At 45.7% G+C, this 288,358-nt stretch overlaps 5 protein-coding genes and 1 non-coding gene across 7 annotated transcripts; 4 read left to right on the forward strand and 2 right to left on the reverse strand.

The window, feature by feature from the left end:
* The first annotated feature begins 9,002 nt into the window (after positions 1-9,002).
* On the forward strand, positions 9,003-96,486 carry LOC146185085 (protein turtle-like). 2 transcript variants are annotated; one of them, XM_084606073.1, is made up of 17 exons: positions 9,003-9,267; positions 25,009-25,165; positions 28,780-28,961; positions 29,489-29,604; positions 30,240-30,393; positions 36,720-37,007; positions 38,784-39,068; positions 43,898-44,013; positions 48,884-49,037; positions 50,306-50,417; positions 54,260-54,438; positions 55,368-55,448; positions 68,638-68,817; positions 73,089-73,190; positions 75,843-75,983; positions 76,601-76,682; positions 86,142-96,486. In XM_084606073.1, exons 1-17 carry the CDS (start codon positions 9,204-9,206, stop codon positions 86,995-86,997), a joined length of 3,249 nt encoding a protein of 1,082 aa, XP_084462199.1. In that variant the 5' UTR covers positions 9,003-9,203; the 3' UTR covers positions 86,998-96,486. The 2 variants fall into 2 exon arrangements, with proteins under 2 accessions (XP_084462199.1, XP_084462198.1); XM_084606072.1 differs by having other exon boundaries at positions 9,004-9,267; positions 75,828-75,983.
* A 6,054-nt stretch (positions 96,487-102,540) lies between these two features.
* Positions 102,541-103,298, reverse strand: LOC146185086 (centromere protein S-like). The gene has a single exon (XM_084606075.1). The coding sequence runs from the start codon at positions 103,187-103,189 to the stop codon at positions 102,839-102,841; it is 351 nt and encodes a 116-aa protein (XP_084462201.1). The 5' UTR covers positions 103,190-103,298; the 3' UTR covers positions 102,541-102,838.
* Positions 103,299-103,663: 365 nt separating this feature from the next.
* Positions 103,664-125,636, forward strand: LOC146185087 (26S proteasome regulatory subunit 6B). Its single transcript, XM_084606076.1, has 8 exons — positions 103,664-103,847; positions 104,415-104,492; positions 106,104-106,437; positions 108,489-108,692; positions 110,330-110,497; positions 119,202-119,278; positions 122,037-122,261; positions 124,076-125,636. The coding sequence occupies exons 1-8, from the start codon at positions 103,815-103,817 to the stop codon at positions 124,187-124,189; spliced, it is 1,233 nt and encodes a 410-aa protein (XP_084462202.1). The 5' UTR covers positions 103,664-103,814; the 3' UTR covers positions 124,190-125,636.
* Positions 125,637-125,653: 17 nt separating this feature from the next.
* On the reverse strand, positions 125,654-128,918 carry LOC146185088 (dual specificity protein phosphatase 18-like). The gene is made up of 2 exons (XM_084606077.1): positions 128,479-128,918; positions 125,654-127,926 (listed from the first exon to the last, which is right to left on the reverse strand). Exons 1-2 carry the CDS (start codon positions 128,554-128,556, stop codon positions 127,336-127,338), a joined length of 669 nt encoding a protein of 222 aa, XP_084462203.1. The 5' UTR covers positions 128,557-128,918; the 3' UTR covers positions 125,654-127,335.
* A 356-nt stretch (positions 128,919-129,274) lies between these two features.
* Ufc1 (Ubiquitin-fold modifier conjugating enzyme 1) lies at positions 129,275-138,166 on the forward strand. The gene is made up of 5 exons (XM_084606078.1): positions 129,275-129,604; positions 131,745-131,876; positions 133,140-133,216; positions 136,591-136,681; positions 137,959-138,166. Exons 1-5 carry the CDS (start codon positions 129,482-129,484, stop codon positions 138,040-138,042), a joined length of 507 nt encoding a protein of 168 aa, XP_084462204.1. The 5' UTR covers positions 129,275-129,481; the 3' UTR covers positions 138,043-138,166.
* An 18,952-nt stretch (positions 138,167-157,118) lies between these two features.
* On the forward strand, positions 157,119-157,191 carry TRNAK-CUU (transfer RNA lysine (anticodon CUU)). Its single transcript has one exon. It is a non-coding gene; the product is annotated as a tRNA-Lys (tRNA).
* Positions 157,192-288,358: the final 131,167 nt, after the last annotated feature.

The following is a 288,358-nucleotide window of genomic DNA, read 5'->3' on the forward strand; positions in this document are numbered from 1 at the left end:
GTACACACAGACGGCAGCTGACAAATTGAAGATCCTGCGCTCCATTGCTTCTCGCTGTGAGAGGCAGAGAACACCATACGCCCGGTGTCAGCTGCGCTTTTTGAATGGAGAATGGAGGGCGACCGTTCACAGCAGCCGCGACGTCAGCGTAACGCACTCGAGCAGCCTTAAAAGGCATTGCTATTACTCATGACACCACAGTATCGAGAAAATTAGTTCCATCAAATGGCCATCAAGGATTTCGTAGAACGTCTTTGAGGGTTAGTTAGTTCATTTTCAGAGGAGGGAAAAACAAGGCATAACGACAAGGACAGAAGGCAACGGAACAGACACAACACTACGGCCGCAGGCGGCCAACTGCCATCTGCATACTGCCAACGGGAACAGACTGCCAACTATGTCTTTTTCCCCGTCTTTCTCCGCAGTTCTACCCTTAAATGCAATGAATCAACTAGCCCGCAAGAACGTTCTATTGAGAACTGTTTATTCATAGCAGATGCAAAGGCTATAAAGGCGGGAACCCAGGTGCACGTGATCACATCTCAGCATAGGTAAATAAAGGCTAGAAAACCGAGAAAAACTATCATCAAATCATGTATCGATAGAGGGGTAAACATCGTACCCTGATAGCTACATGTCAGAAGCAAACAAGTGATTAAGTAGAAAAAGCGATTTGCTAGCAAAAGCAAATGAGTAGAAAAAGGAGTAAAGTCAAACGGAACGGGGAGGCAAACTCCTGTATAGCATCTTAAGTGTGTATGTGTATTATCATAGTATTATATATATATATATATATATATATATATATATATATATAGCAAAACACAAAACAAGGTAGATGCCATCAAGCGGAGTCGAGGTGGTGGGGCCGCAATGAAACTAAGTCATGACAAAGATAACAAGGGTGAAGGAAACACAAATGAGTGCATTACAATGAGAATTTAAAACAAGGAAGTTAATAAAACTTCGGTCTGGCAGAACAGACAGCAAAGGTTAAAAAAAGGAATGTACCGCAGACTCTTTTCGCAACGCCCTAGTCGAAGCGGCGAACAGCCGAGCAGGTGCGCTGCTGTATACGACGAGTGGGTTCGTAGCGTTGTCTGCGGCTGTCCGCGAGAACGGCACTTTTTAAAAATCTAAAAAGACTTATGGGCAGTATTTACGGTAGGCTACAAACCTCTCAATAAATAAAAAGCTAACTCTAATATTTAAAATGGTATCAATGTAATATTAGTTAACAAGCCTGCTAGTGTACGTTTTTAGCTGCATTCTGACGCACATGACCGCTGACAGTGCTATTCCGAAGAAAGCTATCTTCTAACAAAAATGCCTATCTTTATGAAAAAATGTTTTTCACTCTTCGGTGAAACACCCACTATAATGGCGTGAATTGGTTACCATGCTTCTGAGCCACGAAAACAAATGGGATTTCAACCGCCCTATAGGGATGGCCAGAGCCGAAGCTTAGAAACAGGCGTGGAATACATTGAGCAGTAATTGTTCTTTTCTTTGCCGTTTCCTGCGCTCTTTTCCCTCATGCATGAATCAACATTGACTTACCGAACTACTACGGCAAATTTTGCCCGTAGGGTCATATGTTATGCACCCTCTCAGAGCATATCATATGGACAGCATTTTAGAGCGCAGCTCTTTGGCGTCCGTTCCTGGGTTTCGCGTCGGCGTCGGCCTCGTTACCAGCTCCGCCCCCTTTCATCCCCCCAGCGCTAGCAGCGACCGACTGATACCGCTGGATGCCGCTGACGCCGCTAGAGAGTCAAGATAACGTGACTGCATAGAACACCGTCGCCGCCATGCAGAAAGAGGAGGGGAGGGTCCCCCCCCCCCCCCCCCCCCTGTTCCTGTGTGGCGGATAGGGTGCTCTTCAGTTGCCGACGCGCCGGTTATTTCACGTAGGCCCCGGCACGTCGACGAATACGTGACCACCTTCCCACGGCTAGACCTGGTTCTTGGCGCTGCGGAAGCGAGGGCATCATATTGTTTGCGTCGGCATCGGCGGCGTTGTCCCTGAAACCAACTCCGCAGCTGGGGTTGACTCACTATCGGCGTCAGCAGCATCAGTCAGTCGCTGCTATCTCTTCCCTCCTCCCTTTATCGCGTTGTCCGCTTGCTGCGCGCGCTTCTGCCCCCATCGTTTGCCGCTGGGTGTACACGCCGCCCCCCTCTTCCTGCTAGTCTCCGGTTGTCAAAGCGCCGGCTCGAACTTAATTCCTTTCTTCGCTCCTCCTCCAATGCAACCCCTGTGCGGTGGCAATCAGAGAGCCAGATCGGTGGCGGCGGATCTGTATATGTGCACCGCCCGAGCCGAAATTGCCGCTGCCGTTCGCCACTGCGAAATTATCTGCCAGTTCTTTCTGAGCCATGAGCGAGACGACCGGTGGAAGTCCTCCGTCTGCTGCTGCTGCTGCTAAACGAGCTGCCAGAGCAGAGGGACCAAGTCGAACATATATCAGTCTATTTCTCCGACCACAAAGCTTCCTTCATGACTGTCAAGAACTGTTAGTGGAGTCTTTGTTAAAGGAATACGTGTGAAAAATAAAAAAAAAATTCTGTGATAGCGCATACATGTGTTGCTCGATTTCTTTGCCTCAATCTATCGAAAAGGTGAAACAGCTTATTTGCTACGCTCAAATTTCGCATTAGGAAGTAACGTAATCGTCGGTAATTTTTTTCATTCCTGTGTTATTTGCTGCGTTTCTGCGTTCAGAAAAATAGCTCGTAATGAAAAATATTTGGCGGACACGGGCATGACGCGACAGACGTAATGGTTCCTGCAGCGCCTCCCTAATATCCTCGCTAGCGTACATGAATTTTTCTACTCGCTTAATCATTATGATCCCTTTATTTGGGCCTTTATTATCGCAGATATATGCTCATCAGCATACAGCCGTAAGATACCACAGTGTATCAAAACACCAACCGACATTGATATAAATATCAGCTTTATACAAACCGCCCAACTATCCTTGCGTAACGTATAGGGGTCGTATGTTTGACTCGGGATCCAATCCTGCAGGTTCGATTCCCGTCTCGCCTTCATAGTTGGCATCTTACAAACAACGCCGACAACACCGACGCTGGGTTTTTCGCTGTACTGTTTTCTATAGGCACTATAGGTGTAAGGTCCTATTAGCTGGCCAAAAGCGATTGTCCTTCTCCTCAGCCACTCCGAACCTCCTTCTCCACTTTCCGTCTTTCACCTTTCCCTCTTTCAAAATTGCTCTTCTCACTTTCCAGCCGCGTCCCCTTCCTTGATCAAGCATTTCATTCTCGCTCTTCTTGAGGGTGTAATCCTGTGCTCTGGCGATAACCATCTGCTTTCACGGTAGTCACCCTCTGGCTTCTCTTAGCACCATCCTCATGTTGCTTTCCTTCATCCTTTGTCATAACCGCCTTTCGCGGTATAGTCACCGTGCGGGTTCTTCACTGTGGCAGCCCTAATCTGATTGCGCATTCCTTCGCTCTCGTGGCAAAGCCGAGGCCATTGAAACACCCTTTTGCCTGTGCTTACTCCTTCCCTACAAAATGTGGGAAGGGATATCCATCTCTCCATTCTGCCACCTGCTATCCATGAAAGGCCCTTTTGCCTGTGCTTACTCCTTCCCTACAAAATGTAGGAAGGGATATCCATCTCTCCATTCTGCCACCTGCTATCCATGAAAGGCCCTTTTGCCTGTGCTTACTCCTCCCTACAAAGTGTGGGAAGGGATATCCATCTCTCCATTCTGCCACCTGGTATCCATCAAAGGCCCTTTTGCCTGTGCTTACTCCTCCCTACAAAATGTGGGAAGGGATATCCATCTCTCCATTCTGCCACCTGCTATCCATGAAAGGCCCTTTCGCCTGTGCTTACTCCTTCCCTACAAAATGTAGGAAGGGATATCCATCTCTCCATTCTGCCACCTGCTATCCATGAAAGGCCCTTTTGCCTGTGCTTACTCCTCCCTACAAAATGTGGGAAGGGATATCCATCTCTCCATTCTGCCACCTGGTATCCATCAAAGGTCCTCTTGCCTGTGCTTACTCCTTCCCTACAAAATGTAGGAAGGGATATCCATCTCTCCATTCTGCCACCTGCTATCCATGAAAGGGGACGTTTCGCTGTACTACTACCCGCCAGAGCAGATAGGTAGCTGGTAGCGAAGACTGCGCTAACGACTGGTAACAACGACAACGCGCAATGCAGGAATATGGGCGTCAAAGAACTGCGCGCTAAGAAGAAGTATAGAATGGAACGTGCACTTTATGTACGAATTTTCTGGTTCCTAACGAATTTCCCGAACCGGTTCAGTCTTATCGATCCTAAGAAGAAAACAGTTTTATTTGCCCCCCGTTAGGTACTGGTAGACTGCCTATCACTATATTGCGAACGATCTATCACAGACTTCGCCATCATCGCCTTCATCGCTGCCATGTCTTTGTTTTCAGTTCAGCGTCATCGATATTGAGCTGCACATCGAACTCTCCTGCTCCTGGTGGTCAGGTCACGGAAACGAATTTCGCCTACAGCGGACGCATTTCGATGGAAGCGAAATGCTAAAAAGGCCGTGCGCCTCAGGTGGGCGAAATTAATCCAGAACCCTTTCTACGCCATCTCTGACGTCCTTCATTTCGATGAATGATAAAGGCAATAAAACAAACATTTATGGGGGACACTTAAGCTCCGCCCTTGAAGTATCACGTAATATCATTAATGGCCCCCGTCTCCGAAACCCCTTGCAGGTCCTCTTTCGCGCCCATGTAGTACCTGATCGCTTAATTACCAATCCATTAATTTGCGTCTTAATATCTCACACGATAAAGAAAATCCGTCGCCCCAAGTTTCTGCAAAATGTGTCGCCGGAAGTAGTGGTCCTAATGGTCACGTGACGTAGTACGAACGTTTATGTCGTCCCGTAAGTCGAGTCACGTAAGGTTACAAGTCGCATAATTATGTCATGCTGCGCAAAAATAAAAGTGGAAAATTGCCTATATGGCATCATGCGAGTTATATGTGGTTTCATACTAATAACGCGACCATTATTAATTTAAACAGCGCGAACAAGAAGACACAGGACAAGATATAAAAGGAAGCCACAGTACAAGCGCTGACTCACAACTATGCCTAAGCCTTTACTCCAAGGCCCATATGAAAACAAATATGACGAAAACGAAACAATTACGTGAAACAACCCCTGGGTTCACCTGCTGCACAAAAAGTCACTCAAAAAAGACATCTCTTTGCTTGAAAGAGCAAAAGAAGTCTTACTGACACAGTTATTGTCCGTCGAAATAAAATATGATTTAACTATCTCTCTAGCCATCTTTTCTTTGTGGCGATACAAAATCCTAACCTGGTTATACATAGGCGTACACTTCTTCTTCTCCTTCTTCATTGCTTCACAGGAATGGCAATGCGAGACCAGAAATGTTTTGTCCTTGCCACTTTACAAGTTGTTCCGGTGTTCTAGTAGTCTCTTGTTAATACAGCGTCCTGTTTGTCCTATATAACAGGCTCCACAAGGGAGTGGAAGCCTGTAAACAACACCAGTCTTGCATCCAACAAATGGGTCTCTATGTTTCACCCCCACATTCTTGCTTCTTCGATTCTCTTTCGCTTTGAATAGCCGCGCAAATCCTCTTCATCTTGAGCGGGGCGGTCAATGCGACGTGAACACCATACCTCTTGCCTACATTTTTGAGGCCGTTTGAAATTCTGTGCACATACGGTACCACCGCAACCTTCTTCCTCTCACCCATGCTGGGCAGGCATTTCTGTCTGAGCGTTCCTTTAAGGTTCTTCAGTAACCGGCAACTGGCCTCATTAATAACCGACTCCTGATAACCGGCCTTTGTAATTATTGTCAATTGTCTTTAAAAACTGCAAGACTGGTGTTGTGTACAGGCTTCCACTCTCTTGTGGAGCCTGTAATATAGGACAAACAGGACGCTGTATTAACAAGAGACTACTGGAACACCAGAACAACTTGGAAAGTGGCAAGGACAAAACATTTCTGGTCTCGCATTGCCATTCCTGTGAAACAATGAAGAAGGAGAAGAAGAAGTGTGCTCCTATGTATGACCAGGTTAGGATTTTGTATCACCACAAAGAAAAGATGACGAGAGAGATAGTTGAATAATATTTTATTTCAACGGACAATAAGTGCGTCAGTATGACTTCTCTTGCTCTTTCAAGCAAAGATGTCTTTTTTGAGTGACTTTTTGTGCAGCAGGTGAACCCAGGGGTTGTTTCTCGGGATTTTTCCGCTTTCTTCATATTTATTTTTATCTGGGTCTTGGAGTACAGGCTTAGGCATAGTTGTGAGTCAGCGCTTGTACTGTGGCTTCCTTTTATATTGTCCTGTGTCTTCTTGTGCGCGCTGTTTAAATTATCTTGGCAATAATGCGACGACATCACTATGTTATGATAAGATGTGTCACGTGATTCAGGAGCATTTGCAAAAACTGATGATGTTACACTGGAGTCACGTAACAATATTCGCCACGTGATTTAGGATGACTTACAAAAGTGACGACGTCACATCGCAGTCACTTGACTAGTGATCAAGTCAACTGATCCGGGATGGATGGCAAGTGTGACGACGTCACATCGGGTTCAAGTGACTAAGTAGTCGCGAAAGAGAAGCAACTGCATGATAGCAAGAAATCAGCAGCTATAGTTCACGCATCGGCAGAAGCAAAACTTCCACATTTTGCTCTGAAGCAGACTTCAATGCCTTTGTAATTTTAGTTCGCGCACCCACAAGTTAATTTCAGGTTGTGTGCGAATTCTGCGATGGAATTAGCTTTTTCGGCAATGCTGCGTTTCATGAACTTTTCACTAAGTTAAGCAATACGGTTGCAAGGTTTGCCGCAAGAACATTCAGATGATGCGCTTGAGAATGTTCGAGGAAAAAGGAATAACGAAGAACTAACTGCGGTACGACGAAACTCATTATGTGAGCACGAACACTTCTAAAGGGTTCATAGCACTGCTTTCGAAAATTCCAGGACCATATGGGAGCCGCAACGATTCGGTGAAAACGATGGAGATGATATTTGCGCGACGAAACGCATATATAATATTTGTTGCTAAAGTGTTGATATGAGGAAAAAAATACTGTATATAACACAGTGAAGTTAAATCGTAACATAATAGAGGTGAATCGGTAAACGGGTCATTTAACACTATCGCGCGAAAATTAATTAGCGAGGTTTAATGAATTAATGTCGTATTTAGAATTCCTTACGGTATACATTACGTCCGCCGTGGGTCCGTGTTTGTTCCATAACTTTTTCTTTATTTTCAACTCTCCATCTTAAAAAAGAAAAGAAGATTAAAATTGTTCGATGAAACACCACATAATTAGCGCGTGTATGTTAATAGTGAGGCAAGACTTGAGCAAGCTTAGCTCCTAGAACTTCCACTGCAGCCTGAATGTAGAACAACCTTCTCGACAGCTTTACGTAAGTCGCCATATCTTTTCGGCTAAAATGATTCAAAAATATATAAAAAGGAAATATCGCGGGTTACGATTATCATTAATGCAGCTATATAAACTGGGATGACTTGGGCTGTGGAGGCATTTAAATTTGTGATTATGAAATATATTTATTTGCTTACGTGAGCTAACATGTATTCTCGTTTCTTCTCGTCTTCATTCGTGGTCATTTTGCCTTCTTTCGGGAGTTCCACCAAAAACGAGGTCCAGTATCCGTCTGAAGTCTTCGTTATGCTTCACTTTCAGCTTTCAGTATCTTTTATTATGCCCATGTCTTTCGCTGTAATGCAGGTTATTGCTGTATCCGAGTCTTATCCAGATCTTCATCTCTTCTGACTATCACCTATAATATGAAAGGGGAAAGTTTCTTCCCTCCACTGTACTACCAGCAAAACAGTACCAGGTGGCTCATCAGTGTATCAGTAGTAGTATTTGGCAGTCGGCTGTTGTCACCTGCCATGTGACAGGCGCTTCAGAACGACGCCGCCGCTTTTCTGTCAAGTGATAGGGGCTTCAGAACCGCTACGCTTTTTCCGTAGTGGTGATCAGCCTTTTATTGTTTGCGCAGCAAAAATATATACGGTCTTCTCATGTTGAAATCAAATGAGTGTTGCTAGAAGCTTATTTATAAAATATCGGTTAGTAACTTTTCCTTTTTTCGCTCCATCGACGTTTGAAAAGGAATCCGAAGAAAAAAAAAAAGCAGGTAAACGGTGCCGGCCGATTCTGATTTAGACGTTTTGTGTCATTCTACGGCAGGTGATAGCAGCATCTTTGAGCTATTTTGGAATGTACTGCTCTGAACTTGCAAAGCTTTTCATTGTGACACCTGCTCTCTGAGACTAGATAGAATAATTAATTGTTTTAGCCACATGGGCATTCACAGAAAAAAAAAAGCAACAAACAACTTTTCGGTTTAGTTCGTTTTACTGGCAGGCTGCCGAAAAACAAAAACGAAAACATAGAAGAAAACCAGCCTGCTATCCTGCTCTTCTTTCAGAGAAGCGCAGTCCTGAATTTGAATACCGCGCCAGTGGTATATGCAGGGAAGCTTACACATAAATTTATCTTCCTGAATGGAGTCTGAGGGTGGCTCCGCGCAGTGTGAGAATCTTTATTTGAGCGGATCTTGGTAGTGCAGAAAGGCAACCGTCGTGCAAAATAAGGAATGCCGAGATGTAGTGAGAGAGCAAGAGAGAAAAGAAAATCGAAAGCAAACATCCGAGTGCGGTTGCAGCAGACGGGCCCGCGACCCGTTGGCAACGCCTCGGCGATCCGGGTGTGCAGTGTTCCGCGGTTGGTCAGCGATATAGGCAAAGGTGGCGTTCTGGGGACGGAGAAGATGCGTGCACCCCGCCGAGGTGTAGAGGACAATGGTATGATGAGAAGATACCGCACAGTGACAACCGAAACCTACGTTTTCCGTCGAGCTCCGCTAGCGCAGAGCAGCGCGCAGACGCACGGAGGACCGATGATAGCCGCGCTCCCATTGGCCCGCGCACGCGCTCGTAGCTTCCCCTGTTAAGCGCGCTGCGATTGGCTGTCGAGGAAGCGTTGCGGTTTGTGGACTCCTCGAGAGTCTCCCGGCAAAATGTTGAAAACGCGGTTGGTGTTGTCTCTCGGAAAAGGTTGCACGTAGCGCGTTCTTTTCCCACTGGAATACGCACGAAGAACGTTCTTCTACGGCCCAGCAATCCCGATGAGATGATTGTGAAGCAACCATGCCTACTAGTGGCTCTTCTCCTCTGCCTACGGAGCCCCCAGTCAGGTAAGGCATCGGCGCTTGCTCTCGCGCCTGTCACCGCTTGATGGCCGGTCAGCGCGCTAAGCCTAGCCGCGGCGCTGAGCGCACACCTCGCGATCACGACCGTGCTCATTCGCCGCTCAGACACCGTGCATGCCAAGCAGGGGCTCCGTTGCCCCGGCCGACGCAGTGGCAGGCGTCGTCACTTGGGGCTGCATGTCCGCGGGGCTGCCTGGTTTCGTTGTGCTTTCTCCACGGGGGCGGGGACGCGCGCTCGTCTCTCTTGCGAACCTGTTTCTCCACTGGACGCTGCTGGTCCTGCAGCTTCGGCTATCAAAACGGCGCTGACCGCTAGATCGTCGCTTCCTTCGCGAGGGACGTTCACATCTGGTCTTCGCCTTGTCGCTCTTGCTATGCGGCTATACTCTGCATGGATTCCGTCGCGTTAATGCAGAAAATTACAACGTTAAGCACGCTTCACCTCTAGACACGATTGCATCGAGCGATATGTACTCCGCATGATCGCGTTACGCCGTTGGGTTGCGCGAGTTCTTTTCAGTGCTCGCGGAAAAAGTAAAAAAAAAATAATAATAATAATAAAAAAGCTTGGACCGTGCGGGGCTTGCAGCCTGACTAACGGGTGACCCTGAGAGCGTCGTAGTCGGGCTGAGATCGAAAGCGCCACGGTGCCGCGGACGGTCCTCACGATCGCGTATGTTTGGCCGATCGAGCGTCTGCACCCCTCCAGGAGAGGGAAAGGGCGGTACCGCTTTTTCGCGACAAGCGCTGTATGTGGCCTGCAGTCCGGTGAATACGCGTGCAGCATACCGATAGGCGGGACAAACGAGTGCTGCCGGAAAGTGATGACGAGATTACGAACCACGGTGATGTACACGACTGGCGCGCGTGCGACACTGCATCTAGAGGCTGCATCCCGTGCAGTGCATGGAGGAAGCGCGCGCGGATCGACGGCCGCAGTTGCGGGCGCGCGATGCGCCTGTCGCGTGCGCGCCGATATCGCTCCGGATCGGATATCGCGAGACGTGTTACCCTCATCCTCGCTCTCCGCAGTCCCCGAAGCTGCCGGACATGCGACGCCGCGTAGATGCGCGGCTTATATTGTTCGCACCCTCCTCCTACGACTTCGGTGTGCAAGAAGGACCTCCGGGACTCCGGCGTTTTGCGCGCGATGCCTACCGCGTATTTTACTGTGCAAGCGATCTCGAAGCTTGCCTGATTTATCCCGGTTGCCGCAACATACGATTTGTTTGTTCTCTACGGGCAGGCGAGAAGAGCATTCCGTATTTTGCGTGTCGGAGATTATATTTTGACTGCGTGTATCGATCGATCAGCCGGAGCTGTATTTCTTGCTGCCGGTATAGCGCCTAAAATATTCTAGGCACTATACTGCCGGTGCGTGTACGTGGGTTATTACATTTCTTCTCTGGCGGACTTAGCATTTGACGCGAGATTCCATGCGGGCTTATTGCCTCCAGTGAAGCCAGCAACACACATGCGCAGCAGTATAGCTAGGCTCCCAGTTGGAACTTTAGACCAATGTAGGAAGCAGTCCTACTTTAATGTGTTACACTTATGTATTTCGAAGATTCATTTCGTTTTTTTTTTAAGTATCATGCACACGGAAAAAATAATGCCACAGCAAATGCTTTCTCCTTCACGGTATTGGCGAAGTATGCTAATGTATGTACATTCATGTACCATGGATGACCACATTGAAATGAACCTAAAGGTAAAAATATTTGATACTTCCGTATATGAACAGAAGAACAGCGAAACGATAACTTGCAAATGCAAATGGACGATGGCCCATCATATCCTAAAATCTGATTCTTAGCGTCCTATTTTTTATAGGTGCCCTTACGTACCGAAGTATAAACAGAGCACGCTTTTCCGTTCAAATTAAAATCACGCCTTCTGCATTGGAGATAAGATAAACAACAAAGGACACTGGAGTCTACTACTGGTTTGAACGTACCATGACTTCCAGTTTTAATTATGCAACATGTGAAAATTTTAGAAGGAAACAGCATTTTCCGTTTACTTTTGTCCGCACTGGTACATGCAATCCAGTTCACCAATGCTTCCACTCAGGATAAAGGACATGGTCCTTCAAAATATCTGAACATTTTCACATTTCGCATGTGAAAACCTCAGAATATTTTGCACTTGATGATAAGGACGAAAAACTGCTGTGGTGAATCTGTGTGACTTGTATGTAAAAAGGGCACTTACATCATTTCCTTAGTAACCATTTTGCCAGCACTAAAATTATGAATAATGCTAACCATGTGGATCAAATCGTCTGCATTTTTTATTGAGATCAGTATTAGTCTTTGACATTATATATTTTTCTGCACATTAGGCTACATCTGCAGGAGCAAAAAAAAAAAAATATTTATCTCAGACCATAATATTCGAGGCTAGCTTCAAAACAGTATTAACAATTTTTTTTTTTTTTTTGCAATTAAGTGAACTAAAGCATATGGATAACTCTTAGAGTTTTGTAATATGAAGCTGCCACACCCAAAGTTGACATGAAGCCAGGTGAAATGACTAGGTGTAGAGTCTTCAGAGCTGAACTTAATGGCATTTCTACTTTAGATTTTCCCACTCCACTCAACCAGAAATGTATGATAGATGTATGAGTTTAGCTCTCTAGTCACAGTAGCATGAGTGTATGAAAGACAAAGGAAAATGTGAAGGGGCACAAGACAAGTACCAACTTGCAACTAAATTTTGTTCAGAAGGACATACACAATAAATAGCTGGTCTCAACCACACAACCAGAAACAATAGAAATAAACGGATGGGGATACTGCTACACTCATTGCTACGTGGCATCTGGGAAAATGAGCTTGTGTGTAGCCTTTGCGGGCTGGCTCGCATTTATATCTTTTTTCTTTTTTATTTTGTATGTGTCACAAATTTTTACACTGCTATGAGTGATGTAGCTAGGTGATGTCACTTGCAAAATAAATATATGGGGATCATCCATATTCTCTGTGGTGTCATACATATATATGTGCTTATGGCGCTGTATACAAAATCATCCATATTCTCTGTGGTGTCATACATATATATGTGCTTATGGCGCTGTATACAAAAAATGCTGTTGTCTTGAAAGGATGTTTATAGACTGGATTGTTTGGTCAAGGTACCTGCGCACCTTCGTTGAATGCTGTTCACTAGAGCTCTCTGTGATATCTTTTCTCTCAGTGTCCTTGTTAATAATGCACAAACTTTACAGTTGAGAACTGTAAAAAAAAGCAACTTCATGCTATTTAAGAGCATTCTTTACACTGGGGGAAGACCGGTTCAAGAAAGGCACTACAACGGTCTTCCTGCTTGTTGAGTCCTTGTTTTTTCCTGGAACAGAACAAGTCTACTTTATTTTTTATGTTACTTATAGCAGCCCAATAACATAACATTGCCCGCATACCTTAACTGACATAGCCACTGAGCACGATCAAGGAAATTTTTACTCTCGTGTATGCAGGGCTTGGGTACCATGAGTGATAAAACTTGTTACAATTCCACTCTCAATCGTCTTATCTTATTCATCATCTTATTAATTCAAAGATATATAAGCAGTGGAGTGGTAAAAGAACACAAATGGAAAGAAAAGAAAATGCAGTGGTTAAAAACCACCTGAATTGTATTATGTTAGCTAATACTTTGCGCATCTGATTAATATTGCTAGCAACCTCTGTGGGAAGGTATAGTTCCAGATGTGTGAAGTTTGCGACAGGAATGATTGCAATAAGTATTCAATGTCATATGCAGCGGTGACCAAATGCACTCATTTTAGGCTTTCTTTTCTCGTGTAGCAGAACGAAAGTATCCCATTGGGCACAGAATATCTTGTAGATGTCTAGAAACATTTATAACGGTCATGAATATCTTGGGCTACAAAAGACATCTACAAGACGATGTTCGATGCTTATCTAGAAGACTGCTTCGGAAGGTGTCTGGAAGCTACCTTTTGAAGTATTTTATGTCCATCTACACAGGACAGTTACAAGGCGGCTTACACAAGACATCTTAAGGTGCACTATGTACTGATACTGAGGTATGTTGAGGGTGAGGGAGGAATTGAGGAAATCCCAAAATCGGGGACATGCCTACCTCTGGTCGTATGATATAATGTTCGGTCAGAGGATGAGGTGATCACATAGAGTGGGAGGATGATACAACTTGTAGAAAAGGACAATGTGGAATACTTTTCTATGTGATCTCAGCAATGGGAGGCAGATATAAGATTTTGCGTATATATATACCTCCTGCATGGGATTGCACTCTGCAAGAATATGTACAGTTATTTTTAACCACATCAATATCAGTAATTATGGGTTATTGTCATATGAATGTTGTATGACACTATTAATTTTATATAACAGGTTTTAACAAAGAACATTTAAAGAGAATGTCCGTCAATTACAATACTCAGAATGCAAAATTTGAGCGCAGCTTTGCAGGTATTTTAGTTTTGCAATATGCTGAGATAAAAAAAATATGAGAAACATTTCTAAACATGTGCAGTTAAAGCCTACTCAGTATTATCCTTCCCAAATTTGTACCCCAATTACACCACATGTCATCTCATACGTAAGATACAGTTCTAAACTGCCACATCATATGAAAGACCTCTCGACACAAGCCTCAGTCCGATTTCCATGTCATCACCCCATCTGACAGTTTTCGAGTTGGCAATCTGGCACTCGAATAGCAATCTATACCTCCTCTATGCCTGCAATCCATGTCACCTGCCAAGTCCAGACTGCTAGAGCTATGATCTTTATCCTTCGTTCACGATGCCCACCTCGCCACTACATTGGCGCCTCTTCCTACTCTGCCTTACACTCTATTCTGCCTTCCCTTTTCCACTGGTATCCACCACCTCACTCTCCATGCAAAGCTTGACATAGCTTTTTTTTTTTTTTTTTTTTTTTTTTTGCAGTAAGATGGACACCCGGGGCACCCTATTTCGCATCCACATTAAGCTCATTAAGCTTCGTCTTTACGTGTAGGACGTCTGCATTAAGGCGTCACTCTGTATCCCAAAGCTGTCATTTGTCTGCCTGAGCAGTCTCTGTTCCGGGTGGCCATAGGGTGCGGAAGGCCGAACAGAACCTTTGTTCCAGGTTGCAACGCCAAGTATGATAGGGTGGCTAGACCTATGGTAGGTCGGGAGGTGAGCTTATGTGGGTGGCCGCCAGGCCCACCGTGTATATCTGCCTACTCGTTACTCTGATGGCGACGCCGCGCGTCATTAAGAGCTATGTTATGTCATAAGATAGCCTAGCATGCGATTAGCATTTTAATTACCGTAAAAACCCGTCTATAATGCAGACCCGCACATAATACGAGGTGTAATTCCGGAATAGCGAAAACAGCGAGGAAAGATCAGCTAAAGTATTTATTTGCACTACATTTCGCATATGCTCCGAGAATCATACGCGTTTTCGCATCCAACGCTGCCCCGCGCTAGGTACTGATTGATTTGATTATAGGAAGGGAAAGGCACGGTAACTGTCTCACTTGTTTTCTGTGGACACCTCAACCGCGCCGTGAGGGAAGGGAGGAAGGTGGGAGTTGAAGTGGAAAGCGAGAAAAAAGGAGCCGTAGTGGAGAGCTACGGAGTAATTTCGACCACCTGGGGATCTTTAACATGCGCTGACATCGCACAGCACACGGACGCCTCTTCGTTTCGCCTTATCGAAACGCAGCCGGGTACTCCGGGTACTGTGCCGGGTACGCCGGCACAGTAGTTGGGCGTCTTACCACTGCACCACCCCGGCGGGGCCCGCGCTAGGTACGAACCTTCTGTGTCGCGCTCCCCTTCTCGCGGAGGAGAATTTCACGTCCAGTGGTGAGAAGAGCAGCTCAAATTCGCCCCGGCCACATGGTCCAAAACCAGTAGGCCGCTTCCAGCTCGGATGCGGGACGGCGGCGCACGAGCGGTCGGCCGCTTCGGGGTTTCGCTATCGTCGTTGTCCGGTTCGCGTATCGTCTGCCGAGATTGCATATCTTCCTGTAGAAAGCCTGTAGAAACTCTTCTATACCGCCCCGCCGCGGTGGTGCAGTGGTTTAAGGTTCCCGACTATACTACGCCGGAGCACCCGGGTTCGAACCCAAACGCCGGCGGCTGTTGATGGAGGCAATTATTATTTGAAACTTAATTGTCACTGATACAGGAGGTTCCCCTACTCCCCCACCCAGGTACGCAGACCCGAATAGGGGGCTGGGACTCCGCGACTAGAAGCGCGCAAGGATAGATACATTGATTCTTCGCGGCCTCAGCCGCCAGGCAGACTTCTTTTTGGGCCATACTCAAGGGTTTCGCTATGGAGAAGGGATTCCCAAGCTTTCGTGTCATGAATGTTGGCCACTGTCCCAGGCGAAAAGGGTCATTGCCAGATTATGTGTTGTAGTGTACCTCTCTGTCCGCAGTGTTTACAGTTTTCGTGTTTTCTGTCATCTACTTTTAAATGGTGCAGCCATACCGGGTTGGGGTAATTTCCGGCCTGTAGTCTGCGAAGACTTTTGGCCTCTTCGTTGTTAAGCTCTTTATTTGGAGTGGAGAATGCTTTTCGTTTTTGTTTGTAGTATTCACAGATCTCGTGGTAGGTTTTTAACCTCTCCTCGGGTTCTGGGTTGTCGACCTGCTGGACGTTCGTCCGATGGTAGATATCTCGGGCGAGCGCGTGAGCGGCTTCGTTTCCAGACACCGATCCGTGGCCTGGGATCCATTTTATTGTGAAGATCTCCCTGGATTCGAGAATTTTCTTAGCCGCGGATGACACTCTTCCTTTTGTCAAGTTCCAAATGGCTGTTTTGCTGTCGCTTACAATCACTTAGCTTTTGTGCCGACGCAGGCTAGCGCAATTGCTACCTTTTCAGCGATGACTGCATTTCTTGTTTTTATAGACGCCGTGATTAAAGGGGCTCCGGCTCCGTCCACCACACACTGATGGGGCTGGTGCAGGTGGGTCACCGCCGCTTGCGGCGGGGGCTAGCCTGGCACCGAATTTTTATCTGTTCTAGGCCGTCATTGCACACGCCACCGCTGGTGGTGGACGACAGCTGTTGTTGCGGCGCGCGTCTTTCTTTCCCTCTTCCTTTTCTTATCTATATTCTCTTCTATCTGCACGAGGCAGCGGAGGTGGCTCAGCTACAGAGCCAGTAGCAGGCCCGTGCATTTTCTTTTCTTTCTTCCTACAGCCACAACAACAACACTGCTGCGACTGCAGCTCCCAATTTCCCGGTGGCTGCTTCAGTGTACGCCACGGAGTTCGGGTCAAGCTTGCCATCTCCTTTTCGATGGCTTTGGCTCTGTCCTCTCTTTGCTGTGAATGGGGCTCGTGTTTCATGGCATGGGTAGGACGCCCCGCCGGGGTGGTGCAATGGTAAGACGCCCGACCGGCCCGACTACTGTGCCGGAGTACCCGGGTTCGAACCCGGCCTCGGCGGCAGGTTTTCGATGGAGGCGAAAAGCAAGGCGTCCGTGTGCTGTACGGTGTCAGTGCACGTTAAAGAACCCCAGGTGGTCGAAATTTCCGGAGTCCTCCACTACGGCGTCTCTCATAGCCTGAGTTGCTTTGGGACTTTAAACCCCACAAACCAAACAAACCAAACTTTCACTCCCACCTTCCTCCTCCCTTACGGCGCGGTTGAGGTGTCCACAGAAAACAAGTGAGGCAGTTACCGCGTCTTTCCCTTCCTATAAATCCATCAATGGCATGGGTGGGATTCACAGGTTGGCTCTGCAGTTTTGGCTGAGGTTGATCTTGGGGTCCATCCCTCTGTCGTGCTGGAGCCCGACCCATTCTAGAATTTCCCTTCCCGTCTCGGATTGACTGAGTCTCTCCATTTGCGCTATTCTTGTGACTTCCATTCCTCCCATGTGTTGTGTACCCCCATTCCCAGCAGATTGGTCGTGGAGGTGCAGCTGGGAAGGCTGAGTGCGCTTTTGATGCTCTTCCTTATTACGACGTCTATTTGTTCCTTTTCCCTTACTGCCAGGTTTAGGTAGGGTGTTGCATATCTTACCCTACTGAATATATAAACCTGTACTAGTCTTAGCAGGTTGTTTTCTTTGAGTTCTGGTTTTGAGAGATCCGGTTTTCCGGATCTGATTAACCTCGGGCACTTTTGACTGTCCACTGTGATTTCGAAGGCTGGTCGTTTTCTGTGGACACCTGAACCGCGCCGCGAGGGAAGGGAGGAAGGTGGGAGTTAAAGTGGAAAGCGAGAAAGAGGAGCCGTAGTGGAGGGCTACGGAGTAATTTCGACCACCTGGGGATCTTTAACGCCGCACGTTAAAGATCCCCAGGTGGTCGAAATTACTCCGTAGCCCTCCACTCTTTCTCGCTTTCCACTTTAAATCCCACCTTCCTCCCTTCCCTCACGGCGCGGTTCAGGTGTCCACAGAAAACGAGTGACAGTTACCGCGCCTTTCCCTTCCAGTGAACCAATTATTATTATTATTATTCTCCTTTTTGTTCGTGTAGATTAGTACGGAGCTCCGATTTTTGCGGTGAACACTTGAGCCCTATATTTTCCGCGTACTCTAGAGTTTCTCCTGTATTTCTGCGTCCTAGCCTGTGTTTAACCAGATGTTGATATCATCTGCGTAGAGGCTAAACTTGATTTCTGGTATTGTTTTTAGTAGGGAAGGGATCGGTTAATCACTGCTACGTTGAAGAGCAATGGCGAGAGCAACGAGCCTTGTGGTGTGCCTCTGCCTGTTGTCCTGATGACTGGGGATTCTGTCTCTAGGAAATTTAGCTTGAGTCTTCTGAGAGAAAGCTGCTTGCGTAAGCGAAGCAAAACAGAGTACGTGGCGTCCGTGTGCTAGCTGTGCGATGTCAGTGCACGTTAAAGATCCCCAGGCGGCCGAAATTACTCCACAGCCCTCAACCACGGCGCGTCTCTCATAGCCTGTGTCGCCTTGGGACGTTAAACCCCCCCGTGCATTTTTCGAAAGCGCGACCGCACCTTGGGAATAGTGGTGAAGCGTCCGCGATTTGGTTGTAGGGCGTGACCAGCATGGATGGATAGGCTAGCGGGCGACCCTGGCAACGCGCCGAGTCATCCTTTTGGCATCCCTACATCTTGAGAGGTGCGATCGACCTTCTTCCGGTCGCGTATGCGTCGCGGGCAGTGGTCGCCGTGGTGTCAGCGTAGTGAAACGGACACCACCGAAAACGTCGGCCGACATCACCGCTAGATAGCGCTTTCTCTCATCGCAATCCTGTGTTTTCCTTTCACTGTGTTTTCCTTTTATTGTTCTTTCCTTTTATTTCGGTAAACGTTTTGGTTTTGATCGGACTCGTGTAAACCGACGTCCACCCGTTACAAAGGACACGACCGCGAAATCATCATCATCAGCCTGATGCTGCTAGTTGCATATAGTTAATACAAAGTGGATAGTTGAATATAATGAGCAGGAAAGATGACATGATAAAATAGGGGGAAAAAAACCCCTCATATTATACGCGGGGTTGTATGTGCTCAGTTTAGGTTAGAAGTATAATACAATACTGGGATATTTGCATGATAAAACTGATTCCAGCGAAATGTTATTTTAGTAGTACGATGATGAGGTGTTAATTTTGTTTCTTAATATTTACTTTTATTAACCATTCCTTGCACCATTTCTTCACAGTGACAAAGTTTGATAAAGTATGCCTGTTGTCAGTGAAAAAATAGCTTTGTGACAAGCCTATTCAACACACATCAAATGTAAGGTTGATTTTGTGTGTGCACAAAAAGTTTGGACCCATTCCCTGCAAAGGCTGTCCATTAGCCACAAAGCACAAGATTTGGTTCCATTGTTTGAGACTAAGAAGTTAAGGTATGACTGGATGACAGCACTTACATAATCAGTTTTAAAGAGTTTCTTAGTTAAAAATTATATGCAATTGTTTAGTGGGAAGTATAGCTGTCTTGGAGTGGGTGCGTTACAAGTTATGGAGCTTGATACATGATATCGCTATACTTGCCAGCGCACATGTGATGTGATGAGAAAATGAGAAAAACAGAAGAAGTACCAGCAGAGTTCTCCCAAATATTTTAGTGGTTTGGCCTCAGTTTGTATAAATGGGCATCATTTTGCACGTGGGTTAATTTTGCCCAACCAGTTAGGTTGCATTGGTTCAATCAAATAATCTCACTTCTCATGGTAGACGTGCATGTAAATATAGTGCCCTCATGAGTTTTTAGATTTATGCTGAAGCCTTTTGCATTTGTCTTGATATGTGGCTGTCCAGGGTGACCAGCCTACTGTGCTGTTGTTTGAAGTGCTAGAAACTCAAGACATATCTAGAACAGCATTGCTCAAGCAGTATTCACTGGAAGGTTAAGCAGTGAGGCAGCAGGGACACAGTTTCATTATTCATATTTATATCACGTTGACCAAAACATGTATTAACCCTGCAGTTATGCTTGTTGCTGACCAGTTTTTGAGTTCAAAGTGTCCCACTTAGCAGTCTTTAGTGAAAGAGAAACAGGAGATGCATTTGTTTTGTGGTATCTGAATCAATTAGACCACATTATAGTTAGTTCCTTGTAATATGCACATTATAGAGCACATATATTATTATTATTATTATTATTATTATTATTATTATTATTATTATTATTATTATTATTATTATTATTATTATTATTATTATTATTATTATTATTATTATTATTATTATTATTATTATTATTATTATTATTATGTTTGCCATATTATGCATATTATTATTGCATTGTATATGCACATTATAGTGAGTTGCTTGTGATATGAGGTGCTTGTTAGTTAACACTGATTTTAACACTATCGCTTTAAAGGCGCCCGATTCTCCATAACATCTGGCATAGGAGTTGTAGGCATTGGCAGTGTGAGGGAAAAATCACAGCTCTGCATGGCAGTTGCTAGTTGGCAGACAACACATGACAGGAAAAAGATAGCATGGCACTTCCAACTTGGTCGTCGCCTTTGAGATGGGGGTGAGATCGAAATCAAGCCTTTCAGGATGCTTGCATCCTTAGTTAGACAGGATGTCCTTGCAGGCAATGTGATTGTACAGCTTGGTTAAAGTGGCGATTTATAGCTAATATGTGTGGTGATCTTTCGTGTAGTGAGGTATTTTACTATTTTGCTAAGGAGTACGTGTAAGACGAAGATCAAATCAGTCGATATTGTCGACCATAAACCCTGGCCGCTCATTGGGGGGTCAAATTCTAAAGTTAAAGCTCAGCTACTTTGGTCATCTGATGAGAAGAGAGGAGTCGCTGGAGAAAGATTTGATGTTGGGAAAGGTTGAGGGTCACCGGAGAAGGGGTAGGCAGCGAACGCGATGGTTAGATGGCATCCTCGATGTGCTGCAGATGAAGTTATGTGATGTTAGAAGATAGTGCGAGACCGGAAAGCGTGGCGTGATATGGTCCATAGGGTCACGAAGAGTCGGACACGATTGAACGACTGAACTGAACTGAACTGATGTGTAAGACAACAGAGGCACAAATTTAAAGATTGCTGATTAAGTGAGTAGCAAAGGGCATGAACACAAACAAGTATTTGCAAAGGGAGCCGGCAAATGGGAGCCGTTAATGCTGTCATGTCATACCTTTAAATCTGGAGCTTAAGTATCTCTCCATATCTTTTCTTGAATTATGTAGCTTTGCTTTGTGTAAAGCTGAAGAATGACTGCTAGAGTAAACCAGTCTGTTTTATTCTTTTTCATGCAACATTTGGTGTTGTACCTCTGAAAGACATTTTTTGCAGTATGTATGGTTTCATTGCTTTAGGATAATTTATGCTACAGTCAAAATGCTTGATCATATGTCATGAAAATGATCTACAGCTATCGTGTAAATGCAACTTCGCAACACCTACAGTGCATAGCCTTCTCTGTTGCAGCTGCCAACAATACTAGATGGGGATTCTTGGTAACAAAAGCCAGTATAGGCTAATTTCTGTTATACATGGATAATGTATGTGAAGCTTAAATATTTAATGGGCATCAAGCATCACTTTAGTACACATCCGTGAGATGTAAGGCATCATTGCAATTATTGCCACAAAGGATATTTCCTTATATCTGCTACCTTGGTAATGTGCATGAAAACATAGCTTCTTGTTTTTCTGGGCCTGATCTGAGCTCAAGATATGAAAGGAGTGGTGTATATTTTAGTAATCAGATTGTTTACATGTTGGATAAATTTCTACTGTTTGTTAGAAAGGTGTTGCACATAAATTTCTTCTTGTTGCTGGATGCAGATGAGGAATGGAACAGCAAATGCTCCCAAAATGAAACCTTTCAATCAAAGGTGGAGGTTGATTTACCGTCATGATGTCATGGGTCTTGCAGCATATGGTGTTGCAGGTAGCTGTTTGGTATAAGATGATTTGACCATATTGTCACGAAAAGCAGGGATAGACTTCACGAAAAAGACAGGCGATGCTTTATGAGCAAGCAGCATTGCGCAGACAGCGCACAACCTGGTGTTCTCAGGTGGCGATATTGTCACGACAGGTCAGATCCATTAGCTGGAAGGCACCCTTTAAGGGACATTTACCTCTTCATTCTTGAATTTTCTATCTCACCATACCAGGTGCTTCAGCGAACTTGCAAGGGTGAAGGAACGGGCTAGTTGGTAAATCATCTTGGAAAGCAAAACAGCGCACTTCAAAACACAGACACAGAAAGGGAACAACAACACAACGCTGACACAGTTCAGTTAGTAGCAATGGGGAGTTTGAAAGGAAAGACAGAGAGGTCGGCTGTATGGGGGGTTTGAAGCAGATGACAAGATGTTGCAGTATTAATTTCTGAAACTATAAAAGACTAATTTTCTAAAGCCCTGTAATGCGAGGAATTCAAATGATTTTTTTCCGCTTGAAAATGAATTGTAAGTGCATTAGACGTGCAGAAAGCTTGGGCTGCGATTGACTCGCTGCAGCGACTGCAGCGCCGAGTTCGAACTGCAAGTGATATTGTGTCATGTCATGTAAAATATTTCGCTTCACAACTTGCTGCAAGGAAAAGCGATCATCGTCAAGTGCATATTGTACTGATTATTTTTGACAGTGACAAAACAAAATAAAGCGCATGACATGGCACAGCAGTGCAGGGAGTTTGAATTTGGTGCCATGGTCATCCGTTCCATCTGCACAGAGCGTCCTGCTTGTCCAGCGTGCTTAGTTTTGGTTTTGTCAGCAAGAGAGCGCCGGGTTTCCTTGCTCTGTGCTGCTTTGGAAAATAAGTTTTTCTTCAGTTCATAAACTGACATGGCATCAATGTTAACGGCTTCAAATTCCTCATTAGCACTAACTAGTGAACTGCATAATTAGAAAGTTAATTGAAGATCAAGTATATATTTTAAAGCTGAGAAATGTTATGGAGCTCACTCACTTATGTCGCAGCTTGCTCATTTCACTAAACTCAGCAGCATTGTGCAGCAAAAGGTGAGCGTTGTGTGGCATGAGAGTGGCATTGAGATTTCGCTTCGAATGAGACATAGGTGGTCGTTAACGGAAAGCTGCCACATGGTATAGCACATGCAAAAACCAGAGCCACATATGGCTCTGGTGAAAACTGCGCAGCTAGAGGGCTGCTTTTTGTCACAGACGTGCATTGTTTTCACAGCCCAGCCGGTTTGAGAAGAGGGTTGTGCTCATACCTTACGAGTGGGCAACCAGTTGACCATGTGTACATCTATATATGGGCTGCATGAAGCGACGGTCAAGCCATGCAGCAGGGTAGCTGCAAGCCGTGTTTGGATATGGCAGCACGTGGTGCACGTTTATCCTTCGTGCTGGTGTGAAAACAAACACGAGGGACCTTTTTTATAGGAGCGAGTTTGCCTCTTTCACCTTCACGATGCATGTATACGCCGCGTGCATATATATATATATATATGCAGATAATTGAAAGGGAAATGAGGGGCTCGTTATTACAGAGTTAAAGGAGTTGACAGTCAAAGAGCCTAAGGCAAACATTGGGGATTTTAATTTTTATTTTGTTTTTGGTATCTGACAAGAATAGTCCTATGGTGATTATCGGGATAAAGAATATTAAACGACAAGCGGAAGGAAAAACAACACGCCGATGGTGGGATTCGAAACCACGACCTCCGAATGTTGCGTCCAGATATATATATACTATACAGCTCTACTTTGGACCTGATTGATGGTAAAATTGCGAAATTAGACAAATGTCACTCTTGCGCATGCAAAAATGATGATTGTCTACATCATTGTGATAAATAATAATAATAATAATAATAATAATAATAATAATAATAATAATAATAATAATAATAATAATAATAATAATAATAATAATAATTTATCATTCTTATAGCTGACATTTATATATATATATATATATATATATATATATATATATATATATATATATATATATATATATATATATATATATATATATATATAACTTGGAAGGAACACGAGATATGATTAAACTGCATTAAACTGCATCATAATGCACCAGGTGAAATTTACTGTTCTCCGTTGTGTACCGAAAGCAGCGGTGTACCATGCATGTGTTACAGCTAAGGACACAAGACACCAGTACAAGCACTATACTAGTACACTCTAGTTTGGAACGAATGGCTCACGGTAGCAGGAAAAGAACTGCTTACAAAAATGGAAACTAATGCTTTCTCAGCTTTTTCTAAGATGAGGTTTTGAGACTTTGCTCATCAGCTCTTTGGTGCGTCAAGTTAAAATCTGTGGTGCTTCTACTTGGCTGGACAATACACCAGTTTCTTGTAGTACCCAGTGTGACACCACACAGTGTGTTTGCTCTTACAGAGCTAATAAGACATGCATTCACAGGAGCAAACAAAATGTGAAAGGGCAGCACGATCGTGCTTCTCAACCTGTTATACTGTGTACAGTGCCTTTGTTAGTGACAAAAGCAACAGTAGTGCCATTCCAGCTGTTGTCTCCTCTAGCACTGAATACCTGCAGCCTCATTTCTAATCTGAGAACTTGTCATGTGACTTGTCATCACCACACCTTAAACGAGCTTTCTCCGGGGCCAGACACATTTCTAACTGCTGCGAGTCTAGCGCTGAATGTGACATGACAGATTCAAATGACATGGGGTCAAAAGCAATGACACTCCTGATTGAGCAAAAAAGGGTAAAGAGCTTACTGCGCATTGTCTGCTTTTCATGCCACACATCATATGTCTTATTAGCCAGATTAGTATGTTGTGGGTGTTTCAGTAACGTTGGCATGAAATTTCGCCGGGCCGAAGGCTTCAGCGCCCCATAAACTATTTTCATGCACATAGTGAGTATGGGAAGCCTGATTGTGGGTTCACCATACATCACATAGCTGTGTCAGACTATTACTGTTATGCTCCTCAGTAGGTAAGACACCTTGAGAAACCAAGACCGGTGTTGTGGGAAAAAAAATCTCAAAAACAAATGAAAATGTTCAGCTGTAATATGAAACTGGACAACATGTCCAGCCAGAACATTTCTTGCTTCTAGCTGGATAGTGTTCAGTTAGCTCCAGCTAGAATCTCTTTCACTTGCAGGCGGAAAATTCCGCTTCCAGCCATTCCAGTCAAAAACTCCGCTGTAAAAGTGCATTTTCTAGCCCATGCTCATTTGGGAATCTGTGCATTTTTTTGTTGACATATCTTATGCTGTGACCCACACCTAGTGGTGCGAGAGCCTGAGCATGCCACCTCTGTCATTGTGCATGCTGTGCAGATGCGTCTGGGCTGCCATCTCAGGAGCCGGAACACATGACCGCTCTGCTGGGGCAGGATGTGATCCTGCACTGCCCCTTCGAGTACCCCGATGGCATGCCCGTGCCCTACCTGGTCCAGTGGCACAAAAAGGACCACAAGATACCCATCTACATCTGGTGGGCACTCACTGTTCACATCCATGGTGCTTGCATGCCTTGTGCTTCAGAGCAGTGGTCTTGTAAAACAAGCTGATGAGAGATGCAAGGGTAGAACAAGGACAATTCATAACATGGAGCGATGGGGACTACATTAGGGACAAATAGAAGTCAGTCTGTACCACCAGGGTACTGCATCCCCCTAATCTCAACGAGAACACACTCATCGAAAGTGGACAAAAAAAAGAATGAGATATGGGTGTTGTTATCACAAGCCCACTTAACAAATAAACTGTGTGCCAACACCCATGTTTGGTGCGGGTCTCGGAGGCTGTGCTATGCCACAGCCATCAAGTTCAACGCTGTGGCAATGTGGCCATCTTGGTAAGGAATTGAGGAGTCTGAGTTGACTGGCAGGTACATTTGTGATTTCAATTCTTGTTGCCTCTACATGCATTTCTTGTTGCCAGACAAATATCAGCATAGTCAGAAAAAGGCAGAGAATCAGGTTTTGCTGAAAACAATAATTGGATGAATTTGTCTTCAGTGTCACTTTAATATGAGCCCTTTCTGGGATAGGGACCAACTCTGGAGCCGGTTACCCTGCAAAGTACCACTGGAGAATGCAGCTGATAGTGCCTCTCTGAGGGCTCCTTGAGCTGATTGCTTGGACTGATTGTCACTATATTTCGGTTAAATCCCATTGCATCTGCAAGCCACCTGTGATGCCGCAATTAAGAGGATTAAGTGCAACATTTTGAAAGTCGGCATCAGCTGGGGAACTTCGTTTCAGGCGAACCTGCCGCTACACTCTTGAGTTGTGTTCAGCCGTAGGTGGTGGTGACATTCAGCTGGAGTTTGCTGGCATAAACTTGGTTTTCAGTTAATTACTGTTAGCGATTGTTTAACAAACTGCAACCTACGGGGCATAAGCTATAGTACCTTGACTTTAGTGGACAAAACCTAATTTCACCTTGGTAAGTGCAGTATTAATTACGTATTTGATAGGCCTGTAAAAAAGTCATGCTAAACTTGAAGATAAATTTTCGAGAACTGCTGTAAGTAGAGTGAAAGGAAATCCACTTCTACTTCACCGAAATCTCCTTGATATTGGGCTTCAGAATAGTCTATGTACACTTACGCTAAATGCAAGCATTTTGTGGGACATTATGTTGTATGTCACATCTGCTCATTTAGTTTAGCGTATACGAGTGATAGCTTAGTAGTGCCATCTGGCTGTTAAAACTGGAACAATTTTTGTCACCAAACTGATCTTTAGGTTGTCTAGGCCAGAATTTATGGCTGATACGCTTCAATATAAGTGAGGTGAGGTGAAGCAAAAGCTCAATGCCTCATTTATGACCAGCAAACATACTGAAATACTCACTCCGAAGATGGGGTCCTGCTCTTAAGCGCACTGGCAAGTTGTAAATCCTTTTTAGCGTATGCAAGAGGAGCACACTCTAAACTCAAGAAATAGCGTACGTAACATGAGCATGCGGTAAGGCTCAATTTTAAGTAGCGTTTGGCGAATGCACATTATAGATCGAGTTATTTTTTTACGATATGCTACTTTTTGACACATATATGGGTACACCGTGGTAAAACTGCCTCTTGCTATCGCTGTGTGTACCTTGAAAGCGGTATCACAAAGAGAGAGAGAGAGGGAAATCTTGGATTGCATCATTGATCATAAGTGGACTGTGCACTTTCTAGTTTTGTTCAGAAACAGTGACAGACGTCCTCAGGTAAAAATATGAAGGGTCGGCTAAAACCGAAAAACACTTGTTTTGGGGCATGTTGAGGCTAATCGATGGTTGTTTTGTCCAAATGACTTTCCTACCTCATTCCTCTTGGAAATGCACAAATGTTGAGGTGGCACCCAGATCACTGTACCACTGATATTTTAAACTCGAGTCTCTGAGAATTTTGCCGTAAGATATTGCTTCCTCCTTCAAAGAGTGCACTGGCATGGCCGAGCATCTAAGCCCAGGCAGCCTACTGAATCTAAGGAAGTTTTTCATCGTCTGCAGCGGAGTTAGCCGGGCTCATGAGCAGTGGATTAGCCATCTCAAAGAAGATTACTTAGTCAAGGCTCTCATGTAGAGTTGCTACATGTGGAGTTGCAAAGCTCTCATGTACGGTGTTAGTTCAGTGCTCTCTGTCAGTTATCAAGCCTTGGAAAAAAACAAAAAAGCTTCTTCATAGTGAGCTCCTTCATAATGGTTTTCTACCTGACTCTTGATGATGTTATGAGGCGTTAATACATATTAATTCTACATTTTCTTGAGAGCATTGGCTCTATCAGAAAAAACAACTGTTTGTATAAAGTGAACATTATCTGCAAAAGCGTCTTGAAATGGCCTGTCCTTTAGAGACCTTGGCTTTGTTACCCGAGTTATGGAGATGCTTCATTTTGAGAAGGACCTCATATTATGTGTGCTCTTTTTTTGGAGTGAAACTTGTTGCCCTAATAAATATTAGAGTGCATAATGAACTCGTCAGATGAGGACCTAAGAGTGCTAGCTCTGAAATTTTGCAGTGTTCTTCTTTAAAGTGCTCAGATGAGCTGCTTAAGAAAGCTGAGTGCGGTACCCATCGTGACTAGTAGTTCACAGGTGATCCCTAGATCAATCTTCATATTTTTTATCCTTGCGGAAAATTTAGTTGCCAGGTAAATTTGTGCATTACGAACAGACCTACGGACTCGAAGTTCAGAATGAATGCACTCAAAAACATTTCAGCCAAAAGTTCAAACTTGTACTCACATCAGTAATGTCACCATTGCTCTGCTTTTAGAAACTACATGCATGAGCCTAGCTAGACCCAGGTGCCTTTTAATCTACGTCTCTCAAGTACTCTTGTTGAAAGAGCATTCTAAGTTGAGTACTGCTAACAGAGACTTTGCAACATAGTCAGCATCTTATACAGGCCAACTAATACAGCTAATTGTGCATGGTGTATATGCCATTGAGATGAAATAAATACTGAATCTCTTTAATGCTGTCGCCTCTCATGAAAATTTCAAAAGCTTTTTTTTGTTAATAATTGCCCGTGCAACTAACCGAAAAGCACCAAAGACATCCTACGATTTTTGTTCAAAATAAGCACCGGAAAGTTGATGGCCTAGTTATAGATGGTACCATTGATCATATATATAATAAAAGAATAAAAAAAATTCTGCCCACAAAAGCAATGCAAGTGTACTATATCTTAAATGGCCCATGAATTACTGTTCATTTTTCTCTTGTTTTTCTCAGCCTTGCTTGTGGGCTAGAAGCTGCGAAGGGCACATCCATTGCCCCCCGTACTGATTCAACACGCCACATGTTCCCAGTGTGGGCCAGTCACTGTGCTGCGTGCTCTGTCAGTTGCATATCGATAGCGCCATTTCTTTTTTTGTTTTAACCTACACTGTCTCCCATACCTCCAGTGGTGTTTTCCTACACTGGTGTAGGCTGGTGTAGGTTTACAAAATGGCCCTTCGGTCAGGCCAGGTTTACGCTACACTTGGGCAGGCAGATGACAGTTCGATTTTCAACTAGGCCGTTGGAGCACTGTCACTATTGATTTCTTGTTCTTGGTAGAGGCAGACGTTTCGTCAGTGTGTCAAGTGGGAGGATCTGCCTTTGCAGGTACGATGGCTACCCTCCGCATGCGGCCGACGACTACAAGGAGCGCATTTCCCTTTCGGGCCAGTCGTCACTGAACCTGACAAATGTGCGTGAGTCGGACAAGGGCTGGTACGAGTGCAAGGTCTTCTTCCTCAACCGGGAGACCATTCGCAATGGGACCTGGATATACCTGGATGTGCTGGGTGCGTGCCCCACTCATGCCACTCCTTGCACAATGTTTAGTTTAATTTAATGATTTTTTGGTTACCCTCAGAAACCATTGTAAAAAAAATTGCAGAGGTTTAGCGTGGCTAAGCTTAGTGTACCATGCGAAAGCAATAGTTCGGTGTAGTTTGTGTTAGTAGATGGTCGATGTAGATGACATCTTGAGGAAATATACAGTGCGATCAGAGATGATGAAAGAAGACAGACATCTCTGTTCGTGCTATTTCCTCAAGATGAACATAACCCAACTAGCCCAACTTGCCATCCTACTGCGATGTAGATGGCATTGCTATATTCTCATCTGCTGTATATCACGCCACCTAAATTGGGGGGTTAAATAAGGTCCAGCTTTAAATCTTGACGTTAAAGCATTAACAGCTCCTATAGATGTGATGTGCATGTGAGTCTGTATGCTTTGTGAAGTGCAGAGGGCTGAACTGAACTCTGGGATTCCTGATTGCGGTCGCTGGATTCTGATGAGGCTGTGGCTTTTGCCTTTGTGTAGCTCCACCGCACTTCAAGTCCAAGCCAGAGCAGATCATCTATGTGAAGGTGGGCGAGTCGGTGGTGCTTCCCTGCGAAGCTGAGGGCACCCCACCCCCCACCATCATATGGTACAAGGTGAGTTGCTGCTTTGCATCCTTTGCTGCTGCCACCCGGCAGGGGAAGGAGAAAAATTTTATTCGTAATTAATGTGCCTTGAAAAAGCTGCTGGGGTAGGGTAGTAGAATATGTGCTGCCACGTTATAGTAACTCAGTACAGACAAACAATTGGGCATTCTGAAAATATGTACTCTTCTCCAAGCTCAATGGCTTTGTATGCTTTGGCAGTAATCATTCAGGAAACTTATATTCTAGGGAAAGCACCTTCAGTGGTCCTGGTTGAAGAACAGTGGCATTTCTCCAGCGACAGTGGTTAGGGCCACATTTCTCTCTGTTCTGTGGTATTGTTAGTGTTGTGGCGACACAACAGTAATGAAGAAGACGAGGAAAGAAAGAGCATGTTACGTTGACACGGTAATCATTGGCGAGTTTTTTATCGAGTGTATAAAGGTGTATAAAGAAATGATACTAGTTATGCTGTTGCACATGCACGGTTGAGGGAATTGAGAATGCGCTGTTGATGACACAGAATGAAGAGGGAATATGGGAACTATGTCTGCACTAAATGGAAGGGATGTCTTTCCATGAAGTACTAGGCGTGCCGGTTGGCTGTCGCCCCAAATGTTGGACTGATCTGGGCCTCTGTCATGCAGGACAACCTTCCCCTTGAGGAAAACAGCAACATCCAGATCCACCCAACAGAGCTGCGCATTTCCAGCCTGCGCCAGACAGACGTGGGGGACTACACCTGTATGGCTCGAAACTCAGAGGGCAGTGACTCTGCGCTCGCCAAGGTCATCGTCGCTGGTGGGTTACTGGAATTTGCTCAGCTCATTTCACAGCCCAAGTCATGCAGGCTTTGTACCTGTGGGAGAGGAAAGCTTCACTTTCTTTGGTCACGAATGAATTGAATAGCCTTACAAGTGGCGAGCAGAAAACGGAATGCATATTTGCACTCAGAAAAAATAAAGTAGGGCTACCATGATGTTTATATATAAAAAAACAAACAAACTAAAATGAGTTGTTCAAGCCGGGAATAGATAGTGAGGGGATTTCATCTTGCCAAAGCAGTTGGAATAGTTAGGAATGTTGTGCACCTGCCAAGGTGGCTCAGTGGTTTAGACGCTTGGCTACTGAACCAGAGGTCAAAGGTTCGAATCTAACCACGACAGCTGCATTTCGATGGAGGCTAAATGCAAAGGCGTCCATGTGCTGTACGATGTCAATGCACATTAAAGATACCTAGGTGGTCGAAATTATTTTGCCTTTTGCATTTCACCTTCATAGAAATATGACTGACAACGCTTGGATTTATTCGTGCAGCTTTGGGATCAGCAGGCAAATGCCAAAACCGCTGAGCCACTGCGGCAAGTCCCAACATTATGATACAGTAAAATTCATAAATTCGTTGCCCATTAATTATAAAATTCAGATTATTCAAACTAGGAGTGCGGTTCCAACTGATGCCCATATGAGTCTGGGGTTTTAGGCACTCATTGATTCGAATGTAACTGGGCTTGCAATGGTTAATTCATACAGGGGGTCATGTCGAGGTATGATTCCTGAAGCACTGATCATCCAAATAGACCTCCTGATGCCTACGCATCTCAGGCCTGCTCGCTCGGAAGTCTGGGGGTCAGAAGGCCCCCAGTGCCGAAATATATCCTAGGCATAGCTTCAGTATTGCTTCTCCTAAATTCACGCCACTTTACCACTGTCTTTAGGCATGCTCATTGGCGTCACTGGTCATTTATCTTTATTTTGGAATGTTGTCACGCCTTTCTGATGCCTGAGTCTCTTCCATCCATGCGCAAGTGCACTGAACCATCCCACGTTTCACGAAGCATACTAAACAGAACCATTTGTGAAGAGGCATTATAGCTACTGCATCGCATCGTGAAAAGGGCTGCAGAGGTACCTATGACCTTGGAGCAGCTCTTCAACACCCCTGACAATGTGTGCAAAGCACTTGACTAAATTGCAAAAAAGTTGCTGTTGTTTAGTTTTAATTTTAAATGAATGCATAGACAAGCATATTCAGGCATTTATTACATAAACTTACCATGATGCAAACAGTTTTCATCAGTTTTCTAAGGGCCATTCGATTACTCAAACTTTGGTATTTAATATTTTTTTTTCGATTCCTTCCTTGGCGGCTAAATGAACGAGATTTTGCTCTATCTAAATAAACAGGATGAAGCACAAATTTTCTTGTGTGTGTGCGTGCGGAGGTCAAACCTAAGGGTGTGTGAATACTCTATAACCGAATACGAATCCAACAAGTGCTCGAATTATTCTATTGAATCGAATACCTAATGTTCAGATGACTGAATATTTGATATATTTTGCGACATGCTCAGTGCCGGCGCAGGGAAGATGAGGTACAGTAAAATCTTGTTAATTCGACCCTCGAATTATTCAATTGAATCGAATACCTAATGTTCAGATGACTGAATATTTGATATATTTTGCGACATGCTCAGTGCCGGCGCAGGGAAGATGAGGTACAGTAAAATCTTGTTAATTCGACCCTCCTAAATGTGGAAATTCTGATATTTCGAACAAGGAGGGTGGTCCTGGCCAATGCCTGTGTAAATCTGTGGTGGCAGATGCTCGCTAAGTTGTTAATGGGGGGGAAGGGGTCACACTGAGGCGTAACCCACGAAGCCATCAATTCAGTGAGCATGAATTGCATGGAATAACTGGTGCCCGCACACATCAGGCGCATGCTCTGTAGCAAGCGCAACTACCATTGGAAATCTCCTATAGATGAAATATAGCCCACTTTCAGTTACGCTTCTCTTAAATTCAGACCTTAGTGCCGCTGCCATCGGGCGTGTGCATTAGCCAGTCGTGCCATTTCAGACACTACTTTGTGCATCACCGGTATTTTAGTTCTATGGTAGTTTTACTTCTAGAGATGACATGATGCCGTTCTCACACCTACACATATATGTATTTCCATCCCTTGCATCATTGTGTTTCCTGTGTAGCTCGACTATACTGAACGCGGTGAAGCATTTTCAAGATGCAATGGCTATTTGCGGAGGCACCACTGCTGCTGTGTAGCACTGCTAAAAGATCTGTGGAGGCATTGACAATTCTGGTCGACGTTTCCAATTGTATGCGCGATGCAAAGCACTTTTTATATTGCAAAATGTCATCTTCAGCTAATTATCTCAAATGTATAGACATCCATATTCCAAGTGTTTGTTAGTAAACTTATTATGATGTAAACAATTCTCCTTTGTTTTTTAGGGATATTTGATAATTCAAACTTTTGGATAATTCAGATTCAAGCGTGTTTTCCTGGTCCCTCAAAAGGCTGAATGAAAGTCTCTTGAAGGGCTGTTTAAGTTGGACTGTGCTGCAAAAAGTTCGATATTCAACTCAATTTGATATTTGGTTCGAAAGCTAGTGTTTGGCGTTCACACATATATGACAAGAATCATACAAGAAGAAGCTACTCGTATTCAAGCACTCACATTTGGGTTTCGGATTGAGCTCCTTCACTAAGGTATCACTCCTCTCATGTGGAGCAAACCCACAAAGAAAACTTTCAAATGACAAATTCACTGACACTGTGGTAGGTAGGGAAGTGGCTGGGAGATGCCAGTTTCTTTGGTGGAAGTACTAGCGTTCAGTCGTGTCAACGCAGCACAGCAGTCATTTCTTTGTCACTAGCTTTGAAATAGTCCTCGCCACCCTTTAAAAGCCAGTGCAGCTTTTGAAGCAATACAAAAAGACTGTGGTCCTTAAACATAGTTTCTTAGTGCACTGAACTGACTGGCGGCATTGGCTGAGCCATTTAAAACTAGGATGCATTTGTTGCAGAGTTTGATACTCTTAGTTACTCTGTGTCCAGTGTCATGAATTGCAGGCCTCGTTTTCTTCATCGAACAAATTAAATGCAGCAGCCCAAACTTCAGCTTCCAGCAGAGGAAGTACTCTAGCAGGAACAGATAAAGCAAGCATAACAACTTTAGCGAAGGCAGTCCATTGCTGTAGTGGCCATACTAGTCATAAACCCATGCTGACACTCTCATCAAACAGTTTTAAAAGAAGGATATTCCCCAATTAGGGCAGAATGTTTGCCACATTTCTGTTCGAGACAAAAGTACTTTACACATTTTCAATCGTTTGTTCACATAATCAGGCATTGAACACGGTATCTAACAGAACAAGCGTTTTGCCTTCTGTACATAGAGCATCACATGAGATTTATCCTACAGTGTGTGAAGAGGCTATAACTGCACTGTGAACTTTACAGTGCTGATGTGCAGTATGCACGATACATTGGTCCACTCTTTGCTGCTTGCCACTAGTACGTAAGCAGAGGGCGGCTAGCAAAGTCTAATGGTCAGTCCATTCCATTTCATTTCTCTTGTTTTATTTCCGGGTTGTCATCAAACACAAGGTCTAATCAAATGCTTACCTTACCAAATTGTGCATTGCTTATGGGAACAAATTTTTTAAGACGAAAGCCTTTATAGGCTCATGAGTGTGCATGCGTGCGTGTATCCACCCCAGAAGGTGTCGCATTCAACCTGTCAATCAAATGACGGGGGTTTCTGTTTAATCTTAAGACGAAAGGTTGTCCTCCACCGGGAATCGAACTCCTACCCCTCCGATCACCAGATGAGCGCATTAACAGACCAAGCCACACTGGGCACGTGAAAAACATATCTTTGTTCTCCTTGTCTAGCATCATGCTAATGCAGTTGCCATGGAGACCATCGCCGCTGACATCATGGTGCATAACAACGTGACCTCATGGGGAGAGAACGGTGGCGTGATGGAAAATTCTAGAAAGTTCATGTGCGTCGAATCTGCTTCAGGCGCTTGCGGCTTATGTCAGAATGTCACATGGGTTTGAGAATGCAGCGAGATAGGAGTGACACCATACTGCCATTCTGACAGTTGAATGAGCACTGTAACGAATGCATGCCAAGGAATGCCAAGGCAAAAGCCTTTACAGGCTCACGAGTGTGCAAAGACTCAACAACCACTGCGCTATAATAGCTTTTGCCTCATCACACTTTAGGGGTCCAAAGTGCCCCTTCGAATTTTTATTGCTTTGTTCAGTATAGCCAAATAGAATGGTGCCAGTCATCGGGCTTCCTGCTTGGGATTGCAAAAATAAAAGGCTTCCCTGGATTCTTAGCATTTGTTGTACTCAAAAGCACAGCACGTGGGCACATTTTTTTGTTCGTGGCCCCCTCATCCGGGTATTCACAATGTGAAGCAAAACTTGAGCTTAAAGCTCATAAGCTTAAATGGCTCACGAAAAGCTATTTACGAAAACTAGAAAATGCACATGAGCAATAGACATTCCTTCAGTCGTCACGGCAGCACAAAAATCGTTAAGATATCTTTATTAGCACAGAAGGTATGGGCGATCGAAAATGATGCTCCTCTTCACCTCCTCAACTCAACCCTTGCCGGCATGCGAGAAAAAACAAGTAAACAAGTTGCAAAAGTGCCCCGACCCCCCATGTCCCGTCCCACCCGCGTAACTTGAGAGCGTCCAATGAGGGGATGTTTCGGCCCAATCTGTCGTGAGTGGTTGCTAGGAGCACATTTGAAAAAAATATTTGTAAATTATGCACTCCTCTCAAAGCTTTCAAATTTGACTTGAATACTTGTAAGGACCACCTCTATGGATTTCTTGCATTAGAATATTAGCACAAATAGTATTTCAGAAGCCTTCTAACTCTTTGCATACCAAGCCCATTGAGTATGGATCACCAGTGACCTGTAGGTATTGCACATCATTTCACTGCTACCAATGAACTTTCAGGCTTGTTATGCAATCATTTGTGTAGTTCAAGAAGTCAACTTTCCACATCGAAATCATTGGCGACTCTGGCACAAGACAAATTTTAGTACGAGACTATGACTTTGCCATGCTATGACAGTGTATCACTTTGTTTTGAACCATCTTGTGAACATCCTAGCTTTTATTGTTTCTTACTTTTGTCCATTGCAATAATTTTTTGAGTGCTGGTTATTAAGCGAAAACCTAAGGTGATGTCAGATAGTCTGATTTCGGATGTAAGAAGGATGTTTGCTGTACAATGGTTGCTCTTTGCTATCTGTCTACATTATGTGGCTAATATTTGGTACCCCATGCTTGCAGATATGGCCAGCACCAGTTCTGCCCCCCAAAATAACATTAATGTAATAAAATAAATATGAAATAACATAAATTGATTAAAGGGACAGAACACCGGAATTTAGTCCTCGATTTTTTTTTTTCGCCGCAGGGAAAAGATTGATGTCTAAAATGTTAGATTCCATAACGGTTTTGTTAGAAATGCTGCAGAAAATTTTTACTGCGAATTTTTCGATCAATGCGTGTGCCCGGTTTTATGTAGTCCGATGCTGGAAACCATGAGCAGCGACCCCGATGACGACTGGTGGTCGACAAAAAAGACGTACCGAAAACAAGTATAACTTTCACTTGCCAGACAGTAATCAGACATTTTTTGTGTAGAGTAACGTCCTTTTCAGTTTCACACTCAATGCTGTTACCTCACAATAGCGCACGCCCTCGTCGACGAAAGTTTTAGTGGGCACTGTCATTGCTTTATTCACGAAATTGCAAACACTGGGGCGCCATCTAGTGGCAAAACCTGAAAGCATGCCTTTTGCAGTGCGAAAGCAGGGGTGGTTTTTATTTAAGGACGCACTGGAGAGAGCGCAAAATATAATAAATTATGGCAAGCACTCCTAGAAAAAAAAAGAACATTGTGCAGTTACGAAAATTAGCGATATTTTGCTGACATGTAGTCATGTGGGGGGCTACACTGAAAGTACTAGGGTTTCTCCGCTAAATAGTGCCTCTGTTGTTTTTATGCGATTTTCAATGGCAAATTAAAATTGTAAAGCCTCTTTTCTTTGATATTGTAGTGCTCGATCTGCACTATATGAGGCAAGGTCTTTTCATTTCGACCATAATCTCATGACATATTTTGGCCAGTGTTCTGTCCCTTTAAAAGCAGAGGACCAAGCTTTGTGAAGGAATACATTATGACAATAGCGTAGCATCTTATCAAGCTCATTCTTTTCATTAAGTTGCAAAGGAAGGAGACATATTGTGCACTAAATGGTGATGTGCATGTGCTGCACAGGTCCTGCGGTAATCACAACGCCTCCGCAGAACCTGACCAAGCTGGAGGGGAACTTTGCCGAGTTTGTGTGTGAAGCGCGTGCGCTGCCCTCGAACATCACCCACCGCTGGTTCTACAATGGTGTCGAGATCTCCAAGCTGACCTGGCTGCAGACACGCACGCTTGTGCGGCAGGATGGCACCCTGTTCATCAACCCCACTGCAGCCGATGACTCGGGTTTCTACACATGCGAGATCTCCAATGGCATCGGCACTCCAGAGTCTGCTACTGCCTACCTCAACATTGAATGTGAGTTGGGAAGCAGGCACACGTGTATGTTCAGGTGGATTAAACTTGACGGTATATGTATGCTGAATTTGGTTCCTTTTTTTTCTTCTCAGCAAAAAAAAGATAAAACCTTTGTGAGTTGTAAAAACACATTTGGAATCAGTTGGAAATGCATAGGGATTGTTCGGCTTTTACTTGGTTTTATGTTGATTCCAGTTCTGCTTTTGTAAACAACTTTCAGACATTCCTTTTGGCAGGGTTGCCTGACTTACCACTTTCTAACAGGAGAGGCCATGAATGGTGACTAAGGCTACTAGTTTACTGTGTAGTGAAATATCCTTAAAATGCAATGGGCCGTTTTGTGACTAGGGCCTTCCCGATAGTGTGCACAAAGTGAAGCACCTGCCGAAACTGGTGAAAAACGTTGTTCTAACTTTGATTTCAACCCACAAGCAGACAACCATTGTGCAGGTGTTCATCAGATAAAATTGTTATGTAATTCAAGCTTCGGTTAATGCGTACATTTTTTCTGGTGTCCCTCGAAGGCCAAATTAATGATGCTTTACTGTATTCAGCAGCGATATGACAGCTCCACCAAGTTTCGTACAGGAAGGACCTGCATGAAACTTGGTGGAGCTTTCTGACAGCAGCGACACTTTGTCTTACATAGATGCAGACTCTGGCTTTCTTATGAGGTTCAAGATGACTGGCATCAGTAGGCATCAGTAACCATGCACGACGGGCCTTTACGTCCTCTTCTGTCATTGTCGTCAGTTCCCCTTGATTTTCCGAAGGCTCCATCTGAGCTGCTATGGGCTGCCTGTTACGCTCTGCATCATGACTTCTCCACTTGGCGAGACATTCTTCACTCTGTTCAGGCGCCTCTGCTGCTCGCTTGGCCTTTCGATATTCATTCTTTCTCTGCTGGATGGCCAATTGCCAGGCGACAACTACTGGATCCAAGGAATTGAGCATCTCCTGTCGATATTGTTGCTGAGCAGTGGCCCGACTCTTCCTCACCATGCAAAACGACTGTGCTGCAACCGCCGTTTCTTGCCTTCGTTTATACTTGCAGTTGTGCATTCACAGTTATGCGCATAGCTAGCACGTGGCATCCGCATGACGGCACACGCGACAGTGGTGGCCACACCCCGCGCTAAAGCTCTGATGTCACGCCCCTCGCACCTGCTCCTCCTCTCCACGGCCCATTCCACACATTCCAGAGTGGTTCCACAGCGAAATGCTCAACTGGTAGCCAAATGTAGCTCTCGCTACAAAACGAGCGAGGCCGTTTTAAAGTTGTGCATTTTGGGAAGCCAACTTTACAAACTAAAAATGTGCATTTTTGACATTAAATATTTCGAACTGTATTGTAGTTTAAGAACTGGGCTTCGCTTTTATATTGACGGCCTTCAGTTTTCTATTCTCAACTCAAAAGTAAAGGCATTGATTAGTTAATTTTACCTATAATAATTAATTGTGTAACCATTAAGCTCTATCATGTATATAATGTTTGCACCTTGCTGTACAATCCACCTGCACAGACTGAACTGACATACCTTTCACAGAGTTTAAAATTATCTGCAAACAGCTAAAAAAAAATTAGTAGAGCTAGTTTTTGGCTTACTACATCATTCAGCATGAGCTGATAGCGGGTCCTGCACGCTGCTTTGCTTCCTTGCCTCATGCATACGTCTGATGTTGTGTGTGAGAGGAGTGACATGAGCCTCCTTGCGGTTGGACTCCAAGTGGCGAAGCCAGCCTGCAGGGCTGACCAGCTTGCTTTCCTGTCTGCAGATCCAGCGCGAGTGAACTTCACGCCGGCCTTCCAGTATATGCCGTTGAATCTGTCGGGAGTGGTGCGCTGCTACATCCAGGCCAACCCACCCATCCAGTTTGTCACCTGGTTCAAGGACAACCGGCCATTTGAGGCAAACGCCCTCAATGGCGTTGTCAATCTGAGCAACGGTTCGCTGTTCTTCCAGAGGGTGTCGTACGAGCACCAGGGCCGCTATCTCTGCTCCCCATTCAACATTCACTCCACAGGGGGCTCCTCTGCTGTCATGGAGGTGCTCGTGCGTGGTCAGTGCATTTTTCCTGATGCATTAATGGTTCACAGGCACACCAAGAATTTTGATCTTTGAATGCATGGACATTAGGTGTATGTATCGTTTGATACCTTTAATAGCGACATTGCCTTTAAATTTTGTCAGGACGGTGAGGAAGAGAACAGAAAAAGGGTAGAGTACAGCTTGACCAACTTTTGCCCCCTTCCATGAAAAAAAAGAAAAAAAAAAAGCCGAAAAAAAAAAAAAAAACAGTCACATGATTTAGTAGAGTATTCATCCAGACTATGTGGTAACTCATGATAAAGTAAAGTGCACAGGGAAGTGCAGGCAATTCAAAGCAGTGATACCTCATTGTTGCGCTCTGTCCTCATTTCTTTTTTGCACTTCACATTGACCACACAATTTACTTACTTTCAGTCTTTGATTTGACTTTTATATGGGGTATGGCATTGTTGCGCTTGCTGAAGTATTAGTATCCTATGCCCTACAATGCTGAACTTAACCGAAGTAACACACTGTGTAACTGTTAACCGAAGCCGCATGCCATCAATGGGCCACCCCCAGCCCAATATTGGAAAAACCAACAGCGATAATATGCCAATAAAGGCGTTTCATTCAGTGCTACCCAATCCAAGATTTGAGCCAATCTACTTGACTGGCTTTCCCACAATGGCCGCTATTGGCATACTAGCTTACTAGCCACTCTCACTGGCTATCCAGTACTTGCAACCAAGCTTAATCACTGGCTTTTAACAACTGGTATCTAGCTAGACTTGTCGGCTATCTAACATCCATCCACTTTTGCCCGTTGGCTTTGCATCATTGGCATCCAGCCAATCCCATTATTGCTGAAAGTTTGTTTTTATTATTGGTGGCTATTTTGTGCTGTGATGGGTGTCCTAGCGTAGAGGCAACTGAGGCCATCAAGCGCCAATCACAGGGTTGAGTTCACTTTTCTGTAGGTATTTTGCATGCACCTTATTATATTATATAACATGCTGAGAGTATACATGCACACAAAATAAAGCCAGAATGGTTCGTTGCATGGATATTTTATTAGGTGCGCATATGTATATAGTGGTGTAAAAGATACCTGGGCAGGACTCTTTCAGACTTCAATGACTTCATCTGCGTTTGGTTCCCTTGACAACGTGTTGGCTGATTCCAGGTTGGAGAAAGATGCCGAATTAATGGCAGCTTCAGATGTCTGCCAAGCCAGCACCTTTAGCACGTGCCTTTTACTGTCGGTTCTACGGAGAGCAGCTTCCAGCGGCCCTTGGCGATGTATGCTTGAGCAGCTTGCATATCATCATTTTTCCTTTCAGAGAAATCATCTGCACATAAAAACTACAATAAGAAACCATAAATTAGGGTTTCCTTCTTTTTTATTTTTTTTTTCAGTACAAATTGACCAAACTGTTCGTGAGCCGTAAATTTTGCCGTCGCTACAACAGTTAATTATCCAAGTTAGTGTGCTGAGAATGGAATTCATGAATAGTTTTTATTTTTTGTTTGGTACGACAGAGCTGAAATAAAAGCTTTTCTGATTCACGGCTTGTGTGAAGAGCAGATAAGCACATTCTCTCAATCATATCAGGTGAGAATGACTGACAAGGTCATTAATTGCCAGTTAAAACACTGCACCATATACAAAAATAGATATCTCACCGTTCGCCAGCACAGTCTAGCATGCAGCATCAACCGAAGCAGTTCGAAAGGGAATTGGCATGCAAGAGTCAATCCCAGTGACTTTAAGCCTTTCTCTCCTGCAGGGAAGTATAGCAACCTGGCAGGCAAATAAAGCAACAAATGCTCCCAGAAACCTGTTCAGTTACAAACATATATCTTAACATAAATGGCCAGTTGTACTCACACTGAGGTGCAGACTGTTTGAAAGTCTGCGAAACAGGACGAAGCATGTCGGTGGTTCTTCCGTTTATTCTCTGAGTGAAAGCGGAGCTGCAGCAGGCAACCCGTGAGGCGTGCACTGACGCTGCTAGAGAAAAGAGGGAAGAGAAGCAAAGGGCGCACCAGTCGCGTGAGCACGGCAGTGCTATCTGCAGGGTTTCATATGACACCTCTAGTTCAAATTCCACCAGTGTTCACTACTTAGCTTCTGAGGCACGTCATGGGAATGAAGCACGTCAGAGCTGTCCCGGCGAGCGCTGATATCACTGCATCACAAATAGCTGCCTGCTCAACGCATACGTCTTTTTCGATATTGAAATACCTTCAGTCTGGTCGGAATATGTTTTGATAATAATCCCATAGAAGCATGGAGAAATTTCTTCGAACACTGCATAGGAAGAAGCTTTTAAACGCATGATGTTAAAGCAACTTTGTTAAGATGCTCGAAGGCAACTCCATGAGAGCTGTATGCCCCGCTAATACCTTTAGGACAAAAATAAATTCCTTGAAGAGCAGCATGAACAGGCAATAATAATTTTATGACAAATGTTTTGGTGGTCTCCTGAGCTTTGTAACAAAAGAAATTTCATTGCCACATATTTTCAGTCCCCAGTGGTGGGGTTGCTATGCTTCAGTTTCTTCAATGTTTTCTCTTATGAAATATGAGATATTCAATTTTTATCTGCAAGCGTTTAGTTCAAACTACTTAAGCAGCTGCCAAAACATGTGCATAACTTAAGTAAAACGTTTGCCAGTGTATGATCCCAATGAATTAAATCAACTTTATTCCAGAATAACTGAGAGTTAAAACTAGATTTCTTTCTCTGTCTGATGCAAGTAGAGAAGTTATAGAAAATAGTGCTTATATTTTTTTTTCCTGTGGACTGATATACCTTATGGGATATGCTGTAGCAACAGTATAACAGGTTTGTTCACATCTGTCCCTTGATGAAGCACGCAATGCAGAGTGCGCCGGCATGTAGGAATAAAGTGCTTGTTTATCTTTGGTTGATATCACAATACAAAAGATTCTGCACCTAGCCCAACTTCTGTGCTTATAAGAACAGCTAGCAGTCAGGCGCATTACAGTCAGTGCTGACACTGAGTGGCAGAGCCAGCTGGCATCCTTGCCAAAATGGTGTCACATTTTCTTTCGCTAGCGCAACCTTTTCAACCTCTGTTTTGCAGCACTTGGTCGTTCTCAATTTCCTTCCACCTTGAAAATAAAATACTGCATAAATAGAGTATTTACATATGTGTTTGCAGTCATGGACACAAATTTACGAGGTGTGGATTTAGAACCTCCGCACTACGAATTAAACCGCACTGGCAGCCCTAGTATATATATGGTCTAATAGGTGATACACCTTTGAACTGGCCCTTTGCAGATTGCAGAAATTTATATGCTTGCATACTGTGCTGTATTTTGATTCTATACATAGACAGCGAGTGTTGACAGTTTGAAAAGAAAAAGTATGCATCTGTTTTGGCAAGACATTGGCATTGGCTACCTGGCAAGACATTGCAGATAGCTGGGCAATATTGACCAGCATGTACCATGGGAAACTTGAGCAATCCGGGCGCAGCTAAGAACTTGGTGAACTTAGATGGGGGGTATCGCTGAAAGTCATGAAACTTGTGTGTTATCGCAGGTTCATTGTCTACCTTTGTCGTCTTTTGACTCCTCAAACAATGACTTGATCTATGAATTAACAATATGGTAGTTTGAATAATCAAAATTTTGAATGCAAATCGAATATGCTTGTTATTTAATTTGTAATTGAAAAACTGTTATCAGTAATTTTTCTAATATTTGAAAATTACTGAGCACGTTGAAAATTTTCGAATTCAGAGTAATTTCACCACACTGCGCACTTCACCACCATGCATGGGCTGTGCAGTGGAGTATCCTCAAGGCGTGATGGGGCCGTTTTGTGGTGAGGGACTCGTAGAAAAGGACCTCCCCGACAGTGTGTGCAAAGCAAAGCTCTTGATGAAACTAGGAAGAAATGTTGTTCTTCGGTTTCTTCTCAAATGCAGACAACCATCGTGCAAGTGTAATCAGATAAAATTACTCTGGTGGCAATGGTATTGGACATTTTTTCAGGCCCATTCGAGCTTGCGGTTAATTTGGACCGAAGCAGCAGCTAGCAGCATTTGGTGCACACATCGTCTTTTTCTCAGGGCGAGATGATCGATGATGATGAATATGTAGAGATGAAGATGAGCTCTTTGCACACTGCTTACACGGACATTATTTTTCTGGCCCCTTGAAGGTTGGATTAACAAGAGTTTGCCATATTCAGCAGTGGTATAACAGCTCTGCCCGGTTTCATGCAGGTCCTTGTGAAAAAAAAAAAAAATGGCATAAGAAATCCTCATAATATCTACGCTCAATTTTTAAGTAGATTATATGCTTCTGTGCAGTTCTAGTTTATTTTAATTGCGAATACCATGTGGATTCTGAAATGAGCAAGAACAGTGTTTTCTATCTTAAATTTTTTTTTCACTGATCAGATATTCAATATTCAATTCGATATTCGAAGGCATTTTTCCTCCATATCAATTGGCTTGAAAATTTCAATATTCACACAATACTATATAGCAATTATACTGGCTGTTCTAACATGTATTTTACGTGGCATGGAAAAAAAAAAAAAAGGCATCTTGCACTGCCTGTTGTGGCAGTTTCTGTGTATGGTGCAATTTCCAGTATAGTGTGTTTATCTGAATTCCACAGTTTTTCTAATTGTTCAAAATTGTTTAATTTTTATTAAAGCAAAAGAAAGGTTGGTGCCTGCTTGAAACCATGCATTGAGTGGACTTGTTTTCTTCAGACTTGTTTTAGACCTTCTTTACTCTCACTTGGTGGTATACCCGCATTTTGTGAAGTCCCTTAAATTATAAAGCTGAACTTGTACTGTTTCCCTGCAGAACCACCCATGTTCTCGGTGAAGCCCAAGGAGCTCTACCAGCAGCCTAAGAATGCAGAGGTCACCATGCCTTGTGAGGGAAAAGGTCACCCAACGCCGACCATCTCCTGGAGAAGGGTAAGCTATTTTCACCTTTCCGCTTCATGCGACGCATTCAGGACTGGTAAGATGGTGCCAAGGCTTCAAAAGCGTACATTTAAAAACAACGCCTGCTCTTTCTCTGTCCCTCTCTGTGCAAACAAATGCATGTGTATGTTGCACAGTATTACATGGCAGAGTTGGCTATTGTCATAATTTTACATGATTAAGAAAACAAAATGACACTAGTTATAATTAGTGAAATTAGCAACGACATTATGTGAATGGAAATTGTTCTTAGACATCATTCGCAGCCTGTAATGAAAATCAAGAGCTTCATAATCCACTCACTTTTGGATTTTAGCACTGCAACTATAATTTCATTGTTGAGCAGCTCATGTAGCGTAGTTTAATTAAACAATGGAAACTAGATGCGCTCTTTCTCCAAACAGTGGTAGGGTATATTGCGTGATAGCGTAACAATCCTGACTCGCATAAACCCCAGCATCAGCATTGCCATCTTCATTGTTGTGTTGCAAAAATTCTGATTGGGCGATAGGATCATGACATTGCAGTCACATCACCTCTTGCAGGAATTTCATACACCCCATAATGCCCGCGTGAAATGTGACGCCTGAAACGAAACTGCTTAAAGCGTTGCATACAACGTGAAGTAAAGGTTGCCGTGTGTCTCAAATGATGTAACTTTGTAAAGTAACTGAATTTGTTTAAAGAAAAACTATTCTGTGGAACCTGCATTTGAGTGGATGCCCCTTTGTGGCTTCAGCACTTCCCTTTTGGAGGTTGCATCTCTCACTATAATCTGTGTGCCTTTGTTAGGTCTGGTGGATTCACCCTGGAGGACCAGAGGCCTCTGTTGGGCTATATCTAGTGATTAAATTTTCCCCTAGCCTGTTACTGTTGTGTTGGGAGTAACAACATGTATGCAGGTAGACTGGCAAGCAGTCCGGCTAGCGAGCTTTTAAGTGAAGGCTTGCAGCCTCAAACAAAAAGGAATCCAGCATCAGTGGTAGGGACACGTCATTGGGATTAGGATGAGCACAGCTTTTGGTGATTTAAATAGGGCACATAGGCTTCTGGACAGTAGTGGCTGCTGCCGAGAATAGTCATAAACATAAATTAACCCCTTAACCATTTCGGACGAGCTGCGCTCGTCCTTGCAAAGCCGTCACCAAACCGTTTTGGACGACTATAGCTCGTCCTCGCTGAATAGGTTCTTCCCTTCAGCGTTTGAACGAGCAGCGCTCATTTGTGGCTTAGATGGCATTTTGCTCGACAGATGGCAGCACTGACCTGATAACTTCGTTTTTTTTCTACCACATAAACGTCTTTTACATATGGCAACATAATAACCGAAATCAGCACTAAAAAAATAAGCAGTTTTGTTAAGAAATTCGTTGATATAACAAAACGGTGAAGGGGTTAAGTTACAAATGTAAACTCACAGTCATTTGCAAACTAGTTGTGCCATGGGGATACTTGACTAACTAGCTGGCCTCAAGAAGTGAAGCTGCAAATCTACAGTGCAGTTGTGATCTGTGGTAAGGGAGTAGTTATTTATTAGCGTCCACCCAAGTACATCCATACGGCTACACAAGGAAAGCTTTAGAACTTTCACAGAAGTTTTGTGATTGACGAAAAATTCATTACGGTTTTGTGTCCAAAGCCGGGACTACCGCCTATCTGGGGCGGTCATTCCACCAAAAAGCTACCATCTCTACTAACGAATGCCTAAGCATCAGTGAAGGCTGTGAGTTGGGGGGTCAACTTATACGTGGCAGTCTTTTGAGGGCTGGAATGGCAGCCAGGTGCATGATGTCACCACACAGCTCCTTCTCCTTGTTTGATGATGGTTGCTCAGCACAGCTACAAGTTCAGCCACCTTTTGTCAACACGTTTCCCTCTCATTTTGTACGCCTGCACCTTGCACCAGTTGTCACGGTAGCTGTTCTTTTTGTACTTGCACAGTGACATTTGCATAGTGGGCTTCTGAGGCATTTACTACACCTAATGCACTCTTTCGAGTACATCGTGAGTTTTAGGAAGCATATCATACATGAGTATTTTATAGAGAGCACAGGCACCAATAGAACTTGCATACCTGGCAATTTGTTTGAAATCAAAGCTGTTTTGGCAAACTGCTCTAGTCTTCTGTGTTAAATCATATTGTGCAGAAAACGCTCTTGGTTGTATGCTCTTCAGATGAACTTGCCACGGGATCGGTTGGCTAATTCGTAGATTAATCAGTTTTCATATTAGTGACAGCTACGAGATGAGCAGTGAAGTGAATGAGGTCTAGTGCGAATATTCAAAATTTTGAATATGAATCGAATATGTTTGTTATTCGATTTGAATATTAGAAAAGCTGATGTTTTGAATTTTCGAATAGTCGAAAATTACCGAATACACCGAAAAATTTCAAATTCACCGCAGTTCAACCGCACTTCACGCTTCACCGCAGCACTTGATCGCGTGCAGTGGAGCAACCTCAAAACACAGGGGGTTCGTTTTGTGAAGAAGGCCTTCCCAACAGTGCGCAAAGTGAAGCACTTGACGAAACCGTGAAAAAAATGCCGTTCATTCTTCGGTTTCATCCCAGATGCGGACATTCGTCCTGCAAGCGTTCATCAGATTATACATTACTGTGATGCAAATAGTTTTTGGCAGTTTCCGGAGGCCCATTCAATAATACTAAATTTCAATTAATTCTGATATTTTTTCTAGTCCCTTGAAGGCCAAATTAATGAGTTTAAAGTATCCAACAGTGATATGACAGCTCTACTTGGTTTCATGAAGGTTCTTCCTGTACAAAAAACTGGTACTATATGGAATCTTGTATAAAATTTGTGCCCGATTTTTCAGTAAGGGCATGCATACTTTGGTGCAATTCTAGCTTAATTTTATTTGCGAATACCAATTGAATTTTGAAATAAACAAGTCAAGCAGCGTTTGCTACTTTTTAGTTTTTAATTTTTTTTTGTATTCAATATTCGAAGGCATCTTTCCCCCATATTTTGTACTCGATTTGTATTAAAAAATTTCAATATTTGCATACTGGTACTGTCTTCAAAGCTGCATGACGCATTTAATACTACCATAAAGGTCTATGCAGGCACAACAAAGCATGTAACCAGGTAATTTAAGAAAACTTGAAGATGGATGCATTGAAACTTGACGATGGATAATAGCGCACAGGAAGACATACACAAGTGAAAAAGACACAGGACATGGGTTGTCCTGTATCGTCTTCACTTGTGCGTGTCTTGTATGTATGTATGTATGTATGTATAACTTTATTGAGATGCCGGCAAACGACGGTTTAATGCGTCGTGACGCTGGCCAAGCATCGACCTGGGGTTATGCCCTACTCATTTTACCTCATTATCTCATTTTGGCCCATTTGTGGTGGGCCGTGAGGCTTGTGCTTTTCGAGCACACCCCGGGCCTGTTGAACGGCCCATAGTTGAACGGCCCATAGTTGAACGGTCCATAGTTGAATATCCTTGTCTGTGCTTTGTACAGCGCTTTGAAGTTCGGGCGGGTATGTCTTGGGTGTAGCTTTGGTCGCGAACCTGGCACAGTCCCACATGATGTGCCATTGGTTCGTCGGACCCACTTGACATACACTGCACATATCACTCGTGTAGATGTCTGGGTGGAGGACTTGTAGCACTACTGGGGCGAGAAGTGACCTGATTTGCATTTGCCTTAGGATGACCGCCTCTTCCCCACTAAGTGCCGGGTGAGGCGGCGGCATTGTCTGTCAAACTAGGCGGTAACATTTAGTCACTTCCTTGTAACTGGTCATTCGGTCCTTTGTTTCGAACCACCACTTGGAACGCTCACTCTCGGGGGCGCGGATGGTAAGCGCTCATGCTGACGAATGGGCCGTCTTGTCGTGATTCGGTGAGGGTGCACACTCTCCCACGTGAGCCGAAATAACTTGATGCTAATAGTGTTGCCGCTGTCTTGGAGTTGGAGCTTACCGATGATGGCGGCCGCCGCTGCGCAAACTCGCCCCTTGGCAAAGTTGCGCACAGCTTTCCTCGAGTCGCTGAGCACAGTGCGACACTCGGCCTCCGAGATCGCCAGAGCGATGGCAACTTCCTTGGCGTCTGTGGCGTTCATGCACTGCACGCTCGCTGCCGCTGCTTGATGCTGGTAGCCGCCGCTACGACCACCGCTACGACCACTGCCACGAATCCTTCTTGCTTGTATTCGCTGCGTCCACGTAGCGGGTGTGCGGGCCCTGGGTGTGTTGTTCGACGAGGACTTTGGCCCACTCCTGCCTCCGTTCTTGGTGCGCTATTATCTTTCGTCAAGTAACCAGGTAACCAGGTGCTACTAGATTGCTCTCATGGTAAGCTTTCCGAGTACACATTTCCAGTAAACTGGGTCTGCCTTTTAGGAGACTGTGGAGCACAAAGTGCTGATGGTTACGTGCATTTTATTGTCAGCGAGATTTTACTGCACTGAGATAAAATTGTACTCTGTGGAAGAATAGTTTGCTGGGCAACCTTGAAACGCAGATGGTGTGCAGTAGCTTTGTGGCACACTGTGGCACGCTGTGGCACGCTGGCAGTAGTGCTGCCCATCATATGAGGTTTGTTACATTTCTACTATTTTGGAGGCCTTACCCTAGAACATGTTACGAAATCCGTAACTTGATGAAGACAGTGAGCATCCTGTGTAAGGCCTGATGGCATGTTCTGCTACAGCTTTTCGCTAATGTGCGCATAAACTCCTATTAAATTTGCCTGGCATATCTGTCGCAGAATAGAGCCAGTATTTGTGACAACAATTCAACTCACAGTGTCATTTCCATGTGTCTGCCAGAGTGAGAAATGCCTCCCTGCAATTGTTGCCGCACATTGTTTGTACTGAGCAGGCGGATGGCAAGAAACTGCCCAAGGGTCGCCACAGCGTCAGCAAGGGCAAGCTGATCATCCACAGCCTGCAGAAGGAGGACCACGGGCGCTACGAGTGTGTGCTGCAGAATGACGTGGCCACCCTGGTCACCAGCACCCTGCTGCTGGTGGAGAGTGCGTTTTGGTTCTTGTCCTTGACAGTTGCTGTAGTTGATGTTAAGGGCATGTAGTGTCATCTGTGCACTGGCACAGCAGTTATGTAAGAAAAAGAAAAAGCTTTGAAGTGCGCGGAGGCGACATTCTTGTGCTGTGGAATGTGGTCTTAGTATGAAAGCGTCCTCCTCGTTTGCAGAACCACTTTAAAAAAAATGTGCCAGTAAGGCCACAAAGGCATGGGCGAATGTTATATGTTGTTGTTTTTTTCCCACTGTGGCTTTTGCTGATGAGAAAAAAATAATTGCACAATATCTTGCTGAATGTGAAAAAGCTGCGAACAAAGTAGAAGAAAGTGAGACTACATGCTGTTTGCGGGATCCAAGCCCATGACCTCCGTTTGTCGCATACAGTGTCCCACCAACTGAGCTACGGTGGAACTTGCAATATACACTGCACTGCGTTGCACTACACTTCATAGATGCTACGAATTCAACTTCAGTTTGCTTACGAAGTGCTTTTTAATTGCAGTAGGAAAATACTATGTGCACTGTGTTCTGTCATATATGTGGATTGAAACTTAGTAAGCCTGAACAGCTACCGCTGCTGCAGAATAAAAATTGGCCATTGCAGCAATTTTGGTGCGGTTAGACAAGAAGGCAGATGCATATGTGAAGATGGATGTTATCCATCTTATGCAAGAATATACTGTGTAAGAATATTTGCTGTAGCCCATTTTTTAAATTACTGTGAGAACATTAGCCTTCTTTTTCTACTTCTTTTAATGGATAAAAGTAGGCTTATAGCCAACTGAAAGGCTCAAAAACTTGTCACTGTAGGAGTAACTCACAAAAGGAAAGATTCACAGCCGTAGAAATGAAATGTAATGCATGTGTATTGGATGTAGAATGTTTAGTAATTTATCCTAAACTAATTGAGTTTTCTTGCTCATTGTCTAACTTCATACAGTGTAGTTTTATTATTGCATGATACCATACCCTGTTTATGAAATAACCCTATATAGTTCATTTATAGTTCTTCAGGGTATAGAAGTAAATAATTTTTTTAAATATTGTTTTTTCTCAATGATTATTAGAGTTCACTTGGATCTTTTCAGGCTTGTTAAGGGTTTCAAATTCATGGCAGTTAATTTTTAACTGAGTACATTTTTTTTTCCCTTCGAAAGACCTACTTGAGAACAGTTCTAGCTATTGTGGTGCACTCACAGATTTTTGCGCAGTGTTACCAGTGGCAGCTGACAGCTGAGAATGTGATTGACTGTCATGCAGGCACTACTCCCCACGCGCCCACCAATGTTTCGGTGAACACAAGTGCTTTTGCTGCCACCGTCTCCTGGCTGCCTGGTTACGATGGAGGCCACCCCCAGACCTACGTTCTCTGGTGGGTGGTCACGCATTGGAAGTTTGCTTGAGGGATGAAATTCTGCTGTGTCTGTTACTATTTCCCATGGAAGAACTGAAAAAGAAAAAGAAAAAGGCAAAACTGTGAACAGTAAAAAACATTGTTTTGAGTGTGCATTTTAGTTAAATTTCACTGCGCATTGCAATGTACTGACCAATATTCTTGATATATGTACCATATTTTCGCAATTTTAATCACCCCATTAGCACCCTCCCCTAAGTTCGCAAGAAAAATTTTGAAAAAGAGATTTGCGTGTGAATCTAAGTACCCCCCCCCCCCCCCTCCCCCCGTTTTTTGTGACGAAGAGCATGTATAGACCAGGCTGCCAGCGCACTAGCTCACTCAGTCATAAAGCCGGAGCTGTCGGAATTTCGAGGTGTCGCGACGTCCGCAGCGTGGTCTCCGCCTTCTTATGTTGCTGTGTTCCGGCACTACACAACAGCGCGTGGCACACAACACCAAAAGCTATCTGAAAGGGATAACACAACACCAAAAGCTATCTGAAAGGGATAACAGTAACACTATCAGCGTGTTGCCATTGCATCTTGCATCGGCGACTATTCGGCGGAGCCCTACAGGTTTTGCAGGCATCGCAGGCCATCGTTGCTTCGTTTGTTTAGTGTGCGTTGTTTGGCAGCCATAATGAAAGTCAGAGTAACTTTGAAGAGGGCTGCCACAGCTTGAACTTCAAGTAAAGTGTAGTCAGGTTTGCCAAAGATATTTGCCAGATAAAATGATATTTCTCACACCCATCTTATCAACATACCAACACGAAAATGAGGGGGTGGGGGTATTTTAGATTTCTCGAATCTAGGCACCCCTTAACTTTCAGCATGCGATAATAAAAAAAAGAGAGTGCTAAGAATCGATTAAATATGGTATAGAGTTGATCCCGAATATATACTTTAAATCGAAGGGGATCGCAAAATAGCTTGAAATGTCGATAAATTGTTACATAAAACATGGCAGTATATAACTGTATCTAAACCTAGAAGTGAGAGCATGATGTATGCATCAATGCTGCAGGCACCCGTTCTGCAGCGACATGCTGCCTGTTGGTGTACCGGCAATGCGCTTCTTGTCAAGTGTTGCTAGACCCATTCATTTTCGCATTGAAGCTGCCACTGACAGTACTCTACGTGCATGCGTCATAAATTCAAGAGTAAGATTTTACGGAGGATTCACCAATTTTCACCAGTGTTTGTTTCATTCCTCATATACAGTCGAACCCGGATATATCGAACTCGAAGGGGATCGCGAAATAGTTTGATATATAGATAATTCGATATACAGAAATCGGCTTGTGACGGCACTTACGATGCGAAAAAACGATACCGTATTTGTCGCGTAATCAACCCACTCGCATAATGAACCCACCCTCCATTTTTGCACCCGAGAATCTGAAAAAAAAAAAGCGTTAAGGCCAGCTCGCTCACATGCAAGCGATCTCAGCGACGAGCGGCAGCGACAGGGCGAAACATTTCAAACTTCTTGAAACTGCGTCCCTTTCGCCACTCGAGCCACCACGGCAGCTCAAAACAAGGTTTCTGTGTCGCTGCGGCAGAAATCGCGAGCGTTTTCGCTTGCGTGTCGTGTCGATGGCGCGATGGCGCGCGTCACTCGGTCGTCTCATCCACGGCTCATTTCTTGGCTGCGTGCCAAGATGCTGCGCAGCGATAACGTCAGGGCGCGTTTATCTTTTGATAGCTCCTGCGGTGGAGGGGAGCGAACTTGGCAGAGTGCCCGTGATGGCTTGATTGCACAAGCCTGGTTCGATTTATGACTTCGCGCTTAGGGCGGGCGTCATGATCGCAGCAGCTGACCGCGTGCTTTCATTGATTCATACATGCAAAGATAAATGACCCCCTCAAAAAAAAAAAAAAGAAAACCTGCCGCTACTTACGTCCGCAGCCGTCATATCTTACGCTAAAGGTTGACTTGCAAAAAAAAAAAAATAAATAAAAAAAAAAGAGCTGCCGTTTCTTAATGTCCACTGGCGCCATCGCCACGTCAGCCGCCACGCGCAGAGGGTTCACAACCCACGCTGGAGAAAGCGTCCGACGTCTGTCTGAAAACGGGCTGAGCTGGCTTGGCGCATGCGTAGCGCGTGCTGAAGGAGAGAGCTCGGCAAAAGAATGGGCACACCCACGCACATGGCTTGCAAACGTCATATGTTGGCGCGCGGGAAACGATAACTGCAGATGCGCTCGCCTTTGGGGAACGGGCGCGGCGCTTCCCAGACCAGCCGTCGCCAAACTGTCCCCTCTCATTCCTTCCGCGCGTGGCTTGAAAACTTCACGCGGCAAACGGCCAAGGGTGATGCCATCGTCTTTGGGGAAGGCACACTTTCCCATGTGTGGTGCGGAATTCGATATATCGAATGACCGGTGAAATTGAGTTCGATATATGACGCGGCTTTCCTATACTTTTACATAGAATTTTCAAGGGAATATTCTGTGAGTTCGATATAACCAAAATTCGATATATCCGGATTCGATATAACCGGGTTTGACTGTATCAAATAATTTAGCCAACATTTTTTCAATGTGCACCTAGCTTTAACCATGCTTATGCTCTGTGTGACCTTTCTTGGATCAGTATTTGCGATGCATACACCACGTTCAGCTCACTTATGTCAGACCTGTACATATGTGTTTGATTATTGTGGGATGCTTAAAAGGTACTTCACCACCTGGGGGCTCTGTCGTAAAGTATGCAAGTGTTGTACGCAAAGACTCCCATCACGACAGATTCTTGGATGAGATAAACAGTATGATACCATTTGGTTGGTTCTGCATAGAAGCCAATGTAGAATAGTTCCTCTTACTACTCTTTCTCAAATTCTTTGGCCATACTGTCATGGTGAACAAGGGTGACCCTGGCATTCATGAGGCATCTGTGCAGTGCTCGTAGGGAAAGAAACTCGCAGGAACACATAATTGCATTATGTGCAGCCAATTCAAGAGCATTAGAAGCTGTGAATGCCATACTATCATATCTGTGTTATTCGTTCATGGCTGTCTTTCCGTACCCATACACGTCTATCAGTACCCAACCAGACATCTCTTCGAGTTAACAGCTGGTGATTAAATGCCTCCTGCAAAGATGTCTGGAGGGAGCATAATGGAAGCAGTAATGATCTGCTGCAATGTATACTTGTTGCTTCAGATCTGGCGAAGTCACTTCCTGCCAGCGACTCACCGAATTTTATGACAGACAAAACGTTTCCTTTTGATGATGCTTCTATTGCTGTTGTATTAAAAAAAAATATGACATTTTCACGCAAGCAAGCATGCCCCCTACAAGACAGGTTTTAGCACCTTGGCACAATAGTGTGGAGGAGCTGCCTTGTAGGGGGTGCTTTATTTGGGAAACTTTTTTGCCGGCATGGAAACAGCAGGGCATCTTCACTCTTCCTAAAGTGCTCTATTTGCAATTATCTTCACCCTAAAAGTCCATTTATTCATCGTTTGCATGCAATGTAAGTTCTATAACGCACCTGGCATGGTCAGGTATGCTTTTCGGGGTCACTTTTGTTACAGTGAGCCTTTGATAAGACGAAGAAATTTGTGTGGTCCCTATGAGTCCGTCGGAGTCTACTGCGCTGCTTCTTTGTTGGTATTGGTGCATTGATTAGCGTGCCCAAGTTGATCCTGGGCTGGCACTATAGTCGTTTTGTCAGTCGCTCGGCATTCAGACCCACCTTAAGACAATGACAAGTGGCTGCTATTAATTCCGCTCAGTGCTGCGGACCATGCATAGTTTGTGCGATATATTGGGAGGAAGGTGCAAAAGGCGTGGGTGGGCATTGCATGGTGCAGGTACCGACTTGTGGGGCAAGGTGAGATGGAGTGGCGCACCATCCGAGTGTACCCAGACAACGCCATCACACTGACCATACACAACCTTCAACCTGAGTCCCAGTACGAGTTCCAGGTGCTCTCCCGCAATGCCTTTGGCGATGGGCTCTACAGCGACATTGTGCGCGCAAACACCACTAGTAAGTACACCACCCATGGAGGTCCGGCCCTTTACGACTCTTGGGATTGCTTAATTGTCTTCGGTGGCATCAGTTAAGAAGCAGAACTTCAAAGAAGAGTTGTTCACACTTAACATCCACCTGAACTGAGCTTTTCAGGTACGAAGGAGTGTTAACTGTAGTTATTCTCTTTTTGCCTTTGGAAATTTCGCGTACACTTAAGTCTAAAATTTGTCCTGCTTGAAGCGGTAGATTTGGCCTGTTCGTAATGTTATCTAGTAGCTATACCCTGCTTAGTATAGTTGATAAATAGACTGCTATGGTAGGATTTGATTTTTTTTGTGTGTGATGCATTACATATGAATTGCATATGAGAGAAGATATGCTGGACAGAGAAGTCCCAACATAAATCTGTTGGTAAGTGTGTCAGTAAGAATTTGAGAGAGAGGCTGCAAAACAAAAGAGTGCTCAAAGAACATTAACCTTAAAGTTAAAATGTGCCGGGAACTTATGAATAAACGTGTTAATAACACATGCGAAATTATGAAAAACAGTGATAAGAACATTTTCTCTGTTTGAAGGTAAAACACGATTCAAATAGTAATGAAAAAAAAAAAAAAGATCGACAAAGAGCTGGCGTTAATTTACATTAAACGTTCAAAACAAAAAATAAATAAAAGTATAAACATTCTTAATGACAATACAGTTGGTAACCTGGTGACTGGGTCCAGGTTGTGATCAGACATTCTTTTTTTTATTAGATAGATATGTTTATTTTTTTCTTTGCAGATGTACATACCTTTGCTCAGATAAATACTTATAGGTGGCAGCTCTTTCTTTCCATTGCTTGAAAAGGGCTTTGATTCTGCATATTTTTGTTCATCCTTGTGGTTCTGCATTTATTGCTGCAATGAGGTTTCTGGCTGAAACTGACTTGGATGCTTGTGCAGAGTGGAACTACATTGAAGGAGCCTACCCGACGGATGCCTACGGTTCCACTTACATCCCCACTGTGAACAGGACCCCGACAGGTAGGAACTGCTGGAAGCTGTGTTTTTCTGGCATGGGCTTTGCCGCTTGCTGTCTTTGGTGTGAACTGGAGCTCAGTATATTTATAGCAATGAGTGACGTAATTTTGAGAATGACTCTCTAAATGGACGTTTGGGCAGGCGCTTAAGGTTTTCCTTTTTTGTATACAGCTGGAACTTCATAGCACGTGAAAAAGATGGAGTGTGGCTGCAAAAACCCGAGGGAGAGAAAAAAAGAAAACAGTTTTTTTTTGCACATTTTTACACAGGTTTGCTATGCCTTAGTGAGTTACTCAGATTTACAATAAGTGGGATTGCTGTCTTTGTTTGATGCATTACAAAGTGAAGATGAATGAAGATTGAAAGAATCAAATTTCTTTATAGTGGCTAGGGGTCAACGCCTTTTTTGAGCGCTTACCTATTGACTAGTCCTGTAAAATGGCTTGGTTAAAGATATTTGCAGGCAGGCATTCATGCTTCCTAGTCGTCCACAGACACAGGTACGCTAAGCAAGCAATAGCTACTAAATGTTCAAGTATTCAGTGGACTTCTTTATAAGTTTGGGATGTGAATATGGATGCCTACACGACTATCTTAGGCACGGAAAAGGGCAAACAAGGATGCATTCCTCATGCCCTAGTACTGACTACCTTTGCGTGCTTTGGACACTGCAGTGCTTATGCTCATAACTAAAGTTCTAGTGGATATGTTTAAAACACAAATTTTTTTGATATTGGACAGTCAGAAGGTGACCGTTTGGCACCTTAAAAATAAAAAAGAGATTATTGGTATGGAAAATTACCTTTGCCTTTTAGAGCCTGAAAACAGGTTTGGTGTTTAGTGCTGATGGTTCTGAAGAAATTAGCTTTTTATCCAGTAAACTTGACGACTTTCTCGAAAACAAATGACACTTTCAGTATAGTGCTGAAAACAGCAAATGTTCACTCAAAAATGTATTTATAAATTTGCTGATGTCTTATATGGACTTTGGTATAGATAAATTTATCTCTTGGCACTCATGTTTAAAGGTTCATGGTGCAGCAAAATAAACTAAGCTTATGTTAAAAATTGAGGCAAATTGATTTAAGTTCTGCATGTCAACACTGGCAGATACTAAACTTAACACAATTTCACAATGTCAGGGCTCCCTTATGTCAGCAACTTTTGGGCAGCGGTAAAACCTCCCGATAAAATTTACGGTGTAGAATCTGTACCCCATAAAAAGTTTTAAAGTGCTCTTATGAATTATATTCTAGACGTACATAGAACATTCAAACCTGCCTGAACAGTAATCATTCCATAGAATGTGCAAGATGTTGACACACAAGATTCACGTTTTATGGACACAACTTGTATATTGTGAGCCTTCTGTGGACCTTCTTTCATTTGTACATGCCATGATCTTCTTCTTTCATTTGTACATACCATCATCATCGTCCCGCGGCGCCAGCTCCGGCGCGCGCCTGGGTTCGTGATCGGATTAAAGTGCTAGACAAGGCTTGGCTGTCCTTGCCGTCACGACCTCGCCGTCTCGACCTAGCCTTCTTTTACAAGTGGTGGAGGCGAAATTTGATCCCCTTGCTGCCTTGGGCCCTGCCTCTCGCTGGAGCTACGTTCCGGTCGCCGTTTGGCAACTGCCACCATCGCTATGTCTACCGACAGTACCCGCGAACAAGCTGGACCCTCTACCTCGGCTGCACCACCCCCTCCGACTGTGCCCACACGACAGCGCGACCCGCCGCTGTTCGCTGGTCGTCGCGATGAAGACGTCGATGACTGGCTTGACACCTACGAACGCTGCAGTGCCTACAACCGGTGGGACGATGCTCTGAAATTTCTCAACATCTCGTTCTACCTTATTGAGGTCCCCAGGACTTGGTTCATCAACCGCGAGCCCCACACAACTAACTGGGCCACCTTCAAACAGCAGTTCCGACAGTACTTCGCCGACCCGGCAGTTCGGACTGAGATCGCGAAGACCAAGCTCGCTTCACGCCGTCAAGGTCCTGATGAGTCATATGCGTCTTACATAGAGGCCATACTTGCACTCTGCCGGCGTATTAGTCCCACCATGGCGGAACATGAACGAGTACACCACGTCTTGAAAGGAATCAATTCTACGGCGTATAACATCCTAGTTGCTCAGAATCCTTCAACTATTGATTCCATTATTACGACCTGCCAACGCATTGACCAGCTGCAGTCCACCCGATTGCAGCCCACCAGCGCTACTGGCCCGACCTATGCTGATCTCGACCTGCGGGCACTTATTCGAGCCATCATCCGCGAGGAGCTCCAGGCGCTCAAGCCTGTCTGTCGACACGGGTGCGAACACTCTTCCGCAACATCTAATGACGCAGGTCTTCGCAGCATCATCAAAGAAGAGCTGGCAACAATCACCGAACCTATAACATCTGGCCCTCCGGCACCCCTCTCAGTACCGACTTACGCGCACGTCGCAGCATCCCCCCCTCCTTTAGTTCCCCCGCCTCGACCGGCACCAAACGGCACCAAACTACAATCACGTCAATGCAATAACGACGGCTCAACCTGCACCACCCTATTACGCACCTTGGCACCCCTCCCGACCAATTTGCTATTACTGTGGCATTAGAGGACATATATCTCGCGTCTGTCGTCGCCGCCTCCAGAACGAGCGCCGTGGTTAAGATACCTTTGAAAGTGACATCCCTCCAACGTCATATTATCAACGCCAGTTTACTCCAAGCCCACCTCGAAGGTCATCCCCACCTCCAGAATCCTCGTCTGAGCCTCGTGGAACCCATGCATCCCGACGTCGGTCCCTATCCCCATACCGCCGCTCAGTTTCCCCTCTCCGACCCGCAACAATATCCCTGTCCGCCATCCGGAAAACTAAGCGTTGCAGTTTCCGGAGGTCAAACTGCACTCTGCGAACTTACCAAAAGTCCTCCAGATCGCCCGTATAATGTGATTTCTGTTTTCGCTGAAGGATTACCGGTCGAAGCATTGATTGATACAGGAGCTGCAATTTCTGTCATTCACGCTGATTTGTGCTACCGTTTACGAAAAGTGACGACACCATATGATGGGCCTGAACTCCGTGGAGCCAATGACGTCCCTTTGCGCCCTTTAGCAAAGTGCACCGTACGAATTGTTATTGACGGCGTCCGCCATCATGTGCAGTTTGCTGTGCTCTCACCATGTGCGCATCTGATGATTTTAGGATGGGATTTTTTGTCAACCGCTTCGGCGTTAATTTCTTGTGGCGACCGTGTTATCCATATGACAGACAGCGATTTTTCATCTGAAGTTTCTGAACGACATCATCCCCTAGTTGCCGCCGCTGATACTGTTTTGCCTCCTCAGAGCGAAAAACTGCTTACCGTTGTTTCTGACCACATCACTGACGGGGACGTACTCATCGCACCATCTCATCGTCATCTTGCACGCGGTATCGCCTTCCCGTCTAGCCTTGTGAGGTTCTGCAACGGCTCAGCGACAGTAGCGGCCACTAACACTTCACGTGAATCCCTCGTGCTCCCAAAAGGAACTTCTCTCCCCTGCATTGTGGATGTTCAACCTTCGTCCTTGATGGTGCTCACCGCCCCTCTGCCTCAGCGCCGTGTTTCGCCAGACGTCTCTCTTTCTGTTCTCACAAAGACTATTAATCCTAACCTCACGCCGAACCAACGCCAAGAACTGCTGACATTGCTTCGACACCACCAAGCCATTTTTGATGCCACTTCTCCACCACTGGGACGGACTAGTGTTGCGCACCATCGCATCATTACTGAAGGTAACTCTATCGTTCGCCGACGGCCTTATCGGGTTTCCCTCTCTGAACGAAAAGTAATTGAAGAAAATGTAAATGACATGCTCCATCGCAATATTATTCGTCCCTCGACAAGCCCATGGTCCTCCCCAGTAGTGTTAGTTAAAAAAAAGGACGGCTCGGTACGCTTTTGTGTTGATTACCGAGAACTCAACAAAATTACCCGCAAAGATGTATACCCAATGCCAAGAATTGATGACGCCCTTGACTCTCTCCAAGGCGCCGAATATTTCTCGACTTTCGATCTCCGCTCAGGTTATTGGCAAATACCTATGCACGAGGACGATAAAGAAAAAACCGCTTTCTCAACTCCCGATGGCCTTTACGAATTTAATGTTATGCCTTTCGGACTTTGTAACGCACCAGCGACATTTGAAAGAATGATCGATACTGTGCTTCGTGGCCTAAAATGGAGAACCTGTTTATGTTACTTGGATGACATTGTCATCTTTTCGTCAACTTTTAACGACCATCTCACGCGCCTGAATGAGGTCCTCACGTGTCTCGCTTCAGCAGGCCTTCAGCTCAACACAAAGAAGTGCCGCTTTGCACAGAAAGAAATTAAAATATTGGGACATCTAGTCAGCCATGACGCCATTCGTCCAGACCCTGAAAAAAATCATCGCGGTCTTGAACTTTGCTCGTCCACAACGGATTACAGAATTGCGCAGTTTTCTCGGCCTGGCGTCTTATTTCCGGCGTTTTATAAGGCATTTTGCAAGTATTGCTGCTCCACTTCATGAACTACTTAAAGCACGCAGCACTTTCGTGTGGACTGAACAGTGCGAAGCCGCTTTTATTAATCTGAAGCACGCCCTCACATCAGACCCTGTTCTTGGCCACTTCAGTGACGGCGCTCCAACCATCCTGCACACTGATGCTAGTGGTCTCGGTCTTGGAGCTGTACTACTGCAGCGCGATGCAACTTCGCGTGAGAAAGTGATTGCCTTCGCCAGTCGGACTATGACTCCAGCTGAGAAAAACTACACCATTACCGAGCAGGAGTGCCTTGCCGTCATCTGGGCTGTCCAAAAATTTCGCCCTTACCTATATGGTCGGCATTTCACAGTTGTGACCGATCACCATGCTCTTTGCTGGCTGTCTTCTCTCAAAAATTTGACAGGCCGACTTGGCCGTTGGATTCTACGCCTGCAAGAATACAATTTCGACGTCACTTATAAATCGGGTCGCCAACACCAAGACGCCGACGCTCTTTCTCGCTGTCCACTTTCGGAATCGGCTTGCTGTTTTTCTTCCCAATGCATTTCCACCTATGACCACAGCCGACCATCTCTTTCGTCGACGTATATCACAACAGTTTCATTTGATGACTCTGAAAACAAACACGCTCTCCGCTCACAGCAATTAGCCGATGCCTACTGCCGACCCATCATCGACCGCCTTATTGGCGCTTCGGACCCACCCAATGCTCGGCTTCGCCGACAACTTCGCAATTTTAAGCTCGAAGATGGCATCCTACTCCGCTTCGTGTATTGCTCTGATGGAACTCGCTGGATCCCAGTCGTGCCGCGTGTGCTTCGTCCACGTATACTGGCGGCTCTCCATGATGACGCTACTGCAGGTCACCTTGGTGTTGACAAAACCTACGACCGAGTGAAAAAACGATTCTTTTGGCCTGGCCTATCTTCCTGCGTTGCCAAATACGTCGCATCCTGCCCTCTGTGCCAACGTCGCAAACGGCCGACGTCTTCGCCCGCTGGCCTTCTACAACCTGTTCCCTGTCCCGCCACGCCATTCGACGTAGTTGGCATTGACTTATATGGTCCCCTACCTCTCTCCGATGGGGGTAACCATTGGATTATAACAGCTGTCGACCACCTCACACGCTACGCTGAGACAGCACCTGTACCGACCGGTTCCGCTCAAGAAGTAGCAAATTTCTTTTTGCGATCAATTGTATTGCGTCATGGCGCTCCTCGGGTGCTCCTAAGTGACCGCGGGACGGCCTTCTTATCGGCAGTCGTTGCCGAAGTTCTTCACGCGTCATCCACCCTTCATAAGACAACCTCAAGCTACCATCCCCAGACTAACGGGCTGACTGAGCGATTTCACTGCACCTTATCGGATATGATCTCCATGTACATCACTCCGGATCATCGAAATTGGGACACTATTCTACCATTCGTCACTTTCGCCTATAACATAGCAGTACAGCGGACTACCGGTTATTCTCCATTTTTCCTCGTTTATGGCCGTCCTCCTACTACAATTCTTAACGCTTCCTTCTTCTCTACGCCCGACTACTCCACATCAGTACCTACCCAGTTCTTATCTTGTGTGGCCAGATGCCGTCATCTTGCCCGCCTCAACACAGCAGCGTGCCAGGAAGACCGCAAGAGTCGCTACGATTCTACGCATCGCGTGGTCTCTTATCGTCCCGGTGACGAAGTACTGCTGTATACACCACTGCGCACCCCTGGCCTTAGTGACAAATTCCACCACCGCTACCTTGGTCCCTACAAGATTATCAGCCAAACTTCTCCAGTTAACTACAAAGTCACGCCTGTTGATCCCCCAGCCCATCGACGCCACCGTGGAACTGAAATTGTTCATGTTTCTCGCCTGAAACCGTTTGTGCGCCGCGGTACATCGGTTAATTAGGAGCGACCAGGCTGGCCGCTTCCGACCCCACGGGCAGATTGTGTGAGCCTTCTGTGGACCTTCTTTCATTTGTACCTGCCATGGTCTTCTTCTTTCATTTGTACATACCATCATCATCGTCCCGCGGCGCCGGCTCCGGCGCGCGCCTGGGTTCGTGATCGGATTAAAGCGCTAGACAAGGCTTGGCTGTCCTTGCCGTCACGACCTCGCCGTCTCGACCTAGCCTTCTTTTACAATATATTTAATTCTTTTTTTTTTAGTAATTGAGCATCTAAACAACTGGAGACCTTTCTGTTCTTGTACATTCCTTTTTTTTTGTGTGTGCAAAAGAATATCTTCTTGTCCCTGCATCTGCCTACAACCCAACTGCACAAGCAGATTTGCTGTATAGCTGTCACCAAACTTCTAACCCCACCTCAAGCCATGGACTAAAGAGCGAGCAGCCTAAGCAGCAGTTTATCTTAGCTGTTCGTTATGGCATCGACAAGGTTCTGGGCATTGTTTTTGACTCAGCGCTTTGGTGGGTGAACAACAATGCAAGTATCAGATATTTCGGGTCAGGGGCATTCCAAAGCAAACATCAAGTGTACATTTATCGTTTACGGGGTTGAAGGAATTGGCATGCTCGACAACCAAAAACTGACATCCCATATTTGCTGACAGATCATCCCATTTTGGACCTTCACATGACTTTGATCAGATATATGAAATCGTTGGGAACATTCGCTCTGTTATGAGACCTCATTAGTTGTTTAATTCGATAGAGATCTGTAGATTGGAATACCAGCATGCATAGTTTCTTTTCCCTTTTTTTTTAACAGGTTGAACCGTTGCTTCTTTCAAATGAGTGCTTGCACATTGGCCTTGTTGGGGAGTTCAGTTCTCTCAGCGCTATGGCTGCCTGTTTAACATACCTGCAGAAGCACTCCTATACAACTTTCATGATTGGAATCGCAACATTGCATAGTGTCACTTTAGGCTACAAAATGTGAACGGCGCAAAGGCACACACACAGGAAACAACAGAAAGAAACAGACAGTAAAAGCACCACTTACTGTCCATTTCTTTCTGTCGTTTCCTGTGTGTGTGCCTTTTGCACCGTTGACATTTTATAGAATGAACCAACAAGCCCTGCATCAAGTCACTTTAGGCATTTCATGCTTAGCTGCTATATTACAACTGTGGCACATTTTTGAGGTTATAATTTCTCCTTTCACCATCTGCTTTGCTGGTGGGATGTTTTCCACCTGGATAGTGAATGGCACTCTAAAATATGCATTTTCACTGGTGTGGTTAATATAGAACAACAGTAATTTCCTTTGCTGCTCAAGCTCCTACATTGCTTATATACTAGATTTGTTATTGCCGCCCAAAGGAAGTATGATAGGTGCAACTTGTGTACAGCTTATGACTGTTCTTTCTTTCTTTCTTTGGTCAGTATAGAAGCATAGCAAAGAAATGCAACTCTACTATGGCTTCAATTTTTTTAAAACCAGATAGCACCCATTCTTTAGTGTGTGTACTTCTCAAATCAGACCTTTACATTATTTTTAATTTTTCCTTTTCTCAGTTGGCATCGGCTTTTTGCTTGTTTAGTATTGTGCATTGATGTCAAAACTCGTTCATATCTTACATGTTAAAAAGACGATTTTTTTTTATGGGTTTGATCGTAAACATTTTCTTTCTTTCTCTTTTTGCCTGCACAGAGCGCACTTCCTTATGATTCAGTTGCCTTCACGCATGCCCCCATGTCTTCTTTTGGTTTCTTGTGTTGCAGAAAGTTGGTCCTCATCTCTTGTGCCTGTTGTCGAGATGGTGCCAGGCTAGCTTCCTCGTGGATCTCTCTCTGTGTGTGCCTTTCTGTCTGTTCCCTCTTACCTCCCTTGTGCTGCTGCTGTACATGTCTGCTGCTGCAGGGTGCATGCCTCCACCGCTGCAGCTTTATGAATGCCGCCTCACACGGTGATGGGTGCACCATGGCACTGCAAGACTTCTCTGATATCAGGACGCCCTGGCAGCAGATGTTGTGGTCGCACGGTACCTTTACATGCTCGGGCCGGCTCATCTGCATTGATACCGACCAGACGAAAGCAAAGCTGGCAGAGGCAGCTGGTCGATATGTATCTAGGGGAAAGTGTTTGAATATAAAGGTGGAACATCTAAGATTTAAAGAAACGAATGCCATTGTATTTTTTCTTTATGGTTCCAGCACTATCACTGAATGGGTAGGCTGCGCAGCAGACTGTGCTTGTTTCGCGCTTCCTTTGTTTCACTTTTTTTTTTGCATGTAACTTGTCCTGTTGTTTGTTCTCCTACCTTATCATGCTTTTCCTGACCTGTGTGCACAGTGAGCGTACCTTTGAATCTGGAACCTAGAACAAATGGGGACACAGACATGCTCGCTTGAATGTGCCTCTTTTATTATTGCACTCTGTGTGATGAAAAAGCCTAAGGAGTGATTAGCTGCATTAATGAGTAAAACAACCCAACAGTTGCACAGCAGGATCAGTTAGTGTCAGATGTATGTATCCACTTGCAATGAGTGCATATTATTTAGCTTTCTGTGATACCTAGGATACTAAGGTGAGGATTCACTGACTCTTCATAAAGCTGAAATAGACCGATTTCATCAAGCTCACTGCACATTTGTGCGTTTAGCGGGAGCAGCCAAGCGCCATCTTAATTGTAGTCATCCATCCGTAGACATGCTGCCTTACTTTGCGCCTTGATTGGCATTACAACCGCTCGTAGTAGCTTTACTCTGTGTCGTTTATTGTGTTCGTGTAAAGATTCGCAGTAGGTGCGAGGCTGAAAGGCTTTTGAGTTGCTGCTTGGAGCGGGGCGACCACGTCAGTGACGCTGTGTTTGTTACTCCAAACTTCTTGTTAAAGCAATTGCAAGCGGCAATAAAAAATAAAAGCCCTTGACCGCAGCTTTAGCTCATTTTGTCAGCAGAACATATCTGCAGAAAGTAATGCACCCATCTGAACGTCTTCAGACATTGTTTTTCTTTCTTTTTTTCTTTCTGCCCTCCTAGTTTTCTCATTGCTCATGTATCCTTCAAAAGATGTGTCACAAAACTTGTGTTATTTTCATTTTTTAGTTGTTGTTTTTTTTAAAGTAGCCACATGGTTGTTTCTATTTAGATAAGTTTAAAACGTGGTATTCCCAAACTGCCTTTCTGCTTACCAACAATAAAATTGAGTAATTACAGCGAGCTGCGCCATTTTCTGAAATAGAGCTGTGGAAATGCATGTGTTCAGTTTAAAATGAGAAATTGGAATCAAATCTCGAATGTTTTCAGTACTTCTAGTTAGGATTGAATGGAATGACAAAAGAGTTAGAGCTTTGTGACGATTAAGTTGGTTTTTCAAATAACTTTTTTTCAATGCAATTTGTTAAACATAATATAATTTCTGCTTCCAGGGCAGCTCCCATGTGACCGACTCTCGCTATTGTCTCAGTACGGGTCCAAATATGTTTCATTGATGAGGAAAGGTTACTTTACTATTTTTCCATTGTGGGAAATACTGAGTAAGACGCACATTATATTTCATCATAAAAACTATGCTGCTCAAATGGCAATTATTACGTATGGCTAGCAAATGGTGTGCAACAAAGTAATGGCAAATATTTCACATTCTGGGGCTTTGTAGCCATGCTTTCTCATTGCATGAAACAGAGAAAGCACTATCGCTCTGACAGAATTGTATTTAATTATTATTGATTAAAAAGTACTGCAGCCTCTTTCAGAAGATATATCAGGAATGGGTTGCGTAACACAAAATAAAATAATGTGCACCAAGAGCACATGACAACGAATAAATATAAATAGTAAAAGAAACAAAAACAACAAGCAGTACCTGAGTACATTGTAGCATCTTATGACCATTCCATTGGGGGTATGATAGGAGAAAGTAATAAATCAGGGAATGTCTCTTTGAAACTGGTCCCAGCTCTCCACTGTGCACGAAAATAAGCTGTGTTTGAAAGCGTTAGTACGAGCCAAAAAAAGAAAGGGCTACTAATGTGATAGCTTGTTGAAGATGAGGGCCACAAGTAGAGTGCACTGTAGAGCGGAGAAGCTTTACGGATTCAGGTTTCCGGTGGGACGAGGTCGAACAAGTTTAGGGAAGACAGAATAGATGGTTTCAGTGAAAATGGTAGTCATGTAGCAGCGGCAAATACATCTTATAGTTTTACTTTGCACAGATTCGGTTCTAATAATTTGACACTACTTATACGAATTCTACACGTTGAAGCGATTTTAAGAATAGGACGGATTAATATTTTGTTCATGAGCAATTTGGTCTTTTTGGGAGTACTCGTGCTGTGCACCTCTAGTAACAACTTTTTTGACTGCTTTGGCTGTAATGTAATCAATGTGTTTTTGATCATTAGGTATAGTCAGAAAAAATGAAGCCAAGATATTTCTATTTATATACCCTTTGTCGCGATAAATATTCATAATAACAAGGTAATATGTGATTGGTGTAAGACAGGACAATTGCTTTTTATAAAATTGATATTTATCTGTCACAGCTTGCAGCAGTCACAGTACATGCCTAGGAGTGAATCAGAAGGAAGTGAACATCAGCAGTGCTTGTTGTGTGGCTCAAAACATACTCATCGGTATAGACGCATTCTAGAAAAAAACATTTCAAGCAAATCATTAAGCACACGAATAGCAGAGGTGTAAGAATGAGGTACGAGGAGCGAATGTGCTTAATATAAAGCATGCTCTTCCAGTATGGGCTTCTGAATATTAAACTTAAATTCATGCAGTCCTGTGCCCGGAAATATGAAGGTAATATGGCTCATACTGTCGTGGACAAAATGTGTCCCGCTTTTGTAGCAGTGCTGATTGGCCGAGGTGGGATGACGTCACAGAGGTCTCGACCAATCACAGAGCACCACCACAGTATGCGTGAATGCGTGCCTTATATGGCCATATGCCAATCTGATATTACTAATTAAGGGTGGGTTAATTTAAATAATGACTAATTACTGATCTAATTATCAAGTATACCAATTAATGATGAACGTTTAATTACTGTGTAATTAAGGTAATTAATTTATAGTAATTTAACAGATGATCAGGTAGTCCTTAATTGATTAATGACTACTTAATGAATATCAATTAATCAATTACAACACAATAACTAATTAATTAAATTAATGACTGATTAATGCCCTAAACTTAGACGTTTATAGACGTTGTGTGGACAATGCTTGGAACATTCTCAAAACTCAGCATCCCTTGACAGCTCAATGCACTAGCAGAATGTGAAACAGTAGTCGCTCACTTTACTCGTAGCAGCATTCATCGCTACAAGTGCAACAGTTGCGTACCAGATCGCTTTTCACTACTTTAGTCGCTAAAGTCCCTCGTAATTTTTTGTCAAGAAAAAATTGCTGTACTGATGGCTTGACAAAGCGGCACTATAAAAGACAACCACCGCCTTGTTAGTCATTTAATTGCTTGTCTCAAATATTAATGGCGTGTATAAGACATTTAAGATCTTGAGACCTTCAAAAATTTCCATTCACCTAACGTACCTGAGAGCTTAATTTGCTAAGCAGAATCTTCTTAGCGTCTATGATTTTTTTTTTAGTTTTTTTTTTCTTTTCGCAAAAAATGAGAAATCCAGGCCTCATGCCTCGGGCAGCTCTAGGAGTGCATAACGCTCTTCAGGCGCGCTAACTTGCCCCACAGATTCACCATGCATGCAAAGAAATATTGTGTGCCAATGTAGACAAGACTGCTTTTTGCTCAAGCGGGCCTACGTGGCCGCCAATTGGAGTACTAAAACGCCTGAAGTCCATTGTGGCGGCGGTGGCGCAGTGCAACTGCTGGTGAAATTGGTCTATTGCAGTCATTCACAAGCAGAAGTACGAATATAATTATGTGCGCCACGAATCTGTGTTGAAGCTGTGCAGTAATTTTTGCGAAAATGTAGGCTGCTTGATTATCTCAGATTTACATCATGTCATAGAAACTTCGCCGTCTGAATTGCTCTCTGTCCTGATATATACTAGCATTTCTTCACCGTGTGCAGTGAACTCTTACCCTGGAATTGTCTCGGCAAAAAAAAAAAAGAAAATAATGATAGAGAGAGCAAAAGAAAGAGAGAACATTTTATGGTTAGAATCGTTTGAAAAGGGGTAGATTTAACTGCTTTGCAATTAATATGAATAGTGTTTTCAATAAACTTCTTAATTCTTTTTTTTTTCTGCGACAAGTGGTGTGCTGGTGAAATATCTAGCCATGTTTCAGCAGTATGTGAGGCGTACTGTGTACTGAAAAGATTTTACTTTGTCTTAATTATCTCTTGCTCCCATGGCCATATCACATTCTTTGTTTGTGAAAGAAACTGGTGGGTACTTTTTCTCTTGCAGAGCCTTTTCTCTCTCTAAAGATTCCCCAAAGTGAGTTCAGCAAATGGGAAAGGAAACTGCAACTGTCGAGTAATGTGCATGGCATTTAAAAACTGTTGGGCTAAATGCATTCAGTAAGCGAAAGCAGAAGCTACATCGTTGCAGTTTTGTGCTGTATCGTAGTGAACGATGATTCTTTCTGAGATGGTGCTTTGAGTGTTTTGTCCTATTTGCCTGTGGCTTGCCGTGTGGTGTGCCCTCTCTCCGACCACTGGGTCCAGGGGCAGAGCCCCACGGCCTGACGTGCAGCCCCCTGGCTTCCCCCTTCCTCCTCCCCAACCCCGTCCCCACCTCCCCCCGCGTCGTCACCTTTGCCAGGTCCCAAGCCGTCTGCACCTCTCAATGTGACGGTACGTGAGACACCTGCCGGGGTGCTGGTTACGTGGAAACCACCAGCCAACTCTTCGGTGCCAATCGCCTTCTACTGTGTCGAGTACCGGTCACCCGACAAGACCTGGGCCCGCAGCACCAACATCATGACTGGCAGCGAGTACACCAGTCAGTTGAGGCCTTTTCTCTGCTTGCTTGTAGCCTCCTTCACTTTAGCTAGTTCTTGTATAGCTGAATCTCGATAATGGGTGGGCGCATTGGCTGCTTGGGTGGCCGCACCATTGGCTGCACTTGTCCTCTCTTTATGTTCTCTATTTTACCACATGGTGCAGACTCATCTTGCAACCGACCGCGTTAGAGTCACTTTACTGTAGACAACTGAATCGGGTGTTTTCATGCAAAATCATGGGAATGCTATGAATGCTGAGGCCTCTACCGCTTGCCACCGGGCAAGGTGGTAAGAGCCACCTACCACAGTTGGTGCATAGAAGACTGACCTGTCACTGTGGTTTACAGGTGGCAAAATGTAACAGCAAATCTCAGATTTTTTTTTTTGTAGGGGAGAGGCGGAAGGGACTGATTATAATGAAAGGCTCAAATGCAGCAAAAGACTCAACTGTAACGAAATACTTGGCAGACATAATGATAGGCATTGATGTAATGAATGGCTGAGATATGATTCAGGAGAAGCTTGGATATAACAAAAGACTGTGATGTCACGAAACACTTGGACACAGCGATAGACTCAGAACGAAAGACTCGGATATGATCAGAAACTTAGGTATAACAAAAGCTCGAATGTTATGAGAGATTGAAACATAATGAAAGCCACGGATAAACTCTTTAACTGCCAAGCCCAAGCTGTACTCATCATAGGTGATTGTATAATATCACCAATGACGAGTCATACTTGTGTGAACTGTTGGGATGATTCTACTGCCAAAGGTGGGTTAAGGTTGCCAGTTGCGTTGGTTGCAATTTTTGACAACTAGAGGGCTGTATTTTTTCAGGAAAAAACATTTTCTGCGTTTTTAGGGCTTGTTTTAGCCTGACAACAGCCATTTCATAACGACATTGCATATGAAAAATGCCCATGATGGTGATGCCCTGAGAAAAAGAGCTGCTTCTTGGAGCAGTTCTGAGAGCAGCATAGCTAACTATCTAGAGTTGTTTCCAACAGAGTTAAAGCAGAAGCCGGGCTAGTTGGTGTGTCATCATAAATAAAAAGACTAGCGCAAATAACACAGACACAGACATAGGAGCGCTCTTCTTGTCTTCTCCTATGTCTGTGTCTGTGTTATTTGCGCTAGTCTTTTTATTTATGATTCCAACAGAGGCTGACTACACTGAGAAAAAGCCGATGGCCAAGAGTGATGGCATGCACTTTCTTTAAATTTTTTGTGCTAATTTTAACCAGGAGCTAACGAAGTAGTATACTGTGAGAATAAAAATCGCAGTACAAAAGTTTTGAAACTTTTAAAATTTGGCGATATTCGCACTTTCTTCAGGAGTTAATTTCACACTGAAAGGGTTAATGTGTAGCTCACTACTCCATAAGTGGAGTCAAAAAAGATGTTTTCACATTTCCTCTGCATTAATCATTGCACAGCTTTCAAGGCATTATTTTCTGTAATAAATATTTCTCTAATTGCTGCTAGGATGCCAATAATATGCACTTTTTTTCATTCGTGTGAAGGACTATTTATTTTTTAAGCCCAGTTCGTGTTACATGAATCAGCCAGTATATATATGCAGTAATATATATGTATAAACATTGTTGGTCTTTATTTTCTGTCTACCGGTTGTTTGCTGTGAAACAGCATTGCAACGAGCACCATTGATTACATTAAACTCACTCTGGTGAACTTGCTTTTGTGCTGTGTTTTGGTATACATGATACTGTGTACCAAGGCATTAGACTTCTAGATTTTTATTTTTGAAAAATTTGGCATATGTCTTTTAGTGTCTCTTCCAGAACATATTTTATTTTGTTTTTGTTTTGGCAGCAAACATTATTTCTCACAAATAAATTACTTACTCTTTTTGGTGGTAATCATGGAAAAATAATGATTAGCTGGCAGGTTCAACTGAGCTGCTTATCCAATACCACCGCCATCTTGTCATCTCCCTGACTAGTTGATGTTTCACCTTGGCAGAATATAATTCATATTTAACAGCGGCTAACTGTATATCTTGCATACCAAGTGGGGGTGTGCGAATACTGACATTTCCAAATACGAATTGAATACGAGTAGGGGAAAAAATACCTTCGAATTGTGAATTGAATCATCATCAGCTTGACTATATCCACTGCAGGGCGAAGGCCTCTCCCATATTTCTCCAATTAACTTGGTTCTGTGCTGGCCGCATCCACTTCACCCCTGCGAACTTCTTGACCTCATCCGCCCACCTAACTTTCTGCCACCCCCTGCTACGCTTTCCTTCCCTTGGAATCCAGTTTGTTAGCCTAAGCGACCATCGGTTATCCTCTCTTCGCACTACATGTCCTGCCCATGCCCATTTCTTCTTAATTTCATAGGTCTGTTGAATTCAAATATAAAATCAGTAAAAAAAAAAAAAAAAAAAGAAAGAAAGAAAAAGAAAAAAAAAAGCAACCACTGTTAGTTTTGTTTATTTCAGAATTAATACGGTATTTGCAAAGTATATTAAACTAGAACTGCATCAAAGTGTATACCCTGCTGAAAAATCTAGTATCAGGTTTTCAGAAGGGCCCATATACCAGTTTTTTGTACAGGAAGGACCTGCATGAAAACGGGTGGAGCTGTCATATCGCTGCTGAATAGTAAACACTCATTGATTTGGCCTTCATGGACTGGAAAAAATGTCCGAATGAACTGAAAGCTCGAATTATCGAATAGGCCCCTAAACAGCTGCCAAAAACAGTTGTATCACAGAAATTTTATCTGATAAACACTTGTATGTTAGATGTCTGATTTTGAGATGAAACCCAAGTAAGAACAATGTTTTTTCGTAGTTTCGTCTAGCGCTTCGCTTTGTGCACATGGTTGGAAAGCCTTCTTCACAAAAGGGCAAATCCCTCTTCAGTCCCTCTTCAGCAAGAAGTATAGTTTAACGACACTATGACAAACCTTTCTTTGTTAATCCTGCGCAGCTGTACAAAAGTAACAGGTATTATTTGAACAACTATGCTGGTCAACAATCCTCTAGCATAAATTGCAACCTTTTTCTTGAGCGTGTGTTAAACATGAGATAACAGATAAACATATAAACAGATAAACAGATAAACATGAGAGTTCTCTCATTTGACTCTGCACCGAGTTGCATTATACTGTGTCTTGTTGAGCATCATTGAATTCTCAGATTTTTTGTGACATGTATACAACGGCAGCCAGATGTTATGCTCATAATGCTTTCTTTTTTCTTTTTGTTAAAAATAACATCACAAATTTCCTTTTAAGGCTCACTAGCCATTAGTTAGATGCCCGTACAGTTCATAAAAAATGTGGTCTAGACGTGATTTAGGTAATGCATAGCTCATCCTTGTGATGCTCTTGGAGCCAAGTCTCAATGCCCGGGAGATGATCCAAAGGTTTGACATGTGTACGTTAGCTTAATGGAATAAGGCATGTGGGAACAAGGACCTTGGCTGCATTTTATTGTTGGTCAGAGCTTTGGATTAATGGTACCAGTTAACAGCACATTCTTTGAGGGATGAGGGTCTGTTGGGGAAATCTTCCTGCTGAATTGTTGAAGGGATAAACTTTGATGTTAAAGTCTGTCTCATGTCCTTTGGGCCGTGAGAGCACTATGTGACAAAGTTTGGGCAAAATTCCTAAGAACTTCTTTGCTTTGTTGGCGAAGTTATCAAAGAATGGTGCGCCCCGCTGCTGTGGATCGGTATATATAAATAGTTGGGGCGCTCGACTGCTGGGCTGGGGAACCTGAGTCCTATCTCGGCTACAGTGCATATGTTTCAATAGAGGCGAAATGCAAAGCGCTCATGTACTATATGAAATGCCAGTCCACATAAAGAACCCCATGCGGTCAAAATTATTTGGAGTTCTCGACTGCTGTGTCCCTCATAGTCCGAGTTTTTTTTGGTATGTTAAACCCCATAAACTAAACCAAAGAATAGTTCAGCAATAATTCTTACCACATACTCAAACTCATTCTAGATTCATGTAAAAAGCCTTCCCCTTCACACAACCTGCAGGAATTTATGTCATATTGTCCAAATGATTTGAAACTTTACAGTCCCGAAAGAAATGAGGAAAGGCGACTAATAAAGACCCCGTGCTTTTAAACGTGTAGCCATTCACGCATTGCAGGGTCCCAGAAGCACAGAACTACAGACTTGCAAAACAAAATATTTAAAAATTTTACTATTGTGGTTCATTGCTGCCTTTCTTCCTTAGATGACGTGAAGTTGCAGCAAGGTAAATTTTCTCCTGTTGCAGTCACAGACCTGCCTGAAGGGACCAAGTTCTACATCCGCGTGTCAGCATTCTCCATCACGTCCGCCTTCGCATCAAGCCCCCCGATACTGCTGACCCTTACCGGTATGTTGCTGCTCACCCTGAAGGGCTCTGTGGTCTGACTGCATCGTCATTTGCCTGTGCCTGCTGATGGGGGGCTCCTCTTGTCTTTAAGGAAGCATACAGTTGCAGCCAGCTGAACAGCTTTTCATTCTGAAATTATGGCCAGCACGGCAGAAGGCCCTGATTAGGCTTCTGCAGCACCGCACTGGCTGTGTTGTCGCCATACATTCAAGAGAGGTTGCCATCATTTTAAAGGTCACCATTTGTCAGAAACATTTATTGTATTGGATGTGTGTTTGTCTTCTTCATTGACTCTGTCCCTACTTTAGGGTAAAATGGCTGTTTTTGTTGCTTTCAGTCATTACAGTAAAAGCTGTTGTAGAGTTGGTGTAAACCATATAGCTTTAGCTGCAGTCTATCCTCGTATCTACGGGCTCAACTGTAAGGCTTGATTAGATATTTAATTTATATAATTATTAATATCAGTCAATTGAAACAACTGAATACAATATTAAACCACCATAGTTGGCAGGTTGCAAACGGGAGAGGGGAAATCCCTCTCTCTACTTTAGGGGAGAGGAGGGTGAGGTCGGAATAAGGGGGCTGCCATGGGAAGAACACAGAGGGTGAGGCCATTGAGAAAAGTCGACATGATTCACAATGATGGCGAGGAAGAAGGGAAGGGCAGCAAGGAGTGTAGAAGCACACAGTGGGTTTCAACTATCTTTAGCAATCACAATTTTTTATTTTTGTGTTGCTTCAAGAAATATTAGCTTGTAAGAAATGTGTGCTGTGATTAAATGGTTGAACAAAAGTGATAACTGCTTCTAATTACTTCATGATTATAATATGCTAAGTTGGTCACCTTGGCTCTGTTTTTTTCACCTAGTTTTAAAAAATTGTTACATTTACAAAAAGGTCAAATGAAGCTGAATAAATGCAGTTTTATTGCACAAATTAATTAGAAGTGTGTTTACTTCATGAGTTTAATTTCATGCAGAATTGTAGTAAAATTAGAAAGCATTATTTTACAGATATGTTATCTGAGGAAAAGAATATATTTAATCAAATGTGCAAAAATTTAAACAAAAACAACAGCTGCAGCTGCAAAAAGAACTACCTAAGGTCACATGAACTGCATAGGCCCTAGCTATAGCTGCCCTATTGGGCCTGATAATGGGAGCATGGCAAGCTGTTTTCTGTACTTCCGCATGCCAAATGAATTTGATGTCTTAATTAAAAAATAGTGAGGGTTTAACTCTGGTTAAACCAATTAGTATTATAAGACATGTGGAAGCACTGTTTGGCATATGATTTGGCATCGCTTTGCTTGGTGGTTTACCATTGAGAGGCTGGCTTAGTGTTTGGCAAAGTTTCAAGTGCCTTTATTGCACATATGTTAGGTTTTAAATTCATGGTTAGTCTAGTAGTCTGAAATTGCACAAGTTTTTACTATGCAGTCTGTGTTGGAGCATCTTATCACCCATGTCTAGATTAGGCCTAGCATAGGCATCGCAGTCGCTATGGCAACTGGCGAGGCAGAAGCAGTTTTTGTTTTTTTTGGGGTTCGGCTGTGCCAGTCATATGGACACAGTGTACATTGGAGCATCACATGACTAGATTAGGCCTTTTTTTTAGAAGTCTTAGTTGCTATGGCAGCCAGTGAGACTCTGTGCTCAGCGTCACATAAACTTGAGAAGAAGCATGGCTGGATGAGTCCTCACGTGCTAATATAGAAGAGCTAGCATTGTTGTCAACATCGTCTGAGCATTTGGATGAGCTGCAGAGATGAATAATCAAATGTGCAGATAAAAATGAAATGTTGACAAACTGCCACCGACAGTTTGGGCAGATCATTGCCCTCAAAACCGAATTCCAACATCTGGCTTCAATGCTGGATGATTGGCTGCTCTGATTTGAGCAACGCAACTCCGAATGCTATTACTGTTAGTAATTGCTGGTAATTAAACTGTTCATGCCAACAAAAGTGCCGAGACATATTCTAAGTTGCTTGTGACTGCATAGGCGCTCCATTAAATTACCGGAAGGATTCAGTAATTCGTTTGTTAAGAAACATTTGCAAAAAAAAAAAAAAGAATCTTGGGTTTTTAAGGACAGGAAAGGGCCACCCATTTTTCAGAAAATGAAAAGCAAAAAGTGCAACCCTTAGATATGTGTCGGCTATTTATTCGGACTCAGTCTGTCAGTAATATATTGCTGAGCAGAGGAGAGGGAGAGTGACTTTAAATCAAAATAACAAGAAGCGATGCTGGTTGCTTGCTCATGTGGTCTGGAAACGGTGTATTTAAACATGTGAGGATGTGCATGGCATTGGTCCAAGAGAATGGCTTGCTGAGCGAGCTTGTCTGCAGTCCGCATGAAGTATGTGTTTTCTAGCCGTGGGGATTTTTGACCGATGCATTCCTCATGTGTAGTGGTGTCTGATATTGCTGCATGGGTTTGGTTATACCACTAGCAGTGGTGGTGGTGGTGGTGATGGGCGGGCAGGTGCTCAGGAGAGAGCGCGTGGCATTGTCTGAGGGAGTCTTGCTCAGTGGGACTGTCGTGGGTGCTGCTTGTGGTCACCGTCTCTTGCACGAGGAACACGAGGAGGAGGAGGAGAGGAGAACGTTGTGTTCTTGTTGGCGGCGCCACCAGGCTGCTGTGTTTCAGACCGAGGCCCCAAGTACAAGCGGGACCAGGCCATCATCTCGGGCGTCGTCGGTGGCGTCCTGTTTTTTATTGTGGCCATCATCCTTTCGGTGTGCGCAGTCAAGATCTGCAACAAGCGCAAGCGACGCAAAGCCGAGAAAGGTACGTGCGTGCTGCTCCTTACGCAGCTACAACCGTTCAGGGCACAGTTTTGTCCCATTTCTGCATCGTCGTAACACAAAGTGAGGAGGAGAGGGGAATGAGGCCCTGTGTGGACAGAAGTCGAAGCTAGCATTTCCACCTCCAAAGGGAGGGCACTGCTGTATAATAGAACGAATGGCACGTTCAGCACTACAATTTGCTGCTGCTGAATGTTGCATTGCATAGGCGTAGTGTAACTAGCAGTCCATTTTTTTGGCATGTGCTAGTGGGGACATGAAAGTAGTACTGAGGCATCTAGACAGATGCCTCAGTACTATGCCTGGAACCAATTGCTTTATTTTTGCTATGACACATTAGAGCCCACAAGACTGATTTTCACCTACTGGAGCTAACGGCTGTAATAACCATTCGCGCATTGCTGGTATTCCTGTCCTCGGTAGCACATCCAGAGCTTTTACTATAGCAGTTTGCCCGGGTTATTTGCCCAAAGAATGCAAGGTGCTTTATAAAAGCTAGCATATTGTTCTTGTTTATTCATATTTAACAGTGAACCTCAGTACTTTTGGCAACATACTTGATCATGATGGGGCTCACACTGTGTGCATGCGCTTTTGCAGCGTACATGATGGTGACATGCCCTGTGGCAGACACCCGCAATGGAGGCCACTCACATGGAGGCAGCCCTGTCTCGCTCAAAAAGTGAGTGTTTTTTTTTTTTTTTACACTGATGATTTCTGCTGTGACTTTTAATAGGTGAAACGATGCTGCAGTCATGGTATGCGTCAGCTGAAAAGGGTCATATTCATCTGCTGCTCAAAGAAATTATTGCCCAAAGCCTTAAAGCACTCAAAACAGTGGAAGGTTTTATTTATTTGTTTATTCATTAGTTCTTGCTCGTTACAATTTGTTTATTCTCACTTCCATGATAAGATATGAGAGGTGTGTGTGTGTACATGCACGTGAGCATGGTTTAGCATTTTCAGCGCCCACTAAAGACACAGAAGCGTAAAGAATTAACAATGAAGAAAGAACTGCAGTGGGATCTTGTTGATTTTAACTCAGAGCAAACATTTTGTTTTTACGAACTGCTGCTCTGCCCTACATAAATTGTATATGTTAAAATGCATCAGTTAAATGCTCGTATAACACTGTTATTGAAGCCATCTTTTTCTATAGCATGACACCTGTCATATTTACCACTACAGTGAAACCTTCTTATAGCAAGCAGGTGAAAAATAGTCTATATATAGCAGAAATGCTTAATATTAAATTTCGTAAAGAATGCATGCAAAAGTAAAGCAGTTCGGGTAGCAAAGAGATGGAATGCTGGCAATCCTTATAGATAGATAGAGAGATTTCTCAAGATTTAGTGCGACTTCGAAATCACACACAACGTTCCTGAAGGCTGCAAAGAACTAACGCCACTTAGTTTTGGCTTCTGCACATAGCTACGACAGCAGGCCGAGTGCCAGCTGGAGTGGCTCCCTGCTTTACAGCTGTGTTACATGGAAGATGGCATGGCTGAGTGAGAGCTATCCTACCTCCGTGACAACTGACAGTGCGTGGTACTATGTACAAGGCTGCGACTGACTGTGTCACTGCTTTCCAGAGAATTACTGGTGGGTGTGAGAAACGTGAATGTGTGCTGACTGTCTTGCTAGCATGCCGCTATTGACAACTACAATAGGGAAATGCTAGTGCAAATTTTTGGCGTGAATTCTTATTGCCATCCGAGTGGGCATCGGTTTTGGTATACAAAGTAAAAATCGCACATTCTTGTTAAAAATATTTAGGGAGAGAGTGTTATAGCCACTAATTCTTAATATCTGTATTTGCTATGTCAAGGTTCAGCTGTATATAAATCGACGCATGTATAGCAGCATGGTTGCCCATTGTTTCAGGACATGCACACACACAAAAAGGGAATAATTCTACCATTATAAATGGATACGTTACTGACACATGAACCGAGAAATGAAATGATTTCAGGCTGCGCACGTGTTTCCTTAAAAGACACGCCTGTCACCAGCACCTTTGGACTTGTAGTACGCATTGTCATCAGCATGAAGTGTGCACTTGAAGAAGAGTTGCATCGTTTCATCACTGGTTTTGGATATTTCTGCTAAAAGGATTTTTTCAGCACCATTAGAAGGGGTTGAATGGCAGTTTTCAGTAGTTAAACGTTTACATCTAATGCAGTAAAAGCTTGTTTATTCGAACTTCACAGGACTGGGGAAAAAGTTCGAATTATTCAACATTCGAATTATCGAATGGCCTCAAAAAACTGATGAGAATCATTTGCATTATGGTAAATTTACTGTATTAACTTACTCCCCACTTTTGCCACTGAGAATTTGAAAAAATAAATAAAGTGTTAGCGCTTCCCTCCATTTTGCTCCATCGTTGTCACAGCCCACAGCATATTTTTGGCAGCGCGCCAAGATGCTGCGCATTGGTAACATCATGGTGTGTCTATCTTTTGATGTTAGCCCTAGCGTTGGGAGGAGGCAAACTTAGTCAATTGCCAGCGGCCTTGACACCTTGATAGTACTCATCCTTTATGGTGCAACGCCGTAAGTGGCAGTGTGGGCCCTTAACAAATAGCTTGCGTCGTGTGTGAGGCCTCACCGCACGGTGCACTGAAAGGCACCTGACAAAGCAGCGGAAGAACCACGATGAAAGCGCATAAAAAACACCCACGACCGCTGTCCAAAACACCGTGCAACTGGAATCGATTAGCTGGCTGATGCGCAGCCAGTGATCACTGTTGCCGCGGGTTGGTGCGGACGGTGTGAAGCTCATAACAGAGAAATTGAAATTGTGTAATTGGCTTATTAAGGTGGTGTTGGATAAGGGTACCTTCACATTTGACGTTGCGCGCATGCTAGAGATGCACGGTCAACTGCGCGGCATATAGTTCAGGTTTGAGGAATGCTATTTTAAAATCACGTACAGTGTCGTGCAGTCGTATCCGATGCAGCCTAACCGGTATGAGACGTGCGTAGCGTTATCCTAACCTTACCTGCAGATACTTATCCGTATTTCCAAATACACAGGGGTCGAATTTACGAGCATTTAGTTGCGAGTGTCGGAGGTGATGCGGAACAGACAGCAAGCAGCCACCGCCACAGCTGCCAACCCCCTACCCTCTGGGCCACCACCTGCCGTGCCGGTCATGGATTAGGCTTTACCCACTCTTCCATAGTGTTTTACCTGATTTTTTGGACACGCACAGACTTGTAACTATGTCACTCTAACGTGGGGGCATTTCTTTCGCCCTATGTGCTGGCACCAGGCAGCCCAGACGCGGCGCGGGTTAGTTCGAATTATTCATAGTGGAACCGACTCACATTCAGTTAACGGTTTTTTTCTACAAAGACCTCTGTGGAGCTTGGCTGAAGAGTAGTTCAAATTATCGAGGTTCGAATGAACAAGCTTTCACTGTTCTTTCATTCACCTGCAACTGTATCACTCCACCAACCGCAGGGTGGGCGCCTTTGGCGATGGTGTAGCGGCGTCATCTATGGGAGCTTCATATAATCGCATCGTATCCCAAAAAGTTATGTTGCAATGAAAAAAGGAAGTGTTTTTGTCGGTAATGTCAAAAGCTGAAAATGTGTAGTTATGTTAGAAACGTGCCTTAGATAATGAGTGCTGTCAATGTATCATTTTTTAATATGAAACTATTACCCTGCAATGGGAGCTATATTCATCTGCATAGAACAAGAGAGCATGTTTCTTTCTGACTAGATAGCCATGGCATGCAAGCATCCGCTGCAGATATGGAAGGCAGAGTTTCGTTCGGTAGCAGCCAGTGTCATCAGTTAGCAAATGAGGTTCGGCATTTCAATTGCTTGTATCTTGAGTTTTGCAATGCGTACCCTTCATTTAAAGGTGCTGACTTCGTTTAATCTTTTCATGCACTTCATTCGGAGATGTGAGGGATCTTTTGCAGCACAATAGTTGAGGCATAAGGAAAGCCTTAATGAGCCCATGGTGGTGTACTTTGAAACCCCTCTTATGATATGTTCTCAAAGTGCACTCATGCTTTCAAAAATGCTAGCAACATATTTGTGCAACATTTGGGGGAATATGGCCAGTGAGTTTGTTTGTTTGCTCATTGAGTTTACTAAACAGTGACGAACATTACACACAAAAATTCAAAGTGGGAGTATAACTTTAAATAAAAGAACACACAAGCAACATTGACATAATGCCAGAAATGCTCTTTCAGCTGTAGACAAGTGGTTAGTGTTCTGCACCGTGCAAGTGGCTTGTGAAAGTGATCAGCATTTCTGATACTGCAGGCAGGCCTTTGATTGAATAATATTTACATGGCAGCATTGACCTCAATATCAGTAAGCAATGAGGTTCATTGATCATTGATTACTAATCTCAAGGTTGATATCAGCGAGGTCGGCCTTGCTCTGTAGGTAGCTAGCATCACCTTACAGGAGTGACTTGGGTGCTTGAAACATTGTCCCCTGCAATGTTCTATGCTTTAGAAGACAGGCTGAACAATATCACAGACTATTGCCTGTATCCTACAGCATACAGCTCAATGTGTAATTTTTTACAGGATGTTTCAGTTAGCTTGTTGAGGACCTTTTGAGGAATATATATATATATATATATATCACTGTGCTTGTATACAATATGCTATTTTGATTGAAATTTTTCTGGCACCAGCAACAAGTCGTACCATGAGGCACTCAGCAGTGTGCTTGAAAAATCCAGTAATATTTTGTGGTGTGTACCTTTCACGTCACTGCATATGTGTACAATTGACAATGTTAGTGCTGTGTTGGTACCTGCAGAAGTTGGTGATGTCATTGTGGGTATCTTGCTGGTGGTGTGCGCTGTTGACCATTGCCAACAGGGGTGTCTCTGCATGCCTACCTGCCGTTGACGTCGTTCATTCCCCGCCCGCCTTTCTCTCTCTCTCTCTTTATCACACACAACTGACACCGTTGCCACCAACGGAGGAAAAAAGGTGACCCACCCTTCTCTTTCATCATGCCGCTGCTTTTTTTGGTGCTTCACTGCACTATGAACATGCTTGCTAGCATGGCCAAGCACGAGTTCACAGGTGTAATCCAGCCACAGTGGCCATATAAGAACAAGAGTTAAACACTTGTGTGCCAAAATTTTGGTGCACAGTAAAGAACTCTCTTAAATAATTCAAGTCAGTCTAGAGCCCCCCTCCCAGCATGGCTTGCCTTGTTGCTCACAGTGTTACTTTGAAAAAAAAAATCAACCAGTAGTGACAGCCTCAAAAAAATTCTTTATTCTTCCCTGCATGCAGGTGGCTGGCTTGGAAAGGCCCGAGTTCTGTTTTTCTCTGCGCAGAATCAAATGTGAATGCACCTGTAAAGTTGGGCTACTTGGTTCATTGTGTGTAAAATTAGGGCTGAAAAATCGCTGCTGATTTTGCTAAATTAACCAAATGCGAAGTATGTGTGCTAGCATGTCACATTTCATTTTACCCTTGGTTCGGCGTTAAGATTTTCAAGATTAGGCTTCAGGCAAAGACTGGCGAAATTGGTACTAATGGGGGCCTTAGCAGTAGCACACTAAAAAGTTTTGGGACTGCTTCACTCACCTTAAGAAGGCAGTGCAATAGCATTGTGTTTTAGATCTGTTGCACACAGATGAAGGTTGATGAAGATGACAGTGTGCAGTGTATTGCGCGTGAAAGTGGCAGTCAACCACGGTGTTTGATCGGTTGCGACAGCAGCAAGGCTCATCCGTTCAAGCCTGGGTCCATGTTGGGTCACAGTATGGGCTGTGTGTATTACTCCGCTAAACAGCGAACGAAATCAGTCCTTAAAATTTCGGCAAACCAAACACACTAAAGGCATCAAAAAATCTTGAGCTTATAATTTGGCTTAGTGCTTAGATTTTTTTTTTGTTTTTTTATTATTTATTTTTATTTATTTTCATGGATCACTGCCTTGTCGTGGCAGAGGGGCTTGCGAAACTCGATGAAGTCGTGAGCTCTGCTGTGTAGGGCCGGCCACCCAAGATAGACAGGTCACGGCAGAGAGTTCTGACAAAATGTGATTCACTGGAGAAGGTAATGGCAACCCACTCCAGTATTTCCTGCCAAGAAAACCCTATGGCCAGTCACAATAGCATTAATGATAGGGTGCCAGAAGATGAGCCCCCCATGCTGGAAGGCGTCCCACATGTTACTGGGGATGAACAAAGGGCGATTCCTAGTAGCTCCAGGACGAATGAAGCGGCTGGGCTAAAGCCAAAGGGATGCTCAGTTGTGGATGTGTCGGGAAGTGACCAGAAAGTCCAATGTTGCAAGGAGATATATCACATAGAAACATGGAATGTAAGATCTATGACGCAAGGTAAACTGGATGTCGTCAAGCGAAAAATGGACAGATTGAACATTGATATCTTGGGTATCAGCGAGCTCAAGTGAACCGGAATGGGAGAATTTAATTCCGGCGACCAGTATGTCTTTTATTGTGGGCACGAATCCAGGAGAAGGAATGGGGTCGCTCTCATAGTAAACAGAGGAATGGGCAAAGCAGTGCTAGGGTACAACCCCAAAAACGACCAAATGATTTCACTTCGGATCCAAGGTCACCCATTCAACATAACAGTTATCCAAGTCTATGCACCAACCACTACTGCTGAAGAAGCTGATGTTGAGAGATTTTATGCTGACCTGCAATGCCTTTTAGACAGCACTCCATCATCAGGCGTCCTTTTTCTCATAGGAGACTGGAATGCTAAGGTGGGGAGTGAAGAAATATCCTGAATTACAGGCAAGTCCGGTCTTGGTGAGCCAAATGAAGCTGGACAGAGGCTAGTAGAGTTTTGTCAAGAAAGCAACCTGCCCATAGCGAATACTCATTTTCAACAGCACAAGAGGCACCTGTACACATGGATTTCACCGGACGGTCTGTACAGGAATCAGATTGATTATATTCTTTGCCGGCAAAGATGGAGAAGCGCTATACAAGCAGTAAAAACAAGGCCTGGGGCTGATTGTGGCACCGATCATCAGCTTCTTGTTGCCAAATTTAAGCTTCGATTGAGGAAAACGCAGAAAGCTGGAAGGCCTTTCAGGTATGATCTGGATCAAATTTCATCAGAATATGCTGTGGAAGTGAGGAATCGATTTCAAGAATTAGATATAGAAGACAGAGAGCCTGAAGAGATGTGGACTGATGTTCGTGATATAATACAAGAAGTTGCTACTAAGGTAGTTCCAAAGCAAAAGAAATGCAAGAAAGCAAACTGGTTATCTGAAGAGGCTTTGCAAATAGCTGAGGAAAGGAGGATGGCAAAAGTTAGGGGGAAAGAGAAAGATACAAGGTTCTCAATGGGGATTTTCAGAAAATAGCAAGGAGAGATAAGAATGCCTTCCTGAACATACAGTGCCAAGCAGTTGAGGACAACAGCCAATTGAGGAACACAAGAGCTCTGTATAAGACAATCAAAGATATCAAAGGAAGCTTCTGTGCTAAGATGGGCGTGATAAAGGACAAACGAGGCAGGGACCTCACTGAAGCCTCAGAGGTAAAGAAGAGGTGGCAGGATTACACAGAAGAATGGTACAAAGAAGGATCCGAATGTGCAAACCCAACATAAGACGGTTGTAAATACTGATCTCGAGCCGGGCATCCTGAAGAGTGAAGTTGAATGGGCCTTAGCCAGCCTTGCTAAGAACAAAGCTAGCGTAATTGATGGCATTCCAGCTGAGTTGCTTCAAAGCCTCAACCATGACGCTGTTAACGTTCTGTATACATTATGTCAGCAAATTTGGACAACCCTGCAGTGGCCACAGGATGAGAGGAGGTCAGTTTACATCCCCATTCCAAAGAAAGGCAGTGCCAAAGATTGTTCCAACTACAACACGATCGCGCTTATTTCGCATGCTAGCAAGATGATGTTGAAAATCCTCCAAGGTAGGCTGCAGCAATATGTGGATCGGGAGCTTCCGGACGTGCAAGCAGGTTTTCACAAGGGCAGAGGTACTAGAGACCAGATTGCCAACCTTCGCTGGATCATGGAAAAAGCAAGAGAGTTCCAGAAACCCATCTACTTCTGCTTTATTGGTTATGCGAAAGCATTTGACTGCGTAGATCACAGCAGATTGTGGCAAGCTCTCCAAGAGATTGGAGTTCCAATTTACCTCATCTGTCTCCTCAGGAACCTGTATGAAGGGCAAGAGGCCACAGTCAAAACTGGGAATGGTCTTACTGATTGGTTTCTGATTGAGAAAGGAGTGAGACAAGGCTGCATACTGTCACCCTGCCTATTTAACCTATATGCTGAGTGCATCATGAGGAAGGCCGGTCTGGACAAGTCTTCAGCTGGAGTGAAGATTGCTGGAAAACATATATCAACAACCTTAGATATGCGGATGATACCACTTTAATGGCAGAAAGTGAAGTGGAACTCAAGATTTCTGATGCGCGTACAAGAAGAGAGTGAGAAGCTTGGGCTTAAACTGAACAATAAAAAGACAAGATCATAGTGTCTTGCCCTATCAAGTCCTGGAGGATCAAGGGACAAGAAGTGGAAGCTGTGACAGATTTTCTCTTCTTGGGCTCCAAGATTACCCCGAAAGGAGACTGCAGCCATGAAATTAGGAGACGCCTGCTTCTGGGAAAGAAAGCCATGGCTAGCCTTGACCGCCTAGTAAAGATCAAAGACAATACACTGCCAACCAAGATCCGTATAACTCGTGCTATGGTCTTTCCAGTTGTGATGTATGGATGCGAGAGTTGGACTGTGAAGAAGGCTGACCGCCGAAGAATTGATGCATTTGAATTGTGGTGCTGGCAGAGACTCTTGAGAGTTCCTTGGACGGCCAGAAGATCAAATCAGTCGATAGTATCGACCATAAACCCTGACCGCTCATTGGAGGGTCAAATTCTAAAGTTAAAGCTCAGCTACTTTGGTCATCTGATGAGAAGAGAGGAGTCGCTGGAGAGAGATTTGATGTTGGGAAAGGTTGAGGGTCACCGGAGAAGGGGTAGGCAGTGAACGCGATGGTTAGATGGAATCCTCGATTCGCTGCAGATGAAGTTATGTGATGTTAGGAAGATAGTGAGAGACCGGAAAGCGTGGCGTGATATGGTCCATAGGGTCACGAAGAGTCGGACACGACTGAACGACTGAACTGAACTGAATCTGAAAAGGTTTCAAAATGGACTACATTTTGTTACGGAGAAATTGTGTGTTGTGGTTACTGCAGACTTAAGTTGAATCTGTCTGTATAGAACTCACCGCTTCAATAATAATAGTAAATGTTCCAGAGGAAGGGAAAAGCACAGTATCTGTCACACTTGTTTCTGTGGACACCTGAACCGTGCCATAAGGGAAGGGAGGAAGGTGGGACTGAAAGTGGAAAGAGAGAAAGAGGAGCCGTAGTGGAGGGTAATTTCGTCCGTCTAGGGATCTTTAACATGCGCTGACACGGTACAGCACACGGACGCCTCTTCGTTTCACCTTTATCGAAACGCAGCCTCCACAGTCAGGATTGAACCCGGGTACTTCGGCGCAGTAGTCGGGCGTCTTACCACTGCGCCACCCTGGCGGGGCAAGCAGCTGAAAAGCACCTTGAATGTACTGCATCTGAAATCCCCATAGTGCATGTAGGAGTTGAAAACAGCAAAAGATGCTTTCTGTTACTTCAAGCCACATGGGATGCACAATCTGCACTAGCATCGTACAGTTTGCACAAATAGTATTAATCGCAAGAAAAGAAGAGGGTCCTGATGTAGCATGCAACTAGTGTCTGTTTGTGTAGTGTCTGTACGTGTACCATGCCCAGAAAATGGGGTGTACAGAACCGGCTATAGTAATATGGAGCATGCCTTACCTAGTGAAGGAAGTACCTCACATATGCATAAGCATGTGCCACTGGCACGCTCACATAGGGATTCAAGTAACCATCATTTCTTCCTTACTGAAGGCGTGTGACAAAATTTCAAACATCAGATGCATCCTCTGTAATGTAAGCAGTTGTGCCTGCGCTGCAGACATGTGCTATGTGGTCATTTGGCCTCCTTACTGCCTAACACACAGATATGGTGTTGTTGAGGTTATGTGTGTCTTAAATAGCAGTTGAGTTTGCATGTGATTCCCTTGCTGGATCTGACCATGGTCTGCTGTGTGCCTCTGCAGACACCCGGAAGGCCGAGTACCAGGTGTAGTGGCGACTGGTGCAGCGGGGGGCCTGGGGCCCTGGTGGCCGGTCCCCCCTGAGCCACCGCCCGCAGCCCCAACTGTGTCGCCTCGACGTCCCACCTTGGCGGCGGCGACCACCACGACCCCGCGGGCAAGCAGCCCAGGGGGGCTCCAGCTGCTGCTGCAGGGCTTCCCAGACGACCTGAGCCCCGTGAGTGGCGGCGACCGGTCGCTGCCCAGCACGGTGCCCTCGAGCGCCGCCTTCTCTACGCCTCCGTCCCGTGAGCTGCCCTGCGGCTTCCGGCCCATCCACGCGCCGCCCGCCCCCATGCCCCGCGCTGGCAGCAGCCGGCAGCCGCCGCTGGCCACCAGCTCTCCCCCATGCCTCGGCTATGGCGGTGGCTACACGCGTGAGCGCCTGTTAGGTGCCGTACAGCGGGTCCGTTGCACGGCACTTCGCCATCACAGTGCACCCGAGCTGCAGCTGTCGGCGGGCGGCAGCGCAGCGGCGGCAGCTGCTTCACGGCCCGATTCGGCGAGCCTCACGAGTGGCAGCTCGGGGCGCGGGAGTTCCGCCGGTGCAGCCCGCGGTGACTCTCTGCAGGGCGAGCTACGGCCAGTCGCGGTAAACTTGGTGTCGTCGTCTCTAGTGCCACCCCGTGACCAGTCAGTTGATGAGAACTACGAGTTTGACCCAGCGCTGAGTCCGGCGCTAGGTGATGATGATGACGTTTGGCGTGGACTGAGTGACAGCGAGCTCTACAGCACTGCCTGGGATGCTGAGACACGCTGTGCGGCGCTAAAGCGCGAGTTCCTGCGCCGACGCCGGCGGCCCCTCGAGAGCGCCTGTTGAAATGGGCGGGGGCTAAATCCTCTTCCTAGTCACGGAAGCAATAACGCGTGCCGACTCGCCTACACCAATGTCACAAGCGCAGCCTGTACAGATTCTACTGCAGTGACCTTTTGTAGCAATTCACCCGGTCAACTTTAAGAGAGTCCCAGTCTGCCTTTGTTTAAATCTGGCAACATCCCGGAGCCAAATTAAACCCTTTGTTGGCCGGGGTATCGGTGAGGTGCCACTGAGGTTGGCCCAGCAGCAGCAGCAGCATGTAATCTGGTGGATTGCCACAGGAGGCCACTGCCCGACATCCCCCGCACCCACATCGGCTCAATGCGGTGATGACAACCTGTGTACAGACTGGCGTGCCGTGGCTGCCTCTACAACGGGCGCTGGACGCTCGCATGCGGCAGCTGAGGACGCTTCTGCGTGGTGCTGCTGGCACACTCGGAAAGTGGTCCGGCACGCAAGTTGTTTGTTTCTTCTCTCTTCTCGTGCGCGTCACCGACATAGTACAAGGGCTTCTCGGTTTATTACTACACTGGCCTCACTGTGCGCGTCTGATCCCCTCCAGCCTCGGGAATGAGATGCTTTTCGGGTGGCAAGGGACTCTAGGGAACTCGTATGCATGTAAATAAACAAAGGAGGAGACAAAGAAGGTGGTCGCAAAGCGCCGTAGGTCTCATTACATTAGTCCCCAGAAGCACAGAACTGTAGACACCAAAACAAAAGACTTTTTTGCAGTCGCTTTGCTGTACCAGTCGTTATGGGGCGATGGCGTCCCATATAGGCATGTGCACATTCCAAGGTCACATCCGTGCTCTCTATGTATACGGTTTCATAGTACTTTCTGTGCAGAAAGGAGAGGCACCAACACACACTGCAGCCTGAGCCCTCTGCATCCGTCGGTGACACATTCAGGAAATTTGTGAAAATCATGGCAGCAGGGTGGGAGAATGTTGGTGTCGTTTGTCATGACTTTATATTTATGAAAACCCTACAGCATAAATTGAGACCGTTACGATTACCGACATAGTCAATAAAAATGTCGTGTACTTGTGGTACTGTTAGGATTGACGAGAGAAATTGGAAATTTGCAGCTGGGCTTCTATGCCTGGCATGAGTGTTAAACAAAATATAGCTAGCTGTGTGAGCTTATTTTGCCGTTAAATTTGACAAAAATTAGACTTGGCTAGCCAGATGAGCATATTAATAAACATTTGTAAAGGTGGCTTTCTGAACCCATTTATGCTTGCAGCCTTTGTGTTCGCATGCTCAAAACAAACTTCTTGCATGCATTTGGTGGCTCAGGAATTTTTTAGTACTTATTTTCCACAAAATGTTATTAGGCACCTTATCAGTTTCTCTTCCACTCCTCCTGTGCAGCAGTTCAATGGAGGGATCACTGTCCAGCATGGCTTGATAAACGTTCATAAACAATGCCAAAGACCTCTAAAGCCGTACATTGTTTCACGAGTGCCTGGAGTGTTGACTTTTCCTTTATTTGCACGTAACCTTGTCCCCATGTGTACACTAAAAATTTTACAAATATTTCATCATTTATTTTTATGCCTACATAAAAAGCATTCTCTCACTATTGCTGTGCAAAGGCTGCCAGCTTATTAAGCTCTTTTATCAAACAGAGTGGGCACACCAAAAGTAAATACTTGGCTGACAGCTAGAAGATGGCACGCTAAAAGGCACGGAAACAATGCTGATGCATGCAGATGTATTTATCCAGAAAAGTACCTAATGATAAATACCTTATTATAGGTCACACAGGCAAGCTTTTCCAAGAAAATAAAAACTTAATTCAACAGATATGTTTGGTAAAGCAGAAGAGTGATATGGATTTTGATATTGTTCATGATCAAGATACTGTAGTCCACTATTCAGCAGCAGATATTCTTTTTCTGACAGTCTGATGGGCAGCTGTTTGGCACACTTGTGCTTCTTTTTGGTGAACACTCTCACTAACTTTGTGACTGGAAACAAAGCGACCCATCTTTGGAAATAGTTTGGTCCTCATTCCACATTTTCTGCACTGTTGTGGCAATTGCATACATGAACGACAGCTATCTTTCACGTCCATTTAGACTTATATTTAGATACTGCCCTATTTAAACAGGACACAGCAAAAGCAGTACTTGACATCATGCCAACATGGCTGGACTCTTGCTGCCAAATGTTATGCATTGCTAGTTCTACTTGTATTCTAGACTGTTGAAAGCGCATGTTTTAGCATTGTTTGTGTGCCTTCTAGAATGTCCTTTGTCCACCAGGCTATCGTCTGTCGCAAGCTAATTTAGCAATGCACTAGAAGCCAGGGCTAAAGAGGTGATGTAGCATTCTGTGGTGTTTGCCCCCAAACGACCACTCCACTTGGAAGCCTGCCTGTCCTGTTGTCGTTGCCAGACCAAAGCGTGCTCTTTGTGATGCATGCAACTTTAAATTGGGCATTAGTTGAGGTAAATTTGTGACAGAAGAATTGTGTCAGCTTTTGTCTCACAAGCTAGTTGAGAGGCCACAGTTAGTTATCATACGGAATGCTGCTGCGCTGCTTAGGTGCATGCCTTGAAGTGGATTCACAGAACGTGGTAGTGTGTGCACAGTGTAATGGTTTACGACTGCTTTTTGGCAGTTTTTGTTGTGCTGCTTGCGCAATTTCTGCTTGACAGACTCATTGTAGCTTGGCTCGTTTCTGCGTGCTTCTGCTGCACACACCAGCCCGGAAACTAAGTGAAATGCAGTGTCACATAAACTACAGCACAGGAGTAGTAGATTGCAAAGTAGTGCATGTTGTTTCCTCTTTTCTGTTTTATTTTATTTCGTGTCATTTGTGCAGTTTTTCATGGGGGTACTCTGCAATATGAGAGTGTGTGTACATATAGACCTTTTATCACAATTGTCTAGGCTTAAGAAGAATAAAAGAATTTGAACTTTACCAGTGAGTGCATCAGGGTAGTTAGTGGGGGAGGTGCACTAAACAAGTTCTCTGCTGTGCACCTTTTCTAGGTGCTCCCTGGATGTGACTGTACTGCTTACAGGGCCGGTGGCTTTTCTGTATAACCTGTGATATTATAGGGGACACCTATTTGCTTGCTTTGTTTATCGTCCTTTTTGTTCTTTGTAGCTGAGGCAAAAATGTGTGCGGTATCCGCAGTTGGTGCTGTGATGGTTGCATTGACAAAGGAAGCGGAGGCAGCTGTGGAGATATTTTTTCCCAGCCATTTAGATATCCTGCTAAACAAACTGTGAGAGGGAAACCGTGCAACACCATATTTTTAAAAAAAGGTCAGTCTCTGGTGTTCTGAGGCATCATTTGGATCAGAATTGAGGGCACTCTTTTAAATGGAATCACTTACTTCCTTATACCTGCGAGTGATTTGTTGATTGTTTGCTTTGCCAATCAAATGTTTACACTAGATCATACAGACAGCCTCCTTGTCTAAAGCTCTTGCAAACTTGCACAGCTTTGTCACTCTTTCCATTTTGAGTCATTGTAGCAAAGAAGCACAGATATTTAGTTTTTAAATAGTCAGTCACAGTTTAATGCAGGGGCTGGGTGGATTGAGGCAGGGAGAGCCAATGACCCAAAATGGTCACTGTGGCCACCACTATTGCTTGACCTGCATCTGCACTGAAGGTCATCGAGTGGTGGCATCTGACCTGATCAGAAAAAACTGCGGGATATGCCTTGGCATTCAGATATATAGTAAGGCCACATATATTGAGTTGGTGCTCGGTGAGGCTATGAGATCACCTTAGTAATGGCCCCTGCTGAAGCTATTGCACCATTGTATGGCTAGCTAAGCATGCGAGTTGCTTTGGAGACTGGCTTCCCGGTGGCAGCAAGGGTGTAGCATCACATGCTAGCCAGGAAAGCCATTTGTGTCCTTAGCAGTCAGATCTCTGTCCTGTACCTCGTCTGTCACAAAACGGGTGCCATCGTTTGTGTGCCTGCTCTTTTTGACATTTCTCATTTTGTTGATAGTGGCTGTTTACACTGGCAGTTTCGGCTTTTAGTGAAAGTTTCTCTGTGTAGCATTTGTTGCGTATAATTATATGAGGTTGGACACTTGATGCAGAAACCATTTGCTGGTCTACTTATGCTTCATTTATTCTTTCTGATACATAAGTACACAGCTTTCACCACTCCGCATTTCTTTGAGGTACTTATATGAAATCTGTATGCTACTAGGTATTTGGACACAGCAGGCAAAGGTTTCAGTGTAAGCAAATGCAACACAAATGCATCAGGCATCGAGTACACACAACATTGTTTATCTCGGCCATTTTGTCAACTGTCTTTGTAGTTTTGAATTTTGGTCACAGTGTCCCGTCTTTGATGTGCATTCACATGTTCTTTGAGAGAAAACAAAGTGTCTGCAGCACAGTGAATGGTAACATCACTACCACTTGATATTACAGTGCACTGCAAGGGTTGTGTAGTTGTGGCAAAGCGATGTGCAGTGCTTTACCGAATGTTGTCCGCATGGGAGCACTAGGCACTGAAAAGAATTGTTGCTAAATGTCCTTTCAAATTTATTTGTGATTTCTTCTTTTATTAGTGTGGTACAAATATACATGGACGATGATTAACTGTTAAGACTTGCTTGATGTACAGTCGCTTGCAGTACATTCTTTGTTTATTTTACCTGCATTTTGTTTTTCGATTTTTAGTTTGTTTGTTTTTTGCACTTTTTTCATGCCTCTATGTGAAAACATCAGTATCGACACTGATCGTTATCGATTTACTTGGTGGAGGGAAGCACATTGCCTTAGCACGAGCACCTTACATACACACAAAGCACAGTGCTTTGTTCAGTTTACTGCTTGTGCTCTGAGGGAACAAAGCCCAAGCTTAGTAAACAGCAGGGCCTCGAAGCTATACCACCGGTTACAAAAACTTATTTAAATAAGCTGCGATAGGTTGCTAGTAATCAATCACTGAAAATGATTCGATCACCAAGGGCGTTATACAAAAAATGGTCAGTGCAGTAAGAGATTCAGTGAAATGTAATTTATTACAAGTAATCAATGACTTGTAATGCACTGCATACAAGTCTAGTTTCTAGATATGGAGGAACTTAGCCAGAGTTGCCTGCTTTGTTTTCAAAGTTACTCCTGCTTAGGTATTTAAGTCTCAAATTAAGTATAGTAGTCCTTAATATTTGGCCTCTCATTTTGACTGCTAGCAGTCGTGGCCCAAATGCGGCAGTCAAGGCGCCTAGTCATACATGAACAGGACACCATTACTCATTTCTATATATAGTTCTTTCTCATTTCAAGCAACCAAGTGTATCAGGTTTCTTTTCTTTTCATGCACCTTTGAGACATATTTTTCTGCAAAGTAAATCATGCCAGCCTCACATCATTTAATTAATTTCTCTGCTTATTTATGGTCGCAAGGATGGCACCAAGTCTAACACCAGGTTCTCAGCCAAAACCGGACTAGGGAAACAAACTTCACCCGCAAACAAAAAAAAAACAAAGAAAGGTTAGAACGGAAGCTGAGCACCCCAAAGCCTTCTGCGATTGGCTGCCGCGCGAGCTGCTTCCGGGCGACACGCGAAATTTTCTAAAAACCCAGAAACTGAGTGACAACGATGAGCGGCAATGCTTTGGCGGCCTTCAGCCCGTCGCGCGATGTGTCGTTGCAAATTTTCGCCTCGTGCGGTTAGCGCTTAAAAGTAATGCATGCCAAATTTGTTCTTGGTGCGACTAAGATAAGCATATAAAATATTGTGCATAAAAGCCAAGTTTCGCCCAAAATAAGAAGTTTAAAAAGTGTTTGATGAAAAGGTCATCAAAAAAGCTCAGTTTTGGTTGTGAATTAAAAAAGAAAAACCATTATTATTACTCCTGGGAATTTGAAGCGGCAAAGCCAGCTTTTTGTGGAGGGGAAGTGGCGGCACATCGACTTGCGCAAGCCTGATGATGGTTGCCACCGCAATTTGACTCATCACGTGCTTATAATTGGTTTAGATTTGCACCTTTGGTTGCTCCCACATGTACTGTAATATTAAAGTCTAACAATTTCCCAATAATTCTTGCCACTGATATTTTTTTATATGTGGTAGATAAAGGACCAAGGTTGCTAAAACAGTCAGGAACACAACACTGATCATTAAATGAAAATGACTGTTTCTTGACAAGCACCTCCTCTTAAGCGCCCACTCCTGTGTTTGCTGTAGGCAGCGCTTGTGAGAAATTTCGGCCGAGCAGAAAGGCCAAAGCTCCGCTGCTGTTCGCGACTGCCTGTTTCATATGCTGCAGTCACATTTTGCATTTGTCATAATCAATGGCCCATTTTTTTTTTTTAATGATTTGGCAGTTTATTGCAATTTGGGTTTATCTTTTGTGATGTAGAATTTCTTTGTTTTCATAGCATGGAGCCATTTGGCAAATCGAATATATTTTTCTCAGCTTTCTGAGGATTAAAGTATTTTCTTTCAGAATGCAACCGCATATTTTGCAGGAAAGAAAAAAAAGTCTGCGATAACCTAGGCTGCAAGAGCAAGCACTAGCAGAAACAAAATGTCACCTTGAAAACCTAGTGGTGCAGCAGACCTTACTTAAATATATAGAAAGGTTTGAATATTCCATGTATATTCTTCATTGTAAAACAATTGTTCTAAATGATGTGTCATTTTATTGCTACTAGAGTGTAAGCGCTCTACTACACGGGGTGCAACTTTGGATCTTGCCTTGCTGTGTATAAATGATCTTGACCTAATTAAGCTTAGGTGTCCTAAAGTGAACAGTGAAGCAGGTACAAAAAGTGAGACAGGTACTTCACCTTCCTTTCCCAAAAAACAACTTCAGTAAAAAATATTCTAAACTACTGCGGACTCTAAAGGCGGTGTTAAAAACCCTGTGGCATCTATTGTTAAGGCGAAGCTTGAGCGTCTCCAAATTGCAACCGTCAAACTGCGTAGAGCCTTGCTGAACCATGCAAAACCCTGCCTAACAGAGCTTTTGTTTGTATAACTAGGTTCAAGCCATGTTTAAACTCCCATATTTTTCTGATTGATATTTATGGGGCACATCCTTGGATGTGGCAAAGTGTATCTGACACTTTGCCAGTATCGGTGCTTTTCTGCTAGAGACATCATTCTACAATAACCCCGAGCAGTCTTATCACTGTTGTCATGACTGTGATTTGTTGCTCTCGTGGTTAGGATGTTGACTTCACTAGTACACTGCAGGAAAAAATAGCTCAGTTAAAAAGCAGTGCATGGCTCGTTAGTTGACAAAATGTTGTGTTGTTCCAGTACACTGTGCTGCAGACTGACCTCTGCCTGGTAGACATTGCAGCACTGCACCAAAGAAAAGATTACTTGCTGGACTGTGCTGCTGGGAACAGATTTCCCATTCAGGTGCTCCAATATGTATTCTTTTTTTTTTCCAAGAGGGTTTTTTTCAGCGTAACAGGATACAATACTATTATGCCATTTAACTGTTCAGCTGTATATCCCACTCAGGCTTATTGCATGCTCAGCTAGATTCCGCTTGTGCTTGTTTTCATGTTAGTGCTGGTGGGGACAGACTGAATTCATCCCATGCTGTTGGTGCAGAAAAGTATTTCATTAGGTCTAGCTAGTGCACAGGATGTGAGCACGGACACAAAACTGGTTTGATTAAAAATAAGTGATGTTTTTTTTCCCGCATCTTGCACTCTTCTCAAGTTCAGCCACTGCTTGTAGCGTCCACATATTGCACATCACCAATTGTTAGCACAAGTGATACAATGTGCAGCCTGAAGCTTCTTCCAGACATTTTTCGACACGGATTTGTATCGAGTGTGAGAAAAGCAGCCACTGTAATGTTGGAATCTGCTGTGCTTGCCTTGGCAATGAGAAGTATGTGAAATTTTGTGCATGTACTTATTGCTGCCAGTGTGTGACCACCATGAACGGGTGCCCTTTAGCCTTGCAGTAGAGCTGCTGCCATAACATGATACATCCAGATGCAAATGCTACGAAAGCATGCCTGGCCTTCTGACAGTTGAAATTGCTTCGATTATTTAAGGTGGCAGTGAAAATGAATCCATTTATTGGAAGGCAAGTTTGTAGGCAACAGGCATTTTAAGCAAACGTATGTGCAGCTTGAAAGTTGTTGGGAATATAAAAGCTGACTTGGGACAGTGTGCCATCTAGCTGACTGGTGAAAGGCTTCAGTTAGAAGCTTGAACTCACACCAGAACTGTGAAAAGAATACTCATTTTTTTTTCTTATTTATACATCTGCTCAAGAGAGCCAGGACTTTTTTGCGCAGACCTTTTCTTGTGCATTCTTAATGTTTTATTGTCTCGTTATTGTCGTCGTGTGTGCTTTTTGTTGAGGGCGTTTGATTTGGAATTATAGTTCATTCCACTGCTCGCTGTAGATTGAGAGGATGCTGAGTGATGCTTTTTCTTTTTTCTCAACCAGAAGTAGACATTCATTCCACATTAATGCTTCTTGCAGTAAATTCCAGTGGCACTTCCCGTTTCACACCTCAAGAGTTGTACAAGCAGAAGCTTTCATAGCACTGTTGAGAGCCGCATTATACACAGGTTATTTATTTTCACTTTTGCCTTTGTTATACTCTGTGCACTTGTGTGTCATACTTAGTTTTGTTTTATACCAGTGTGTGTGCGTGCGCATGTGTTCGTGTGTCTGCACACGCTAGATGCGTTTGTTGAATTGTAAGCGTGCTGCCTAGCTGCTTGCATGTGAGTGCTGTGTTGCAGTACCCCCTGCTTTGTTAGAGGCTGTTGTCTTGATGCCTAGGTTGCTGGGTGCTGCATCAGATTGTACTGGGGCAGACCCGTAGCTGGTGGCAGATGTCAGCAGTGGATGCAGAGCGGACACCCTGCAACTATGTGGAACTCCTGGTTGGCAATGTTTTCATCCAGCATCTTTTTTTTTTTTATTTCTGAACTTCTTTTATCGTAGTATCGTAGTTTGGTCCTCTTATGACTGTACTCCAAACAAGTCTTTGTTCTGTACTTTGCTGTACTCAGTGTTCTGCTTGTACTGGTGACTATTGTTTGGGCAATATGGTTTTGTTGTGCAATTTTTTTTCGTCACACTTGGGATTCCCAGGAATAGTATTACTGTAAATTTGCAGGCGTGCACATGTACAAAGAGATAAACAGCAGAAAAAGAAGAACAGTGTGCAATTGTTGCAAGTAGTTCCAGGTTGCCTTTCTTTCTGAGTGGCACCTTAGCGTTTCAGTTTAATTTTGTATTTGTTCGGCACTACACACCAGCAATACATCTGCCACATATTTTGCAGGGTCCCTCTCTGTCATCACAGAAGGCACTGTCTGCCTGCTACCTGTTTGCTCCCAAGCCACTTAGGGAACACGTCTTTCCACCGCGCCCTTACTTACGGTCTCTCCATCACTTATGCTGATGGGAAAATTGTGCATTCTGTACATTTCCAACTGTGTTCTTATGTGTCAACATTACAGTGGAACATCCTCCGATCTACTGTCGCAGAGAATAAAGCGAGACATGGTTTTCTTTCGTGTTTTTCTTTCTGTACATCACCTTTGTGACACAACCTGATGCTACAACATATATGTATACATTATATATATATATATATATATATATATATATATATATATAAAGTCGCCATCCACCTTACCTGCAAAGTCTCAAGCAAAACGCGAGACCTGAGGTTTTGCAGGTTAGGCGGATGGCTGGCTCAATTTGTGTTGTCTGGCTTTTTCTATGCTAGATAGCCATTTTGATAAAAGACTCACCATCTCGGCTCATTCGTGCAGCAGGCATAAATACATAATTCCACCAAGACTATCATGCTGCAAAGTGTTTTGCTTAGTATGTAAGTGCACTTTAGAAACAGCGTCTTAAAAGCATAGTATTGTTAATTTTTAATCATAAACGAGATATGAAATAATATATATAGTTAAGAGCTGGATTGAATACCACTGTACCACACAATAAGAAAAAGATTACAAGACAGAGTAGTAAAAGCTACAGAGAAGGCCTAAGCAATAATAAAAACATGCGCACATTTCTATATTGATTTGTATATTTCTAGTCCTCATAATGCAATACATTTTTGTGCCTGATATTTATGAAGCTATGCAAAGGTGACGTAGAGGCAGAAAATCCGCCTCACGTGCAAGAGGACTGTGGTTCGAATCCCGATGCCGCGCAGTTCCCCACCGGATTAAAAAAAAGAAAGACATCCGTGTGGCGATAGAATTGCATAAACAGGTTTGGGGTGCAACCTATTTGGTGAACACCTCTGGAAACGCACTCCCTTACCAGATCAAGATTTGGCCACCCTGGTGTAGTAATTGGCCACAACCTCCTATGAATACTCTTATAAACCCCCGGCCCTCAGTCCCCAGCAGCTGCAAAGCAACTGACCATGGCGGCGGTCAGACCAACAACTCGGCGAAGGGTGCTAAGAATTTTTGGCTTCGGACAGGCCACCATTGGAAACTGACCCTGGCAATGTTTAACTCTAGAAGCTTAGCTTGTGAGGGTAGTGTGGAGTATTTTTAGAGGAATTAGAGGGCATGAAATGGGATGTGATAGGGCCGGGTGAGGCTAGGAGGCCGAATGAGACATATACTATACTGAAGAGAGAACGTGTTACATTATCGAGGTTTACTGGAGAGACTAGAAATAAGTTGTGCCGTGTTGGTTTAAAGACGCATAAGCAGCTAAGGCCAGATAGGCCAAGCACAAGGTTATAATTAGTTTTTTGTAGCACACTAATTTGTGTAAGACATTTGCTTCCTCTAGAAAACTGAAAACACAAAACAAATCAAGTCCATCTTTACCTAGAATCAATTTTGGGTGAAAAGTAATGCGTTGTCTGCAAAATGGGGTAAATTATTTTTTTCTTGTTTCAAGACCTGTGTATGAGAATAAAATGTGGTTAATAGCTCCTTTCCACATTTTTCGCATTGGGGTTTGTCTTTTTTTGTCAACAGAAAATTGTGTTGTGTGTGAACAATGCAGAGAGGGCCTATAATTACTTTTATGAAACGTTCCTGATGAAGGCACAACTTCCATTCTCCTAAAATGGGCTTTACTAAGTGTAGTTTATTATCCACTTCACCATTCCAGGAAGACTGCCATTTTCCTTTTAGTTTGTGATGTACAAGTTTCACACAGTCTTTGTAAGGTATGTTTACACTTTATTTGCTTGTCACGGACTTTAGCAGCACGTGCATCTGCTTTCTCGTTGCCTTTAATGCCCACATGACTAGGGACCCAGCAAAATTTTGTTATATCCTCAAGCAATGGATGTTGTTACATTGCGTATGATAGGGGAGCGACAGCATTTCTGACATTAAGAACTATGAGAACGCTTAGTGAGTCTGTGTAAATAATGCTGTTTGTAATGTTTTCTTTTAGTATTTTCTGTACAGCAGCAGAAATGGCGTGGGATTCAGAAGTGAAAATAGATGCGCAGTGCGGAAGTCTTATTTGAGGAACGTTGAAATTTGGGCTTGCTGGTTCATACTTCGGAGCAATAGTGCAAAAAGACAGGGGACCAAGAATGAGTCGACACACAACGCTGTATGTGTCTACTTGTTCTTGGTCCCTTGTCTTTTTGCGCTATTTCTCCGAAGTGTATTATATCCTCAGAATCTCCTCACACAACTGCACTTCCAGTGCACACAGCCATTTTTGACCCATCGGTGTAAAAGTCTGTAAAGCTGCTGTATTCTTCCTGCAGTTTCAGGAATTTCTGAATAATGTGCTGCAGTGGCGCTTTAATTTTTGGAAACTGTGAGAGTGAGGTCACAAATTGCAGGAAGATTGTACCATAGCGGGTAGTGTCTTGGGGCAATGCCATGCAGTGTCAAGTATTTCGAGACTTTGGTACCCCTGTTCAAATCTCAAAAGCAGTGGCTTGAAGGCTTGTGGTTTGTTACTGGACATTAGTTTGGAGGGGCACGTCATTGCGGTATGCGTTTTGGCATAGATCGAATTTAAAAAAAAAAGGGGGAAGTAAGTGCAGTTTGCCTACCTTCAAATAGGGGTTCATTTGTTTCTGCATACAATCTAGCTATAGTGGATGTTCTGTAAGCTCTGCATGAAAGCCGCAAACCTGAGATATGTACAGGATCTAGTTTCTGTAGATATGATGGTCTTGCGGAAACCGCAAGCTATGCACCCATAGTCAAAAGAGGATCGTACCAGAGAGCGATAGATCTGCATAAGGCTTGTTCTATCTGATCCTCAGTGTTTCTTTGACAGAGCTTTCAGTAAGAGACCGCAGCGTTTTCTTTTTGAGGTTGTTTATGTGGGGTAGGAACAGGAATGTTATACCTAAGAATTTATAATCCTGTTTTACTGGTAATATGGTTTCATTAAGATATAAGATGGGATTAATGTGCAAGCCTCTTTTGATTGAGAAAAGAATTGCTACTGTATTTTTCGGCAAGGACCTAAATCTATTTCTGTCTGCCGAAGTTGCTAATTCATTAATGTCAGGTGTATCTGTCTCTCACATGTTTAATAACACGATCTGTCGGGCTAGTTGGTAACGATCCATATGTATCAGCAGCGCGAACACAATCAGAGGAAAAGAAGAATAAGCGCTCTGTCCTTCTTATTCTTCTTTTCCTCTGATTGTGTTCGCGCTGCTGATACATATGTATCTCACATGTTTGTGCCGGCTATTTGGAGGTTGTCGACATAGAGTGAATACATAATAGACTTTGGAAATGTTTTAGCAATGAAATTTATTTTTTATGACAGAGTAGTGCTTAAAATACAACCTTGTGGTACTCCATTCTCCTGAATGAAATTAGTTGAAAGGGTTGAATCTAGGCAGACCTGAAACGAACGATTGGACAAGAAATCATTCGAGCAATTTATTAATCTGCTGCGAATGCCTAGGTCGGCGATGTCGCGGAGAATCTTGAACTTCCTGATGACATCATAAGCCTTTTCCATGCCAGAAAAGACTGCTATACTCCGTTTCACAAGCTGTTTGCAGCACTAAAAAAGCTAAGAGTGATCTGTGCCAATGAGGGTGGTGCGCACTGCATGGCTGTGGTCCTAATCTTCTGTGCCGTCATCAGCGATAGGCACGTAGGAACACAGTCATGCAATGCGTGCTATCCTTATTGGCACAGGTCGCTCTTAGCTTTCGTAGTGCTGCAAACAGCTTGTGAAACGAAGCATAGGCAGAGCTGTTTGTGTATGAAAGCTTTGTGGACTGTATTCTCTAAACGAAAAAGATGATCAGTCGCTGAATATGCCCTCTTAAAGCCGCATTGATGGATGTCTAAGGGTTCTCAAAATTCGAGAATATACTACATATCAGCCTAGTATTAAGAACACTTTCAAATGATTTTGCGAAACATGCTGATGCTGTGAGCCTATAACTGTCAAGAGAGGTTGGCAACTTTCCAGGCTTGAGAAATATTATTACAACCTTTTTTCAAGATTGTGGTATTTTTCTCGATACCTAGATTTTGTTGATGAATTTTAAAACTGGTTCTGACAGATGAGCAAGCATTTGGTTATGTATTTCGTTAGGTCCAGATGCAGTTTGTCTACCCGCAGAAAGTACTACTTGAAGTTCCTGAAGTGTAATTAAATAATTATATGGTTCATTATTGCTTCCACTTGTAAGAAGCTGCTGTTTTTCGGTTACATTTTTGTACCTTAAAAATGAGTCTATATTGCAAGGAACTGAAAAGTTGAGAGAAATATGCTAGTATGTTGGCCTGTTTGTTCCTCCTCGATTGTGTGTCAGGTGTGAGAAAGGGAATTGAAGGAGGAGTAGCAGCCATCCAGTTTGTGAACTTTCTCCTATATTTTATGTGATGGAACTGTTTACAGATGATATATATAGATTTTCCACAATGTTTTCTCTGCATTGCAACAGATATGTCTATGCCTGGCTTTAGCTCTTGCCTTTTTAAAAGTGATTAGGGTGCGTCGGATATCTGCGAAATATCCCTATGCTTTATTTTGTTCCTTTTTCGCATCCCTACATTCTTGTGAATACCACACCTTGTGGTTTTTTTCTCACGATCCCAGATGATTGGTGGATGGCTAGGCGTGCAGCAGTGATGATGCAAGTTGTGAATATTTTATGCAGCTCGTCAGTGCTAAGATGATCTGAAAATACATTATCTAGAGTGGCTTTTTCTCGGAAGAGCGTCCTGTCCACCAAGTGCAGCTTCCAACGACGCGATTCGCTTGGAATGATTGATGGTGGGAATGATAGACTAATAACCACAAGGAGATCACTTTTATAAGGATTATTGAGAACATTCCATTTAAAATCCATAAAAACAGACAGTGAACTAAAAGGCTAATCCAAACATTTTTTCTCTGAGCTCGGGGGACAATACCTGTTTGTCTGTATTGAGTATTGCACAATATAAAATCTTCTAAGACTCGGCCCCTAATCGGTGTGTTTGCTTCCCCAAAGAGATGAATGTGCATTAAAATCTCAGACTACCAGATAAGGTTCTGGCAGTTGGCTTAAAAGTTCATCTAATTAGTCATTGAGTGTTATTGATAAATGTGGGTTGAGGTATATAGAGCATATTATGGCTTTAAAATCCATCATAGTGACTGCAACAGCTTCATATTTCATGCTGAGCTCGGTTTAATGGACAGCAACACTACTTTGTACCACAATAGCGACGCCACCAGAAAGCCTGTTTGATAATGCTTCAAGGTGTTGTAGATGCCAGCGTCATTTCATAAAGTGCAAAACATCACAAGAGGTCTTCCAAGCTACCTATTCATCTCAACACCAAAATGGTATTGTAAGGTAAAAGCAGAGGTGGAGTTTCATACCTCTGATACCTGTGTGAAATCTTCGGAAGTCATTATCTTTTCTAAAAATGTTACCTTTCATTTGTGGACTAGAACGGCATCATGTGCATGTGAGTTTCTCAGTGTTGTGAATTAATTTCGGTAACCTAGAGTTCTTTTATGTGCTCTAACGCAACACGCAGGTGTTTTTGCATTATTAGATGCTCCTGCATTGGACTCATCTTTTGAATGCCATAGCCATTGAGCCAGCTCAACAGTTTACTTGATTCTTGCACTGATATGCATACAAGTGGACTCTGGTGTGCAATCCACATTATTTCTTCACAAAATGACAAAATCTAGCAACCCACGCATTGGTAAAAAAAAAGATGAGCACTAGCAAGATTATGAGATCTCAAAGGGTAGGCTACAACGATTCACTTGGAGTGTTGAAAATTTGTGCACGAGGAAGACTTACGGAGGTGTTATACTTGGTGCCTGTGAATCAGTGCTTAAAGAACTAATGCTGCTTAGCTCAAGGTCACGAGATCAAATCCTTAACTGCATATTCAATGAAAGTAAAAAGCAAAAATGTGCGCCGTGCAAGGTAGGTGCACGTAAAGAACAGCAGGTGGCTGAGGTTGATCTGGAGCACCCTGCTACTGCCCCTCTTGTAGACTACATGCAGCTTCAGGACATAAGGCACCACACATACCGTAATGCTTGAATGAATCAAAGGAGGCACACTGATATGAGGGAACTCTCTTTTCCGTCATTGCCACAAGTTCAATTGTTGTACTGAAAGAAAAAGATTTATCTGGTGCTACAGCAAGTGCAAGCCAACCTGCAATCCAGCAAATGGGAAGAACTAAAACACGGTTACTGTCTTCAGAGCACGTGGAAACTTTTGTATGCAATAAAGATGGCTGGCAGAAAGCTATCCGTGCCTGGTACACAGACGTAGAGGTTCACAGTAGATAAACCTTTGGAACACTTGAAGGAATGTGCACCAATGTGAGACACGTTGTAACGTCGCAGCGTGACAAAAAGAGGCATATTATTGACGACCCCACTGTTGCATCGGTCTGTCAAGGCTCTGCAGGCTTCTTCGCAGAACCTTCTTTGGCGTCGGCCTTCTTGGGATGGGGAGCCAGGCTCTGCATGTACTTGTGAAGTTGGCTGCTATTTCTGGTGGCAAAAAGGACGTCCTCGACAGAAACAGTAGTTCTGCGTGCGTGCCTTGACAACATTTCAAGGTCACGGGCAAAGCAGCAAACCTCGCCGTACACTAACTTTGATATAGCAGCTACCGTTAAGCGAGTCACGGGAAGACTTTTCTCGGCCATTGACTCGCAAATGCGTCCCACGGTGTAGTGTACGGCGGCCTTGAGGGTCGCTTCTAAGCTCAGCCGCTCCACTTCGACGAGATCCCGCGACATTGCGTGACCACGGCACTGCAACTAGCAGTCACTGCCAAATGAAGAACATGTGTCAGTAGTTTCTTCCGTACCCGCCAAGGACCCGCCGTAAGTTCGTAGGTAGGGGAGGATGGATGGATGGGTGGATGGATGATAGTGGCTCTGCCCTTTGAATCGGGCGGCAGCTTGCGCCGCCTAGCCAAAAAATTAAAAGAAATATATTTATCTCTTCCCCATTTTCAGCTTCTAATTCGCCCGTATCTGCCCCCCTCCCTTTTTTTCCGCCGTAAGTTCGTAGGTAGGGGAGGCTATGGATAGCCGTCAAGGTAGTGGTCAATTTAGCCGTCTCCTGGTTATCGGAGAGAAATATTCATACATTTTATCAAAGCCACGCAGACGTTAACTTTTATTAATGAGTTAAAAATAAAAAAAAGCTCACCAACAACTGCTAGCTTTGTCGAGTTCATTAGTTCTTATTAATTTTTTTTAGTGCCGCGGAGGGCAGTCAGGCGCGTTGTGCAGACACTGGTTGGTCTGGCACCTTTGTGTTTTAAATGACTTGCGGACGCTCATTCTAGACTCTAGAGCTATACCTTGGAACAACGCGCAGTAGTGCAGTATTTTCGTGGCCCTCGTAGGTTTTACAATGGATGAGATTGGAATCGTCACGCAAGAAAAAGTAAGCGATCTATTCTGTTGCTCGCTTCCCTTTTTGTGTGTTTGCCTGGAGAACCCCAAATGATCACTCTCGATATTTCAGGAGCCGGCGCCCGTTTTGCATGACTGGACGTTTTCTGGCGGACTTGTGTTTATAGTGGTTATTGCTTCGCCTGATGTTGTATAGTGTTTAAAGCAACTTTTCTTATTACCATGTCGCATGCTACCTTTCGTCCGACGACTCCTCGAAACTTCCGTCACATGTCAGCTGAACGGCCGGCGACTGGCTTCTGCTGCACCGAATGCTCCGTGCTTTTATGGGATAGTTAGATAGCTATAGTGCAGATGTAAAATGGCACAGGTGCTGATTTCACACCTTCACCCTGGGACAGGGCCGAAAAGTTTCGCGCTTATTGTTTTAGCAAACCTATTAAAACTACTTGCTTAGGTTCATCGGATATCTGCTCAAGAGTCTAGCACGGATAACTCGGTATTTTTTGTTTGCAAACGAAAATTCCACTCGCAAGTGTGTGCACAAGCGAATATGGTCAAATGATCTCGAGTTACTCATATAGTGCTTTGAACACAGGAAGAAGTACTTAACTTGGAGCCGAAGCTGACTGGCACGGATGAACAAGATGCCGAGGACTTCTACATCAAATACAAGGTGTGTTCAATTTTTGTCGTAGTAAATGAGACCTGTTTCTTGCCTTCTCTCAGCTTTGAGAGGTGAAAATTTGTGCCGTGCAGTATGACCGAAGGCTTGTAAATTGTTTCCTGGTGACCACATCTTAATTGAAACAGAAAGCTAAAAGCGACGCGACCAACTTGATGCCTAGACGTTTTCTGTAATGTTCCACAATATTTTGAAGTATTTTGCGACATTGCTCATGATGATTTTGCTTTGTTATTCTTGGCTTCTATGCGCACACCCATAATAGGCAGCTCAAATTGAAAGGCAAAGCATAGTAGAATTTCAGCTAGTTGGCAATGAGAACCCTAATCCGTTGCGACCTGAAACTTCTCGTTTGGTTTGGTTTTGTGGGGTTTAACGTCCCAAAGCGACTCAGGCTATGAGAGATGTCGTAGTGAAGGACTCCGGAAATTTCGACCACCTGGCATTCTTTAACGTGCACTGACATCGCACAGCATCCGAATTTCATGCCATAGATGCTGTTGAATTTCTTGCCATGGATAACTGCTGCTACCGGCCCATCACCCAGTGACCGGCCATGTCACCTGCCAATTACTACCTGCCACATGTGTTATCATGAGGAGGAGTGTGATGTATGCTGCCCAAGCTGCCAGGAGTGACATAGATATAAGGCCCCGCTTTAACCAAGCTGCATGGCCCAGCAGTAGTGTGTCTGATTCGGGGGTCCAAGGGTCCTGTTGCCACCTCATATGTGCCGCTGAAAAAAAAAAAAAAGTGCCAGAGACAGTGAAGTGCTCTTATCTGTGGCTGACTTTTCACTGCACCACTTTCACTGCTGCTGTAATCTATTTACTGTACTATTTCAGGGTATGCCTCACTAAGGCAAACCTGTGGACTGGATTTTGTAAGGCAAAGGTATAACCTGCCTCATGTGTGCCATGTACCGAAAGTGTGACCAGGAAGTGGTTACGAATATTTATATAATGATTTCATATCAAAATAGTGACTTAACCTTTTGTTGTGCCGAGTTTAAGATAGTGTCATATCATTTTGCTTCTCATTTAGCATCCATTTGCTAGCCAAGGTGAACTGAAGACATATAAGTGTAGGTGTCCACCGAGAAGGAACACAGATACTGTGCCTTTCCTTTCCCAAAAACCAAACCAGCTAAAGACATTTACAACTTAGCCAAACTCTGTGCCAGTCTTTCAGTGCTAAACCGCCCAGAAATACCATGCGAACCCATGCCAGACATTGCTTGTGTATATCTTGGAATCGGTTTGAGCAGAGCTAGACCCCTGATAATTTTTAGGCCAGTTTTTATGAAGTAACATATTGTCCTAAATCTGATGCCTGTCCTCCCTACTTTAATTTATAGAAATAAAAAGTCATCACCACCCTGAAATTATCAGCTGTGGAATCACTGTCAAAATTCATTGTACTGGCTTGTGCTCTTAAAACAGGCGGAAGTGTTGTATGTGTGTGCATGCTTCCTTTTTATTTTTTGCTAGTTGCAGAATAAAAGTTCATTTTTCTGGGGAGCTTTTTTGTTATAATGTGGTGACAAAAAATTCCCTGGCCAGAATACTAAGCAGAGCTCCTGCTCTTTCTCCATTTGTGCAGAAGCTGGAGCGGCAACTGGAGTTCCTGGCCGTCCAAGAGGAGTACATTAAGGACGAACAGCGCAACCTGAAGAAGGAGTACCTGCATGCCCAGGAGGAGGTGAAGCGCATCCAAAGCGTACCCCTCGTCATCGGGCAGTTCCTGGAAGCCGTGGACCCCCACACGGGCATCGTGGGCTCCACAACGGGCTCCAACTACTATGTTCGCATCCTGTCCACACTGGACAGGGAACTGCTCAAGCCCAGTGCCTCGGTTGCCCTTCATAAACACAGCAATGCCCTGGTTGACGTGCTGCCCCCAGAGGCTGACAGTTCCATCTCCATGCTGCGAGCAGGTCTGCATGCCTTCCTTGGCCGTTTCGCGGCCACTTAACGTAAAAATCTACATATAATGCGGACCTGCATATAATGTGAGGTCTAGTTTCAGGATAGCAAAGACTGGAAAAAAAGTTCTCTTTGCATATAATGCGAGCGAGGAAATATCAACGAAAGTATTTATTTGCACTACATTTTGCAACTTTACCACGAATCATGCGTGCTTTCCAGTCCAATGCTACCCTGTGCCAGGCGTCGATTAGTGCCGTGGACATTTGTGTGCTGGTGCTGGTTCCCTCCCCTTGTGTCGACACTTTAGATAGGAGACTTTTACGCATCGTGAGAACAAAAGCCACTCAATTTGCCCCTGCAATCGCGGAAACCACATGGTCCTTCGGCTGTTCTGAAGCCAGTCGGCCACTTCCAGTTTGGACGCGGGACGAAAGTGCAAGAGCTGCTTGCCATCATGCCCCGCGCTCGCATATTTTGTCATCTAGTACCACACACAGTCTCTCAGTGTGTGCGCCCATTAATTGTTCTTAGATTCAGGGTTATCACAATCGTCGCCGTCCGGTACATGTATTGTCTGCCGAGAGTCCCTTATTAGAGATGGTCTTTGTGTAGAAACTTTTCTTCAGTACCTCTAAACGCGTTCATCATCCCACATTTCTCAAAAGCGCAACTCACACGCTCCTTGGGAATACTGGCCAGGCGTCTGTGATTTGGCAGTAGGGTGTTGCCAGCATTACTGGAGAGGCCTGCTAGAGACTTGTGCAACGTGCTGAGGGATATTTTCGCCATCCCTTCATCATGCGAGGTTCGATCGACCTTTTTCCTATTGCATGAGGATTACAGGGCCAGCGTGGTGAAACCGAAACCATTAATAGTCCGCCAACATCACCGCTAGATAGCGCCTTTCCTTGCTGGAAGCCTGATGCTGGTAGCGCTGATTTATAATAACACCGTATCTGCGAATTTTGGGCGAAATTTGTTCAGATTCACATATAATACAAGGTGGAAATCTGATGTCATAAAATTGGATAAAAAAGGAACCTTGTATTATATGTGGAGAGAGAGAGTCTATTGTTGCGTGTGTGTGCCTTGGGTGGGCAAAGTATTTAATATGGAGCAGAAATATAAGCATGAAACAGGGGCAATGTTGAAAGTGAAACTGCTTCTCATAGCTGGTAATCAACCACCACTGGTGAATTGAGGCTTGAATACTAGTCGTGAGGTATGCCTTGCTGTTTTACCTGGTGCGTGATGTGCATTGTTTACATGAGGAAAGCTTGTTTGAATTTGCAAGCAGTTTGCCAACTTTGATGCTGCCTTCATTTAGTTGCTGTGAGCACGGAAAGACAACTTGGGCAGACATTGTTAAGCCTTTCTTGTCTCATGAGTGGTGTCAGCAGAGTGTGTGTGCAGAGCCTGTTATCAGAGTGTGTCCTCATGAAATGACACTTAAGAGAAAAAAATTGTTGCAACTGGGTTTTGAACCTGCGTTGCAATGAACAGATCAGTTTCCTCGGCCCACGCTCGAGAGCACTATGCCATCACAGTAGCCAATAACGCCTCATGTAAAACTGCAACACACAGTCGTACTGTGCAGTAAACATTCCCGTCTTCATCAAGTTCCAGCTGCAACATCGCACTGTGCACTGAACATTTTTAAAGATGTCGTCTTGAACTTCAGTCTGCACTGCACCCTCATTTAACCTAGGTAAATAAGGCATACACATACACTGCGTGAGTGCTGGCGAGGTTTGTGACCGCCGACACGTCTAGTCAGGATTTCGCATTTCTCTAGTCCAGGTACTGCATTGCTGTAAGTTCTTTTGCCTTCGTGCACACGCAGTGGATGTTCACATTCAGATTCTTTCCTTTCTTTTATTCGTTTCACACCCAATGGGTTGACCCTTGCATTACTGTCATGGTCATGTCACATTCAGGTAAACACGGTATTACGAAGTACTATGATCACAGGCCATTACTGATGCTGTCACACGTTGATAGAGCTGGTCGTTAGTTTCACAGCTGCTGTGTCTTGCAAAATGCCTTCATTATGGTGCAGATGAGAAACCTGACATCAAGTATGCAGACATCGGTGGCCTGGACATCCAGAAGCAGGAGATCCGGGAGGCGGTGGAGCTGCCTCTGACCCACTTTGAGCTGTACAAGCAGATTGGCATTGACCCTCCTCGGGGGGTGCTCATGTACGGCCCACCTGGTTGCGGAAAGACTATGCTAGCCAAGGCTGTTGCCCATCATACCACTGGTGCGTGTGCCACGATGTGATGCCGCCCAATCTGATGGCTGCATCTAGAGCTGACCTTAGTGTGCTTGCATTATTTTTAAGCCTGCACTCCGTGGACAATGAGTGCTTAGCGCTGTTTAGAACTTTACACTGTGCTTACTAAATTTACAAGCCTGTGGTGTGGCATGCGTTTGAATGTTGTTTCAATTGGTCAAGATCATTGTTGCAGGTTATGGATTATGTCTGAGAATTGCTTAGAGCAGATCCAGCTTTGAGTTCTAAGATGCACTTCTTCTGTCCGGGCATGCTTCAGGAAATAAGAGGATTTGTTGGTCCCTGAAAAATTAACATCAGTGAATTTTACATTTGCCATTTATGCGACAATATTAATTTGCCTGACATTGCACACTTGTGCTTATACTGTTCAGGCCTGTGCAAGCAGTAAGGTTGAAAGTTGGGCGGGTTGAATCTGGTTCATTAAGCGCTTGTGTTGTGTCCTTCTACTCTTGGTCCTCGTTTTTCGCGCTACCTTCAAAATGAACTGTGCAAGCAGGGTGGTGTTGTTTTCCGATAAAGTCTGCTGCAGAAAAATGGAAAGCTGGGCGTTGATAAGCGTTCATATTGTCCGAGTGCTGCAAAGATGGCATAGGTTGAAAAAGGAAAAGGGAACCAGAGAGATGACGTGCATCTACTGTACAGCAAGGCACTTCGAACTTTACATTTTTTTTTTAGATATCTGCGACTAGGATCATGACAATTGGAATTTCAAAAATTTAGTCTAGTTTTTATTTCACAGCACACAGCTATGCACAGAGCAGACCATAATGACAAAGCTTTTAATGCAAAAGCATTACTTCTCTGGGTACGCAAAAAGCTGGCAGCGTTGTGTACGTAAGATGGCTAAAAAAATATGTCACCAGCAGTCGCACAGCAAAAAAAATGGCAACAAAAAAAATCATCAAAAAGCCATATGATGCACACAGCAAGCCAAGCAGCTACACCCATCCGCAGTCAAGGTTACTGCCACATTGGACAATCCTGTGCATATCACTCATCTATATGTACTCACACTAACCGGTCTCCATTTGGTGCCGGCTTTCTCAACTCTTGTATCAAAAGTGTGATGCAATCGTTTGCTGTAAATGTTTTCGGCGATGTCATACGATTTCTCACTATCTAGAGCATATATGTGCTAGTCAAGTTAGAGGCTAACTCGCGACAGGGATTCGAACCAACAACATACATACCTCCAAATGCATGCTTTCAGACCAAGGTATGAAATACGGCTCCCAGGCACCACGGAAAGTATGGCAGTCTATGCGGAATATGCAAGCACACACACACTGAATACGATAACAGCACAAATAGCTCTAATATGTACCAAAATCCTCACTCAAAAAAATTTCACCTGTGGTTTCAAGCATTCATATTGTAAGCAGCCTTAAGTGTCTCTGCTGAGCTTTTTAAATAAGAATAAATGCCTATTTTTGTTTTTCTTCATTATTTAGTATTGCAGACAATACATCTCACTTACTGGACTTGCGAAGTTGCCTGTGGTTGCTTCTTGCAGGGGATCCTTTTCAAAATGCATGGAGCTAAACGGGATGCATTGGATGCGCATTGGTACTAGTAGATGCCTTCTCGTCTCTCACTTGCAGCGGCCTTTATCCGGGTTGTGGGCTCAGAGTTTGTGCAGAAGTACCTTGGAGAGGGTCCTCGCATGGTGCGAGACGTCTTCCGTCTGGCCAAGGAGAATGCGCCTGCCATCATCTTCATTGACGAGATCGATGCCATCGCCACCAAGCGTTTTGATGCACAGACCGGAGGTATGCTTCATTGACATGTGCACTGCCATTTGCAACCTCTAAATGAACGAGCTATTTTCTGGCTAGTGGGCAGCAAAGAGGTCATGTCATGGAGCGGTTCTATATTAACTTAATTCTGTGCTCTTGGAAAGCTGGTCACTCGGATTTATTTCTTGCTGTGACCTCTATGTGAAAGGCACCAGGAGGCATTTAGCTGCTAAGGAAATGCACCTCTGAACCTGTGACAGTAGACGAAGCTCTGACAAAAATGGGGACAGTGAAAGGTGGGAAATGAGTGCAGCGGTCGGGGTTGATGGCTTTCGTTTTGGAGGCAGTTTCAAAGGAGCAACTCTTCTGCAGTGAAATTTCAGGCCACTGAACATCTTCCTAGGCTAATTTCTTGGTATTTATTGCCCACTTCTAAAAAAATCATTTCTATTTCGTTCTACAGGGAAAGCTCGTTAATTTGAACCTCAATCATTCGAATTTTCGAATAATTGTAACTACACTACTTGGTCCGGCCAAGCTCCATAGAGGCCTGTGTATAAAAAAAGACCTTTAATTCGAACGCAAGTTTGTTCAAGTTGGTTCTATTACGGATAATTCGAACTACACACCACTCCGTCTGCTCATCTCTTCCATTACAATTTCCGAAGCTTGCAACTAAATACTCGTTAATTCGACCCCCGTTAATTCGGAAATATGGATAAGTATTTCTGTCTGCGGAGTCCCAACCAACGCCTATGAAAGGCTATGATGTCGGACGGATGCTACGGTTTTTCAATAAAAGACCAAATCATTACTTGAAAAACCTTTTCTCTCTGGGGATGGCGGGGAGCAGTCATCCATTCGCACATAGTCAGTTGCGATCATGACGCCAGCTGATAGCACCGTTTGCTTCAAAAGTTGTTTGCACCATCACGCGTTGCAATGAGTGTGTGGCAGTGGACGACGCCTGTCCCAAATGCGCCATGTAAAAATGAGGCCTGCACAACAGGACGAGTGTTGGTATTCTGCCAAGTGAAAAGGTAAACACATCATGATGTTATAGCTATGCAGCATCTTGGCGCATTGCCAAGGAGTGCGCGGTGGGATGTGACAGTGACGGTGCAAAACGCATGGATGCACTAAGTAAGCAATGGTTTTTTCTTTTTAATTTACAGCGGTAAAAGTGGGGGCGGGTTCATTATGTGAGGGGGTCGTTACGCGAGCAAATAAGGTAAATTTGCCGTAATGCAAATTGTTCTTGCCAGTTTTTTTTTCGAGGCCATTCAATAATTCAAACTTTTTCCATGGTCCCATAAAGTTTGACTTAACGAAGTTTTGCTGTATAATGATTTCTTGGAAATGGTCTTCAAGATCTCTTGCACTTTTAATGACATTATTATGGCCTATATTACAGTGGCTAGGAGATGAGGATGACATAGAGCGTGACTACAATATCCTTGATGAGCCACAAAGAAAGCCTCAAACTGCTAATTTGAAATCCTAGATTATTCAAACAATTTCTGCAGTCTTGAAATTTATAGCTTACATTTGACCAGATAATTCAAAGTGGTGACCTGTACTAATTCTTTTAATTCAAAGATCTGGAGTGCTATGCGAGAACACCCAATCGCAGTTTCGCAAAACTTTAACACTTTCCTGTCCACGTCTATTCCCATCAATAGCCCGCTATCAATGGTTTCATGATTCGAATTTTCCCACTTTTGAAGCGCTCCTTGACAAGTGGCATTATCCAGTGGGAAATAGAGGAACGTTTCTTTCAGTTTTGCTTTTGGTTTTATTTTTTCTGCCGTGCTGCGCCCGTCCAGATGGTTGCCGGAATCATGTGATCGGTGCTCCTTGTTTACTTCATGCGTCGATGTCGCGCGCTCCTGCTGCGCGGAAACAGTGCGGTTCTGTGGAAGTTGACGCATCAGAGAGCTCGTTTTTGGATGCGAACAGCAGCAGTGATGACTCTGAAGACTGATTCAGCTCTTCAGACTTTAGCACTGACAGCGAAACTACGTCAAACCGACCCGGAACATCAACAGCCATGCCCCAATAAGTTTAACTCCCCCCCCCAAGAAGTTTTGCTGCATGCTGATAGGAAGAGATCACTGTTCTGAAGGTCACAACTGTTATCTGCAGGGTGACAACGTGTTTTGGGCAATATTGCTGCCGGCTGGACAGCCATGGTTGACCTCGGCCTAGCTGACATCGACTACTGTTCTTTTTTCCTAACTCAGCGAATACTGTACACAAAAAGCTAGAATTTGCTGCAATGTTGCATTGGTCCCTGTTATAAAAAATGTATATTTTGAAAATTTTTATTTCTTTATTTGTGTCAAGAAACTTTGATGATTTTGTGTTTTTTTTTTAACTACAATATTTTGCTTTCTTTTTTCATCTCTTACTCAGTAAATATGTTCATTGCCACTAATACCATTGTGAAGAGGAATTCCTCCTCTACAATTTGATACTAGACACTCTTATATCAATCAAGTTTTGTGAAGGAAAAAAAAAATATTAATGACACCACCCAAAAACCACCTCTTTTCCCGTGGACAGGAAAGTGTTAAGCGGACAGCCACTAAGCCGTGAAACGATGCTGATGTTTAAAATGCTGTAGCGGCCTAGCCCCAAAACTGCCGACACACACATACAAAAAAAAGAAATCTGGTATGACCTGCGAACTCCCGAGGCACACGCCAGCAAAGAAGGGTGCTTCACTGCTGTGCAGCCGCATTAAAGGTAGCGGTGCGCACACTCGTCGCTCCTCTCTGGCCCGGCAGTGGCCAAGGCAGTATGCATTCTACGACGCAACCACTCTTGTTACGTACCCGAGCGACAGGTTGACTGCAAGTAACATCGGCCTGCTCCGTTTCTTTTAATGGTGTGCCATGGCTCAAGAACTAAATTACTGGCATCTAGATCATTTTAAGTACTGCGAAGTCGACCCTCATAAAAATGACCGTCTGAAATTTGGTAAACTTATTCTGGACTTCAAAGTAGCCTTGCACGAGCTGCAGGTAGTAAAATGAAACCTTGTTAATTCGAACATCAATAATTCAAATTTTTGGATAATTTGAATTACACTACTTCGTCTGGCCAAGCTCCATAGAGATCTGTGCATAAAAAAAAAAGCGCATTGATTTGAGCGCGAGTTGGTTTCGCTACGGATAATTTGAGCTATGTGCCGCCGCGTCTGGGCGGCATGGCACACACTACATGTAAAAAAAAAAAAAAAAATGCCTCCGCAAAAGAGTGGAACAGTTAGAGGCTGCGCACGTCCGAAACGAGGACAGAAGATGGAACCAGGTCAAAACATACAAGAGTGGGTAATACCTAAATATCGCCATGACCTGCACGCCAGCCAACACGCTGGAGGGTAGGGATTAATTCGAGCCATATTAATTTGAAAGTACGGATAAGTACTGTCGGCGCAGTCCCAGTCAGCGCCTATGAAAGGGTATGACTTCAAATGGGCGCTATGAACTACGCAGGAAAAACATTTTTTATTTTTCTCGCGAGCCATTCATCCTTTTACCCATAGTCGTCAGTGGAAGTACATGGTCAGCCACGATCATGATGCTGGCTTTTAACATTGTTAGCTTCAAAATGCGTTTGCAGCTATCGCACGTTCCAATGATTGAGTGGCAGAAAACGGCACCCTAATCGCCCATGGCATGATATGGCGAATGTACTGGAAAAGAGGCTTGCACTACCGGAAAAGCACTGTCACTCTGCCAAGTTCGCTTCCCTCCCCTTGCTAGAGCTAACGTCAAAAGGTAAACACACCGTGGTGTTATCGCATGGTCCACAATACCAAGAAATGTATTGTGGACCATGACAGCGCAAAACAGAGGGAACTGCTGAAGACTGACACCGTTTCATTTTTTTTTTCTTTTTCTTTTTTTTTTCAAAATTCTTAGGCAAAATGGGGGTTGGGGGGTAAGGTGGGGGCTCATTATGCAAGTGGGTTCGTTACGCGAGTAGATATGGTACATTTACCGTAATGCAAATGGTTCTCAGTTTTTTGAGGCCATTTGATATTTCAAACATGGGATAATTCGAACTTTTTCCCGGTCCCGTGAAGTTTGAATTAACGAAGTTTTACTGTATACACCTCTTGAGGATGCCTGTTCCTGCACCATTAATCTACCACGGATGTCAGTCCTTCAGTCAGGAGGCATCCACCTTGCAATATATCATGCATGACAGCATTTAGTAAACACCCTTTTCCATGTGAGCAATAAGTAAAACTGTAGCTTTTTTTTTTTGGTGATAGTGATAGCTGTCGAATTGTAAACAAGGTATTCCGCCATGATTCCTGGTTGCTTTTTTTGTGCCTAGTAGACCTAAGAGGGGACACCCCTCTTAAAACTTTCTTCCTTATTTATGGGTGGATCTGATTGAAACTTGCACCATTAATATATTCTTGCATGCTGATTTCAAATATCTGACTAGTTTTTTTGTAGATGAAATAGCTTTCAAAATATTTTTTAGTTTGTGTTCTTCATTTGCAGGCGGGTTAATTACTAGACACTTTATGGCATGATGAGAATAGACCTGCCAGAGCGATCTAGAAGGATCATAGAGTGCCGCTAGCCATTAATTAATGTGCTAGAAGAATTTGAACCAAAGTTACACTGTCAATCTTTTATGACTAAAATCCCAAGTTGGCAGCTAAAATGGATGATTCTGTAAATGTTGCCACATAATAACTGTACATATTTTAGTCCTATTGCACTGCCCAAGAGTTTTTCTTTCTATCAAGACAAGAATGAGGGCTGTAGCACAAGTATTTTAAGAGATCTCTCCTCCAAAATTGCACCACCCTCAAAATTGCAGTTTTGAAAAAAAAAAAAAACCGAGAAAAAAACATTTCACAGTAAATTATAAATTATGTCAATGATTAATATGCCAACAAGCTCAGAAATAGGTGGAAAGTGATATAAAGTAAAAATTTATGGCCTATGCCAATTTGAGCCAAAGTTATGCAATAGGAAACCTTTGAAAGGAAAGGTCCATTTGGGTACCCAAGACAAGATAACTTTCTCAGTAAATTTTCCTTTGTGGTCGCTGCTTTTACCTTGGTTTCATGAGACTCTCAGGATTCCCTTTCTAAAAAAAAAAAAAAAAATTATAGCGACAGCAAGGACAGGACCGGTGATACTGATCTCCAAAATTGCAGCACCCTAAAAATGTTGTTTTGAGAAAACAAGGAAAAACATTTCAGAAAATGTAGATTTAAATTATGGCAAAGTCTGGAATATACTTATCAGTATGACCAGGAATGGTTGGAAAGTAAATTAAAGCAAAAATTAATGTTCTATACCAATGTGAGCCAAAGTTACAGCATAAAAAGAACAGGACCGGATATACTGATCTTCTTCAAAATTGCAGCGCCCTCAAAAATGCTGTTTTGAAAAAACAAGGAAAACATTTCAGAAAATGTAGATTTTAAATTATGGCAAGGTCTGACATATACTTATCAGTATGATCATAATGGTTGGAAAATAAATTAAAGCAAAAATTAATGTTCAATACTAATTTTAGATAAAGTTACAGCATAAAAAGAACTCAAAGTAAAGGCCCATTTTGGTGCAAAGGCAATTTAATCAGTAAATTTTTCCATATGGTTATTACATTTACCTTGGTTACACAAAAGATACATGAGGTTAGCTTTCTAGCAAAAGAAAATAACTGTAGCAAGAACAGGGCCAGAAATATGTATCTGGTGACTGTGTCTAAAATTCAATTTTGAGAAATCTGCGAAAAACGTTTAGGGCATATTTTTTATTTACCAAGGCTAACAGCGACTCGATAAGCCCCGCCGGGGTGGCGCAGTACTGGGTCCAAGGAAGGGGGATCGAATCCCGGCTCCGGCGGCTGCGTTTCGATGGAGGCGAAACGGTTTGGCGTCCGTGGGCTGTGCGATGTCAGTGCACCAAGAACCCCAGGTGGTCAAAATTTCCGGAGTCCTCTACCACGGCGTCTCTCGTAGCCAGAGTCGCTTTGGGACATTAAACCCCACAAACCAACCAACCAACCAACCAACCAACCAACCAACCAACCAACCAACCAACCAACCAACCAACCAACCAACCAACCAACCAACCAACCAACCAACCAACCAACCAACCAACCAATCAACCAACCAACCAGCAACTCGATAAAATGAGCTATACCTGGTTTTTGGTGCGAATGCACCGTTTTCCATCGAGATAATTGCCTCTGCGACTCAGAAGCAAATTTATTTGGACAAAGTTTGCCATTCTGCATGCCGCACGTGACACCACTTTGCGATTGCCGCTGCCGCCGCGCCACTAACGTTTCAAGGTGTTCAATCTTTTGTGAACATGAAAACTGCTTAGGTATCACTTTTTCATCTGCATCATCATGATTACGATGTTCGTACACGGCAGGAATCGCCCTGAGGAAATCACTCGCTCTGGTATCTGTCGTGCGGAGCACCATCGGCTACGCCCTTATCGGCCCATCGCGGAGCGTCGGCTCTTCGTCGCTGATTGCTGATAACAGGATGCCGCGTTGCCTCGTCACCGACGCACCTCTTTTCTCTACCTTTCTTCTGTTTTTAGGCTAGTATGGTTTGGTTTGGTTTGTGGGGTTTAACGTCCCAAAGCAACTCAGGCTATGAGAGACGCCGTAGTGGAGGACTCCGGGAATTTCGACCACCTGGGGTTCTTTAACGTGCACCGACATCACACAGCACACGGGCGCTTTGCTTTTTGCCTCCATAGAAAAGCTACCGCCGAGGCCGGGATTCGATCCCACGCCCTTGGGAACAGTAGTCGAGCACTGTAACCACTGCGCCACCCTGGCGGGGTTTTTTAGGCTAGTATGAGGCTTGAACCTAAATTTTCCCCGTTTTACGCCGTGGTCGTGACGACAGAATGTCGTTAAACCAGCTAGGCCTTACTATGCGACCTTTTGCGGTCAGGCTTTAAAAATCACCTCCTGCTACAACCACCACCATCGTAAAGTAGATTAATTAACATCTAACCATCGAGCTGCCACAGAGTTTCCGATTCTTTCAGCTATCATAATTGCTTTTTAGAAGCGAGCATCATACTGTGCACAGTGCGTTGCCATCGTGCGAAATGCAATAAGAGAAGAAACCATGCTAATCCACTGCGAAAGATGCGACAAGCGCGTGATAAAGGTGTCTTGATTCTGAGCCTACGAGCAAAAATAATAATAATTGGTTCAGAGGAAGGGGAAAGGTGCAGTATCTATCACACTTGTCTCTGTGGACACCTAGACCGTGCTGTAAGGGAAGGGAGGAAAGTGGGAGTGAAAGTGGAAAGAGAGAAAAGGGAGCCGTAGTGGAGGGTTGCATAGTAATTTCGACCACCTGGGGATCTTTAACGTGCGCTGACATTGCGCAGCACACAGACGCCTCTTCGTTTCGCCTCCATCGGAACGCAGTCGCCGCGGTCGGGATCGAAACCAGGTACTCCAGCACAGTAGTTGGGCGTCTTACTACTGCACCACTCCGGCGGGGCGGCAAAAAGTGCAACATTTTGACTTTGGATGGATTGGGATTTGGCTGGGATTGGGAGCGCTATTGTCCTGTTCCCTCCTTGTCCTTTGTGATTTTGAGCGCTTCGCTGTATTGACGAGGAACCAACACGCCCAAACATTTTCCCTTCTGGCTGATATGGCTTCCTTGGTACCCATGTTGCCAACCACGGAAACCGAAACCACGAAAACCACAGAAACCGAAGCCGAGTGGTGATGGATTCACTATGGCTGCTCCCCGGCTCTGTTTTAGGTCAACTGAATTGTAAGGTTCGATTATAATGCGAGGGTAGACTTTGAGAGCCAACAACCACGAAAAAAACTGGCGTTACATTCGAGTAAATATGGCAGTTGAGTCACGAACAGCAAGATGGCAAGGTCTAGTGAAATTGAATGCCAGCACAGTTGATTTTCTCTTTAAAGGCATGGAAGATTACTCCGTGGCAATGTGAATGGACCCTGTTTTCTCCAGTGGCTGATATATTTTTGCCTTTGCGTTCATGTATTGGTTATCCACTTTGAAATTGTATTGCATTTGACGCTCATGGTACATATTCTTGTGAGCTGGCATAGCAGTGAGAACAATTTCACTTGCTCAATGCTTGCAGGTGTGTACTGATGGACTGGTGATTGTGATGTTGGCAGTGTTGATGACTGGAGCACATCTTTGTTTCTGGCTCTTTTGTTGCTATGGTGAGGAATAGATCGTAGTGCCTCCTGAGACGGTTGCGATCGCATGAGAGTGCAGTGCTGGTGTAGTGGCAGCTAGGAGTACAAGCTTGCAACGCTGTGATGCTAGGGTGTCGGAAGGGTTGAGGGCTCAAATGGCATGAAACAACTGAGCCTGTCCACTGGCTGACCACTTCGCAAGGCGAACATAATTGATGGAAGGTGGTTGGTACATCTAACATGCCAAATGCTCAGTACCCGCATTCATATCATCAGAAGTGGCACAGGCAGTGTTCAGAAAGCCTACAGTTTCGCACTGTGAAATTGAGGGATGCAGGTTAAATTTTTGCTTGCCCTCAGTGTGATTACTCTTTGTGATAATCTGTAGCAGCAGGCAAGGTTTGCCATTTCATGTTAGTGCCAAAGTGCACCTTCTGCTTCTTTGATGACTGATTGCTTGCTTCCTGGTTGCTCTGCCCTTGAGATGAGTACGTAACTCATGTCATGAAAATTATTTCTTTTCCAGCGGACCGAGAAGTGCAGCGAATTCTGCTGGAGCTGCTGAACCAGATGGATGGCTTTGATCAGACAACCAATGTCAAGGTAGGCAGGACCTGTCAAATTAATGCGCAGAATATGGTGCAGCTTCAAAAGAAAAAAATTTCTTCCCGTTTAGCTTAATTGGCGAAATGCAAAGTACAGTGCAATCTTGGTGATACAAGTGCGGATAATACAAATTTTGGGATGATACAAACTCAAAATTTCCCCAGGCAAAATGTATTATATATCATGTGCAAAATATTGGGTGTTCCGAACACTGTCCCGCACCACTACGAATGATATGAACATGCAAACAGTCACCACAGCCTTGCGCACTACGCTGTCTGCAGTACAATATTGATAACTCTGTGATCACCAGCTGCGCTGTACGCAGTTCGCTGTGACTTGTGACCCACACATCACTGACATCACGATCGTCTGTCGCGCTTTACACGCCATAAAATGTTTTCATTAGCACGCAGGCCTACAAATTGCCAACGTTGCGATCGCCAGTTTCACTATGGACCGCAAGCAGTTGGTGGCCGTGATCGCTAGTCGCGCTGTGTGCATAGGGAGCAGCTTGTGGGGCCGCATGGTCACGGACATCATGATCTGCTGTCATAGTGTACATGCCACGAGAAGTCTGTAGAGGTGCGTAACCCACACATAGCTGACGTTACTATTGTTTGTCACGCTGTACGTGCTGTGAGAGGCGAGCTATGGCCATACGACTGTAAATAAATCTCAGCCATAAGCAGAGCTGCATGAATGCATTTCCCATTCTTCTGTATAGTACTGGTTATTGTTTGTTTTGATGATAGACCTTTTCCCCTACTCCATGAGGTTCGTATTACAATGATTGTACTGTATGCATACAAGGACATGTCATGCTTGTGAAGCTTATGTTTCCAAACATGTGGCTTGGAATTCAGGAGTTTTGTTTTCTCGAACACATCTTGTGGCATTGGCACCAACTCAAAAGACAGTGTTCCCTCAGTTTTTGTGCCACTTGCAAGTGCGCACCACCTCTGATGGTCACTGACTGATATGTGGCATACTGCGCTGATCGGCCACAGCTGTGTGAGGACAACATGCAGTTGCATAGCATGAGAGAGAGGCAGTTAAGCATGCGGGTGTTTGGCTGTGTCTTTGGCATAGTCCTGTAATGCCATGCCCAGTGAACCTGTTCTCTTTGCACTGTCACGTGGTTGAAATCTGGTTGCGGCAATATTTATTTTCTTGTCAAGGTCGCAGATGTACTTGTACAGAGGTGCTCGTGCAGACATTGGCCAAGTGGCTGATTGGGAGCTCTAGTGCTGATGCATTAAAAAAGCTGTTCATCTGTGTGCACATGGGTTCTGCTGAAGAAAATTCGAATTGCACGCCGTTTATTTGGCTCATTGCTTGCTCAAACAAGTGGTTGGTAATGCAAGGGAAACTTGCGATAAACATGCACTCCATAATCCCAAACTATAGGACCATCTACAGTTTGGGTTGCCGCTAATCAGTCAATTAGACTGCATGCAATTGCAGAAGGCTGTGAGAGAGCAATTTTTCGCATTTAGCACAACACCATTAAAGGCCTTAATTCCGCAGAAAATCTAGTTGTATCTGCATTGTGAGGAGAAATCACGGGCGTGGCTCTGTCAGGTGGTAGTTGGCAGGTGACATGGCCGCGTATTGATATGTTGGTGGGTTGTGCGACATCACGAGGCCATATGCTGTGTCAAGAGCTTCCAACTCTGGCTTCTGCTTTCAGATGGGTGGGTAAGGTGAAAATCGAACCTTCTAGAACCCAAGCCACGCCGGCATGTCTAATGGCGTGGTTAAATCTATGTCCGGTAGCCTCCCGCGTAATTGGATAGCTTATGACTGTATGCTAATAAATATGTGTGAAATAATAGAGGCATAAATTAAGTGATTAGAGGTAAAGCGAGTATCGATGTACTGTATATACTTGAACAAGTATCCTTAAGAGAAGCCGCAGATGGTAGCCATAAACGATATTGTGTCATACCTTTAAGGTTGAGCTTAAGCGTCCCCCTATTCATCCCCATTGGCTTCCAACTGCTGTTCTTGCTTTTGCTGTCGTTACTTGCTTATTGCTTTACATAATGCACTTGCATCCTGTTAGAAGCTACGAAACAAAGTGCGCTGGTGATGGCCAAGAAGGGCTACATATTGGGAGTCGACTTTTGCCGGAAGTATATAGCAGTCAAAAACTTTGCCCAATAAAGGTGGCATTCCCAGAATTAAATTTTTTTCCTAGGTCTGATTTTTTTTAGCACCAGCATTGCGAGGTGAAGAGTCTGTTTCCTGACGCAATGAGGCAACGGTGGTGAGCAGACAGAGTGGAAACATGCATGAAGATGTACACACCTCCTTTTCCCTCTCCCCAACCCCTCTGATAGAGATGTCGTGTAAGCTGCTGACATTGTCATGCTGAACCCTTAGCACAATCATGGAACATTACCCTCATTCTGCAACTTCAAATAATTGGGATTAACTAAAAATCTTTCAAGGTAAATTTCCCTGCATTTAATTCTAATTTCGGTTTCTGTTCTGCATTGTCCTTCCAAGTCTTCGCATGAAAACTTCATATAACTAAAACCTGGATGTAACAAAAAATTGCGGGCTTTTTACAGTTTAGTTATAACCAGGTTTGATGCTGTTTATGAGGTCTCCCTGCAACACATGGTATACTATATGCTAGTTGTACATGCTTGGCTATTACTTTGGTGATTTGAAATTGTGATCACCGAAGAGTGCAGGCTTTGCCAGCAGTGGCAGTAACATTTAAGCATATGCGTCACATGTGCAGGTAATAATGGCAACAAATCGTGCGGACACACTGGACCCTGCTTTGTTGCGCCCCGGCCGCCTGGACCGCAAGATCGAGTTCCCCCTGCCAGACCGCAGGCAGAAACGACTCATCTTCTCCACTATCACGGGTCGCATGAACCTCAGTGATGAGCTCGATCTGGAGGACTATGTGGCACGCCCAGATCGCATCTCTGGAGCTGACATCAATGCCATATGCCAAGAGGTAGAGTTGCTCCTTACAATGCTCTTAACGCGACTTGCTACACTCCAGCAGCGCTCGATGCCAGTGCGTTCCAGTGTGGTCCGACAGTGCCCAGTGCCGAATGCAGCCGGCTGCATTTCGTGTGGGCTGCGCTGGGCCACGTCAAGGTAGGCCACACGTGCACATTGATTCTCGCCTTCTAGCCATGTGCCTGTCCAGCTCCAGCTGTCTCGCCATGGCGGAATCTGTTTCACTGTAGGGGCAGGTGTTGAGCATTATGCGGCGGCGCCGACTTGACATATCAGACTACAACCAGCACTCGCCTGCATGTTGAAAACGTCAGAGTATAGCTTCACCTTTACTGTGATGGCATTTAAAAGATGTTTCCCAGCTTTGTGGCATCTACAGTGTTGATGTAACACAGTGCATGTAGCAAGATGAAAATTAAGTTGCGCTGCAGCGGGTGCAGCCTCACTGTGTGGCCCCCTCTCTGCATAATGGTGCAAACTGATGCCTGCACCATTTTTGTTACAGCAAACTGCACCATCTGCCCTGGGAATTACTTTCCTGGGGCTGCCGTTATGACAAAATCTCCTGTGCCTGGTGGCAACTTTTCTTGGCAATGAATGAAAGCTTACAGGGGTGGATAGTCTGTTATTGTACGAACAGTTTTGCTGAAGGATGGCCACCTGGCATGTTTTCGCTGCTGAGTTGCTTTGGTTTGTCACTGGCTTAGCTGTCATCATCTATGGAAGATTCTTGCAACCTGATGTGCTTAAAAATTCTTTTGCTATCAAAGGAACTGTTCTTGCCATAACTGTCTAACTTTGAAAATATGTGGTTGTGTCAGAAATATGCCAAAAAAAAAAAGAAGAGAGTGTTACCAGTATACTATGTTTTAAATAGACACTTCGTAACCAGGGGCCACTGCTCCTTTTTCAAGAAAAGTTGAAGTAGAACATAGTGTTGCTGCCTGGTGGTCCAAGCAATTTACTTGAATGAGCCAGGCTAAAGCTTAGATAATGTGAAGCATTTCTTGCTGGCAGAAATCTATCACTGCAGGTTACAGCAACCATCATGTCTACATGCTCATCCGCTATGGCAGCTCTTGCTTGCCACTTACCTGGGGAAGATTTTGGCTACATGCTCATCCGCTACGGCAGCTCTTGCTTGCCACTTACCTGGGGAAGATTTTGGCGGGAGGTTTCTCCCTCATTTTTGAACATTTTTTGTAAGCTAACTGAAAAAAAAAATTTTTTTTTCAACGAAACAAACTCTAGAAATGCATTGAAAAAGTCTTTTTTCTAGCTCTCCTGAAGGCCAGTCATGCAGGCTATGGTGGTTCTCGGTTCTCTGTGTATTTAGAAGCTGTAGTGCGTTGCAGTGACATAGTCATTTTTTGAGCTTGAAAACATGGTGCATAACAGGACTGGGTGGCATGTTACAGTATTTTGATGTCAGTGCTATTTACTAGTAAAAATAAAATGTTTGAGTCCCTGTATGTAGTAACTATACCTCCTGTGTAGGTGTGATGGTGTTTCCATAGCGCGTTAGTTGGCACCTCACCAGTGCACATTCGATGGTGAATGCTTTGTTCTCGCTTTTTTTACTGCCTTGGAAGTGAGAGTGAGCTGCAGAATTGTGTAGCATGTTACCTAGTTAGTGGTTATTTGAAACGCTAGTGGCAAACAACTTCTGCTCCTTTAATATACATTTGTGCATGCCATCTATTTTCAAATCTCCTGTGGGAGTGGAAGATAGAAACCTGTGCCTGCTATTCTCATCCTTGCCAATGGCTTTAATCTGTGGTCTTGCCTCGCTTACACCTTGTGCAGGCTGGCATGCATGCTGTGCGGGAGAACCGGTATGTGGTGTTGGCCAAGGACTTTGAGAAGGGCTACAAGAACAACATCAAGAAGGACGAGTCTGAGCACGAGTTCTACAAGTAGCATGGCTGACACAGTTGCATCAAGGAGGGCTGGGGGTATCGTAGTAAAAAGGGGTGGGTACCCCACACTTACATTGTTGCTCGACTCCATTCTCTCAACTTAGTGTGCTAGGAGCAGCTTGATGGCTGGTCTATGTCAGATATCATGGTCTTGCTGCCCAGGCACTTTCAAATATCAAACCTAAAGTTTTGACCAAAACCCCAACTGGGTACTGTTATTGGCATTGCTAACTGCCATTGAACTCTCTCTACTACTGCTGGTTGTTTTATTACAGCTTACCGTATTGCTGTTCTGGTCAGAATACAACAGAGGTGTAAACTGTCACTGATTAACAGCGTGTAAATTTTCTGTGTATGCGAAGCAGGTCGAGGTATGCCTTGGTTTGCTTGGCTGCGACCTGTTTGCACAGCAAATGAAGGGCATGTAGTTTGAATATTGATCTGTGTTCTGCTGAGTGCACTCAATAAATGTAGGACCACTGTTCAGCCCAGAGGGATTTGAGTACCAGAGCCACCGCTTCCTTCAATGGCACGAGGGGAAGGTGATGAAGGGGGCAGATATACTGTTCCTATATTGCTGCAACTGATGCACACCTGGCCTGTAACATCAGTTGGGCAAGAATTCCGAAATTTCCAAGAGGAAAATTAAGCTCTCCGAATTCAGACCAGTGTTTTGGTTGAGTTGTCAATCCTAGTAAATGCTATAACACTTGACATGCGCATGATTCTGCTTGCTTTGTTTTATTGAAACCATAAAATATTCTTACTAACTCCCACCTCTTGCGAGAGCTCTGGAAACTGGCATTTTGTAGCCCTAACGAAAAACATAGCGTTTTGACAGGACAAGGGAAAAGAGGACAGGACATAGCTATAACGTACAACTTAATAGAATCATACGAGGGAAGAAAAAAGAAGTTGGAATCTTGGAAGTGCATGAAATTGTGAAATCCAGTAGTGACACTTGCATTAACACATCTGTTTATCTAATGGAAAAGGAAGAAGTTTTTACAGGCGTAATTGAGGTTGCACCACTTTTTATGAGCGGTAGCTGTTCTTTTAACGATCTTTTAAATTACCAGTGAAGGTTATCAATTTTTTGAAAGTTGAGCATGTTTTGCTGCTTAATGATGCAATGTTTTTTCATCATACGATTCCGTTCAGTTGCAAGTTGTAGCTCTGCCCTGTCCTAGTCTCCCTTGTCCTGTCAAAATGCTAAGTTTTTCGTTCTGCTAATGTCTGACCAACTGGCCCCACAGTATACTGTTAAATTTTGTAGCCTTCCATAATTGTCATGCCCATAATTGCTATTAGCTTCACATCTGTGCCTTATATCGGACACATTCTTTATTGCTGGATCTCTGAGAGGTATCAGAATTGCAGCCTCATCTGGTGCACGACTACACCGGAACAGAAACGTTTGAAGTTCTTTTTTTTTTTTTTTTTTTTTTTGACAGATCACTCCAAGTCCAACAACAAAAGTTTTAATGTCTCAAATGAAAGTAAAGATGCTCTCAACATGTGCTCTCTTGTACTTGAAGCAAATGCCATCATGTTGAGTACATTCCAGAGATTCCACTCCGTAGGCAGCGCACTCGACCACACAAATGCAAAAAAAAAGTTCAGTGCCACTGTACAAACGAATTTCAATGGGAATGGCTTGTGTATCACAGGATTTTTCTTTTCAAAGAATGGGAAAATGACTAGGCAATAGGAAGAGAATGCATGTGTTGTGCGCAACAGATATTGCATAGTTCCCACAATCACAGCAAGGCTTGATATCAAGCAGTGCACGGGACTCTTTGGCAGATCCAGCACCTGACACTGCTCTAACATGCTGGACGTCACTGTTGTCATGCTGTTTGTTGATTCTGGTGAAAGTTGTATTCAGTACCGTGGCCTGTTTTCCCAAGTGCCATGCTTAAGACTCTTGGAGGAATGTTTTCTGCAGGCCACTGAATGGCTTTTCTTGGCTGCCGAATGCAGTTGCCAACAAGTGATCATTCAGGACTCTCCTCACTAAAAGAAGGCACTGGACCTGCCGGTCACAAGATGTATCCAGATTGTTCACTTGAGGTGGTCTTGCTCAGAGCCATGTATGGGCCAGTGTGACATTTTGGTCTGATGCATGTTGACGTACACAGCACTGTCCTGACTGTGCACTTTGTTGCAGTGACCAAACACCATAGAGACTGGTGAAGTCTGTGTGCCCTGTCTTTCATGTCATGCATACAGGATACCTCCCAGCCTCTGATAAGGGTTTAGGTGACAGTCTTGCTTGTTATTAATACGTACCCCGCCTAGAAAGACTACAAAAGCACCACTGCTATCCCAGTAATTAGATCTTAGAATGCACATTTTCAGAACAAATGCTAGATTTTTATAGTGTGCAGTTGCATAAATGCCATTGCAGAAAGTTGGCTATATCAAGCCAATGAATAGCTGCTCTCTACTTTTCACTGGGTATAATCAGTAACATATGCATGATACTGAGACCATGATCAGTTGAACATTAGTTTTTCTAGTGACCTGAGCAAAGGTTCTGCCACTTTCTGATGAATTGGCATAAATGACCTAGAAGCTTGAGCATTACAACATGCACGATGTGCCTTGGAACAGATCATGCACTAAGATAGCTACTGCACAAGTCAGTCAGCATTTAAAATGTGTTTTGTTGATTCATTGTCCCAGAATTGTCTGCTTTTGTTAACTTAAAGAAAGCACTCTTAGGAACAGCACACAAGCATGCAGTTACTTTGTTTAGCTCTCAAGCTTCAGGCAAACTGAACATTTTGATGTGCACCAATTAAGATACTTTTGAATATGCCACCTACAATATAACCTACTGCACTGCCTGAGCGAGGCAAGTCAGGTTCTTATTTTTGCTGTCCAATCATGAACTACTTATGAGAGTTCTGCTGCCAGCCTGCAGTCACTGTTACCCTGAATAGGCCACATTGCTATTTGTCCTGCTGCACCATCGGATGGTACAGCTAGCAACTCTGCTAGTCTTTGAAGCAAATGTCGTCCAATGTCCTCCAAGTCATGCTTCCACTGGCGCAGGCGGTTCTCAAGAGCAGCATTCTCAAATTATACCCAAAGACGAAATTTTACGGATAACAGCAGCGCTGGCTTATGCGGCGGGGCGCCTTACTGGCCGATGCCCTTGATGCTGTGCAACCAGATGAGGCCCTTGCACTCCTCGAGGTAGATGTCCGGAATGAGGCCGTATGCTGGGCCCAGGTTGGGCATCTCGACCATCTCTACGCTCGAGTTGCCGAACAGCTGGATCTCGTAGTCGATGAGCTGCCGGAAGAAACCGTTGTTTGGGTGCACGACGGGGCGCCGCGACTTGAGGTAGCGGAAGGCGTCACGCAGCCGCATACGATGATACTTCATGAGATAGGCGAGGCAGAGGGTGGGCGAACGCGAGGCACCCGCCATGCAATGTACGAGCACGCGGCCGCCGCGCATGTGCACGCTGTGTATGTGCTCCGACATGGGCTCGAAGTAGGCGGACATGTCGAAGTACGGCGAGTCGTCCACCCGGACGCGCAGGAACTCGATGTTGTCCGCACCGATCGGCATGTCGGGCAGGTCGGTGCTGCAATTGATGATGGTTGTGATGCCGATGGTGCGCACCGCGCTGAGCGTGATGGCCCGGAACCCGCTCAGGTACAGGTAGTCTGTCACCTGGGATATGATGTTGAACGCCATCCTCCGGAGCAGTGCTGTCGACACCTGCACGTACGGATACGCTGTTCACAGTTAGCCAGGTAGAGCTTAACTTTCCCCTCGGAAAGAGTTAAGCTCATTAAGTAATGAGCTCAAGTCGGCGCGCGCAATTTGTCATCATGGGAGAAGCCGAATCGTTACCACTAGCTAAACTTGTGAAGCTCGGCAGCCATTTAAATCACAATTGTTTCCCTCACGCCCCGTTTCCACGCACGGTAGAAACAACGTGTTACTTTGATTTTTCGCGTAAGCACTATCGAGAGCGTGGCGCCTTTCAGTTTACAGCCAGCTCGTCTAGGTTCCCCACCGAAAATATTACGATCAGCCAGTTGCGCGCCCCTGTTCCGAAACTAGCAGCTGCGGTTAAGGGAAAAAGCATACAGCTAATAGGGAAAAAAAAAAAAAAAAAAAAATACGGGACGGAATATGCCCTTTGAGCAAGCGAGAATAAGCTGAAAATTATGCCCGCAAATGACATACAACCATACAAAAAATAAAAAAAAGAACAAGAACACCCAGGTACGACCGTCTGAGACGGTGGTTATTGCAAGTACGCACCTCACGGGAGAGTCGGTGTCGAACCGTGGACAGAGGGAGCCGCTCGTTAAACCTCGGCTCGAGGGCTTGTTGAGCCATTGCTGAGGCAGCTGCCGTCAGTCATGAGGAGGCGGGGACGGGGCTCACGGGCCCATGATGTCCGGTCAGTCCTTGAATGGCCTCCGCCGCCGACAGGCCTACGTTCAGCGACCTCTTCCTCTTCGGCGCTCAGTGAGAATGAGGGCAATGAGCGCAGCCCTCACCGGAGACACCGCGGCTTCGCGAGCAATTTACCCAGTTTCACACCAAATTCCGACCATGAGCCGAAAGCCACAAATCAGAATACCCAACCCTCAACCAACCTTTTCATTCAAACCAATGGATGCGACGGATTACGATTAGACCCGTTGGCTGTCGTTGGCTGCGGGCATGTGGGCGTTGGAAGCTTGGCTTGTCTGCTCGTTCGTGTTTCTATTGTAGGCTTGTAGGTACCACCGTGGTAGGTACTATAGATTCACAAGTTACACGAAACATTGTCAATTTATTAAAGACATCGCAGTTGTACAGGTATTTTTATTTTTGTTCAAAAAAGAAAAGATCAAAACGCAGCCACGCCTCAATATGCGCCTTCTAAACCTACAGCGTAATCTAGATGCATCAGTGCTATTGCAGTGCCATCTATTTAGGAAAACATACCTATTTCAGAAGTATAAGTTTATGTCTTTGGCAGCTGTTAGTAGAATATAATGTCGAGGCATGGCGCTACAAACTGTAAAATTCAGCTTCAAGTTTATGAAATGCGTGTGTTGGAACGCCGGCTGCTGGCCAAGTAAACCAGTCGTTCTGCGGACGGCTCATATACCTTGGACCTGCGTGCTTAAACATATGTTATAGTGTTGCATGTGCAACGTTGGTGCTGTGTTTTCAAGGTTTTTCAGCTGTTGGCGTCTGCTAACGTTCATTGAAAGCGTCCGACGTTTAATTTAGTTTCCGAAATCAAACGCTAGCACAGGAGTACATTGCAATGGTCGATGACGCTACAAGGAAGACTTTGAGTGGTATTCCGTTGTTGAAAACGAAAGCTGGCCCGCGCGACAAGGATCTGTGGCCCACGAGACTAAAGGAAGAGTACCAGGCATTGATCAAGGTGAGTTGATCGTGGAACAATATCGAGTGTTCATGAGAGGGCCACTGCATGCACGCTGCCGATGTGTACTACGTTTGCACGAGCTGCCTAGCTAACACCTTTCCCGCTTCCAAGTAGCGGAGTTTTACCCATGTCATGTCATCAAAAAAGGCTCTTTTATGGCCTTGGATTTCAGAATTCCAAATTCATTCCGTTGATAGGGGGCAACGCTCCTCTGCTGTAGAGGTGGTGCTGCCAGGGGTCAGGACATCGACCGGTGGAGTGCAGTTGACTTTCATGGGGCGTATCAGTAAACAGATCACCGTAATAACCGCTGTCAAAAATGAGACGAACAACATCGCTGAACAGAGACAAACTGCAAAGGAACTAAATCCGAAAAGAAACACTCTCTCCTGAACGCAGAGAGGTGCTTCCGATCACCGAAAACATTGACCCCCTACACAACAGCGAAAGATGACAAGCGAGAAGTCTCCACATACAAAACAACTTATCAGAAACAGCAACGACCTACTCTATGTAAACGCCAGTCCCTATCCGGGAAGAAAAACGGCAGTAGCTACTGCACTTGACCACGACGGAAGAGCAATGACCAGCTCATTGGTCCAGACCAATAACTTTGTAGAAGAAGCCAAGGAAATTGCAATTCTTTGCAATTAAACACGCCACCAACCAAGGAAGAAAGCACATAATATTCAGCGATTCCCAAAAGGCCTGCCAAACCTTCCATCTGGGACGGGTATGCAAGCAGGCACACTTACTTAATAGAGTGGGAAAATAAGATTGGCAACTTGAAACACACAATTCTGTGGATACCAGCACACGAGGCGGCCAAAAGGATAGCCCGAGGGCATACCTTCTGGGCAGCTGCACCAGCTGCCTCAAAGCCATCAACCCTTTTCACATATAGGGAACTAATGAAATACTTCAAATCAGGAAGGACACAATACACTGAACCGCACAAAGAACTCGGCTGACAGGTGGCAGTAGCCTGGAGGAACATACAGGCTAGGACCTTCCCAAACATAGCAAAGTACCACAAAATCTGGCTTGAACAATTAAAAAACAACATATGCACCGCATGCAGAGAAGTCTCTGACATTATTCACAATATGGAATGGCAAACAACAATTAGAAAAATACAAAATTCGAATGCACAGCCAAACAGAGTTGCAGGTGGAGCTGGCTCACACAGGTCTCTGAGCAGCGCAAGCTGTTCACCAGGGCCCGGGAGGCAGTCCAACCATTGGAATCCTGGACTAAGGAAAACCACCCACACAATTACGTGAACAAGTTAACGTTTATTCTCTCTCTGCAAAGAGCATTTGCATAGTAAGAAAACTAAATCAGAACTAAGTGCCAAGAAATCGTTTAGAAGTGAAAAAAATCTGGGATGGATATGATCAGGTGGTAATACGTAAGCACAGGGGTGTTTGAAACTTCATTGGGTCAGATTGCGTGGCAGTGTCTGTGTCTGATGGTAAAGCATTTCCTTATATTGTGTGCTCTATTAAGAACATGCATTGAAATAAGGGACAGATAATGCATTTCATTTTAAGTGGACTGTGTGGGACGTGGAAAGATGGCTAGTGGTGGCAAACTATTCGTCATGAACGGAAGCCTCTAATCTATAAGCAGCCCCGCGGAAGTAACGAAAGCTTGTTTCACATCCGGTTTCTTGTTGCTGGTAACAGCTAAGATTGTCAACTCTTGTTCCAAATGAGACTAGCTAGAGAAAGTGACCCATGAGTCGCCCTTTCACTGTGAATACGGTTATTTGGCGGCAGTTGGTTGCATGCCCGTCACGACTTGCAAGTGTGAATGGTCCTTTAGAATAGCCATGATGTGGGCGAAACCTCTTCCAACTAACCACACGTACGGCACACACATCTCTGCCTTGTTTGTTTCTGGCAAATCTTTAGCTAGCAACTGGGTACCTGCTTCCATACATGAATTGTATGTTCCAGGTGTGCGTCTGCAAACGTGTGCTGGAGAAGAGGAAGTGGTATGGGTGGAGATTTGACAGTAACGGGCAGTGCGCCAGTGTACTGCTCTGGATTCTCTTTCGATGCACTTTTTTCTGTTTTCCTCCCTCATAGCTGTTGATGCTCAGACGAGTCCCGCTCTCTTGCATTGTGTGCAGTATGTACAGAACAACAAAGACAGCGATAATGACTGGTTCCGGCTAGAGTCCAACAAGGATGGCACCCGGTGGTTTGGAAAATGCTGGTACATCCACGAACTGCTCAAGTATGAGTTTGACATAGAGTTCGATGTAAGTGCTTCGCCTGCCTTTATGTATCCAAAATAACAGTGTACAATGTTCTCTCAGGGTTGTGGCTTTCTAAAGAGACGAAAGTTTTCTAAAGGTTTTCTATCTTAAAGTAGCATAATATTAGGATTATCTAATATATTTATGTAGATCTCTATTTCACAAACTGAATATGTTTCATATCACAGAGGCTGCTACAGATCGAATATTACTAGCACAGGTTAATTTTGGTACTACAAGCTGTTATTACCTTGCAGTGGCTTAATGCCAGTGGGGAGCAGAAAACTGGCTTGAGTTTCTTTGAACGGTAGATGCAGCAGAAGGCACATTCCCTAGTCCTTGGTGAGCATTCTGGTAAATGAATGACAGGGCTCTGTGAAGTTATAGTGACATGTGAGCTGCCATAGTTATACATTTTCCAACTCTGTATTCTTTGATGTTTTAGAGAAGTTGGCAATGCAAGTCTTAGTACTCATTCTTTTCATTCAGACAGGCCGGAGTGAGATAGTAGTGTGGAATTTGAAGCTGTGAGCCTAGCAGTAGTATTCATCCCCTCGCTTCTTCACGTATCCATTGTTTAGAAAGCGGGAAAGCTGGTCTAGCCAGTATTGGCTCGTTTTGAAGGAACAGTGCACAAAATGAGACAGGCCTAGCTCTATGTTTATGCTTTTGTAGCTTTGTCTTGCCTTGCATACGGTTCCTTAGAAAGAAAGAACTGTATTATGTTCTTTGCTCATTCATTCTGCTAGCTTTTTACATTGTACTCTATAACCTTGCTGGGGTGTGCTTTCTGCTTGAGATGAAGCAATCTTGTTATAGGTGCATGCACCCCACAATGCATTGCATTCAACAAACACAGTAACTGAAATATCCTTTTATCGATTATCTGAATTTCGCATGCTAAGGCAGCAGTATAGGCCATGAAGTATGGTGTAATAGATGGAGTTATTTGTGACTGCATGGGGTTCTTTAACATGCACCGAAATATCTGTGTGCGCATTGCATTTTGCTTATGTTTGATTGTGGCAGCTATTGTAAGGACTGAACCTATGAACTTGTGCTCAGCATACTGCTGATGTAGCCACTTAGCCATCGTAGTAGCTTGGAGAGAAAGAACATGTTTGAGAGGGGTAATTTTTCGGTGCTGTTCGCAACAGCTCACTAAATAGCTGAAGTGCTTAACTCTAAAGGCTACATTTCATTTGGCTGGGCCTTCTAGTTGGAAGGTAGCAGCTGTGATTTCCATTTTTGCCTTTCTATCCGCAGATAGCAGTCACATATCCGACCACAGCTCCCGAAATAGCGCTACCATCACTGGATGGCAAGACTGCCAAGATGTATAGGTGAGCATGCCTGATGTAGAGTACGGAGTCTATCACACTTGTCTAAAGCACTCGAGCGGCGTGCTTCGGAGCGAATTGCCTGAAATATCAATGCAGATGCTTTGTCAGGGGTGACGCGTTTGTGCCTGTGCAGTTCGCATGGCCTTGCGGCTGCGCTAGAAGTTAAGTATTATCAGTAAGATTCAGTATCTGCCTTATAATTTCACCTTACTTCCTTCGCACAGCACCGCTCAAGTGCTGTAGACAAGTGAGATCGGCTCTGTACATAATCAATGCTTTCTTCTGTGTTCTCTTTACTTACATTCTGGCTAGCAGTCAGCTGTATGAATCCTGGGTCCTCTCTGGCCATTTTCACAATGTTTGCACAATTACTGTGTCCCTGTTCCCCTTCGCACTTAGCAGGAGAAAAAGGTGTAGCTCAATAGAAAAATTTGTTTACTTTTAGAGCTTTAGCAGTGGAACCAAACAGTGGCATAGACAGAAATATTTTTCAGGGGATGTTATATGATACCGGTAAAAAAGAAAAAAGAGAGAGAGAGAAACTCATGAAAAAAGCTGAAAGAAGGGGATGAGGGATACTACACTGTGAAAATTTTGGGAAGTGTTCCGACAGTGTTTTATACCGTAGGCCACCAGAGGGGCCCACAAAGAAACAGATGTTCAGGTTTGAGAAATGAACAAGCAGGTGACATCTGGAGTAACAAAACTACAGTAAGCAAAGCCTGAAAACATTCATGTAATATAACAGAGGCAGTAGGGTAGACAATGGCACCGAAGCAGTCAGTTGTGCATTTAGCAGTAATGGAAAGTTAAACTTCCTGCTTATGTACATTAAGCTTTGAGCAGTGTATCGAACACAGGTTAATAACATTAATGACATTTATGGTTACTGCCACCAGGTGGGGGGCAAAAATCAGGCTCTGTTGCGGCACATATTGAAAATAGCCAACAATAGCCGCAGTCACTGCCAGCCACACAGCTGTCTTTTCGGGCTTCTCATTTGCTCGCCCAAGGCCTATCACCTTGGTTCGCCAATCAAGCTATTTATAAATCTGAATGCATCGCTGCTGTGTTTTGTCCTGCGTTCATGATCTTAAGTTTGTTTCTGGATGGGGAAATATGTAAAGCTGTATTGCTCACTTTAAGCTGAAAGCATTTGGGACACTGACGAGGCTGAAGTCCCGACGAGTTTAGCAAAGGAGTATAAAAAATAATGTTTGGGCAATAATAAAAGCAGGTACGACTGAAAATATTTGTTTTGAGGCCTTTTTCTCTGTGTAACGGCCATATCCCCAATTTTCATCCCAGATCTTGGGGAAAAAACATGCGGCCATTACACGCATCTATCGGTATATATAAATGGCTATCTTCATATTTCTTGTTTTCCAAACAGATATTATTCTTGCCTGCATGGGAAATTTTCTTTCTGCAAATAGAAATGTTGTTTCAGTACCAAAATGGCTTCCTGCAAGGTGAATAAACTGAAACAGCATTGATAGCATGAATGAGAAGGCATTGTAAAATATATTGAAGAAAATGACGTTACTTCAATATCGGAATGCCTAAGGCATGCCTGCCGTTGTGTGCAGGGAACACTGTTTCTGTATGTTTGCACTTCTGTCCTCATTTATAAATTTCCTTCAGTGTGGAATGGGCAAATGCCTTTGGTCCACTCTTATTTTGCAAGTGTAGCATTGTTCAGGTGGACAGTAGCACATTATTCATTCTTCATACTGGTGATAAAGGCCTGTTTATATTGGCTATGACATATATGACATAGCCCTAAAAGCAGTGGAAATGTTTCAGAAACTGTATACTGGTCAATTTGTGATAGTTTGAAAATCGGTTCTATTAAGCTGTAAGCCATCCCTACCGAAAGGTAAAAACAAATGGGCAGATATTTATAACCAGTTAAAGCTAAGGACAATAGCTTATGAACAGGAACAGCTGTGAACACTATGCACGGGTTTAGTAGTTGCTTTCTTGCTTGATAGCTAGGGAATTATACAAAAAAAATTTTATTTCATCTGCTTTGTTAAACACTCCTAGTGTTACCAATTTCTTTCAGCAATAACCAAGTTACTGAAGTTAACATGCCGTGTTTTGTTTGCATTTTCATTTCAACAATACTACCCTGGTTTGGAATGTGACCACACTAGGACACAGCATCGACTCCTTGAAGATCTGCTTGATAGCCCATTATGCAGGTTTCATCGCTGGTTATGTTGTTAAAGTGACATTTTTTAGTGATACCAGTTATGTGTGCACCTAATAGTGACAACCTGAAACAGGTTTTAAGTGAGTGTTAGTATTGAGGACATATTTAGCAGCGGGAGAATTAGTATTTGAGATACAGGTAAATTTGTGTTCCTTGATGTCTACATTTATTACAGCAATGTTCCACATTTACGAAAAAAACTATTTGTGAAGGCAGTGGCTTCATGGGGTTTCAGTTTCTGCCTTTCATGATGGAGGTGTAGTTTGATACGCAGTTCTATAGGGGGGTTTCCAACAGCATTAAGATGAAATGCTTGGCAAATGGATCTTTGATCATCAAACTACCTTGAGTAGACAAAAACTCCTTATATTGGGGCACTCTGGCCAAAGCTGCCACTTTGCCAGGGAAACGCATTAGCATCATCACCACCACTAACTGCCGCCGATGTTATTCTATACCTTCAAGAGTTCTTTTTTTTATTAATATGTTTTAGTTATTCCATGAATAGATGCATAGCCTCAGGCCATTGTTAAATCCTAGTGCATAAACATAAATGAGCAAAGCAGAAGTCTGCACACACAAACAGAAAATGACACTCGCTTCACACGCACACACAAAAAAAATCTGCAAACTCTTCAAAGTATAACCAACATTGCATACTCCGCACTATTATGAAAAGAAGACAGATGCACTCTTATGAAGAATATATGGAGTAAATAATTAACAGCATTCATAAGTGCCTGCATCACACATGTAGTCAATTAGACGGTGGAACATAGCATGTCTCCACTTGCAGTAAGCTAATATATGTGTACATTTTAGTGCTTGTACAGTAAGAATATAAATTACCTGTGTCAAATATCTACGTTAGTGACATTGTGGTAAAGAACACAGTTGTCTGTGAATTAGTGAATCTGAACTACCTGTCTCGGCTCTCTTTGATTCCACTCCTGCTAAATAAACTGGGCACAAACAACATTCATCTTAGTACACTCTTCCAGGAGCACAGATGAATACCAGTTTATTACTTTTGATTTCTGCTGTGGTTTTTAAAAATTAACTCAGACTTACTAAAGGTGGCTAAGTATTGTTATGTGGCCTCTCCAAGGTACTTTATTGTTTATTTTGTCTTCTCTTGTGGTTGCACTGTTTTCAGAGGAGGGAAGATCTGCTTGACAGACCATTTCAAGCCATTGTGGGCCAGGAACGTGCCTAAATTTGGCATCGCCCATGCTATGGCACTTGGGGTGAGTACAAATGGCAGCTAATGCGTACGTACAGAGACCTTTCTCTCCCACAGATAGCTTCACATAGAAACGAGGCGCTTTCCAGCCTTGATGTGACCATGAATCTGTTGCTGTGCACTTGACATACACATCGTCCAAATTGGCCAATGTGACACTGCGCATGAATTTCAGTGCACCATGCATCCACTAAATTGCAATGGCCAAGCTTATCCGACTCACCATAATCGTGCATGAAATAAATATGTAGGAAGACTGCAGTTCAAAAAATCTGCTTGCTAACCAGCTCGGGGCTGTCACTGTAACAGTCAGCTTGTGCCTTAGTAATTTTGCCCGTAGTTGCTCGTGTGGTCTCAGAAGCATATCTTGGCAAAATCGCCAGTGCCCATTCACGCTCACTCACAAATGTTTGATCAACCTGCAGGCTCACTCAAACTAGCACATGCTTGAACTCGCCCATCTCGTGAATTCAAACTCATTTAAACTCTCTGCTCGCTCAGACTCACGACTCAGCCAAAGTAAGTCACTTGTTACGACTCACAACTCACTTTGACTCGCGACTCACCTGGGCTCACAACTCATCTGTACTCACACATTTTGGCTCACAACCCATTTGTGCTCACTCACTTTCGACCCACAACTTCTGGACACACTCATTTAGACTCACGACTCATTTCAGCACACTCACTCACCTCGACTCACGAATAATCTCTACTCACTCACACATTTGGGCTCATTGATTTTGACTCAAGTCATTAAACTCGCTCATTTACTGAGTTGAGCAATTTGTTTAGCTGAAGTGGCCCTGACCAAGGTAAGAGGCTTCACTTTTTGTGCTTTTGTTTGGTTGATCATTCTACATGTGATTTTTTACTTTGTTTTTAAACACAGTTTAATATTATAGGTTGTATTATAACAGGTATAAACAAAAAGTCGCGCTGCCAAGCCACTGTGCTCGCAAGCATCCTTTACTTTTTGCGGCAATAAATTTTTTCTCCCCTCCACTGTCCATATAAATGAGGGGGAAAAAAGGCGCTCACCATTGTCATGAAAACAGGTTATGATTTGAAGGTGAGTCTGAGCTCACAACTCTGATCATGATCTGAACTCAAGCCCGGACTCACTCATGACTCGGATCATGACCTGAATGTGAATATGGGTGATTGCACTGACCTATGCTGCACTGAACGGGTATGTGAAGTTAGCGTGGGCAGTGCAGAGGCCAGTGTGTGGAACTGTTCTGATAGGTGAAATTGTGTTACGTACCACCTCTGTTGCAGCTGGGTCCATGGCTGGCTGTGGAGATCCCGGACCTCATCCAGAAAGGTGTGATCAAGCACAAGGATGACACACAGACTTCCTAACCCCACTGTAGTGGATGACCTTCATCTGCTTGCACCAATATGCTGCGTGAAATGATGATGGGGCTCTGGTTATTCTCTCTGCTCTTGCGGGATGATAAATATATACATATATTTCTACTCCCTATCTGAAGCAATGTTTTGTTGAAGTTGCAGGTTTTTCACCTCCGAAGCCTTTCAAGGAGTTAGCACCATAGATGCATATACTTTACATTATGTTTATGACATGTACTCTGTAGTTGCAGCAGCTTTGTAAAAAGCACAGGAAAGGCAAGTCCAAAAACTCTCTATCGCAATCTCATCATTACGTTAGTGCAATAGGAACAAAGTGTTTCAGAGCTTAAATCAAAAAGACAATGCCTATACTCAGTTTACGGCCTGTGTTACATAAGAAGGGAGCCAACTGCCACTGGGATTTTTTTGTGTGTGTTTATCAGTGTGTAGTAATTATGTAACAATGGAGATTATTAGAAATTAGAAAAAAGTACATGTCGCTGATGGGATCTGAACCCACGACCTCAGAAATTCACGTCCAGTGCTTTATTGACTGAGCTTAGTGAGCTACAGTGACTTTTTTGTCTTTATTGCATTTATTTCATGAAATATACAGACTGGCCGAACGGTCAAGGTGAGGCAGTTTACAAGCAACACATCTCTCTGTATAAGTTTTGGATCGGTCACTTTTTACAATGCACTTATAACCACAGGTACATATGACAGTTTTCAACACATCAATTACCTGTCACGTAAAATCCCCAAAGTACTTTTGGGAAAGCTCTGGACATGTAGATCAGCATGCTATGCTAAGCTAATAGCATGATATTATACGGAACTTCGTAGTCTCTCTCTACAGATAAAAACCAAATTCCATTAAGGTTTAAAGGAATATCCAAGCTATGGCAACAGCTGTTGGATCTCACTTTCTTAAGTATTTATGTTACATTTAACCTATCCTTGAGCGAGTTAATCGCCGCAACCCTTCTGCCATAGCGATGGACGTGGATACCTATGATACCGCGACCAATCCAAAAAGATGGCGGGAGTTATGTGATAACCTTCGTACACTACTTATGACGTCAAGGCCGCCTGATTCGAAGCTCTTGTTAAGCTAATTAGCTGACAAATTAGGAATAAGATGGATAACAAGGGATTCAACAGCCAATGACACAAAGGAAAGCGTATGGAACTTTTTTTGTGTGTTAATCAATCTGTTGTAAAAATGTAATCGTGGAGGTGATTGGAAAGTAGAAGAAGAAACCATATGTCACTTGTGGGATCCGAATCCACTACCTCCGAATTTCACATACGCTACCGACAGCTATGACAACGGCTGTTGAATCTTCCACATTTAACATATTAATGTTATGTGTAACCTGCCCTTAAGATAGTTCATCCGTTGCACCCATCCGTTCTACCCTTCTTCATAGCGACGGATGTGGAACGTCCTGTGATGCTGCGAGCGTCGCGGAGGAACGTGATTTAACGGGGAAGGTGGAGGCTTTATAATAACCCTCTTACCCTACCTATGATGTCCAAGTCCAGCCATTCACTCGAAGGAAAGCAAAGGGGTCTTCTGAAAGAAATTCTTGCTTCATAAATGGCATGTACATGAGTTGTAATCATGGCGTAGCCTCACGAAAGAATCCGTCCCGTAGCCAATTGCGGGCAAACCACTATAGCCTGCACCGATTTCCTTAGAACCGTCCATAATTCTTCTCTAGTGTAAAGGCGCTGAGAAAAAGTACAATAGCGGCAGTAAGTAAAGATAAAAATGAAATGATGAACAAGAGTAAGGTGAAGAAATAAAGTAAATAAAATTAGAAATAAAGAACTGTTGAAGTCAAGTAAAAGTAATCTCTGAAAAGCAACGAAACACAGAATGAGCTCATAACAAAACTAAACACGAAACTCGCAATGCTTTCGCATTTCTGCAGGTAAGCAGACAAGTGCACCCCTGTAATTTTTTTTTTTTTTTTCATGTTGATCAATTTGCTGTACTTACAAAATCATGGAGGTAGTAGATTAGAAATTGGAAGAAAACACATGGCGATGGGATCCGAAATTCGGAGGTTGTGGATTCAAATCCCACCGGCGCTATGCTTTTTTATTCTACTTTCTAATCAAATATCTCGACTTTTACATCATTATGACATATTGATAAACATGAAAAAAGTCGCCTATGCTTTCCCTTGTGTCAGTGGCTGTTGGCCCTCTTGTGTACCTCATAACGAATCTCTTTTCCCCTTCATTTGTTTGCTGATATGCTGCCTATGTATCTCATTTGTCCATAATCCCATGTAATTATGGCACTCTGAAGAACAAAATGTTTTCTTCAGTGCAGCAGATCGCATGGAGTTTACTTCTGTCCCATATTCTTCTCCCTATAACGGCATAACAAAAATCAGTAATTCTATTCTTGCGCTAAATGCTCCCGATACAAATCAGATAATCGATGTCAGCCGGATAAAAATTGGGGAAAGTACGCGCGCTAATCAGCTCCACATGAATGGTGGAGCAGACAACCGTTTTCGTCATCGCCGTTTTTAAAACGTAAAGCTTCATTGAAACTCATTTATAACGAGCATGATTCTCACAGCTTCAGGACGACTGTCTGGGTCCGAATTCCCGCGCTTATTTTAAAAGACAGGTCTTGTAGCGAGAGCTAAACTGGGCTACCAGTCAAGCATTTCGCTCTGGCCGAGAGGCCAGTTGTGCGCATGGGCCGTTACGATGACAATTGGAGAGGAGAAGCAGGACCCGTATTCCGAGTTTGCGTCGTTACCGAAAGTGTCGCTATCTCCCCGACCTCAAGCCATCTGATTGGCGGAAACACCGGAACATGATGTTACCACCTCTTCCGGTCCCATAGTGACAACCGATTCCGGCGTTTCGACCCACCGAGTGACTCGAGGTCGCCTGAGATGACACTTCGATAACGGCGCAAACTTCGAATATGGCAACACCACCTAGACTAAGAGGAGGCCAGCGCAAGTCCCCCTTTCCACTAGTCCTACGTCACGACTGTAAGATCTGGGGATAGATCGTCGGCGCCGAGCGTAAGCGTACTCAAGCAAGGCGATCTGGAACGACTCGGCTATAGTGTGCGTGTTTTCAGCCTGTGTTTGCTGTGCTCCTAATCCGTGCTGCATAGGCGCTTGCGAGCAAGGTATCTACAATGTCTGGTGGTGTTGTGCGCTAAACTGTCGCTCTAACTATGCCAATGGATCCAAACCGCAAGTGTACAGCCTCGTCCACTTCTAGCTAGAACACGGTCACTGCTTTCAAGGTGTCATTGCATCCGACCCGGCCACGCAGTAATCTAAAGTGGCTGGCCATGTGAAGCAGCACATCCGTGTCTCTGTGTGCTTGCATCGCTTTGCATCGATATCTGCCTGCGTCAGATACAATGTTGCTTTAAAAGCAGTGACCGTGTTCTAGCTAGAAGTGGACGACCCTGTACATGTTTCCGTCGGACTCTGCTCAAAGTGCAGCGTGGACAAAGGCTGTGCCGTGGAAAAGCTTATTACCGATGAAGTGCACTGTGGTAAGAAAGCGTTCTTGTTCGCTTCCAAATACTCGTGCTGCTATTCACCACTATTTGATTTAGCACAGTGTATCAAAGCGTAGGCGTGCCCATATCGAGCAAACATTTTGGACAGCACAGCTACTAATAACCGAGTAGCCTCCGCCCTGTTTTGAGTGCGGAACAAAATTGTTTTGCAACCTAAATTATTTTCTTATGGAAAATTTATTTCGCTAGTGGCCACGTGATCGTAGTTGCCGTAGTAAATGACTGGTTTAAAGCCGAATTAGCTGCTCGCTGCGTTAATATATTCATGGCAATCGCTGCTCCCAGCTTAAGCAGATTTTTTTTTTTATATTTACGTTACAGCTTTGTGACCAGCACTTCCATAAAAGTGACCTCTTATTCACGACAAGCTACACCGAGTGTCGTCAAGGTCACCGGCCTACCATTCTTAGCTTTATCCATCTAACAATAAATGTGCTCTCAGACTAATTTTGTGCCTGTCTTAATGTTTATTCAAAACTCTGAATGAAGGTAAACATTTCCTCGTAACTTCATTTCTGCCATTGAAATAAATGCCAGGTGGATTGTGTCAAACTTCTCATATACTTCAAAAGACTGGCAATATTAGATAACACGAGTATAACCGTCTTTATATCTAGCACTAAACATTTCAAGTAGCTCCAGAGCAGCGTTGAATAACAAAAAAAAAAAAAACGCAGCCGCGTAGGGTGAAGCCGACTTTCAGTATGATCTCACTACGATGACGTCACATAAGTTTGCGCAGGCCTTTCAGTAGTCTAGGTGGTGTTGAATATGGGTTCGGGATCGCTGTGCGCTTCGCAGTCGCCGCGCGTGACGTCACGTGTATAAGCAGTTATGCGCATGCGCATAGACATGAAAGATAGCTTGATTTCATACAACGAGATCACGGAACATTAAAGCTGAACAGGAGGGTCTATCCGCCGCCCGACCGTTCTCTCGGAAACGAGGAGGCAATTGCGTGAAGATTACAAGGGGGAAATCATATAAGCCCCTTCTGTGTATACGTGACAACTTCTAAAGAGGAGAAAGACATGCAGGGAGAGGGGCACTCTAGACCACGTAATTTGGGAATATGCTGGCAGCCCGGGCGTCGAGCAAAATATAGAGAAGCCTGAGAGACCTTGCTGCGAAGCGAGAACCGCGCTCAACAGTACAAGCCATCCGCCTGGCGGCTGAGGCCGTGAAGCAACAAAGTGTATTCACTGGACCTTAGTTTGCGAGGCTCCTGAGTAGGGCTCCCTTAGGCCTACGTGCAAGGGGTTCCGGAAAAGTCTCATTTCGGTGGAAACAAAACGTTTTGATGATGATGATTATGCGTATGCGCCAGTGCCATGGTAACCAGAGACCCCACACAGGTAGAGGTGCGCCGCACGCTTCGCCGCCGCGTATTGCCATTCCCCGAAAACTGCAGCAACGGAAATGCCGGTGCCGTTTCGTCGCCGCATGCCGCTATACATCCGAACCGCGCGTCGCATGTGAAATAGGCGGCTGGCTGCAGGGAGGGGGTGGCTGCTCCTTGCCTAGGCGCCCGCCGTTTGCGGCGGGGGTTCGCCTGCCACCGGCGGTTGTACGTAGGCCGTCATTTTACCCGCCACCGCTTCGGTGGTAGACGACGGCCGTTGGACATGCTTTCTCTCTCCCTCTTTTCTGCTCTATTTTCTCCTCTGTCCGTACGAGGCAGCGGAGGTGGCTCAGCTACAGAACCAGTAGCAGGCCCGCGCATTTTTTTTTTTTTTTTGCTTTACTTGCCGCAATGCAGCGATTTCGCCATGGCACCAATTTACACCGTGGTAGCACCGCTTTTAGCGCCGCTGCCTAGCAACCACCTCCTCGCGAACTAGCACGTATACGACCAGAGACGTTGCCTAGCAACCGCTGCAGCTGGCGGATGATGTGTTGGGGTCATTCCTTTTGTAACGGGCGGATATGGCATCCCCTTTGCGGAGAAGTACACGCGCCCTCATCCCGCTGTGTACTTACCCCCTTCCTAATAACTTAAGAGGAGGTATCCCTTAGAAGGATAAGGGCTGGGGCGGCCCTTACCCCGTCGTTCAAGTGTCGATTAGATGTAATTACAGGAAATGGACGCTGAACAATCGGTTTATGGGCAACTTATGTGATTATTTAATAGAGACCCCGTTCCCTTTTCACTGCCTGATGGCAAACTCCTCGAAAAAAAGAAAGACTCCCAAGACATAGGGCCGACCACCTGCCCGAAATGTTCAACACCGGCTGCAGAGGTGAATGTTCGCCACCTGCTGCTGCTGCTGTGGACTTGTGCAGGCACGAGAGCGTCAAGAACACGGATTCTCCAGGTAGTGGGACTGTCGGCGATGAGGGACGAGGATTTCTTAAAGTGGAAAACAAACAACACTAAATAAAGCAAAGCCCAATTCTCCAGTTTCTGGCTGAAAAGTTACATGACTTTCTATAGTATGCCTTATGGCAAGTTAACGAAAAAAATAAATACGGCATACATATCCTGGTTGGATGCTTGGGCGAGTTGGTTCATCTTCACGGATAAACCGATAAACAGCGCTTTCCAGATAATGACAACACAATAGGATAGGAAATACGTTTATTGCTCTAGAAAGGTCTTGTGCTTGTAGCAGACGTGAAAGAAGAGGTCCATCTTTCCTTATTCTCACAGGGTCGGTGCCCCTATTCCAGGGCTTCACTGGGCGTGCTGGATCAGACCTTGTTGGCAACCCAGATCGCCGTTGGAGAGCCAACAACACAATAGGGCATGTGATGTCCACTCTTCTATTGTCCTCGTCTAAAAAGCGCTGTTTATCTGTGAATACATATCCTAGCCGGTTACATAAAAAACGACAAAAGAGGAAAAGGACAATCACAAAGAAAAGACAATAGGCACTGTCCAGAATTGCGCGGCATTCTCAGCAACCCATCACTGCTGACCACTACACCATCAGCGCTTTGTTAGTCGCCATCACTGGAGCCCTGTCATTGGTTGTCCTCGTCCCTTACGAGGGTATTGTCCTGACCATGGTGGTCCTGACCTCTGTTGCATTTAAGCCCAAGTGATCTGTGGGAGTGGTGCCCTCTGGACGGGTCTGTTGGAGCCGCGCGCAATACTCAGTGGCCTCCTCTTTCTCCCCGCACGCCCGGCAAAAGCCAGCTTACACCTACGGGCTTGTGTCGAAGCGTCGACGGTGCACCGCGGTGCGTAATGCACCCGCGCGCGCCTGGTCACCGCAATGTCTTATGTGACCAATACAGCTGCAATTTGGACTTGCTCTGCATAGCCTTCTGCCACTGAGCAGTTTCCTCGTCCTTGACCCGTGATTTGACTGTCTTGGCCCACTTGAGTTCATTGTCCTCCTGGATTGGGTGGACAGCGAATTTGCGTCGAAGGGTTTGAACGCGTGAGCACAACCGTGCCCTGATATTTGCGAGGTGGATGTAACGAAACACCCGGCGAGCCCACCTTGCGTCCAACATGCGCAACCGTCCTTCGATCGCCAGCTTGCTGCTGGCTTCTCGCCTCAAAGAAAGGCTATCCTATGTCTCCTTGAATGGCTTCTATGACCACGCATCCATGGGAATGAGGGTCGCGTCCATGGGAATAAGGCTCCCAGCTTGGGAATGAGGGTCACGCGCCCGCACAACCAGTCGTCCGGGATGGGGTCTCCATTTATTATTCCATTATACATATCTGTTAGACACTCATGTTTCTTTGTCGAAGCACCTCACAAGCCCTGTAGGGATGTCATCCAGCCCCTTGGACTTGTGAGTCCCCATGCACGACAAGGCCTGGTCAAGAGCCTGTCGGGTCACACGTGTATGAACGCCCGGTTTGGTTGAGGGCTGACTGCTGATGGAGTCATCGAGGCCTTCTCGTGGAGCGTCTTACAAATGATGCAGTTGAGCGGTGAGGGGCTCGGCGATATCAGGTATCGGCAGGCCTGTATCCTCGTGCCGAATTTCCGGGGGAGGTGACTTCCGATTGCTATATATGGGCAGTAGTGGGCCGCTCTGTCCCGACTCGGTGATGGATTGAAGTCGGACATGATCGTGCCACGCGATCTTACTCTGGACAAGTGCCTGTATTGTCCGTTTGCATGAAAGGTATACATCCCAAGCCTATTGGCTTTCGGTGGAGCGTTTAACGGCTCGGAGATGTAGACGGTTGGTATTTCTGCGTGCAGTGGTGGTGGTGAACTCATTTATTGCGCCCAAAAACAGGGGACCAGTCAAAGGACCGGTTGCGCTGACTTAGAGGAGGTCGGCGGGGATCCTTTGGGATGCCGCGGCCTCCACCGCGCTCTGGATAAGCCAGCGTTGGTCTGCTGGCTCGGAAGTACACAGGAGAGACTCCCACGTCTCTGGGGTGCTTGTGTTGTCTGTGTTGTAATGTGTACAAGTCTATACCATGTGTATGAGTGTGGCCGGAGTTGAGCAGTGTTTACACATGGGGGCTATCTGATCCGGAAAGATCCTGCTGTATAAGAGGGGGTGTGGGAAGCTGCCAGTTTGTAATTTGCGCCATTGGACGGCCTCGCGTCTTGTTAGATCGCGGTGTGCGGGAGGATATGTGCACCTTTGGAGTCGGTAGTGCTGGAGTATGTCCGTGTACGTGGTGAGTAGAGAAGCGCGTGTGATATTAGTGTCAGCGGAAGCAGGGTGGCTGATCATACTCTCGGCTCGGCAGCTGAGATCTCGAGCGAGAGTGTGTGCCTGGGCGTTTCAGCTGAGCGACTCGTGGGCTGGAGCCCAAAGAAGTAAGCGAGATGTGGAAGAGGGTGCTGTAGAACGTAGAATGTGTAACGCCTGACAAGAGATACGGCCAGCATCGTAATTGCAAATAGCCTGTTGAGAGTCGCTGATGACGACTTTGGTATTAGGGTCGGCTAGCGCTAGCGCAATGGCAACCTCCTCAGCTGCGGTGACTGTTTCTGCATTGCGAATGCTGCAGGCTGTGTACCAGCTGCGGTGAGGGGCGAGAGCTACCGCCACCATCGCTGGCCGCGATGGATGGTAAGAGGCGCCCGTATACGTGACGTCCGCACGTCCGCTGAAGCGTTTCTCAAATTGACGAGCCCGGTTGGCCCGTCTCTTGGCGTGGTGTTCCGGGCGCATCCGTTTGGGAATGGGAGGAATGCGGAGATTTAGGCAATATCCCGGTGTAAGTTCAGTGTAACTTGGGACCGATCTCGGCGGGGAGATCCCAACTTGCTGCAGTACCGCTCGGCCAGCGTATGTTAGTGAGAGCCGCTCATACTGGGCGGTGAGGGTTGCCTCGATCAGTTCGCTCTCGGTATTGGAGATTCCGAGAGCCATGATCTTATGGGTAGCTGTGGACATGGGAAGACCTAGGGCTGTCTTGTATGCTTTTCGAAGTGACGCCTCTAGCCGTTCGCTTTCGGCACGAGTGAGACGTAAGTAGGGTCCAGAGTAGGTGATGCGGGTACAGATGAAAGCTTGAATGAGGCGCAGGAGGTTGGACTCTCGCATGCCATGATGCTTGTTGGAGATTCGCTTAAGGAGGCGTCCGATCTGTACAACCGACTGGTCGATGCGTTGGATCGTGATGTTGTTGCTGCCGTTGGCCTGTAGATGCAAGCCCAAGATCCTGATGTTGTCTGTTCGAAGAATCGGGTTTCCTTGCACCTGGAGGTTGATGTCAGGAAGTATATTTGAAGGGCGTCGTCCCGGGGAAGGGATGATGATATACTCGGACTTTGTCGCCGAGCAAGTGAGGCCAACTGTATACTTAGATAATCTCCAATCCGTTAGACCGCGGTCTGTAAAGTCTCTGCAATCTGGCCGTCACTGCCGCGCGTGATCCAAAGTGTGAGGTCGTCAGCATAAATGCTGTGATGCAGGTGGGGGATGTCGGCCAGTAGCTTCGGCAGGCCTATCAGTGCGACGTTAAAAAGCATCGGCGAAAGTACGGCGCCTTGCGGCGTGCCACGGTTTCCCGGAGAGATGATGGAAGGATCTCCAGTGCCGGCTTTAAGTTGCACTGTGCGGTCGGTGAGAAAGTTTCGGATGTACGCATACATGCGATGTCCAACACCGAGAGCTTGAAATTGTTGAAGAATCGCTTCATGGAGGACGTTGTCGAATGCCTTGACAACATCGAGGCCGACGATTACTTTCGTGTCTAGTGTACGTCTCATGACTACCTGATGATGTAAAAGAAGCATAATGTCCGGGGCCGCTAAATGAGGGCGGAAGCCGAACATTGTCTGGTAGAAGATGGTTGTCTTCAAGGTATCGTGAGAGTCTGGTCTGGATAACGTGTTCCATCAGCTTCCCAACGCAGGACGTGATAGAGATGGGGCGGAGGTTGGCCAAGTTTTGTGGTTTGCCCGGCTTGGGGATGAGGACTAGATTGGCGCATCTCCACTCTTTAGGGATGGTACCGCTGGCCCAACATTCTTGAAAATTGTCGGTATCAGGGCCAGCCGCCGAAGTCGTCTTGAGGCGATTGAGTTCTGCTCGGACCTCCGCAAAATTGATTGGAGCGTCTAGACAGAGATTGTCCGCGCCCTGATAGAAGGGGAGGTTTGTTGTTGGTTCAGGGCGGTGTAAGTATTTATAAGCACTTGTTTGAGCTCGTCAGACGTGCCAGGATACTGGTGGAAGATTCGCTCGAGCTGTTGGCGTGTCTGGAGCTTGCCTCCTGCTGGGTCGAGTAAATGTCGAAGGAGGTTCCACGTCTTACGAGCGTTTGGAGTCTTGTTCATCTGGTCACATATGTTGTGCCAGCTCTGTCGAGTGAGTTCTATTGCATAGTTCTCGATATTCGTATGTGCGCGCGCCAGCCTACGCCGGATATTGCGGTCCCATTTCCGAGTGGCAAGCAGAGCTTCGAGCGACTTCTTGCGCTCCCACAGATGGGCGTAGTAGCGGTCGCAGTGTGGGATACTGTCCTCTAACTCGACGGTTTGAGTGGCGTCGGCCACTTGTTTGACAATTTCGGTTGTCCACGCCTTGATATCAGTAATCGCGGGAGGTTTGTCCTGCTGTTTCCTGTGCGTCCGGAAGGAGTCCCAGTCAATCACCTGAGCCGGCCGCGTACATTGCCTGGTGGGCTCGTGTATTACGATTTCGACTACGAAGTGATAACTCCCAAAGTTTTCGTGAGTGTGACACCAAGTCGCTTGAACTCCGGAGGTCGTAAAGTCAAGATCCGGCGTTGTATCACGCTGTAGGCCCGCACCGTGTCTAGTGGGGTAGGACACGTCCGTGATTAGGGCCAGCTGGTGCGTATGCCAGTCATTCCAAAGGCGTCGACCTTTAGCAGAGTCACAGTGGTAGCCCCAAGCGCGGTGATGCGCATTAAAGTCACCGAGAAGGAGGGGTTGCCCCTGCGCCAGCTGCTGGGCTTTGAGCAAGTGCTGTTTGGAGCTCAATGTCCCACCAGCCTTTGTGGCGTACACCCCCGCGTGAACTGGTTGGTGCAAATGTCGTGGTTTTGCATAATGGGAGTTGTCGCTGCTGTGCTTTTGGTGCACCAGGCTACGTTTCAGTTCGTCGGCGATAGCCTCGTATTTAGTTGCTGGCAGGTGTCGCTTGGTCGGCTTTCGCTTTTCCCTAGGGTTTCGCTTCCACGTAGACGATTAGATAGTGACCCGTACGCGGTTGGGGTCATAGGCTGCAACAGCCCATTTCATCCTCTTGTATCTTTCGGACATGCTGTGCCAGTCGCTGTGAGGCAAGCGCGTAATCTATGCATGTGCGGCTATTTCTTGCGCGCCACATGAACTCGCCATCGCAGTCGGCGCGGAGAATCAGTATCTGAAGTGATAGCGTCTGTTCGAGGTGCACAATATCTGTGTTGAAATCTTGGAAACCGTCCAATTGCTTGATGTGCCCGTAAAGTCGTAAACAATTAACACCTCGCGATCAGGCGCCCATCTGCGTACGTCTGCGATCATGCAGTCTGGGATCCGGATGTTGCCCTCGTGCTTCCCGCTTGTGACTGCTAACTCCGATAATAACTGGGATGCCCAGAAAGCTGCCAGATATTCAAATGTGCTTGGTGCAGGGCCACTCCAGTTCAGTCCAGGTACCTCGCCGCCATAACAGTCCGATTTCTCCGCATTTTCGGTCGTCACTGCCTCGGTTACTTCCAACCCAATGCCATGCAGGATGTATCGGGGGCTCCTCCAAGCCGCGGAAGTGGGTCTCTGTAACGGCGTGCAGTGTCATTTTGTAGAGTTCCGTCCACTTGCCCAACTTTCGTGCTCCACGTAAGCTGAGAGAGAGAGAGAGAGAGAAAACTTTTAATGCATATAATCAGTAAATATTCGCAGGAGCTGGGTGGTCGGTGCCCCTAGTCCAGGGCTCCGCTGGCAGCTGAGGTATCCCATGTTTGTGGACGCATCTCGTAATTTACGGCGGCGATGTCTGTTGTGGCCTCTTGGACAGAATTGTCGAACTACACCTTCATCTGTCGGCTCCCCTGTTCTACTTCCTTGTGCAGAAAGCGACGTAGAGGTGAACGGTACCGTCCGCTGGTACGCCGTGTGTGCGCCATTCGAGGGGCTCGACCGCCGCGCACACTTGGGCGTCCTTCAACGTGACTGTTGGAGCGACTGTAGGGTCTTTTGCTGTTATATGCACGGTCGCTACTTATCTCTCACGTTGCCTGTGTGGGGTGGTGTGTGCACACATGGTGAATGGGCCGCGCTGGCTGAGACGAGGGCTTCACTGTTGTGCAGCTGCAGTATGTCGGCAAAGCCATACTGGTTACTGTTGCTGCTGACACAGTGCTGCAGCTCAGCAATCCCATCACGTGCGTCACTCATAGTGACGGCCATTTCTTACCAGCCCTTCTTGTATCGTCACTTCGATGAGCTGGACCAAGTTTGGTTGCTTCCGAGACCGGTGCCGCTTTTGGTTGTTGGCGGAGATCACTTTGGATGTTTCCTGCCCATTTCGGGCCTGCTGCGTTGTCCACTGCTGGCGCTCGTCTGGAGGAGCGCGCTGTTTTGGTACCGCAGTCATTTCCCTGCCTTCCGCGCTGTGACAAAAAGGAAGGTCTCGCTTCTGCGCATAACCTGGGCGACTGCCTGCTTGCACTCCGCACTGTAGTGAATCCCACGTTTACAGAGTCGTGGTGCTGGGTGTACATGTGCGATGTGCTAGCTCTGAAAGGCGTGTTCACAATATCGACTGAAAGGTCACCAGCCTCTTCAAACACTTCCGTGGCGTCCATTAAGTGCTCTTGTAGAGCGTCGGAGGCGGGGGGGGGGGGCGCATACGATGCCGCAGCTTATCCGAATAAGTAACGACGCACTCTTCTGACCGAAGAGCCGACAGTCCTTGCAGCGTGGCGTACGGCAGTGCCTACGAATTTGGCGAGCACGATTGCATCGGAGGCACAGAGGTGGTCTGCCCGGTATTAAAACAAGGTTCTGTATTCAACAAATTGTCAGCAGATGTGGGACGTCGCCAACGCTGACTCCTTCAGCGGGAGACAACAACATCCGGGCTCAGCGTTCTCAAATCTACCATTTCCGCTACTTTCCAGTTTTTTGTTGAAATCGACGTCACCTTCCAGTATGCTTTGAGTGCCTCACATATGAAGGCGTCGTCCAAGCGTTCCGGAAGCCGCAGAAGCTTCAGTTTTACCACTTTTGGTACTGGCTCCATGACGACACAGCGACGGCCCTTAACCACGAGATCACCGCATGCCACCAGCTTCTCTTTCGATTGTGCCGATTTGCAGGCACCATTTATACATGGGGCATTTGAAATTGGCCAGTTGAACTAATAATTTACTCGAGGTGTACAACATGCTGAAGGGAGTCTCTGAAGTCGCATGCCCGATATGGGCGCCCGGCAAGGTCCGCATGCAAGAAAACGGAGTCAGCGACCAGCTTACCAGTTGAGAGACGGGGCGAAATAATACGGTATTCATTACTGCTGGGCTTTCTTTTTCGGTCTTTCTTTCTTACCAGGTGGTCGAAAATACTACCCAGCCTATACTATCTTTCTTCATCCCTTACTGTGCGGTTCAGGTGTTGTTGTTGTGACTGTAAGAAGAAGGAAAAGAAAATGCGCGGGTCTGCTACTGGTTCTGTAGCTGAGCCACCTTCGCTGGTGGTGGTGAACTCTTTTATTGCGCCCAAAAACGGGACCAGTCAAAGGACCGGTTGCGCTGGCTTAGAGGAGGTCGGCGGCGATCCCTTGGGATGTGGCGGCCTCCACCGCGCGCCAGCGTTGGTACGCAGGAGAGACTCCCACGTCTCTGGGGTGTTTGAGTTGTCTGTGTTGTAGTGTGTACAAGTCCACGCCATGTGTATGAGAGTGGCCAGAGTTGAACAGTGGTTACACAGGGGGGGGGGGGGGGGGCTATCTGTACCGGAAAGATCCTGCTGTATAAGAGTGGGTGTGGGAAGCTGCCAGTTTGTAGTTTGCGCCATTGGACGGCCCCGCATCTTGTTCCGCGGTGTGCGGGAGGATATGTGCATCTTTGGAGCCGGTAGTGCTGGAGTATGTCCGTGTAAGTGGTGAGTAGAGAAGCGCGTGAGATATTAGTGTCACTGGAAGCAGGGTGGCTGATCATACTCCCGGCTCGCTGAGATCTCGAGCGAGAGTGTGCACCTGGGCGTTTCCGCTGAGCGACTCGTGGGCTGGAGCCCAAAGAAGTAAGCGAGATGTGGACGAGTGTGCTGTAGAACATAGAATGTGTAACACCTGGCAAGAGATACGGCCAGCATCGTAGTTGCGGATAGCCTGTTGAGAATCACGGATAACGACTTTGGTGTTAGGGTCGGCTAGCGCTAGCGCAATGGCAACCATGGCAACCTCCTCAGCTGCGGTGACTGTTTCTGCATTTCGAATGCTGCAGGCTGTGTGCCAGTTGCGATGAGGGGCGAGAGCTACCGCCACCATCGCTGGCTTCGATGGATGGTAAGAAGCATCCGTATACGTGACGTCCAGACATCCGCTGAAGCGTTTCTCGAATTGACGAGCCCGGTCGGCCCGTCTCTCGGCGTGGTGTTCCGGGTGCATCCGTTTGGGTATGGGAGGGATGCGGAGATTTAGGCGATATTCCGGTATAAGTTCAGCGTAACTTGGGGCCGGTCTCGGCGGGGAGATCCCAACTTGCTGCAGTACTGCTCGGCCAGCGTGTGTGAGTGAGAGCCGCTCCAATTGGGCGGTGAGGGTTGCTTCGATCAGTTCGCTCACGGTATTGGAGATGGCGAGAGCCATGAGCTTATGGGTATTGTGGACATGGGAAGACCTAGGGCCATCTTGTACGCCTTTCGAAGTGACCCCTCTAGCCGCTCGCTTTCGGCACGAGTGAGATGTAAGTAGGGTCCTGAGTAGGTGATGCCGGAGCAGATGAAAGCTTGAACGAGGCGCAGGAGGTTGGACTCTCGCATGTCATGATGCTTGTTGGAGATTCGCTTAAGGAGGCGTCCGATCTGTACTACCGACTGGTCGATGCGTTGGAGCGTGATGTTGCTGCCGTTGGCCTGTAGATGCAAGCCCAAGATCCTGATGTCATCTATTCGAGGAATCGGGTTTCCTTGCACCAAAGAAACGCTACGGAATAGAAATCAATATCGCACTGCGTAAATACACACAACAGCAACTCTCAGCTAGCTTATGAGAGTTGATGTAGATCGGAGTGGCATCTCAAGTCCTACATCCTTGTTTTCGAGCCTCATTTTTCTGGCTTTTCTCAGTGTGGTATCGCGTTTAACGCTTGGTTTAAACTGGCGACTATGTCAGTCTCGTCAGAGTTTCGTGTCGGCATCCGCTGACAGGTGTTCCCTATTAGTTCTTTGATAGCCTCTCCGAGCATAGATACAATGTGGGCAACGCTTTGACCGTCTTCCCTGATGACACCTCGAATTTCCAAATCTGCATTTTGCGAGTATACTGCTCTGCAAGAACAAGCCACTGTTACAAGTCTGAATTTTCGGTTTCCGGTTCTAGACCCTTAGCCTGGAGCAGGTCGTTTTCTGCTTTTTGTTCAGCGTTCACCGACTCAGCAGCTTCAAGTTTTTTTTAGGTCCGTAATGATTTCTGTGTATGGCCACCCAAGATAGACAGGTCACGGCAGAGAGTTCTGACAAAATGCGATTCACTGGAGAAGGTAATTGCAACCCACTTCAGTATTTCCTGCCAAGAAAACCCTATGGCCAGTCACAATAGAATTAATGATATGGCGCCGGAAGATGAGCCCTCCAGGTTGGAAGGCGTCCCACATGTTACTGGGGATGAAAAAGGGCGATTCCTAGTAGCTCCAGGACAAATGAAGCGGCTGGGCTAAAGCCAAAAGGACGATCAGTTGTGGATGTGTCGGGAAGCTAGCGACCGGAAAGTCCGATGTTGCAAGGAGATATATCACATAGCAACATGGAATGTAAGATCTACGACGCAAGGTAAACTGGATGTCGTCAAGCGAGAATAGGACAGATTGAACATTGATATCTTGGGTATCAGCGAGCTCAAGTGGACCTGAATGGGAGAGTTTAATTCCGGCGACCATTATTGTGGGCACGAATCCAGGAGAAGGAATGGGGTTGCTCTCGTAGTAAACAGAATAATGTGCAGAGCAGTGCTAGGGTACAACCCCCAAAACGACCGAATGATTTCATTTCGGATCCAAGGTCACCCTTTCAACATAACAGTTATCCAAGTCTATGCACCAACCACTACTGCTGAAGAAGCTGACGTTGAGAGATTTTATGCTGACCTGCAATGCCTTCTAGACCGCACTCCATCATCAGACGTCCTTTTTCTCATAGAAGACTGGAATTCTAAGTTGGGGAGTGAAGAAATATCCGGAATAACAGGCAAGTTCGGTCTTGGTGAGCCAAATGAAGCTGGGCAGAGGCTAGTAGAGTTTTGTCAAGAACAACCTAAGTATAGCGAAAACTCATTTTCAACAGCATGCAGAAGAGGCGCCTGTACACATGGACTTCACCGGGCGGTCTGTATATTGCCGCATGCCTCTCTGAAAAGAGGACAAAGAAGAAGAGAGGACAAAGAGGACGAAACTGAGGTAGCGCGTGAAACGGTTCCGATCAGTGATCGCTGCCTTGTACTCGTTACATTTTCTGGTGGAGCAGCCGGGTACGATTTCCCTTTTTGCTGAGTGCAACCCCTCAAGGGCAACTGAGAGCCACCACGGATTTGACACCGGTCCATCGCAGTTACAGCCGCCGCCCTCGAGGTCAGTCGCCAGAGTTCGGGCCTCTTTCCTGCACGCCTGTGGCCAACATGCATAGATCCAACACGAACATTGCTGCTAACGGAGAGTCTTCACACCATTTCGTCGTCCTCCAGTCTCGAACGCCACCGTCCTTCCATGGCGAGCTTTATGAGGACGCTGAAGACTGGCTGGACCAATTCGAACGGGTCGCCAATTTGAGCAAAGGAAGCTCTATAATGTCTACTTTGCTCTTGAAGATTCAGCGCGGACGTGGTTCGTGAACCGCGAAACGACACTATCAACATGGGACCTCTTTCGTCGCCAGTTGTTGGCGACCTACACCGCCAACGACCGAAGAGAGCGTGCGGAGTCGGCGCTGAAATCTCGTATCCAAGCCCCAAACGAGAGCATTGGAATGTTCTACGAGGACATGATCCGCCTTTTTAGGCGTTCTGATCCAAATATGTCAGAGGAGACGAAAGTGCGCCACCTAATGCGCGGGGTGAAGCAAGAACTATTTGCTGGGCTTGTGCGCAATCCACCTGGCACGGCATCAGTTTCTAGCGGAGGCCACCACGATAGAACAAACACTTCGACACAGGGCTCAGCACTATAACCGTTTCACGCGCTACCTCGGTTTCGTCCTCTTTGTCCTCTCTTCTTCTTTGTCCTCTTTTCAGAGAGGCATGCGGCAGAGGGCCATACGAGGTCATTCGGCGTCTTAGTAACGTGACTTACGAAGTTGTTGCCCGGAGCCAACGATCTTCAACACGGTGGCGCTCAAGTGCTGAAACTGTTCATGTAGTGCGGATGAAACCGTATTATGAGAGGCAGTGATCTTTTGCGCGTGTGCAGCTTTGTGTTCCCTGCTTCTCCTGTGTGCATAATCTGAAGACACTCCCAGCGTCGAGTCGCCGCTTTCGAAGGGGGGGGGGGGGGGTAATGCCGCATGCCTCTCTGAAAAGAGGACAAAGAAGAAGAGAGGACAAAGAGGACGAAACTGAGGTAGCGCGTGAAACGGTTCCGATCAGTGATCGCTGCCTTGTACTCGTTACAATATGAATCAGATTGATTATATTCTTTGCCGGCAGAGATGGAGAAGCGTTATACAAGCAGTAAAAACAAGGCCTGGGGCCGATTGTGGCACCGATCATCAGCTTCTTGTTGCCAAAATTATGCTTCGATTGAGGAAAACACAGAACACTAGAAGGCCTTTCAGGTATGATCTGGATCAAATTACATTAGAAACGGGCCGGTCCTTTGTATGTTAGGCGCGACGCCATTTTGAGTTTAGGGCTATCGTGTGTGCAGATGACACGGAGTGTAGTATAGTAGTGTTTGTGCAGTGTTTTGTTTTGGGTTATGTGTCTGTTTGTTAGTGTCGGGCGGTTTGTGTTTTAATTTTTTTTGTGCATATGTTAGTTTTATGAAGTGTTTAGCCTTTGTGACTAGCCTCTTGATGCGGGCTAGGTGGTAGTCGTGCGTGTTTAGACTCCCGGCCGGCCTTAGTTGTTGAGTGCAATGCCTCCGAGAAAAGACGTGCCAGATAGGGCCGCCGCTTCGGACGCCAGTGCGTCCGGAAGTGAGGTAAAGGACGCGGTAGAGTCTGCGCAGGTTACCGATGCGGCCGCCCTGATGAGGCAGACGAACGATGTGTTGTCGGTGTTCACCCTTCAGCTCGGTTCGGTGGCTAGTGCCAACCAAGCCACAGCTGCTCCGATATTCATCGCGCTCTTGACCCGTACGCGTTCGAGCAGCGGCGTCGAGCTGGGCTCGCCAGCGACGTCAGCATAGGCGCGGTGAGAGGAGAAATACGTCCCCAACCGCCTCGTGGAACGCGGCATCCCCCGACCGCGCGGCAGGTGAACGATCGGCTTTGCTGGAATTGCAACCAGCCGGGCCACGTGGCACGAGAGTGTCAAGCAAGGCGTACACAGGGAAACGCGGACCGCCGGCGGCCATAATTGGTAACACCAGCCTGTCGCCGTCGGCGGGAGAATTTCGTGGTAGCCACGGCGGAAAATGGGAAATGTACTCCCACGCCGCGTCACCGGGCGACCGCCCCGGGGGCGCAGAGGCTTTTGTCCCCCTCGCCTGTAGAGCGCAAGGAATGTTGTCGCGCTCGAGCCCTTTTATGCTAGTGCGGTTAGTTGGTCAAAGCTACTCGGCACTCGTTGACACGGGCTCAACTCTGTCATTGGTCGGTGATGATGTTTTCGAGGCTTGCCGTAGATGTAACATCCGTGTCAGGCCAACAGAAACCCCTTTGAGCTTAGCAGCAGGGACAACAAAAGCAGAAGGAGCGGTGCGTCTGGTCCTGCGTTTTTACGGCAGGAAGCGGAGGCATCGTTTCGTCTATCTGCCCGGCTAGCTCAGTCGGTAGAGCATGAGACTCTTAATCTCAGGGTCGTGGGTTCGGGCCCCACGTTGGGCGCCAGTTGTGGGCGATTCCTCTGCCCGAGGGATGAGCACGACAAACACACAGTGGGCCGTATGATAAACATCTTTAATCTCACAGGGATCGGGGATCGTCGAAGTCGGTGTCGTCGTCCGGGTGGCTGCGGGTCGTTGAGAGCGCCGGAACGAAGAACCAGGGACCAAGGAGCCAGAGACCAAGAGAGGGTGAGACGGCGGCGCGTGCCTTCTTTTATAGCCCCCTCGCGCGGGACCGGTTATCCCCGAACGAGCGGGGAAAGGGAAACGGGCCGCGCGCAGGGAGCATCGGGAAGTGGAGCGGCCTTCGAATGCGCGGCGCGCCACGAGCCCTACAAAGTGAGGAATCGATTTCAAGAATTATATCTAGAAGACAAAGAGCCCGAAGAGATGTGGACTGATGTTCGTGATATAATACAAGAAGTTGCTACTAAGGTAGTTCCAAAGCAAAAGAAATGCAAGAAAGCAAACTGGTTATCTGAAGAGGCTTTGCAAATAGCTGAGGAAAGGAGGATGACAAAAGTTACGGGGGAAAGAGAAGATTTTCAGAAAATAGCAAGGAGAGATAAGAATGCCTCCCTGAACATACAGTGCCAAGCAGTTGAGGACAACAGCCAATTGAGGAACACAAGAGCTCTGTATAAGACAAAGATATCAAAGGAAGCTTCTGTGCTAAGTTAATACTCGGGTTCGTAGCCGACAGGTTCTAATCCTCTCTGGTAGTTTTTATTTTATTTTGAAAACACTGCACTAGGTCATGGTCAAGCATTGCTCAGTCATACACTCCATCACTCTCTCTCTCTCTGTTGGCTGACGATTTTAGAGAGCCGTTGGGCGGACTCGCGCTTTGGAGCCGCCATACCGGATTGAGTTTGGATCACACGCGCGAATCCACATCGTTATGACCTAACGAAACAGCGTAGCCAATCAGAGCGATGGCACCGAAAAGATCAAACAAGATTCTTGGTCGGTGGTGGCGAGCGCTTGAGTACTTTCGCGCTAAAACTAGCGCTTTCTTTCGAGAGAGCCTTTTTTAGGTAGTTCGAATATCTTCGCGGTTTTTATATCGCCGCAGATGCATACCAGTGGAACGTAAGTTTCAACCGGCTATAAAATTATGACTTTGAAAGGCAGGCAGTTTTTTGGACAGTCTTATTTAAAGCAGAACGCTGGAAGTAATGGTAAAGGTCATAAAGATTCGAGTTATTCTGAATAGAAACTTTCATTTTATGACTGGAAATATGTTTAAGAGCTCTGTACAAGCTCTACTGCCATGTGTAGGCATTTTTCTTGAAGTCGAACGTCACGACAAGGTCAAAAAAATATTTCGATTGATGAAGTGCGCGTAAATTATCGGATCCAATATTTGGAAAATTGAAAAACCGCAGAGGTTCAATGATAGAGGATGTCATATTGCTTCTAGAAAAACGCGCGTTTGGATATAACAAAATGGAGCATGATTTAGGTCTGCCACAATCAGGAACGTGACGTAACACAATTGCCATACAAATGTGGCTGTCGAAAAGTGTGTTCGGTGCAAATACAAATTACGGCACTGTGCATAACAAGGGGATATGAAATCACATAATATTTATTAAAGGCTAAAGCTCCCCCATTCTTGTGCAAAGTATGCAAGTGGCATGTGATGATGGCACGTCCTGCTCAAGTGGTTTGTTGTTTATGATATTATTTGACAGCAATGATTATTTAAAGGGAAACTGCACCGGTTTTAGATTTTAATGAGTTTCGAATGGTCGAATGTTTATAGCTTGCATCTCAAGTATGCGAAATATCTTGGCGCTAGTATTTGAATCACTGGCGCAATTAGCCATTAAAATAGCGACTGTTATTAGGCTTCTCTGCACTGCACAGTGACGGGTGGGAGGTGCATGATGACGTCACTGATAGTACCAGCACATTTCCCATATAAAAACGCTTGGTTCGGAAAAGTAAAAGAAACGCTTAAAACAGGAAAGTTCTATAGAAACGTTCTTGGGCGGATCAGAAAAGGCATCGCAGAAAGTGGGCGAAGGCAAGAAAAAGAAGAAATATTACCGTCCGTGATGTCATAACCTAGCTTCCCTGCGAACCTTAAGTACTGCGAGGAGAAGCTCGAGTTTTAATAATCGATTACGTCAATAGCTTGAATGCTAGCGCAACAACATTTTGCATGCATTACTTACAGCCTCTACAGATTTCAATACTTGGATATCGCGAAATTTTCGAAAAGTGATGCAGCTGCCCTTTAAATATAGCAACAACGGGGCCGTTATCATCAAGGAAACCTTGCATATCGCCCCTCTCACCAGAAGATTTCTTCGAATTATGACTAGATCGTTTGAAGTATACAGGTGTGCATGCCAGAGGCATTAATAACTTAGATGGGAAAGGTGTTGAGGCATAGCGGCCACTATCCGTTTTTAAGCCTTGAAACGTATAGTGGCCGCTTTACCGCATGCTCGGCCACTTAACCGTAATAAGCATGGTGCATAAGCCGCATCTTGTTCACAAATAACTGATCATGGATACGCTAATCAGAGTGCCATTCAGCTCCGGCTGCCTGACTGTGGGAAAAAAGAACCACAGCCAACGTTCAAACACTTGAATTGTAATTCGTAACCGTACTGTGATTTTTTCTTCTTTCCTTGCCCCATTCATAGAAAGCCGTATTGACCAGTTGAGACCCGGGTTACAAGCTTCGGCTCGTGCTTCGGGTCCTAAGAGCGGCACATGCTAATGCGGCCCTCATATTCAGCTTCGTTTTGAAAAAGAAGTTTCTTTCTTCTTGTTTGCCGACTATCCTGAGAACCAATTTGGAGTCTATTTAAAAGCAGATTTTCCCGGAATATTCCGCCTCAGTAAAGCATTTGCACTGACCGGGTTGTCCAGAAGAAACAAAATTAGAAGAGTTCAACGCTGCTGAACCGAATATTGAGCAAGCTCAATATTCGGCTAAAAAAAAAAAATGCTCAAAAAAAAAAAAAAACAAGAAAACAACCGAATATTGAGCGAAAGCAATAGCTGCGGGTGGCCGAGCATTCTTCTAATTCTTCTTCTTCTTCTTCTTTTTCTTCCCCAGCCCACACAAAGCCCCACTTTAATCAAGCCGTATGAATGTGCCCTAGTGGCCTAGAGGGGTAATGAAATGCCAAGGTCCTGGCAGGCTGATTCTAACATAAGCGTCCCATGTGAAACGAGAGACCCAAGTTGGCAGCTCCTGCTAGCCCACATATAAAGCCCCTCTTTAACCAAACCGTATGAACGTGCCTTATTGGGCTCTAGGAGTAACGTGAATGCCAGGGTCCTGGCAGGCTGATTCTGACATAACCGTATGTGAAACGAGAGAACCAAGTTGGCAGCTCCTGCCAGCTTGGGGTCGTCTGCGGGGGTCGTCTAAAGGTCAAGGTCAATGGTGGTCACCGCCGGGCCACGCTGACTGCTCAAACTGGGAGCAGTCTTGCTTTCGCAATAAAATAAAATACCACACGCGGCGTTCGTTCTGTGAGTAACCTCCCAAATTATTTCAGCATGAACGCGAGGGATTAGTAAGCACCAATTGTAATTTTGTTCGAATATCTAGAGCTATCCGTGGGCCAAAGCTTTGGGCCGGTGAATGCGTTCTGTAGTTCATCTCAGGCCACCATGTAGAATACCTATGGCCGGCCAAGCAGTGAGCTCAGAACCTAAGTAGATCGGGCTCAAAACGCCGTTAAGGCGGCACCAAAACGAAGTGAGAATATTGCTCTTGTACTACCTCTTCTGTATTTAAACGCCGTTCTGAGTGATTAAGTGTTTAAAGTGGTCTAAACGCGTGTAGGTGCGTGCAGTTGACGCAAACTGAGCCGGCTCGAACAGGCGTGCCACCTTCGGCAGCGTTGCACGCCGTCGCCAACTGCGAGTGGCGCTGTTGGGAGTCGCAGGCTTTTGCGCAACGGTGCGCCCGTACCCCCTCGGGCGCTCCACTCAGTCTTGCTGTCGGCGTAGCGCTGCTCGCAAAAGCGCCAGCTGACGCCTTCTCACGGACTCCATTGTTGGCCCTTGCTCGCGGGGCTCCAGAAATATTCTCCTGTTCGGCCTCTATTGGCGAGGAACAACGGATCGCGTCTTTCTCGAGCTTTTTGCAGACTCGAATCGCCAATACGCCTGAGAATGAGCTGGTTCTCGACACAACTTTCAATGGCCGCCACAAAAATAAAGAAAAAAGCCGTTTGCAGTGTTTGGAAGGAAACTTCGACGCGGCACCTTACACGAAATAACAAAACAAGCTTATTATCGAGAGATAAATAGAAAATTATGAATGCGAAAAACGCGCCATGCATCATATATCTATAACAACCTGTTGCTGGTCGAGTGGCCTCTCTTTTTCTTTCGAGCCTCGGTTCCGTTTTTGCATTTTTCAGCATTGCTTTTTCTTGATACTTCCGGTAGGCGAACATTGCACCAACAGTCCAGTGAGGCTGACGCCGAAATTTGTGGACAATGCAGGAAAATCTAAATTTTCCGCCCCCGCGCACTGTGCCGGATTGAAAATAACACCGGCACAAATAGAGCGACTTTGTTTCTAAATTTCTTGTCGAGTCGGCCATGGCGCAGCGCCTCGCGCTTCGTGTTGTATTCGCATATAACCCTTGCCAAAGGCTAAATCCTGGTTGTATTTGTTTTTCATTCGTTCCATTTGCGCTTCCGAATTCTCGGCGGCAGTATATGCATGCGTACCGCTTTAGCCGTGGTCGTGGTTTGGTATGGTTTATATATACGCATGTTTAACGTCTTAACGTGCCTCGGGCTACGAGGGACGCCGCAGTGGAGAGCTGCGGATCATTTCTTCTGCCTAGGGTTATTCAATGAGGTGAGTTGAGTCAAGCGATAATGAGACTTGTCTACGTCACAAACAGTAGCTTTATGTGGCCGCACGTAAAGGAGAAACGGCTGGCCGCGTCACTAAGGTGGAAGAGCAGCCAAGACGGCGGGTTTAGCACCGAAAGCTGCGAAAGCAGAAAACAATACTGAGTGCTCGCCCTCCATGCACAACAAAAGAGAATCGGCTGAACATGGCGCATTTAATGCACAAAATATATCCCGAGCATTCCCGAGAGCAGCTACCAGCAGAAGAAAATGGATCCTACAGAAGGTCTTATGTCAGTCCAACTCGCCCACTAGTTCATGTTGTAGATAAGGATGCCAAAGAGAGTTGGCTGACACTAATTATTCCTGGTGTCTTCTGTGGAGTATGATCGCGTGCACCAATTGACCCATGGCCGTCAAAGCACCTGATGGTAGACGTTGGTAGATGGTAGAGTACCTGATGGTACTCCAGCAGTGATACCATGAGACCAAGCGCGCTGCAAGGCCCGTGAAACACGAACGCAAGAAGGGTACCTCCAGCAGCCATATAAAGCACCTGCACGTATAGACCGTTTTATCATGGGCGCTGCCATTTTGTGTATGTGGCGCCATCTAGCGGCCGAGTTGTGAACAACCGCCATGCTGGTATGTGGGGTCCCATCCGCGGAACAGGCGACAAGTAGCGGAAATCGGCATTTTGGAGCTTTCGCGTGCAAATTTTTGCTTTCTGAAAGTACCTAGCTGAAAGAAAAAAAAGTTTTCAGTAGAAGCGAAGCCATTCGGTCCGAAATGACAAAAAATTATGCTCCTGATCAAGTCGGCTGAAGGCTACAAGCCTGATTACAATTATTGTGTAACTTTTACGTGGCTCAGAGAGGCGGCGGCGCACCACTGGCAGTGATAGCAGCTTTCGATCTACTTTTTATTCTTAAATGATTTCTAGAGACGGTTTACCGTAACAATTTGAGGAAAGAAAGCGAATGTAGCCGTTTCATGTCACGTTTAGGAGCAATGCTAATCGCGTTAGATTTGTTGGGTCAACCGATCATTCATATACTCTTTACTGCTTGAGCGGCTACTGCGGAAGTGCCCACACCTCCACTGGGGTTCGGATCCATTTACTCTACCCTGGCTACTTTTGTTGGGTGACAATCAGGCAGTGTGTTCAAGCGTCCACTACCAGGCAATCGCATTTCAGCATTGCCTACATGACTCAACCACCTGTTTGCCGGTATGTGCGGGGAGTGGCGATGACTTGTCAACAGCGGAAGCTACTATCCTGCAATTTCTCTGACTGGGCGTTAGTTGCGTTTGTCTGACGCTGCCGTCATACTGACATTAAAATACAAGATAAAATGGACAAATGATACCTATGGAATAGGGACCTTAAATTATGTCCCGTAATGACCTCATCGAAAGTTGCTTTTGTCAACAATTATATAGTCCATTTTTCGTCGCTAGGTTTGCTTACTGCAAGCAATCGCTGCTATTCCTATGATCATATTCCCATTTATTATCCGCAGCAAAATTTTACGAGATGCATGTTTAAAAAAAAAAAAACATTGTAGCGCTGTTTCACTAAATAAGTTGACGACCAATTTATTAGTATATCGTTGTCTTCAAGTGGGACAGGTTCTTTCATACTTGCATTAGCCTCAGGTGACTGAATCGAAATAGTTCTTCTTTACCTGGCAGCATCTCGTAAATATTTGCCGCAAGGAATATCATCCGCTTGTTGCCCAAAGTCTGCCGTTGTTGCACGGGTATTCAGTTTTTCCGGTCCCTACTCTACAAACACAGTGTTTGGAACTCGCACGAAAGGCTGCCAAAGCGAAACATTTTCGGTTGAGGCTTGAAATTCAGAAGCTGCTCGTCTTCGCCCAATTGAGTGAGTTGCAAGTGGAACAGTGTGGAGTAACACACGCTCATACCCCCGCTGTTAATCTTTTATCTTCTGTTAATCATCTCCTTTTGGTTGTTATTTTTTTGTTAATGCAAACAACTGAGTAAAAAAAAAGGATTGCGTTAACCGCGGCAGCTCTTAGCAGCTAAACTGCGGCCGGCGGAAATGAAACGATCAGGGAAATGAAGGAAAGAAAGGGGCGAAAGAAGAAAGAACATGGAAAGAAAGCACGTCGCTCACATCAGCTAATCGGCTTAGATACTTTGCGGCTATTCAAGACACACTGTGTGCAAAAGACTGCAACGTGTGCCCTTTCTCCGTAGAATGCCCTGCCGCCCCCGCTGCTATCCCCGCGTCCCCACATACCAGACAGGAGCCGCGCAGCGCCTTCCGGTTCGAGGCTCCTCCTGTCTGGTATGTGGGGACGCGGGGATAGCAGCGGGGGCGGCAGGGCATTCTACAGAGAAAGGGCACACGTTGCAGTCTTTTGCACACAGAGTGTCTTGAATAGCCGCAATGTATCTAAGCCGATTAGCTGAAGTGAGCGATGTGCTTTCTTTCCCTGTTCTTTCTTCTTTCGCCCCTTTCTTTCCTTCATTTCCCTGATCGTTTTATTTCCGCCGGCCTCAGTTTAGCTGAAAAGAGCTGCCGCGGTTAACACAATCTTTTTTCTTTTACTCAGTTGTTTGCGTTAACAAAAAAAAAAATAATAACAACCAAAAGGAGATGATTAACAGAAGGTAAAAGATTAACAGCAGTGGTATGCGCATGTGTTGCTCTATACTGTTCCACTTGCAACTCACTCAATTGAGCGAAGACGAGCAGCTTCTGAATTCCAAGCCCCAACCGAAAATTTTTCGCTTTGGCAGCCTTTCGTGCGAGTTCCAAACACTGTGTTTGTAGAGTAGGGACCGGAAAAACTGAATACCCGTGCAACAGTGGCAGACTTTGGGCAACAAGCGGATGATATTCCTTGCGGCAAATATTTACAAGATGCCGCCAGGTAAAGAACTATTTCGATTCAGCCACCTGAGGTTAATGCAAGTATGAAAGAACCTGTCCCACTTGAAGACAACGATATACTAATAAATTGGTTGTCAACTTATTTAGTGAAACAGCTCTAAAATTTTTTTTTAAACACTCATCTCGTAAGATTTTGCTGCCGATAATAAATGGGAATATGATCATAGGAATAGCAGCGATTGCTTGCAGTAAGCAAACATTGCGACGAAAAATAGACTATATAATTGTTGACAAAAGAAACTTTCGATGAAGTCATTATGGAACATAATTTAAGGTCCCTATTCCATAGGTATCATTTGTCCATTTTATATTGTATTTTAATGTCAGCATGACGGCAGCGTAAGACAAACGCAACTAACGCACAGTCAGAGAAATTGCAGGATAGCAGCTACCGCTTTTGACAAGTCATCGCCACTCCCCGCACATACCGGACAACAGGTGGTCGAGTCATGTAGGCAATGCTGAAATCCGATTGCCTGGTAGTGGACGCTTGAACACCCTGCCTGATTGTCACCCAACAAAAGTAGCCAGGGTAGAGTAAATGGATCCGAAATGGATAGTGGATACTTAAGAATAGAACCCCAGTGGAGGTGCGGGAACTTCCGCAGTAGCCGCTCAAGTAGTAAAGAGTATATGAAGGATCGGTTGACCGAACAAATCTAGCGCGATCAGCATTGCTCCTAAACGTGACATGAAACCGCTACATTCGCTTTCTTTCTTTCCTCAAATTGTTACGGCAAGCTGTCTCTAGAAATCATTTAAGAATAAAAAGTAGATCGAAAGCTGCCACCACTGCCAGCGGTGCGCCGCCGCCTCTCTGTGCCACATAAAAGTTACACACTAATTGTAATCAGGCTTGTAGCCTTCAGCCGACCTGATCAAGAGCATAATTTTTTGTCATTTCTGACCGAATGGCTTTGCTGCTACTGAAATTTTTTTTCTTTCAGCTAGGTACTTTCAGAAAGCAAACAATTGCACGCGAAAGCTCCAAAATGCCGATTTCCGCTACTTGTCGCCTGTTCCGCGGATGGGACCCCACATACCAGCATGGCGGTTGTTCAAAACTCGGCCGCTAGATGGCACCACATACACAAAATGGCAGCGCCCATGATAAAACGGCACTCTACCGCAGGATCATTGCACTCCACTCCACTAGCAGGCGTTTTGATTTATTCAGTGTCAACGTGTGTTTTCAAAACCAGGAGACTTGAATGACGTCTGTGGAAGCTCATTGTCCGCGGTGAGGCCTTATTTAAGTGACGGGTGACAGAGTACAGCAGCAAGACGATTGATTAACTAAAATCATCAGGATCATTGCACTCCACTCCACTACCAGGCGTTTTGATTTATTCAGTGTCAACGTGTGTTTTCATAACCAGGATAACTGAATGAAGTCTGTGGAAGCTTATTGTCCGCGGTGAGGCCTTATTTACGTGACGGGTGACAGAGTACAGCAGCAAGACGATTGATTAGCTAAAATCATCAGGGACATCGCACTCCAATCCACTACCAAGCTTTTTGATTTATTCAGTGTCAACGTGTGTTTTCATAACCAGGATACTTGAATGAAGTCTGTGGAAGCTTGTTGTCCGCAGTGAGGCCCTATTTACGTGACGGGTGATAGAGTACAGCAGCAAGACGATTGATTAAGTAAAATCATCAGGATCATTGCACTGCACTCCACAACCAGGCGTTTTGATTTATTCAGTGTTAACGTGTGTTTTCATAACCAGGGTACTTGAATGAAGTCTGTGGAAGCTTATTGTCCGCGATGAGGCCTTATTTACGTGATGGGTGACAGACTACAGCAGCAAGACAATTGATTAATTAATATCATCAGGATCATTGCACTCCACTCCACTACCAGGCGTTTTGATTTATTCAGTGTCAACGTGTGTTTTCAAAACCAGGATACTTGAATGAAGTCTGTGGAGGCTTAATATCCGGTGAGACCTTATTTACGTGACGGGTGACAGAGTACAACAGCAAGACGATTAATTAACTAAAATCATCAGGATCATTGCACTCCACTCCACTACCAGGCGTTTTGATTTATTCAGTGTCAGCGTGTGCTTTCAAAACCAGAATACTTGAATGAAGTCTGTGGAACCTTATTGTCCGCGGTGAGGCCTTATTTACGTGATGGGTGGCAGACTACAGCAGCAAGACGACTGATTAACTAAAATCATCAGGATCATTGCACTCCACTCCACTACCAGGCATTTTGATTTATTCAGTGTCAGTGTGTGCTTTCAAAACCAGGATACTTGAATGAAGTCTGTGGAACCTTATTGTCCGCGGTGAGGCCTTCTTTACGTGACGGGTGACGGAGTACAGCAGCAAGACGATTGATTAACTAAAATCATCAGGATCATTGCACTCCAATCCAATACCAGGCATTTTGATTTATTCAGTGTCAACGTGTGTTTTCAGAACCAGGATACTTGAATGAAGTCTGTGGAAGCTTATTGTCCGCGGTGAGGCCTTCTTTACGTGACGGGTGACGGAGTACAACAGCAAGACGATTAATTAACTAAAATCATCAGGATCATTGCACTCCACTCCACTACCAGGCGTTTCGATTTATTCAGTGTCAGCGTGTGCTTTCAAAACCAGGATACTTGAATGAAGTCTGTGGAACCTTATTGTCCGCGGTGAGGCCTTATTTACGTGATGGGTGACAGAGTACAGCAGCAAGACGATTGATTAACTAATAACATCAGGATCATTGCACTCCAATCCAATACTAGGCATTTTGATTTATTCAGTGTCAACGTGTGTTTTCATAACCAGGATACTTGAATGAAGTCTGTGGAAGCTTATTGTCCGCGGTGAGGCCTTCTTTACGTGATGGGTGACAGAGTACAGCAGCAAGACGATTGATTAACTAATAACATCAGGATCATTGCACTCCAATCCAATACTAGGCATTTTGATTTATTCAGTGTCAACGTGTGTTTTCATAACCAGGATACTTGAATGAAGTCTGTGGAAGCTTATTGTCCGCGATGAGGCCTTATTTACGTGATGGGTGACAGACTACAGCAGCAAGACGATTTATTAACTAAAATCATCAGGATCATTGCACTCCAATCGAATACCAGGCGTTTTGATTTACTCAGTGTCAGCGTGTGCTTTCAAAACCAGGATACTTGAATGAAGTCTGTGGAACCTTATTGTCCGCGGTGAGGCCTTATTTACGTGATGGGTGACAGAGTACAGCAGCAAGACGATTGATTAACTAAAATCATCAGGATCATTGCACTCCAATCCAATACCAGGCATTTTTATTTATTCAGTGTCAACGTGTGTTTTCATAACCAGGATACTTGAATGAAGTCTGTGGAAGCTTATTGTCCGCGGTGAGGCCTTCTTTACGTGATGGGTGACAGAGTACAGCAGCAAGACGATTTATTAACTAAAATCATCAGGATCATTGCACTCCAATCCAATACCAGGCATTTTTATTTATTCAGTGTCAACGTGTGTTTTCAAAACCAGGATACTTGAATGAAGTCTGTGGAAGCTTATTGTCCGCGGTGAGGCCTTATTCACGTGATGGGTGACAGAGTACAGCAGCAAGACGATTGATTAACTAATATCATCAGGATGATTGCACTCCAATCCAATACTAGGCATTTTGATTTATTCAGTGTCAACGTGTGTTTTCATAACCAGGATACTTGAATGAAGTCTGTGGAACCTTATTGTCCGCGATGAGGCCTTATTTACGTGATGGGTGACAGACTACAGCAGCAAGACGATTGATTAACTAAAATCATCAGGATCATTGCACTCCAATCCAATACCAGGCATTTTTAATTATTCAGTGTCAACGTGTGTTTTCAAAACCAGGATACTTGAATGAAGTCTGTGGAAGCTTATTGTCCGCGGTGAGGCCTTATTCACGTGATGGGTGACAGAGTACAGCAGCAAGACGATTGATTAACTAATAACATCAGGATCATTGCACTCCAATCCAATACTAGGCATTTTGATTTATTCAGTGTCAACGTGTGTTTTCATAACCAGGATACTTGAATGAAGTCTGTGGAAGCTTATTGTCCGCGATGAGGCCTTATTTACGTGATGGGTGACAGACTACAGCAGCAAGACGATTCATTAACTAATAACATCAGGATCATTGCACTCCAATCCAATACTAGGCATTTTGATTTATTCAGTGTCAACGTGTGTTTTCATAACCAGGATACTTGAATGAAGTCTGTGGAAGCTTATTGTCCGCGATGAGGCCTTATTTACGTGATGGGTGACAGACTACAGCAGCAAGACGATTTATTAACTAAAATCATCAGTATCATTGCACTCCAATCGAATACCAGGCGTTTTGATTTACTCAGTGTCAGCGTGTGCTTTCAAAACCAGGATACTTGAATGAAGTCTGTGGAACCTTATTGTCCGCGGTGAGGCCTTATTTACGTGATGGGTGACAGAGTACAGCAGCAAGACGATTGATTAACTAAAATCATCAGGATCATTGCACTCCAATCCAATACCAGGCATTTTGATTTATTCAGTGTCAACGTGTGTTTTCATAACCAGGATACTTGAATGAAGTCTGTGGAAGCTTATTGTCCGCGGTGAGGCCTTCTTTACGTGATGGGTGACAGAGTACAGCAGCAAGACGATTTATTAACTAAAATCATCAGGATCATTGCACTCCAATCCAATACCAGGCATTTTGATTTACTCAGTGTCATCGTGTGCTTTCAAAACCAGGATACTTGAATGAAGTCTGTGGAAGCTTATTGTCCGCGATGAGGCCTTATTTACGTGATGGGTGACAGACTACAGCAGCAAGACGATTGATTAACTAAAATCATCAGGATCATTGCACTCCAATCCAATACCAGGCATTTTTATTTATTCAGTGTCAACGTGTGTTTTCAAAACCAGGATACTTGAATGAAGTCTGTGGAGGCTTATTATCCGGTGAGGCCTTATTTACGTGACGGGTGACGGAGTACAACAGCAAGACGATTAATTAACTAAAATCATCAGGATCATTGCACTCCACTCCACTACCAGGCGTTTTGATTTATTCAGTGTCAGCGTGTGCTTTCAAAACCAGAATACTTGAATGAAGTCTGTGGAACCTTATTGTCCGCGGTGAGGCCTTATTTACGTGATGGGTGGCAGACTACAGCAGCAAGACGACTGATTAACTAAAATCATCAGGATCATTGCACTCCACTCCACTACCAGGCATTTTGATTTATTCAGTGTCAGTGTGTGCTTTCAAAACCAGGATACTTGAATGAAGTCTGTGGAACCTTATTGTCCGCGGTGAGGCCTTCTTTACGTGACGGGTGACGGAGTACAGCAGCAAGACGATTGATTAACTAAAATCATCAGGATCATTGCACTCCAATCCAATACCAGGCATTTTGATTTATTCAGTGTCAACGTGTGTTTTCAGAACCAGGATACTTGAATGAAGTCTGTGGAAGCTTATTGTCCGCGGTGAGGCCTTCTTTACGTGACGGGTGACGGAGTACAACAGCAAGACGATTAATTAACTAAAATCATCAGGATCATTGCACTCCACTCCACTACCAGGCGTTTCGATTTATTCAGTGTCAGCGTGTGCTTTCAAAACCAGGATACTTGAATGAAGTCTGTGGAACCTTATTGTCCGCGGTGAGGCCTTATTTACGTGATGGGTGACAGAGTACAGCAGCAAGACGATTGATTAACTAATAACATCAGGATCATTGCACTCCAATCCAATACTAGGCATTTTGATTTATTCAGTGTCAACGTGTGTTTTCATAACCAGGATACTTGAATGAAGTCTGTGGAAGCTTATTGTCCGCGGTGAGGCCTTCTTTACGTGATGGGTGACAGAGTACAGCAGCAAGACGATTGATTAACTAATAACATCAGGATCATTGCACTCCAATCCAATACTAGGCATTTTGATTTATTCAGTGTCAACGTGTGTTTTCATAACCAGGATACTTGAATGAAGTCTGTGGAAGCTTATTGTCCGCGATGAGGCCTTATTTACGTGATGGGTGACAGACTACAGCAGCAAGACGATTTATTAACTAAAATCATCAGGATCATTGCACTCCAATCGAATACCAGGCGTTTTGATTTACTCAGTGTCAGCGTGTGCTTTCAAAACCAGGATACTTGAATGAAGTCTGTGGAACCTTATTGTCCGCGGTGAGGCCTTATTTACGTGATGGGTGACAGAGTACAGCAGCAAGACGATTGATTAACTAAAATCATCAGGATCATTGCACTCCAATCCAATACCAGGCATTTTTATTTATTCAGTGTCAACGTGTGTTTTCATAACCAGGATACTTGAATGAAGTCTGTGGAAGCTTATTGTCCGCGGTGAGGCCTTCTTTACGTGATGGGTGACAGAGTACAGCAGCAAGACGATTTATTAACTAAAATCATCAGGATCATTGCACTCCAATCCAATACCAGGCATTTTTATTTATTCAGTGTCAACGTGTGTTTTCAAAACCAGGATACTTGAATGAAGTCTGTGGAAGCTTATTGTCCGCGGTGAGGCCTTATTCACGTGATGGGTGACAGAGTACAGCAGCAAGACGATTGATTAACTAATATCATCAGGATGATTGCACTCCAATCCAATACTAGGCATTTTGATTTATTCAGTGTCAACGTGTGTTTTCATAACCAGGATACTTGAATGAAGTCTGTGGAACCTTATTGTCCGCGATGAGGCCTTATTTACGTGATGGGTGACAGACTACAGCAGCAAGACGATTGATTAACTAAAATCATCAGGATCATTGCACTCCAATCCAATACCAGGCATTTTTAATTATTCAGTGTCAACGTGTGTTTTCAAAACCAGGATACTTGAATGAAGTCTGTGGAAGCTTATTGTCCGCGGTGAGGCCTTATTCACGTGATGGGTGACAGAGTACAGCAGCAAGACGATTGATTAACTAATAACATCAGGATCATTGCACTCCAATCCAATACTAGGCATTTTGATTTATTCAGTGTCAACGTGTGTTTTCATAACCAGGATACTTGAATGAAGTCTGTGGAAGCTTATTGTCCGCGATGAGGCCTTATTTACGTGATGGGTGACAGACTACAGCAGCAAGACGATTCATTAACTAATAACATCAGGATCATTGCACTCCAATCCAATACTAGGCATTTTGATTTATTCAGTGTCAACGTGTGTTTTCATAACCAGGATACTTGAATGAAGTCTGTGGAAGCTTATTGTCCGCGATGAGGCCTTATTTACGTGATGGGTGACAGACTACAGCAGCAAGACGATTTATTAACTAAAATCATCAGTATCATTGCACTCCAATCGAATACCAGGCGTTTTGATTTACTCAGTGTCAGCGTGTGCTTTCAAAACCAGGATACTTGAATGAAGTCTGTGGAACCTTATTGTCCGCGGTGAGGCCTTATTTACGTGATGGGTGACAGAGTACAGCAGCAAGACGATTGATTAACTAAAATCATCAGGATCATTGCACTCCAATCCAATACCAGGCATTTTGATTTATTCAGTGTCAACGTGTGTTTTCATAACCAGGATACTTGAATGAAGTCTGTGGAAGCTTATTGTCCGCGGTGAGGCCTTCTTTACGTGATGGGTGACAGAGTACAGCAGCAAGACGATTTATTAACTAAAATCATCAGGATCATTGCACTCCAATCCAATACCAGGCATTTTGATTTACTCAGTGTCATCGTGTGCTTTCAAAACCAGGATACTTGAATGAAGTCTGTGGAAGCTTATTGTCCGCGATGAGGCCTTATTTACGTGATGGGTGACAGACTACAGCAGCAAGACGATTGATTAACTAAAATCATCAGGATCATTGCACTCCAATCCAATACCAGGCATTTTTATTTATTCAGTGTCAACGTGTGTTTTCAAAACCAGGATACTTGAATGAAGTCTGTGGAGGCTTATTATCCGGTGAGGCCTTATTTACGTGACGGGTGACGGAGTACAACAGCAAGACGATTAATTAACTAAAATCATCAGGATCATTGCACTCCACTCCACTACCAGGCGTTTTGATTTATTCAGTGTCAGCGTGTGCTTTCAAAACCAGGATACTTGAATGAAGTCTGTGGAAGCTTATTGTCCGCGCTGAGGCCTTATTTACGTGATTGGTGACAGAGTACAACAGCAAGACGATTGATTAACTAAAATCATCAGGATCATTGCACTCCAATCCAATACCAGACATTTTGATTTATTCAGTGTCAACGTGTGTTTTCAGAACCAGGATACTTGAATAAAGTCTGTGGAAGCTTATTGTCCGCGGTGAGGCCTTATTTACGTGATGGGTGACAGAGTACAGCAGCAAGATGATTTATTAACTAAAATCATCAGGATCATTGCACTCCACTCCACTACCAGGCATTTTGATTTATTCAGTGTCAGCGTGTGCTTCCAAACCAGGATACTTGAATGAAGTCTGTGGAAGCTTATTGTCCGCGGTGAGGCCTTATTTACGTGATGGGTGACAGACTACAGCAGCAAGACGATTTATTAACTAAAATCATCAGGATCATTGCACTCCAATCGAATACCAGGCGTTTTGATTTACTCAGTGTCAGCGTGTGCTTTCAAAACCAGGATACTTGAATGAAGTCTGTGGAACCTTATTGTCCGCGGTGAGGCCTTATTTACGTGATGGGTGACAGAGTACAGCAGCAAGACGATTGATTAACTAAAATCATCAGGATCATTGCACTCCAATCCAATACCAGACATTTTGATTTATTCAGTGTCAACGTGTGTTTTCAGAACCAGGATACTTGAATAAAGTCTGTGGAAGCTTATTGTCCGCGGTGAGGCCTTATTTACGTGATGGGTGACAGAGTACAGCAGCAAGATGATTTATTAACTAAAATCATCAGGATCATTGCACTCCACTCCACTACCAGGCATTTTGATTTATTCAGTGTCAGCGTGTGCTTCCAAACCAGGATACTTGAATGAAGTCTGTGGAAGCTTATTGTCCGCGGTGAGGCCTTATTTGCGTGATGGGTGACAGAGTACAGCAGCAAGACGATTGATTAACTAAAATCATCAGGATCATTGGACTCCAATCCAATACTAGGCATTTTGATTTATTCAGTGTCAGCGTGTGCTTTCAAAACCAGGATACTTGAATGAAGTCTGTGGAAGCTTATTGTCCGCGGTGAGGCCTTATTTACGTGATGGGTGACAGAGTACAGCAGCAAGATGATTTATTAACTAAAATCATCAGGATCATTGCACTCCAATCCAATACCAGGCGTTTTGATTTACTCAGTGTCAGCGTGTGCTTTCAAAACCAGGATACTTGAATGAAGTCTGTGGAAGCTTATTGTCCGCGGTGAGGCCTTATTTACGTGATTGGTGACAGAGTACAACAGCAAGACGATTAACTAAAATCATCAGGATCATTGCACTCCACTCCACTACCAGGCGTTTTGATTTATTCAGTGTCAGCGTGTGCTTCCAAACCAGGATACTTGAATGAAGTCTGTGGAACCTTATTGTCCGCGGTGAGGCCTTATTTACGTGATGGGTGACAGAGTACAGCAGCAAGACGATTTATTAACTAAAATCATCAGGATCATTGCACTCCAATCCAATACTAGGCATTTTGATTTATTCAGTGTCAGCGTGTGCTTTCAAAACCAGGATACTTGAATGAAGTCTGTGGAAGCTTATTGTCCGCGGTGAGGCCTTATTTACGTGATGGGTGACAGAGTACAGCAGCAAGACGATTGATTAACTAAAATCATCAGGATCATTGCACTCCAATCCAATACCAGGCATTTTGATTTATTCAGTGTCAACGTGTGTTTTCAGAACCAGAATACTTGAATGAAGTCTGTGGAAGCTTATTGTCCGCGGTGAGGCCTTATTTACGTGATGGGAGACAGAGTACAGCAGCAAGATGATTTATTAACTAAAATCATCAGGATCATTGCACTCCAATCCAATACCAGGAATTTTGATTTATTCAGTGTCAACGTGTGTTTTCAGAACCAGGATACTTGAATGAAGTCTGTGGAAGCTTATTGTCCGCGGTGAGGCCTTATTTACGTGATGGGTGACAGAGTACAGCAGCAAAACGATTGATTAACTAAAATCATCAGGATCATTGCACTCCAATCCAATACCAGGCATTTTGATTTATTCAGTGTCAACGTGTGTTTTCAGAACCAGGATACTTGAATGAAGTCTGTGGAAGCTTATTGTCCGCGGTGAGGCCTTATTTACGTGATGGGTGACAGAGTACAGCATCAAGACGATTGATTAACTAAAATCGTCAGGATCATTGCACTCCAATCCAATACCAGGCATTTTGATTTATTCAGTGTCAACGTGTGTTTTCAGAACCAGGATACTTGAATGAAGTCTGTGGAAGCTTATTGTCCGCGGTGAGGCCTTATTTACGTGATGGGTGACAGAGTACAGCAGCAAGACGATTGATTAACTAAAATCATCAGGATCATTGCACTCCAATCCAATACTAGGCATTTTGATTTATTCAGTGTCAACGTGTGTTTTCAGAACCAGGATACTTGAATGAAGTCTGTGGAAGCTTATTGTCCGCGGTGAGGCCTTATTTACGTGATGGGTGACAGAGTACAGCAGCAAGACGATTGATTAACTAAAATCATCAGGATCATTGCACTCCAATCCAATACCAGGCATTTTGATTTATTCAGTGTCAACGTGTGTTTTCAGAACCAGGATACTTGAATGAAGTCTGTGGAAGCTTATTGTCCGCGGCGAGGCCTTATTTACGTGATGGGTGAGAGAGTACAGCAGCAAGACGATTGATTAACTAAAATCATCAGGATCATTGCACTCCAATCCAATACCAGGCATTTTGATTTATTCAGTGTCAACGTGTGTTTTCAGAACCAGGATACTTGAATGAAGTCTGTGGAAGCTTATTGTCCGCGGTGAGGCCTTATTTACGTGATGGGTGACAGAGTACAGCAGCAAGATGATTTATTAACTAAAATCATCAGGATCATTGCACTCCAATCCAATACCAGGCATTTTGATTTATTCAGTGTCAACGTGTGTTTTCAGAACCAGGATACTTGAATGAAGTCTGTGGAAGCTTATTGTCCGCGGTGAGGCCTTATTTACGTGATGGGTGACAGAGTACAGCAGCAAGATGATTTATTAACTAAAATCATCAGGATCATTGCACTCCAACCCAATACCAGGCATTTTGATTTATTCAGTGTCAACGTGTGTTTTCAGAACCAGGATACTTGAATGAAGTCTGTGGAAGCTTATTGTCCGCGGTGAGGCCTTATTTACGTGATGGGAGACAGAGTACAGCAGCAAGATGATTTATTAACTAAAATCATCAGGATCATTGCACTCCAATCCAATACCAGGAATTTTGATTTATTCAGTGTCAACGTGTGTTTTCAGAACCAGGATACTTGAATGAAGTCTGTGGAAGCTTATTGTCCGCGGTGAGGCCTTATTTACGTGATGGGTGACAGAGTACAGCAGCAAAACGATTGATTAACTAAAATCATCAGGATCATTGCACTCCAATCCAATACCAGGCATTTTGATTTATTCAGTGTCAACGTGTGTTTTCAGAACCAGGATACTTGAATGAAGTCTGTGGAAGCTTATTGTCCGCGGTGAGGCCTTATTTACGTGATGGGTGACAGAGTACAGCATCAAGACGATTGATTAACTAAAATCGTCAGGATCATTGCACTGTTACGACCAAGCATCCGCAATTGCGCGCTCTATTGTTCGCCTGTGGGCATGGATAAGTTTTGTGAATATGTGGTGATGGTCCAATGGCTCTAAGTGAGCCTGTTTCCAGGAATCCTGTTTTGTAAGCATGTTTTGCTTTGTGGACAACCTGCAAATGCCAAATTGACCCTGTCAAGAGAACGTCTGGAAAAACACAAAGAAACGTCCCCCTGCGGGAAATAGCAGGAAGTGCTTTCTTTCTTTTGTCCACCCTTCCAGTGGAGAAGTGCTATCCTCCAGTGATGAATGCCTCCTATCCAAAGGAGACGACAGAGTGACATGTCCGCTGACGTGCAGGACAAGAAAGGAGCATGACTCATACGGCCATTAAGTGATTTCCCGGGAATGCAGGAAAGATTTGCAATTGTCGAAAAGGGACCATGTTGGGAGCCCTATGCGGCGCCACGTGCACTCGGGTTTCTGAGAAGTAAAACCCCTTGTCAGAACCAGCTTGTGGTTTCTTTGCTGAAGAATAGAAATGTACCTCCTCTCCTCGCCGTTCCCAAGCTTTTCCCGCCAACAAGTGATCACGCCCAACTAATGAATGCCGGACCAGTCAGTGCTTCAGACCACCAGTGCAGTGATGTGTTCGATTGGATGCCGATACCTGAGGGGCGTGCCCTGGATTTGGTTGGTCAGCATCTTCAGAGAGGGGCTGGACATAGGGGGTTTTTAAGGACACTGCAGAGCACGAAATGTCGCTCTGGGCCCTGGGTAAACGGCTCATCCAGTCGCTTCTCGCTATGAACTCTTAACGCTTGCCATTTTGCTGATGTACCCTTCTTTTTCGTGTAAATAATCTTGTAAATAACTTTCTCAAAGTGCCATTAAACCTGCTTGTACATATTTCACCAACTTCGAAGATTCAGTCCTTCTTCAACCCCGAGTCTCTGCACGCTACCAAGTGAAGGCCGGGTCGACGTAGCCCCAGCGTCATGACAACTGGTGCCCAGCGTTGGGATCTGAATCTACAAGCCACATCTGGTGATTGGAGGTGGATCTGAAGCTACAAGCCACAACACCTTGTGATCAGAGGTGGCATCTCAAGCAACAAGCAGGAGCAACAATCGGCCAAGAGGGCAGCTCGGAACATCGATCGCATGTGTGGGTGAGTGCTTGGCTTTTCTTCTGATGTGGACCAGGTTCTAGAACAGGGTTAGATTTTAGAACTGGTAAAAAGTGTTGAAACGCCTTTAGGTTGGTAGTTTGCACAGTTGTTTTGGAAGTAGCCGACACTCGGAGCGATCATGGACCTACAAAAGCTGCAGAAACCGGACCTGTTGCTATTGTGTGAGGAATTGGGAATTGATACAAGTGGTTTGGCACGAAAACCTTTGATTATAAAGGCAATCACAGATTTGGGAGCCGATGATGAGGAGCTCAGTGAAGCATGGAACCTCATCGCCCAAAAAAAAGAGGAAAGGGAGCACGAACGTCAGAGGGAAAAAGAGGAAAGGGAGCGCGAACGTCAGAGGGAAAAAGAGGAAAGGGAGCGCGAACGTCAGAGGGAAAAAGAGGAAAGGGAGCGTGAACTTGAGAGGGAAAAAGAGGAAAGGGAGCACGAACGTGAGAAGCTTGAAAGAGAAGCAAAAAAGCTGGACCAAGAAATTGAGCTCCGGAAATTAGAACTAGAGTTGAGCAAGAGGTCGGGCGATTGTCCCCAGCTAGCGGTACCTCGTCTCAACAAGGAGGCAGATTTCAAGATGTCAAAGTACATGCAGCCATATGTGATATCAGGGGATATCGGTCTGTATCTGGCTAACTTTGAGCGAACCTGCGAAAAACTGTCCTTCCAGCGAGACACTTGGTCTCAGAGATTATTGACGGTTCTGCCCTGCGAGGCAGCGGAGGTTGTCGCGCGGCTAAGCAAGGAGGACGCGGACAACTACGAGAAGGTCAAAGCTTGCCTTCTGAGAAAGTATAGGCTTAGCGCCGAGGCGTTCAGACAACGTTTTCGGAAAGCTACTAAGTCCAGGGACGAGAGTTACCCTGAATTCCTGTACAATTTAAGAGTTAATTTGGGCGAGTGGCTAAAGAGCACAGATTCCTACAGTGATAGGGACGCTGTAGTCGAGCGAATTCTTTTGGAGCAGTTTTATAACTGCCTCCCAGAAAAAGAAAGAAATTGGTTACAGGACCGAGGCGAAATTAAGTCGGCAACTGAAGCTGCCGAACTTATTGAGGAGTATGCTTCGCGCCGACAATTCAGCAACCCAGCAGTGGATAGGCCCCGCAATCCCAAGTTCAGTGTGAAAAACCGTCAGGAAAGGCACTTTGCTAGAGTTGGAAACGAAGAAATGAAGGTTTCTTCAGGCAAATTCCCTAGAAAGGATGGCAGTGAGAAAAGTGGGGAAGTGACCAACGTGCAGAACACAAAGAATAAGCTTGAGGCTAGGAAGCCGCTCACATGCTTTAGGTGTAATGAGCAGGGTCACATTGCCGTCAACTGCCGGAAAGAAAAGATTGCTTTCTCGTATGTCAGGGACTGCGATGAAAATATGCAGCTTTTAGAACCCTACCTGCATGACCTAGTAGTCAACGGGAAGCCTTGCAAGGTACTGCGCGATTCGGCCGCAACGATGGATGTTGTCCATCCGGCGTATGTATCGCCTTCCGACTATACAGGACAGTGTGCATGGATCCGACAGGTAGTTGAGGAACAGAGTGTGTGCTTGCCGATCGCGAACGTGGTCATCGAGGGCCCTTTCGGCGAATTAACAACCGAGGCTGCCGTTTCAGGAAAGCTTCCTAAGTGCTATCCGTATTTGTTCTCCAACAAATCGGACATGCTGCTGCGAAAGAGGGGCATCCTTTTCGGAGACAGAGTTGTGCAAGCCTTAACACGTTCAAGGGCGCGAGAACTAGCTACACTGCTCATACCAGAAAATTCCACAGCGGAAGAAACGGCAGTTAAAACAGTGGTCGATGTGGAAGATAGCAGGTCAGAAAACTTTGAGAGCGAGGCATCTCAGATATGTCAACTTGAAAGTGAGCTTGATGAGACGCGGAATGAGGACGTTCTTGAGAGTAACCTCTTGCCGCCAGTGTCTAGTAATCTCACGAGACTTTTAAGTGGAACCCGAGAGGACTTAGCTATAGAGCAAGCCAATGATCCCAAGATACAGGAGATAAGGGAGCGCCACCGCGCCACTAAGACAGCAAACAATATTTCTTTCGAGATGAGAAAGGGAGTGCTGTATCGCTTATTCAAGGATAAACGCGGAGTAGAGCGGGACCAATTAGTTGTTCCCCAAAAGTACCGCGGAGACTTACTGCGACTTTCCCATGGCAGCTCGTGGTCATGTCACCTTGGAATAAAGAAAACAAAGCAGAGGCTGTTGCAAGAATACTATTGGCCTGGATGTTTTAAGGACACGGAAAATTTTGTACGGTCATGCGACACGTGCCAGCGGGTTGGAAAGGCGCAAGATAAGTGGAAAGCGCCGATGGTGTTAGTACCAATCATTACCGAGCCGTTTCACCGGTTAGTAATAGATGTAGTTGGGCCACTTCCTGTGACAGAGTCAGGGTACCGTTATATCCTCACTATGTTATGCCCAGCCACAAAGTTTCCAGAGGCTGTTCCGCTGCGCGAGGTGACGTCCGAGAGTGTAGTGGATTCGCTGCTGTCAGTGTTTGCACGAGTTGGATTCCCTTCCGAGGTCCAAAGTGATCAGGGTAGCGTTTTCACGAGTGTCCTCACCACCTCATTTCTCGAGCGATGCGGCATTAAGGTAGTGCATAGCTCGATCCATCATCCGCAGAGCAACAGCGTAGAAAGATGGCACTCTGTTCTCAAACGAGTCCTGAGGGGACTGTGCTATGAAAACAAGCGCGAATGGGATACCTGCCTGCCTGCAGCGCTTTTCGCTTTGCGGTCAGTGCCGCACGAATCCACTGGATTTAGCCCAGCCGAGTTGGTGTACGGAAGGTCACTGCGCTCACCTTTGCGAATGGTGCGCGAAGCCTGGGAGGGGCGCGGAGAAGACCCAACAGCAGTACAATTTTGAAATAAGATACAAAAAAGGGAAGTTAAATGGGAATGCGGACGCGCTTAGCCGCTCTTTCTAAGCGGTCCGAGATGTTCCTCACCATGTATCCAAATTGATAATCAGGTTTTTTTTTTTTTTTTCGTGCGCTTGTATATGTGTGACTATGTAAAGCAGCACGTTTGGTTTTCTAGGAATACGTAGGTCCTAACGTCTTGAGTGTGGGCTTTTCTCGAACTACAATGGCAGTTTTCTTTTGACCTGGTCTCTTCAGACGGGAGCCGAGTGCTTGCTTCGACATGTGGTTGAGTTTCAGACAGCTCGAGCAATTTGGCCTACAACAATCAAGACAACGCGACAAGCAACAGCGAGCTTCAAGCGTTCACGTGCAGGCCATTAAGTCGTCTCTTCATGCAGCAGCTGGGACTGCTGCCCTCCGAGTCTCTTCTGGCGGGGGAGGAGGCTGTTACGACCAAGCATCCGCAATTGCGCGCTCTATTGTTCGCCTGTGGGCATGGATAAGTTTTGTGAATATGTGGTGATGGTCCAATGGCTCTAAGTGAGCCTGTTTCCAGGAATCCTGTTTTGTAAGCATGTTTTGCTTTGTGGACAACCTGCAAATGCCAAATTGACCCTGTCAAGAGAACCTCTGGAAAAACACAAAGAAACGTCCCCCTGCGGGAAATAGCAGGAAGTGCTTTCTTTCTTTTGTCCACCCTTCCAGTCGAGAAGTGCTATCCTCCAGTGATGAATGCCTCCTATCCAAAGGAGACGACAGAGTGACATGTCCGCTGACGTGCAGGACAAGAAAGGAGCATGACTCATACGGCCATTAAGTGATTTCCCGGGAATGCAGGAAAGATTTGCAATTGTCGAAAAGGGACCATGTTGGGAGCCCTATGCGGCGCCACGTGCACTCGGGTTTCTGAGAAGTAAAACCCCTTGTCAGAACCAGCTTGTGGTTTCTTTGCTGAAGAATAGAAATGTACCTCCTCTCCTCGCCGTTCCCAAGCTTTTCCCGCCAACAAGTGATCACGCCCAACGAATGAATGCCGGACCAGTCAGTGCTTCAGACCACCAGTGCAGTGATGTGTTCGATTGGATGCCGATACCTGAGGGGCGTGCCCTGGATTTGGTTGGTCAGCATCTTCAGAGAGGGGCTGGACATAGGGGGTTTTTAAGGACACTGCAGAGCACGAAATGTCGCTCTGGGCCCTGGGTAAACGGCTCATCCAGTCGCTTCTCGCTATGAACTCTTAACGCTTGCCATTTTGCTGATGTACCCTTCTTTTTCGTGTAAATAATCTTGTAAATAACTTTCTCAAAGTGCCATTAAACCTGCTTGTACATATTTCACCAACTTCGAAGATTCAGTCCTTCTTCAACCCCGAGTCTCTGCGCGCTACCAAGTGAAGGCCGGGTCGACGTAGCCCCAGCGTCATGACAGCACTCCAATCCAATACCAGGCATTTTGATTTATTCAGTGTCAACGTGTGTTTTCAGAACCAGGATACTTGAATGAAGTCTGTGGAAGCTTATTGTCCGCGGTGAGGCCTTATTTACGTGATGGGTGACAGAGTACAGCAGCAAGATGATTTATTAACTAAAATCATCAGGATCATTGCACTCCAATCCAATACCAGGCATTTTGATTTATTCAGTGTCAACGTGTGTTTTCAGAACCAGGATACTTGAATGAAGTCTGTGGAAGCTTATTGTCCGCGGCGAGGCCTTATTTACGTGATGGGTGAGAGAGTACAGCAGCAAGACGATTGATTAACTAAAATCATCAGGATCATTGCACTCCAATCCAATACCAGGCATTTTGATTTATTCAGTGTCAACGTGTGTTTTCAGAACCAGGATACTTGAATGAAGTCTGTGGAAGCTTATTGTCCGCGGTGAGGCCTTATTTACGTGATGGGTGACAGAGTACAGCAGCAAGACGATTGATTAACTAAAATCATCAGGATCATTGCACTCCAATCCAATACTAGGCATTTTGATTTATTCAGTGTCAACGTGTGTTTTCAGAACCAGGATACTTGAATGAAGTCTGTGGAAGCTTATTGTCCGCGGTGAGGCCTTATTTACGTGATGGGTGACAGAGTACAGCAGCAAGACGATTGATTAACTAAAATCATCAGGATAATTGCACTCCAATCCAATACTAGGCATTTTGATTTATTCAGTGTCAGCGTGTGCTTTCAAAACCAGGATACTTGAATGAAGTCTGTGGAAGCTTATTGTCCGCGGTGAGGCCTTATTTACGTGATGGGTGACAGAGTACAGCAGCAAGACGATTGATTAACTAAAATCATCAGGATCATTGCACTCCAATCCAATACCAGGCATTTTGATTTATTCAGTGTCAACGTGTGTTTTCAGAACCAGGATACTTGAATGAAGTCTGTGGAAGCTTATTGTCCGCGGTGAGGCCTTATTTACGTGATGGGTGACAGAGTACAGCAGCAAGACGATTGATTAACTAAAATCATCAGGATCATTGCACTCCAATCCAATACCAGGCATTTTGATTTATTCAGTGTCAACGTGTGTTTTCAGAACCAGGATACTTGAATGAAGTCTGTGGAAGCTTATTGTCCGCGGTGAGGCCTTATTTACGTGATGGGTGACAGAGTACAGCAGCAAGACGATTGATTAACTAAAATCATCAGGATCATTGCACTCCAATCCAATACCAGGCATTTTGATTTATTCAGTGTCAACGTGTGTTTTCAGAACCAGGATACTTGAATGAAGTCTGTGGAAGCTTATTGTCCGCGGTGAGGCCTTATTTACGTGATGGGTGACAGAGTACAGCAGCAAGACGATTGATTAACTAAAATCATCAGGATCATTGCACTCCAATCCAATACCAGGCATTTTGATTTATTCAGTGTCAACGTGTGTTTTCAGAACCAGGATACTTGAATGAAGTCTGTGGAAGCTTATTGTCCGCGGTGAGGCCTTATTTACGTGATGGGTGACAGAGTACAGCAGCAAGATGATTTATTAACTAAAATCATCAGGATCATTGCACTCCAATCCAATACCAGGCGTTTTGGTTTACTCAGTGTCAGCGTGTGCTTTCAAAACCAGGATACTTGAATGAAGTCTGTGGAACCTTATTGTCCGCGGTGAGGCCTTATTTACGTGATAGGTGACAGAGTACAGCAGCAAGACGATTGATTAACTAAAATCATCAGGATCATTGCACTCCAATCCAATACCAGGCGTTTTGATTTACTCAGTGTCAGCGTGTGCTTTCAAAACCAGGATACTTGAATGAAGTCTGTGGAAGCTTATTGTCCGCGCTGAGGCCTTATTTACGTGATTGGTGACAGAGTACAACAGCAAGACGATTAATTAACTAAAATCATCAGGATCATTGCACTCCACTCCACTACCAGGCGTTTTGATTTATTCAGTGTCAGCGTGTGCTTCCAAACCAGGATACTTGAATGAAGTCTGTGGAAGCTTATTGTCCGCGGTGAGGCCTTATTTACGTGATGGGTGACAGAGTACAGCAGCAAGACGATTGATTAACTAAAATCATCAGGATCATTGCACTCCAATCCAATACTAGGCATTTTGATTTATTCAGTGTCAGCGTGTGCTTTCAAAACCAGGATACTTGAATGAAGTCTGTGGAAGCTTATTGTCCGCGGTGAGGCCTTATTTACGTGATGGGTGACAGAGTACAGCAGCAAGATGATTTATTAACTAAAATCATCAGGATCATTGCGCTCCAATCCAATACTAGGCATTTTGATTTATTCAGTGTCAACGTGTGTTTTCATAACCAGGATACTTGAATGAAGTCTGTGGAGGCTTATTATCCGGTGAGGCCTTATTTACGTGACGGGTGACGGAGTACAACAGCAAGACGATTAATTAACTAAAATCATCAGGATCATTGCACTCCACTCCACTACCAGGCGTTTTGATTTATTCAGTGTCAGCGTGTGCTTTCAAAACCAGGATACTTGAATGAAGTTTGTGGAAGCTTATTGTCCGCGGTGAGGCTTTATTTACGTGACGGGTGACAGATTACAGCAGCAAGACGATTGATTAATTAAAATCATCAGGATCATTGCACTCCACTCCACTACCAGGCGTCTTGATTTATTCATTGTCAACGTGTGTTTTCAAAACCAGGATACTTGAATGAAGTCTGTGGAGGCTTATTGTCCGGTGAGGCCTTATTTACGTTGCGGGTGACGGAGTACAACAGCAAGACGATTAATTAACTAAAATCATCAGGATCATTGCACTCCACTCCACTACCAGGCGTTTTGATTTATTCAGTGTCAGCGTGTGCTTTCAAAACCAGGATACTTGAATGAAGTCTGTGGAAGCTTATTGTCCGCGGTGAGGCTTTATTTACGTGACGGGTGACAGATTACAGCAGCAAGACGATTGATTAATTAAAATCATCAGGATAATTGCACTCCACTCCACTACCAGGCGTCTTGATTTATTCATTGTCAACGTGTGTTTTCAAAACCAGGATACTTGAATGAAGTCTGTGGAGGCTTATTGTCCGGTGAGGCCTTATTTACGTGACGGGTGACAGAGTACAACAGCAAGACGATTGACTAACTAAAATCGTTGTAACTAAAATCATTGTAATAACTGTTTTATCTTTGGCGTTTTTTTGCTTTTACCTGATTAAATTTCGAAATTAGAGGCTGTAAAAATCGAAGCCGAGTCCAGTTTATAAAATTCAATTTTTGGGAAAATGGTTAGTGCCATTGAGCTTCAAAATATGCTTTTACAACGTCCTAAACTGTTTTTTTTTTCTATGTGGCAAATTGATGAAATGGCGCCGCTGAATCAAGCATACAGACGCAGTTTACGTTTTCATGACATAGAATACATTTATGTGATGGCGTAGCTACGCCCAGGCCCGCCATTTTAGCAATGAGCAGTACTTCAAGGTCAACTGAGCGTGCTATCAAAAACGCATATTTCATTTCGATGTTTCGAATCACAATGCCCCTTTAGAAATATTAATTGAACTATTCAGTGTTGAAGGCATTCAGTTGCGCAATGATAATGGAAGACGAAAACGAAAAATTAAGAAATTTATTAGTTAACCTTACTTAATAAACTATCTTTTCAGCACACGCTACCGCACAAGTAATGTCACCTTGCCGCACAATCTACCGGCGCAGGTTACACCAAAGTATCTTTCATGGTTTCTGAAAAAAAAAAAAAATCTTTTTTTAATAATTTTAAACTCACCATTGCTGAACTTTCTGAGGGCTGTAGATTTAGATTGTAGATTTTCTATAAATTAGCACTAAGCCTGTATAACGAAAGGAGCGATGAAAGGAGAAGAGGAGGAAGGCAGGAGAAGAAGACAATGTGCGAGGAAAGAGGAACGCGAGGAAGAAGCGCAACGAAACGCAAACTGACAGCAAGAAATGCTCATGAAGCTCGTTGCACAAGCGACATTTGTGATGACGTCAGCAGTGGCTACGGCGCTTAGATCGAACTGCAATCGGTATTGCACAACGTCATGTGCTCTATTTTTCCTCGCAGCTTGGTGAGCAAGAAAGGCCAGTCATTGCTAACTGCGCGGTACTTATTTTTGAGAGCGACTGAGCGAAATGCTGTTCACGACAGGTCAGAGTAGAGCAGGCAGTTCGAATGTGGCGCCGTTGATACTGCACCACGTCATTGCCAGATGTCGCTTCTGTACCGAGTATTTTTCTTTTATCGAGCTTCTCTACCGGATAACTGGAGAGAGTTAAACAGCAGGTAAAAGGCAAAGGAAAAAATTGGATAACTTGTATGGAAAAGAAGCATGGTGTAGGAAAATATCGAAACTGGAAAAGGCAGACCAGGAAGGAATCTTCCTTTGATAACTCAAGAGGCAGTGCTTATATTTTTGAAGCTAGATCTGGGTACCTTAGAACATGCAGTTATAAAAAGAACTTTAACCAAGAAGATGACACATGTGCAGTGTATGTGTGGTAAATTCGTAGAAACAAGTGAACATCTTATACTCGAATGCGATGGTATCCAGCCGGATTTCGATGCAGGCGCAGTCACTCTCAGGTTTTAGATACACCAGAGGTTGGGTGGTTGAATTTGCTGTGCAAGTTAGCAAAAAGCGATTAGAAGATTGGTGGCTGAAGTGTAGAAAGATGGCATAAGTGTAAAAAATATTTAATTAATGACAAAATAGTTGAGGGGTTTATAGCAGGTTTCAAGATATAGGGGAAAAAAAAGCTGCCACCACCCTGTTTCAAAGGGGACACCCTTTTAATCCATCTAATCCATACCATTCATATTGCGCGTCTCTATCGTCAGTTTTGATTTCGCACGGAAAAAGCGTCGGAAGTCCTCGCGCTATCCCTCTATATTCGTTTCAAAAACTCAAATTGCATTTCCTTATTCACGGCATTAAACCTTTTATTAGTAGTACCACGCAACTGCGGTGATAAAAATTAATTATTGGGATTTAGTTAATTAGCTGCATAAAGAATTTTGCAGCATACTGTGTGCGCCGCGGCAGAGAGTCGCCGGATATATATATATATATATATATATATATATATATATATATATATATATATATATATATATATATATATATATATATATATATAATTTGGAACCCACTATTTTTTTGAGGCACTTAAAGCCGTCTTGAAACACTTTGTATTTCAGAGCGTTAAAGTGCTTGATTAACGTGCATTTTCTTTCTTTTGAAGTTTCATCGGAAGATAAAAATATTTGATCATAATTTAATGATCGCACGTGCGTGCACGTTAAGTTTTAAATCTCGTATACAGCGCTGTGAGCATTGTTATTACGCCATCCTACTTATCTCCAAAATTACATCGACGAAAACAACATCTTTCCTTCCTGCATGCTGGGCTTCCGCAAGGGACTCTGCACGCAAGATGCTTTCCTCCGGATTAGGGAAGAAGTCATCAACACCATACCCCGAAAAGGCGAAAATTTCATTCTGGCACTAGATCTCAAAGGAGCATTCGACAACATTGGCCACCAAACCATATTGCACGAATTAAACAATATCAACTGCGGGGAGAAAATTTTCAAATACGTGATGGCTTTCCTCTCAGATCGCACAGCCACCATAGGAATTGGAGAGATCAGATCACCAAAAGTACCCATGCCGAACAAAGGTACACCGCAGGGTTCTATAATCTCTCCAATGCTATTTAACATAGCAATGATAAATTTAGCAAAAAAACTGTTGACCCGCACTGATATTGGCTTCACTTTATACGCGGACGACATCACCATCTGGGCTTCTCAGGGATCCTTGGCGCAAAAAGAAGCTCTGCAAGCCGCTATAGACCTAGTCAAGGAATTTGCCGGGGAGAGCGGTATTCAATGCTCCCCAGAAAAGTCCGAACTTATCAGGCTACACAGAAGAAATTACAAGTCCCCAGGAGAAATTCAGCTCTCTCTAGGAGACCAGATAATTCAAGAGAAGGACAAGATAAGAGTTTTGGGGCTGTGGTTGCAAAGCAATCTGAGAGTGGATTATACAATCAAAACACTCAAAACCACAGTCAACCAAATTTCCAGAATGATTAGAAGGGTGACCTGGCACCGGAAAGGGATGAGGGAGGAGGACACCCTCCGCCTTGTACAAGCCCTAGTCGTTAGCAGGATTACCTACGGGCTCCCATATCACGAAATTAGATTCACTGATAAAAGGGCCATTGACACTATCATAAGAGGAGCCTATAAAACGGCCATAAACCTCCCGCCAACAACATCAACGGAACGTCTTTGGGCACTCGGAGTGCACAACTTCGAGGAGCTCAAGGAGGCAGTTCTAGAGAGTCAGAAACAACGCCTAACAACAACGCAGGCGGGTAGGGAAATCCTGCCGAAACTAGGGCTCTGGCAGGCACTAAGAACTTCTGAGATGAAATCACAAATTCCGACATCCACAAGAAACAACATCTATGTGAACCCGATACCCAAGCACATGCACCATGAGTTACAAAAGGGTCGAAGGAAAGCCAGAGTCAAATCATTGGAAAAACAATTGTCTAAAGACGCGGAAGTTGTCTACATGGACATAGGGGCTTACGGCGAACCTGGCAAGTTCACAATAGCGTCAGTTGACCACAAGAAGAGGCCAATTATTCAGGCTTCGATCTATGCCAAGGATCCTGCGGAAGCGGAATCACTGGCAATAGCCATCACCATAAAAACACAAGACAACCAAAAGAAGTCATCACACGTAGTGACGGACTCCCAACCAGCCTGCAGGGACTACCTGGCCGGAAAACCTCACAAAAGAGCGTGTGCAATATTACGTTCCATCTCCCAGACGCACACAATTACATGGACACCTGGACACGAAGGCCTAGAAGGAAATGAGGTAGCGAATGATCTAGCCCGAGCTCTCACAAACCGGGCGGATCCCCATCCCTACCTCACCCCTCTCCAGGACCCTACGGCGACAGGCTGGAACACCTACGGTTAGCAAGAAGAATTTTCTCACCACCACACAAACAACTTCCTTCCTCGGACGCTATATACTGGAGAAAAATACAAACAAACACATTCCCTAATCTTCAAATTTTAAATAAGATAAGCCCAACAAAATACGCGAGTTACTGTCCTTGGTGCGGTGCAAGCCCCACACTCTATCACATCTCTTGGGAATGCCAGGACAAACCTGACCCAACGTTAATAGTGCCATGCCCGACACACGAGCAGTGGGAGGCGGCCCTGACCAGCGACAACCTGGACCAGCAAGCCTGGATTATCCGGCTAGTCCGCAAGTCAGCTGCTGCCAGCGGAGCCCTGGACTAGGGGCACCGACCACCCAGCTCCTGCGAATTTTTACTGATTATATGCTCATTAAAAGTTTTCTCTCTCTCTCTCTCTCTCTCCTTATCTTTCACTCAGTGCTTTGTTCAGGTGTCTATACAATTGAAAGGCGGTTACTTCCTCTTTTTATTCCCGAAGGCCATTGGTTCTACGCGAGGTCGTGATTTTGACCATTTTACGCTGCGTGTACTGTGCTTGACCGTATGTGAGCTTGACAGACAGTGTAGGCATCCTACCTGTATCCAAAGGCTGAGGCAACGGTGGAAAACAAAAGCGTAAGACTATTTTCGTTAATTTAGAGGTACCCGTGATCGCAGTTCTGCAGGCCAGGCGCATTTGTTCTCCACAACAAGGCACTTCAGCTATGTGGCGAAGCCATGCAAGGTTGTTGTTGGGATGGGTGTGCTTGTGTGGCGTGCGGTGAAAGCCAAGCAAAAACGGATACACTAAGCGAATTCACCGTGTATACCCAACGTTACTAGACTAGCTTCTTCGGAACCGAGAATTAAATTATGCGGCATAATGTGTGGAGCAGCCTCTATCGGTGATGATTACTGGGTCCGTATTCTGAGTTTGCTTACCACTTGCCTGTACTCGCCTACAGAGCTGAAACTTGGAACCTTATGAAAAAGGGTTCTACTTAGTTGAGGACAACGCAGAGGGATATGGTAAGAAAAATAGTAGGGGTAATGTTAAGAGACAGGAAGCGTGCAGAGTGGTTCAGAGAAATAACTAAGTTACTGACATTCTAGTGAAAATCAAGAAGAAGAAATGGGCTTGGGCAGGACAAGTGGTGCGGAGAGGATAACAGATGGTATCTTAGGGTTACAAACTGGATTCCAAGGGAAGAAAAGCGCATCAGGGGCCGGCAGGAAGTTAGGTGGGCGGATGAGGTTAAGAACTTCGCAGGGGTCAAGTGTATGCAGATAGCACAGGACCTGGTTATTGGGAGGAATATGGAAGAGGCCTTCGCCTTGCAGTGGGCATAGTCCGGCTGCTGCTGCTGCTGCTGCTGCTGCTGCTGCTGCTGCTGCTGCTGCTGCTGCTGCTGCTGCTGCTGCTGCTGCTGCTGCTGCTGCTGCTGCTGCTGATGATGATGATGATGATGATGATGATGATCCTGATTGCGTAGCTTTCAAAGTGTCGTAATCTCCCCAATGTACTTCCCAGTAACATTCAAAATGAAACGTAGGGTGTAGATCAAGCACATTTTAATTGAGACCATATAGAGTTCATTCGAGTAATATATGACTCAGAGAAAATGTGCACATATTTAACAGATACCGCATGCGTGCCATGTGCATTTAACAGAATTTGAGGGTGCAGTGTTATTGAAGAAAGGCCTTCTGCTGTCCCCCTATAATTGTTCATTAAGGATAGAAAACGATGCGATGAATTCCTCTGACATTCGAACCAGTGATGGAATAATAGGGATCTCTCTCTCTCTCTCTTTATGGGCACGCTATCTCAAGCCCATATTGCAACTGTTCCGTGACGCTCCTGTGACGCTATACCACCACCTTTTATGCCGTGTGGCAAACTCAGCGCCATAAATAAATAAATAAACTGTTCCGTGCTTTAAAGCTCACCAACAGGAGCATTCTCCAACTAACCGGATAGTCTCCGCGGTTCCACATAGCACGACGACTGCCGTGTCGTTTGGTTCAGGGAAAGGTTGCACTATAGTAAAACCATTGCATCGAAGATGATGATGAAACCCAAGCTGGCATTATTGAAGCACATTGAATACTGTGCGCTGTCTCCCGACGGTCTCTCACCGGGTATACGAAAACAGGCGGCAAATTACAGCGAGCGCAGGGCACCCGCCTGAGTGGGCGCCGTTGCTTGAGAAAGGTCGAACCTCGCTCCCTCGAATCGGTGCGCTCCACGTTTCGTCCATCAAAGGCCGTTGGTAAATCGCACGCGATATCTCATCGTGGCCATCATTAGCGGTTTGCGCGGACTGGACCGCGGTGGCGTCCACGTCATGCCGGCCAACTTCTGTTGCGGTCGCGGCGGGTAATAGCCGCGAACCCATTCGATGCACCCCAAGAATGGGAGGCGGGACGCTTCTTAACCTGCTCATTGTTTTCCACGCCACCGGAGAAACACTCGCGGGCCAGTGGGCATGCAAGAAAGGCATTAGGCCTCGTGCTGGGCACACACACGCATTTTATCAATAAGAGCGGCCGAAACCACTCCATGAATTCGGCGAGTTTCCGATGGCCGTCACGCCAAGCGACTGCATCGATTGGTGCGCGCACTTCTTGTGTCTGGCGGGCGGACTGGCGGCTTCTGGATATAGCGGTGCCGACAGAAGGCGCTCCGACAGGGAGCAGCACTTCTCTTTCGACGCGGCAGCGTTGAGGACCCCGTTCAACAGAAAGTGTGGCGTCGACGTTGTGAGCGAAAAATCACAGCATGCATGGCTCTGGCAGGTGCTAGGTGGCAATGATTGGTATGCACGTTGTGTGACGTCACGATGTCGCGTGACATGTCGGGCTTAGTTCGCCTTTGAGATGGGAGGATTAAAGCGGAATCTATTATTTCAAAACCCTTTAATCCCAAGTCAGACACGCTTGCCCCATACACGCTCGTTCGTATACGATTTCGTTAAAAAGGAGAATTGCGTTGGGTGGCCTTTCGCAATATATTGTATCTTCGGGAATATCGGCAATATATTACACTTCCGGACTATAAAGAAAACTTGCAAGAACGTGTTATAATTTACGTGACGAGATTCGAACACCCTGTATCCACTGTCTCAAGTTCCTTCCGCTGTTGAGAGGAACGGTGGCGCAAACTTGAGGATAAAAGCTAGAGGATATGCCGATGCCTGTACCTACCTTACGTTAGCGCCTGCCAGCACCCACCTATACAGCTGTGTTCTGTCACGAGTTTCTGGTATATATAAGCAGCGTGAGGAGTGGAACCGGAAGGTCGTTTAATTTCTGTACCTCAATTGTATGATGCTTTGGTTAATAAATTTCCGAGCGGCTTGTGAGTACACTGAAGACGTTCATAACCGCTGCAAGCCGCTGTCAATTCGAATCCTCGAACAAGTTCCGCGAAAAAGTACCGTACTCTGGATGGATCAGTTGCGCTTCCAGCACTACCGTCGTCATGATCACCGTCATCGAAACTACGTGATGGGAGGCAGCACCTGTGATGTTTTCTTGTAGATAACAATACAGATCCACTTATCACAACCAGATAAAGAGATTTTTATATAAAGGTGACACGACATATTGCCGCGAACTATTCAGATATGTTTATTTATTCTCTTTCGAAAGCCGCAGGCATGCGGCCTTATCATTGTGAATTTAGCGCGCAAATCACTTCTGTATTCTTTGTTCATGATCATTGTCGCGAAACGCGGCTTTATCATTTCCTGTGTTCCGGCAGATGATTCGAAATGTATCGCGCAGAATTTTAGCCACGCGCTTGTATTTCTATAATGTTCCCGGTTATGCTATAGTCACTGTCTGCGGTTTTATGTAGATGTTTCTAAGCCGCTTTTAAATTGAGCGCTCATGAGTGAAACGGACATTCTTAGTTCGACGACCGAAGAGCACGATTTTTGCTATCACCGCCGCCGACTGCTTTGTTCTTTTGCGGGCGCAAGTCTGCCCAATAAAGAGTTGGATCCCGTGAAGATTGTCTCCTCATTTGCTGCCAGCGGCATTGTGACCGCCACGTGACAATATAACTAGCTGGGCTTTCACTTCATGAAGCGTGGCAAAGGCATGAGTGTTGTTTCCTTATCTTTCTTTGTTTTTCTCGTTTTTTTTTTTAATTTATACGCTACACAATCTTTAAAATAACTTTCTATTTCTACCTTTGCCTTGGGTCTCATTCAGTTAACATTCAGTTAACATCCATGCACGCCCATACCTTTTATATTGTAGCAATGGCTTAGTTGCTTTAGCACCCGCCTCGCGTTCGGGAGGAGCGGTGTTACATTTTCATATCTGCTTCCGGGTATCCACCGGTACAAGCTATCCTAACTGTGATGAAATGCTTGGAAAATTGGTCTTTTACAAATATTGATGCGAAACAACTTATCCAGCCCTCACTCCCCTCAAGTTAGATCCTCCGTATCTGGTTGCCATAGCAACTGTGGCGCCAGCCGTTGTCGAGCCACCGAAGTGGCGAGTGGGACGGCAGCATGCACAGCAGACACCTCTGTGGCAGGTCCCCTTCCTTTACTGCTTTTCGCGCGCCATTTTCTCGTTTGGCATATAACTATACAAAGGAGCATCATGTACGTGGCATCAGATTCCCCTGTTTCTTATCAAAATTGGCATGGAAATATGTAAAATGATATACTGATATTGTCAGCAACAATATTATAAAGACAGCCATGCGCAAATTCCTTCTCGTTGTGCTTGCTTTCGCTAAGAAATAGCGCACCTCTTATTTACATCAGCCCGTTCAAATAGGGCAAATAACGCTTGTCTTTCAGTTATTAAGACTTAGCTGTTATTGTAGGCAATGTTGACACTGTATATAGATTCCGTGCGCATCTCACTTCGGGGCGACGAGCGCGCTTTGGAGTCCAGAGTGGGAAGAGTCCCATATGAATACATGTAAACAGAAGTCTTAAATGCATTTTTATGATTTCACTGTGCAAGTACGATGTCGGCCATTTATGAAGAAAATCCCGGTGCACCCTAAAACAGATTTCAAAATTACGACATCTCATTTAGGAGACGATGTACTCTTGAAACATCACGATAAGTGCGTGTGGGGGTCGCCGCTGGCCACGTCACTGCACAGGAGCGTGGCCCACAGAAACAAAGCATTTAGTTTTTTTTTTTTTTCCTTTTACCGCGTACACTCATTCATGTAGGCAGTCATTCGTTTATAGTTGGCGTGCGCTTTATAGAACACCGTGGAACGATATGCACCGACATTTATAAGCTATATTTTTAAAACGGCGGGATAAGTGTGTGCTGTGAAGCCAGACTTACCCTTGACAGGTGCTCTGTGAGCTGGCGTTTCTCCGAATGGTAAATGTTTCTTCGGCAGTCCAGCCCGCTGTTACGTGCGCTGCACTAGTTTACTGTATAGTACAGTCGTTGAAGCTGGGCAGCCAGCCTAACTCTACTCGAAAAGCAGCTCTCAAACGGCAGGACAAACGAACGAAAACAAATTGCGCACCGTTGCGGACGACAGCGTATACGATATCCCGGCCTCTGGGGTTGCTCGCGCGCAGAGGGCGCGGAAGCAGCCGGGGTCGTCGGCGTTGTCGGCTGCAATTAATGATTCGCAGTTTGTTTTCATTCGTTTGTCATGTCGTTCAAAGCTGTTTTTCGCGTAGGTACTAGGCTGTCCAATTTCAATCAAGCCCGTTATATATCTTAGTGGCACGGACAGAGGCACGTACAATACTTTTATTATTTTTGGGTGGCCTCGCCGTACTGTATGTCCAGTTTCAACGACCGTAATGAAGAAGAAATGGGCATGGCCAGTACTTGTAGTTCGAAGAGAGGATAACCGATGGTCGCTCAGGGTAACAAATCCGATTCCAAGGGCAGGAAAGCGCAGCAGAGGCAGACAGGAAGTTAGATGGGCGGATGAGTTTAAGACGTTTGCAAGGGTTAAGTGGATGCAGCTACTAGCTAGCACAAAACCGAGTTAATTGAAAAGATATGATAGATACCTTAGCTCTGCAGTGGGTATAGTCCGACTTATGATGGTAATGAGTAATGAACCAGTGTAGCGCACGTATCAGCATGTTGGATGCCAGGGGAATATTGTGCGATTCGGAAACCCCTGCTGGTAGAGCGCCTGTCATGGGTGTGCCCGGCTTCACAACATACACATTTTGAAGTGGTTTTCAAAGCACATGCCAACTGTGAACGAACGGCTGCCTTCTTGGTTTCATTTACAAGATGAAACAAGAAAAATTTCGGAAAATTTTGTTTGACTGATCACCTCGATGCATTGCGCTCCCGTTTAATGCCGGTCGCCGCGGGTGACTCCCACGCGCACGTATCGCGGTGTTCTAAATGTACAACGCCTTCGAATTGAAGTTTCATAATTTTCCTACCTGTTTTAGAGCGTACGGGCTTTTCTTCATGACGGGCCGACATTGTATACGTGCACTGTGAAATAAGAAAACGCCATGTACGTGTATCACCTCTGGACCACGGTGCACTGGACGCAGAAGTGGCCACCAGGGGCGCTGAACGCAGTGTCGATTGTTGCGCGCCGCAGTGGTATTTTGGGGTCTTCTTACTAGTTATTTTGCAAACACCCAGGTAATATAACACACCTAAGAAGCAATAAATATGACAAAGACGTCTCGTTTTAGCTGTAAATCACTCTTTCAATGGAGCAACCAACATTGGGTACTGCTAGAATGTACTGAAACAGTACACTGCAGTTACGCGGGCACGAAACCTTCGTATGCTGTGCCGCGGCAGCAGGGCGCCAATTTCGTGAAAATTGTCAATACTTGCATCATCGACCTCTTGTAAATGTTCCAAAGTAAACTACCAGTTCGCCCTTTAATGGGTTTTCGTCATCATATGGTACCGTGTATCTCCTAACTGTTAACAACGTGCCTTCATATAATTACGTATAGGATCACGCTAGATGTAATTAAAAACAAAACAATATCCGAGGTGCGAATTGGCTTATGCGGCACATTGATAGGGTGGATATATCAGAGATCAGGTAATGTTCAATGTCGAATTGCATTTTTGCCCTTTACAGTTAGGCGCCCATTTGCAATTACATATTTGCAAGTGGGCAATAATACCCGTGCAAAATCTAGTGTGCTAGGCTTTGACTGCCGAAAAGTCGTTGTCCGTCCCTTCGTCGGTTGGTCATATTTCTAGGCCATGCAAGCACCACACTTGCACAGCTTGGTTAAAGCGAACAGCTTGCCATCGTCGTTCCTGTAAACTTGCGCAGTATACACAATATATATATATATATATATATATATATATATATATATATATATATATATATATATATATATATATATATATATATGTCAACCGGGGTAACACAATTCGAATAGAGAAAGACCGTGAAAAATTAGGTCAATATAAACCACGCAGAACCATCGTGCGCTAGCGCTTGCTAATTCATGATCAGTCCAAAGCTTAACCACCCGATCCTTTTTTAGAATTTCCATAAAAATATTACTGTCGAGCTGCGACTGAACAAATTTTGATCATCTCTCCCCCAAAGATGCGTGCTTTGGAAATACCCGCGCACAAATAATAATAATAGTAATAATAATAATAATAATAATAATAATAATAATAATAATAATAATAATATAATAATAATAATAATAATAATAATAATAATAATAATAATAATAATAATAATAATAATAATAATAATAATAATAATAATAATAATAATAATAATAATAATAATAATAATAATAAATTTATTTGCAACAAATTTAGAAAATAATAATCAGCCCGTTTAAGCATACATGCTTGTGAACGGAGCTGGGCAGTACAGCGTCATTGCATACGGGCCGAGCCATGCATAAAAAAAAAGAGCAAACAAAATGGCAAAGCATTTACAACACAAATCAATTAAAGTTAAGTGTAAAAAAAAATCTGCTGTATACAGTATTCCTTACTGATAATATATCGAACATGAAACAGCACAGGCGAACCGTAAAACGCTCAATCGCATTGCACAAATGACCGAATGGACTGTTTAATTTTTCGAAGAGAGATGAGTGACGTATCAATTTCAAATTTATTGAATAATGAAAATACATAAAAATCCCGTTTTTTTCCTCGTAATTTGTATAGACACGCGGAACTATGAATTTTCCTGTATGGCGCAAACATCGCGTTTTTCTATTCTTAAACTTGAAAGCTTCAGAAAAGTAGTGCTTATACAAAATTTCATATGAAAACTGTGTCTTTATGGACAGTATGTCGAAACGAACCATGCTCAGTAATACACTTTCACTGTGGAAGTTAGTACCATAGGAAAGGCAATTGTTCTTAAAATACTGTTTATGCCCCCAGCGAACTCAACTCAGGGCGCAAGTGACAAACTCGTGGGCGGTTGCAGCTATAGCAGCGGAGAACGCTGCAGCACAGACATGCTAAAGTAGCTCACATGAGGGACTGACATGGTTGGGGGCGTCGCTTTTCGCGCTCGCGTTGACGTCACAAAAGGGCGTCGTTAATAAATCATATAACTCGCAGAATGCCTGTCCAGCGCCCGTACCGGTGTCTAAAGTCTCTTTTCTTGTGCACGCGTCTTTGTGCACTCGCTCTTTAAGTTCAGAAATTGCTCCGTCCACATCTCCGTTTGAAACCTCAAAATTTTCTTGAACCTTTATCTAATCCCCTCTGTATTCTTCCCACATCCTTTGAATTCCAGGATATTATTTGGTTTCTTGTTTTCTTTTTCAGTGTTCCTTGGTAGGAGCTTAGCTGCTTGATATTTCTGATAATGAACTCTTCAGCAATTGGACATCTGGCAGGAATGAGATATTTCTAGCCGGTCATTATTGATAGCCATATTAGCCGTATGAGATTTTAGAATTTTGAAAACGCGACTATACCGTCGGCGCTGTGGCTCAACGTATTTTGGAGCACAACTGCCAAGAGTTGTTCAACCAATATAGCGCCTATAATTGATTGCGTTTTCTGAATTCTAAAAACTGATACGGCTGTTACTAATGCCCCATTACAAACCTCTAATTGAAACTATATAGACGCCTAACTGCAACAGTTAAAAGTTTCATCATTAAAACTGACTTCACCAGCTTACTATATAGTTAACATTTCTCATTTGTTCCCAGTGTCCGCCAGCAATGGTATATTTGTGCCTTAAAAGCCGTCTTCATATCTCAAAAAGCCTTTTTTTTTTTTTTTTAACGAATGCGGGGCTTTCTTGAAAAACGATGTACGGTGCTGGTTAATTTATGGTTTCCCGTGAAGATGCTTATATAATATGTCTGATGTGCACTAACAAATGAGGTCACTTAATTAGCACCGAATTCTGTGCATGATCATCATGCACATGCTGTCTGAATTCACTTCTTGTGGCAACTTATCACTCTCAATACTTTGTGACGCAGTTGTAGCTCTCCTTTTCAGTGGTAGTGTAAACATTTTTCGGTTCAACCTACAGCGGTGAGGGAGACTTGAGCGAAGGTTGCCCTTCTGTTCAGTTCTCACGAGAGGCCAACGCATGTTCTTGTTTCTCTCACCCGGGTGGTTGGGCGAGATTGGTCGCGGGTGGAAGCGAAACAGCCGAGGTGGGCTGAAATCAATTAGAACGTCTCGCGCCTATCACGCGAGTGTACGTAGCTATAGCTGCGGACAGATGCCGCCAGCGGCGGCAACAAGAGCACGAACAGCGACGGGCACGAATATCGGGTCGCAGCTCGGCAACGCAACGCCTAGCGGCTGCATGGGGAAGAAAATTTAATTACGGCATGCTGAGCGCCGGGGAGGCGGGCCCCATCTGTGCGTCCCGTTGATCTTCTGGCGTGGGCCCTTATTTGGCCATTGGGCATGCGCACTAGGCAAGGTGGCTGCGAGAAAGAAACGTATGCCACGCTGAACGTCCCCTCCAGGACGCTCGGAATGTGAGCGGAGGATCCGCGTGCATGGTTAGATATTATAAGCTCGTAGGATACTTCGTTATAGATTGCACGATGGAACATGAGCATTCCACAGTTTTTGGCATATTTTAGCACCACGTAATCAAAGGCAAGTGTTATGCCCGTTATGGCACGTTCGGCCCGCAAACTGAGCCACCTATATGACCACCCGAGAAAGGAGAAATAGGTGGGTCCTAGATATTCTGGTGCTTCTTTCTTTTTTTTTTTTTTTTCGTACATATGCACATCGCCTTTCACCAACTCTACTCGATGGTTTTGACGCCAACCTTGCTGCCAGGTGTAGGCTGAAAATTGCGACCTGATATTGATGAGAACTACTCACTCAGGTCATCACCTTATACATACAGATAATTGCGCCTGTATAAAACGAAGCATTGCATGTATCCAGGCTTATTATACCTAATGTAGTGGCCGGACTGAGTTATAGGCTGACATGCGCCTAATTAAGTTCGCATGGGTGCAACTTTCACACGCTGTGCAGGCAGCACATGCGCGAAACAAGAATTTGCACTCAAAGTGTTGTAATAGGCATAAACGTGTTCATGTTCAACTCGTGTTCATGTATAAGGTCCACGGTGGTCTGTTTTGAGAGCAGTTATGTAGGTGCATGTGAACTATGTCATGCTCTGGATCGCTTTCGACACCTCTGAATTTCACTGACCAGTCAACCAGTAATTATTTACACCAAGATGAGAAAAGCCTCCTTTGGGTGGCGAAGACTAAATATATATTTGCGTGACGAATCCTTCACTTTTGTAAAAAAAAAAAAAAATATCACAACGTGCACCAAACACAATTAAAGAAATACAATTGGTCCCGGATATCTCAAACCAGAATATATCGAATTATCTTATATCGAACTCTCAGAATACCATCTTGAAAACTCCATGCGAAAGTATCGAGCTGCGCGCTGTGTCCTTCTAAAAGGCGCTTCTCCTAAAGGCGACCACACGCTTTTCGCGGAAGTTGGGTCGGCTGGGCAGCCATGGGCACCAGCTGGCAGCGCCGACTGAAAGTACCCTTCAGTCTTGCGAATTGTTTTCAACGCTACACTGCTGTTATGCGGGTGTGCCGGAGTTCGGAGCACCAGTACCATGAGACGAAGCCAGCCTTGCTGACCGAAGCCTTGAGGCGGCTCTCACGCGGCCTTTCACTGCTGAAGGAGGCCAAGAAATGAACTGTATCTTATTTTGGCTTAGTTATTACGTGTGTGTGTGTGTGTGTGTGTGTGTGTGTGTGTGTGTGTGTGTGTGTGTGTGTGTGTGTGTGTGTGTGTGTGTGTGTGTGTGTGTGTGTGTGTGTGTGTGTGCGTGTGCGTGTGCGTGTGCGTGTGCGTGTGCGTGTGCGTGTGTGTGTGTGTGTGTGTGTGTGTGTGTGTGTGTGTGTGTGTGTGTGTGTGTGTGTGTGTGTGTGTGTGTGTGTGTGTGTGTGTGTGTGTGTGTGTGTGTGTGTGTCAGCCACAGATTTAAACCTCTTATGATCAGCGACGGCTTTTCCCAAAGAACCACCCGCAGAGCTTTGATGGGAACCCCAACCCCAACGGCGTGTGTGCCACGCAGCGCGACGCGTTAGGTGCGAGCAACGCGAGCTCTAACGCTCCGGTATGTCTCTGTTAAATATTTGGAGCGCGCAATCGCGACCTCAGAGGGGCGCGTGAAGGCGCTGGGTGTGTTGACGGAGGCCTGTATACTGTGCGCGTGCATACACCTCGCAGATTGCCGAGCCCGCGGCGGACGGCGGCCTACCAGTATTCCCGAGGGCGGCTTATCGCTGCAGGAAGCGCGCCACTAGCATGGGTACACCATATGCACCCTTCTAGGTTACAATGAAGCTCATCTGATGGCATATTATGCGTATATCGAATTATCGATATATCGAACCGTTTTGCGACCCCATCTATAAAGCAATACACACGAACACACGTGAATAAAAAGAGCGATAACAATTCGCGTAGATATTATACCACGCCATTCTGTACGTTTAACAATACGCGGTATACGACGAGTGTGTTCGCATTTTTTTTCTCATGTAATTGACATTCTGTTTTGTTTCGATAAAACAGGGCGTAAGGTATTTCATAATTGCTTAATGACAGAAAGAGTGGAAGAATCAGTTTATTCATCGTATACCACGGTTTTCAGCAGGAACACAAAAACAATCGACATTATACTGCCACAATAATTCAACCTATCCCTTTAATCTGTCACCTCGTATTCAAGATCTTACTCAATTCGCTGGTACTCTGAATGTCACAACGCGGCGATGACACTTGCTTGTTTTTATTTTTAGTCAAGTTCAGCCACTGAGGGCGGGATCTGAGCCGGCGTACTCGGGTTTCTTTAATTTTTGGTTTCATATATGTGGTACCTGCGAATTCTTGTTAAGATGAACGAACATCCGTTGATGTAGAATACGATTGTCGTATGCAGCTTGACGCATTCCAAGATTTACAATCGGGGCACACCAGAAACTAATGATAAATGATTGATTGTCTAAAACAGTGACTCTAATGCCTATGACCCGTTTTCTGTCATAAAATAAAAAGGTAACCGAAAGAAAGATACGCGGATATTTTTATTGGAGCCTTGGTGCCAAAGAGCAGAAGATATATTACTTATCTTCCCCGTCGTGATAAAAACGGGCCCAAACGGGACTTCCTTGCTTTTAAGTGCACTGGTTTTGGATCATGCAGCTGTAAGCGCCCGTAACGACGCGTCGCTGCGTGCATAGCGCACAGCTTCTTGTTGCTCTGCTGAGGCGTTCTTAATTTCACGTCACCCGACAGGCACGTCAACAAGGCGTCATCTGGGACTACTTGGCGCATCAAGGCTCGAGATGAAAGACGAGAGCTGAGCGAAACGTCTGCTGGACTGACAAAATGTAACGCTACACGTGTAACGCAGGCTCACACCAAGGACAAGAGCGAACACAGGCGTTGGCTTGTGCGCGGTTGCGGCCTACGTGTCCTGGTGCGCGCTGTCAGTTCGCCCTCGTCGACTTGCCATAACAACGCCCTAAACTTGGTTATTTTCAGTCACGACTTCGAATGATTACTGCCCAGCAGTGCAATTGATCGTGGAAATAGTTGAGATCTTCTTGCTTCCTCAGCGGCTGTTGTTCAAACTATTAGTTTCTGCCTTTTTCCCCATGCATGGGCAATATATATATATATATATATATATATATATATATATATATATATATATATATATATATATATATATATATATATATATATATCGGGGGTCACGCTGATGCATAAATGACGTTGTCCCGGCCATGCTGAGAGTATTTGTTACAACATAAATTCAAGAACCATGAAAGAAAGCAAAGATACTGGCTTAGATTTTTGCCAAAAACCGTCAACAGCAACCTTTGGTCGGCGTTCAAGTATTTACCGTCCGATCAGAGGAGATAAAGTCTGCTAAAATCTTAAAAATGATTTTCTTCTTTCTTTTTTTTTTCTTGGAAATTAGTCCGAATTGGCAATATTCTTCACGCGCATGTAAAACTGCAGAAGCGATCATTTGGACGGCAGTTTCGGTGGAGACAGGGGACTCGACGCGACCGTTGTTCGTGTCTTCTTGCGCGGCATGGTCGAGGTGGCCCAGACGGAAATGATAGAGGCTCTTTTTTTCTTTGTTCGCTGAACGTTGTTTGCAAATGTAGACTTACCTGGCCTATTTCTCTCAAACATTTTCGATTACGCAAAAGCTATATCAAATCTATCTCTCTCTACAGTCGCTTTATCCTAACCAGGTCATCGGATGATCTTGTACAATTCAAAGCATACCGGAACAAAGTTAGGTCTTTTCTTCGTCAGGCGAAAAAAGAATACATTGAAAAACTCTTCAACCAAGATTTATTAAAAAAGATTAATTATCTTGTGTGGCAAAACATAAACCGGATTTTAAATCGAGTTTCAACTGCTACTAGTACACTTCAAATCTTGAGAAAGAGTGCGTGGGAAACAACTATAGCCGATGAGTTCAAGAATTATTTTGTGTCTCAGGCAGTTTTCGGGAATAATAGTTCTAATAACGTGAAGTGCCTTGATTCGCGGGTTGTTTCCAGTGAATTCGAGTCTCCAACCAATACTAACGAAATCGAAAATTGTATCCTGGCTTTACGAAACAGCAAGTCGCCTGATATCGATGACCTCAAAACTTGGCCAGTCAATACATGTAGCTGATGTAATCATTTCAGTGTTAAAATATATGCTGTATTGAACATGCAGTATTCCCTAAGAGAATTCAGTCATACACAAAGGTGGAGACAAGACATTCAGTTGCTAGTCCAGCCTTGTCCTGTCCTCTTCTTTCCTGTGTCTCGTCCTTTGGCTGGTTAAGTATGAATAATCTGTCAAATTACCGTCCCATATGCTATTTTGCCTGTTTTCTCAAAGTGTTTTGAAAAGATCTTGTTCACTCAGATATCAAGTTTTCTTTTTCTTTTTTTTTTGTCAAATACAACATAATAACGCCCAGTCAGCATGGTTTTAGAAAGCATTTCTCAACAGAAATTGCATTGCTAACACGAAAAGAGCTAATTTTAGAGTATTTTAAGCAGGAACTTCTAGCTCTTGGCATATTCGTTGATTTTTCAAAAGCATTCGATCGCATCAATCACAGAATAATGTTGGCTAATTAAGCTCGAGCAGTACGGTCTCCGAGCCTGCGGCATTGCAATCTGCAGTGCCATTAAGGACCGCGTTACTGTCATGTATAATGAAGGTGGTCAATGTAGGGCAGTCAATGAAGACAGTAAATGTTTTCAATTCAAATAAATTGGCGAAAGGATACGTATATACGAATAAATGCGTGCAAGAAATGCAAGTGGTGTAAATTCTTTCGAGCGCAGCTCTTATGCTCCCGCTCGCGGTTGAGCCGCACCTCGCTGTCGGTGCCGGCTTAAGCGAGCGAAAGACAGTCACGAGGCACGAGGGAGTCACAACTCAAAAAAGAAACTTCTGAGAAGAGAAAGAAGAACCGTGCATTTTTTCTCTTCTGAGATATTCTCTTTTTCTCGTGAGTGCTTTGTAACTGCACACATGCACGCATACATACATACATACATACATACATACATACATACATACATACATACATACATACATACATACATACATACATACATACATACATACATACATACATACATACATACATACATACATACATACATACATACATACATACATACATACATACATACATACATACATACATACATACATACATACATACATACATACATACATACATACATACATACATACATACATACATACATACATACATACATACACACAGTGAATTTTCGTTGTTCTTCTCGAAATTAGGTTCTTTTCGGTGACTTGAAGACGTGGCAAATTGCACCACAGGTGCGCCCCGTCCAAGACGTTGATCAGAGACGACGAAATATGGATAACGACACTTCAGAGTTACAAAGAGATTAACTGAAGTTTATATACAAAACTTTACAATATCTACAGCAAGGTTAGGCAAAATATACATGGATCTGGCTAGCTCGGCCTAGCCGAAGATGTACACATCAAGCCATAGCTCAGAACAACAGACTGGTCTCTCGGGCTTGGTTTTAAGCCCTCCGTGTCCAGCCCACATTTCAGTTGCGTCCAATCGCCACGAACTTCAACATGATTGGTTCGTGGCCACGTGCAACTTCAGCAGTGTGAGTGAAACCCTTTCCCCACAACGAAAGAAAGAAAAACACAAAACACAAAATGTCACATGCTGTCCACATTCCACTGTACACCTTGCCGCGTTCTCGCGTCAAGATCATCAAAGCAAATGAGCAGGGTCGTTTGCGGACCGCTGCCGTCTCTCGCCCCCGCTCTTCCTAGAACTTGTAAAGTCCGTGACCTCCGGCTTAGCGGCGGCGCGCCGAAAAGACGCCCGGTCAACCGGTCCTCCCGCGGACGTCTTCCCCTTTGTTCAACGTTCCCCATCACTCTTCCCCCGGCGCCGAACGTCACCTTTCTGTCTGGACGCGGCGTGTCTATGAACGGACGTTTCAACCGCGACGGCGGTGTCGTGTCGGCTCATATGAAAAGCATACTGCAGGTATGCACAAAGCAGCTTAACTTCCCCTCTTGGGGCTCGATCGCCTGTCAGCCGCCCGGTGACACTCGTCACTCTAATGGCATTCCCTGCTTTATCCGGTGATTCGCGGCGCCTACTCGTCTGCATGCAGCTAGCACAAATTCATGCTACAAGCAAACCTACCACGAGGTACTGAGTACATAGCCGCTAATCCGGGGGTGCCTAGCGATACCTTACACGCCCCTCCCAAGATTTTACAAGGGGCCCAAATGACACCTTTAAAATTACAACCAACAAAAGGTATCGGCGTACGTCACGAAACTCCCCTGAGGGTGGTGAACGTAGCTCTAGAATGTAACCACTGTTACAACTTCACACATGCACTCCAACAAAACCTTGCTGGGTGAGAAACACATGTAGTATGCACACACACAAATGCATGATACTTGTTCGAAGTCCAAGTTCGTGCGCGGCGTTCAGTTCACACTTTCACGCACGTACCCGTACTGCTCGCGAACAGCACAGAGAACTCAAGTGCATGCAATAAAGGGAAACACCAGAAAATTCGGTTGCACGCTTGTCGACGTCAAACACTGGCATCGTAGGGCATGCAGCATGTCCGTCACGTGTCCCACACAGTTTCACGGTGTCCCCCACGTCACACCTCACTGAGCCTTGTCAGCATTAGAGGTTTCCTCCCCTCCCTGCATCCCGGCGCAATCACCACTGTCTGTCTCCCAGTTTTCGTTTGGTAACCTGGACAGTGCGTCGGCGTTGCCGTGAGCGCTTCCCTTCCGGTGTTCCACCACCACATTATATCTTTGCAGGGCAAGTGCCCAGCGTGTCAACTTTGCGCCCTGAGGGGTGGTCCGGGTGAGAAAAGAGAGGGGGTTATGATCAGACACCACCGTAATCTGGGCTCCGAACAGCCAGAGGTCGAACTTTCCCAGCCACCAAATCACTGCGAATTCCTCTATCTATATAAAGTTGATCATCACCTCTGGGTCTCCGTGAATCGACGACTCGCAAAAGCGAACGGTCGCTCCAAGCCAGTTCCGCGCATTTAGCGAGACAGGCTTCTGCTGCCACCGCTGAGGCATCTCTGAACAGTCAAAATGGCCTGCACGGTTCTGGCATCCCAAGGGTAACGGCTTCGCAGAGCGCCGTCTTGAGTTTTTGGAACGCGCTTTCGGCTCTCGCAGACCATGATATTGTGTTCGGTATTTTTGTCCCGTCAGTTCCATCAACGGCGTTCCGACCTCTGCACAATTAGGCACGTAGCCCTTGTCGTAGTCGCAGAACCCGAGCACTTTACGAAGCTCCTTTTTCGTTTTCGGCGCCTTCAGTCTCTTAATAGCTGAAAACTTGTCGGGAACGGCAGCATGGGTTCCCGACTCAACCACTTGGCCCAAACAACTGATTAATCCTTTCGCTACCTGGCACTTTTCCGGTTTAACCTTAAAGTTTTCTTTCCGCTGACGCTCGGACCTCGTTTGGCATCCGTGGCAGCTGTTGCAGTACTCACGCACGTCCTTTTCAATACCCGGCCAATAAAAGTGGTACTTAATCCAAGCTTTTGTTTTTCGGATTCCTAGATGTCCACCCCGGCTAGCTTCATGAGCTAATTTTAGGACTTCTGGACGCCGAGATTTCGGGAGCACCAGCTGAATTACTCGTTCTCCAAGCAACTTTTCCTTATGATAGAGCAAGCCATCTATCTCTGCCATGCCTCCTCTCCCTTCCCGACTGTTGTTCCAAGCTTCTATCAACGTGAGGTCACTCTTTTGCTCCTTCTGGAAAACTGTATACGCGCTGCTCTCTCCGGCTGTACTAAGAGCCGTGTCTTCAGTATCTCGAGCACCGCCTTTTGTTTCCTTACTGGTTACCGTCTTTACTTCCTGTGCGATAATGACCCCATAGGCTGCTCTTCCCTGCGCGCCTGGCACCAGTTCTGTCAGGTCAACTTTCATCTGGTCTGTGGCTTCTGCCTTACTCGCTGCTACAAAGCCTTGCTTATCATCTTCGTCTCCAAGGGACTCCCAAGCTTCCTCAGAGAGTAAGCAATCTGTCCCCGACCCAAGTTTGTCTGTCAGGGCGCACACCACCGGTACTGCCTCTTTAATGTCGGCGAAAATGCCCGAGTCGCGGTTTATCGTGAAGGGAACACTAGCAAGTTTGGCCTGCACCTTCTCCCCGAAAGCCGATATCAACTCGATAGCTCCACATGGCTTAACCAACTCTGGCGGTACTATGCTCTCGCGCACTACTGTGATTTCGGCCCCAGTGTCAAGAATTGCGTTAATCCGTCGGTTCTGGCATGCCAAAGAAATCGGCTTCAATTCGCTCATTGCGACAACTCCGTCCTGCGTCGCTACGCGTGCCGAGAGTTTTTCCCCATTTGTGTGGGGAGTTTTCTGCACTGTTGGTCCCCCGCCGTGTGGGCAGTCAGCCCTTCTATGCCCCATTGAGCCGCACGAGAAGCACCCTTTGTACCTCTGCTTTAAGTCTGGCCGCTGCTCGGCTCCTGTCTCTCGCTTAGGGGGGCCCGCGTCTCGCCTTCCTTCTCGCCCGCCAAAGCCTCCCGCGCCTCCCGGTTCACGCTTTTTGACCGCGCTATTCTTTCCTTGGGCCTCTTCAAAATTTTGCAACAATGTGGCAAGCTCTGGTGCTTTCTTCCACTTTTCACCTTCTTGCAAGGTTACATAGCGAAGGGCGTCTTCCGACAGTGTGTTTTTTAACTGGTCGGCCACTAGCAATTCAGCCAGCTCCTCGAACGTTTTGGCTCCCCTTGCATCTGCATAGAAGTTAAAATAACTCTGCAGGCGGGTTGCGAACGCTTTCCAGCCTTCGTTGGGTAATTTTTGTGACCCCATGAATCGTCTGCGGTACTCTCCTGCAGAAAGTTTAAGCTCTTCCAAAACCACTTTCTTCAGAACCTCATACTCGCGATGCTGTGCCGGTGTCAAGCGCGTTGACAGGAACTGAACTTTTTCCGCAACTAGCGGGAATACAATATGGCCCCACAAGTCCCTTGGTACTGCGTAAGCCTCTAGCGTGTGTTCGACGGACTCGAACCAGACCGGAACTTCTGCCTCTGCCGGGAACTTCGGGATCGCACCGGATAGCCATTTTGAGTAGCGACCGAACTCAGCGCGAGCGTCGTTTCTCTCCACAACAGCGGCGTTCTTCGCCGCGCTTCCTTCATTACTTGCTTTAAATTTTGCTAGCTCAAGCTCAAGTTCGAGAGTTCGAACTCTCAGTTCCTCCCTTTTCACCTCCATAGCCGTCTGGCTATCGGTAATCTCAGTCACGGATAAACTGTCCTCAGTTACCACCGTCTCATCTGTAGCGCTCATTTTCCCCGCCTTTCGCCTGTCCGGGTTTAAATGTGCGAACCGGGTGTTCATGCACCCCTCGGGATCCTACACAGACAGTAATGCCTACGCCAAAATGAAGGGCAAAGAGGACTCACTCGCTTGTCGGAGCAGAAGTTGGCTTCCGACCTTCGTCGCCTCTCCCTTGTCCTTCCTACTGTCGTTGTCTCCAGCCTCCTTGTAGCCGATGATCAGGATCGCGATGCCTGCAGCCGGTCCTGATGACGCGCCGCTGCAGCTCCCCTTCGGGATCTTTGTTTCAGCAGCCGGTCCTTTTGACGCGCCGCTGCTTGCTCCAGATCAAGCCCTTGGTGCCTGCAACCGGTCCTCTTGACACGCCGCTGTACGCTTCACCTCGGGATCTTGGTTTCAGCAGCCGGTCCTTTTGACGCGCCGCTGCTTGCTCCAAATCAAACCCTTGGTGCCTACAGCCGGTCCTGGTGACGCGCCGCTGCACTCTTCACCTCAGGATCTTTGTTTCAGCAGCCGGTCCTTTTGACGCGCCGCTGCTCGCCTCAGCGGTAGCCTCCTGGCTGCCGCTGTCCTTGCTGCTGCTTCTCTTGTCTGCTCTCCTGGAATGCCGCTTCCCTCCTGCGTCTGCGTTGCAGGAACGTCGTCGTCTCTCCCCTGTGCTCCCACAGGATCCTGTCGACTGCGCCAGTGAATTTTCGTTGTTCTTCTCGAAATTAGGTTCTTTTCGGTGACTTGAAGACGTGGCAAATTGCACCACAGGTTCGCCCCGTCCAAGACGTTGATCAGAGACGACGAAATATGGATAACGACACTTCAGAGTTACAAAGAGATTAACTGAAGTTTATATACAAAACTTTACAATATCTACAGCAAGGTTAGGCAAAATATACATGGATCTGGCTAGCTCGGCCTAGCCGAAGATGTACACATCAAGCCATAGCTGAGAACAACAGACTGGTCTCTCGGGCTTGGTTTTAAGCCCTCCGTGTCCAGCCCACATTTCAGTTGCGTCCAATCGCCACGAACTTCAACATGATTGGTTCGTGGCCACGTGCAACTTCAGCAGTGTGAGTGAAACCCTTTCCCCACAACGAAAGAAAGAAAAACACAAAACACAAAATGTCACATGCTGTCCACATTCCACTGTACACCTTGCCGCGTTCTCGCGTCAAGATCATCAAAGCAAATGAGCAGGGTCGTTTGCGGACCGCTGCCGTCTCTCGCCCCCGCTCTTCCTAGAACTTGTAAAGTCCGTGACCTCCGGCTTAGCGGCGGCGCGCCGAAAAGACGCCCGGTCAACCGGTCCTCCCGCGGACGTCTTCCCCTTTGTTCAACGTTCCCCATCACTCTTCCCCCGGCGCCGAACGTCACCTTTCTGTCTGGACGCGGCGTGTCTATGAACGGACGTTTCAACCGCGACGGCGGTGTCGTGTCGGCTCATATGAAAAGCATACTGCAGGTATGCACAAAGCAGCTTAACTTCCCCTCTTGGGGCTCGATCGCCTGTCAGCCGCCCGGTGACACTCGTCACTCTAATGGCATTCCCTGCTTTATCCGGTGATTCGCGGCGCCTACTCGTCTGCATGCAGCTAGCACAAATTCATGCTACAAGCAAACCTACCACGAGGTACTGAGTACATAGCCGCTAATCCGGGGGTGCCTAGCGATACCTTACGCACACACACATACATACATACATACATACATACATACATACATACATACATACATACATACATACATACATACATACATACATACATACATACATACATACATACATACATACATACATACATACATACATACATACATACATACATACATACATACATACATACATACATACATACATACATACATACATACATACATACATACACACACACACACATACATACATACATACATACATACATACATACATACATACATACATACATACATACATACATACATACATACATACATACATACATACATACATACATACATACAGCAGCAGCCTTTGTCAAAAGCCTAGAGCCCAGAGGGTTTGCTTATAAGCCGTATATTATGACTAACAGTCGTGGAAGTCGTAGCCATTGAAGAGGGTAGAACGAAAAATCGTCTTGCCTTCAGCAAGATTGGAAACTGCTGAATGGGAAGGCATTACGAGCCACATAGTATGGCTCAGAAGTAGACCCCATGGGCTATAAACTTTTGACAGAGGCTGTACATACATACATACATACATACATACATACATACATACATACATACATACATACATACATACATACATACATACATACATACATACATACATACATACATACAGGTGGGGACAAAAGTCTATGGACCGCACGTCTGGCGGTCTTGGACTGGAACCACGGTGTAAACAAATTATTGCCTTATTTCCCTAAGCAGACATGAATGAACTAAAATCCAACTTTCATATCGACAAGTATTTGGTCCGAGACTACTGGCCGATACGAAAGTTATACGCTTTGGTAGCAGTTTGAGTGGTCCACGGGCTTTTGTATCGGATAGTACACACACACACGTGCATACACACAAACATAAACACATACGATGCATACATCTCTCAAACTATTTGCTTCAATTAATATACCGCAAAAACGATTAAATAGCAGCGCTCAAATTTCGCAACAGCAAGTATCGTAATGCTTGTTAGAATGTTTTTCTATATCTTTTTAGTCGGTCCTGCCGTCAGTTTACTTTTTTTGCGCGTTTAACTCGCATGTTTGTCGCAGTATCAGTTTGTTCGAACAAGAGGAGGCCACATTTTTCTGAGGCACTATCATTGTCAGTGACGGCGAAGCTGCTGGCGCGATGCCACAGGAGCTGCCTTAATTTCTTTGCTACGCCGAGTTCCACACGCAAAGTCATATAATACCGAGCATTGATGCATGCTTGAGCATGATTTCGAAGATAAATATAGACGCACAAAAGAAATGCCAGTTCAGGTGCACGTAAAGTTCACGGGAACCAAAGCACTCGCTTAGTCTATAAAGCAGAGGTGGACAATACCTATTTAAGGCATGCATTGTGCTCCGAACGTATCTCATGCTTTCATGCGTGATCGACCGGGTGTATAAATACGAAGGAAGACAACAGTCATCGAAACCAAGGAAATAATTTGTAGGAATGTTTTCTTTTGTGACCTTGCTGCCGTTTGTGAATCGGAGCTATTAACACTAGTTATTTTAGGGCTTAAACATAAGTTATTAGACAGCCGAAGAAGAAATGACCATCGTGACGCCTCTAGCAGACTCCCAACCCTCAACCACAGAATTTCGCGCACATTGTTTAAAATCTGCTACGGCTGTGGTTGCCCAGTCTTCGACTTTCCGCACGGAAGTGTTCACAAGCGCCGCCCTCGCCCATAGTATCAAATGAGTAGGCTTTGAATTGCCGCGAATCACGTACATATATTAGAACGGCGAGGGCGGGATCTGCGCGAGAATTTCTCTTATTCTGCCAATAGCGTGAAAATTATAACAGGTGCAATGTCATCTATGAGATGTGTTTGGTATAAGAATCTACCACAAAAAATAACGAACTAATACGTATGGCTTTTGGTTGGTTCAGTTGTGAGGTTTAACGTCCCAAAGCGTCTAAGGCTATGAGAGACGCCGTAGTGAAGGGCTCCGGAAATTTCGACCACCTGGGAACGTTCTTTAACGTGCACTGACATCGCACCGCATACGGGCGCCTTGCTTTTCGCCTCCATCGATACTGCAAATGTTTATATATATATTACATGTTTCTAGTTACTTTACATATGAGCATCTTGGAAGCTACAAGTTACTATGCATGCCAATGGCTATAAGAAAACGCGAAGCAGATCACGCAGTGCTTCATCTGCATCATAGAAGAGAGAGCGAAGCGAAACGCAAAGGTCAGTCACAAACCTATCATAGGTTCTCAAATTAATGGTAGCACCAGTCAGAGAACGTGTAAAACAACGAACAGGTATTCGACCCGTGCGCGATGCGATGAACCGAGCGTTGGAACTTCGCTCCTCCGTTGATCAATCTTGGCGGCTGCTTTGTGCGTCTGTTCCGCTCGAAGAGCGCGAGAATGCAAACAGAATCTGCGCGGCTGAACGACACCGCAGCTCTCCTCCGAACGAGAGCCTAATTAGCGACGCTGTACGCAAGTTGTTTGCGCAAGACTCGGCAGGCACGAACTCGTCGCGTGACAATCAACGCGTGATTCATCAAGAACCGCGAAGGCAGCCGGGCAAGAAAAGCAAGCCGTGGGGATGAGGGCTGCGACCTCAAGGTGCCGCGAACACGCTGCTGCGAGGGCCGGCCCACGTGTTTCTAGGCCCGGATCCCAGGCCCGGATAATTAGAGGCGCGAGGCTCCATCAATTTCCGGCCACGGCTGCTTTTCTTGGCCGGGCAGCAGACTTCGCTTGCTGCAGCTCGTTAGCGCGCGCGCGCACCCCGCGAGCAGCGGTGGCGGCCGCTTCCGCTGTCTCAGTCGACTCCGGAGAGGTGACAAGATTTCTAAACTCATACCGGGCTTTCAAGCGGCCCCGGTATTTGGCAGAGGGAATTGCCCAACTCGTGGTAACACTACTGTGAAGCTACACGGCTTGTATACCTACTTCTAAGCCCTCTGGAAGGTGTGCAACAGTTTCGTGCACAAACAGAAAGCACTGCCGGCAACGGAGCAGCTGTTTCTGTCCTGCTTGGCGGATGCTTCGCGGAAATGCGGGTGTCACCTGCGTCATGGTCTTTCGTTTTCGAGACTATAGGTACATCATTCGTGGCCGGGACTTTTTTTTTTTTTTTTTTTTTTTTTTCAGTAACCCTCTGCGCTGGGAGTTATGCATTTCTGTTCCCTCCTTTATAGTTTGAAATGCATTACTTGGACAGTTCAGAAAGTCAAATGAGCATGATTCGACTGCAGTGATGAACAGATGAGACGAGACTTCTTAGCCCTGCGAACAGGTTGGGTGCAACTGACGTTCGAGAAAACATTTCATCGGCTAACGTTCTGCATGGCTTGCTTATCATGTCAGCTGCTAGGTAAATGAAAATTGTGCCAGTATACATGACTGCAATGTTAAACAATGCACAGTCGCTGTACTATTAAGACCGTCAGCCATTAACAACAGCATCATCTGCATAACTTGTCACTCGGCTATCCGACGCTTAAGATAGCTACCTGGCTTTTCATTTTTCGAGGCGTTTCACAGCTTTATTCTAATGATTAATGATCGGATACTTCGTGAATCGTTTTCAAAGTAAGGAGCATGCAAACGGCGTTGGCATAGTCATAAGTTGTTATCGAAAACCCCGGAATTTATATGTACCGTAAAAATCACGGGTTCTTGGCAGATGGCGCTCTTGAAAATTTCTTTGCCTCGAATTATTGCATTCAGCATATACAACGCATACGCAGATCATTCTGCGAAGGCCCCAAAGCTCTCCCGTTATGGGTTCGTTTATTAGTATATATGAGCACTCTATAGGGCTCTCAGTCTAATTATAAGTTTGTGCTTGTCTGAAGCCATGCAGTTACGGCCCAAGAAAGAAATGAAATAAACATATCCAAACTGAGTCGAGCCCACACGGGTTTTCAACCAGAGCCTGGTGCGAATAGTCCGTCCATCTTATAGTTACACTGCAAGGGATCACCATGCCATCTCTGCAACCGATCACTTCTCCCTTCACTCGCGGTGTGCCTTGCCTATAGTCGTCTCCGTCAGCTTCCACTCATGCGAGATGGAGTTAGAACTGACTACCATATATTATCGCCTTCATAAGTTGCGCTAAGCGGTCCCAAAATTATTTTGTGCGCTGACGCTATATAAGGTCCCCAGTCAGAGACGTCGGAAATATATTTGCTCAGAGATTAAGTTTGAAACAAACCCCTTGGAACAGAAAATGAGGGAAAGAGAAATTAAGCACGACGTGCCAGCGCATATATATAGTCCAGATTTAATTGAACTAAAACGGCTGCATTTTGTTTTCTCAGTTTTGCGTTCACATGTCTGGAGATGTGGACAACTGATGGTTTCTTCAGTATATGATTTTTCAATGAATGCTCATTTCATTGCTTACGGTGGCTCAAGTTGTTCATACTAAGTGCAAAGAGTACTCACAATATCCGACTGATAGAAGTTGTAATACACGATTCGGAGAAGCATATGTAACTATAACTAGTTGAGCGTCTATAGACATTGTGCTCGTATACATATATCCTGCAGCATCAGAAAACAGCACTTATTATGACAATATCAACTTTGAAATGACGATGCATGCGATTTTAACGCCACTCGCCAGCATTTAGCGAATGGCCGCATTAATAGGTGCACTGTGAAAGCAAAAAATAATTTGGATAGGATTGTTTGCTTCTATAAAACATGAACCGCGATGCCACCGCGGGTGTCCCCATCGGGGCCAGGTGTGTCCGACACATACTCTGACTTATTAAACGGGCTTCGAAAATACACTTTATATACTTGCATATCCTATTCTATATAATGCCTGCACTACTCCGCTTTTGCTATCTGAGGGGCGCTCTCATAAGTGCGCCGTATTAGCAGAAAAGTACTTTAAAACTTTGCATGGCCACGTCCCCCGGCTGTCACCAATACTGGCAAGCGCAGCGCCAACGCTTTTTGCTTACCTCAGAGATAAAGGTTGGTCTTTGTGCAGATAGCGGCATCAAGACATCAAACAATCTGCACTAACTCCTTCCTGTAAAATCGAACTGTTGCTGCGCAACTTGTTCTTGCTGGCATCATCCCGAAAAATGGCCGACCCTGCATATATAGGCATAACACAGTTCGTCCTCTCTCTTACTAGCACTTTAAACTTCAAATGAGGGGAGAATAGTACATATTTTTAGTAAGAAACTGCAGCTAAGTCCTTGTTCAGGTTATGGCTAAATTTTAGTTTAAACAGCCGCATATGATTTGTCGTCGTATAATATCTGTATGGCTTACCTGACGTATTCATATGGACGGTGGAAAAAAAGAATTCGCAAAAACAGATTTAAAACAAGTTAACTTGGCATGCGATCATACAATCAGATGCGGCATTTCTCAATGTATTGCTTGCATCTGATCTTCGGTTATATACGTTCGCCTTTCTATAGCTTCTTTGTGAATTCGTGCCCCGCTAGGGGCGCTTAAGTGGTGTCTCCTTTAGCGACCGCTAGCTCATCTCGTTCCATGCTAGTGGCACTACTGAGGCACACCTTCTCCATTCGTTTTCTCATATTCCTATTGTATTTATCTCTCGTACTCTTCCGCTCCACCCGCCAATCACGTAACCGTTCGTTTAAAACTCACGCAAAATATTTTGAGAAAACGGGGGTCTTACTGATAAGGCAGTAAGACTACATATCGGAAAAATATGGCCTCAAGATGTCTCGGTACGATTTCATGGCAGATGGTTATCAACGATTTTTTTTAATCTCCGTCCTCCAGAAAAACTGGCTTCGCTGCTGTTGTGAGCGAAAAATCACGAGCATGGTTGGAAGGTGTCATGGCAAGGCGCTGATTGGTCAGCTGGTTGTGTGACGTCACGAGAGCATTTGAAAAGGAGCTGGTAAGAGCTGCTGACTCTTGCTTTCTTTGGTTTGGGAGGGTGAGGTGCGTATCGAACCCAGGACCCTTGGATGCTATGCCTGCAGGCGCGCTCGTATACGGCTTTCTTAAAGCGGGGCTTTACAGTCGTGCCCCGTTAATATGACCCCCGTTAATATGGACGACCTGAATTATGGACAGTTTTTCTGGGGACGAAACCTTTTCAATGTATTTATGCCTCGTTAATATGGAAACTCGCTGTCCGGACAATGGACAGGGGAAGAATGCACGCGCCCCACTTGGACCTATGTATTTTTGTCTCGTTAATATGGACAGTGCTTGAAAAAAAGAGTAGTCCGAACGCAAGTTAAAGAAGGGCGCGCCGCCCGCGAACCTACGCGACAGCCGATACGGCGGGATGCCTGAACGAATCCTGTGGGGTTGGAAAGAACCAAAGCCTGCGTGTCGCCGTACTAAAGGAGGAGGGGGGGGGGGGGGAGCGCAAGAGCGGAGCGGAACGTACACAGAAAACCGAGGGTCAGCGTAAGAAAGACCCCGAAAGGGGGGAACCAGGAGATTTCTGGGTGCAGCGGAAGTGCCGCCGCAGTCGGGAAAACAGCAACATGTGGTTGCAATAAATTCTGCTGAACGTGAACAGAGAGGCCAGTAAAAGCGTAAGAAAGAAATGACAGGAAGAAACACAAGTGCCTACAGTGGCGGTGGGAACTGAAGTTTTCTTTCCCAAAGCGCAATGTGTGTTCCATGAAGCCGTTAACGCTTTTCGGTGAGAGTTAAGACACACTCACAAAGTAGGGCGACAAAAGAAAGGCGACGTACGAACACGCAACCGGGACCGGTCGTCCGGTCCTGGACGCACTTCCCTCTCATGCTCCTGGTTTTCGTCCCTGTTGCGCTGCCGAACTGACAAACTTTGCACACTAGGCGGTCCGTATGTCGGCTTCGCTTTGAGTCAACGATGCGGCCTTGACAAGGTCTGAGCCCGTCGTAGTCGGCTAGCCGACGTTCTAAACTGTACTTCAGCTTGCAGTGTTTGTTTTATGGGAACACATAAAAACGGCGCCAAGAAGATGGGATGTTCGATAGCCCTCTGCATAGCAGCTTGCCAACTTGACTCCCTTGCTTCCTTACAGAAACAGTACAAGGCAAAAAAAATAAAGAATCAGTACGGAAAGGCGGAAAGGTTAACTAGGCAAAAAAGTAGCCCCAACTTGAGTCTGGCTTTTGGCAAGGCGGGAGTTAAACGCAAAAGAACAGAGCTGAACGTAGACACGAAGAAATCTGTGAATACAAGCGGCAAAAGCCATCTCAGTCAATCCAAGCTGCGAGGGCTCAGCTGTTTCCTCGCCTCAGGAGATTCTCAAGCAGCTACTTAGCGGCTACTTTGCTCAGTGAAGAGGCCATTTTGGAAGTGGCGGTGAGTAGAGAATCAGACGCTGATTCATCGGCCAGTGAGGAGTTCGTGCTCGAAAGTTCGACCAACACAAAGCCCAACATCACGGGTGTCATGGTAAGCGAGTCGCTTCAGACTGCACTAAAATTTTTTAAGACAACAATGACAAGGATAATGCACTCAAAATTGCCGGTGTTCTGTGGAATTTTGAGTCCAGTGCGCACCGTTATGTGCAAAAGAAGTCGTTAATTCCAATTCTCTTTTCTCAATAAAATCCTTTTTGTTTTTATTCATGACTCGTTATTATGGATGACTCGCTTTATGGACAGTTTTGGTCGGAAACCAAAGTGTCCATATTAACGAGGCACGACTGTATATTTATGTCAGCGTGTCGTTCAGATAATATAGTAGCTTGTGAATATGTCATAAATAGTATACACGTGAGGTAATGGAGGCACATATTAAGGCATTAGTGATTTAGCGAGTCGCAAAGTACGTGTGTGCGAACGATAAAACGATCAGCAACCATCGGAACCATTAACCTTGTCACGTCATACCATAAAAGAAAAGTTTAATGCACCCCAATTTCTTTTTATAGATGTTTTTAAAACCCAAAGGTGGAAAGCTTAGTTGTTCCGTGTGCAGAACGCGGAAACACGGTGCATGTCTGTCAAGCCTTGCAACTGCGGTCTTTCCTGCATAGCGGATGTACTATGTGGAAAAGGTACTTTCTCCAGGAACCATTTCCGGGTTCGTGTGCCCCGCTCGTCTCGCTGTACTTTCAGGCTGTAAGAAAAAGCTCTTACCCGCGGCAAGCGCCTCAGCTAGCCCGGAAAATTCATCAGCGTCCATTATATTCAGTCTATATCCTGGCCCTTCACAAATGGCTCATTTGTTATGCCGCTCGAATTCCGGCCGCGGCGGCGGTGTTTTGAGCGGGGGCGAAACGCAATGAGTCGCGTGCTGTGCGATGTCAGCGCTTGTAAAAAGCTCCACAAGGTGGACATTTTTGTAGTCCTTCGATACGTCTTCTATAATAGCCGGCTTAGCTTTGAGAAGTTAAACTTCATATACCATACCACACCGGCTTGTATTTTGTGCGCACTCTATACGGCTATATATACGGCCAATTACAGAAACGCGAATACGCATGCGTACGGTACTTACGCAGTGAAATATTGCTTTGCAACCGGCATATGGATATATATGTTTCGCCAGAGCTTTACTCAGAGTCAGGTATAACGCTAGATGCTGAAGGTAGATGTGTGAAATAATTTGTAACGTTCGTAAGTGCTTTTACCTTTCAATACCAACTTGATAGTAAGCACTCTGTACAAGATAAAACCATTCTGGTAAGTGGCTACACCGGGAGGTCAAATCTATACACCCCAGCAACGAGGCGAATACTAATATTCATTACGCCAACACTGCGGGGACACGACTGCACATATATGCTATGTTAGCACTTCAGATCTCATGCACCAGAGTGCACCTCTCGGATAGAATAACAAGCGCGTTAAGCTTTGTTATACTGTGGATACACGGTACGCCATGTATCTGCAGTTACATCCGCTGATATTGTATCGTGTATAAATGGAGGGTGTTTCTGAAAATAAAACTTCTGAATAATGAGACCTTCCCATGACAAGAGCAATATTGTTTATCGAAATCTCTGCTTACAATCAACCATTTATTGAGAATGACCCGAGAAGAGCTCAGAACGATCACAGGTTCCTATATTTACTGGCCAACACCATCGCTTCAGGTACACAAGTGCAAATAATGTTTATACGCCTTCTTAAGGGCACTACGGCATAGGCAGGTGGTTTTACTCATTCCCAACCCCTTGGAAAAATTCCCGAGGTTGAACACTCACAGGCGGCTTCGTCTTTGTCCGTGCACCTTGAGTTTTATTCTGGAAAGGGCTCCCAAATACGACTGTTCGCGGTTCTTCTGAGAAGTTTGTTTAAAACTGGAGGCGAGGAGATTTCGTGCGCTGTCAAAGCGGCAGCTTCTAGAGGGGCGATTAATGACATTATTTAGAGCTCACCATACACTAGTTGGGTGAGCACCGCTTCGCCGCCCGCGATAGCCGTGCATGCTTCGCTTGACCTCTTCGGGCGCCGCCCAGATAGGCCCCTCGCCCATTCTTTGCGTCTATTTGTCTTTGTTGTTTGCACTGATGTGTTTCTATACACGGCAGCTGTCATGCTCGGTTTATCTGTGTGTTAGGGTAAAACCGAATTATATGCTGCTGTTAAAATTGTTTTCTGGATAAATGGCGCCGTTCTTGACTCAACCCTTGGTAAGGCGAATTGAAAGTTCGTCTGCTCTTTTAGGGCTCACGATGTCAAACCGAATTTACTCCTAACGCATTCAACAGCTGTTGCGTGAACAGATGGAAACAACACGCAGTGGCTTACCTTTGTTGCTTGAAAAAACGAACAAACAAATAAATCCACAGTGACAAACATAATGAATAACCAGTTCTAGTTACTTCCTGCCTTTTCTTTATTACCAAGGAGCACGTCTGCGTTGCGTTTAGGCGTTTCTCGGCCTGCTATAGGCTGCGCGTCGAATAACGAGCTAACGCGTTTCTGCACTCGGCAAGGTGATTTCGGTGGACGTGGAACGTGAGTACTCTGCACGCGGTTGCGCAAGCACAGCCTTTCTTTGTTTAAAACACTCTTGTATACCTTGCGAGGAGCAACAGTGCTGGTGGGCGGAATCAGCCTGGACACGGTTTGTAGTAAAATGCCGATAAAGCCGAATCGTTGCAGGTGGCACGAACAGGCTTCATAATTAACGTGCGACTACCTATGCGCCTGGAAACTGCACGCTATTTCAACCGGCCACAGTGTGCAGAGCGTTTTGAAATGGCCCGTTGTTCACCTCTAAAGGCCGTTTCACATGATGCGATTCTCGCCGCAGCAGAGTGCGATTTCAGCCGCACAGCGACAGAAGGGCACGTCGCTCCCGTCGCAGAGCGGCTGCGACAGACTTCCAACATGTTGGTCGCACGCCGCTCCCATCGCAGCGATCGTTGCGAACGAGACAGCCGCCAGCCTATGAAATTCAGCCTGATGTGACTGTTGTACGTAGTTGCGTACAAAACGAAAAAGTTAAAAATGTCTATTTTGCATAAAGTGTTTTATATTTTGATAAAAAACATAAATTAAATACTACATTTAATCTTACGCGTGTTCTACCTTTATTGTTCGTAAAATATGATGGTGCCGCCGCTCGTGCCGCATCGACAGAAATCGCTGGTGCCGCAAGCATGTGAAAGGGCTGTTGCGATTTGCGCCGCAACGACGCTGCGACTGGACCGAAATTTTTCGTGCGCGTCGCGCCATGTGAAACGGCCTTAAGACTGCGCAGCGAACTCGCGCGGTCTCTGCTCGAACGGCAGGCCGTCACCGGTGTTCAAGAAGAGTTATTCGTCCAGGCGAAGGCGCAGCCTTGTTTGTGCAGCGGACAGCGGAGCGCGAAAGTCCGTCGGACATTTAATACGGGCCCCGGCCGCCAGCGCCCGCTGCGCGTTCGGCGCTGTGGATAAACGAGGCCTATTTGCCTCCGCCGCGACTGTACAGGGTGCGGAGGGGGGCACCCATTGAGACGTCCCGCCGGGGGCGCCCCCGTCCGGTTCCGGGAAGGGGGCGAAGAGGGGTACCTTCGGCCACCCAGGACGGTGGTCACGTGACCCCCTGGCGGCCGGCCAATGGGGGTCGGCGGCCGATCCATTTGCCGAGGCGCCCGGCGATGACTAGCCAGATGCCCCAAGCACGGCGTCCCTTTGTTCGACGTGGGTGTCCCGCCACTGATAGGCGCCTCTCTCTGGCGCTCGCCCCCCCTTCACGTGTAATAAGCGGCGCTGTTTCTGCTGGGGGGCCCCCCTATTCACCGAGGAGCACTGGGGTGCCGGAGAGAGGGGGCCCCGAACATCGGCAGCACCCTCCGTAATTTAGCACCAGCGCTCTTGGGCGCCGAGCGGCCCGCACGCTCGACGCCTCTCCGCTCGCGGCGTGCTTCTTCACGCGACTGCGTCCGGTTAGGCTGCACGAGACGCGCCCAACTCGCGGGCTCCGCGCGGCCGCCGGGCCAGATTCCGTCGAAAACACCGGTAGCGTGCTCTCGCGGTGGGGCCCTGTTTGCGTTGGCCCCCTTCTCGGATTAAAGGAAGAAAAAAGAAATAGGAGAGGGGGAGGCATTCCCTCACGAAGGCGCCGATACAGCTAATAGGGCGACGCGATGAAGCTCTTTCCCGTGTCACGCGGAGAGCGGCTGCCAGGAATTATATCGCGCGCTGATACCTTTCAGACCCGAATTAACACGCACCCTTCATCATGCGCTCCACTGGCTGCAGAAACCCTTTTTCATTTCAATTAGCTCGCACTTCCTTGTGTGTGTCACACGGGCGCTACTGCTGGCATCCAGGCATGGACAAACAGGCGCAGCAATGCAGGCAAGACGTCGTATAAAAATTCACAGACAATTTCTCTCCGCCGACCAATGTACTATATCGTCTCTGGTGTTCCAGAAGAAATTTAAAAGATAGAGGATATCTAGCTTCCACCTTGAGGATATATGATACGATAGCGGACTGCAGTCATCTTTATCTCACACACGTTCATGAGGATACACTGTAAAAATATCCGTTAAGTATAACACAAGAAAAACGGAGATTTTCTGTTTTGGGTACTCAAAATATTCTTGAAATAAATATCACAGAATATTATTTATTTATGACTTTTTTTTTTTCAGTTCGTGCTACATATGCACTTTCCCTTGAAATTAGCAGAAAATGTTTATGCAAGGAACATGATTGTTTTTGAATTTAACAGAAAGGGACCCTTTAGGTGAATCTTTTCCCGAACACATCTATCGCGAACGTCTATCGATACTGGGCTATGATAGCTATATACTCGATCCGTTTCACAAGTTGTTTGCAGCATTACGAAAGATATACATAAGGACGATCTATGTTATTGTCAGGATGGCTACACTACATAATTGTGCTCATACGCTCCTATCGCCGAGAGAGGCGCCGTAGAGCACGAGCTCAATCGTGTAGACGATCCTGGTTATTTCTCAGGTCGCCCTTATCTTTTGCAGTGCTGCAAACAGCTGCTGTCCCGTCTAAGTGGCGCAGTGGTCAGGGCGCTCGACAACTGTGAAAAAATATGCGGGATCGAATACTTTGCGCAGCGTTAAGTGTGGTGTCGTACCATTTTCCTCCCCATTATACATCTTTTTTCTAGTCTAGATGGAGGTTATATAGATTTCGATTGCTATTCAAACCGTTGACATACGTATATCTGACATCTGGAGGTGTCCACTGAGAATCTAGACACTGCGCCTTATTTTCCTCAATCCCGGCCTCGGCGGCTGCGTTTCCATGGAGGCGAAACGAAGTGGCATCCGTGTGCTGTGCGATGTCAGCGCACGTTAAAGATCCCCAGGTGGTCGAAATTACTCCGTAGCCCTCCACTACGGCCTCCCTTTCTCTCTATCCACTTTCACTCCCACCTTCATCCCATCCCTTACGGCGCGGTTCAGGTGTCCACAGAGCAAGTGTGACAGATACTGCGCCTTTCCCTTCCTATGAACCAACCAACCAACCAACCAACCAACACAGACAAAAAAAAAAGATATAAAAGCATTCGCGGAATAAAAAGACAGCGTGTGTGCTCCTTCCCTTTCGCTTTTTCGGAATAATTGCGACAAGCGCGTGCTCGATGTCTGTGTCGGCAATGGTATCGTGCCTGATTGCGGTGATGGCTTTGATGACTAGAACGGCTGCTTTACCTCCGTGTTGGCTCTCGTAAACATCGTACCCCTGTAAAGAGGGCTTGGTTCCAGTCTATTTTTGCGTTTGCCCCCATGTGTAAGCTGTGTGTTTATATTGCTTTAGAAGGGCCTGTTTTTAGCGGTAGCCTCTCCAGTTTCATTGCCACATTTCTAAGTATTTTTGGTCTTGCTGACGCGTCTTGGTCATGTTTACTAGTTAGTGCTGTTGCCTTGTTCGACAGCGAACGCCGTCTTACAAGTATGTCCTCGTCCTTGCATTGTTGGCCGACGCCATGATAACGGCGCGCGCTACTTGGTGTGTAGTGAGGGATTTCACCGTGAGTCCTTTCTTGGGTCGAAACATTATTTTGATGTTTTTGGGGAGTGGCGGCAGTCTTCGCCTAGGCCTCCTCTGCTCCCCCTGCCCAGTCGTGTTGCAGCCGGTCGCATTACCCAGTGATTTTCCATCGTGAGGTTGGGCGTCCGGGCCGGTTCCCGTGCCTTTCCGTTGTCCTCGTCTCTGACGTTTATTTTTTTGGCGCTTCGATTGAACAAGCTCCCAACTGGCATCGTTGTGCTGGTTGTGTTCGACGAGGGTGGCTGTTCCTGGCCCTAAGGGGCTGGTACTGGTAGGTAAACGCCCTACAGCCACAAGCCGGGGCGCGCGATGTTGTTGTGGCTGTAGGAAGAAGGAAAATAAAATGCACGAGCCTGCTACTGGCTCTGTAGTTGAGCCCCCTCCGCTGCCTGATTAATTGATTTATAGGAAGGGAAAGGCGCGTTAACTGTCTCACTTGTTTGATGTGGACACCTCAACCGCGCCGTAAGTGATGGGAGGAAGGTGGGAGTGAAAGTGGAAAGAGAGAAAGAAGAGCCGTAGTAGAGGACTACGGAGTAATTGCGACCGCCTGGGGATCTTTAACGTGCGCTGACATCGCACAGCACACGGACACCTCTTCGTTTCGCCTCCACCAAAACGCAGCCGCCGAGGTCGGGTTCGAACCCGGGTACTCCGGCACAGTACCTCCGCTGCCTGATTTATTTATAGGAAGGGAAAGGCACGGTAACTGTATCACTTGTTTTCTGTGGACACCGCAACCGCGCCGTAAGGGAAGGGAGGAAGGTGGGAGTGAAAGTGGAAAGAGAGAAAGAGGAGCCATAGTGGAGGGCTACGGAGAATTTCGACCACCTGGGGATCTTTAACGTGCGCTGACATCGCACAGCACACGGACGCCTCTTCGTTTCGCCTTCATCGAAACGCAGCCGCCGAGGTCGGGTTCGAACCCGGGTACTCCGGCACAGTAGTCGGGCGTCTTACCACTGCACCACCCCGGCGGGGCACCTCCGCTGCCTCGTGCGGACAGGACAGAAAATAGAGAAGAAAGGAAAAAGAAGAGGGAGAGAAAGACGCGCGCCGCAACAGCCGTCGCCCGCCACCGAAGCAGTGGGCGGGTGCATTGACGGCCTATACAACAGATAAAATTCGGTGGCTGGCTAGCCCACGCTGCAAGCGGCGTTGACCTACCGTCCCAGCCCTATAGGGCCAGGAACTGCCACCCTTCACCACCTCCGCGCGCGATGTACCGTCACGAGAGGTCATGACATCACCAGGCGATTCAGGCGAGCTGACCAGCTGGCGTCCGATCCAGGCGTCCATGCGGTGCCTTTCCATTTGCCGCTTCCTCGAACGCCGCACCACACAGCAAATAGAATCAGACCAAGATGTCTATAGAGGCGTTAGTACAGTAAGCATTAGCGGGTACGTTTGAAATTGATCTTGAGGTTTGGGGAGCCCCGCCGGGGTGGCGCAGTGGTAAGACGCCCGACTACTGTGCCGGAGTACCCGGGTTCGAACCCGACCTCGGCGGCTGCCTTTCGATGGAGGTGAAACGAAGAGGCGTCCATGTGCTGTGCGATGTCAGCGCACGTTAAAGATCCCCAGTTGGTCAAAATTATTCCGAAGCCCTCCACTACGGCTCCTCTTTATCTCTTTCCACTTTCACTCCCACCTTTCTCTCCCTTCCCTTACGGCGCGGTTGAGGTGTCCAGAGAAAACAAGTGAGGCAGTTACCGCGCCTTTCCCTTCCTATAAATGAATCAATGGTCTGGGGGTGGTGGTGATGGTAAGAACATTTATTTACACAAGGGCCAGGAGGTATGTTTGGATCGGCCCATAAGGGACCGATCCTTGCAAGCACTAGGTGGAGGTCCCTAGTTGGGGACCCCAGTGGCGGTTGCCGCCGCTCGGGCGCGTCTGACTAAGGCTTGTTGGGCCTGTAAGTCGTGGCAGCCGAGCAGGACCGCCTCCCAGTTCTCCCGGGTTGGGTTGGGGATGGGGGGAATAGCCGGGTTGGAGGGGCAGGCCCACACCATGTGATAGATGTCAGAAGACACCGCTCCACAGTGTGTGCAGCTGCCACTAAAGGAGGGGTCAAAATGTTTTAGTGCTGCCGGGCACAGCAATGTATTGGTGAAAAGGCGGAGAAGAAGCCGCTCATCCGCTTTTTTGAGACCTTTACATGGGCTGGGATAAAGGCGATGACAATTTTGATAGTACGTCGTGATATCTTTGAAGGTGTAGGCCGGATTAAAATCGGGTTCCTGATCGGGTAGGGAGGAGAAAACAGCCCGGTGAGAGAGAGCGCGGGCGGCTGCGTCTGCTGCCTCGTTTCCTGCCAAACCCTGATGAGCAGGGGCCCATATAAGGTAGCGGTGTGCGGGGTCCGTATCCCGTATGCAGTTTAAGTAAATTTTATAGGCTAGTAAGGGAGTCCAGCCTTGTCTGACGTTCCGACAGGCTCCTCGCGAGTCGGTAATTATGTATTTTGAGTCGGAATGAGAGGCCGCGAGAGCAATCGCCACCTCTTCTGCGTGTGTTGTACTTTGGGCTCTGAAGGTGAGACCGTTAACCGTTTTGCTGTTGTGAACTACAGCGGCCGTGTACCATCCCCCGTGGTGAGGGCCGGAGGCGTCCACGTAGTATACACCTGTTTTGTTGCCATAATGTCGGGCTAGGGCTTCCGCTCGTGCCAAGCGCCGACCATTATGATCTTCGTGTGACATATTCGCTGGCAGAGGTCGCACGCAGAGGGCGCGTCTCCACAATTCTGGGATGCGAAACCTGTCTTCCATGAGTGTGGTGTGTTGGATATGGAGTCGAGCAAGAAGGCGGCGACCCGACTCCGTTTGCGACAAACGCGTGTACTGATTTGTAAGGTGCTCCTCCCGGAGCTCCCGAAAAGTATTCACCACCCCAAGGGCCATAAGACGGCTGTTTGAAGTAGTGGTAGGGAGGTCCAAGGCACGCTTGACAATTTTGCGAAGGATAACCTCAAGGGCATCCTCCTCTTGTTTCCTTAGGTGGAGATAAGGTGTCGAATATAGAATCCGACTGGTCACGAAGGCGTTTGCCAGCCGCAAGGCATCCTTACTTCGCAACCCCCCGCGTTTGTTTGAAACCCGGCGGACCATGCGGCCCACCTGGTCCCCCACCTTACGGAGTTTGGCCAATGTAGTGTCTGACCGTCTGTGTTTGTGTATGTAGAGTCCGAGTACCCGTATCTCGTCAGCTTCGTGTATGGGACCACTGTCTAAAGAAAGAGTGATTTGAGTTGTGCACTTTCGCGAGGGGCGGAGGTGCACAAATTCTGATTTTTGTGGGGAACACTGAAGACCACAGCGGCGGGCGTAGCAGTCTACTATCGTCGCCGCTGTTTGCAGGCTGGTTTCAATGTCCCCGATACTGCCATGCATGGCCCACAGGGTGATATCGGCATACAGGGCGTGCTGCACACCAGTGACACCATCGAGCTGGGCAGGCAGGTGCATCATAGCCAAATTGAAGAGCAGCGGGGAAAGTACTGCGCCTTGGGGGGTTCCCCGCGTGCCGAGTAGGTAAGGACCATGCTCATTATCTTGGATGCGAATGTAGGACTGACGATCCGTGAGAAATTGCTTGATGTATTGGAATGTGTTGAGACCACAGTCGGTCTGGCTTAGGTGGGTGAGTATAATCTCGTGTGTTACATTGTCAAATGCCCCTTTGAGATCTAAGGCGAGTACTACCCGGTCATTATGGGGGCATTCGAGTGGGTCAAAGACTTCCCGATTGAGTTGCAGGAGGACATCTTGAGCGGATCTGTGTGGGCGGAATCCGAACATGGTGCCTTCGAATACATGTTTTTGTTCAAGATATTCAGATAGCCGGTCCCGCACCATCGTCTCCATTAGTTTGCCCACACAGGAGGTGAGAGAGATGGGACGGAGGTTACCTGTGTCAATTGGTTTCCCTGATTTAGGAATAAAGGTTACCAGAGCCGTTTTCGAGTCGCTTGGCAGGGGGGTGTCCCCGCGCCAAATCGCATTGATGTAGTCAAGGAGGGACTGGTATGCCGAGTCGGGCAGGTTCGTCAAAAGTTTGACGGTGACCTTATCCCTTCCCGGGGCAGTGCCCCGTTTCATTTTGGCAAGAGCCGCCCGCAGATCATGGAGTTGGAAAAGTTGATCCAGCTCTGTGTTCTCTCTGCCTGCATAAGAGTATGATGATCCACGGGGGTCTTGGGCTGTACACAGATACTGGTCCCGGAGTTTCTGTGCCAGTTGAGTAGTGTTGCCAGAGAAAGCATGCATGGCTCTCTGCAAATATTTCTGTGTTTCGGTTCGTGTTTGGGTTGGGTCGATGAGGGCTCGAAAGAGGCTCCATGTGTTGCGGCTAGACATTTGTCGCGCGGCCGTGTTGCATCTATCCACCCAGTTGGAGTCGGCGAGATGGGCCGCGTACTCAGCCGCTTTCTGGGTGAGCTCGGCAATTCGAGCTTTAAGCTTTCTGTTGTGTTTCTGGCGTCGCCAACGGCGGACGAGGCTGCGACGGGCTTCCCAGAGGTGTAGGAGGTGGTTATCCACGTCCGTAACCGCCTCTGAGAGCTGGATATGTGTTTCATGCGAGCGAAGGTGTGTCAGCAGCTGTTGGGACCATGCTGAGTAGCCCTGCTCGGAAATGGGTGTGTTATCAAGTGAGTCAAAATTTTGCCTGAATTTCGTCCAATCTGGGATACGGGCTTGTGTTGTGGGACGTTTGAGCGGGCGTGTGTGTATTGTAATGTTAAGGATGCAGTGGTCACTACCGAGGGTTTCCTCGGTGTTGAGCCAGTCTGCGTGTCTTATGCTGCGAGTGAAGGTTAAGTCCGGACACGTATCCCGTGTCACGGAGTTTCCTAACCGTGTTGGGCAGACCGGGTCAGTGTGGAGGGTGAGGCCCAACGTGGACGCAAGTTCCGCCAACTTACGTCCGCGCGACTCCTCCTTGCGATACCCCCACAGCTGACTGGGAGCGTTAAAGTCGCCCACGATCAGGAGGGGATCGCGACCCGCTACTCTTAGCGCGCGGCTGAAGAGGTCCGCGAATGTCACTCGCTTGAGTTTGGGAGGGCAGTACACGTTGAGTACATGCAATGGCGGGTCCCTGCGGCGGAGTGGTAGAATTGTCATCATTACATAGGAATAACCTAGTTGGAGATCGAGATCCACCAAGTTGGCTGTGCATGCTTTGTGTACGAGAAGACAAGACGCGGGATCCTGTTGGAACGTCGTGTAATTTGAAAGTGTGGCGCCTAGGCCTGGCTCCTGGAGGGCAACCACGGCTGGTACAGACTCGAATGTTTCAAGGTAGAGGCGGAAATTGGCCCGCTTAGTGCGGTCATTAAAGCCTCTACAGTTCCATTGTGTTATTAATGTTGAGATGGCCGAATTGGAGGTAGAAGAGCGCCTTTGACTAAGGTGTCTCGCCATGATTTAACATCTTTGGAGGGGAGGAGGAGGGAGTGGCTGCCCCAGAGCCAGCTACCTGCGGCACCAAGGGGGTTGCGGCAGGAGCGGGGCAGCCCGCTCCTGCCGCAACCCCCTTGTCCGGATCATTGTCCGAATCAATGATCCGACGGTTGAATTTTGCAGGACGGGATACGTCCCTAATGGGCCCCGACCGACGGAGGAGGCGGGGGTTGTCCGAGATGTGTTTTGAGACGACCGCGGGTATGGCAGTTATGACCTTGGTGAAGATCTGGTCCATAGCGGCCTCGATCATAGATTGCATTTTTGAGGATAAGCGTTCCTCCATCGCGGAGATCGCGGAGTCACGAGAGTTGGTAGGGTGGGCTTGCCCGAAGACTGCACAGGATGGACTGCATTCATGAGGTGCCTTGACCCCGTCGACGGTCGGCACCGTTTGGCCACACAGGCCGCACTTTTCGTTGTCCGGGCAGGGGCATGTGTCCGCCCGGTGGCCCACAGTACCGCATCGCACGCAGGCCGGGACAGTTCGCTTGTACGCACGTACAAGGGTCACTTCTGAATTATAGTGAATAAATCGCGGCACCACTTTGCCCACAAAAGTGAGCGCCGCGACGTTTGATTTCCCAAGCTTGCGGATATCGGCAAGCTCTCCAGCATGCCACTGGATCTTGTTTTGGAGTGACTCACTGGTCGTAGTTGGCTATGGTGATAACGCCGCGACACACATCACCAGTGAGTTTCAATTGGCCGTACATGGGGAGCTGACCTTTGGGTGACTCAATTTCGAAATCACGCAGAAGCTTGTCAGCGGCGTGCGGTTGTTGGGTGCCTGCGACGATAAGATTTTGCTCCCACGTGGGGAGGAGGCTGAGCGATGCTGCGGCCTGGGTGCCCAGGTAGGCCGCGAACGCTGCTCCCAGCTCGCCATGTTAGAAGACATCCTTGAGAGCGACGGTCACCCGGGGCTTCAGGATGATGACAATGTCTTCGGGGTGAAGCCGTGGAAGCGCTTTGGTTTCCAAACGGGTCCAGATTTACGCGGGGGCCCACCGTGAAGTGCTGCAGCGCGCACAGCAGCGTTTTGCTGTGTTGAGGGGTCATTCAACTTGGTGTCCGTTTTCTTGGCGTTCCGCTTGCGGGAGCGGCGTTCAACCAATTTGAATAGCCTCGCGTTCTCGATGGGCGCAGAATCCGGGCTCTCAGGCGCAGAAGTTGCCGAAATCTCTGACCAGGTCATGGTGGCCGGCTCGTAGCCACGTTGTAGCTGTTGAGCCATCTTGCCGCTGTTGGGCGACTCACCCACGGCCGGGCTGCGGCGCAGCCGTTAGGCCTAGCGTCGCCGCCACGACACGCAAGTGATGATCGGCCCTAAAAATGCCTTAATAGTCCCACCTGTGTGCGGGTGGTGTCCACAGGTAGCTGCCAATTTCACGCAGACAATCGCAGCGGACTTGATGGGGTTGAGGTCGAAATTTCGTTGCTCCAGCCAAAACTTTGGTGGAGCCGCTTCCTCCAACGCTGCACACACGTGGCCGCACAACACCTGGTCTGGGGAGGTGGTGAAGGGTGGCAGTTCCTGGCCCTACGGGGTTGGGACGGTAGGTCAACGCCGCTTGTGGCGGGCCACTGTTCTTTACCTTTTGTAGGCCGTCATTCCACCCGCCACCGCTTGTTGTTGTTGTGACTGTAGGAAGAAAACGAAAATGCACGGGCCTGCTACTGGCTCTGTTGCTGAGCCACCTCCGCCGATTTTTTTATTGATTCATTTATAGGAAGGGAAAGGCGCGGTAGCTGTCTCACTTGTTTTATGTGGACACCTCATCCGCGCCGTAACGGAAGGGCGGAAGGGGTGAGTGAAAGTGGAGAGAAAGCCGTAGTGGAGGGCTACGGCGTAATTTCGACCACCTGGGGATCTTTAACGTGCGCTGACATCGCACAGCGCACAGACGCCTCTTCGTTTCGCCCCACCGGGGTGGTGCAGTGGTAAGACGCCCGACTACTGTGCCGGAGTACCCGAGGTCGAACCAGACCTCGGCGGCTGCGTTTCGATGGAGGCGAAACGAAGAGGCGTCCCTGTGCTGTGCGATGTCAGCGCACGTTAAAGATCCCCAGGTGGTCGAAATTAGTCCGTAGCCCTCCACTACAGCTCCTCGTTTTCTCTTTCCACTTTCACTCCCACCTTCCTCCCTTCCCTTACGGCTCGGTTGAGGCGTCCACAGAAAACAAGTGAGACAGCTAGTTACCGCGCCTTTCCTTTCCTGTAATTCAATCAATTCAATCAATCAATCGAGGACAGCAGAGGGAGGCTCAAGGGTGGCTGTTCCTGGTCTAGGGACTGGGACGGTATAGTCAACGTCGCGTGCGGCAGTGGCTAGCCAGCCACCGATTATCTGTTGTAGGCCGTCATAGCACCCGCCATTGCTTCGGTGGTGGACGGCGGCTGTTGTTGCGGCGCGCGTCTTTCCTTCCCTCTTCTTTTTCTTTCTTCTCTATTATCTCTTCGGCCCGCACGAGGCAGCGGAGGTGTCTCAGTTACAGAGCCAGTAGCAGGCCTGCGCATTTTCTTTTCCGTCTTCCTTCAGCCATAACAGGACAACAGAATCTGCAGTGGAGGAGGAGGAAAAAACTTTATTTAGCCTTATATTACTTGGCGGTTTTTGGGACGTCTTCAGAGATGTCTACTTGTAAATCCACAAGAGTCTTTTCCGTCGACTTCGTCCACTTTTGCACAATGGTCGGTTGCCCTCAGTCCAGGACTCCGCTGGCTACTTCCGCCCGTTGGGCTCGCTGTACCAGACCTTGCTGGTCTTCGCAGCGGTCGCTGGACAGCAGAGTCTCCCATTGCTCCGCACTCGGGTTTCGAATTTTGGGGACCACATCTATGTTTTGACAGGCCCATGTGATGTGATATATTGGTTTTTCATCGCACCACGGACATCTGTCAGCGTATATGATAGGGTGCATTTTGTTTAGTATGTGTAGGTTTGGGTATGAACCCGTCTGTAATTGTCTCCATATGACAGCTTCCTCTCTGGTGAGAGAACTGTGCGGTGGGGGATATCGCATTCTTCTTCCTCTATAGTTTTCTAGTATGGCCGAGTATGCCTTGGGCGCTGGCAAAGGTTCCGCGGACTCGTCGGATGCTCGGAAAGTAGTGTACGCTCGAGCTATCCTGTCAGCCTCTTGGTTCCCTGCCACCCCCATGTGCCCCGGTACCCACATAATTTTGTGTCTGGTCTTGTTTTCTTCATGGTTTTTAATTCTGTCACTCAATTTGAGGAGTATACGGAGCGCGTGACGACCAATCCTACCATTCTTGAAATTTCGACAGGCTGTTTGAGAGTCCGTGAGTATCGTTAGCGACCGCCCAGCTCTATAGCCCTCCGCCACCGTTAGAAAAATGGCTACTTCATCGCCCTCTGCTACTGTGCAGTGTCGGATAGAGGCGCTGGTCACTTCGCGTAGAGACGAATCGACCACCGTGGCCACTGCAATTTTGTTTTGTCCTCCTTTCGAGGACGCGTCTGCATACACGGTCGTGTCTTGAGGAGCGTATGTTTTTTGAATAAAATCGGCCCTTGCTTCTCTTCTACCTTGGTGGAGGTTAGGGTCCATGTTTCTCGGGATTGGAGCTACCTTGAGGGACTTGCGAAGTTCGTCGGGGATCGTTACTCGCATCTGCTCACAGTATCCGAGTCTCTGTAAGAGCGCTCTTCCAGTCGTTGTCTGCAGCAGCCTGAGTTTTTGCGACTCAAGCTGCGCCTCGCGTAGTTCTTCGAATGTGTTTTGCAATCCAAGCGCCATGAGCTTTTCTGTAGACGTGTTGCGCGGTAATCGGAGCGCCGTCTTACACGCTTTGCGTAGCAGGGCATCCGCTTGTTGTATTTCACTCTTGTTGAGGCACTGGTAATCCGTAACCCTGAGCGTTGCTGCTGCTTACTGTATATCGCGCGCCCTTCGCAGGAATTTCACACTGTAGAAAGTATGATAGCAGCTACGCTGTTTACAACATATATTGTAGCAAGATGCACATGTTCTTTTACTTTTTAAGGCGAAATCCTTTTAGGCACGTGGTGAAAATCTGGCGTTAGCGTGATTAGTCCGCGAGATATGTCAGCGAGATTCCGCGAGTGACAATACGCCTTTTCTTTCCCGTAAACCAATTATAGAATGCCGATAAACTTTAATGGGTTCAACGGAACGCTGGTTGTGTTCCACGGAACGCCGGCACCGACAGAGCCGCCGCAGCCACGCTAACCGCATGAAGTGCTACGTAAGGCGAGACCCTATAGGGCAGTGGTTGCCACGACAACGGCTGAGGCGCAGTTACGCTTCCCGCTTGAAACCTGGCGTGGTGAATCAAAATATCACGGAATCACGGAAAATCGATGGGAAGTGTACGTAGATGAAGCTGTCATTTGGAGACAATTACAGACGGGTTCATACCCAAACCTACTCTTACTAAACAAAATGCACCCTACCATACACGCGAACAGATGTCCCTGGTGCGATGAAAAAAATAATCAGCTGTGGCTTAGCCCTGGTTAAGCCTGAGTGATTGCGAAAGCAATACCTCCCTGGCTGCGCTTGGCTCTGCTGGTGCTTTGGCATAGCTTCGCCTTTTGTGTAACTAAAGGATGTACTCTGGACACAACATGGTTTCTACTGTTGTTTTATTCAAATGAACACGCTTTGGTGGTCCGTAAAGTAGTGACTCTTGGTCTGAACACTGGTAATTACATAGTCGTCCGAATGTCTATACATCACCATGTCTAGACTCCACTGCTACCCCATTGGGTAGTACTCTCGTTCTGCACTACTCATAGACGATTCTTCGGCATTCAGAGAGTCCATGAAACTACTGAACTTGTAGAACGCCGCCGAGTTCGCCATTCTGCGGCATGGGCGCGTCGTTTAGTCAACCGCTCTTGCCTGTCTCCATCTCTCCTCGGCACGGCGTCGCCGTTCGCGCGCAGCGCGTCGCTCCAGCGACGCCTTGTACAACTCCTCAGACATGACTACCCTATACTTCTAGTCCACTGTAGACATGGACTAAGCGGAGCCACGGCCGGTCTCGAGGGAGAGAGCGCGCGCTCCGGCCGTGGCGGAGCGCGCCTATAGCGTCCAGTTTATCCTCTCCTAGCGAGCGCCCTCACGCGGCGGGCCGAGGAGACCGTCATGTGGTAGCCGCTGCGCCGAGCGAAGGAACGACTACGGCCGAAGTCTAGTTCACTGTAGCCGAAGAGACGAGTTGGGGCCCCTGCTCTCCTCTGGTCGTGACGTCCCGCTGTCACGTGGTGCGCCGGAGCGAAGGAACGACCTCCACCGACGGCAGAAAAGTGCTAGCAGTAAAGCTTTCGCAATAAATCCACACTATATCACATCACATGGGCCCGTCAAAACACAGATGGGGTCCCCAAAATTTGAAACACGAGTGCGAAGCAATATGGGAGACTGCTGTCCAGCGACCGCTGCGAAGGCCAGCAAGGTTTGGTACAGCGAGCTCAACAGGCGGTAGCCAGAAGAGCCTTGGACTGAGGGCAACCGATCATTGTGTACAAGTGGACGAGGTCGACGGAGAAGACTTGTGGATACAAGTATACATCTCTGAAGATGTTCCAAAAACCACCAAAATGATATAGGGCTAAATAACGTTTTTTCCTTCCTTCCTTCCTTCCTTCCTTCCTTCCTTCCTTCCTTCCTTCCTTCCTTCCTTCCTTCCTTCCTTCCTTCCTTCCTTCCTTCCTTCCTTCCTTCCTTCCTTCCTTCCTTCCTTCCTTCCTTCCTTCCTTCCTTCCTTCCTTCCTTCCTTCCTTCCTTCCTTCCTTCCTTCCTTCCTTCCTTCCTTCCTTCCTCCTTCCTTCCTTCCTTCCTTCCTTCCTTCCTTCCTTCCTTCCTTCCTTCCTTCCTTCCTTCCTTCCTTCCTTCCTTCCTTCCTTCCTTCCTTCCTTCCTTCCTTCCTTCCTTCCTTCCTTCCTTCCTTCCTTCCTTCCTTCCTTCCTTCCTTCCTTCCTTCCTTCCTTCCTTCCTTCCTTCCTTCCTTCCTTCCTTCCTTCCTTCCTTCCTTCCTTCCTTCCTTCCTTCCTTCCTTCCTTCCTTCCTTCCTTCCTTCCTTCCTTCCTTCCTTCCTTCCTTCCTTCCTTCCTTCCTTCCTTCCTTCCTTCCTTCCTTCCTTCCTTCCTTCCTTCCTTCCTTCCTTCCTTCCTTCCTTCCTTCCTTCCTTCCTTCCTTCCTTCCTTCCTTCCTTCCTTCCTTCCTTCCTTCCTTCCTTCCTTCCTTCCTTCCTTCCTTCCTTCCTTCCTTCCTTCCTTCCTTCCTTCCTTCCTTCCTTCCTTCCTTCCTTCCTTCCTTCCTTCCTTCCTTTAGTGGAGGCGAAAAATAGTGGCGTCCGTGTGCTGTGCGATTTCAGCGAACTTAAAACTCCCCAGGTGGTCGAAATTACTCCGGAGCCCTCCACTATACCCCTTTCTCTCTTTTCCACATTTCTCCCTTCTCTTACGGCGCGGTTCAGGTCACAAAGCGCCATTCCTTTCCTGTGAACCAATTATCACTAAACGAGTGTGCAAGATACTGCGCCTTTCATTTACTATGAACCAATTGTTGTTATCATTATAAAAATATAAGCAAATTGCGAAATGAAAAGGTGATTTTAAGGGCGCTAAGGTGCCGAGTCTTCCTTCTCCCCCCAAACTAACATTATCGAGTAATTTCGACCACTTGGGGATATTTATTCGCCCCATTGCTATGATGCAGGAGTTAAAATACCCCGAATACTGTGTCGGAGTACCCGGGTTCTATCCCGACCGCCGGCGCTTGCGTTTCTATGGAGGCGAAACTAAGAGGCGTCTGTGTGCTGTGCGATGTTAGCGCAATTTAAAAATCCTCAGGCGGTCGAAATTGCACCGCAGCCCTCCACAACGGCACCTCTTTCTCTATCCGCTTTCACTCCAAACTTCCTTTCCTCACAACGCCCGACTACTGTGTCGGAGTACCCGGGTTCGAACCCGACCTCGGTGGCTGCGTTTCGATGGAGGCGAAACGAAGAGGCGTTCGTGTGCTGTGCGATGTCAGCGCACGTTAAAGATCGCCAGGTGGTCGAAATTACTCCGTAGCCCTCCACTACGGCTCCTCTTTCTCTCGTTCCGCTTTTACTCCCACCTTCCTCCCTTCCCTTACGACGCGGGTGAGGTGTCCACAGAAAACAACTGAGACAGTTACCGCGCCTTTCCCTTCTTATAAATCAATAAATCAATCCTTTCCTCACGGCGCGATTCAGGTGTCCATGGAAACGTGTGAAAGAATGGCCGACAGGCTTTCCGAACAGATCACGAAGATTTTCTCACAGATCACAAAGTTTTTCCCAGTAGGGAATGTCTGCTTTGTGATTCAACCACACGCGCGCGGTACCGGTGAGGTAATGACATTAGCCAACACTATAGCGTAGGATCCCGCCTGTTATGCTTGCTAACGCGCTCATAGAGAGCCAGTCCTCGACATCCACCTCATTTGTACCGCAGAATGGGCCAGGGTCGCGGGAGTGGGCCACGACGACAGTGGGCGTTGCAGAGGTTGATGGAATCGCATCGGTAGTCATCGCGACGGTACTGAGGTGATCTGTCGAAACGTGCTGCGATGGGCGTAACATAAGGACCGTCGAACATCCAGTCTGCGTCGTCGTCTTCTTCTAGAACAGCCCATCGTTCACGCGTTCCTCGGTCGTCGTCGTCGTATGCGAGCACACCACTTCGTCAAACAAGCGCTCCCCGGGAACAAGGACGCGGAGGAGGTGGTGAAGGGTGGCAGTTCGGCCTTACGGGGCTAGGCAGGTCAACGCCGCTTGCGGCGGCGGCTAGCCAGCCACCGAATTTTATCTGTTGTAGGCAGTCATTGCACCCGCCACTGCTTCGGTGGTTGTTGTGGTTGTAGAAAGAAGGAAGAGAAAATGCACGGGCCTGCTACTGGCTCTGTAGCTGAGCCACCTCCGCTGCCTCGTGCGGACAGAAGATATAATAATTGGTTCACAGGAAGGGAAAGGCGCAGTAACTGTCACACTTGTTTTTGTGGACACCTGACCCGCGCCATTAGGGAAGGTGGGAGTGAAAATGGATAGAGAGAAAGATTGCTGTTGTGGAGGCCTACCAAGTAACTTCGACCACCTGGGGATCTTTAACGTGCGCTGACATATCGCACAGCACACGGATGTCTCTTCGTTTCGTCTCCATCGAAACCCAGCCGCCGAGGTCGGAATCGGGCGTCTTACCACTGCACCACCCCGGTGGGTCGGACAGAAGAGAAAATGGAGAAGGAAAAGAAGAGGGAGAGAAATACGCGCGCCGCATCAACAGCCGTCGTTCACCACCTTAGCGGTGGCAGGTGCAATGACGGCCTACAACAATATTCGGTTGCTGGCTAGCCCCCGCCGCAAGCGGCGTTGACGTATACCATCCCAGCCCCGTAGGGCCAGGAACTGCCGTCCGCCCTGCTTCGGTGGCGGACGATGGCTTGTTGCGGTGCGCGTCATTCTCTCCCTCTTCCTTGTCCTTCTCTATTTTCCCTTCTGTCCACATCAGGCAGTGGAGGTGGCTCAGCTACAGAGCCAGTAGCAGGCCCGTGCATTTTCTTTCCCTTCTCCTTACAGCCACAACAACAACTCCGGTAACAATATGTTTTGGCCAGGGGTTGCTACTTCATTGTACTGCATGGGGGCTACTGCATGGCAAAATAGACGTTGGCTTAAAAGCCTCTTTCCAACTTCAGATTTGTTCACTCCGACGAAGGCCGGACCGCGGCCAAAACGTCCGTATTAAAGTGTTTTTCGCCGTGACCATCATATATATATATATATATATATATATATATATGATGGTCACGGCGAAAAACACTTTAATACGGACGCTTTAATAATGGAAGTACTGCGGCCAGCTTCCACGAGAATGGCACAGTTTTATTGTTTTCAGCAACATTCTAAATATTATATCAAGCAGCAGTTCCTGGCCCTACGAGGCTGGGGCGGTATACGTCAACGCCGCTTGCGGCGAGGGCTAGCCAGCGACCGAATACTGTTGTAGGCCGTCATTGCACCTGCCACCGCTTAGGTGGTGAACGACGGGTGTTGTTGCGGCGCGCGTCTTTCTCTCCCTCTTCTTTTTCTTCTCTATTTTCTCTTCTGTCCGCCCCGCTGGGGTGGTGCAGTGGTAAGACGCCCGACTATATATACTGTGCCGGAGTACCCGGGTTCGATTCCGACCTCGGCGGCTGGGTTTCGATAGAGACGAAACGAAGGGACATCCGTGTGCGCCGTTTTATTGTTTTGAGCAACATTCTAAATATTATATTAAGCAGCTCACAATGAATAACGAACAAGAAAGGAATTGTATTTCACCAAGGCTGCTGAATTTTTTTCCAACTTCAGTATTAGATTAAGTAGACCATGTTCACTAATCGTAATATCAGTAATCGAGGTTGCCTCATTTGGAGGGTGGCGCATTTGCGCATTTTTGATATTTATGTTGATAGCTAGCAAGCAGTGTCATTCGCCTGCCTTGGTATCGGTGGCGTGCCTGATCAATTACACGAAAAAAAATGCAAGAATAGAACGGGCAAATAAGAGCGCCAAAATGGGGTCCTTGATATACCGCTATATTGTATGCCACATTGCCATTTAACCGTACTGTACGCGTAACGCTTCTGTACAGGGATGAAACTTAAGACAGCTCTTATCACGGCTAGTGCATGCTCGACTGACGCTGCATCACTGATAAGAACTTGGAAGGCGTAGCTATGATTTGAGCGTTTATCGACTCCTCGCTAACATGCTTCCCTCATAGTCGTCCAAGCTCGAGCACTCGGCAGATCTAGTGCACAGTATGGGACCATGCGCTGTCGTCTCGTCACAGTAGTCACCTCTCCCAAAATGCGTTCTCGCCACAAGCGCTAATCTACTACGACACCTCAAATATGGAGGAGCGATCCCTGATCTGCGCACACCCACACTGCACTGGAGTGGCGTTGATAACACCACGTGTACAAGCAATCGCCACTCATTTTGTTCGTGTATTGCTGACGGGGGCGAAGCACGAGGGCGGCCGTAGTCTCTAAAAAGCGCTCGCAGGCCGCGCAGCCAAGCACGCGAGCAGCGCTAGGTGGCTGTATCGCGCTTGTCATCGCCGCCGGGATGACCCTCGCCCCTGGCAGGAGGCGCATAATTGCCTTGCCGCCGCTTCTTGGCGGCGCGCATCTCGTTATAGGGTACACGCGGGCAGCCCCGGACCGGCTTCGCATCGCGCCGCTCTCTGCAAGTCTGACGGGGCCTGCCTCGCTTCTCGGGGAACGCAGAGAAGGTACTCACCTCCAGCGTAGAGATTGTGAGGAAAGCGAGTTTAGCATTGGAGGCCGCAGGCTGGTCACACTAACTGACCATGAGGTCACTTCGGGGGACTGCAAGCGTCAGGCAACAAACTGCTTCAATGAATTAAGGGGTCGCAAAAAGCCATGACATTACTAGACACTCGCTTGTGCGCTCAGCCTAGCGCTGTTCGCACTGCTGTGATTTGCTGCCGGCTGCAATGGGACACCCGCGACTGCATTCCACGGGGAGAAAACTACTTGCATCCTCGGTGTATTATAGTATAAACGAACAAAAACCGGCTCGAGATTTGGCGGTGTAAAAATGGTGCCACCAATAAATAAAAGCGGAGGATGCAGAGTCTGCATAGCATGCATGTCGGTATAACATATACTTGCAATAGAAGGATGAAAAAATTGTACTAAATAGTTTAAATACTGTGAAAAGTACACAAGAATAAAAATAGCCTGGGGGCACCCACCACCATTCCACTTCAAGGAAGGTGCTGTCTAAACCTATCCACCTTTTGATCTGGGGAGCGCTAATGGCCACCGGCACGCGACGTTCGGGGTAGGGCGTGATGTGTATACTGACAGTTTCAGTCGCTCATGGAAGGTGGAGGCAAACGCGACAGGCTTCGTGACCAGGCATGACTAGGACACTACAGAAGGGAAATGCTTGTACAGCTGTATGCCATACATGCCCTTGTTCACTGTTAAGGCATACAAGTTGCCGGAGATACATTGAAAAGTAGCCTAGGTCTGGCATATTCTATTATATTGTTTGTGAATTTATTAATTTGGAATTAATAGTGTTTGTGAAAAGGATATCCCTCGTAGTAACACTGCTAAGGTGACCAAAAGTTCATGCATATGCTGCCCGAGGCATGCCATGAACGAATAGTACAGATATAAACGTACAATTTAATCCCTGTTGATGATGGGAGTCATCGCCTAATTTTTTACGATTATTCATCGCCATGGCTGTTCAAATGTCTTGGTATCTTTTCTGTCCAGCTTATAAAGTCCAGTTTTAAAGTCCATGCATCGAATTTGTGGTATATCTCTGACTGCATATCGCTTTACAATTTGTTGGCAATTGCTGTCATACCTGTATGTGCACACGTGTGCGTGTATAGCGGTATATACACATGTGCGCCAAACCCCGCAGGCGGCACTGTTAAAGCAGATGTTTGCGCCTATACGGTGCGACACCATGGACGTGCATGAGAGCCCATGCTTAGCCGTGCGTGGCATCACCCATGCCTGGGGAAAAGGGGATTCTGGTGGTTGAGCCAATGCCGAGCACACCCCTTTGGCCCACGCTGCCCGTATACGGCACCTCCGGCCTGACCCGACCGGGGGAAATCGGCAGCCGCCTTCTCCTATTCCCCTTCCAACTTTTGCTTTCCTTTCTTCTTTCTTATAACTATCCTGTCTCCTCCTCTTTTCTTGGACTTCCGCTTCCTCCAGGCGGCAAGGGTTAGCTTTGTGTGGCTAACTATTCTGTGTTACGCCATATTTGGTTATAATCAGGGTGTACGGGTGGCGTGGGCTGGACTTTCTCAGAAGCTCCTTTCCCGTTCCCTTGTTGGCTCAGTGATGGGTGGCCGCCACCCTTGCCGAACAACATTATTTTTATGGCTTCTCTGCTTTCGTATGATCAATCGCGAAAAAGGGTCCTTACGACGAAACCTCGAAATTCTTCTTGAAAAATGCAAACAGGTTCCCACGCTTTCATGTAGTACACAGTGACAACGCTGAGAAAATAGTTAGACAAATCTCGCCTTTCATAGTGACCAAGACACTGACAGAAACAATAGGTCAGGATTACAACGTGAAGAAACTTCCGAATGGAGACCTTCTATTGGAAATCCTGTATAATCATCAGCACGAAAAACTGTCCACATTGAAGTCCCACCTTTTGGCGAAATCCCAGTGACCATCCACACCGTTCTCTGAACACTGTCCGCGGAGTTATCTCTGACGATGATCTCAAACGCCTAACGAAGGGGAGCTCTTAGAGGACTTCAAAGACCAAAACGTGACAAATGTGTATAGGATAAAATTTTGGTGTGATGACAAAAAGATGTCTACAGAGCACCTAGCCTTGACATTTGCACAAAGCATCCTCCCTGAATCATTCGAAATAGGCTATGCGAAACTTCAACTCAGGAAATAGGTTCTAAATCCTCGACGCTGCTTCAAGTGCCAACGCTATGATTACGGCTCTCAGTCCTGTCGCGGCCAGCTGATATGTGCAAAATGTGCTTCCGATGAACACGATTCCCAGAAATGTGAGTTCCAGCCACATTTGTGTGTCAACTATGAGGGTAGTCATACTGCCTACTCGCGCACGTGCCCGGTATGGAAGCAAGAAAAAAATTATTACCAACAAGGTTAAAGAAAACAACTTTCCGGGAAGCACGAAATCGTGTTTTGCCAAATAAGCCTGCCTATTCTGTTGTGGCGCAACAGGGCACATCACCACAACAGCCTCTTGCACCTGCCCAGGTCACATGCAGTGAACTTGGAGCAGGACCACCCGTGCCCCTGGTGGCAGAGGCCAGCGATGCGCCACCACTAGAAAAACAGGCTGCCCAGACAACCAGACTATCCGGCCCCAAGGCCTCTCACCACGTGGTGAGGGCAAACACAAACGTACCCGTGTGGTCCGCACGGGAGTCCAGCGTGTCAGTCCTGTACCGTCCACGTCGGACGGGTGGCGCAGCTCCTTGGATCGACAAAAAAAGAAAAAGAGAAGCTCCTAATCAAAGGGCCTGAAAACAAAACTTAGCTTTCTATACACATTTAATACACAATGGCTTTTATACACAGGCACGGCAGAGGACTTTTAACTAATATGAATGGCATAAAATATTCACTGGCCACACACTCACCGCTAGCCTTTCGTTTGCAAGAAACAAATTTAGGTCCCAAGCATAAGAACATACTTAAAAAAAAAAAAAAACTATACAGTCTTCCGTTGCGACCGAGAGCAGGCTTTCAGACTCAGGTGGCGTTGCCATCATAGCAAAAAATGTAGTAGCAGTTTGTGGTTCCTACGTCGGCATAGGCCACCACCCACCGCGGGTTCGAGCGTCGCGCGAGCCGAGGCCCCGATCAGTTTTCAACACGCGCACACTGAAACACCGCAGCGCACACTCAACCTCCACAGGGAGGAGAGCGCTTCGCTGCAATGACCCAAGCCTCCAAGTTCATAAAGGAGACGTTTATTGAAGCCGTCTTCCAGCGGTTCACAAACACAGTCACCGCGTCCCGGGAACGCGCGAGGAGCAAGGCTCCGCTGTGCGTATACCGTATAGTGACAAAGAATGTGCGCCGCAAGCACGCAAGGGCGTGCTGTGATCTCTCTCTCTCGCGCGGTGACCGAAGAGTTTCTTTGAGAGGGAGTGGCAATCAACGCAAAGTACGCCTATCGCGGGTCGTTGGATCACAATCGACAGGCTCGAGCTCCGCTCTAGATACGACCCGGAGCGGGTGAGCTCGAGTACACACTGGGCTGCGCGGACAAAGGCCGGCAGATAAACATAGCGTACGCACCTTGCGATGTCTCGGAAGAGTCTATCTCTCGGCCCCGCTCAGATGGTCACGCGAGCGCAGCCGTCAAATTGGTGCCGTGTGCCCTCCAAAAGGCGCCAATGAGAAAAGCCATTGTGACGCTGGGGCGGAGCTGTGGTCGAGTAACAGTGACAAGTCGTCTGGACACCTCTGTGCCGCTTTAGGCGGGAAAAAGGGAAAGAGGAAAACAACGGGGGAATGGGCGGCGGCCGCTCAAAGGGCAGCCACGGAAAGCCCGAATCCCACAAGTTCGAGAGCATAAACTTAAAACTCGGTTTGAAGCTAGCTGTGACCTTAGAGGCTTTTAAAACAATAACTGTGTGCTGGAAGTTGTTCTGTGTCGGAACGCTGCGTTCACGTGTCTGTAGGTTTTGGATAATTTGTGCCATATCTAGGAGCCGCCGCTCCCTTTTCGTTGCGGTGAGGAAGGTGTGTCTGCTGGGCCTCCTTTGGAACCTAATGGGTCGGCAGCGGCAACCCAGAAAAATCGCTTCTATACCACCCGAGCGACTCATGGAGCCAGGACACTGATGTGTACTCGGCTCCAAGTTGTGACTCCTCGATCAACGACTGGTTCGTACCGGTTGTCAGTAAGAAGGCTAAGCCATATAAGCGAAGTCATCCTCATCGAGCACGTCAACGATCATCACGGAAGTACCCCGGTACATACATCGTTGTTCCACAGCAACCGACGGACAATTTGAACCTTCTGAACAGGCAAGCCATCTCCATATACTTGGAAAGCCTACTACCGGGAGGGATGAAAGACATGAGAATAAACCCCTATAAGAACGTCATAGCCATTGATGTCAAGGAGCGGAATGCACTAGACAGTTTGCCCTGCATCACTCAACTCGGCAGTATTAACGTACGCCCTCTTACTCTTCAAAAGAGCGGAACTACGGCTGGCGTAATTTACAATGTTGACATCGCCATCTGTGACGCCGATTTGCATATGTTAATCAAGCCGGTGACAAATGGCATCTCAATAGCCTGAGTTCAGCGCATACGAAACTCTATACATGCATCAAGAATGGGTGACTGCATACCGTCGTACGTGAAGGTTGAGCACTTTCGACACCCAGTTCGACCTTTCGTGCCTAATCCTTTACAATGCAGGAAGTGTATGAGTATCGGCAATGTGAGTGCTGTGTGTAACAACTCCATCGTGTGCCCGATGATGCTCCGAACCACACAGCTGTGACATCTGCCGTGGCCCTCACGATTCTTCATCTAGAGATTGCCCCCGTCTGAAGACTGAGCGGGCGGTACTGAAGAAAATGGTGCAGGATCATTCTACACATAAAGAAGCCGCGGCTAAGGTACGGCGACGTCGTTGTTGTTGTTGTAGCTGTAGGAAGAAAGAAAAGAAAATGCACGGGCCTGCTACTGGCTCTGTAGCTGAGCCAGACAAAATAGACAAGAAATAAAAAAGAAGAGGGAGAAAAAGACGCGCGCCGCAACGGCCGTCGTCCACCACCGAAGTGGTGGCGGATGCAATGATGGCCTACAACAGATAAAAATCAGTGGCAGGCTAGCCCCCGCCGCAAGCGGCGTTGACCTACCCGCGCCAAGCCCATCAGGGCAACCTCTCGGCGACGTCGTTCGCTCCGCCGAAGGTCGTCGAAGAAACGAATAACCTTTGAAGCCGAACTCCCAAATGCCACTGCAACTGTTCCGACTCCACCAACAATCATACTAAACCAAGGGTACCCGATGTCTGATGACGAGAGACCTGCTGCACCAGAAGAAACTTGGCCACCACTACCAAAGTCTTCTACAACCATTGGGGCTGGAACAATGCCGCACTCCAAGCATCCAACGCCTGGGACTGATCCAGCCTGATCCGCAATGCTCACGTCACTGATGTATGTCATGCGTGCTCTTCTCTCCTATCGGCGTACGCCAGCAGAACACAAGGCACTGCAAGTACTAGACGCACTGCATCTGGTTCTTGCGGCTTTACTATGGAAGGTATCATCGCTCCGTCGAATATATATTTTCAAAACAAAGTCAAGCAAGCTTCTATTTTTTAGTAGAATGCCCGTGCACTCCAGTCCAGAATTTCAGATATTCGGCAATATGTTTAAAAATATCACTTTCCCATTTTGTTTATTTGTGAACCAAATCTAATAAAAACATTTGCGAATATCCGGTTATGAGGCATTTGCATCGCAACACGCAACAGAACTAGCAAGTTCATCGTTTACATTCGGCGTGAACTTACATATGGGCTTCATTCGGTTCCCCTTAACAACGAGAATCCCACCACCAAATTTTTATCTGTTGTAGGCCGTCATTGCACTCGCCACCGCTTAGGTGGTGGACGACAGCTGTAGCGGCGCGCGTCTTTCTCTTCCTCTTCTTATTTTTTCTCTACTTTCTCTCTTCTGCCTGCACGAGGCAGCGGAGGTGGGCCAGCTACAGATCCAATAGCAGGCCCGTGCATTTTCTTTTCCTTCTTCCTACAGCCACAACAACCGTCGAAACACAGCCGCCGCGTGGAGGTGGCCTTTGTGAGTATTTGAGTGAAATTCAGAGGCTTTGCATAGACCCTGTAATTCACAAAAACTGTTCCTAGTGATTGGGTGCCTCGATGCGGTGGAGGGGGGCGCGTGCATCGAGGCACACTAGCTCCCAACCGATCAGGGCAACACCTCATCGCACGCATGTAGCCGCTCACTGGGCTTTCTGGGTGGCCCCTGTCATTGGCGTTTTTAGTGACGCGGGCGAAATGAAGAGCAGTTGGGGCTTCGCGTAAAGTCACCCTGTTCGAGTGACTTTACCTTCTAGACCTATTTTTTTTTATTCTCTGCCTGCGCGCCGGTGATATGCTGATTTGAAGGGGGAGAGGAGGAACATTGTTTTCGATCCCCGATGCCTTCGATGTTAGTTAATCCCGCTAAAAAATTGTTGCATTGTCAAGGGGGCTGATGGAATACCAATTTTTTATGGAACTGATTTCAGTAAATAACTTTTTATGGTCCCTTTAAGAGTTTATAAGGCGAACGCTGGGCAACTGAATCATGCGGCAGGTGGTCTGATGTGGTTGCCTGCTCCCTCCAATGCTCCAATACTTGCAGTGCCTTTAGAGCAAGGTGTTCTGCTACTCCATGTCTGTGAAGGTCAACTTTGTTGAGCGTTTGACCTTGACTGCAAGTACAGCGTGCGAATCCGGTAGCTCTCGCTTTTTTTTTCTTCGCGTACCTGCTTCTCATATTCTGCGTCTTCGTATTCCCATACCTGCTGAACAGGCTACAGAGGCGCAGTTGCGCTCGCTCGCTCGTCTCCGCCCTTGTGGAACCTCGTGACTTTGGGATGGGGGGGGGGGGTATTAACAGTTGCTTCGCATCGCGTCCGCCGGCCCCGTCACTGTAATACCACGTGGCTGAGAGAGGATATAATGAAAACTGCTTCGCAGGTGGTTTCTTCTCCAGTTTCACCATAGATGAAGCGCGCACATACCCTATTGCATCAACATTACGGCGAAGTCGTCAATTAGGCTTTGACTGATAATGCAGGAGAGCTTTTCGCTCTTTATGGGTTCAGAAGAGTTAAACCACCCCAAATTTTCAACTCGGCATTCGTTGTACGCTTTCTCTCTCTCTCTCTCTCTATATATATATATATATATGTATATATATATATATATATATATATATATATATATATATATATATATATACTGTATTTACTCGCATAATGATTGCACTCGCGTAATGATCGCACCCCGGAGCCGCCTGGTGGTTGATCTGCAGTCATCCCGCAGAGAATGCATTCCGACGAGTTCCCAACCTAGTCTAGTAACGTTGGAGTTCCCATGATTCCATGCTTTGCGGCGTTCGCCATTTTGCAATTCGGCAGCGTCGTAGCGTGCTTTGTGTTTTTGTGCGAGTTTACGCCATTTCACCATGGGGCGGTATGCCAGTTACACCACCGCGTTCAGGCTCAAGGCTGTCGACTATGCACTAGAGCATGGCAACCGCGCTGCTGGTAGGCATTTCGGCGTGGACGAAATGAGGATACGCTATTGGAAGAAGCAGCGCGAGAAGCTGATGGCTACTAACAAGACACGGCGGGCTTTCCGTGGACCCAAAACGGGCAAGTTCCCTCGTGTTGAGGAGGCGGTCCTAGAATACGTGAGGGACCTGCGCAAGGATGGTTGTGCAGTGTCATTAGAAATGATACAGACGCAGGCGCGCACAACTGCCAGGAAGCTGGGAATCGCCGCAAAGGATTTCCGCGCTAGCTCCGGTTGGACGACTCGCTTTATGCGACGGAATGGACTTTCCCTGAGGCGGCGGACGTCGTTGCGATAGACTTCCATCACTTCGTCACTAGGCTTCGCGAAAAATGCGGTTACCTCATGTCGCAAATTGGAAACGCCGATCAAACTCCACTGACGTTCGACATGCCCCGGAATACAACTGTGAACGAGAAGGGTGCTCGGAGCGTCCTCGTGAAGACGTCTGGCGCAGAAAAACAGCGATGCACAGTCATGCTTGCTGTGACGGCCGACGGGCGGAAGCTGCCACCATACGTGATCTTCAAACGGAAGACTATTCCGAAGGGAAACTTTCCCCGTGGCATCCATATACGTGCACAGATGAAAGGGTGGATGACTGCAGACCTGATGGTCGACTGGATCAAGACTGTTTGGGGAAGAAGACCAGGAGCATTTCTGCTTCCCTCGCTTCTGGTTTTGGACAGTTTTAGGGGTCACCTTGTGGACAGCGTGCGTGCCAAGCTGAAAGAGCTGCGCACGGACATTGCAGTCATTCCTGGCGGCCTGACATCGCTGCTGCAGCCTCTCGACGTGTTTTTGAACAACGTTCGACGACTTTATGCTGAGTGGATGGCGATGGGCCAGCATGATTTGACGCCGAGCGGAAAGATTAGAAGGCCATCCGTGGAGATGCTGTGCTCGTGGATCACAGAAGCGTGGAGCAGTATCCCCGACGAGGTAGTGGCTAAGAGTTTTAAGAAGTTAGGCATATCTAACGCTTTGGATGGAACGGAAGATGACTTCCTGTGGGACTGTGAAGATGCTCCCAGCGACGACACTGCCGTTTCCGATGAGTCGTGCAGCAGTGAAAGCGAGGATGGCGAGGATTCAGACTTTGATTAGAGTACTGACGAAAAAAATTAAATGGGCAGTGTGCACTCCATGTGCTGCTTAATGTGCGTGTTTATTGCGAAGGTAAGCCTTACTCAGCTTTTATTTTTGGTTGTAATCGAGATATATGTTCTAAGACGTCTGACCTGCAACTTGTTTTCGTTTTCGGTGCTCAAAAATTTTTTGTAGAAAATTTACCCCGCGTAATGATCGCACCCCGAAATTTGCGTCAGTATGTAAAAAAAAAGTGCGATCATTATGCGAGTAAATACGGTATAGCCACTGAGGTGGCTCACTCGGCTACTGAGCCCGAATGCCCGCAGAATTCGAAATCCAACCGCGGTGGCGCGTGTCGTATAGGAGGCGGCCAGATGGTCGCTCTCCTATATGGGGCTACCTGTTTCGTCTTTCCCTCACCCTTCCTTTCCTTCCTCACGCTGTGCTGTGTTGCAGGTGTCCTCCAAGAATCGAGTAAAGCTCAAGTAAACAAGCGAAAATATAGTTGTAGCACGTACTGCATTGGCGTTATTTTTGCTTGAGTCAAACAGAAAGGCTCTCTCAAGAAGAGAGGGGAGGAGGGAAGCGCAGTTGTTTCTCAGTTTGAATATAGCAGCAAATGTGGTCACATGCACCTTCACCAGAGTGCAAGCAGGCGACGCCATGGATGGACCGTGTTTGGAGATTCTTTCACATGCTTCGCAGATGACGGCTGTCGATGCTGTACTCCCATCAGGCGACAAGCGCAGTCACCTAAGGAAGTGTGCATTGGTCAAAACACGTCGTAAAAAATGAGTATAACAGTATAACCAGACATTACATTATTTCATTACATTGCGAAACCGCTGCTTTCGCGCTGTTTGTGCGTGCCTTGTTTTCGGACGTGCACCATTACTCTGCCATGCTGAAGAAAACGTGTGCAAGAAGTATAAGCTCAGCTAATATCTGTCTCGGTTCAGCATGAACGGGGCACACTATACAACCTTTTCTTGGCTAGAAAAGCACGTGTGCGACGCAGTGCACAGATGATTAGAGGGGAAGTGAGCTACAGAAAATGGCATGACTGCCGCATCTTTGTTGCTCGTGAACGGAGTCCGGTGTGATCTATAATCACGGTGCATACACGTGCACGTGCACGTGTGTGTGTGTGTGTGTGTGTGTGTGTGTGTGTGTGTGTGTGTGTGTGTGTGTGTGTGTGTGTGTGTGTGTGTGTGTGTGTGTGTGTGTGTGTGTGTGTGTGTGTGTGTGTGTGTGTGTGTGTGTGTGTGTGTGTGTGTGTGTGTGTGTGTGTGTGTGTGTGTGTGTGTGTGTGTGTGTGTGTGTGTGTGTGTGTGTGTGTGTGTGCGTGAGTGAGTGAGTGAGTGAGTGAGTGAGTGAGTGAGTGAGTGAGTGAGTGAGTGCGTGCGTGCGTGAGTGCGTGCGTGCGTGCGTGCGTGCGTGCGCGCGCGCGTATGTGGAATCGATGGATCTGACTCCGCTTTACACGATAATAAAACGCTTAAGAAAGGTTCTTTTTAAATGGTCTGCGTCATATCTGCATGCAATTGCGCACGCATGCTTACGAGCTAATGGTGCAATTCGTACTCATGTCTGGTGAGGATGCTACTGTTGGGGGATGATAACAGCCCTCCAACATTCAGGGTGTGCTATAAATACACGTTGTTAATTAAGACATTTGTTTAACGTTCTCTCACTTCAGCTAGCCAGCAGCTCTGATACGTAACGTATAATTATAACCATCTTTATAACCAAAAAGCTTGAAGCTTTACTTTTCGTCTAAAATTCAATATATGTATAGTTACTGTATATGCTGATCCGGACCATGGAAAGGAAATAACAAGAAGAATAAGATTGGGATGGAGTGCATTTGGCAAGCACTCGCATATTATGACTAGCAGCTTACCAGTATCGCTCAAGAGGAAAGTATACAACAGTTGCATCTTGCCTGTACTCAGGTCTGAAACGAGGCTAACCAAGAGAGTTCTACTTAAGTTGAAGACAACCCAGAGGGCTATGGAACGAAAAATGGTAGGGGTAACATTAAGAGATAAAAAGCGTGCAGAGTGGGTCAGAGAAATAAGTCAAGTTGCCGACATTCCAGTAGAAATTAAGAAAATTAAATGGACATGGGCAGGACATGTAGTGCGAAGAGAGGATAACCGATGGTCGCTGAGGGTAACAAACCGGATTCCAAGGGAAGGAAAGCGTAGCAGGGCGCGGCAGAAAGTTAGGTGGGCGGATGAGATTAAGAAGTTCGCAGGGGTCAAGTGGATGCAGCTAGCACAGAACCGGGTTAAGTGGAGAAATATGGGAGAGGCCTTCGCCCTGCAGTGGGTATAATCGGGCTGATGATGATGATGATGATGATGATGATGACTGTATATGCTTCAAAGTAACCTGCTCTTATGCGCTGATACCAGGGTGACTAAACAGTATACCTTGTAAACTAAATCCATATACCGATATGTGCACAGGCTCCCAGCAGCTCATTATTTCTCTACATTGTTTCCATAATCGCCTCTTACAGTAGTAAATGCACGCCTGTTCGACAAACGGTGATTCTGTTCTTGGTTTTATGCTATGCAATTAAACGTTGTTAGCAAACACGGCACGCCTCGCTTGTGGATGCGTAATGAACTGATTAGCAAAAAATAAAAAATAAAAAAGAACGTATACATGCGCTATTTTCCGCTGAGCAAAACGCGACGCTCCGCCAGCAGCTAATTTTCACTCTTCAGTTGACTGCAGTGTACAGAATACATGTGCAACCAGCGCAACCATTTCATGCCCCGCGTCTCGATTCATCAAGCGTGGACGGTGGTTCAGCGCGCCACCATGGAGCGGTGCTCAGCCATGCGGCATGCACTTGAAATGAGGCAACTTGGTAATGAATAACACATGGGGAAGCATGCGCTTGAGAAAGTGTAGACAACCGACGAATTTCTGGAGCCATGACGAGCGCCTGGTTTACAGCATGTCTTTGCTTATGACTTTTGTTTAGGTTTGAAGAGGGGAACGAGACTGCCTGATAATATAGTGTTTCAGTGAATCATCAATGACAGAACTATAGTGTCTCTAGACAGAACGATTGCTGGCTGATGGAGTGTGTTTGATTCGGCTGGAATGATGCTTAGAAGAGGAAACGAATAATCTAAGCAAGCAACAGGGGAACGCGGCTTTTTCTCTGCACAAATACTACTCTGTCCAATCCATGTCAAGGATGAGGTTCAAAGTGCTAAGTGGTGGTAGCGCACGACAGTGATTCTCGCACGAAGCAGCACGAGGACCAAGACGAGAAAGATGCTCGAGGGTACTCAGCTTCGTGTTGATTTCTAAAAACCTTCGAGAAACTGAGTTCATATCTACGAAAACTGTCCCATTTGCACTATAGTAAAAGTCGATGAGTCTCATGAGTCTCGCCGTCGTGTTGCTTCGCACTGTTATGATCGACAGTGACCTCAAAGCAACTATTCCGACAGCTTAATTGCTTTACTCAAGCATATGATTTTATACCTCATGCCCTCACACTCCGTGCGAATACGCATGGGGATCACCATGATTCAACCCGGCGTTCTGAGGGCACCATAACGCAGCTGTGTCCAGTGCCCTATAGAGCAGCCGCGTTCATCAGATACGCGGGCTTTGAGCTTTCACCCTCACATGGATGCTCCGGTTGCCAGAAGTATGCTGCGGGCTCAGCGCTGAAAGGCGCCTCGACGCGTCTTCATCGGGCTGCCACGTCGTCCGCACAGTGCGACCGGAAAAGCACGCGTGATTGATGCGGCCAACGCTGCTAATGGGCTCGCCGCAGTGTCGCATCCCCGCGCGGGTGGTCTGCGGAACCCGCGCCGTGGGCTCCGTGTCGGGCTGCGCCTTGCTCGCGCTCGCGCGAGCGTCCAGACGACGAAGCGTGTCACGAGAGTCTCTGTTGAGCGCCTCGTGACAGCGATGAGGCCGATCATTTTTCTTGCTTGCACAAACCGGGGGTGTGCGGTTTCCCGGCTGGGTGTGCAACAGCGGAACCTAGTGTCTCAAGCCCCGCACATGGGCATCCTGCCCACTTCACAGAGCTCTCTTTCTCTCTCTCTGTTAATCAGGCGCGACCAACGGTGCCAACTCTTCCCTGGCACCTCTTCGGATACGGCGGGGTTTCAAATATCGAGAGTTCTTTGACTCATCGGATATTTTTTTACGAAACCGAGTTGCAACAAAATATTGGATATACATAGCTATACTGGCTTAAATCTTCCCACTCGTGGTGACTAACCACAGAACGAGTTTTTCGTCTTTTTTTTTATTGTTTTTTTGCACTCATATCGATGGCCACATACGGACATGTTTTGTTTGTATACTTGCCTGGCGCGTTAGTTTCGGATAAAGGAACGCCGAACACTGAAAAGACGTGATAGCGAAGTGACAGGAGGACTAAAACGGAAAGGGGGACATCTTTCTATGTTCGTGAGTGTGGAAAATTATATACGTTCTTCAAAGGCGGCGCTATTTCTGCTTCGAAATTTACTAGTCGCCTTAATGTGGCTATTCTGAGAAGCTCAATAAGATTTTGTGCAATAAGTCTAGCTATCGTAATAAAGAGTAAAGTGTATGGTGTGGCATGTACTACGTTTTAACATTCTAAATCGGCATGTGTTACGAGACTCTTTAACATGCACTGGCATCGCACAGTACACGCGTCCGGCTTAAGTTAGCACTGCATCAATATTAATTCCAACAACATCTCGACATCATTGCGACGTGAGAGGAATATCATTGAGTTAGACAGCAAATGAGATCAGAAACCTTTGCTTTTTTTGTGATATTTATTGCCTCAGGGGATACAAAGAATGTTATGGCGGATGAAGGGTGTGGTAAAATAAAGGAAAAAAATATTGGCTGATGCAATGAAGTCGAGGAGTGAACGAGCGGCATATGACTGCGGATTATGGGGGAAAGGCCAGCTGCCACCAGGTGCCGTATCCGCATCGCCTTCAGCGCGGACATTCCAACAGCAGGTGATGGATGACAGCTTCTGTATTTCTGGGCTTGCAGTCGGGGCACCCAGGGTGTGGATACAATAATTATAATTGGTTCACAGGAAAAGAAAGGCGTAGTATCTGTCACACAGTACACTTGTTTCTGTGGACACCTGAACCGCGCCGTAAAGGAAGAGGAGAAGGTGGGATTGAAAGTGGATAGAGAAAAGGGTGCCGTAATGGAGGTCTCGAATAATTTCGACCACCTGGGGATCTTTAACGTGCGCTGACATCGCACTAGCACACGGACGCCTCTTCGTTTCGCCTCCATCGAAACGCAGCCGCTGCGGTCGGGTCCTAACCCGGGTATTCTGGCACAGTGGTCGGCATCTTACTACTGCACCACCCCGGCGGGGCTAGGGTGTGGATACCAATGTCAAAATTGAGGCCACTTTTGAATCACTGCCGGTGTCTGGGCCACCCCGACTCTCCTCCGAAGCGCCACCTCCTCTGCACGGGTTAGACCGCGGGAGAGACTTACCGTACACGGAGGTATTATATAGAGCACGTGTACGGCGTCGGAGGTGCTCCTTTCTTGTTAAAAGTCGAATAGCAGTGTCCAATGTTTTGCTTTTGCTTTACTTGTGTTCACTGCATGCAATACCAGCAGGAGATCCCCACTGAGCCAGCTAATCCGTACGCTTCAGGTAATCACAAAAAATTATGGGGCTTTAAGCATAGCTTAAACCTGTGATAGAGGTACAGCTAGTGACACCCGTTTACCATCCGCTTTTCAATCCGCGGTTTTTTTTTTTTTTTTGCATAATTTTTACCAAAATTAGGTTTTGGGGAAATGACGGAGCATTATGCTTTTGAGTGGACTCCACGTAACTGTGGATACCTAAACCTAACCACTGCAGGTCGAGATTCATATTTTTTCTTCTATATTGGGCATGCAATCCTGTTTTCATATTTTCTTCTTGTATGTTATACATTGGTTAATAAGAAAGGAAAGGCGGAGTATCTATCACACTTGTTCTGTGGACATTCTAACTGCGCCGTAAGGGAAGGGAGGAAGGTGTGAGTGAAAATGAAAAGAGCGCTGCAACAACGGTAGAAATTGGTTCCACGCCGAAATCGCTGCATCGCGGCTAATGAAGCTCTCGCTTCAAAATGAGATACCGCCGCGGTTGTTGTTGGTGTGGCTGTAGCAAGAAGGAAAAGAAAATGCACGGGCCTGCTACTGGCTCTGTAGCTGAGCCACCTCCGCTGCCTCGCGCGGACAGAAGAAAGTATAAGAAGAAAGAAAAAGAAGAGAAAGACGCGCGCCGCAACAGCCGTCATCCACCATCACCTAAGCGGTGGCGGGTGCAATGACGACTTACAACAGATAAAAATTCGGTGGCTGGCTAGCCCCCGCCGTCTCGCCGCGGCGGTGCAGTGGTTAGGGCACTTGCTGTGCCCAAGGATGTTCCCAGGAACCAAATCCCGACCGCGGTGGTGCAGTGGTTAGGGGACTTGCTGTGCCCAAGGATGTGGAACCAAATCCCGGCCGCCGCGGCCGCGTTTCGATGGAGGCGAAACGCAAAGCGCCCGTGTGCTGTGCGATGTCAGTGCACGTTAAGGAACCACAGGTGGCCGAAATTTCCAGAGCCCTCCACTATACAGCGTCTCTCATAGCCCGAGGCGCTTTGGGATGTTAAACTCCCTAAACCTGTCCAAACTTCGATCTGTACCTGAAGGCGAACTTCACATATAGCCAGCTACAAAGCGCGCGTCATTCAAGTGTTCACAACGGGACTGAAACAATGAAATCGCATTTGTCGTGCTGACCGCTTTATACCTGAAGGCGACCTTCATTGAGCCAGCTGAAAAGTCCTTCATAAATTATCCTGAGAAGCATAATTACATTATTATTATTTTCAAGCAGTGGGATCGTGAAGCTTCATTATTTGTCGTAGGCCAGTTGTGATTAAGTGCCAGACTATACTCATCTTCAGGAAGCTCACAGTCTAGCATTTCACTCGAAATTCATTGACGTTATCTAGGCACACGATGGTGCACAATAAAGAAGAATCCACCGAAACCAGAGTAAATAGAGAGATTTAGCTTACCGTGATCCGCGATCCGCCACCGTGGCTCTCTACCGCGCGTGGGCGGGGTGGTCAAGCTGATTGGTCCCGACGCGGCAGGTCTTTGTGCCGACATCTAAAATCCCTTGATAAAACGAAAGTAGCGACTTTCTGTGAACTTTGCCGCTGCTCCGCGCCCCCTCGCAGATCCTCCTCTCTCAACTCTCCCATCGGCGCTCTTCTCAACGGCGATTGGCTCCGCGGGCCGTCGCCGGGAAAAGCGCGCGAAAAGTTCGCTTTTTTTGTGTTTTCATTTTTAGCCGGCGCCATTTTTTAGGCAGCCGCTGTTTGTAGGAGCGAGCTTCCTAGCATTCCGCGCTTGCACTTCGCGCTATTCGCGCTGTTTTAATGCAGCGCTATACCGAGCTGCGGCATATTTATTTGCACAAGCTGCCGTGAAAAAGGTTTCATTTTTTTCGCAATTCCGAGCGGAAAGAAGGCCACCATTCGAATAAAAAAGTGGTTCAACAACATCGGCCGCAAGCACTTCACCCCGACGAAGACTAGTCACCTCTGCTGCTTCTGCGACGTACTGTGCATTTGTTCCAAGCGACATGAAACTGCTTGCAAGCGCATCACAAAGCTGATAATCTCACTTAATTCACTGATCATTTTGCGCCGTTATGCGCGTTATTGTTTTGACTTCATGGTTCTGCTCAACGTGCTATATAATAGCGAAAGCTGATGCATACAATGCGCATACAATAGCCGCTTTAATGTCTGAACTAAAGGTCTCGCTTTGCAGCGCTAACACGTGCAATGAAGGAGATTGTTAATTCATTAATAGGTTTATGTCGCAGGAGAGTGTAGAGGACTCTTTCGCAGAACTTGTCCACATAGTGTATATATATCCGCACATCAAAATTTTGTCTCTTTAGACCCTCGAAATTAGACCTCATCCTAATCTGGCGAAAATTGATGTCCTACCTAATTTGAATATTTACTGGTTACGTCCAAATTTCGGTGGGCTCCCTCAGAATGTAGCCCCAGAAACCCCTTACATTTGACCACTTCAAAAGGTGGCAAAATTAATTACCAACCTCATTTGCGTAGTGCGAATTCAGGGATTACCTCCAAACTTAGGTGGGCCATTGCCAAAATTTAGCTCTCTGGACCCTTAAAGTTTGACCTCGTCCGATTTGACCAAAATTGGTGTCCAACCTAATTTGCGTATGACGAATTGAGTGGTGGCCTCCAAACCTAGGTGGCCTATTCCCAAAAGTTAGCTCTCTAGACCCCCGAAATTTGTCCTCCCCTGAATTGGACCAAAATTGGTGTCCGACCTATTTGAGTATGGGAAATTCAGTGGTAATCTACCAATCTATGAGGGCCACCCCCGAAATGTGGCCCTCTGAATCCCCAAAATTTGACCTGGTCCGAGTCTGACCGGAGATTGGTGTCTATAACCTAATTTGCGTATGGCCAACTCAGTCTTGACTTCCAAATTTAGGTGGGCCTCCTTAATTATTTGCCTAGTTAACGGGCGTCATGTCCATTTTCGTAGCGTTGGGTAGCCGTCGGCCTTGGACCCGAGAGGTCTAGTGTGTACAAAGAAAACAATGCTGTTTGGTCTTGAGTTGACATAGCAGTATTTTGTACGTGCGCACCCTGTCGCAGTTATCGACATAAGGCCTGTACTTCTTCCACATTTTGCCACTAAAGAGTTGAAGGCGTTGTGGGTCACGTTTCTTTAGTCTAGTCAAAGCAAAAGAAAAAGAAAATATTGGTCATACTAAAATTAGAGTTGACACCAATGTGGATGAACTTCCGACAAGGTGATGTATCGGTGGTCGACAGGGCCAAATTTTGGGGTACGGATGACGGGAAATCGGTGCCCTGATCTTGACTCTCGGTTTCGGCTCGACGTCACTTCAAGGCTGCCGACAGCAGGAGCTAGATCCGTTTCATTCTTAACAGAAAAAAGTTGATAGTCGATCGTTTTCAAGCAGCCGCGGAAATTTTTAACTACGAAAACAACTAAGCAGCTGCATGTGCACTGCGCGGTACCAACCTCAGCCTAAACCTTATTGAAAAATTTTAGGATGACCATCAAAGCATTTGTTCCAGCCTCTTGCTAGCAACTATCGCATTAATGTAACTCCGCTCGTTAACAACTGCATAAACTTTACTTCCGCTAAAATTAGTTTGAGTTTAAAATACATTTAACTCAGCATCGGTATGCTGAGAATATTCAGGAATGTTCAAATATATAGTAAATACTATGCTTAATATATTATGCCGTGTTGAGACACACGGTAATGAAAAGTCAAAAGGAATGTGAGGTGTATGCAGCAAGCGGTTTTTGTTCGTGCGGCAAGCGCTCGTAATATGCACTTTGATTGCGCGTACGAGACGCTAATTTATGTGGCTCGCGGTACAGTCAAGCAAGTCGCATGTCTTATTCGTGTCTTTATTCGATAACAGAGCGTGAAAAAAGCGCAAACTTAAGAGCGCGCGCGCGTGCCAGCCAATTTCCCGGATGGCGAAGGAGCGCTGCCCAAAAAAGCGTGCCGTGTGCAGCGCGCGCAGGCGGCGGGCGAGGATATTCGAGGAGGAAAGTGCCGGAGTGGAGGAGAGTGTCGCTACTTTCAAATTATCGAGGGACTTTACCGACATCCAGTATGTGGCGCCATCTGTCGGCGGCAAGGGGTGTCTGGGCATGCGCAGTGGAACGAGCGGTGGCGGATCCCAGTAGCGGATCGGGGATCACGGTAAGCTAAAACTCTCTAGTGACTTATCCTCTAGCGTGCTCGCTAAAAGGGGTTCGAATTAGAACGCATGGGGTAAAATTTTGCCCCGAAAAAAAGGAGCATATGAGGGTAGCAGAGGGAGTTCATTTGGGGTAGATTTTCAGTCTCCGAAAAAACTGTTACGGCATGCAGCTGGAGCTGAGATGCAGTATGTTTTTACTCCACAATATACGGAATACTTAGGGTTGGTACAGGGATCAAATTCGCACTGGAAAAAATACCTTCTTTTGCGGTTATTATGAGACGTTTTTACCACTATTAGGTTTTATTCACGTTTTCAATTACAGAGCGCGCACCGCTGCCACATGTAACGGTTTCTGCTAGGTAGTGATACGCTGCACATGATAGCGACATCGTGCATGTTCATGGCGCCACTATGTCGCCCCACGGGCGTCTTTAAAGAGGTAAATGCAGCGGTCAGATGCGCTTTATATATACTTTTGGAGTTCTAGCCCTGTTCGTATAATATAGGTGGAACTGTGCTATTTGGTGACGCTCCCTAAGCGCAAAAGTACCCAGAACGTGTGATATGTCAACTTGGAATATTCTATCTACATCTTTAAGTAGTGCCGTAAGAACCAAGGCGAAAACGTCAAAAAAAATAAAAAATAAAGCACGTCGGATCGCTGCCTTTATATCCTTCTGAATTGCGGCTTTGTTGCATAGCGATTCCATACATACACACGACGTCGCAGCCACGCGCAGCGTATCGCCGTATCCATCGGAAAGGAAACGAGACCCATGGCAGCTGTGTACTCTTTGCAATTACGAAATTCAATGGAACCTAACTGCAGTGGCAATGGCTGCCGTCAAAATATCCTATCGTTAACCGTGTGCACTGCACGGCTGTACAAATTTACACGAGCCATACCGGGAATAGAGAAAGCAACTAAGAAACCATATAAAAACACTTTTTCAAAGCGTGTAGTTAATTTTTTTTTAAATCAGCGGTTGTATACTGTGTCTTATTTGTTGCGTCCTCATTTTTCGCGCTGTTTTAGTATGGGTCGAAACCAACTTGCCCAGCCTTCTGTTCTTATTACATTTGGTTTTCGCATTTGACCAACGCGTTCTGCAACTGAACGCGTTGGTCGAATGCAACTGAACGTGGGGTTAGACTTTCCGCATTATATTTCCACGGATTCGCAAATATTATCATGGCTGAATTGTTTTCTCACTCATTATTTTAAATACGTTACCTTCAAGGGCCCACACTTATTAAATATATACCAGCACGGAAGCACGATGGCTGCGTTTATGCCGTCACTTGTTGTCCACTTGGGGTCCACCGGAGTCACGCACCCAACAAACGGTAAATAGCACTACTCACATCAGCAACACGGACACATTTATTACGACGCCATGTAAGCTACATCCCCTTCCCCCCCCCCCCCCCCCCGGACCCCACCACAGTTGCCAGACGCGTGCGTTTTTTACGCCGGCCAACACTCCCCCATACTTGGTTGAAAGTTACGCCATATTGTACACATCACAAGTTCAGTCGGTTTGGTGGTCTCCGGGTGCGAGTGGGCCGTATAGACTGAGCTTCCGCTGCAGGGGTTAGTGCTGAGCTTGACTGTGGTTGATGTGCGCCTCTCCTTAGTGTTGCTACAGTTATCGTAACGACGAACCTGATCGAAGAGTTGGGGACAGATTTTTCGGCCGTGGAGATCTTGAGCGTCCTGTTTCTCAAGACCTGTTGAGTAGTTCCCTTCATCTAACGTTGAAGTAAGCCAAAATTACGAAAAAGGATGGTCTGTCCATGTTCACGGAGCCATTTATCTTTTGTCGGATGTGCCTTCCAATGTTCGATTCTTGTGGTTTCTGCAGAAACAGGTCCAGGCGTCCTTTGGGACGATAGCTCAGGAGTCAGGAGCATTTCTGCGGGGATCTGTCCCTACCTCCGGATGGTGTGCGCCTGTGATCGTGCAATCATCGGTATAATCGAGTTGAGAGGGTTCCACTTGAGAGCCTTTTAAACCATCTTTGACTGCCTTCGTAATGAATTCTTCGATTTCTACACTGACAAAAGCACTGTCATTATCAGACACCAGACAATTGAGCAGACCAAATCGTGCAAATATTCTCGTCAAGATCTCAATGGTCGCTGCACTGGTTGCACTATTGATTGTAGCTGTTTCAATTAAACCTGAATCGCTGTCACCGACAACCAACACCGTTTTGTTTTCAATTGGACCGGCATATTCCATGTGAGTACAGGGCTGGGTTGTTGCTGGCCATGCAGCTGGAAGGTGGCATATCTGTTGGCAGACAGGGCATTTACGACGGGGCTTTTCGACGTCTTGATCAATTACTGGCCACCACACAAGTTTCTTTGCCAACGCTTTTGTGGTATTTATTCCAGAATGCGTTTCATGCAATTCCAGCAGGAATGCTCTTCTTGGTATACCTCAGGAACAACTAGACGGTCTCCAATGAAGACGAGCTGTCCGTCTGTAGTGAGGGAATTCCTACTAACGTTTCCAGAATGGCAGTACTTGATCATAGTTTGACTGTGGAAGTTTCTTGGGCCATCCCCTCTGCAAATATTCTCGGATGCACTGCATAATGTGGTCCTTTCCATGCCGCGTCTGCCGACTACATCTTTGTGACTGGTATTTTGACCAAGATGCTGGCTACTAGTTCATTCTTTTGTTGTTGTTTTTTTGTGGGTCTTGCATCTGCAGTTCCGTCTCACTGGCTAGCACAAGTAGTTGAATCAATCGTTTGCATTTTGGTTGCAGGATAACAAGTCATCATGTATTGTTCAAAAAGTTTCCATGAGTACAATCCAATAATATATATCACCGCAGAGCTTGATGGTGGGTGTAACCAGGGTTAAACTCCTATGATATTTTCCCTATTGGGCTCAGAACCAGCGTTCTTTTCCACACTTGGCGCTCTGCGTGCCGCCGCTTTCAGCCGCGGTTCTTTTTCTTTCTGGTTCTCATAATCAGGGATCTGGTGCTCATAATCAGAATCAATGGTATTAAAAGGCCAATAGCGTTCAGATCCCGTACACTCTTAAAAAAAAAGGTTGGTGAATTCACTAAGTAACTACTAACCTTTTACTTGTCCCATAGATCACTACCTTCTTAGTAACTCGAGGTAGTAAAAATACAGCTAGTGAAATTTACTACCCCAGGAAGTTAGTGAACAGTACTAGCGCCACTTAGTAGTAGGTTAGTGAATACCAACACCTTCGTGCATTATAGTTTGTCTTTGAAGGGTAGTGGAATATGCTACCTTCTAGGTAGTACGCAGTACTACCGCCCCTAGATGTTTGTACTACATAGGTCGTAGTACTTATTACAACATATACCTAGTTGTTATTATGGGTTACCATTGAAAAGGTAGTATAATGTGCAACCTTTTCTTTAGTATAAAATACTACATGGCCTAGTGGTTCTCATTACATAGGTCCTAGTGCTTACTGCGGCAGAAACTTAGTATCGATTGCTACCTCTATGGAGCCCATATATGCATCGATAGGTAAATTATTTCTGAAAATATTGAATATCTTAATAAAGATTTGGTAATTAAAATTAATTGTATTATTCGTAATATGTGGTCAATTGTCATCGGCTTCAAGTTCGGTGCAACATTGAGCTGATCTACAAACAAGATGCTAATTTTACCTTGTTCGCACTAGTCTTCAAGCAATGATGACGACAAAACTTGCGGATAACAAATACTCACTTTATTCGTATTTAAAGGCATTGTGGCTATGCCCTTTTCAATGGCATAGCCACACTGCATAGTGGCGATGAGCTTCTTAGGCTGCATAAATACTCTAGCACTGCGCAAACGTTTTCGTTGCGCGTTGAATGCCTGACATTAAATATCCAGTAGCTCTCAATGGCATGCGTGAGTCCCACGATGATGTCCGGCATTCGACCTTGATATCTTCAAACCCAGCATATATTGCGCCGGCGTCATCAGGGTTCATCCGGACACACTCCAATGCTGGGTAGATGTCCTAAAATGCAACATAGAAAGTAATTAAATTAGAAGGCACAAATGAATTTATAGCAAATTTATACTTACTGGCTTCACCCGGAAATGTGGCTTTCAATTCTTTCACAACCATGCAGAGGCAAAAGTTCCACCATTCAATAGCATAGTGATCTGCAAGTATTACAGAATTGACATATTTTAAAACCACTTCTTCAATGACAATAAAAGGGAGCAATAAAGACTTAGAACTTACGCAATAGTTTTTTTTTTTTCAAATAATGAAATTCCACAGAAAATTACCACCTTTATTTCATATTTTCCGGTGTTTGCAGATTTACAGGCTGTTTTGTTTTTGCTAAACACAAAGCAACAAACACAAGCAACACAAAGCAAGCACAAAGCTAAACACAGAGCAGGGGTCTGTCCTTGGACCCCTTCTTTTTCTCATTTTTATTAATGATATTGTTCTTGACCTCACCTGCCAAGTTCGGCTATATGCTGACGACTGTGTGCTTTACCATGTTGTGGAAAGTTCTTCTGACGCATTAAAACTTCAGCGAGGCTTAAATTTTATACAGTACTGGTGCTCAAAATGGCAAATGTCTTTGAACATTTCAAAATGCAAACTTGTCTCGTTCACTCGTAAGCGTTCCCCTCTACCGACCTGCTACTCAATAAATAATGTTCCCCTGCAAAAAGTTTCTGAATATAAGTATCTCGGCGTATATTTCACATCTAACCTTACGTGGACGAGACAAGTTGAGCATATTACATCGAAAGCCTGCAGAATGTTTAATTTTTTAAAGCGTAATTTCAGCAAAGCGCAGTCAAATGTCAAGCAGCTCCTGTATTTCACTTACATAAGGCCAATTCTTGAATATGCATGCCCTGTATGGGATCCCCAGTTTATTTACTTATCAGACATGCTCGAACGCGTCCAAAATAATGCTGCCAGATTTGTGTCTAACAATTATAATTTTTCATCTAGTGTCACGTCTATTAAACATCATCTTGGTTGGGAATCTTTAGCTCACCGCAGAAAACATTTCAGACTACAGATCATGTATCGCATTTATTTTGGAAAGTTCAGCATTGACAAAGACCGGTGCCTGCTTCAACCTCACTTTTTGTCTAGACGACTTGATCATCAGTGGAAGATCCGCGAAATAAAATGCCGCACAGATGTGTATAAAACCTCGTTTTTTCCACTGACGATCAATGAGTGGAACCGGCTGCCAGCTGGCATCACTGAGTGTTGCACTGAAAATTTATTTCGGGCTTTTTTATCGAATGTGTGACGTGGCGCCCAGTTCTCTTGCGTGTGTTTCCTTCATTACTGTGTTTCTGAGTATTTTCATCATTTTGTTCGTCGCGCAGTTGCCCCCTTTAGATGCATGCTTCTCATTCTGCATTATCACTTGTGTTATTTTCTTCATTTTTATGTATTTTATCACTGGCGTTCCCAGCAAGATTACTTGTCATCTCCCCCCCTGCAATAATGCCTTCGGGCGCTGCAGGAACCTGTAATAAATAAATAAATAAATAGAATTATGATACCACACACAGGTAAAAATTTTGGGATGGGTATTTTTTACAATCATTTCCAGAAAAGAAAAGATTTACAGCGCTAACAAATACACACACATAGGACAGGCACTGAATATCTTTTTTTTTTTTCGGAACACCACAATGAAACTTCTTGAAAAAAAGAATTCTATATGCAGTTCAAAAAATTGCTACACCTTGTCGTGAACTGGAAATGATTTAATCAAGTAAAAACGATTGCTAGGCTAGTTGGTTCATTTCACAAAAGGAAATTTTAAAAAATAAAAGTAGATACACAGATGTACATTTTGAGATGGATATTTTATAGAATAATTTCCAGAAAAGGATAGATTCACAGCACTAACAAATAGACACCCACAAATACACACACACAAGAAAGGCGCTGACTCCATCTTCTCTTTCGAAAGGACACCAAAATGAAACTTCTTAAAAGAAAAAGATCTGTATGCAGTTCAAAAACGTCCTACAACCTTGTCGCAAACTGGAAAGGATTTAGTCAAGTAACACCAGATGCTAAGCTAGTAAGTGCCTTTCACCAAAACGATGCTTCTTCCAAAAAGATAAAAACACACAGATATAAATTTTGGGATGGATATTTTATACAATCATTTCTAGAAATGGGAAGGTTCACAGCGCTAAAAAATACACACTCACAAACAGACACACAGAGGACAGGCGCTGACTCCAAACTTCTTAAAAGAAACATACGTTTCATTTTGCTGTCGTTTCGAAAAAGAAAAAAAGTTTGAGTTGGCGTCTATTCTATCATTCTATGTGTGTCTATTTATTTGTGCGTACTTGCTAGCGCTGTGAATCTGTCCTTTTCTGTGAAATGCACCAACTAGCCCAGCAATTGGTTTCACTTGACTAAATCCTTTCCAGTTTGTGACAAGGCTGTAGGAATTTTTTGGACTGCGTACAGATTACAGAAACATATTTCTAAAGACGCGCGTAGCTCGAGCAGATGCACTAGGATCCAGTAATTGTATACAAAACAAAGCAAAAAACTCAATTCATACGGTCTTGAAGTAAGTTAGTGACCAAGTTATATGTTCCCGACAAATAACAAAAATGTCAGCAAAACTCTTGAAGGCAGCAGAGCAGGTAACAGCAACACAAAGCACAAGAGGCACACACATGCACACAAGGACTACGCTGCACTGACAACTATTTCAACCGGAAACCGCACATCTTCTTCTTTCACTTCTTCCTTCACTTTACGTCTGCAACCAACTTCTTTCTTGTCGTTGACATCCTGCCGGTTTGCGCAAAAATTCTACGTCCTTCTTCAACAAAACCACCGATGGCATGCTGACACATTGGTCTCCCAAGTCACAGATTGCATATGCTTCATAAATCTCTCTGGCTAACTTGTCCTTCATCCTTCTCATAACCTTAACATTGTGAAGGTCAGCCGGACATTTTGGGTCTCTACAATCAACGCAGTCTTTGCAGTGCACAGCCAGATTTGTGCCAGACTTGTCCGATATTGCCTTAGCGTGCTCTCTAATCCTTTCATTGAGGCATCTTCCTGTTTGTCCAATATATTTCTTTCCACAATGCAAGGGAATCTCATAAACAACCCCCTGAATACACACATCCCTTTAGCCGTGTTCGGTGCCGTCGGAATGCAGGACTTCAACTCTGGATGCAAAACTTCGCACCGGACAAGGTACTCTAAGTGTATTCAGGGGGTTGTTTATGAGATTTCCTTGCATTGTGGAAAGAAATATATTGGACAAACAGGAAGATGCCTCAATGAAAGGATTAGAGTGCACGCTAAGGCAATATCGGACAAGTCTGGCACAAATCTGGCTGTGCACTGCAAAGACTGCGTTGATTGTAGAGACCCAAAATGTCCGGCTGACCTTCACAATGTTAAGGTTATGAGAAGGATGAAGGACAAGTTAGCCAGAGAGATTTATGAAGCATATGCAATCTGTGACTTGGGAGACCAATGTGTCAGCATGCCATCGGTGGTTGTGTTGAAGAAGGACGTAGAATTTTTGCGCAAACCGGCAGGATGTTAACGAAAGAAAGAAGTTGGCTGCAGACGTAAAGTGAAGGAAGAAGTGAAAGAAGAAGATGTGCGGTTTCTAGTTGAAATAGTTGTCAGTGCAGCGTTGTCCTAGTGTGCGTGTGTGTGCCTCTTGTGCTTTGTGTTGGTGTTACCTGCAGTGCTGCCTTCTTCCAAGAGATGTGTGACCAACTAGCTCATCGTTCGACTCTATTAATGTCAGCTACAAAACATTCTATGACTGCGGGTGCCAAAAGATAACAAAGATGTCCACAATGTTTGGGTTTACTAGAAACCTACAAATTACTACAAAAACGCGATAGAACTGCGATGTATTCACGTGCGAAAAAACATGATTTAGTTATACTTGTGCAAACTTGATTTCAAAAAAAAAAAAGAAAAAAAAAGGACACATTCTTTCCTTCGTACGAGGCATAATTTTTACTGTGTTAGGTTCGTTTTACTTTCAGCGGTGTTTATGCCCAGCAAAAACAGCATTTTCACAAGAAAAAGAAAGGCGACAACAGGACATGTCGTTTTCGTTGAGCATAATGTTTGTAGCAAATGGCTCTACAGCTTACTCTGTTCAATTTCACTTCAACAGAGTTGGCATTATTTCTACGGCATTTGCTTCTTGTCAGGATCAGGAAACACTCGGCAACAATTTGCTAACAATGGCGATAAATAATTACGTTTGCAATACGCAGGTCTTTGCATTCCAAGCAATGAAGATAAAAACGGGCAACTTACCTCGAAGCGCACGTTTTCTGCACCATCCCTAAATCGCCATCCAGCAAAGCATTTATCAGATCTTCCTGCCGATGCTGCCCGCTGGCTTGAATAACTCTCTTTCGGTCTTTCCAAATCACTAGACATGGGCGACGAACACAGCGCCTCGGCGTCACTCTTCCCGCCAAAATCAGTATCGGTGGCAGACGGCGGCGAACACCTCGAAGCAGAACGAATGAAAATAAGCCAGTCTGACCAGTGTTGCCAAATGTCAGTGAGCAAAAGTAGCTAGATGGCAGCGTGAAAGTAGCTAAAAGGAGCTAAAAATTCTAGCAAGGAGCTAAAAGTAGCTAAATTGTTTTTCCAAGAATTTTTACTTTATATTTTTGATATATAACGCATTTATTGGCAGCTCTATAATTGTAAAAATTAAACACAGCTATCAATACATGGTTTCCTGTAGGCGACTATGCATTACAAGTGCTAACTAACGAATTCCGAATGATAAATGTGCTCAGGTTTCGATTACAATAATTTAGGTAGACGTAGTTTTCGCAAAGCATAAGGCTTGCGCGCTAAGAAAAGACGAGCTGCGAATGTATCACTGCTCTGTAAACATCTACTTTTTTACGCGTACACAGAGGCCTATGAATGGAGAGTTATGAAAGGTTTAATGACTGTCCAGGCGATATCTTCAGTCCGCGACTCGGCGTAACTCGGACCAGTGGGCCTCTTGGCCTCTTTCATCCGCTCGGCACTGACCGCCCATGATCCGCAAAGAGGGTCGAATCAGACAGTCCAGACAGTTGATTCCAGGCTTATTCACTAATAAGAATGTGTACATGCACAATAGTACTGTAACAATAGTGTACCGCGAGCACGACTTCGATGCTCACTATAGTGCCTAGCGACACCCATCAGAAGCTGCGCCGCCGCATCAGTCGCATGGCCGCAGCGCCTCGCCTCTCTTTACTGTGTGAGCTATTTTTTTTTTCTTTTTCCCGCTGAGGCAGACATGGAGGAAGCTCCATGGAGGCAAAGGCGGCGAGGCATACGGCATACCAACCCTAAGTGGCGCCTTGTATTGCATCCTCCTCTCTCTTTTCAAGTGTTTCCTTCTTTCTCGCAAGTACTCGCAAGTTTGTCTGGTTTGCGTTTTGTTTAAGAACAACCAGATGGCGCTATGTGCCTGACATCAGTTTTGTCATGTTATACTGCTCTAGAATATTAGTCATGTGTAGCGTCTGTGGAAAGATTTTTCGCGCCAGAATAGTAATTTTCCGAAATGTAGCCAAATTTAAGCTAGATTTCAGCAAAATAGCTAGATTTGTAGCTAGATTTTGAAGAAAAGAGCTAAACCAGCTACTCGTAGCTAAACTAACTTTCTTGGTAGCTAGCTGAGTCCAAAAGTAGCCAAATCTAGCTACAAAGTAGCTAAATTGGCAACACTGAGTCTGACAAGTCGATGCTGGCACAATGCGCGGCAAACGAGCGGCGGCGCTGCTGTCAAAAACGATGGGATCCTGGAGTCGATGTCTGCAAGAGCAACATTTACGTTGTGCATGATGTGTGGACTTTCCGATGGCACTCATGAACTTTAATATGTGGACCAGGACACGCAGACGTTTACGAAAGTGTGAGACTCGACAACCACCATTCCACCAGCACAACGACACACGCTCCCGTCCACAGCGCGCAGTTTCGCACAGCGGAAAGCATGCGCAAAGCGAGAGGGGAATATGCCCGAGTATTAGCCATCGCCCCATTGTTCTTTTTATAGCCGCGCGTGAAACCGTTTCATATTTCGGCGTCTACCGTCCGCCGTACTTCGGCCACCTGCAGCGCTGGCACTTTTGGACAGTTTGGATGCGTGGATCAAATGTCGACGGTACAGCCCCTGCCAGCCGTATAGCCCACGAGCATTCCTCCCGGCACCGTTCTGTGTGTGCTTTTTTTTGTTTACAGGGTGTTGATGCTTGGACCATACGTAAAGAAAATTGAATAAAAGTTGATTGCAGGCAACTACATGCGAGGTGGAAAGGTATTGATTTCGTGTCGTTGTGCATTTCTGTTGCACTGGTGGAAAGCACAATGTTAAGATGAGCAAAACAACAGCAGCAGACGCAAAAACCTTGTGTTATGCAACGTGAATACAAATTATTTTCAATTTTTTTTTTAATGTCTTGTTTCTAAAATGACGCCATCCGCACTTGAACGTTTGTCCGTGACTGACTGCAGGTCGTTCCCACAAAGCGTCCCAGTTCACTATACTGCAAGAATTTCCTGGAAGAGCTAAGTGTCGCTCTGACGTTTTTCGTCACCGCATTACGCTGTCAGGAGCTCGCATGGGGCAAGAAAACTCAAATTCTGTAATGTTTTTTTCTTTAGCTTGAAGTGTGCACAAAAACAACGATTAAAAAAAATAAACTAAAACGAACGCCAATAAATGATCGAAAGTAATGTATCTCGTCAATTTCAGAATAAGTTTTAATGCATGACTGGCAAGAACAGCCAAAGCATGAATTTCTGAAAATATTGGTAAAGTTACGAAAGATACTATGGTAAAGTTGCCCAGGGATTCTAGCATTTAACTCGTCAAAACTACTAACAGAAACTCACTTGTTAGTAATGGGAGCCGTTACTACCTCAAAAAGTTGCGAGTTAGTTCAAGGTTAGTAAAAAGGTAGTAAAACCCATTCGAAGTTAGTAACTGCTGCATTTACTAGCTTCTTACTAACCTTTTTTCTAAGAGTGTACTCTCTCAAAGGCAGAGAAGAACATTAGGAAGGCCCTGCCTCTCATGTTGGCTGTGGTGAAGTTCCGTGATTATTTGTTGTGTAGGAAGTTCACATTGAAGAGTGACCAAGAACCAGTATAGTGGGACTCTTCAAGGAAAACAGGCTGATTCCGAGTACTGCGGCATCACGCATTCAGAGATGGGCAATTACCCTTGGTGCCTACAAGTACACCATAAAGTATATGCCGGGGAGCGTCGCGAGTTTGTCATCTAGGCGGGCTTCGTATTGGCGGGAACGCCTCCAATTTTGGCTGCGAGAAAATTGCATCTGACTTCAATTGCCTGTGTTCGTGAGGCCATGCGGTGCGCGAATTCGGCGGGAACCTTAGCTGGCTCCGAAGTGACACTCTCGATGACTGCAGCCGGCACTAACTCCTCCTCCATCCCAACAGGAAGGGGAGGAGGGGCGCCAACCTGCACGATGGCAGCAGGAGCCGACGAGTGGACCCGCTTCAGTTTCTAAAAATTTGCGTGCAGAGCTGAGCAATATGAGCTTACACCTGCTCGAGTACCTCTTCCCTTTGGTTGTGGTCTTCGAGCCCACATTTCGCCTGAATTCCGTTTTTCTGGATATGTTCAGCCGTGGTCTTGAGAAGCAGACCAAACAAGCGAACTGTTAGCGTGCATACCCCGATGCATTTCGTACTACGCCATGCTCTACAGCCCAACAACATGAATCACTACATTGGATTGGTATTAATGCTAAAGGAACGAATATTTTCTGTCATTGGCACTTACATTCCACCAGGAGGTAGCTTTGACTATTCATATATATCTTCGACGATTCAGTGTTTGCGAAGCAGGAAAAGACCTGGCCGACCGCGCGCGTACGCGTACACAGGATCTCATCTATATAACCGATGGCTCACGTACATTTCCAAGTGAAACATCGTACAGCAGCTGCTTGGATGTGACATTTGTTTTCGGAAGTCGCTAGCTTCCTGCTACCTGGGGAAAGAATTTAGGAATTCATGGGAGGGTTGACATAACAAAGTATGTATGCATAATGGGGTTCGCACGTATCACTTTCGTCTCGTGTGCGATGCAGACTGACCTGCCTTCGGGAACATCTCGAAGAGTAAGTGTGCACCTCCACCCACCATCTCAAATATAGGGTCTAATAACATCATCTCTCGGTGAGAACGCGATATATTTGGGCTGCTATACGCCAGTTTCTATAATCGACGTGAAATTCGAGAGGCTGCATAGTCTTTCATCGTGCCGAAAGGAAATGTAGAAGAAAATCCGCGTATATGATCTCGCCCTTTTTCGCCGATCTCAGCAAAGAATATTGCATCTCCTTAGAAGGTTAGGACGACAACGCTGAAGACAGTTATGTTCATCGCTGGATCCCCACTAATATTATCGCGTATTTAGAATATTGCTAGAACCTTGCGTTCCCCTTCGCAATTAAGACTTTTTTTTTTCTGTCTCCTGGCTCTTTATGAACGCCACACTGATGTAGAGGCGTCGTAATATTTTTGTAAAATCGTTGTGAGCGCAACCCAGGCACCATCACCAAGTTCAGAGCTTTTAGCGGCACCTTCGCCAAATGGCGACTGCGACTTGCTCTTTTCAGTGCCCGAATTAGATGTCACCCTTGGTTTCTTTATAGGCATAATATCTGAACCTGGTACTGATGGAATTTCTTACAAAACTCTTAACTAACCTATGCAAGGATGGTCGAACTGCACTGCTTATGACTTAAATGAGATATGGGTTTCCAATACTATAGTAGCTGTTCCAGCCAGAGCACTGGAAGGTCAAGCGCCTCTTTGTTTTTTCGAGGTTTGATGTCCTAAGTTTATTCGTCAGTTTTTGATACAGAACAAGAACATTTCGTAGAGCTGGAGCTAAATGCCTGGCAAAGGCTCCTGCTCTATCGAGTAGTAACGGCAGACAGAATGTATATAATACAAAAGTAAGCACATACGATAGAATGGTTTTTGAACCCTGAAAAGCCTCCTCATTACGAGCGTACCTATAGCTCAGATCAGAAAGCTGCCCTACCAAGTTGCATTGAAAAATTTAAGGAGCGAATATGGTGCTAGCGAGACTCGAACGGTTTCTAGAAAGCAGTGCTCTTATCCAGACATGACTCGGTTTCAGCGGGGACGCTTGCATCGACAGTGTCATCAACATTGTCGCGACAGCGGAACAGGGAAAGCGTTATCGCCGACTATAGCAGCTACATGCCGTCTTTTTCGACATCAAGGGGTTAACGGCAACGTCTCTGATGATGCCATTCTTACTGGACCTGTCGTCGTGGGCGTTGGCGGCCAACCTCAATATTGTGAGCTACCTCAGCAACCGCTCTGTTCAGATGCCCTCAAATTAACTTTATATAGTTTTGCGCTAATTGGTCGGGTAAATGAACTGCCGGCTAACAACCACGTCATTGCTTATGGTTGCATCTGCATGCAGGTTTCTGATTCGGCACGCCCACAACTGCATGCGAGATTGAAAAGAGCTATAGTCATCTACACTGACGTGCCTGTCACGTCAAGGTTTGCTCTTATCGACAGAAAAGTGTGCAGTGATCAAATTCACGCGCAATGCTGATAGCCGCTATACGATATCTCTGCACAAATTTTTGATACCGTATCTCTCCGACCACAGATTCTTGGGAACTGTTATTCACCGCAATCTGCCACGTTCGAAGCATATCATTATGTTGAAGAAAATGCTTGTAAATTCTGCCATCTTTTTCTCTCCTTAGTAAGCATCAAATGGGGCTTGTTATGATCGGCTTCTAGCTGCGGTTCGCGCCTCTTCTGCAGCGGTCGGCGACTGGAGCCGAGCGGCCGTGCAGGCGATCGCCTGACGCCCCTTCACAGGCCCCAGTGCTGCTTCGCATGACACCGGCACACTGAGGAGAAGCCTCGGTGTCTGACAAGTCTGGACACTTTTTGCAAGACTCCGTGGCCTTCGACCCGCCATCGGAGAGGCGCGCTCTCCTCTCCCCCCTCGCGCCACGGAAGATTCGAGGCGGGAGACCAACACGCTCGCTATTGGGCCGCCGCCAACTGTTGCCAACGGACTAGACAGTTTAATTGCCAACGATTTCTTGGCCTCTAAAAGAAGGCGTTGCCGCTTGTCTGGAGAGACCATCGTTAGTGTCCTTCGAAATTAGGGTTGCCTGGTTCGGCGATTTCTCATCATATTGGCTACATTTAGAGGTGTCTGTCGACAAAAATTTGAGGTTGACAACTGGGCGACTTTTTGACGACTTAATTCGATAATATTTCGTATTCTGGTAAGTTTTCCCAGCATGTCACATGCACTTTAAAAATAGAATTGGTTGCTATATAAAGTTTAATCGCGTCAGAATACCATGAAAGGCATCGATGAATTTGTTACGAAGTTGCTCGTCCTACCCCCGGTTTGATGCAGAAGCAGAATGCGTGTTTTCTGCTTTGACGCTGACCAAGAGTGACTTACGAAATAGAATGTCCAACAAACTGCTTGTTGCGCTCCTGAAGATAAAGTTTGCATCGCGCCTAAAGGCCGCCATCAGCTCTATATGTTTGCAGTACGTGCTACGCTAAATGATTAAAAAAGGTTATAACAGCATCTACAACTGAGCTTTGACAATGCTGGCTTGGTGTTTGCATTTGTTTTAGCTCATCTGTGTGTTTTACGATCTTCCTCGCAATATTAATTGTATCTCGTCAAGACCTTTCTTCAGCCATTTTACTTCCGTCAGCAGGATGAACTACTCATTTTAACAAATATTTACGCAAAAATGTATAAAATCCTTACTAATTCTCTTTTTCCTCACAGTACGTATCCACAGCAGAAAAAATAGAGAACTTTGGCCGTGTTCCTTTGTGTATTAAAACTTTATGACTTATCGACTTTCCGCGAGGCAAAAAAGTGAGCGGGAGAGCTATACTTTGCTACGCGGCCCTTCCTCCGCATCCCTTCGCGATGTCGAAGCCATGTGCACGTACCCGACAACTGTTTGTCACCGTACCAGCTGTGCGTTTTGCGGTGCGTGAAGGTAGGAGTTTTGAAAAAACCCAGTCCGAGCAAAGGCGGTCTCAAATCAGGAATCATCTTGACCATAGTGGATACATATGTGAATGCACCTACTACGTTAGCATGCGGAATGGAGCTGTTTTTATTACCGATCACCCATAATAATGAGCGTCGTTTTTCTTTGCCGCCACGCGGCATGCGTGGTAGTTCAGTTACGATGCACCTGAATAGCGGTAATTTCGGTTAACTAACACATCGTTTTCGCTGGTAAAAATTTTCAAAGGAGTATAGACAGCAACTCTTGAGGGCATTTTTCTTCTTTTTAATGATGCGTAAGACATTCTTGTATACGGATCACCACGCTATATCCGCTAACGACAGCTAAATAATTTTAATTGAACTTTTTTCTTCTCTCAAATTTGGTTTCAACAACACCGGGAGATGGCTTTGACGTATATATATATAAAAAAAAAGCGATATAATCGCTGACTGTCCACTTGTTGTGATTTCTGTTTTTGAGGAATGTTGATTTTAGAGTTGTAGTAAATTCAAACAACACAGGAACGACTATACCGCTGTTTTTTTTCCCCCGCAAGCTCACATCACCCAGACTTAACCTTGACGTCACAGTTATCGCTCGGCTGTTGAAACCAAAACCGGAGCAGGTGAGATAAAAAATTTATTATAAATTTTTCAGCGGTCGCACGCGAATATGTATTTACCTCTATTTACATGACACAGTTGTCACCCACTGATAAAGATTCTGGATGAGCTGCAGGCAGCAGTTTTTGAGAGCACTCCGCTGCCATCATTCACAAATACCTTCTGTGGTCAATCAACCTTCTGTACAACTGCATGCTCCCGGGATGCTGAAGAAATCAAAGCTGCCAATTAATGGGCTCAAGCAACTCGTTTTGGTGTTCCTGCAGTCAGAATTCAGAACTATGTTCGTGTATAGACTGATGGGTCTGTGTCACCACAAGCATTGACATTGCTGGGGTGATATCCGCTGCAGTTCCATTTAGGGCATTATTGTAGATCAACCGCTGCTGAGCTTGGGCCTTTCAGGAATCTATTTGCCACATTTGTGGGGAACCGCCCCAAAAGTGGTGTGTATTTACAGACTCAAAACCTCCATTATAAATTTTGGGAAGTTTTCTACGCCACACCGTCTACTATAGTATCGGTCACTAAACATCCCTGAGTTCCTTACACCAGCCCTTGTCCGAGGCCACAGGATTGTGTTTCGGTGTATTTCTGCACACTGCGGGCTCCATGAAAATGAGCAGGCCGATACTCAATCAGAGAGCGTCCTTAGCAGTGCATAGCCTCCGAATGGTTGTGCCTTTGTCAGGAGCGGACACCACGTGTCTTCTTTCTAACTGTATATGATGAATGCGACGGCGGCTTTCTAGCTGGGCGGCCCCTCCAGACGCCTGAAAAATCCGTCTCGGAAAGCTAGATCGCACGATGTGATTTTCTGTTCCGCGTGAAATTCTACATCCTCTTGTTTCATAGACTGCGTTTAAACATCCATGGCTTTCACGCCTAAATACTTACATTTAATTGGTCAGGCGGACTCTTCGAATAGTTCCACTTGTGACATTACAGAGAGGTGCATGGAGCATGTATTAGTGATGAGGTCAGCGTATGCGCGCTAAGTATAGTGCTAGTCGCTTCCTTGAAGCGTTTTGATAACAGACCTCTCTCGGAGGTGCCTGGCTAGAAAAATCGAAAGCTGTACAGGAAATGCGGGCTTTTTGTCGCCTCTTGTTCGACAAAGGGAATCGACTCGCGTTTTGATCCGAGATACTGTGCCTGTAAATAGTTTAATCCCTCTTCTCAGCACATCGTCACCCATCGCGATTCTTTCTATTATCTTCATCCTTGGCCTGTGCAAAGTAGCAGGCCTGATTTCCTGCTTTCCTGCAGACATCTCTGGATGCCTTTCTAAGCAATAAACTCCTCTATTTATCTATTGGATAGGAATTACAATAAATTTGCAGTATTGCAGGGGTATTAAAGACGTTTGGTGTGTGTAGTTATGACAAAGTAATAATTTCAAAGTTTCAATAACATAAACATTAAAGTATTAAAAATTGGCGGAATGGAAAAATGACGCCAAGGGCAAATGAACCGTTACTAAATTTAGAAGACGTCCACGAGCAATATGTATTAATCCTCTCCGCAATGCACACATTTTAGGCTAGCCTCATTTGCTCTGAACATATATATAAGCAGTCCAAAATGGTGCTCCTCCTCTCCTTCTCAACACAAAGTATGCCGGCGCGCAAGAAAAAAATATATATATGGGGAATGTTAAAGCTCAGCCTTTAAGAGTATGACGCTATAGGGGAAACAACCTCGGCCAGGGGGCGCTTCGCCACTCTGTGCGCCAGCGCCTTCTATTGAAACCTTGGCAAAGCATCCGCGCAACTTGTGTGGTAAATGGTAACCGAGTGGTTGTCTAGCCTTTTTTGTTAAAATATCTCGTACCTCTCGTATTTCGCCCCGCTGATCATCCCTGCCGGAGCCGCAGCGGCCGTCGCGGAACCGTGTCATCCTCAAACAACAGATATGTCAATAGTTCTATCCTCATACGCTATACTTAAAGACTTACCTTGTGCTACAGAGGTAGAGAAGAAATGAGCAATACAGAAAAGCACGAGAAACAAAATGCAAAACTGAAACATACATCTGATTGCAGCGGCACATTTTTTGTAAATAATTGGCACCAATGCTGTTCTTATCGTGCATAATTTAGTTCAGCTGTTCACGAGACTGAAAAAAAAAAAAGGGGGGGGGGGGGAGATAGTTATACAAGATAAATATAGCAAAACTCAGATCGTTTGAGTAGGTAAAGCGTCATATTTAAATGCATGCATAAGGTTTGCTTTTCTCACTATGTATAGAAGATTATGCTCAAAACGGAGAAGCGGTTTACTGTGCACAAGTCAGTACCGCGCCTTCTGAACGACATATATACTGAAGAGAGGTGGTATATTATATGTGTAGTTAAATAAAAACGTGCAATAATGGGAAATCCTACATATGATCAGTGCAGTGATGTGCTATAGGTTAGGAAGCAATTTCGAAAAAAGGATACGCACTAAATGCATAGCGATGTGTCGGATAGTGCTTTTTGGTGAATAAGCAGTTCTTCCTTGTTATCTTGCGTAGATTTGCATTGTGGTCTATTGGGCCATGCCCATAGAATTCGCAGGTTATTTAAACTGTGTGCGATAATTTTTATCAGGGGTGCCTTCGGCATTGCAGAAATGTTCTTATAATGGGTACTCAGTTTTCACCTCTCGCGGAAAGCATTCCAAAATAGTTGAGTGGCGAGATATTTCAGGGATTCCGAATCTGCCATGTTTGAAACAGCGCAACTAAGCCAGTTGATCCTGCTGATACGAGCGAGGAGATGCCAAGGCGCGCAAAGCGGGGAACGCACTGCAAACTGAGCTGTCTAGTGCGAGAACCCTTGTTCATTTGTTATCCTGCCTTATCGTACTCGAAAAAGAAAAAGAAACCGCGCGACGCTCTTAGAAACAATGGGTATGGACACACGCGAGGCGGCGCCCTCCTCCTGCGTCTCATTCGCCTCTTTTCCGTGCTAGCTGTTGCTTTCTCCGAAGTTGATATTTGCGATGGGCGTATGGTGAGAGAATGGGCGGAGTAGGGAACCGTGACGCTGCGAAGCTCATTTCCTTCTCTTCTCGCTGCGGTGAAATACGCGCTCCTAGTCTGTGCAGCGTGAGCAGTGCAGCAAGATTCTGGAAATTAAAGCGTCAATGGATTGCCCTGTCCATGCTTCGACATCGCTTTCTTCATTGGCTCAACTGGAATGCTCCCCTGTGCCGAGCAGCACCACTAGAGCGATTGACGTCTTATCAATTTTCTCGTCGGGCCAGGAGCGCCGTGCAGCAGCAGCATGTGTTAGTGTTGTCCGGTTTCCGGCCGCTATGTGTGCCGACTGCGGGTCGGAGACGGTGGAGCGCTGCTGATTGTGCCCCCCTCTTCCTCCTCCCCTCAACAGTGGGTGGCGGCTGCATCCATGCGCGCACCCCCGGAGGAGCCAGCTGGTGGTGGGCCGGCCCGCAGAGCGTGCTCGGGGGGCCGGCCCGCGCTCGAGGCAGCAGTGCCGGCGTAATTACAGAGCGCTGGGTGCCCCGGTAATCACGCGCGCCCATCGCTGCAGCTCTCCCTGGGTGGCCACCACCGGAGAGCACGCGGGGAGGCCAGGTGAAAGCGCCCTCCCGATGATGGCACGCTGCATGGGAGGCCGCGGCGGGAGAAGAAGGTACGGGCTCTGCATGGCCGTCGAGAGCCGCTTCAGCTGCAGGCCGTGAGGGGCGCCGCGATGAAAGAGACGTCCGAGAGACGCGCGTTCCTTGGGCGCCTGCGAAGAGGCACCGCAGGCCTCGAGGCGCTATCGCGTTGATTAGCACCCGAGCGTCCCGGCGTGAACTCCTGGAAGACAGCCGCGGACTCTGCGTGGAAGCAACCATCGAGAGCTGCACTGCCTTCCTGTTTGCGCTGCGTTCGCTGCCTAACGCGTGTCCGTGACCGCTTAACGCCCCACTTCGGGTACTGTGTAGAGAGGCGCCCATTCCTTGGCGGCTGTCTGTGTGGTTAGCACCTCCCTTCTGCTTTGCTGAGTCAAAAGGAAGGAGTTACGGCGGAGTGTTCTTGACGTCCTGCTGGTACCTCCAATGCGTTGACTAACAACACGGGAGACGCATGCATCAAGTGTTCTTTTTTTTTTTTTGTCATTGTTTTTTTGCGCGTCTGTTTTGTGGCTACAATGTTACGCCTATAGCACTCCTTGAATGCAACGTAAGGACACTGAGCCTCCCACCCCCAAAATTTAAAGCAGATTTGCAACACCGTTGTTTAGCGTAACGTTTTTGTTTTTCATGCTCGTGTGAGATATTATTAGATATGGGCCGCATTCAGTCCCAGCCGAATGAAGTTTGTTGGTGAGACTGTACAGGTCGATGGAGTACTTTTGTTTCTTACTTCGATGAATCGTCTATAACATTGGTGCTGGGATGTGCTGGGACTGTGATTTATAGGCACTAAGCGCTCGTGTTGTGTCCTACTCTTGGTCCTCGTTTTTTTGCGCTACCTTCAAAATGAACCAGATTCAACTCGCCCAACTTTCAACCTTACACTAAACCAAAGGTTATTTCGGTTGTCGATGATCGTGTACGAACTCTGCACGAAGTGGGATGACTTAATGTGATATGATTCTAGGGCAAGGGTAGTGGAATCGACTTTACAGAGGAGAAGAGGTTCAGGGACCGATATCTATTGCTCATGATGCCGTGGAGACTTCTCGCTCAGCCGGCCCACTCGATGACCTTGGCTTTCATGTCCTGTGCGAGATGAACGCCAGTATACGTCCCACATCACCGCAATGAAATGGCCCACTCTGTGCTCCCAAGTGCGACTTTTAATCATGCTAAATCGCGCTGTGTTCGAAAGCATCCCATTCTAAGCAAAATTCACAAGAGGGTTTCGAGATTGTTTGTGTATGAATTACTAATAGTAGCATGGTAGAAAAGCCCCCGTCTCACTGTGTGACTGCTGCCTTGACGGATCTTGAGTCACCAGGCGTGATATAGGAACAAAAATGTGCAGTCCTTGTCAAAAATATACAGCCCACCTGGTTTGCATGTAAGTCCTATGATGGGGCTCGTTGCATACTTCCATTGCTCAAAATCTCGTATGCGGCGAAAAATGTGACTCCCACTCTTATCGAGTCATACACGTATTCCTGGGCCCCTATTCCGAGTTTGCGTCGTCTTCGAATGTGTCGCTATCTCCCTGGCCTCCAGCCATCTGATTGGTGGAAACGCCAGAGCCGGAAGTGGTGACAATAAAGCTGACATCCGGTTCCGATGTTTCCACCAATCAGATTACTCGATGCCAGGGGGAGGACGTAAACTCGGAATACGGGGCCCTTATAGAGTTCTTGTATAATATGTATTCCACGAGTATAGATGCAGAGGAGACCTCTTTATTTGATGTATTCCGATGTCAAAAAACTAATAAAAAAAATGTGCAAACAATCACATTTACCTCGATTCGCTCATCGTCACCTAGCAAAATTTTATTGACATCATCTCAGAAAGACTTTTGCAGTCTGCACATTTGATATTTATTGATGCGAGAGTTTTTCTTTCTATATGAGATACTCGTGTTACCAGGAGCTATACAAGATGTGTGGATAGAATCTGCCCAATGTTGCTGTCAATAATTATGGAAAAAAGCATTTCCGCGTCAGGATTTGAATATCTTCCTTGCGTGTCCCAGCGAAGAGAGTTCACCACTACTGTCACCGACTTCCTGCGAACGTGTCCGTAATTGTCCTCTCATATAGCCTAAGGACAGTTAAGGGCTTTGGAAGAGAGCAAAAAAAAAAAAAACTTAATAATAGCAAAGTACGTAAGTAAAAATGAAATAAACAAAAAGACGGGAAAAATAAACGCAGCGACTAAATAAAATAAAAACGAGAAGAAGTAAAACTAAACGGAAAGGACAAAAATGAAATACTGTGACAAAGAAAGCAAAGCAAGATAAGCTGAAAGCAAACCAACACCATTCCCACTTCGAGTTATAGATCAATTCGCTCTCGCCCTACCGTCTGCTCTGCTGACCGTCCTGGTTAGCTCAGTCGGTAGAGCGACTGCCCCGGAAAGGCGGTGGTGCCGGGTTCGATTCCCGGATTAGGACGAATTTTTCTTTAACTATAAAGTTTCTGACAAAGCTGTATAGCTTTCCTTTGTATAGCCGTATGGCTGCGCTTGGGTGGATGCAATGAGTAATTACTCCCTTATTGCAAACTTGTACACTTTGAAAAAGCAGCGAAACGCAGAACGAGCTCGCAAACCAATATATAGACCTGACATTCGCAACGCTTTCTCGTTTCCTAAACACGTACACCTCAAAATGTTTGCCGTGTTTCACGCTTTTTTTGCGAGGGATAGAAATCAGTACCTATTGAATCTCCAGCCAGAGATACGCGTTTGTAAACCAAATGAAAAGGACCAGAGTTCCTCTTACCTTCAAGAGATTTTACGCTGAATGTTATAAGGGGATGGCGCGCCAGAAGCAAACCCACGCATGTGCTGACGCATGTGCTGTATGTGGAAACTCCAGTGAAACAATTGACCATATTATACTTTAATGTAATGGTATCCATCCGGAAGTTGGTGCAGGCGCAATCACTGTTCCTGAAGCTCTGGGGTTTAGAGATAACAGTGGCCGGGTGAATAAACCGGCGGCGGAAACTAGCAAAAAACGACTGGAAGATTGGTGGCTTAAAAGCAGAGAAGTGACATAATGTTAGTTATGTAGAAACAAAAATTTAATAAATAGAATGATGGTTTAGTTAACCAATATAAATAAATAATTAAGATATAGGGAGAAAAATGAGCATGATAGCTACTGCTACCACCCCGTTTCAAAGGGGACGCTCCTATATTCCATCCATCCATCCACGTGTGCCCTCTAAGCTTTTGATGCATGCATGGTGCACTGTTGCGACCCTGTGATGGGGCCAAGAGCATCTCTGTTTAGAACCTCGAAGTGCTCCTTCGGTTGTGTATCTAGGCGCTTTATAGTATTGCCTTATTGTACTCTCATTCATTAGAAGTCCAAACGTGTATTGAGGGAAGGGCAGCACAGCGGTACACAGAAAATTCCAGAATTGTCAAAAACAATAAGAGGAAATGTGTGTGTGTGTGTGTGTGTGTGTGTGTGTGTGTGTGTGTGTGTGTGTGTGTGTGTGTGTGTGTGTGTGTGTGTGTGTGTGTGTGTGTGTGTGTGTGTGTGTGTGTGTGTGTGTGTGTGTGTGTGTGTGTGTGTGTGTGTGTGTGTGTGTGTGTGTGTGTGTGTGTGTGTGTGTGTGTGTGTGTGTGTGTGTGTGTGTGTGTGTGTGTGTGTGTGTGTGTGTGTGTGTGTGTGTGTGTGTGTGTGTGTGTGTGTGTGTGTGTGTGTGTGTGTGTGTGTGTGTGTGTGTGTGTGTGTGTGTGTGTGTGTGTGTGTGTGTGTGTGTGTGTGTGTGTGTGTGTGTGTGTGTGTGTGTGTGTGTGTGTGTGTGTGTGTGTGTGTGTGTGTGTGTGTGTGTGTGTGTGTGTGTGTGTGTGTGTGTGTGTGTGTGTGTGTGTGTGTGTGTGTGTGTGTGTGTGTGTGTGTGTGTGTGTGTGTGTGTGTGTGTGTGTGTGTGTGTGTGTGTGTGTGTGTGTGTGTGTGTGTGTGTGTGTGTGTGTGTGTGTGTGTGTGTGTGTGTGTGTGTGTGTGTGTGTGTGTGTGTGTGTGTGTGTGTGTGTGTGTGTGTGTGTGTGTGTGTGTGTGTGTGTGTGTGTGTGTGTGTGTGTTTTATTCACTTTAAAGATCGTTATTTTAAATCCTGCGAGAGATACGTCGGTATGGTCTGTGCAGGTGGCTTGTACAGCAAGGCAGACATCAAAGTGAGATCAGTGATGAAATGACTAATTAACTAAAATGAACTAATCATCTCGTTTACTTATGATTTATTCACCGGTGATTTACCCACTGGTAAACACTGTATGTTGGAAATTCGAAGGCAGCCAACATAGAAGCTGAGAACAGCTTTTAAATTTTTTTATCGATCGACGTACGCATATTTTAGCCCCTAAGCTTGGCTTCCAGCAATGTATATATTTAAATGGAGTCGCTGGGTGTAGTACTGTCGCAGAAATCGCGTTACCTGTTTCTACGATACAAAGTCGGCAAACGGTTTTCTTATTTGCGGTATCAAAAATGTGAGCGAGGCCATTAAAAAAATAAAAGAGAAAGAAAACGTGTATTGCGGGAAGCCCACTTTATTCCTAAAAACGCGCATTTTCCATTTTAAATATTTCGATTTGTACCGCCGATAAAGAAACTTTAAAAACTATACTCACCTTTTATGTAGGTGGCCTTCAATTCCTCAATAAAATTTTGGTCCCTTAAGCCATAAGTTAAAGAGATGATTATTATTTAATTTTAGTTAATTTTTTCATCACTGAGCGCTGTCACGTACTGCATGATGTCCGCATTGCTGTACAACCCACCTGCACAGCCGCAACAACGTACTTCTCTAAAGGTTTAAAATTACCGATCTCTAAGCTATTAAGAACACTCGGTGTACCTTAACTGGAGCAACGTCACGTGAACAACGCTTAATTCATCCCGCCCTAAAATAACAAATGCCGTCGCGCGCGACGGCGCGGTAGTCGGACCGAGCCACGTGCGCAAACTCCGCACTAAGGTGCGGGCTGAACCACCGGCCGGAACGGACTTCATTCCGCGAACAGCGCGGGTACCGAGGCCTGGGCTGAATGTCACCGTTGAGATGCACCGGGTAGGGTGGGCTACGACGTCCGACTTCGCCGCGCGACTACTATGCCCCTCCGTTTCGAAGCGGCGCATTTTCGGTTGCCTGGACTTAGCGATCGATAGGTATATAGCTGTCAGGTATAGAAGTCTCTTTTCTGAAGGAAATTGGAAATACACAATAAGTCGTGAGTGTATGTGAAACAAAATGGAGTCTCCCCCGACCGAACTGTGCGTTGCCACCGGCCTAAACAGAAGCGCTAGCATTGAAGCACCCTATATATATATATATATATATATATATATATATATATATATATATATATATATATATATATATATATATATATATATATATATATATATATATATATATATATATATATACACACTGCGAATATATTATATCTTTGAAAGATATTGCAACTGCCGGAGTTTTTGTTAGAAAAAAAAATTGAGGCTGTCATAGCAGAGCACTCCAAAAGTGGAACACTGCGAATACAGTGTCATATCAGCTAATCACTTTAATCACACCGTGGTATGAAGAATCATACCTTTGGCGCTAAATTGCTCTTGACGCCGAGTCAGGGGGTGTTCGGTGAGGGTAATCAAAGCATAACAAAAAAAGAAAGGCCGCAGTCGTGTAAATTGATGCAGCCAAATAAAATTAGCAAATGAATGGAGTTGGCCTGGCCGATCGCTGTATCGGGAAATACGAAATCAATTTTCAGAGCACACGAAATGGTCGCGGTCTTTCACTTTTCTTCTAGAACTGCTTTATAGAACAAGAGAACAGGGACTATGACAGCGCAAAATTCCGAAAAGAGGACGTGATCAACGGAGCTTCAAAGCAACTATAAACTAATATGCTTATAATTAAAAGCAAATTTGGTATACTGCTTTTAAGGAGGCGTCGAAAAGAAAAAAAATATATATACTGATGTCGCTGCAAGCAAAGAGCCGTTTTCACTATACACTATATATATGAGGCACGGTGTGACGCGACTGGCAATTTTCCTGAGTATGTGCCGCTAAATTCAGAGATGTGGTGGAGCTATCATTATAACAAAAGATACAGAGGGAGACGCGAAAGCTTCTTCCACAGAGGAGCTGTTTCCTATAGTGTAACGCGAGTAAAGTCCATGGAGTAAAGTCCCCAACGGGTATCAAGAAGCTCAGAAGTCTCGATCCTTAGTGTTTTTAAACATGTCTTTTTATAAGTTTTTTTTTTTTTTGCATTTCACGAAAAAGAAAAAAGAAAAGAACGTTTCACAGAGATCGCTCATAAATTCCTGTCTCTGCATGAGCGTGATGTTTGCAGGAATAAAAACAAGGTTCTATGCGTACGCTCCATCACATGGGATAAATACTGATACTATTAGTGTAGCTACATATGTTCATATTATAAGCTACTGTAGCTATAATGTTAGCTATAGTGCAGCTAGTGTAAGCTGATAAGCTAGTGTAGCTAGTGTAAGCTGATAAGCTAGTGTAGATACTATAAGCTATATGTTTAGATAATACATACATACATACATACATACATACATACATACATACATACATACATACATACATACATACATACATACATACATACATACATACATACATACATACATACATACATACATACATACATACATACATACATACATACATACATACATACATACATGCGTACATACATACATACATACATACATACATACATACATACATACATACATACATACATACATACATACATACATACATACATACATACATACATACATACATACATACATACATACATACATACATACATACATACATACATACATACATACATACATACGGCCTCGGCGGCAGCTTTTCGATGGAGGCGAGAAGCATGGCGCCCGTGTGCTGTGCGATGTCAGTGCACGTTAAAGAACCCCAGGTGGTCGAAATTTCCGGAGTCCTCCACTACGGCGTCTCTCATAGCCTGAGTTGCTTTGGGACGTTAAACCCCGCAAACCAAACCAAACCATACATACATACATACATGCGTACATACATACATACATACAAACATACATACATACATACATACATACATACATACATACATACATACATACATACATACATACATACATACATACATACATACATACATACATACATACATACATACATACATACATACATACATACATACATACATACGTACGTACGTACGTACGTACGTACGTACATACATACATACATACATACATACATACATACATACATACATACATACATACATACATACATACATACATACATACATACATACATACATACATACATACATACATACATACATACATACATACATACGTACCTACGTACATACATACATACATACATACATACATACATACATACATACATACATACATACATACATACATACATACATACATACATACATACATACATACATACATACATACATACATACATACATACAGAGCTTAACACGAATGACGGAGAACGTATAGCTTGGAATGCGGGGTATCATCAGGCGATAGCAATCAGGCGCACGAGCTGCGAAAGCTACCGCTCATTTCTGAGTTCCGGCGGTAAGGGAAACTATACAACGCGTTTACACCTATATAACGTATACGCTGTCTACACGGCGTTGGGCACAGTCGAAAAACCAGTAGTAGTGAGGTGCACACCATCGTCAGCCACCGATCTCGCAAACGATAACTATCGCTTCGCAGCGCTGGCGGCAGTCGAAGCCACGCTCTCGTCTCTGCGGGCGCCTGTACTGTGCGTGAGGTATTTGAGAACACAGTGTCGACTTCAGGGAGAAAGGCATATGTCCAGCAAAAATAGACACATGTTCACCAACTTTTGACAGCTACTTCCTTAATGTTTGTTTCCACAACTGCTCAATGAGCCCGCCATTGGCATGCATCAATGACCGATGAATTTCGTCTTCAGAAAAGGCTGCATGATCGAATCAGGTGATTCTGAGAGATGTTGGCCATTGAGTCAGCAATGGTGGCCCTTGGCGGCTCTTTGATGTTATGCGGCTTTTTGTTTACCTCTCTCGCAACCACGTCCCAGCATTTAGCCGCGCGGATTTAAATGTGGAAAAGTATAGAAGGCCACAAGTCAGGACTGATGTGGTCGTGAGGGTTGTCCGCCGGCCAGTCCTGGGCGAACCTGGTGGTGCGGGCTGGAGCCGAATCAGCTGAAAGACTACATCTTCATTTCGATATAGTCTCTATCCAGGGATTTACAACGGTGGCAAGCAACGCCACGTATGCGGTAGTATTAACGCGGAGTCCTTCTGCAAAAACGTTTGAAACATGGAGTCACCCTCATTGTTGGCGACGGATAACATCATAAATAAATGAAATTTTGTGTGCAACATCAGGCACCTTATCAGTGTAAATCTTTCTGTCGTTATGGGGGTAAATCGTTTGGTTTTGGTCAAAATTATTTTCATCTGAGAAAACTATATTCGAGGCTCCTCAGGCTTCAGCTTGCTTAGCAAGCGCTTGAATCGGGTCAGATTATATCCTTCTGAGCTTTATAGCGGATATGATTTGCCCCCACCTCATCACATATAAGCCTTCTCACTGCATAGGAATTTCCCCTCAAGTCCTTGTGCACTGCAGCGAGCCTGACAGTTGACTCTTCAACTTCGAACTCCTTTGCAATGTCCCTCTTTGGTTTTCTTAATCGTCACTCACGGCGGCAACAGTCGCTGGAAAAAATTGGGTGTTCTGACGTCATCTAACCGCTGACTGGGCTTTTTTTTTTTTTTATTTATCCACTGATGCCACGTCATCGCCAGAGCACATCAGTCCATTCCGCATCTTATAAATGAAATATTTCGCTACGGTCAAAAGGTGGCCAGGGCGCCAATGACTGCATGGCGTTTAATTTCCTACGTCAACCTGTACAATTTCATCTTGGAACAAGCTGTGCAGTATGAATAATACGGCGTCACTTAACAAGGAGCCGCACGCCCAGATAGATATGTCGAGCCTGTAGGTTTCTATAGCGATAGGAAATACTGTTTTATAATATACACCTCGCGCATCGATCCGGCGGGTGTTGATGACGCCTTTACTCTGAGCTAGACAAAATTTCATGCATACTATATATACTGTATACTGTTCAGTTCAGTTCAGTCGTGTCCGACTCTTCGTGACCCTATGGACCATGTCACGCCACGCTTTCCGGTCTCTCACCATCTTCCTAACATCACATAACTTCATCTGTAGTGTCTCGAGGATGCCATCTAACCATCGCGTTCGCTGCCTACCCCTTCTCCGGCGACCCTCAACCTTTCCCAACATCAAATCTTTCTCCAGCGACTCCTCTCTTCTCATCAGATACTGTATACTGTACCATAGTGTATATATTTCTTTTGTTTTTACCTACCCTTTTCTTTCTCCCTATCGCTCACCTCTTTGATTTCCTCTAACTTTTCCTCGCTATCCCTTTATTTCCGCCGCCCCATGCAGTTCAGGTGCTTCAGATATCAGATAGCAGATACCGGGGCTGGCAAACATCTTTTCCTTCCTTTTGTATATATAAATAAATAGCCACTACCACCACCATCAACCGCCACAAGATGATCCAGCTTATAATTTTGAAATCCTGTTCTTGATAGCGCATACTGTTTAAAACACACTGTCAGGACCGACGTTTGAAATTGCAATTACCGGTTCTACTCAATTCAGACGAAAATCAAATGGCGTAAATATTTAAACCTATTTGCGCGACGTTGGCTGTGGTTCCTATACATAGTGCATCGTCGAATGTGCAAAGCGCCAAAGAAGCACATGAAGCTTTCTGGAAAAGTTGGAAGGCAAAAAGAATATAGTAAGCGGAAATTGAAACATCTGCACGAAACCGACTATTTCAAGCAGCAAATGACAATGCTCGAGCAACCTCTCGAAATTTTGAGCTTCACACCAAGCATATATGTTTATGACATTGGCCTATAAAAAAACAATACTTTTTTTTTCGCGCCTAATAAAAAGCAGAAATGTAAACGATTCTGTCGCTGATGCAGTAAGGAAAACAACAGCTGCAAACTGCAATACGTGCGTATACAAGAATACGATGCGTCTTCTTCGTGTATGTATAGGCAGGCTCTTGCCAGCGAGTATATCCTCCAAGTCAAGTTGAAAGCAACCAAAAAGTAGCGAAAGAGCTAGCCCAAAATATGTTCTATAATTTAGCCAAAGTGCCGCAAAGTGGGCCGTGCACCAAAGACATTCCCGTCAGGGGTCGTGCATCTTCTTGCTAAAGTTTCCGCGGCCACAGCGAACTGTACGCTCTAAACAGAAATAAGCCAATAAAGGAAGGAGTAAGAAGGGGCATATGTCCTCTGGCGTACTCCCTTACTCCCTTCTCGGGCGACGGCATTTTTTCCCAGCTCTGAGGTAGATTTTCACCACCGCGGCTATACTATTGGCAACAGAGGCACATTTCATTCTAAAACCATATTTATTTACTTATTCATTTAGCAATGGCAAGAGAAGTCTAACCGCCGCACCATGGCATTTCTTGGTTAGCATTTAGAAGACATAAAAAGCTCAGCTAAAATTTTAATTGCATGCAGGTGCTTCTTAGCATGTTTTGAGTGAAATTCACCTTCCGCTGCCGATTATAGATGTTTTGTACCTCTGCCGAAAAACATCTGCTCCAGAGCGAAAAAAGAACGCCGTGGCCGTACGAGGGAGTACATGCTATTCCTTTTTTACTCCCTTAGTGACTTGTTCATGAGAGTGTTTTTAAAAAGGCTACGCGTGCCTTCTGCATGCGCACGGTCTTATTTTTGCACCGACCGCTATATTTCGCAGTTCGTGCCAGATAAAAACAAAAGAACATTGATATGGCTTTATGTTAACACTAGAGAGCGATCCTG

This window comes from Amblyomma maculatum, chromosome 6 (genome assembly GCF_055883805.1).
Source record: "Amblyomma maculatum isolate TAMU_Amacu chromosome 6, ASM5588380v1, whole genome shotgun sequence".
NCBI lineage: Eukaryota > Metazoa > Arthropoda > Arachnida > Ixodida > Ixodidae > Amblyomma > Amblyomma maculatum.

Coding starts and splice junctions, on each gene's coding strand:
- Ufc1 (XM_084606078.1), top strand. CDS start 129,482: ATGGTCGATGACGCTACAAGGAAGACTTTGAGTGGTATTCCGTTGTTG. Junction 133,217..136,590: donor AAGACTGCCAAGATGTATAG/GTGAGCATGCCT, acceptor CACTGTTTTCAG/AGGAGGGAAGATCTGCTTGA. Junction 136,682..137,958: donor CCCATGCTATGGCACTTGGG/GTGAGTACAAAT, acceptor CCTCTGTTGCAG/CTGGGTCCATGGCTGGCTGT.
- LOC146185087 (XM_084606076.1), top strand. CDS start 103,815: ATGGATGAGATTGGAATCGTCACGCAAGAAAAA. Junction 104,493..106,103: donor ACTTCTACATCAAATACAAG/GTGTGTTCAATT, acceptor CCATTTGTGCAG/AAGCTGGAGCGGCAACTGGA. Junction 122,262..124,075: donor TCAATGCCATATGCCAAGAG/GTAGAGTTGCTC, acceptor CACCTTGTGCAG/GCTGGCATGCATGCTGTGCG.
- LOC146185088 (XM_084606077.1), bottom strand. CDS start 128,556: ATGGCTCAACAAGCCCTCGAGCCGAGGTTTAACGAGCGGCTCCCTCTG. Junction 127,927..128,478: donor GACACCGACTCTCCCGTGAG/GTGCGTACTTGC, acceptor CCGTACGTGCAG/GTGTCGACAGCACTGCTCCG.
- LOC146185086 (XM_084606075.1), bottom strand. CDS start 103,189: ATGTCGCGGGATCTCGTCGAAGTGGAGCGGCTGAGCTTAGAAGCGACC.
- LOC146185085 (XM_084606072.1), top strand. CDS start 9,204: ATGATTGTGAAGCAACCATGCCTACTAGTGGCTCTTCTCCTCTGCCTA. Junction 49,038..50,305: donor CACCCTGCTGCTGGTGGAGA/GTGCGTTTTGGT, acceptor ACTGTCATGCAG/GCACTACTCCCCACGCGCCC. Junction 54,439..55,367: donor TGTGCGCGCAAACACCACTA/GTAAGTACACCA, acceptor ATGCTTGTGCAG/AGTGGAACTACATTGAAGGA.